We start from the raw sequence: 273588 nt of genomic DNA on the forward strand, positions 1-273588 counted from the left end.
GGAGCACGACCTGGGGGAGGGACAGCAGTAGTCGGAATGCCAGGTGCCCTTGTAAGCCTCTGCTCGCTGGGTCCCTGAGGAGGGGTGGAGGGAGGAGTGGCGGGAGTCAGGATGCTGAGCTTCCCCAGGCTGAGCAGGGCCAGCCTGGCCCAAGAGCCTGTGTGGTGGCAGCGCCATCTAGGGGCTAATAGGGAAATGGCAGGCCCCCCTTCCCTGTTCAGCAGGACCTGTGCCACTGCCCCAAACTCAGGCCCCACCTGTGACTAGCCCAGCTGTGTTCCCTTGGGTGGGTGCCACACGAATGTCTTAGCTGGGGAGAAAAGGGAGGCCACTAGGCAGGACCTTCAGAAGAACTTCCTAGGTATGCCAAGTACATCTGGGGAGCTGAAAAAGCTTGGGGTGGTAGAGAGGAAGCCAAACTGGCTCCAAGCTCTAGGCAGTGTTAGAATTGTGCTCCTGCCCCCTTTCCTGGGAGGATTACCTACCTACGTGCCCTTGCCTTTAACCCCATGCTGGGACCGCCCAGCCCAGCTGTAGTCTAGTACAAGTCAGGACCAGAGGTCCAAGCAGAAAGCTTCCGGAAGGCGGGGGAGAGCTGGAGGGGTTTGCACCTGATCCTCATGGGACCAGCTCCCCAACTCCTGCCCCAGCGCATGTCCTCTTAGCCCGAACGTCCTGGAGTCTGCTGCACTGGGGATAGTGGAACTTTGGTCATTCAGCTGAATGGGTTTTCCGGGTCAGGAGAATGAGGTAATTCTATTTGGTTAAAAAGATCAAAAACTTTATTTAGTTTTCAGGGAAATACAAGATGCATGTAAACATAAAATACAAAACAAAACAACCCAAATCTTACAGTCTAGAAGCATGCCCACACAGCATTTCTGCAGACCAGAGTCCCGTCAAAGTGATAAAGGACACCTGGAGAGTGGCAGGCCAAGGGCTGGGCCCTTCCCCAAGGACACTACATTTTTTATGATGAGATTAAAAACAACCCATTGTTAAAAAGATAAGAAACATGAAAATAGTTTAGCACCACCATTGGTCCTGGAAATATTTTAGCACGCACATCGACTGCACTGCATATAATGTCCTTTCTCCAGTTTCTCTGCTGAGGGGAAGAGAGAAAAACCCGGAGGAAGGACTCCCCGAGCCCTATGGAGCCCACTGAGAGCTGGGTGGGGTGAGCAGACACCATAAGGAGTTAGTTCCCTGCAATTCTGGAGCCTAGCGACATCCACCATTCACTTCCAACACTGCAGTCCACGCACCCATGCTTCAGGGACGCCACTCACATCTGTCCTGCTCATAAGTCACCTTTCTGCAGACTTTTCGGTACCTGGCGAGGATACTCATTGCCCATCCTGGGTCCTGGATTTAAAGAAAACCTGTTGCAGAGTTGTAAATTCAAGAATGCTGGTCATTTACCCTTCTTTGAAATAAACTCTTAAGAGCAGTGTGCCTTAAAAGCCACTAAAAAATGAGAGGGCGTATCATGATTGGGCGTGGGTTTCACCTGGAAACCCAGGAAGGTGGACTCAGAAAACGGAGTCACACAGGTGCCATTAAAGAGCCTGGGGAGAACTACCAAGTGACAGGTGAATGGCTGCTCTCCTCCCATAGAGGCCTGATGGAGCCTGGAGCCCGAGTTCCGGTTCGGGGATGGCGGGTCCCTATTGCATGGCACAGCAGTCACTGGTCTGATTAGTACGTGTTGAGAGGGTAGCTCTGGATGAGACAAAGGCAGAATCAACGGGAAACCAGACATGTATGTCATTTGGAAATAGCCCTCGAACACAAAGATCGGTTCGTTGCTTCCAGCACTCCTCCTCCACTGGCTCTCTTGTGGCCTAGTGAACAGCAGTTTTCTCTGGTCACCTTTCTTCTATGGCCAGATTTGGAGGATTTCCCAGTCTCCAGCTCTGGCTGGGCCCTTGGGTGCTGAATCATGAAACGCCTGCCTACCTGCTCTCTTCTTCCTCATACACTCAACACCAGCTTCTTCCTTCTTTCTAATAAATACAAAAAAAACAAGCTGCAAATTCTCGGCCTTCCCACACCTTTTCTGCTTCAAAGACACTTTTTTCTGGAAGCTTCCTTCTCAGTGAAGGGACGGTAAGCCCCAGCCACGCCAAACATGCACACACTCATCTCGCCGACATATCTCTTACTTGCCTCTCACGTGCTCAATCCATTCTTCTGCTAGAAAACAATTCCTTCTCTCTCACACACTTTTGAGGTCCAGCTCACTAGCCAGGACGGCACTGGCAGCAAGGCCGGGCAACTCTCAGCACCAGAGACCCCGCTCCCTAAGGCCACTGTGTTCTAGGACTGCATCTAGGGAGAGAGTATGATTGTCAAGGTCAAGTGCAAACAGAGGTTCAGGAAGGATGAGGAGGGGATCACATGCGAACCCCAGCCTGGGATAAGGCCTGAGAAGGCCGAGCCCTCCGCCCCGTCCATGAGCACCAGTGTGCCGCTCGGGGCCTGGGGATCCCAGTGTGCAGGTCAAAGCAAGCGGGGCGGGAGTTCAGATCAGTGGGCTGTTTTTCTATAAGGCTGTAGGTTATTGACCCCGTCCTCTCACTGGCTCTGATCGCAGAGGCATGAGATTGCCCTGAACAGGGTTGAGATTTAGCCAAAAAGCTCAGTATGGTCCAGGGGAGCCCTCTACACTACTTCCACAACGCACTCAGTCAGGCCCAGCACTGGGACTGGAGGTGCTGCAGTGCACGCATGCGCAGGTCTCTCAACGTGCACCGTGAGCCAGTTCTCACCCAGCCTGACCCTCCCTCAGAGACAAGAACCCTGGGGCCAGAAGCCCTTGCATCCTCCAGGAGGAGCTCTCCTCCCCACACTGGGGAGTGGGGCCTGCAAGGTGGCTGGTCTGCAGGTCAGGGGCCTAGTTTAGCCACCCACCCTGGCACTTCCCCACCCAGTGACATCTTTCCACATCTTCATTTGAAGCCCAGGATGATGGAGTAGGCTGCTTCTGCTAGATCTGTTAATGCCAGTGTGAAGTTTCCAACTAAATAATAAAATTATTACAAAAAACCAAAAAGACACATTGCACTCTCCAGCCAGAATCGTGTGTGAATGGCACACACACACACACCTGCTGCCAGAAGCCGCGAGTCCCTTGGGACCTGCCCAATGCTAAGGACTTGTTCAATGGAGACAGCTTGCCCAGTATTTTTTTCTCTAACCCCATATTACTTAGTTCAAGTGGGAAGTTACCAACATTCACACGCATGTACACACACACACACACACACACACACACACACACACACACACACTTTCTTTCAATAAACAGCCCTCAAAAAAGTGAGGGATTCTTAATTTAGCAATGTGGACAGTTCTCTTTCCAGAGAGCTCTGCATTGGTATTCTCAAAGGTTGGGAATTTAGCCCAAGGGGGCCCAGTCCCACGCTGGGCACTGAGATCCAGGTCTGCACAGAATCCACTGGATGTGGGCTGGAGCAGCAAGTGTACAGTACTGGAGGGGGGCGGTGGGGACAAGCAACAAGGATGTGCCTGTGGCCCTGGGGGCAGAGCTCCAGGCTTGGGCCAGACTTCCCATCCTGCCCCTTTCTCCACCAGCGCCAAGGAAGGAGGCGGCTAGCTTGGTACCTGTTGTGGGGTTGTCTTCTCTGAGAAGCCCATCCACAGATCATCCACAGTGCAGAGCAGAGGCCAGGCTCGCACCTCAGGCCAAAGGCATTGAGATGAATGGGCGGCCGGCCCTGCCCCAGGCCCTGTTGCAGGTCTGTGGGAATTCCATCTCACCAGTGTAGGGCTTACGGCACCCACACCCTCCAGATGGGTTTGGTTACATCTAGGCTTCCTGCTCATAACCTGAACTGAGGTTCCATAGTTTTAGAAAGACTCAGACATACATCAAAAAGATCATACCCAAACAGGAGACTGGGCGACCGCGGGCTGCTGGGAGTCGTTTTTTAGAACAGGTCTTTCTGAGCAGCTGGCTGCAGAACAATGAAATGAAAACGGGAAGGCTCCTCATGTTCTTGCTCTGCTCTGGGGACTGGGCCCAGGAGGTCAAGGGCCCCACTCCACTTCCCTGAACCCCTTTCTTCTGGGTGAACAACACCTTACAAAAAAGGGCTGCCCTCTGGCAGGGATCCCTGTGATCCTGCCAGGGAAGGGGGAGAGAAGAGGGCTGAAACATCAAACCCACAACCTGCCCATCTGTTCCATGGTTCCACTTCCTTCCGGCAGCCCTCCCCCGCCAGCCTTTGGCAGACTGGGCCACAGGCTCCGCCCCCACGGTGCTCAATGGGCCCTGGCATCCCTCTTGGTAATATTGCACTTTTCCTGTCTCTCAGATTGTTTTCATTTTTGATTGAGAATGCAAAGTATTTGGAGGGAGTAGGGGGAGTGAGTAACCTTAAAGAAATAATATATTAGTTAAATACAAAAACAGGAAAAGTAGGGGTTATTTCATCTTCCCTCCCCCTTAGAAACAAAACAAACTACCAAACCAAGATCTAAACTTAAATAGTTCTACACCTACTCTGTAAGTACTAGTACTATGAAAATAATGCTCGACCGAAATTCCCTTGTCTCTCTTCCTTAGATGATGAAAGCAGTAACATGACTTTGCTGAGGAAAGCGATGGATATAAATGCCAGTAAAATACGCTGCTTTAACATCTGAAAGTGATTACAATGATTCTATATAATGCCTTCGTCAAGACGGGGAACAGAGGAACAAAGAGAAACCTTTGGGGCCGGGCTGTGGGCGGACAGGCTGAGACCTGCAAACAAGGCCAGGTCGTAGCCACTGGGTGGAGGGAGCCCGGGGCAGATGGCATGCCTGCTGCTGGGGGGCGCGCCTGCCAGCTCCTTGCAGACCCAGGGCCCCATGGCCTAGTGGGGAGAGCTAGGGGAGCCAGGCAGAGAAGCCCGACCTGCTAGGACAGAGGTGGGAGAGAGATGAAGACATATTTTCCCCTTGTAATAAAAGATCTTTAAACTGAAAAGAAAAACAAAGCACCAAATGATGCATCTTCGGGCATTATATAAACCTCAATAATGACCTCAGAAGGGCTCATTATGATTAAAGTTGCAGTATACAGCAATAGAATGTCATTTCACATTTTCAATCGCAACTAATGGAAAACTAGGTTTGGACACTGCTGAGATTTCATTTTTCTTTCCTTTTAGTCGGATCTGGTTCTCCTCCCAATGGGTCAGAGCCCCCGGCCCCTCCCTCCTCCGCTGCTGCCGGCAGTCCCTCCATCATCACAAAGCAGCTCAGTAGCTCTAGGGAAAGGCCCCTTGCCCTGGCTAGGGCTGGGAGTCCAGGGGCACAAGGCCTGGCACCCCCTGGCCATGTCTGAGAAGGACTGGCATGCACCCTTCTTGCTTCAAGTATTAATATCCCCTTGGGTTTGCAGGGTTTGTGCTGTGCTGTGGGTTAGGGGTCCATGGTGAGGGGGTGAGGTGCGGTGCAAAGACTGGGGCGTGGAGATCCCGTTCATTGCCCGAATCAACATGATGTCACCAGGTGGCAGCAATCCCTTACTTTTCTGGGATGCCTGAGCAACTCCTAGCCATCCTTGGGGCTGGATGTCACAATGTAAACATGATGACCACATAATAAATCCTAACGGGGTAGAGCAGAACACAGGATTAATGCAGCGGGGAGTCTGCCATCAACTAGCTCTGTGATTTAGGGAGTCATTTCCTGTCTTTGGGCTGCAGTAACAAGAAGGGATGGAATGGGATCACCTCCAAGTTCCCTTCTGGTCCTGCCTTTCAATGACTCTATGGCTTCAGAGCACTGAGGATGAAGGAGAATTGGGTGGGAGCCTGCAGGGGCAGTTGCACGCGGGGCGGGGGCAGGAAAGGCAGGCTCTGGGAGCACTGTGGTTCAGTCCAACTGAGATGCCCTGTGCTCGGCAGCCACACGGGCCGGTGCACTAGTGACTCTACTGGCTCAGTTCAGACACCTGCGGAGCGAGACCGAGGCCCTCTCCCTGGAGGATAGCTCCGTGGAAGGTCCTTTAACCTGACGGTCACTCGACTTTTAAATTTTATTTTAAATAATCATAAATTACTTTTCTTTTCTTTCAATAAATATGTGCTGTTTAAAAAATGAGAAAAGTATATACTGCATCTTTAAGTAATGCACTTTGCTCTCTGGGTTTCTTCCCACTCCACCTGTTTAAAGTGCATTAATTAAAAAATAATGAACCACTTCTTTATCATTATTGTTCAAATAAGTACAAATAATATTAATATGAAGACACTAACCTACTACCATTAGTACTGCAGTCTAGCAGATTAACTTAATATCCTGCTCTATTTAATACTGTCCAGCAGAAGAAAATAACTGATTTCAGTTTTAAACAAACTCATGAACAAAACAAAAGGAAACAGAGCAATCTCACCACGGCCCTTTGACAAAGAACGCGAGCAGTTTGCTCGAGCTGCCAGGCATCCGTGTGTGGCGAGGGACGCGGGCTCCAGGGTCCCAGGCAAGGCCTCTGGGGTCTTGAAGGCGCCGAGATGCAGGGTCCCGGCTGACCCGCCTGGGGAGGAGGGAGCGGGGCTTTTCCTCCTCTGTATAAAACAGCAGCCCCTTAGTCCAGCGATTCTGGCAGCTCAGTCGGTGGCTGGGAAGCCTGATCTGTCTGAAATCAAAGGCACAGTGGAAATCCATTCCCGACATGGGGTGAGTCCTTGGGGAAGCCAGCTGGGCTTCTTCATGGAGGGTCCCCTCTGAAACGTCAACAACTGAAAAACACCCGAAGTCGACAGAGGGAACTTCATTCTCTTGCTGGGGCCCTGCCCCTTGGGAAGACCGGACTGGCTCCAGGCACAAGGGTCCTCCATCTTCTCGGGCCACCGTGGCATAACCGGCAGGCTGAAGGAGGTGGCTGATGATGTCTGCTCCGGTGTGACCCGAGGACCCAGCTGGGGTCCCCCCGCCCAGGCTGGGGGCTACGGCTGCTTCTCCAATTCCTATGTAACGCTTTCAGCCCTGCCTCGGTGGGAAATACACGCAGAATGGCAGCCAACCGGTGGCAGGGAGCCGCCTTCTCTCCGAGGGTCTGGCTCCTAACACCGCCCTCCCTCCGGGGGAGGGTTTCTGCCCACAAGGCTGGGCAGGAACCAGAGGAACAGGTTTCTGTTTTGCCGAGAGCGGGACTTGGGCTTACCCAGCCCCAGATCCCTCTGGCAAGCTCACTGTCCACACAGTGGAAACCAAACACAGCTACTTGGCTTATGGGGGAGGAGGGGGATGCAAAACCAAAGTCAAAATGAAACATCCGTCCACAGAGTACAACAGAAAAGCCCACCCGCCGCCCTTCCCTTTCCCACAGAGGCCGACCCCTGTGGGCTCCCAAACAACCCCTAAAATAACACCGAAACCAAAGGCCCGATATAATCCCCAAATCAATAAACATTTCCTGAAACATGCAAAGAAACTGCCACCCAGAAATACCCAAAGCCTTCTGTGCAGATGACAAAGAGCCCGGTGCTTTACCAGCCCTCTCAGTGAACTCTGGTATTATAGGCCAGGACAGTGACAGCTAAGAAAGGTGGCCCTCGCTGGCCCCTGGGGATTGTATTTTCTTCGACTACCAGATACTGAAGTGGCCTGGCCCAGCCGGGGACTGAGCTCCCCGATCCAGACCAGTGATGTCTTCAGTAGCCATCCATGGCAGGCGGCGGGCGGTGGCAACCGCTGCAGGACCAGCCTCATTCACAAACACAGATTAGGATGACACAGGGGCCACCTCTGGTGGCAGAACACTAGCCACCAAAACAGCCACACAGGGGCAGGATACCAGAGGCCCGTCACCACATCTTTCCAGATCTGCAGCAAAGGCACTATTGGGGTTTCCCACGTGGCCTGTCCCAAGTGGTACAGTCCATCAGAGAAGTCACCAGGGTGTACGTGTAGGTCCGGGCTTTCTTAACCCTGGGTCCCAGGCCCAGGGCTGCCCTGCCATCCCCTTCCCTACACAATGTGGGTCCCCATCATGCCCCTGCTTCCAGCGGGGGGCAGCTTTGAGGTCACACATTCTGCAGGGTTTCATGTGACCCCCATCTTGCCTTCCCCTCTGGTCTGCGTTCCTCTCCTCTCCCAGTGGCAGCTGCCGCGGCTGCCCATAGCTGGCGGACCTCACGCCTTCTGTTAGTTCTTTTTCTCTAGGTAGTTGGAGGGCACCCAGCCTTTGAAAGGCTTCACCTCATCCAGGATCTGGCAGTACCACCAGCCGTTGGGATTCCTCTCCAGCACCTCCATGGACACGCCCTCCTGGAAGCCTGCTGTCTCCTCATCCCCCTCGTAGTCGGCGATAGAGACGTACACGTCCTTGAGGTTATTGTGGATGAACTGGGACTTCTCGATGGGCTTGGGGCGCACAGGGGACACAGGGATGCCATTGCGGTGGGCGGGCAGCAGGGGCGATTCGGAGCCCTGGCTGGCAGCCCGCTCAGCCAGGCGGCCCTTGGCCTCTGCGGCCGCTGAGCGCGCAGTGCTGAAGGACGAGTTCCGGCGGACACCTCTGAGGCCGTCGGTGGCTGTGAGCGACTCGTTCCTCCGCAGGGCGCAGGACAAGTTGTTGTCTTTGGGGGGTGGGGATACAAACACAGACTGGGGTCTGACAGCCGCCTGCCGCACGCCGTTTCTCATCTTCACCGCCGCGGTGCCTGAGGTCTTGCCGAAGCCCCCGGGGGGCTTGGAGGGGACGGGCGGCGTGGCCCTCTTGCTCTGGTTGACGGTGTTCAGCGCTTGCACCCGCTTCTCCAGCTTTTCCAGGCTGTCTGATTTGCCCTCGTTTTGCTTGCTCTTTGGTGCATCCGGCTCTTTGCTGGAGGGGTTGCGCGGCTCACCCTCCTCGGGCACCAAATAGTGGGAAGGGGCCCAGCCCTCCAGCTCCCCGAACCGCACGTACCACCAGCCGCTCTCCAGTTTCTCCAGCACCTGCACCTCCACGCCTGCGGGGAAGCTGATCTCCGAGTCCTGGACCTTCTGGTAGGCGCTACATGTCACATAGGAGGTGGCCTGCCCTTCCCACTCCTTCTTGGGGGGACACGGGAGAGTGATGATGTCGGCAGAGCCTCTCCTGGACCCCTCGCTGGGCCCCTCAGAGGCCGTGTGTGGGGGCAGCTCTGAGTCCTCGCTGCGGGAGCCCTTCAGCCCCCCCCGGAGCTGGCCTGTGGGTCTCAGCTGGCGCCGTAAAGTGCTGATGTCCATCTTCTCCTGACTCTGCGACTCTGCTCGGTTCAGGAATGGCTTAGGCCGGACAGAGGGCTTGGCACGGGGACAGGAGGTCAGGCCGGCCTTCACATCCGCATCCTTCTTGGCCCCGGCTTTGGGAGTGCCACGGATGCCTGCGTCTGAGGCAGAGCGGGGCTTCAGGTCCCCACCAGTCTTGGAGAGGGAGGAGGAAGAGGAGGAGGAAGAGGAGGAGCAGGTGGTGTTGATGGTGATGGACGAGGAAAAGGAGGCCGAGGAGTGGTTCTTCCCTAGCTCTGCCTGGGCGTTCTTCTCTGCCTTGAGCTTTAGGAGTGAGGATGACTTGGGGGAGCCTGATTTGGGGGAGTTTTTTCTGGCAAGGGACAGTGAAGAGCCCCCTGGGGAGTCGCTGTCCCCAGAGGAGCCTCTGGCCGACAGGGTGTCCTCCGCATAAGGCCTGAAGCCCTCATTCTCATAGATGGTCTCCTCTTCCAGGGCCACGTCCTCTGAAGACTCGCCCACCTTGAAGCGGGCGCGCTGCAGGGAGGAGGCGGGCGAGGGCCTGTGGGGCTGGGCGGGCCGCTTGTCCCCGGGGCCTCTGTCCTCTGCAGGCTCCTCACCCAGCTCTGGCTCGGAGTCAAAGCCAAAGGCAGGGATGTCATACTCGGGCTCCTCGTACTTGAGCTTCAGCGGGGAGTCCTGGCTCTCGCTGGTCGCCGCAGGAGCCTCCTCAGCCTCCTTGGGCTTGCTGGGGGGTGCCGGTGGGGGCACCTTGGGCCGGGTCAGTGTGCTGGTGCGGCGGCTCAGGTTGGGTTTCTTGCGCTTGTCAATGTAGGACGCGGGGGCCCAGCCTTCCTTCTCACCGATCTGCACGTACCACCATCCTCCCGAGTTCTTATCGATGACCTAGGAGTAAGAGGGCAGGTAGGCCAGTGAGTTGGGAGGGTCTTGGGATCTTATGATGTCCCAGGCTCTAGGATATATCATCTCCATTTTGCAGATGTGTAAACTGAGCCCTTGAGTAAGTGGCCCAGGACCCACTGTGGTAAATGACAGACCAGACTTTAAATCCAGATCTCTGGCATCTCCTGGCTGGGGAAGCTCCCTCTCTCCAGGTCCCTCAAGTCTGTGGAGGGCTGGCCTCCTCCTCAGACCTCTCCCCAAAGCACTGCACCGTCCTCAGCCCTATAAAACCCAACTTGCCAAGGACCCACATGTATAAAGAATCACCATTCCACTATCCTCGCCTTTCTCCACTCCCGATATTGCTAGACCCTTCCCGGGAAGAGGCTCTTGGGTGACAGTGGGAGGATGCAGAGGGATTGACCTGGGAGGTGCAGGCCCAGCGTCCACCGCCTGGGGTCATCTCACCATCAATGGAATCCCATGAAATCATATTTCTAAAGAGATTTCTCTAGGTTGATGGTTCCTGTAGGAAGGGTGGAGAGCTTCTAGTCATTTCCATATTATGATAAGCTCGTTCAAGGAGGAAGCTCCTTAATTTCTATTTGAGGTGGGCTAATGGCCAGGAGAGTGGTTAGTGGTCGGGCCAGGCTTCATTTGGACCAGGGAATGTAAAGGGAAAATAGGTTGGAGCCGGGTGTGGTAGCGCAGGCTTGTAATCCCAGTACTTGGGAGACTGAGACAGGAGGATCGCACAAGTTCAAAGCCAGCCTCAGTTACTTAGTGAGGCTCTCAGCAACTTAGTGAGACCCTGTTTCCAAATAAAATATAAAATAGGTGTGGGAGTATAGTCAGGAAGTAGAAAGCCCCTGGGTTCCATCCCTAGTATCACACACATACACACACACACACACACACACACACACACACACACACAAAAAAAAAAAAAAAAAAAAAAAAGAGAGAGAGAGAGAGAGAGAGAAAATAGGTTGGGACAGTAAAACATTTATGGAAGAAAAGGTCCCAGGGAGACCCTCTGGGGAGGGGGAGCGTGAAAACACTGGCGCCATGAGACCAAGGGCAAGGAGGCCGGCACGAGCTCCTTTCCATCCAGCTGCAGCTCCTGCTGAAGACGAGGGCCATCCTTTGCTCTATGTCCATCCTTCAACCTGGCCTGGCCCTGTACCTGATACTCTTGCCCAGGTAGATCCCAAGTTATGACAGTTCTACTACCATCCACGCTTTTAGGACTTCCTAAAGATCTGATCACTGTGGAGAATGAATGAATCCCTCCCTCCTTTCCTCCCTCTCTGGCACTAGGGGTTGAACTCAGGAGCATTCTGCCTCTGAGCTATAGCTCCTGCCCTATTTAATTTTTTATTTTTTGAAACAGACTCTCAGCAACTTAGCTGAGGTCGTCCTCAAACCTGCAATCCTCCTGATCCTCCTGTCCCAACCTCCCAGGTCCTGGGATCACAGGTGAATGCCATCACACCCAGTGAGAATGATTTCTCTTGGACACTTAGTTCCAAGTTTCAGACATGTGATTGAAACCATTCACACTGGGAGTGTCACCTCTTAAGCAGGCAAATGAATCTGACAGTTTCGTGTGTGTTACTTGGATTCTACGACCACACACTCACAGATCTCCTCTGAGCCTTGGAGTACCATGCTCAGCACCCGTAAAACACAAAATACAGCAGCCCCGCCGGGCGTGGTGATGCACGCTTGTAATCCCCGCACTTGGGAGGTGGAGACAAAAGGATCGCGCAAGTTCGAAGCCAGCCATGCTGGCTTAAGAGACCCTGTTTCCAAATAAAAAGTATAAAATAGGTCTGGGAGTGTAGCCCGGAGGTAGAAGGGCTTCTAGGAACCCCAATACCACCAAAAGAAAAAAAATACAGGAGTCCTCCCTTATCTACGATTCTGTCTTCCACAGTTTCGGCTACCCAAGCCAAGATCAATGGCAGTTTAAAAGTATTGACTGGAAAATTCCATAGGTAAACAATTCATAATTTAAAAAACTTTAAAAACAATATATTGCTATAATGGTCCTATTTTATTATTAGTTGTTAATCTCCTACTGTGATTTAGATGTTAAGCTTTATCACAGGTGTGTACTTACAAGAAAAAGAGCACACATAGGGCTCGGTGGTTATCTGAGGCTTTAGCCATCCACTGAGGTATTGAAGTGGAGACCCACAGATAACGGGGCACAGATGAAGAGTGGCATAAATGCTCGGAGACGTAAGGCTGGACTCAAACCTGCAATCCTCTTGTCTAAGTCTCCCAAGCACTGGGATTATAGGTGTGTGTCACCACACCCAGCTCCCTCTTTTACAGAGAGAAATACTCAAGGTCTGGGGGGAGAATAGACTGCATAGCACTTCCAGGAACAGCTTGGACATGGGAAGCCCACAGAACCCACATCAGGAAGTGCTCTTGTTGGGAGAAGGTGGCCCAGGCAGGTGGAGTACAATACCGGGGCTCCAGTGCTGGCCACGTCCACACCACAGGACCTCTGTGGATGTAGTCTATTCCGGAGCCTTCTAATAAGACATAAAATGGAAAATGCAAGCTGCTGGCCTGAGGCTCACCTCGGCCTTCTGTCCACCCCGGAAGCTGATCCCGTCAGAGATGCAGGACTGGAACTCAGCAATGGTGTAGTACTCCACCTCAACAGAAGGGGGCTCTGGTGGCTTCGGCAGCTGGAACCCCTAAGGCGGAGAGAGGATACAGTGAGCAGAAACCCAGAAAACACGGCCCAGGGTGGGCGCCCACTCAGGATGTGCGTGCAGCCGTTTACACCACCTGGACAGCAGCTGGCCAGGCAGGCCTCCGTCCTCAGCCCAGGGTATGTCCCCAAGAGGCGGCACGTTGGAGGATTAGGATTCCCCTGTGCCTGCCCTGAGCTCTGGGGAGGCTCACCACCAGTTTTCAGGCGCCTCAACAGCTGGGTGCCAACATCAAAATGAAAACGCTATGAAAGTCTTCTAAGGAACCTGCACACTGCCTCATGGGAGAGGAGCCACGGTCCCAAGCCCAAGGGCTGCACCTGGGCTCAGGAGGGCCTCAGGAGCCCACCATCTCGAGGGGGCCCAGTGGGGCTGGTGCCTGGTCTTCCGCTGGTCCTCCTGGCAGCGCCAAACGGCCAGGCAAGCCCTTAGTCTCCGCGGCAGGGAGAACACACTGAGGTCCCTCAGACATCTCTGCGGCAACATCTAAGCCTCACATCCAAGGACACTTGGGAATTGGCCCCAGCTCATGACATGTGGGTTCGTTCATTCAATCTACAGCCATTTTCATGTGTGGCTACTGGGGCTGACCCTGGACTGAGGCACTGGGCATCCAATAGCTAACCAGATGGACCCCTGCCCTGTGGATTCTAGCTTTAACCAGCTTCTCCTCGGGCTAAAATGGGATTTGCGCCTATTTATATCTCCCTCATACAAAAAGTGCCAAAACAAAGCAATTAGGGGGAAAAAGGAGGGGACTGAGAGAGGGAAAAGCAGCTGTGGTGTGACAGGAAGACCCCAGACTCTTCACCCACCACATACCAGGCTTTGGACCCCTCTGGGCCTCCCTTTCCTCATTTATAAAACAGAACTAATAGCAGGGCCATTAAGAGGGTTACTGAGATAATGGATATAACTTCTGGTCCAGGAGGGGGCAAGCCAAGCTCAATTCCATGTACTAATCTGGCCAGTCAAAACTGAGCTGTCTGTACCTACTCCTGTAATCCTGGTACTTGGGAGGTTGAGATAGTAGAATCGCAGGTTCCAGGCCAGCCTCATCAACCTAGCAGGACCCTCCGCAACTCAGCCTGCCTGCCTGTAGCCTTCCTTCCTTCTTTCCTTTTGTGGTACTGGGGACTGAACCCATTCTACCTAGAAGCTAGACCCCCATCCCTTTTTATCTTTTGTTTTGAAACAAAATATCATTAGGTTGTTGTGAGTCTTGTTAAATTGTTGAGGCTGGCCTTGAACCTGCTATCCTCCTGACTTAACTTCCCAAGTACTGGGATTACAGCTGTATAAGACCCTGTTTCAAATAAATAAATAAATAAATAAATAATAAATAAAAAAGGGCTGGGTGTAGCTTAGAGGTAAAACACCCCAGTGTTCAATCTCCAGTACTCCTCCCCATACATACACCAAAAAAGAAAAAAAAAAACAAAAACGAGCTGTCTGGGTCGGGTGAGTGAGTGGGAGGCCGGTGCTGAGGAACTGGCTGTGGATGTTAACTCTCCCTCTCCCTCCCAGTGCTGGGCTCTGCACCAGGCACAGAGCAGATGTGGTCAGGCCCTTGTCCCGCTGCACCTGGACAAGTAAGCTTCAGCAAGGCCTGGAGATAGCAGGCCTCCTCGCAGTCCCGCACTCGGTGAGTGTGGAAGAAACGAGCCCTTTCTCACCAAAATCAGGTCTGTCTGAAAACAATTAGCTGGTGCTAAAAGAGGAAGGGAAGAAGAATTCATCACTTAGTTGTAAACCCAAGGGGGAAAGAGAGAAAAACCCATTGGGACAGCCAGGGCAAGGAAGTTTTTGTCTCCAGGAGCCAAAGCTTCAAAAACCCTCTGTGTAGGCCGGGCGTGGTGGCGCACGCTTGTAATCCCCACGCTTGGGAGGCGGAGACAGGAGGATCATGCAGGTTCGAAGCCAGCCTCGCTGGCTTAAGAGACCCTATTTCCAAATTTAAAAAATATATAAAAATAGGTCTGGGAGTGTAGCCCAGAGAAGGGTTCCATCCCCAATACCACACACACACACACACACACACACACACACACACACACCAAAAAAAAACACCCAAAAAACAAAAAAACCTCTGTGTACAGAGGACCTCCTCTTTCACGGATGGATGATGCCCCTCTCTAGGGCAGACGTCACTGATCACAGCGACTTGCTGCCGAGTCTGGGGTGAATGCACGATCTTTCCCACATGCTCCATCTGGTGCTTTTGCCCAACAGTCCAAAGTCAACAGGAAACGGGAGCCCTCTGCATACATCGTCACTTTTTATCCTTCTGACAGCCATAGTTGGTTAGTACTATGGGGGACACTGAGGCCTGTGATGTCCCTGGAGTTTCTGCCCCTAAGTGTCAGAGGTGGAATGCACATCCATGCCTGGCAGGCCTGAAGCTCTAACCTGTCTACTGCACCCCAGCCCTGATAACAGATCTTTGTTCCAGGGCTCTCGGCTTGCCACCAGCATTACTGCCACCACAGCCCCAAGCCCCTGATTGCACATCTGCCTGCTGGAGATGCTGGTTGCCAGGAAACCCCACCCTCAAGAGCCAATCCTTTCCATTTACCTCCCTCCCAAGAGGATGCTCACCAGTGCCCTCCACCCTCCCCGGCTGTGACATCTCCCATTATCCATCCTGCATTCCTGAGCAGAGCATGGCTTCCAGGCTTCCAGGCTGACATGGACAGCAGCCCCATTTTCAGCTCCTGGCAATGCCCTGGCTGGACACTCCTGCCGGCCAGTCTAAATGTTTATGTCTGCCAGGGCAGTGGCTGGGGTGGGTTTATTTAGCTTTGGAGTTCAGTGTGTTTCCGATTATAAACTGTCGAACCAGACCCCCAGAAAGGCTGAGGTCTGCAGGCTTCCCACCCTGCCCCCAATCCCATAGCTGCAAGCCCAGCAGAGCCCTGGAAAACCTCTGGGCCAAGGGAGGTTTAACTGGGGCTGCTACCGCACATCTCCCGCTCGCCCTCAGAAAAGGGATGAAAAGGAGAAGCAACTCATCACACCTACCAGGCTGGATTCTCTGCGTGGCGGAGGCCTTGTCCTCAGGTTTGGAGAGCCTAGAAAAAGAGACACGGCTTCAGAAACCTCAGACAACGGAGAACAGGGCCTGCACCTGCCTTCCCCAGGGGGGACTCTTGATCATTAGAAAGCACGTCTTCGTCCCACATTTAGGAAGGACCCGATGCTCTAAGCCGCTCTGGCCACAACAGGTCAACAGACCTTTCAGCTTTCTGGTTGTGCTTCAGGGGGATCCACAAAACCCCTAGAGCCATGTGCACATACAATGTAGAGACATTATAGCATTTTCCGGGTAAAAGGTAGATATAGATTTATCAGGTTTTCAAAGTTAGGCATAGAGGAGCCTGTCTATTTTTTGTTCTTTACTAAATCCTTAGAAGCCAGCAAGAGGGGATGCCCAATACAGATTTCCCAACTGGTTGCCTTTAGGCACAAGGGCCAGCTGAACTAATTCAGAGCTAAACTAAAACACAGCTTCCCTCTGGAAACAGAAGCCGGTCTCCAATAGTACAGAAGAGCTTGACTCTCAGCCAGAGGTACCATTGGGCCAGAGATGGGGGTGTCTAGTAAGAATGAAGAAGGTTTCCTTCCTTCCTTCCTTCCTTCCTTCCTTCCTTCCTTCCTTCCCTCCCTCCCTCCCTCCCTCCCTCCCTCCCTCTTTCTTTCTTTCTTTCTTTCTTTCTTTCTTTCTTGCCAGTACTGGGGATGGAACCCAGGACCTCTCACTTGCTAGGCAAGTGCTCTGCCTACATTCCCAGCCTTTAAACTTTTCCTTTTCCCATTTTCTCTTTCTTATTTTTTTTTTTTTCTTTGAGACAGGGTCTCCCTAAGTTGCTTACGCTGGCCTCAATCTTATAGTTGCTGGGATTATAGACCTGTGCCACCTGACCCAGCTGAAGAAGATCCTTGAGCAAACTTGGTTATAATCACTTTCACCAGGACAGTGCCAAAGCCTCAGCTTCCCAGTCTCTTGAGTGTCTAGAAACTGGTGGCATCTGATGAGGAAGGAGCAGCAGAATGCCAGAAAGATGCTCTTCTACATCATTCACCCCAAAAAGCATCCAGCAGCTGGGAGGAAGGAAACATGGGTTTTGTTCTGTTTTTGAGATCAGCTATACATTATTCATGTAGGTTTCTTTCTTTTTTTTTTCTTTTTGTGGGTCTAGGGATGGAACCCAGGGGCATTTGACCTCCGAGCTCCATCCCCTGCCCTATTTTTTATTCTTTATTTTGAAACTGGGTCTCACTGAGTTGCAGAGGGCCTCACTAAGTAGCTGAGGCTGTCCGCGAACTGCGATCCTCCAGGTCTCAGCCTCCCGAATGCTGGGATGACAAGCGTGCGCCACCACGCCCAGCTTCATGTAGGTTTCTAAAGCCTTTACTATAGTGCAAAGAAAATACCTCTTGCACTAGGCATGGTGGCGCACGCTTTGTAATCCCAGTAGTTGGGAGGCTGAGACAGGAGGGTCACAGGTTCACGGCCAGTCTCGGCTACTTAGGGAGGCCCTCTGCAACTTAGTGAGACCTTATTTCAAAATAAAGAATGTAGAACAGGGCTAGGGATGTAGCTCAGAGGTAGAATGCCCCTGTGTTCAATAACTGGTACCACAAAAGAAAAGAAAAGGAAAGAAAGGAAAAGGAAGGAAGGAAGGAAATGCCTCCTGTTCTCAGAATATTCCTCTGAAAGGCGGCCAGCTCTTCCTGGCTCTCTGCTAGGGAAGAAGGGATGCTCAGAACCTGCAACCATCTGGAAGAGACTGGGCTTTCCCACTCCTCTGTTTCCTCCTGTTATGATCCGAGTCAGCAGCACGAAGGTCGGGTGAGTGTGCAGCTCAGGGTCCTGTGCACCCCTCTGGCTTTCCTTGTACCCTGTGCCACTCCAGAAAGACCTCCATCAAGGTCAGGGAGGACTTACTGATCTGGGCCCTCTGCGGGGCGATCCTGGCCACGGCTGGGGAGCCCTGGGCTAGCTTGGAGACAGTCCTCTCGGGGATGCCCAGGGTGCTGCCGTTGGAGGCGTTGCACAGGATGGGCAGGCTGATCTCCTTCTTGGTGACAGGGGCCTCAGAGCTCTCGCCTTCAGCTGGTGGTGTCTCCTTGTCTCCAGACGCCTTCTTGTTCAGCAGGTTGCTGATCTCCATGATGTTTCCAATGATCTCCACTGGGCCTGCCAAATTCTTCTTCCGGGCTGGCAGGTCATCCTTGGCCTTCTTGAGGTAGGATGCTGGTGCCCAGCCTTCTTTGCCCAGGTATCTGTGGGGAGGAATGGGACAGACCATCATCACAGCGCCTATGCCTGACCTTATCCTGCGCACCCAGCCCTCTTTCCCATCTGCCTTGCCCAGCGGGGCTGCCTCACCAAGCTTTGCTAGAGATGTGGCAATTCCATCACTCCAGAGACAACCAGAACTGCGGCTGGTGGGAAGATGCTCCGCACACCACCTCTTCCCTTCTGACTTCCTCTGTTTTGCTCATTCTTGGCAAAGTCAGACAAACGTGGGTGCTTGGAATTCTCAAACAAATGTTGGGCTGCCTGAAAGGTCGGTCTCACAAAAGCTAGCTACCTCACTATCACCTGAGGGTAATTCTAGAGATAAGTTAGGAAAAAGTGGCGTATGGAGTTAAAGGATCTACAGAAAAGGTAAGTATTGAAGAAGAAAGAGATGCCACAGATGAGCGTTCTAGTCGTCTAGGGTACCTTGGATAAGCTGCCCCCCCCACTCAGGTCTTTTCTCCTTCAGCATGATGTAAGGATACAATAGCTACTAAAATGTATCCAGGATAGACACACTGAGACCAACTTTTAAAAAGATGTCCCTCAAGAGGAGGACTGACTGGGGGTTTGGTACCATGCATGGAGAGCAGACAGATCAAGTTTGTGCCTAAGTCCACAAACTGCCAAAGGCAACATTTCAAATCAGTGGGGCAAGGCTGAATCATTCAATAAGTGATTTGAGGACAACTAATTATCCAGTTAGAAAAAATACGTAAGACTCTGGCCTCACACCATACAACCAAAAAAAAAAAAAAAAAATCATGAATATTTACATAATCTTGGGGGTTGAGAAAGACTTTCTAAGCGGGGCTCCAAAAGCAGAAACCATAAATGACAAGAGTAAAGCACATGACTGGATAAAATTAAAACCATTGGTATGACCAAACAAAAACAAAACAAAACGAAACAAACCCAAAAGCTCATAAACAAAGCAAAAGGCAGATGACGGGACTGACTTCACTCTGGTGATCTGATGACTCCTTAAAGCCAGCTTCCCCCCTTTCCTCATAGTGTGCCTTCACCCAAATCCACCGGGAATTCGCCTCCTGGTCTGGCAATTACCGGCCAGTGCCCCCAAGTCTGGGTTGCAGTGTCCCCATGTGCTCCCTGGGACACATCTGGCTCGTTGGAATGGCTCTGCCATGCCAAATGTCTGACAGCCTCCTCCTCCTTCCCTCCAGGCGTGACTTTGCCTTAGGAGCTCATTAGGTGAGAGAGAAGGAAAGTGAACACCTAAGTTCCTGCCGACGCGTCTGAGCTCTGCCGGAGAGCACAGGCAGGGGTGGCTCCTGTTCTACTCACGGGAATGCGCACACAGGTTGTCCCAAGCTCTCCTGTCGGGCGGGGACTGGGGGCTGCCCGGTGGAATGGGAAACACAGGTACGCAGCACTTGGAGTGGAAACAGAAGCAACTAGTAATAGTGCCCGATCTTCTCATGAACCAACAGCAGGGGCACAGAAAAGCAAAGCCAGTGGCTCTGGACAACCTGAGCGCCCCACTTCAAGCTGTCTTGTTCCTTCGTGTTACAGGATAAAGCCAGGCTCCAGGCAGAGAAATGCAAGCGTGCCAGGAGTGGCTGTGTGTCTGGGTCCAACCCTCACAGCTGCTTCGAGGCTCTGGAAGAAGGCAGGCTGGAGAGGGAGGGTGGAGAGAGAGCGTGTGTGTGTGTGTGTGTGTGTGTGTGTGTGTGTGTGTGTGCGCGCGCACACGCGTGAGCACACATGCTTGTAGAGGTGGGGGTGGAGAAGAAAGACAGGAAATGGGGATCAACACAGAGCCTGGAACTTCGGGAAATGGCATTTTAAGGGGGTGTCTGGCAGCCTTCTTAAGGTGGAACATTTCAGTAGGGTGTTCTCAGTTTAAGCTCCTGCTGGCTAAATGGCTAAGCCATGAGAAAAAGGGTTTGACTACGAGTAGCTCAGAGTGACTTTGTTGGCCACTTTAAAAAAAAAAAACAAAAACAAAAAAACCAAAGAACAAAATGAAACCAAGCAAGATAGAAGGCAGCCTTGGGGATGGTTCCCAGGCATGTGCGGGAGGCTGCCGCGGGCCGGGGGTCGTTGGTCTTCCCATGCCGGGACTGTGGCGCTGGAACCTGTTTGGCTTTAGTTTCCATTGCTTAGAGAACATGAGTCTAAGGACAGTGGCTGCCAGGTAGGCAGTCCCATTCCACTAACAGACACAAAGAGGCTTTCAGTCCTGACTGACAGGCACCAGGGCAAGGAGCTGTGTCCCTTCAGGTCACGCTACGGCTCAGATGTGGCGTGGCCAGTGAGCTCCATCCTGTCCCTCGGCATAGACTCACCTCTACCACCATCATGTTCTACCACATTCTGAGACTCTCCCAGGGCTGCTCACAATGCCTTGGTCACAAGGGCGCCACATCACAGCCCTCTGCGGAGACTACTCAGGGCTCACATCCTGGGTCAGCAGTGGCCAGGCATAGTGGCCTGAAGTGGCAGTTCCCCAGAACCTGCTGAGTGGGGGACTGTCTGTCTCCACCAGCTGTGCTGCAGGCAGGAGAAGTCAGGCAAAGTTCCCACAGCTGAGCTGCTCGAAGGAGCCAGCAGCGGTTCAGAGAGCAAGTCCCCTGGGGCGTGGCGGGGGCTGAAGGGCAAGTCACGGTCAGGTGGTGGAGAGAGAAGCCCGCAGCACTGAGTTTACTTTCAGAGGGTCAAGAAAGTCTCTAACTCCCTGACTAGTACTCAAAAAGGGCTTCTCAGCTGAAAAGTGGGAGATGGAAGGGCAGGGGACAAAGGGGACTCGAGCTGGGCTGGGGCTCAGGCCTCACAACCATCTCTGCAGAACGGAACAGCCCTCATGCTTCCCGGACACACAGGCTACAGGCCCACATCTGGGTCCCCTAGTGTTGAGCCGTGGGCAGCAGAGGCTTGTCTGCCGGGACCTCAGCAAGGCCCGGGAACATCAGCACTTCAAGCTGCCCCAGCTGGAAAGCAGGCCAGGCCGCCAAGGCCGGACGCAGAAAACCAAATTCAGATGTGCTAAAGTCTTGGCAGACGCATGGGAAGGGACTGCACACAGCCTGCGAGCAGAGCTGGGGTCCTGCGCCACGCAGGCGTGCTCAGCCTCCTTCCTGCTCCAGGAGACAGGCAGGCTGCAGGATGTATGCTCCCGGGGCTGAGCTTTCCAGCTGTGCACAGCTGGTGCAGGGCTGTATCAGTATCTACCTGCCATCGCGTAGCCAGGGCTACTTCGTGCTCAGCTGGATCACCCAGAGCCTGGGAGAGCCCGCGTGGGAGGGGAGCACCTCACGGCTCTGCCAGGGCGCCTACCTGATGTACCACCAGCCCTCCAAATTCTTCCGGATCACCTCCACAGTGACGCCCTTCTCAAAGCCAATCTCATCCTTGCTCTGGCTGGTGTAAGGCTGCACGGTGACGTACTTCTCCTCTGGTGGGGGGAGGTGGGGCGAACACAAGATTATTTGAGGTTGGGGTACGGGCTCTGCTCCCTGTCCCCTCCTTCCCTGGTCTTTGCTCAGCTGCTTGCCAAGGTGGCCCAGGTCGGGTCTGGCTTTTCCAGGGATGAAGAGGACCAGACCTCAGGGGTAGCAGAGGAAAGCCATCGGGCAGGGTCACTGTTTTCTGGGTGTTCCAAAGCTAGCCGGGACCGAAGGTTGAGCATGAAGTGAGCGCTCCCAGGTTGATACCTGCACCCAGGCCCCTGGGGCCCAGACACCATAGGGCCCCAGAAGCTTTCTGGAGGAACCTGCTCTCACAGCCTCTGAGCCAGGAAGTCTGGGATCAACGCGGAATGTCCCCTGAATGCCTTCGGGTCCCTGCATACACCCCCCCTCAAATGAGCCGTGTGTCCATCCAGATCCCAAATGTGACCTCCTGGCCTGGCCCTGCCTTAGCCTCTCCCATTGTCCTCAGCCTGGCCCTCAGGTGGCCCCTGGAGCACCTCCTCAGGGAAACATTTACCCCCGCCAACTGCAGAACACGGAGCCTTCCCAGGAGGGCTCCATGGAACACAAGTGCTCCGGCCGTGACCGCGGGTTTTGTTAGGCAAGAGTCCTGTGGCCAGGTGAGTGCAGAGCTGTCAGGTGGGGGTTCCCAGTCCCCCACCCCCACATCCTCTATAGCTCCAGGAGTCACATGGACCACTGGCCTCCAGGCTGTGCTCAGCCCCAGCTACCTGCTCTCCCTGGCTGTGACTTCAGGGTCTTGTTGAAGGTTTTCCCAAGGCACGGGGGGGGGGGGGCACCTCGGGGGGCACTGGGTGTCCCCCTTGAACTTCCCTCCTACAGGAGGTCCTGCTGCCTCCAGGAAAAGTCTCTCCCACAACTACTGGGGTCCCTGGGAAGCTCAACAAGCAGATCCAGAGCTGGCCAGCGAGATCACCCTGCTTCCTGGTGAGACTCAGCCTAGAGGGTGGCTCAGCGCCCAGAGGACACACCTCCCACCCACTCGGAGAACAAGGGACCGGCAGAGCTGGGGAAGAGCAGGCCATGTGGCCATGTCCCTGGGAGGGTCACTGTGAACCCTGCTGTCCTCTCGGGCCTGGGTGCCCAGGGAGGCGGCAGGAGCAGAGGACTGCTCTGGGAGGAGGAAGAAAGGCAGGGCGGGGCGGGGCTGAGAGCCTGAGTGGGAAGCCTGCAGAGAGCTCAAAATAGCAGGGGCCTGCCCCTCCTGGCTCCCAGCTGTGACAACCACCCCTGGACTCCTTGGCCAGACCTCGCTGGGCAGTCTGCCTGAGCCTTCTTCGGCAGCTAGGGAGGAGGGGGGCAGCTGCCACCCAGCTCCCTGCCATGGAAGAGCCATCTGTCCATTCTCCCCAGGACTATAGGGGTCCTGTCTGCAGCCCTGTGCGGGGCCGAGAGCAGCTCCCTTTGGGTGGAGGTGGCTGTCCTGTCAGGCTGCAGGATGGAACTGATGGGCCACTGGTCTAGTCTGAGAGGCTGCCAAGAGATGGGTGATGACCCATGGAGGCTCCAAGCACACTCCCCACATGCAGGCCCCTGCCGAGAACTGCGGCCAAGCCCGAGAACCCTGCCCGGCAGCCTCTGACTCGGGCTTGGAGAAGATCCCTGCCCTCTAGGCCAACCCTCTGCCCTCCTGCCTGCTCCTGTTCCATTTTCCAGTGGGGCATGGTATACCCTGGCCCAGGCAGTGCCTAGAGGGGTGACACCAAGCCCTGGGGCCCCACGGCCTGAGGTCCAGATGAGGTGAGGCCTGTTTCCACACTTTGGTAGGCCTGTGATTCAAGCAGGAAGCCACCATTAAAGTTTTCCTAAGCAAGGTCATTTTTGCAAAGAAAAATGACAGCTCTTCTTGGGGATAAGTTAGAGAAGCCTTGCTCTGCCCCATAGCTGAGAATAGGGAAGGCCTGGCTGCAGCAGCCCCTTAGGGTGCAGGTGAGAGAGTCCCAGGCCATGGGGGCAGAGGGGTCCAGAACTTAAATACCAGATCTGGCCAGCCACGCCGAGCTGCTCCTGCAGGAGGCCCTACTGCTGGGGCCCCAGGAGCTATGACACCCCTGCTCCCCGGAGATCTCTGCTCCCGATGAGAGCGGCGGCACAGAGGCTCCCCAGTCAGTGGCTGACTCCGGGAGGGGAGCTGGTTTTCTGTCCTGGTTGGCTCAGATAGCAGAGGTATGTACAGCCTCTGTATGGGGATCTACTCCCCATACAGACAGGTGACATGGGGAGTAGAGGCAGACCCTCTCCTGGACATCAGCCACAGACCCCACAGGAGGGGGGAGCCCAGATGAGAATGTCCAGATGGACACCAATGGCCTCAGTGGCTTGCTGGGTCATTCAGTGGGTGGGATCTGGGAGAGATGCCTGCGGGCAGTGGAGCCGTGAAGGAGGCTGTGAGTTCAAGGGCCTCTCGGGGCTTCTGGGAAGACCTGGGGACCAGGCACAGTGACTGTGCCATCCAGGGATGGTGGCATCACTGCTCTGGGGAGGGCTGGCCCAGCGGCTGGCAGAGTGGGTGTGTCGGGGAGGTGGACAGCCTGTTCTGGTGCCCATTCTGGTTTTGGAGGCAGGGGCTGGAAGCCCTGCAGCTTCCAAACCACAGAAGCTCCTCTTTCCAAACACTTTCCCCTCTGTCAGCAGTCTCTCCATTCCCCTCCCGGCCCCCGTGCTCCCTCACCCCTCCATGAGAGAGCGGCCTTGATTCCAAGGGCCTGGCTGGCTGCGGGGACAGGGGAGTGGGGCCCTGGGGAATGGCTGCTTTCTCTTGTCTAGTTCTTCAATGACCCCCCAGCCCCCACCTCCGTGTTCGCAATGCAGTGTCTCCCAGCCAGCTCTCTCTGCAAGCTTTTCTTGGCTGCCTGATTAAACAATAGTCCATAGAGCTAAGGCTGGGAAATAGTAGTTTATGCCTCTGATTTGAGAGAAAGAGAGGGTGTGGGCTTGCGTTACTTGCTTACATCTGGGTGACTGCAGAATTATGCATTTAGTTGGGTATTCATGTTTACATATATCATTGTGTGTACAAGTAAACCCCCTGTCTGTACACGAGGGGTATGTATATGTGTATTTTTGGATGTTGGTGCAGAGGGAGGGGTACATATGATGTGATCCTGAGCTGTTTGCTGTACATGTAACACATTTGTGACTATGTAAATAACACACGGGGCATGGCCTCTGTGTGGCTGTGTGCACAGGACTGTGGATGCGTACTGAGGGTGGGGGAGGAGTTGGGTGCAACGAGGTACCTGTAACCACACCTGTGGCTGCTGGGGCCAAGCAGGGACGTGCACTTCATGGGCGGCTGTGTCTGTGAGGTTGTGGGGCAGAGTCATGTTTGGGGCTGAGCGTGTGATGGGTGTGGAGCCCACTGTGTGTTTCTGGGCCCACATCCTGCTTCCCTTTGCCACCAGGGCCTGGGGATGCTCCCTAGCCCGGCTTTCCAGCAGTGCTGTCCCTCCTTCCTGGCTTCAGTGTGCCCTTTGTCTTATATGGAGTCTATTGCTATGTCTACAGCTGGGCCTCTGCTCTTACCCCCAGGGTCCAGTGTTGTGCTGCCCTCGGGGCGAGAGCTGGGTTCCTTACTGCCAGTGCTGAGCCTGATACTGAGCCAGCCATGGACTGTGGCCACCCAAGAGTCCAGACTCCCTGATGCCTCGGCTCAGGGCAACATGCTCCCATTTGGAAAAAAGCTTTGTACGTAGGGGTGCAAGCCATGGGGCATCCCTGTGTTTTAGAAAGGAATGAACAGCCAGCTGTGACTTCACTGTACTATGAGAAGCACACACTCTGCTCTCTGTGAGGCAGGAGAAAGTGGTCACCCCCTGTTGACCACTGGGGTTGAGGGGTGCACTCCCCTCCTCTCTCATGTTCCTGGATATTGGGAAGGCTCTGGGCAAGCAAGCTCAGAAACAGCAAATGTCTCAGCTCCCAGATCAGCCCCTGGCCAGGCCAGCAGCCTCCCTTGGCACCCTCTTGATTAAGCTCCTCAAATCCTGAAGGCTACTGCTTGTGAGAGGGCCTGGCCCCTTACTGGAGCTGGTTTGGTCTGTGCCTGGGTACCAGGCTGGGCATTGCTTCTGTGCCCTTTCTAGTTCAAGTTGAGCTGGCCAAAGATAGAGGGCTGTAGGCTGGTCCTTTAATACTCAAGTTCCCAAGCAGCTGAGAGGGCAGCCGGGCTGAGGGTACTTTCTCAGCTGAAGGAGGTGATGAAGAACAGGGACGCCAGACACCCTCCCAGGCACTGAGATCCCCTGGGTCCCTTTAATCTGCTCAGAACAACTGTGACTCTCCTTAGAGAACCCCCTGATCCCTTTTACTTTCTACAAGACCCACAACCATTCCTGAGTCCCAAAAACCCCATGCCCAGGACACCAGCAAGCTAGAGCCACCCTAGTGCCACCCTGGTTGCCAAGCAAGGCCCCTTCCCCACTCCCAGCTGCAGGAGGTAAGAGGACGGCCTGGCTCGTGACTCTAGGTGAGTCGGAGGCTGGGGGCAAAGAGCAGAGCATGGAAAGGAGCAGGGTTAGTGAGAGACAGGCAGCGGCTGCGGGGGAGGAGAGGCGGGTCCCGCAGTCACCTCGGCTGTGCTGCCTGTTGACCATCCCGCCCAGGGTCCACCGGCGATCCAGGCGCCGCAGATGAGCCTTGCGTCTCTTGGACACTGGCGTGGGAGATGGTGATGGATCACGCGGCCGATGCGAACCGGTGGAGAGAATGGAGATGAAGATGAGATGGGATGGAGGAGGGGAGGAGGAAGGGATGGAGGGTGTGAGGACCATCCACTCCTGGGTCATCACCTGGACAGAGCCTAGGAACACGCCCGGCTAGATGGGAGCAGATCTGATGACTGGTCACATTGTTGGCACAGGAGAGAAAAATTCAACCAAACTCAATCTCTTCAACTTATACCTAAGAGTCAAGGAGCGGGCTGAAGAGATGAGAATCCCAGTATTAGGGTTGGGAAGGGCCCCGGCCAGGCAGCCGCTTGTCTGCAGCCTGAAGGGATGAAGAGGTCACCATGTCCCAGGTTCCTGGGCAGGGCTGATTCCCAGGAGGGCCTGGAGTCCCACAGTACCTGGGCTTATGTCTACTTGCTCACCAACCATGATGCTGAGCTTGGCCCACAGGCAAAGTGGGGAAGGACAGGTGTGCCCAGGAGAGTGGTGGGGTCCCGTCCTGGCAGGCTTAGTGCTTTCTGGTTTATTTCTTTGCTTTCTCACTCGTCCCCACTAGATGGAGTCTGTTGAGGACGAGGACTTCACCCTGTGTCTCTGCAACCACAGGGCCTAGCCCAGGGCCTGGCTCTGGCCCAGGAAAGGTCAGCAGAATGCACTGCACACGGACAGATGCCACAGCCCGCACTCCTCCTTCATGCCATCCACTGGTCTCTGCGGATGGAGGCTGAGCCGCCCAGCTCTCACTGCTTAAGACCCCTTTGCCAGGGTGCTCTCTGGGCAGTCCCTGCATCAGTCCCCATACTGTGGCAGAGCTTCAAGCCCCATGTACCTCTGTGCTCAGGCCCCTGCTCCAGATCACCCTACCTTCCTACAGGGCCCCCAGGGTGAAGAGACACTAGATCAGGGCCTGCAGGTGCAGGGACTAAAGGGTGCTCCATGGTGGCTGGGCCTTGGGCTTGGGGTCCCTGGCCTTGAGCCCTTCTGTGGATCTGGGCATTCCTGTCCAAGCTGTGATGGTAGGATTCACAGCTGTCCACATGTGGACAGGGATGCTGGCACACAGGTCCTGCTGGAAGCACGCAGGACAGGGGCACCCTGGGTGCACAGGTACATGCATACACACCCCTCTGGTCACAGAACCTGCAATGACTGCCTGACTCATCCTCCATCCAGGTGGAAATCCTCCACAGCCTGCTGCCATGTGCACCATGCGAAGCCCCTGAGCCTCCAGGCCTGCCAGGCTCCATCCCACCCTGGGCTCTGCCACTCAGTGTCTAACACCTCTGCTCTGCCCTTCCAGGTGTAGCCTTCTCAGCTGCACCCTCTCCTGGAGTTGGTTGCATAGCAGCCTTCTCTGCCTTGTCCTCACAGACGGAAGCCCACCGGGGCCCAAAGCTGAGGACGAACACAGAGCTAAACACCTCAAAGCTTCAGCCCCTGCAGCTGGGAAATGGAACAGCAACTGTCCTCCCAGGGTGGTGGCGAGGGCATCCAGAGCACCTGGCACCCGGGCATTTGCGGGCTGCTGTCATTGAGAGTGCCCGCTCGCCTTACGGAACATGGCGGCAGACAGGAGGGGAGGCCTGGGGGCTGCAAGCCAACTACACCAGACCCAGCTCAGGGCGCAGGGAGCAGCTCATCCGCGGGGCCTAGTCCCTGAAGACCTGCACCCGGCTCGGATCAAAGCATTGACACGGGAAGAAGGGTGGGGCCCCAACCGCCAACCGAGTAACCGACATTTAAGGGAAGGATGAATAAGGAGCTGGCACTTGGTGGCTGCTTATTTTGGCCTGCGCAGCAGGGAGGGGTGGGGCAGGGGGAGCGGGCCTGGAGGTGGCCTGAGTCCTGGTGGCAGGCCTACATCTCTCTGGCTCTCAGATGCGTCCATCTGGATCGTCCCCATGGTCAGTTAAGGAAAGAATCCCGTCTGCCAGGCCATGGGAGGTTTGGAAGGCACGAGGAGCAGGCGGCTGGGAATGGCGGGGGTTTAGGGGGAGGCTCAAAGGTACTGGGCTCAGGCAGCCTGCTCTGGGCAGTACTGAATCCATGGACAGGCTGCCAAGGCCAGTGTTGGCCTCGGGGGCAGAGGCAGACTCCTTGAAATGCAAGGAGAAAGACCCAGAAAAACCTCATGGAGCCAGAGCTCAGAACGGCAGAGAGACTGTGCAGGCGCCTGGAATACCTCTTGGTTCCTGAAACTCTCAGAGATGGCTCCCGGGCCTGCTGAGTCTGCACCATTGGCCACGGGGTACAGGACGCACACGCAGCAGGAGTCCTGCACACACAGCTCCTTGGGGTCATCCATGCTGCAGGAGCCCAGTGTGATACTGAGAGCAAAGGCAGGTCCCTGTGGGGTCTTTGGGAGGAGCCTGGGGCTTCTGGGGAGAGGGAACTTTCTAGGGATTTCTAGCCCTAAGATTGTTCTCCCCAGCTTCTGGCTGTCAAAGCCTGATGTCCACATCCCAAAGGAATTTCCACTGTGTTCTTGGCTCCATGTGGAGTCTAGCAAGGGTGGCCCTGGGTGAAGGTAAGCTTGGGGGACAGCCTCAGCGACATAGGATCCCAGCAGAAGAGAGTTGGGTATGGCCCAACTCACTCCAGAGGTTTAGTTTTCGGGAGAAGAGCGGGAGAGCCGTCTCCAGGTGGGGCTGACCCCAGAGGCAGCCAGCCTGCACCCTGCCCACCACTCTCCTCCTGGACAATCTGCAGGCCCTTACCTTCCCCCGTTTTGGAGGTATTGATGTCCGAGTCATCCCGGGTGCCATTCTGGGCCTCCAGGTAGGTGGCGGGGACCCAGCCCTGCTCCTCAGAGGTGCTCACAAACCACCAGCCTGCAGAGGGATGAGAGAACAGGCCATGAGTGCCTATGGGATGGCAGAGGTGGGCTGGGGACAGGATGTGGAGGGAAGGCGAGGCCAGAGGGCAGGGCACAGAGCCAGATGGCCCGGGCACCAGCAAATGCCTGGCCCATAGCCAGCCTCCAGGAGCCTGCATCTCATCCACGGCAGAAAAGACCAACACACCCCCCAACCAGAAGGCCTGGAAACCTCTATCCACTCTTGCACACATTTCATGAAAAAAGCTAAAACAGAAATAATGACACTTCCCATGTGTGCAAAGCACACTGCAGGAAAGGCCGAGTGAGCTCTCTCCACGTGCAGAACACTCAGAGCCCTTCAGCCCACCATGAGCACGGTGGGCTGGACTCTGGTGGCCTCCTCTGCCTTCCAAGGTACCCAGGCATGAGCAGCCAGCAGTCACTCTAGCAGCCAGCCACTCCCTAACCCCATCATGGGTCGGCAGGACTGTCACCTCAGCTACCCCCAGCTGCCCTGCATCCTCACACGACCCTGCCAATCATGGCCACACAGTCACGGCTAATTCAGGTTGTTTCTTTTTTCACATCATTTCTCCATTCATTTGTTCAAATGGTTACTGAGCAAAATGCTTAAGCACCCAGGTCTTGGGGCTCCGTCTTCCCCTCCCCACCTTCGGTCCCTTTCTGGAAGGTCCTCTCCCTAGGACCTTGTCTTCTCCCATCCCCCCAACCCTGTTGGCTCCTTCTTGGTGCCCCAAGTAATCTGCTGCAGGTTCTCTTTCTGTTCATGGCTGAGTTCTCCATTTGCTGTCAGGAGACCCCAAGGTCTTCCCCCAGCAGAAGCCCTGTTACTGTCCACGCCTGGGAGTGGCTGCCTGAGGAGGAGGCACACTGGGGTCTCTCCAGGCACCCCCTACCCCAGCTGGGCTTAGCACGGGAGGTAGAAGAGGTGGCCTGATGGCCATTGTAAAAACAACAAAGAGGAAAACCAACAGTGCCACCACCCAGGTCATCTCTAGGTCTTTATCTAGGCCCCACAGCCTCTTACCACAGGCCTGGATTTGCTACTAGCTAGTCCGGAATGCCCTCTGCCCCATACCCTTTCTGGAGAGTTCTGCATTTTCTCTTTGCAACTCTACAAAGTCCAATGAGGTTGGGTCACTGCCCTCTTGGGATCTTGTTTTCCTTCTCTGCAGAGAGGGGTTGGCCCAATTCTCTCAGAGCTCTTGGCTCAAATCCATGAGTCAGCAAGATCCTTTACCTTGAACCTCAGGTCTAGCCCTCTGCTCCCCCGCATGTCTCCCACCCCCAGGCCTGGCCAATCCCAGTGGCCTTTTACAGACACAGCCATACACGTCTGAAAAAGGGAACCATCACTCAGGAACAACTAGAAACACATTCTCCTTCCTGCTCTGGCTCTAAACCCTGTGTCCCTCAAGACTGTTCACCTGGACTGCCGAGGCCCAGGCTGCCTCCTGCCGCATTGACTCCAGTCAGGTGCATAGGTAACAAGACACTGTGGCACACAGGGACTGTGAGCCTGGACTGGAACCTGGGGGTGCCAGGCCCCAACCCCTGGGCTGTGTTGCCACTGAAGGGCCATGCTAGGCAGGCAACCTCCAGAGGGCGCTCTCAGATGCGACCCCAAAGGCCCCACCAGCAGGGGCTGGAGAGGCCAGGTGGGTGTGATCCGCAGCCTGACAGTTCTCTGGGTCAAGGAAGGAAGGCTCAGCTTTCTAAGAGAACAGTTGACGTCACCAAGCAACTTGTTGGAACAGGCAGATCAGAGGCTAGGGACACTCTGTTGACACCCACTGGCACTCCCCTGCTCTGGGGTCACAGGTGTTGATAGGGCCCCAGGCACCTGCACTCACTCAGCTTCTGGGTGAAGGCACCAGTTCCAGGTGGCACGTAACCCTGGGAATTGCAAGGGTCAGACTGTGCATGTTTGGGGAGATAATTCTCCCTTTGTGGCCAAAGTCAGGCTGGGGAAGGTGGTCCTTGGTCCTGGGGAGCCCCACCCTGTCTCTGCTTGCACCTAGGGGTTCTGACATTTCAGTTAACAAGAGGCTGGTCTTTACACTCTCAATCACTGGGGGGAAGGCTGGTAGGACCGCCTGTCATGACATGGGTAGCGGGGGGTTACTGCCCACACCTCTTGCACCAGGAAGATTCCAAGTGCTATGAGCTGGTCCACAAGTTGGAGGACTCTGTCTCCATAGGGTGTTTAAGGAGGTTTCCCTGTCCCCTCTCTGCAAAGACAACTAGCAGGAGACAGAGGGCCAAGGCTGCCCATTCAGGAAGAGGAAAGGAGGAGCAGCCAGCAGGTCCGGGAGCACTTCACCTCCCCTTCCCTCCCGCAGCCACATTCAGCTGGTAAAATACTGTGCGGGCTTGTGCCCACGCCGATTCCATTCTTTTCTTGAATGAGAGAAGGGTATGGCCGCCTTGTCTAGCCCACGCCACTTGCACATTTCGACGCTATCATGCATGGCCACGGAGAAGGCTACTTAAAGCAGCACTGCCTCCTCCTCGAAGCCCAGGCCACAGTGGCTAGGTTGCTCAGAGACTGGCTGGTGGAATCCCCAAAGCAGCCAGAGGGTATGGATTTTGCAGGGGTCCCTGCCTAGAATAATACCCCACTCAGCCTCTGGGGAGGCACTCTCTCAGTTCTTGCCAGGAAGCACCAGCCCCAGCTGCTTGCCCCACAGGCCCTGGCTGGAGGCGTGGAACAAGGCTGCCTGGTCTCACTGGGCTTTGCATCCACGACCCTTCTGCCTTCTGCTTGGCCTGCGACCCAGGCTGCTCAGGGGCTCTTCCAGAACTGATGCTGGTGTTTGAACAGTGTCCCACACAGAGCAGGAAGGACAGGGGCATGTGGGAAGAGAAGGCCTGATGGCTACGTCGATAAAGCAGCAGGAAGTCATGGGCAAGCCGGTCCTGAGTGACATCTTCTGAGCTCCGGGCTCAGGTGTGCTGGGGCTAGAGCGCCCCACTGGACTTCCTCATCACTTAGAGCCGAGTAACTTCCAATACTGCTTAGCTGACATGGAGCGGTTTCCAGTCATTTGAACCACGACCATCTTTGCTAATTACCCCCAATTAACAATTGCCAAGTGGCACATGAGCCCAGCCTGGAGAACAAAGTCAGCCAGGCACCTGCTACCGCAGACCTCAGCAGGTAAGGGCTGAATCCTCCAGGCCTCTCTGGCTAAGGTGCTATTCCTCCAAATCCTGCTTGCCAGCATAACTCCCAGAGCCCAAAAGCGCAGTCACCATAGTTCCCAATTTCAGGTCACTTTTGGAGGCTCCTGGAGGCCGAGGCTCACACATGCCTTCCCAGGTCTAGGTTCGAATGCCAAGAGCACAGCACCCACATATCCAGATCCTTCCAAAGCGACCCTCCGAAGGCCTTCTCCGAATGACCTTCTCCAAAGGCCATTCCTCTAAGGAACACAGGGCCCTAATGGCTGAGGAGGTACCCGGAAAGCTTGGCCTCAGATGGGGGCCCTTCGTCCCGGGAGCAGGTTTCCCTGGACAGGCCTGGGCTGGGGCCAGGGATTTCACTGTCATTGGATAAAATGAGATGTGCCTTGAGGAGCCGCGTAGCCCGGGAGCACGCCCCCCTGTTGAAGATTTGCCAAGATCCCTTCATGACCAGGCCTTTTCTCCACCAAGGTGCCCTCTGCCAACACCACACTCCAGAACAAGCGCCCCTTTCCCTGTTCACCTGTACTGAGGGCCGTTTCCTCCCTTTCACTGTGTTAAGCCCAAGGGCCCAGGAAAGCAGGTGACTCTCTGGTCTCAGGGATGGCTGGGGTGGCTGCCTTCTAATCTACGTCTTCTCTGTACTTCTGTAATCTGGGCTCCAAAGTTGTCCTTGGCAGAAGTGAGGGGCAAGCTCCTCCATGGGCACTGCGGGGCCTGTGGAGGTGCCAGGGGATATGCCCGCCACATGTGACTAAGGCCTGGAACCCCTGCTTTCCTGGGGGGTCTTCTCCATCAGTCCCATCTGAGCTGTCTGTGCAAGTCCCCAAGCCCCCTGCTCATACCCTCTCCCTCCTCCATGGACCTTTCTCCTGTCGTAAGGGCCTTGTGATCCCGGGACCTGGGTCCCTTCTTCACTGGGGCATTGGAGACATCGAGTTCTCCCTCATTTCACGCCTGGAAACCTCCCTATGGCCACGCTGCTCCCTCAGGGACTGGGATGAAGGTGGAGTGGCTCTTCACTGTGGGGAGCGGGCACTCCCCTGGTGGGGCGGCCCGGTCCCTCCGCCCTCTACTGCACAGTCCCTGGCACACAGGGGGAGCTGGATGAGGACTTGCTGAGGGGTTGAATGTCTGACAGGTGCCTAGTGGGCAGAGCAGCACCCCACTGTACCTCACACAGTCTCTGGGTGTCCTGTGGATGTGCCCAGCTGTCTTAGTCCTTCCTTTTTCAAAATCTTCATTTTTCTAGACACTTCGGAGGCACGTCGCCGCCCAGCTTGCTGACTGAGCATTTCCCTTCCCTAGGATAGTAGCTTAGGCTCCTATTATCTGCCGTGGCCCCAAGATCTAGGGCTAGGTCTGTCATTCCCACCGCCTGGTGACCCTGCTGGTGCGGCCTAAGAATACCAGCTTGGGCTTCTTTCCAGGGGTCTCAGGTCTTCCTGCGTCAGGTGCCGGGGAATAGATGGTGGCTCTAAAGAAGGGCCTGTCCAGGGCGCGGCTATGGGCACCTCCACCGAGCCAAGAGAGACAGGCTCAAACATCACCTCGGTGCCTGGGCGAACGTGCATGGAACTGCCCACCTGGCTCCATGCAGACCTCTGGGATTCCTGGCACGAGTCCTGGCTGGGCCTCTTGGGAAGTCACCCCGGGCCTGATTCCACCCACAACTGCCAACAGGCCTCTCCCAGATGCCAGCAGCTCAGACGTCAACTGCCGCAACCAGGGCTCCTAACCAAGCCACTGCTGCTCCGCTGAGGTCCAAAGAGAACCTGAACTGCTGCCCGGGAGGCTCGGGCATCAGCCAGAGAGCCCGTGGGGTTCCAGACTCACTGCCAGGGCAGACAGAGGTCCTGCTGCCTTCGCTGTCTGAGCATGTGGGTGTGGGCAGGGGTGTGTATCTGAGTACCTGGAAAGCGAGTCCTGTGTGTGCACACATCTCTGGGTGGGCAGGTGTGTGTGTGGGAACAAAGCTAGGTCTGTGTGTATGCATTACATCTACTCACACAGAGAAGGGAGCTCAGAGCAGGCACTGAGCTTGATACAGAGAGCTTTATCTATTCCTCAAGGATTCTGTGAGATGTTATTGTCATCATCCTTTCTGCTTTACAGATGATAAAACCCAGGGAGGCCAGCTAGAGATCGCAGAGTCCCACGAGGGTAAATGCGATCCCTTGAGCAGGTGTATCCCCGAATACTGGTACTTTATCATGTACCCAGAAGTGGCCATGTCCATGCCTCTGAGCAAGGCCTCATGTGCGCACACCATAAAGAGGTGCTGGCATTGTGTTCAGGTGAGGTCCGCTGAGAGTGGAGGGGAATAGTTAAGGGTCTAGAGTCAGAAACTCAGTGCTATTCTGACTTACTAATTCCTAGCTCTGTGATCTTGAGAAGTTACTAAACCTTTTTTTTCCTCCTCCCTCTGGTGCTGGGAACTGAACTCAGAGGCATTCTAACTCCGAGCTACACCCCTAGCCTGATTTTTTTATTCTTTATTTTGAAACAGTGTCTCACTAAGTTGCAGAGGACCTCACTAAGTAGCTGAGGCTGGCCGCAAACCCCAATTCTCCTGCTTCAGCCTCCCAAGTGCTGGGATTCAAGTGTGTGTCACCACGCCCAGCCCTAAACCTTTCTGAGTTTCAGTCTTTCCTCTTTGCTCTGAGAGTGATCAATGGATCCCACTTGCCAAGGTTGCTAAGGGGAATGAGATAATACATACAAGTAGCTCAGGCTGAGCTATTAACGCTGTGCTGGTGGTTGTTAATTGTCCACGGTGGCCAGGGGAGTCAGTGCTGGCCCCTGCAGCAGGACAGTCTGAGGGACGCACCAGGGACACTCAGCACGTCTTGGGGCTCGGACTTGACGTGTGTGCATACACCCTGATCCGTGGGGCTTGGGGGCCGTCCTCGGAGGTGTCAGAAGACAGGTGTCGAGCCCACACTACGGTCTGGTCTTTCCTCAGTGGCTGCAATTAATGACAGCAAAGCACGGTGGGCAACTGGGCCAGAGGGGAGATACCTGGGGCTGTCCTCCTTGCCTGGGGGTGTCCTTTGCCTCACACAGTTCCCCAGGGCAAAGGTCGTGCAGCCTCCCGTCTCCTCCACTTTTAACCCATCCTCTCCAGCTCAAGATGCAGCCCACCTCCTCTGGCACGACTTCCTTGCCGGCTCTCCAAGTCCTAACAGCGTCCAGGTTTCAACCCCACAGTTCACAGCTGCTCTGACCTCTGAGAATGAATTTCCTTGGCCCTCTAAGCACCAGGTCTGCTGTGTCTCCAGGGCAGAACTGAGCCTGCGGCAAGCAGCCTGGCAGAGGAGGAAACCATGACATCGAGCTCAAGCGCAGGAGCCGAAGACCCGAGTCTGGATCCTACCACTGCCACGTCTCTGCTCTGTGGCCTCAGGAAGGTGCCTTAACGTTTCTGAGCCTCAGTTTCCTCATCTGTGAAATGGTAAGGGTACCAATTTACCCTGTACATTGGTGCGGGGAGCGGATGAAATGAAGAGCCATGTGTGAGTCTGGCACACGGCAAGTGCCTGCTAAGAGACAGCTACGAATTAATGAAGGATGGACCACAGCCACCCAGCACCTGCCCGGCCACTGCTTACATTTTTAGTATCTATCATCTCTTCTCCTTTATCCCGGCCTCCTTTCTCGGGAGAGGCGATTCAGTGAAGTTTTACTAAAGGACCTGCCTTGGGCTGAGGAAGTGGCCACACCTGTGCCCACTTGGGGCTGCGGTTCTTGGCTGGTGGTCACATCTGGCCTCCTCCCTGAGCATCGACTGGTTTCCAGGTGAAAAGGCAGCAAGGGATGGTGGGGACCCCGTACAGGGCATCAGCCCAGCCTGGCCCGCAGCCCTGTGACACCTGCCAGGCCCCTCTTAGGCAGGTCTTCCCACCGGGGCAGCTCCATGCTGAGGTGACTCCTCCCAGAGGTGGCAGCTGAGGGGGTCCCACGTATAGTCCCTTGACAAGAAACTGCAGACCACCCCAGGGAGGCTGGGAGAGGATGTCAGGTACACCTGACTTGCGGAGAAATCTGGTCTTCAGGGCTACACTCCACACTGGGCTTGTTATCTAGAATAACAAACTGGTTGATCCCCTGAAAGCTGCCTCACCCTAGCCTCTCCAGCCTCCAGGGCTCTGCAGTGCTAGGGGCCAGGGTGCAGGCCTTTCTAGGAGACAAAGGTCCAGCAGGAACAGCAATGTCCCTCATCATGTATAGTCAGTTCTGCTTGTTGGGCCTCAAGTACAACCCACTTCATGGTGGTCCAGGGGCCAAAGAGAGACAAGGCAACATCAGGGTGTGTGAGCAGCACGCAGCCCGGGGAGCGGGGACAGAGACCGCCCAGCCTCTCCCAGGAGCCAGGTCTCCACTGGGTGGGCCAGGGCGCTGGCCCAGCTGTCTGTGCAGTCTACCTGCTGGGCCAGTTTCAAAGCTCTCATAGATGCACTGTAACCGGGGCCTCTCAATGCTGGGAGGGCACATGGAGGGAGAGGACAGAGATAGAAAAACTGAGAGTGACAAAATAGACTGAGACAGAGAGACCAGAGAAGGAGAAGGAGAAAGAGTGAGACAAGAGAGATGGGGAGGGAGGGAGAGAGGGAGGGAAGGAGGGGGTGGGGAGGAGCGGGGGAGGGCTTGGGACCTTAGCCTCTCCAGGAAAGGGCTGAGCCTGACTGGGGGCGGCAGGAAGTGATGGGCACTCCCAGGCTACTGCTGTCCCCAGGGTGACCAGGCCACAATGGCCTCCTTAGGAGGGAGGATAATGAGCTCATTAGGGCCAGAGTAAGGCCAGCTGCACACAATTAGGATGTTAATAAAGTCCTCCGAGGTCACAGCTCAGCTTAGGAAGGAGCAGAAGGTGGGGGAAGGGAGACCCCTGCTCCTTCCTCTCCCTCTGAAATCCTCCCAGCTCTTCCAGATGTCCTCCACCAGGCCCTGGCTCTTCCCGCTCTCCTGGCCCTGCTCACACAGGGATTGGGTCCGTGGCTAGGTCCTGGCTCTCTCTTCCAGAACAGCCTGGATCCTTGCTTCACCACTGCCTAGCTGAGTGACGGGGGCAAGTCACTGGCCCTCTCTGAGCCTCACTGGTATGCAGGGAGAATGATGCCTACCTGCAGGGTTGCCCAGCATCAGGGACACATGACGTAGTCAATACCCAGGAGCTTCTCACACTGCAAGTGTTTACGGAGCAGCTGGCATGTGCCAGGCTCAGGTGCACGCAGGGAACTCCACTGCAGCGAGCAACACACTTTCAGGACTTGGGCTGTCCTTTCCAGTCGCCCCAGGCACGGCAGCGCAGAGTGGGGCTCAGTCCTGCCCTGGCTGCGGAGGCCAGCAGGAAAACACAGGCTTTCCCGCTCCGGTCCTGGCTGGCTTCAGGCTCTTGGGCCAAACCCAAGATTTCAAGGACAGGATGAAACTTGTCCGATTTTGGAGTCTGGGAGACCTAGCAGCCTGTAGGTGCTACCCAGGCATCACCTGCTCTGTTCTGCATTTACTCCAGTCTCACGGCAGTCACTGCAGAGCCAGGCGCGGATGGAGCACGTGGCCCGGTAACTCTCACTCAGGCCTCCCTAAGCTCTCAGTATCCAGGTATTCGGTACCCAGTACCCAGAGGGAGGGCAGGTCACAGAGCTAGGGATGCGGGAGACAGCCCCGGGTCTCAAATAACTGAGGGTCTTGCTGGTTTGGCTTCTGAGGGCTCAGAAGTCCTTTCTCCCAGGGCCCTCAGCCAGCAGCACCATGGTGTGCTGCTTTCCGGGCGGGCTCAGGCCTTGTCTCCTTGGGAAGGGTGGCGCATATAGGCACTCCCGTGTCCTTTGCTTGGAGAGGGTTTGCACGAGTGGCAGGGCAGGCTTTGGTGAGGGTAGGGGATACTGAGAGGAGGAAAGAGACTGAAGGGGCTGGCCAGGCACACATCGCTAGCACTGCCCACCTGGCCGTGCCAAGCAGACCACAGGCCCCACTTCTGCCCTGAACTCAGCCTGGCCCCTTTCCTACAGCCTTGGGGTAGACCCACGGCTTCTACCCATGAGGGACCAAGGAACTGGGAATGCAGGCTGCCTGTGCACGCTGTGTCTTTAAGAGCAGCGAAAGGCCACCCGCCCTCGGCCAGGCCTCCCCGGTCAGAAGGCTCTGTCACCGCAGCCTCTTGCCAAGACACACTCCGGCTCGCAGCATGCAGCCTCCATGGTCCAAAGAAAACAGGAGTGGCTTTGGAGAGGGCGAGAGGCTCCCCACGTCCCTCCTGTGCGCACCCCACAGCTCCTGCCTTCCGACCCACACATCTGGTCCTACCATGGCGCCCACCCGGTGCTATTGTGCAGGGCCTTCCTTCCCCCAGATGGGGCTCTGAGGCCACTAGGGCCCCAGAACCTTCCCTGGGCGCCTGGATTCCAAGACCATTAGCAAAGGCTGCTACGTCACGGAGTTTGGAAGGCTCTGTAGAGTCCGTGGCAAGAAGGCAGCAGGAGCTGGGCTGCTGCCATCTCTCCCTACCTCGGCTCCAGCCTGCCCACCTCACTGGGAGAGCCCAGCAGCCCAGGGGCCCAGCCAAGCCTGCTGGGCTCTGGTGGGTCTGGGAAGGCCCAGGTCAAGGGGAGGCACCCAGAGGGTGGCCGGGCTAAGGCAGAGAGGGGCCCGTGACAGAATGACAGGTAGGGAAAGTGGCTTTAACAAGGACACTCGAGCCAGGCTGTCTGGAGTCAAATCCCAGCTCTGCTGCTTCCTAGCAAAAGATTTTGGACGAGACATCAATGTTCTTATCTGTAAAGTGGACCTAGAGTAGCGCCTGCAGCTTGCAGTGTTGTAAGGACTAGATGAGTGAGTTGGTTCTCAAAAAGCATCCAAAATAGCGCTGGATTCCTAGCAAGCCACAAGGGGCTGACAATAAACTGAAGTGCAAGGATGTAGCTCAGGGGCAGAGTGGTTGCCCAGCATGCACAAGATCCGGGATTTGATACCTCACACACACACACAAAAAAAAAAAAAACCAGAAAAATATTGTGTGTCTGTGTACATGTGGTACTGCTACTGGGATGGAACCCAGGGGCATTCTATCTCCAACCTACACCCCCAGCCCTATTTCATTCATTATGTTTAAACAGGGTCTCACTAAGTTGCTGAAGCTGGCTTCGAAGCTGTGGCCCTTAGGTCTCAGCCACCCTAGTACTGGAAGTACAGACGTGTGCCACCATGCCCGGCTCAAAAACCTAAAGTGAAGTGCAAACCACAGGGAATTCCAAAACAGGAATCAGTACCTCAGTGCCCCTCAGTGACCGGCACGAGAGCTGGGCCTTCGGTATTTGGAGTCTCAGGAGACTCTTGGTATCCCTGTCATTCAGCCTTAACCTGGGAGGGTCTCCATTGAAAACATGTGGGGGTTGGGACAGAAGAGAGAGTACGTAGGAGGTAGTGTGAAGCCCCTGCAGGAGCTGCAGAGCAGCAGAGGAGTCAGGAGCACAGCGGCACGGGGCTGAGCCCTGGAGGGTGACCTGGACAGCCCACGGCTGGGACCCGGCAGTGGCTAAGGCGATGTTGCTCAAGGAACTGCAGACACCCAGAGATCAGACCAAGGAGTCAGGAGAGAAACTGTAGGAGACTTGAAATGAAAGGCAGATAAAGATAAAACCTGGAGGGGAGGGACAAGGGCAGGCGGTTTAGAGGGAAGTTCAACCCTTGCAGGGCAGGGTGGAGGAGGAGCCAGCTCAGCCTGGCCATTCTCAGGCTGCTTGATGAAGGATGTTCCCAAGGAAAGAAACTGGAGGAGCACAAATCTTGTCTTGTTTTGTTTTTTGTACCAGGTCCAGCGGCATTGTACCTCCGAGCTACACCCACAGCCCCCTGCTTTTTTAGTCTTTTTATTTTGAAACAGTCTCACTGAGTTGGGAAGGGCCTTGCTAAGTAGCTGAGGCTGTCTGAACTAAGATCCTCCTGTCTCCGCCTCCCGAATGCTGGGATTAAAAGGGTGCGCCGCCACGCCCAGTAGGAGCATGAATCTTAAAGTCACCACCCCCACCACCTCCTTAGTATTATTATTTTACTTTTTTTGTGTGGTCCTGGGGAATGGAACCCAGGGGTTTTCTACCTCCGGGCTATACTTTCAGACCTATTTTGTATTTTATTTGGAAATAGGGTCTCACTAAGTTGCTGAGAGCCTCACTAAGTAGCTGAGGCTGGCTTTGAATCTGAGTGATCCTCCCGTCTCAGCCTCCCAAGCGCTGGGATTATAAGCGTGCGCCGCCACGCCCACCTCATTATAAAGCAGAGCATGAGGATGTGAACTTGGAGCGAGATTCCTGAAGAGAGGGTGGCTGAGAATAGAACATGCTAGAGAAAGCAAATTCTAACAAACATTACCATGAAAGATGAGTCTGACGGGAGAGAGTGGCTGCAGAGTGTGGGGTACTCAAGGCAACGGGGAACTGAAATTGCAAAAGGATTAGGGGAGCGGGCCCAGGGGAGGAACCCTCGGGAAATGTTTCCCCTGTGATGCCACAGGAGGGCAGCCTGCCTGTGCACTCTCAGTGGGAGCTGAGCCTGGATGGGAGGAGAAGCCGAACCAAGGCAGAGATGGGACGGCACTGAAGGCCACCCCGGAAATGCTCTTGTGTGTGACCTGGCCATAGGAAACGTCCTCAAGTACTTGACAGAGCACCTGTCCATCACCATCAGGGCTCTTGGAAGACACAGAGATGGGAGCAAGGCTGGAGGACACAAAATGGGCAAGGCGCCACCTTTCAAAGACAAGAAGATGATTCCAGAGCAGAGTCCAGCATTCTTGACTTTGGTCATGGTCACCAAACCAAACCAAACCAAACCAAAAAACAAACATGAATTCCCTAGGTGCTGCTTGGAGAGCCCAGACAGGGGCTCTGCACATCAACTGAGGCAGCCTAGACCAAGGGTGCAGAAGGAAGGGAGGGGCCGGCCCCCCTGGCTTCTGGTAGCCAGTGTGCCCCTGGCCTGGTGGGTCCAGGATGTGCCAGAGCAGAGCCCTCCAGGGCCCTGGGTCTGTCTGATTCTTTAGCACCTTCAGGGCCACACTGATAGATTCACAGCTGATGGCAGGCACATCCCCAGAGGGCGGGATGGAAACCTGTCCTGATGGATGTTTCAATCAGCAGAGAATGAGGACAGAGACGCTGTGAGAGTGGCACCATCTCATTAAGCAAGAGCGATGCCAGAATCTGCAGCCAAAGGGCAGGAAGATCTGAGCAGATGGCAATGACAGGTCAGTCTGACAGATGCTAGCTAGGTCTTAAACAGAGAGATGAAAGGACACGGCCGAGTACAGCGATCTTTGTTTTTGTTTTTGCAGTTTTGAGGACTGAGCCCAGGGCTCACACATGCTAGGCAAACACTCTACCACTTAGCTATACCCCAGCCCTTAAAAAATTTTTTTTTCTTTTGTGACAAGTACTTGCTAACTTGGTTTAAAGGCCTTGAGGTTTTTTTTTTTTTTTTTTTTTTTTTGGTGGTACTGGGGTTCCTGGAAGCCATTCTACCTCCGGGCTACACTCCCAGACCTATTTTTACATTTTTTTTTTTTTATTTGGAAACAGGGTCTCCTAAGCCAGCGCGCGGCTGGCTTCGAACCTGTGTGATCCTCCTGTCTCTGCCTCCCAAGCGCAGGGATTACAAGCGTGTGCCACCACGCCCGGCAGGCCTTGAGTTTTTAAACCATCTGCTTCAGCCTCCCAAGTAGCTGGGATCACAGGCGTATGTCAGCAGGACCTGCTATTATAGTGATCTTATAATTTACCGTCCAGATTCTTTGGAGCAAATGAAGGTGCACTATTAACAATTATGTCAAAATTTGAGGTGCAAACTGGGAATGTTCAGCGCAGTCTGGGTTGTATGGGCCACCCACTTGGCAGTGAGGACAAGCAAAGACTTCTGAGGATGCTAAGTCCAATATGCTGTGAAGGAGATGTCAGCGCCCGAGTCTGTAAAATTTTAGGCTACCTTAGCAGATAACTAGAATAGGTGACTTGGGCAAAGGTGCATGGGTGGGCAGGGCAGCGCCAGGATTAGCGCCCCGGCTGGACGCCTAGTACAGCGCTCACTCAGCCACCCGACAACCCCTCTACCACTCAGGGGTACAGTGCTTGCCTAGAAAAGGTGCAGAGAGAGACCAGCATCACCTGCTCATTCTATTAGTTCTCTCAGAGATGAGCCAAGGAAACCAGCCCCCTCATCAGCTTTGCCACCACTCCGTTAGTGTCTACTAAGCAGCCTGAGTCTCACAGCTTTTGCCCCATCTGGTCCCCTCCAAGAAGAGGGGACTGACAGGTGGTTCTCAGGCCCACATCCAAGCTACTTCTCCTGAGCCCACATGGGAAGGTAAAGCAGGGATTCCCAGACTGAAGGGATGGTCTGGCCAAAGATCCCACCGGAGGGCTTTGCCAGGCAAGAGTGAATTTGGATCAGCACTCCTCAAACCTCAGATATCCCCCACCACACACTTTGCCATAGCCTTGACCACACAGTCTGTGGCTCACATCATACTTATGTGTTGCTTAATAACAGGGACAGGTTCTGAGAAACGTGTTGTTAAGATGACTTTGCAGCCGGGCATGGTGGCACACGCTTGTAATCTGAGACTGGAGGATTACAGTTCGCGGACAGCCTCAGCTACTTAGTGAGGCCCTCCATAACTTAGTGAGACCCTGTTTCAAAATAAAGAATAAAAAATAGGACAGGGAGTGGGCTCGGAGGTCAAATGCCCCTGAGTTCCAGCCCCAGACCCTCAAAAAAAAAAAAAAATGACCTTGCCATTGTGCAAACATCCTAGAGCTAACTAGCCGTACCCAGATGGTGTAGGCCAACCGATCCATGTGGTCTCTTAATGCAGCCAGGAGACACAGAAAACACAAGCTGTATAAGGCTGCTGCCAGCTTAACATGATATACTGTTTTATAGTCAAATATATATAGTATGGATATATATATATATATATATATATGTATTATGTATAGTTTATAGTCAAATACATACACATATGTACACAGAGAAAGAGAGAGGGGAAGGTGCTATATAAATTAGGTTCTTATTTCAGATCCCCCCCATAAGCTTAGTCTCCTGAAAGGCCCTGGTCTGACCAGTTAAGCTACCATCCCCCTCTGATTGCACCTGGTCACTTACCTGGGAGACCTGCTCCCTCCTGGTGCCCTTGGCCAATCAGTGAAAGGGACAGTCCCTGCTGACCTGGCTGCATGACCCCCTCCCATGGGACTCTAGCCAATTAGTTCAAAGGGCATTTCTCCTAGCCTATTGGCCCCCAATCTGTAACCCCAAGCCCCTATATAACCCTGATCCCAGCACATGCTCCCTCTCTTCCCGGATTCTTCTTTCTCTCCCCCTCTGTCTCTCTCTCTCTCTTTCTCTCTCTTTCTTCCTTTCATACCGGCCCCTCCAATAAATCTCTTGGCTACAAGGTGGTCTCTGGTGTGGTCAAACTTTGTCCTTTCAGGAGGAAGGAGGGAGAGGGAGAGAGAAAGGGAGAAAGGGAGAAGGAGGAGGAGGAGGAGAGGAGAAGAGAAGGAGGAAGGGGGGGGGGAGAGAGGGAGCGAGGGAGGGAGGGGGATAGAAAACCCTTTAAGATACTAAAACAGGGCTGGGGATGTAGCTCAGTGGTAAGAGTGCTTGCCTAGCATGTAAAAAGCCCTAGATTCAATTCCCAGTGTTGCAATAAGTAAATACATTAAATATATAAGCTAGTAATTTAGTCATTCATCATGATCAAATATCATGTGCTATATATAAGTGTATGTGCTATACTTTTATGACTGGCAGCTCAGGTTTATTTACATTAATATCACCACAAATTTGTGTATCATGTGTTGACTACATCATTCCAACTCCTGTGACCTCCCTAGGTGTCAGAGATGTTTTTAGTCCATTATAATCTTTGTGACTGTATTTAAAAGAAGTCATCTTTTTTCTTCCTCCTCCTCCTCCTGCTGCTCCTCCTCCTCTTCCTCTTCTTCTTTATTGGGGATTGAACCCAGGGGCATTCTACCTATGAGCTGAACCCTCAGCCCTTTTTCTTCTTCTTTTTTGTTTTTTGTTTTAAAAGAGGGTCTTGCTAGGTTGGGGAGAATCTCCCTACACTGCTGAGGCTGGTCTTAAACCTGCAATCCTACTGTCTCAGCCTCCCAAGTACTGGGATTACAGGGGTGTACCACCATGCCTGGCCCATCTTATTTATTTTCAATTTAAAGGAAGAAATTTGTTACAGAAATTGTTTTGTCTCCAGTATGAACAAGCAACTAGGACCACAGGCTCCATCCAGGCACAGTAAGAACGAGACACAGTGCTAGACCAGAGCTATGCTTTGCTGCAGGCCATGTCTGCAGCCGGCCCTTGTTCCCAGGGAGAGGTGTCAGAGAGGGGTTAACCGTCCTGGAACATGGAGCTGGGATAAACACTAAGGCTTGGAGGGAACAGAAACGGGACTGACAGTTCTCACTGTGGTGTTCTCAGCACATGATGCTTGAGTACTGCCCATCTTCCTCCACTGCAGAAGTGGGGCTTGCAGGGACCATGCCATGCCACAAGGTGGACTAGTTTCAGGAAATAAACTGTACCAGAATGATACTTCTTCATTCAAAATGACCACAGGAAGAGCCTGAAGAATGAGGCACTGGGGAGATGGGAATCTGAAATTGCACAGCCTCCTAGGGGTGGGACTGGGATGGGGGAGCAAAGACTGAAAAGTGCTCAGCAACGTGTCAGTACCTCGATTTTGTATCTGCAGTGTGGGGAAGAGGCTTTGGGAACACCCTGTGATTGCCATTGGTCACTGGAAATATAAAGGGTTAGCCCTATTTTTTGAATTCGCTCTCTGCAGTGCCAAAGAAGTATATATGCACAAGTTTGAATATTCCTCCTTTTTTCTCTCTCTGCTAAAAATGGAAGCTTCCTGGCACCAGAACTGAGTTGGTCTCAACTAATAGCTGCAGGCTGACAGACAACCCTCCCCTCCCTCCCAGCTGAGTTCAGCCCCTCTTCAATTGAGCAAAAATAAAACGGGGGCAATTGCAACTTTAAATACCATCTCCATAAACAAAACAAACCCGCTCCACAATTTGTCCAGGGCATTCCTCCCTGCACACCCTCCTTATTTAATTTCTGGGGAATCTTAAATAGAGGGCTCGCAAAGACTCTGCACCGCCTGACGTCAACAGCTCCTCAACCACGCAGATTCCTCTGCATGGTGTGGACAGCGGCCACCACCAGTGCCCATGCTTTTCCAGGCTTCTTTCCCAGTTGGTATTCGGGAACCACTGGTGTCACCCTAGGAGACTGTGGGACATGGAGGGGGCCAAGGAGAGTATCCCACTTAGGGTCCCTTAACTACATTCTTCGTGCCCCATGGCAACCTATTAGCTTATCTGAGTAACACCTGTACTAGTGTTTATGCAAACTGACTTGACTTTACCAAATGTAAATACCCTTATCAGAAAGACATTTCCCTGCCTAACAGTGGTGGCCACGCACATCCCAGCGCTTAGGAGGCAGAGACAGGAGGATTGTGCAGGTTCAAAGCCAGCCGCACGCGCTGGCTTAGGAGACCCTGTTTCCAAATAAAAATGTAAAAATTGGTCTGGGAGTGTAGCCCGGAGGTAGAAGGGCTTCCAGGAACCCCAGTACCACCAAAAAAAAAAAAAAAAAAAAAAAAGAAAGAAAGAAAGAAAGAAAGAAAGAAAGAAAGAAAGACATTTTCCTGTATTACCAGGAATGCGAAGCCTGAATCCCTTGACATAAATAGATGGTAACTGGGAAAATGCATACAATGTAACAAAGTGTGGTGGATTTCAGATACTGTCCCCATTTATGGCTCCAGGGGCCCAGAGCCCTCTGAGGACAAAGGACAGGTGGACAGGTGCTGTGCATCTTGGCCTCCTGTCCTGCCCCGGCCTGGCTCCGTGTTCTGCACAAAGAAGTACCAGTAAGTAGCTGTTGAGAATGAAAAGCGATGGACGATTGGCTCAGTAAGTAGCTGTTGAGAATGAAAAGCGATGGCCGATTGGATCAGTAAGTAGCTGTTGAGAATGAAAAGCGATGGCCGATTGGCTCAGGCCTCCCCCTTCCCTGGGTTTACAGCCATCCCAGGCTTTCCTGCCCAGCTGTCCTCAGAATCTCGCATGCACAGCTCCTGTGGTCAGTGTGGGGTCAGCGTGGCATCTTTTCCCCAGCCCTCCCTGCTCTGCCCTGCTAGAACCCAGGGCAGCTACTCCATCCCTGGGCAATGGTCCCTCCTCCAGTTCTCCAACTTGGGGAAGTAACTCTGACTCCCGCATCCCGCATGTCTAAGGCACAGAGATTGTTAGTGCTTTTGCCTAACTGGCCCCAGGTCACCCCACAGGCAGACACCCCAGCTGAGAGCTCAAGCGCCTGCAGTCTGCCAGTGTAGCTGACTGGCCAGTCTCCTCTTGGGCCCTTCCCCTCATAGGAATGGAAAAGCAAAGCCCAGGGCAGCCCACAGGCCAGCCACCAGGGACAAGCCCGCTGCTGGGCGAGGCTCCTATAGGAATGCAGAGAGATGCCACTAGCGGCCTCTCCCAGGCCCAGCCGAGGCAGCCACCTAGGCTGGCCACAGGCCTCCAGTAGGCCTGTGGTGCTGCGGCTTCTCCTCCATGACCCTCCCTCCCCCTCACCGCTGAAGCTTGGAGCTTTGGGATGGGCTGCCCCAGAGACCTATTCCCCTGCTCCCCAAAGGGCAGCAAGGAGACAGTTACACCAAAAACAGATCCCCACCATGATGCAGGATTCTGAGAGCCCCAGTGGAGACACTGACAGGCAGCAGAGTGGACAGGAGAGATCTGGCAATGACTTGAGCTCTCTGGCCCTTAGCTTTCTGGTGCTCATTACAGGGCCAGAGGGCTTCAGCTCCTGCCTAACGTGGAGACACTCTCAGGACCCCTTGTTTGCCTTTCCCACAGGCTTCTGGGATTAAATCTCCAGAAAGTAGTAAACGTGTTTAACGTGAGCCTGAAATTTCACCCTGATCCTGGGATGACGATCCTACGGCCTCAGTGTGGCTGGTGTGTAGCGATCCAGGAGTAGGTTCTCCAAGCTTCTTCCTGGCCTGTTTCCCTTTTCCATCTCTCCTACCCCTAAGTGCCGGTTTATCTTCCTGGTTCCCAAGAATGAGTCTAGTACAGATCCTACCCCAATTCATGGAGAAAGGCCACCTCAAACCAGAAACTCCCCTAGTTCACATGCTCTAGAGCCTATCCAACTCAGTCTAAGACTTGCCACAGTGATTGGCCAGGCAGTGGTGATGGACACTCATAAGCACCAATGAGGGATGCATCTCTTCCCTCACTACCCTCAACACCCCTGGTGCCTCTCATCCCCAGCACCAGAAGGGGAGGGGCCTGCAGAAGATCCCCTTAGTCCAGCGGCCCATGAAGATGGGGATCAAGTCTTCCCTGTTCACCTCTGTGTCTGACACACACAGGAGAGAGAGGTTGGCAAAAGAAGGAAAGCATGGATGTCTGACTCCACCTCCTGGCTACACGCTCACTTGTTTGCTTGGTTCTGGATTTGTCCATTCTGAAGAAAGGCCCAGGCAATAGCCGACCTGAGGGCAGAGATGGGTTGGGAACGCTCACTTGTTTGCTTGGTTCTGGATTTGTCCATTCTGAAGAAAGGCCCAGGCAATAGCCGACCTGAGGGCAGAGATGGGTTGGGAAGCCGGGGGAGGGCTCTGACCGAGCCAGCCCTCCAAACTCCTAACTCCATCACCGCTGGGCCCTAGGAGGAGACACTTCATTATAGAAGGGGTTCCAAGGTGGAAGACCTGGGCAGAGTCAGATAACAGCAAGTGGAGGGTGGCGGAAGGCCATGAGCACTTCTGCCCTTTAAATATATCTTGGCAGTGACAAGGTCAAGACACCCCCATTGAGCCCCAGCCTTCGGCCAAGGCACGCTACCTCAGTGCACAGGAAGAGCAACACACAGCGACGCCACCGCTCCAGCTCCCCAGCTCTGGCGCATCCCTTGGCCCCGAGGGGGGATGTCGCCGTCCACTGCTCTCTGTCTGGGTCTCTGGAGCAGAGGACCTGTCCAGCTGGGCTCAGGATTCATCTAGCCTCCAACTGGGAGCCACTTCAGGAGTGGAGTTCCTCCTCCAGGGCCCTGAGGTGGGGGCAGCCCCACCTGGAGATGGGAGGTGCAGGGTGGGGGGAGGTCCAAAGTCCTCCTTCTAGCTGCCACGGCACAGCTAACCAGATGCTCTGGTCCCACAGAGAGTGGAGGTCCTTTAAATCCCAAGTGTCTGTGCAGAGGCAAGAGAATGAGGATAAATACTCTCAAGAGAGCCGGCAAGGCGGGACCCCTCAACGTTCTTCTCCATGTGCAAGACCCGGATGATGAGGAAAGCTTCCTGACAGTTACAATCCCACCCTGTTGGCAACATGGACCACGCTACCCTTGGGTCTGCTCAGTGCCAGGAGTCCCCTGCCTCATAGAAAGTCAATCCTCTAGGGAGCAGTGCTGACGGCTAAGTGTGGCAGCGCTGGCCTGAGGCTTGGAGGGAGGTGCTGGGGGTGGGGGAGAAGCAGTCCCCACCCAAGGCTGGGCCTGAGTCAGGAGGGATGGGAGCCCCACTATTCCATTTTCTTTGCTATCCTTACTTGACCTCCTACCTACCCCTTACACACAGTGAAAGTGCCTGGCAAATGTGCAGAAAATGCCAGGACACCGGGCTGGTGCCAAGGCCCCTGGAAACAAAGAAAGACCCTGGAAGTGGGATTCCTCAGTTGGCCTTAGGAGGCATAGCAGCAAATGAGGCAGGCTAATCCCAGCCCAATACCAGCGGGTCAGCGGTGCTCTCCATGGCCGGAGGCTTGCAACCCCTTCCTGGCTTGAATGTGGGCCTCCCCTTAAGCCCCAGAGCCCTGGCTTTCACAGATCTTGTTTAATTTGAGAAGGATTGGGGGAGGGGCCAAGGAAAACTGCATTCTTCCCCATCAAAGCCAAGAGTCTAAAGTAATCCTTCTGGTTGTAACTGATGCCGGCCTGTTTGTGATTATGGCCCTTTGCTGGCTCTCAGGCAGGGCAGCCCGGGGACCCCGCAGCACCGCGATGGGAGAGACACCTCCCTCCCTTGGATAATCTTGTCCTCATCTGACATGACCAAAGGCGTCTATCAGCCTCTCTGCTTTCAGCAGATCCCCAGGGCAACTCTTCAAAACATTATTTTAAAGAGGGGGGCGAGCCACCCAAAACCCCTATCATGAAATTCCATGATACTCATCATTTTCTTTCTGTTCCCAGCACTGTCCTGGAAAACATAAGAAGCACCAGGCAGGCATGCGACTGGCTGCTGCAAACTGAAGGAGGGAGGGCGGGGACTGGATCATTATCTTCCTCCCCCACCCCTTTATTAGAGGAGAACACACACACACACACACACACACACACACACACACACACACGCCCTTTTGATGCCATAGTATAAAAGTGACTCAGGGAAACACAAGATTATTTCTCAGCTGTTCTTCCTCCGGAAATTTAATCTGCAAAGCATTTGGCCTCACAAAGCCCATTCCAAAGGTGTCCAGGAACCCACGATCCCTGCGATCATCATTACAAACCCAGGGACATTTGCAGCCATTGACCCATTTGGCAGCTGGGGAGAGCTGGCTGAGGCTGGCCAACATGGTCAAGTTCCCCTCGCCTGCTCACTCTGTGCTGAGACAGCTCATTTCCAGAACCCTGGGGATAAGAGAGAATCTTAGGTGCCCGGGACCATGGCTACAAAGAGGCTGCTTTTTGCCCAGTTGGTAAGAGCACAGTGGTCGGGAGAACCGGGAGCCTGGTCTCTGCAAAGTGACCACGGCCACTGCTGTCACTCCTCACCACTCTTTGTTCTTCAAATGTTGACAGCTGGTGGCAGAATGGCAGAGTGGCTTGCCTGAGGTCACCCGATGGATAGCGGCTGAGCTTAGAGTCTAGATTAACCAAGATCTGCTTATGCGAAGCCTGGGATTCCTTCCAGGATGGCATACCACCACTTCACCCAAAACAAACGTGACGCCCTGAACTCTGTGCAGAGTGGCAATCCTTGACCCAATGCCTCGGGCAAGAAGTAGGTAAAAGGTCCACCAAGTCACAGGGAGGCCATCCGGTCAAGCCAGGCATGAGGGAAGCCTGGAGCCAACATTGCAGGTGCTGGTGCATGGGCTCAGGGCCTGTGACCTTGGCATATCTGCTTGCTACCCACCCCCATAATCTCTAGTACAGTAGCTTAAAATCTTGCCTAAGCAGGACACAGTGGTGCATGCCTATAACCCCAGTAATTGGGAGGCTGAGACAGGAGAGTCATAGGTTTGAAGCCAACCTCAGCAACTTAGCAAGGTCTTGCTTCATATGAATGAATGAATGAATGAATGAATAAATAATGCCAGATGTGATGGCACATGCTTGTAATCTCAGCACTTGGGAGACTGAGACAGGAGGGTCGCAGGTTTGTGGTCAGCCTCAGCAACTTATGAGGCCCTGTTTCAAGACAAAAAGTAAAGTAGGGGTGAGGATATAACTCAGAGGTAGAATGCTACTAGGTTCAACCCCCAATACCACAAAAAATAATAAATAAAAATAAATGAATAAATAAAAAGGGCTAGGAGTCTAGCTCAGAGATTCAATGCCTTGGGTTCAATCACCACACACACACAAAACGAAAAAACAGAAATCCTGCCACAACCTAAAGGTGGTGAGTACTGTGATCTGAGAGAAGGCTGGGCCTGTGTGTGTGCCAACTAGAAGTATAAAAAACAGATGAGAAAGAGTGTGCAAAACACCAGCACTGCTGCAGCTTCCTTCTCACACCTAGGAGCCCCTGGGCCTGGGTTTTGTTCAAGGCTCACTTTCTCCAGAAGCTTTCCCCTCCAGCCAGCCAGGCCCTGCACTCCTCTCTGAGAAAACTCTGGGGCATTCAAGAAAGCCACAGCCCAAGGGCAGGTGAGTCCCGCCCTCCCCGGGTCAGCAGCTCCATGCCTTCCAACTTGTATGCTACAGGCTCATAGGGAAAGGGGTGTGCTCTCCACACCTGGGCTTTGACTCTGAGGTGGAGAGAGCCCTAGAAAACTGGCACCTTCAGCAACGGCATGAGAGGCAGCTGGGCACACAGTAGGTGCTCTGTGGTTGTTGACTGACAGCAAATGCGTCCTCTGGACGCTGTCCCTGGGTGTAGGACTTCACTGAGAGCCAAGTGCCGGGTGGGGGAGGGGAGGCAGATCTGCAGGTCTCTCAGTGGCCTTGGGAACTCATGCCTCAAAGCTCTCAGGGGTTTGGCTTTCCAAAGAAGTAAAACCCAGCCTGGGAGCATTCGGGCCTCCGGACACTGGACAGACTGGAGTGGTGGAAGCCGTTTCCTAACTTAGCAACCCTGGAGCAAGTCACTTCAGCTCTCCAGGCTTAAGGAGAGGCCCACATTCAAGCCAGGAAGGGGTTGCAAGTGTCCAGCCATGGAGAGCACCGCTGAGCCACTGGTATTGGGCCGGGATTTGTCTGCCTCATTTGCTGTTATGCCTCCTCAGGCCAACTGCCAGGACAGAATGCCAATCTCCACCCGTCTCTTACCAAGATGATTAAAAACTGCATGATTTTGCATCTTGGGAAACATAAAATATTATGATTCAGAAAGAGATCACCTTGAAAAACACAAAAGTCTAAAGTCTTCTCTTAGCTGAAGGAGTAGGCTTTCCCCAGGTGGCCTTGGCCTCCACGATGACCCTCCCAGCAAGAGTCTAAGAGAACAGACTTGCAGGCTTCTGCCTACTGTGCAGAGGTTCCAGGACACTGTGATCCCAGAGTGGCCCACGGCAATGTCTGTGGGCGGATCCTAAAGGAGAGGGCTCTGCGAATCTCGCATGTCAGGCCTGGACCCCCACGTGCGCAGTTTGCTCGCTTTACCGCCAGTCCCTGGCAGCTGCGCTCTGCGTCTGGCTTTCTCTCCCCTCCCTGCGGTGCTCCTGGGCCACTTCCCCACAATCCAATCCAATAAAAGCTTAGGGGAGGCAAATGAATTTTAGCATGAGACTGAGCAATGCCCAGAGAAGATGGAAATGGAGAGCCGGGGCTTAGACAATTAGATGAAACCAAAACAGTTTCCGATAGCACATATATCTCAGACAGAGATAGAGATGAGTTCGGAGTTCTCTGAGCTGGAAACTTTCCTCCATTTTCTGGGACTCAACAGCTCAGCTCTCAGAACTGGACACTCCAATGGGACACTGGCACCCCTCGGACTCTGCGGGGCAGCTGAGCTAACTGGGTCAGCTGTTCCCCTCCTACAGGCCAGGATTCTAGGTCAGCCCTGGGAACCCAGAGAGTGAGGTTATGGAATCTGAAAAGATGCTGATAGGGCCGCGGGTGGTTACCCGGGGTCACCCCCAACTACCACCATAGTGATTACTGAAAACCCAAGTGCTGAAGTCTGTAATATCAAGCGGCCCCAGGACACGCTGGGGAAAGAACAAGAAAGCCCCAATTCCCTGAGGTCCGGACAAATTATACTCCCCAGAAAGCATGTGCTTGACACTTTGCTAAAATCTCTTACGTAAGAGCAGAGGAAATGTGGTGGGGAGACCTTTCCCTGTGCTTTAGCTAAGGGAGGAGTCCTTTCACTTGCACCGGGGACAGAGGCTGTGTGCGCGCACACGTGTGTTGGAAGAGGCGGGCAGACGGTCTCCCGTGTGGCCTGCTCACTGGGCACCTGTGCAAAAGTAGATCTGGGTGGGGGGTAGAGTCACCTCTGCGCACAGAGCCAACATCGGGTCGGCCGAGCAGGTGGGAGCAAGGCGGAGGCGCACTGGGCCGCCTGGCAGCTGGCTCCAGGCAGGTGGCTGGCAGCACTCAGTGCTGACAAGCCCTTGGGCGCCTCTCTGTCAACAGCCTCAGCAGATCTGGCTGGAGGGAAGAGCTAGTATTTCCAGAGCCCCCATGTCCCGGCCACACCTGCGCCTGCCACCCTCCTGTGCGGCCAGGACGGCTTGCTCCGCACCTTGCTCTGCTCTGCGGCGGCGCTCCTGCTCACGGGCTTCGGTGGTTCTTTTAGCTGCCTGGTAACTGCTTTTCTTCTGCTGTCTTGTTCTCCCTGCCCCCTCACCCTGCATTCACCTCTCTGCCCAGCTCACCAATGGGGCTCTCACAGCAGCCTCAGCAAGACTCCGGGGAGGGGGTTGGGACTCTGTCCCCACCAGGGTTTGTCCTGGCCTCAAAATCTTAGTAACCCCCCTGCTGCTGCACCTACCTCACAAGGCCCGCAGGGCTGACGGCATCCTTAAAACCACTCTGTGCAATCCATTCTCAGGCAGGTAGGGAAACTGAAGACACTGGGCAAAACTGTGGTCTTGCCAGGGCTACTACTGACCACGAGTCCCTGAGCCCTGAATGCCACGCACGCAGCACACACCAGCCCTAGGGCTGTGGCTGCTGGGAGCCCCGCTTTACTGGTAAGAAAACCAATACTTAAGGGACTCAAGAAACCTTCCCAGAGTCACTAAAATAAGTTACCAATATTAAAACTGGGCTTATATAGCCGGGCGTGGTGGCGCACACTTGTAATCCCAGCGCTTGGGAGGCTGAGACAGGAGGATCGCACAGGTTCGAAGCCAGCCTCAGCTACTTAGTGAGACCCTGTTTCCAAATAAAGTATAAAAAAAGGTCTGGGTGTATAGCCCAGAGGTAGAAAAGCCCCTGGGTTCCACCCCCAGTACCACAAAAACAAACAAACAAACAAATAAATAAAAACTGGGCTTATCTAACTTGGAGCCCATATTCTTAATTGCTAGGCTAGCCAGGCATGAGGTGCACGCTTGTAATCCCAATACTTGAGAGGGTGAGACAGTATCACAGGCCAGCCTCAGCAGCTTAGCAAGGCCCTCAGCAACTTAGTGAGACCCTGTTTCAAAATAAATAATAAATTGGGCATAGTGGCACAAGCCTGTAATCCCAGTACTTGGGAGGCTGAGACAGGAAGATCACAGGTTAGCCTCAGCAGCTTAGCAAGGCACTCAGCAATTTAGTGAGGTGCTGTTTCAAAATAAATAATAATCTGGGTGCATGCCTATAATTCCAGTACTTAGGAAGCTGGGATAGGAGAATCGCAGGTTCAAAGTCATCCTCAACAACTTAGTGAGACTTGCAGCAACTTAGCAAGACCGTGTTTTGAAATAAAAATAAAATAGGGCTGGGAGTAGAGCCTGGAGGTAGTAGGCCCTTGGGTTCTACCCCCAGTACCACATACACAAACAACAATAATAGTAATATAGGGTTAGGGCTTTAGCTCAGAGGTAGAATGCCCCTGGGTTCAATTTCTTGTATCAAAAATAAGTAAATAAAATTAACAAAATTAATTGCTAGGCTATCCTGTGGTCTTGCTATCAAAACAATCTCTATCCTGGGGTGAACGGAGCTGGGCTCAAGGGCTCAATTAGGCTTTAGGACTTATGCCCCAACCCCTCTCGCTTCAGCCAGCTTCATGAAATAGATAAGCTGTATATCACATGGTCATGGGGCAGAAAAGACTTGGGAGCTGCTGATAGGCAGGCAAAGCAGAGACACACAGGTGCTGCACTTAAGAAGAAAATCATCCTCAGAAAGCAAGGCGATGGCTCAAACAAGAGCTCGTGGGGCCAGTCGCCACCTCCAAGTGCAGACTGGTTATGGGGACCAAACTCCTTCAAGGGTACTTTGGAGATAAGAATGTTAATTTATTTGCTTTGCAGATTGCAATAAATCCACCTTTCTAGAAAATAGCTTATCCTATGTAATTGGGATGCCCATCTCCCTTTTCTTTTTCCTTTCTTTTCTTTTTTCTGGGGAGAGGTGTACTGAGGATTGAACTCAGGGGCATGCTACCTCTGAGCTATACCCGCAGCCCTTTTTATTTTGTAAGAGGGTCTCGTTAAGTCACCGAGGGTCTCACTAAGTTGCTGAGGCTGATCCTCCTGCCTCAGCCTCCCAAGTACTGGGATCACAGGCATGCGCCACCATGCCCAGAGGGATACCCATTTTCTAGGACCAACATAGTATGGAGGTCTGAATTGGCAATCAGGAAAGAATATACACATAGTGTTCATTTAAGACAATGGAAAGTCTGGAAAACTATCCCACCCTTACAATAAAGCCACCCTGTAGGTGTCAAAATGCTCACATCACTTAGACTCTAAGGTCCATAAAGACAGAAGAATTTTATGGGTGTATATGTACAATCAGCATAGGGTCTGGGATGAAGGAAGCATTCGAAAATTTTGAAATGAATAAGCCAACAAATTGATGAATTCTATGCACATTATTATAAAAAGTTCACGTGGAACATATCACTGCCCCTTTTCACCCAGGAGGAAACATAGTGATTCTTATTACTATTGCACAACCAGAGTTAGATCTTTTCCATTTGTGGTACTAGGAACAGAACCTAGGGCTTTGGCAAGTACTCCATCAGATCTTAAATCTACCATCTAATTCCAGATTCTTTGCCTTTTCCACCATACACACAGCTGCTAAATAAGTAAGTGGTTGCAGCCACCATGTTTTGGGGTGCCATATGCCCCTCCCTAATAGATTTATTTATTTATTTATTATTTATTTTGGTATACCAGTGATTGAACCCAGGGGCTTTCTACCTCTAAGTTACACCCCTAATTCATTTTATTTTTTATTTTGAAATAGGGTCTTGCTAAATTGCTAAGGCTGCTCTTGAACCGGCGATCCTCCTGTCTCACTCTCCCAAGTACTGGGATTACAGGTGTGCACCATTGCGCTGGGGCTCTCTTCTTTCTTCTTTTCCCTTCATCCCTCCCTCCCTTTCTTCCTTCCCTCCATCTGTCTTCTATGGATTGAACCCAGGAGGGTTCTACCTCCAAGCTATACTCCTCAGCCCTATTTTATATTGAAACAGGTTCTCACTAAGTTGTTAAGGCCTCACTAAGTTACTGACTGAGGCTGTCCCCCTACCTGTGATCCTCTGTTCTCAGCCTCCCAAGTGCTAAGATTACAGGCATGTACCACTGCCAGGGCTCCCTTCTTTTCTTTTCTTTTCTCCTCTTCTTCTCCACCTCCACCTCCACCTCCACCTCCACTTCCTCCACCTCCTCCACCACCACCTCCTCCTCCTCCTCCTCCTCCTCCTCCTCCTCCTCCTCCTCCTCCTCCTCCCTCCTCCTCCTTCTTCTTCTTTTTGGTGGTACTGGGGTTCCTGGAAGCCCTTTTACCTCCGGGCTACACTCCCAGACCTATTTTTAGATTTTTATTTGGGAACAGGGTCTCTTAAGCCAGCGAGGCTGACTTCAAACCTGCGTGATCCTCCTGTCTCTGCCTCCCAAGCGCGAGGATTACAAGGGTGCGCCACCACGCCCGGCTCCAGGGCTCCCTTCTTTAAAATTTGCCTTTAACAACTACTGCTGAAAAGGTTAGCTAGGTAGCCATTATATCCTGTGATGCTCCTCTCAGACTTAGCTGACTGGACCACAGCTGACTACCTGATCTAAGGCCTGCCAATCCATTGGCTGGCTAGGAACCAATCAGATTCAAACACCTCTCAAAAAATGTTTTTAAGAGATAGAGTTTCACTATGTTGCTTAGGCAGGTCTTGAGCAATCCACCTGCCTCAGCCTCCCAAGTAGCTGAGATTACAAGTGTGCACCATTGTGTCTAGTTCAAACATCAAATTTTGAGCTCAGCGAAATAGAAGCCAGTTACTGGTAGCTACCTCAACTGAGAAGTCATGCAGTCTGGTGGTAACACCAGATAAACAAGCTGCTGTCTTGGTTGAATAAAAAGAGAAGGAAGGCTGGTCTGCAGTTAGAAGAGCACGACTGTATGTTTAATCCGTGTGCTAGCTGAGAGAGACAGAGGTAAGAGTAGCTGCTTTGGCTTGGGCGGCTTACTGGTTTCCAGTTCCAGCCTCCTGAGGCTATAATTTGCTTCTTGCCTCTGTGTTTGGTGAGATTTTCCCTGTATCCTCTCGAGCAAATCAGCAAATTTCTATTCTCTGTTCACAACTCAACTGGGGCCAAAGCACTGACTTTGGAAGAGAGTGAACATTCTTTATTTATATTTTTACAGTCTGGGGATTGAACCCTGGGACATTCTACCTCTGAGCTATACTCCTAGCCCTATTTTTTATTCTTTATTTTGAAATGGTCTCACTAAGCTGCAGAGGGCCTCACGAAGAGGCTGAGGCTGTTTGCAAACCTGCGATCCTCCTGTCTCAGCCTCCCAAGTACTGGGATGATGGGCATGTGCCACCATGAGGGGCTTGGCAAAACTACTGAAGCTACTGAATCTTTCTGCTATAGGAGACCCTATTGGTCAATGGAAGAGAAAAAAAAAGCTCTTTTCTGGTTGTGCCCTCTAGGCTCTCTGATCAAAAACCCTATCACTAAGGCCATCGAGGCCTAACACTTGGCACCTCTGACTTCTGCCCATCTGTGTCTCCTGGGACAGACTTATCCTCGGTGCTGGGGGCACAACACCCTCCTAAGATCTTCTCAGCTGTTGCCTGCCTCCAGGCTCCAGGATCAATTAGCAACGTGGATTCCCACTGCCTGTGAGTACATGCCGGGAGAGGGGTTCCAGAGACATCCTTTGACAAGTTTTGCACCCCTCTCATCCAGCCCGTGCCTGTCTCCAACTCACAGCATTACCAACGTGTCCTTTGACCCGGGGTCAGCGGACTCTCGGCCTTCCCCAGGGCTTCTGCAGACTCTTGGACTCGAAGAAATAACTGAACCTCTTTGCCCGTTACAACCAGAGTGGTTGTTTCATACTTCTGGTAGAAGAGTCTGTCAAGGGCAGGACCTGATGTCTAGCACTTTTATGGACTCAGGATCACCTTCCAGACCCATCTGCTGAGACAGGTGAGCACACAGAGAGTGGCACAGCACTCCACACGGCTTTGTGGAGATAGTCCCAGCAAGAGAGTCCTGCTGAGGCAGAGTCGAAGGTTGCTGGATCCCTCTATGAGCCCTTTAGAGGAGAGACTCCCAGCTAAGTGAGAGGCACACAGGCTGAAACCTGGCACCCAGTGGGAATCTGGGGAGGCAGGGACGGTGCTGACTGGATCTACTGCCCCAGCAATGCCAGGGGAAATGCCTCTACTCGCCCACAAGGTCCCAGGTCAAAGGCATCACAACTGCATCTTTGTTCTAGAGCTCAAAAGACTCACTCACCACTCCTTCCAAGCCCAGCTCACAGGATGCACAACACGCCTCTCTCCCCACCCCCACAGTCCGGCCTCCAGCTTCCCTACCAGGGGAACGACTTCCCCGGATCTGCTGTTTGGCCCTCTTCCTTTCTCTCTTCGACCCACTTAGTCTCTCTAGTTAGGATGGTTGGACACTCCAGGCCTCCTGGCTTCTGATGGTAACAGAAAGGGCAGGTTTGCACGGGTGGCCACAGCAATCCAGTTCCGTGTGCAAACATCTGCAGCTGAGCATCTGCTCCACCAAGAGAAAGATACAAAACTCCCAGAGAAGCAGGAAAGCCATGTAGAGTGAGCCTCTCTCCACTGACACCGGGGCCCTAATAAGTTACCCATCTGGGTTGATTCAAGAGAGATCTCAAGAGTTCCCATGTCTGCTCCCAAGCAAGTGCGAGGTTACCCCCATCTTACAGAAAGAATAACTGGGGCCCAGGAGGACAGGGGCCTGCAGCCACTCAGCCAGCCAGTGTGGGTAGGATCCTGCGCCTAGGGTCAACAGCTGCCTCGTAGGGGTCTGTGTGCCAGATTGTGCTGCTTCAGCCACAGGTGGTGATGGGGAGCCTGGGCCCCTCAGAAAGGCCATGGGGGATTCAGCATAAAAGCTGTCTCCACATAATTTTTAAACTTAACACAAACACCCACTTTTTAAAGGCTTTCCTTCCCCCACCACAGTTGGGTCTTGCGAGTATTCCTAGGGTCCTAGGCTTGGGATGAGAAGGAAGAGGGCACACATACCCCAGGAATCGTGGAGTCTTAAAGTAGGACAGACTCCCTCCTCTTCTGCCGTCCTAGCCAGTGATGGATCCCAGAGACCCAGGGGCTCCCACCTCCTGTTGCTGCAGGGTGCTACAGCTTTGGTGGTGAGGCAGGCCAGGTGGAGAGCCCCCAAGCCAGAAATTCTGGGAAGAGCTGAGCCTGTACCCAGGCAAGACCGCTTTCTTTCCTAGGTTCACGCTTCCACACCAACCTGTCGTCTCCTGTCCAACCCACCTCCGAGATCCTTCCTCTGGGTCTCTAGGCACTTATGTGGTTCAGAGCCAAACCCCTCGGCAATGCCAGCTTCCTGGGGAATGCAGTCAGGGGGCTGATAATGTGGCAAAGGACAAGAACAAAGCTGTTTAGGAAGGGGACCGGTGTGGTAGCCACCCAGGGCAAAGAACCGAGGCCTGCCACCAGGGATATGGCTCTGACCTCGTGGAGAGAACAGGAGGCCCAGGAGAGCTGTCACGAGCTGTCTGCGGGCAGAGCCTGAGCCTGCGCCTGCCCTGGAGGGAGCCTACAGGGATCTCCTCAGCCTCTCTACAGCCACCCGCCACCCAGAGGCACCAGAAGCAGGGTTCTGGGAGCATGCCAGGTCCTTCTGGGCCTCAGTCACTGTCTACAGAATGGGCACAGTGGTCCTTTGGTCTGCCTTCCTTTCAAGACTCAAAATATGGGAAACAAAATAGAGGGGGCAGGGAGAGAACGGCCTCTCCCCTCTGGGAGTAGCCACCAAATACAGCCCAGGGAAGCGCCTGCACACAGGGCCCCTACCTGCAGCAAACTGAAAGAAACAAGATTCCCCAGGAGCCAATTCGAGCCCCGCCTGGTGGCTGCAGCAGACTACCAATGAATGTCCTGGGTCCAAGGCCCACTGTGGCGCTGTGGGCTGCACGAGCTCACCACCGGGCACTGAGAGACAGGCTCCCCTCCCCACACCTGCCGTGACTTTTGCTGCAGAGGACACCAAGGGGCTTTGGCCCACTCTGCAAGAACCCTGGAAGCCAGCAGTCCCTGAGCAGCCATCAGCACAGGCCCTGGTCAGCTCCCAGTGGCAAAGTGGACCCTCCCCGTCCCCACAACCTGGCTTCAGCCCCTGTCTGGGCCCTCTTCCCAGGTCCGGGGGTGGCCTCCAGCTCAGCAGGGGGCAGTCAACTCACCGCCCAGACACTGGCCAACTCCCACAGGCCTGGCCCTTCCTCAGACAACTCGCCAGGGGCCCAGGGACGCTGGATTCCGTGGTGATGTCATGGCCTGCCTGCCCTACCAGCACGCCGGTTCTCCAGCCCCTACCCGGACCCTGGCTTGCAACATGGCCCCAACAAGGGAAGCTGCTACTGGGTAGCCCTAGCTGAAGCCGCCTTCTCCGTGGGCCTTGGATGGCACGGGCCCCTGAGCAGGGGCTGGCTGGACACTTGTACCCACAGCTGCCACCCGGCCATGCATTAACACAAGCCGGTTAATTACCCCGAGCTGGGAGACATTCCTCCACCACCAGGCAAGCTGCTGGCCCACAGCCCAAACCAACAGGGGGAACCTCAGACTCCTCGGCCCTCTCCCTGCCAGATGGAAATAAGTATAGCTGCAGAGGTGGGGGGAGGAGGCAGGGAACAAAACCCAGCGTGGCCCAGGAGCCAGGCTGGAGCGCGAGTGGCTAGCGGCCGGCCGGGCACTCACCGCTCTCGTTCTTCTCGATGACATCCACCACCTCCCCGGCCTGGAGGCTCAGCTCGGAGTTCTCCTGCTTCTTATAGTTGGACACCACCACGTACTGTTCCAGGATCATGGGCTCGGCGTTGGTATCGGCACCTGGCGAGGGCAGAAAGCAGGCGGTGAGCCAGCGGCCAGCCATGGCCCCGCGGCCGGGGCGCCCCCTGTCCATCGGCCTCGGGGGAGGCTGCTCGGTCGCCAGCGCTGCTCTGGGGGGCAGCCTGCAGCCAGGGCTCGAAGCTCACCGGGCCCCAAGAACAGGCCATATAGCAAGGCCCCACACCGGCCCGCTGTACTGCGGGGACCGGGGGACATGGGGAGCCAGGGGACCAGGGGAGGAGAAGACGGAGGAGAGAGACAGAGACAGACAGAGACGGAGGCCAGGGATTCTGAGGAGAGAGCCTGCTGCAGGCAGTTAGTCACAGCCCGGCAAGGGGGAGTCCGGGGAGAGGCCTGGGGCCGCTGTGGTCTCTCCAGACTGAGGGGAGGGCTGCGCCTGGGCGGGTGGGCGGCCCATGAGGTCTGAGTCCAGAGTGCAGGAGAGAGAAGGAAGAGAGGGAGGAGGAGGCCCTGCCTCTACCCCAAGCCCTGTAAACCCAGAGAGAAAAGCAGCCCTGCTCCCTCGGGCGGGAGAGGGAGAGAACGGGAGAGAAGTTCTCCGCAGCCCAGGCCCCGGCGAGGAGTCAAGAGGGTTTGAGGCCGCCAATCACTGGGGTTTACTCGCAACCCTTAAATAGAAACACATGAGACCCGTCGAATGAGGAGCCGGGGGTGGAGGCAGGGGAGGGGAGGAGGGCCCAGACTGTTTACTTGAAACCCAAGAAGAAAGTCCCAGAGCCAGCACTGGAGAACCCAGCCCACCCCCCTGCCAACTTTTCCTCAAGGTCGGCTCCATTCCTGCCCCTCTGGCTCGCCAGGGCCTGGACACAGATGACCAGCCGCAGGCCGGCTCCCAGCCTGTCTCCAGAGGGCCTCGGTGGGCTGCTGCCCCTCACCCCAGAGGTTGGCTCAGTCTCCCCACTGCCCTCCAGCGTTGGGGCTCATGGTTGTTCATGTCCCAGCAGTCTCCAGCCACCCTCTCAGGTCATCCCGGGAGAGGTGCAGAGCTGGGGTATGGTGCAGGGAGGGAAGGAGGGCCCCAGGCTCCCAGGAGCAACTTCTCAGCCCTCTTGAGCCACCGGAGCAGCGGCACATCCATTAAGCAAGAACAGACTGAAAGGTGGACAACCTGTCAATCTCCCCGAACGCTGGGGCTTCTCACGGCTAGCTGGGCTGTAAGAATGGCTGAGGGTCCCCAGGGTACACACCTGAGCTTGACTTATGTGCCAGGCACATTTATGGCACCATTTTGCCTCCCAACACCCCTCTTTTTCCATTTTACAAATCAGTCAGAGGCTCAGAGAGGGCAAGAGGCTCACCCCAGCTCCCACAGCTGGAATGGAGAAAGCGAAATTCACGCGCTGTTTTTTTGGATTCAAAGTCCCTGTCTATCACTGAACCACCGCCTCCAACATGTTTCCAGACATACTGTCCTTCAAACACAATGATCCTCAATTTGGTGGCACAGAATCACCTGCGGGTCTTTTTACAAATATCAATGGCCAAGCTTTTGAGGCCTGGGTTTGACAGGTCAGGGCCCAGGCACAGGTCCTGGCCCACCCCCACTTTGCTCCAGAGTTCTGATATGTGGCCAGAGTGGAAAGCCCTGCTTAGATATTAGGGTCCTTTGTGGGGGAGGCTCCCTCCAGCGTAAGGGGTGATGGCTCCAGAACACTGGGAAACCCCGGAGAGCCGCCCCTCCCTTGGAAGAGATAGAAGCCCACTGCCCAGGCAGTTTTCCCCCAGGCAGTGTGGGCTCTGGGGGCCCAGCGGAGGTGTGCCACATAGGTATGCAAATGCAGCCCCAGGCAGCCCCTCCAGAGCCAGGATTGTATTTCAGGACAAAATGCAACCAACAGCTGGGCCACAGGGCCGCCCCCTCTGCGGATGCTGCCAGCTTCCCGCCTGCTCGCCTGCTCAGCTCGGCTCTGCTCGCAGGACAGGCAGTGCTGGGTTGGGGAGCCTCCCACTGCGCCCCCAGGGACCTGGCTTCCCAGGCCCGAGGGCACCAGCAGGCCTCCACCAGAGCAGGTGCCCTGCTGCATCCCTGTGGGGTCTCCACCCATCCTGAGTGACCTCACAAGCAGGCCATGGCAGCCCCATTTCACACAAGGGAAAATGGAGTCTCCTGAGGGAAGGCAATTTTCCCAAGGTCACACAGCTGGCAGTGAACCTGAGCCCAGTGGACTTGGTCGAATGTGTTGTTTGTATTTCTGCATCCTACATGGCCTATGGGAGCTGGATGCCTGGTCTCCAGGGAAGGGCCCTGCTTCTGTGTTTCTGCAGACATGTGTCTCACAGGCAGTGCCTAATATAAAGACCACAGTGTGAGCTGGGTGAACTGGTGCACGCCTGAAATCCCAGGGCTTGGGGGGCTGAGACAGGAGGATCACAAGTTCGGGGACAGCCTCAGCAAGTAGGGAGACTCTCGTCAACCTAGTGAGACCTTGTTTCCAAATAAAAATGAAGTAGGGCTGGGGTATACTTTAGAGGAAGAAGGTCCCTGGGTTCAATCCCTAGTGTCCCCCATACACACAGAATAAACAAAGGGCTGGGAGTGTAGCTTGGAGGTAGAATGCCCTTGGGTTAAATCCCCAGTACCAAAAAAAAAAAAAAAAAAAAGTCGGGAGTTGGGCTTCCTGCTGACTCTTGCCGCCTTCACTGAGTAGAGCAGCGGGTGGGTGGGTGGGAGACTGTCAGTGTTTGAGAAAGGAATGGGCTGGCAGACAGAGGGACAGAGTGGTTCGATGGCTTCCTGTCAATAAGCTGGCAGGGCCTCACCTCCCAAACAGGCAAACTAGTCAGCGGAACTGGGAGAACGGGAGGGGGAAACTGAGGCGAGGAGGACCCAGGAGCTGCAGGTTGGGCGCCACGTGACACCAGAGAGGACAAAGGGAGGTGCTGGCAGGAGGACGGACAGCAGCTCACTCGGATCCCAAACGAGAAAAAGCCAAGGTGAGACTCCAAATCAGGGGAAAGTCTTCACCCTCCCTCCCTCCCGGGAAAACTGGCCTTAGGTCCCTAAGGTGATGCTCGGGGGACACAGGGAGAAAGTGCAGAGGCCGTCCACCGGCGCCGCACCGTACGCTAAAGGCCGTGGGAAGGACGTATGGACGCACACAGTCCTGCTTCCCGCGAAGTGCTCCCCAGCACGGGCTCCAGCGAGCCCCCTGGTGCCTACCTCTTGGGGTTCTCTGTGCAGGGCTGAGCAGGTATCCAGATGAGAAACTGCTCCGAGGCCCAGGCGGCCGGTGGGCAGCAATGTCATCCCAGAGGCAGCGCTGGATCCCTTCCCAGCCAAAGCCCAGAAAGTTGGGGGCTGGAGGGGTCGGCCTGAGGGGGGGCGGTGGAGGGAGCCTCTGGTGTTCTGAGAAGGGTTTGGCAGAGCGTGGAGAAGTAGACTCTTTCTAGTGAGCAGAACCCCTCCCAGTTTGAAAGTGGACATTGCATGCAGGAGTAGACCCTTGGCTTCATTACTGAGCCCCTGGCTGGGCCTGCTGGGGCACTGGGGGTCCCCAGGATCCCTGCCCCTCCCCTGCTTCACACCTCCATTCCTTCGACTACCACCTGGATGCAACCCTGACTCCTGCCTGATCCTGGCTGCCAACTTTGATTTCTTTCTTTCTTTTTCTTTCTTTCTTTCTTTCTTTTTTTTTTTTTTTTTTTTTTTTGGTGGTACTGGGGGTGGATCCCAGAGGCTTTCTACCTCCGGACTATACTCCCAGACCTTTTTTTCTATTTTATTTGGAAACAGGGTCTCACTAAGTTGCTGAGAGCCTCACTAAGTAGCTGAGGCTGGCTTTGAACCCGTGCGATCCTCCTGTCTCAGCCTCCCATGCGCGGGGATTACAAGCGTGCGCCACCATACCCGGCTCAAGCCAACTTCGATTTCTAAACGAGGCCTCCATCAGGTCAGTCTGCTGCTCCCACACCTTCAGTGGCTCCCTGTCGCCCATAGAATAAAGGCCAAATTCAAGCCCAGTCTCTCTTGCAATCTGAGCTCATGTTCCCTGGCCCCCACCCCGGCTCCATATAGCAGTCATGATTCAATATACATGTGCTGGGCATCTACCACATGCCAACAACACTTCCACTCAAACTCTTACTCTCCCTGACTCCAGTGCCTTCTGCTCTCTCTGCTGGTCCTGATCCCACCCCAGCATCGCTTGCCGCCCCCGCAGGAGGCTCCTCTGCACCCCAACCAGGCTGCCCTCTCCTGGACTTCCTGGATCACCGACCTCACGGTGGGCCTTAATTCCAGAGTCTCTCTCAGGAGTGGTGATATCCCAAGATTATTGCCCTAGGGCCAGACACAGTCATTACGTGAGTTTCGTGGCACAAAGGCTTAGAGCTGAGGGTCCGAGGCCCGGCCAGCGTTGCCCTTCCTTGCTCTGTGATCCTGGGGTGGACGCCTGAGCAATCTGAGCCTCAGCTTCTCCATGTGCAAACAGGAACAGGGACAGTCCCTGGCAGAGCTGTTCTAAAGCATGAGAGAAGTTGCCGGGGTTAAAGTCCCACGTGAAATGTATACACGCAGCCCTCAAAACAGCAAACAGGGGGCCGGGCGTGGTGGCGCACGTTTGTAATCCCAGCATTCGGGAGGCTGAGACAGGAGGATTGCAGTTAGCGGACAGCCTCAGCCACTTAGTGAAGCTCTTAGCAACTTATTAAGACCCTGTTTCAAAAAAAAAAAAAAAAAAAAGAAGGAAGAAAGGAAGGAAAAAAGCAAACAGGGAATGGAAGACGAGGAGGGGCAAAAGAGGTCCTCCTTGCTCTGTAGCCTTGGACTCAGCAGGCAGCTCAGGATAAGGGCCACAGGCATCAGGGGCAGGATGGAGAGGGAGATGCAGGGCCGGCCCTGCAGCATGCCTCTCCCAGTGCCCCTCAAGGCAGGTGCTGGGCATCTGCCTGGGGACAGAGCCAGGTCAGAGGCCTCCGGGCCTACTCTGGGGTGAGTGCCAGGCTCTGTAGCCCATTGATTATCTATTAGAACCATTGGTATCAGTCAGTCACCTCCAAAATTCCCGTCTCACAGAATCCTTCAACATTCCAGGCTGGGAAACTGAGGCCCAAAAGATGCAGTAAAAATTGCCTAAGACTCCAAATCCAGACCCTCCGCCCCAGCCCCTGGGCCTCTGGCTTCAAGCAGCCGGGCTCACCCTGAGAAGCCAGGCCCAGTGGCAGCCTCTGCCCCAGGCTTCCCATAACCCTCCCAACCCTGGGCAGCCCACCAAGTCCCCCAGCCCCACACCAGCGGCTCCTCCCAGCCACGCCGGGCCTGCTGGCCTCTCAGCTGTAGGTTTGGTGGATAAAATGTATTGCCGCTGGCCAGGAGGGCTCCGGCTCACTGGCTTGTGCAGAGGGGAAAAAGGGACAGGCGCCCAGTGATTAGCTCAGGCCCAGGCCCCGACACAGGAACATCAGGATGGATGCAAGGGGGAGGGGGCCCTTCCCACCTCCTCCTCCTCTCCTGGCCCCTCTCCCAGACGCCCGCCCGCCTCCCATTCCCTGCCAACAGCTGCAGTTGTGCGGGCCAAGCCTTGCTCTTTAACCCCTGGAGCCAGCCCAGCCCCTCCCACCCCGGCCCTCTGCCTTTCGCCCCAAACTCCATTCCGTGTACCTCTGCTCTCAGAAACAAAGAGCCCCCCTGGAAGACGATTTTGGACATCCCATCCCTCCCCGGCCACCTCCCTCTAGGGCCTGGAATGCTTGCTGTCCGGATTTTTTTTTTTTTTTTTTTTTTTTTTTTTTTTTTTGCTGTTCTCCAGTAAGATGAGGGCAAGTCCCTGATCCGTGGCCCATTTCTGCTCAGACAGGGCCAAGGCCCACGTCCCTGAGGGCCATCTTGGCCAAAGCCTTGAAAGCCCCGGGAGGCTGAAGGCAACAGGCAACTTGGGGTCTGGACTGAGGAGCTGGGACCCACCCTCAGTCAGTCCGGGCTGGCCCCACCCCCAGCCCCAGAGCACCAGCTCTTGGGAGAGAGCTCTGGAAACAGCTCCCGGCTGAGGCTGTATGGTCTCAGTGAGACAATCATCTTTGGCCGGCTCTGGGTGGGCAGTAAGATAACACTATACTGGTGAGGACCACCACTGCCCTGGGACCTTCTGTGTGCCAGGCTCCCCCCAGCCCCCGGGGTGACACAGCCCGTCCAAGGCGGCACAGCCAGGAGCCAGGACGTGGCAGAGCTGGGCTTCAAACCCACATGCCCTGTGCCGCCGCACATCTGCCCGCACCCCAGACGGCTGGAGGCTGGATCTGAGCACTTGAGAGGAGGGTGCCCGGCATGCCGACGGGGGGCTGCTCCACACCCCAGGAAGCATGCGGAGGGAGCCTGGGGCGCCGGCTGGAGCTGCGTGCTGGGGCACACGTGTTCACAGGCATCACACACATGCACGCCGGGCAGTACCTGTCACGTCCTTCTTGGGAGACTCAGCCCAGCTGGACAGCCACACTTCCGAGTCCCCAGAGAGCGCAGCAGAAGAGGAGAACCAGAGGAGAGAGAAGCGTTAGCGGGCGGGCGGGAGGTCCACCGGAGTGGCTGCAGGAGCCCTGGTTCCGCAGTGGGCGGAAGGCGGGGGAGGGGCGGGAGCGATTTCCTGGCCCCGGGATGGCGGCTGGGCGTGGGCCTGTGTGATTACAGAGCTGGGACAGGGATAATGAGGTGTCTGTCGAAACACAGCGGTCCTCTGCTGCACAGAGAATCCTTCACAATCCCTCCCTGGAATGGGACCCCTTGGTTACCCCGGGAGGCAGGCAGCCTGGTTCCTCCTCTGTGGCCACGTGGGTGGCTGGCCCTACTGGGTCTGGTGACCCTGAGGTCTGGTGGGCTCGCTGGCTCAGCAGCCTGGTGTCTGAACCTCCAGTGTCTGGGCCCAGGCACTCAGGGCCAGGCTGCAGGTCTTGGAGCACCACATGTACCAGCCCAGCCCTTCCACAGTCTGGCTCCAAGAGTGGAAGAGCATCTCCCTCACAGGGCCTCACTCCAACCCAGGAGGGGACCTCGAGCGACCAAGGCTCAGATACTGCCCATCTGGGCCTCAGCTTCCCCAGCTGAGAAATGGGGTTAAGCTGAACTCCTTCCGAGATAGGAGCCAACTTGAAGCATCCTTATTTTTTTTTATTTTTTATATTTTGGCAGAACTGGGGATTGAACCCGGGGCATTCTACCTCCAAGCTACATCCCAGCCCTATTTTTTATTCTTTTTTTTTTTCTTTTTTTTTCTGGTGGTACTGGGGTTCCTGGAAGCCCTTCTACCTCCGGGCTACACTCCCATGGGCTAAACTCCCAGACCTATTTTTTAACATTTTTATGTGGAAACAGAGTCTCTTAAGCCAGCAAGGCTGGCTTCGAACCAGTGCGATCCTCCTGTCTCCGCCTCCCAAGCAGGCCACCACGCCCGGCCTCTATTTTTTATTCTTTAGTGGTACTGGGGGTGGAACCCAGAGGCTTTCTACCTACAAGCTATACTCCCATACCTTTTTTTTTTTTAATATTTTATTTGGAAACAGGGTCTCACTAAGTTGCTGAAAGCCTCACTAAGTAGCTGAGGCTGGCTTCGAACCCGTGCGATCCTCCTGTCTCAGCCTCCCAAGCGCGGGGATTACAAGAGTGCGCCACCATGCCTGGCTTTTTTATTCTTTATTTTGAAACAGGGTCTCACTGAATTGCAAAGGGCCTCACTAAGTAGCTGAGGCTGTCCTCGAACCGCGATCTTCCCGTCTCAGCCTCCCAAATGCTGGGATAACAAGCGTGCGCCACCACGCCCGGCTTAACTTGAAGAATCTTAGTGGAATATGTGGTTATGAGATGTGATGCCGGCCCCAAGCTCTCCACCTACGCACTGGTGTGAACCTGTAGGGCCGAGGGGTCCAACTGCCTTGTGAAGTGTGGGGCTGCTATCTGCCCACAGCGACTCATTTACGTCCACAAAATGCCAGGTGGCGGGCATGCCCTCGTAGCCTCCTTTTGCAAGGGAATAGTCTTTATGTGTGTGTGTGTGGGGGGGGGTTGTGGATGGAACCAAGGGGAATTCGATCTCCGAGCTACACAACCTGCCCTATTTTTGTTCTTTATTTTGAAACAGGGTCTTACTAAGTTGCAGAGGGCCTCACTAAGTAGCTGAGGCTGTCTGAGAACCATGATCTTCCAATCTCAGCCTTCCAAATGCTGGGATTACAAGTGTGTGCTACCACGCCCGGCTGGAAATAATCTTTGAATAAGGGAAGTAACCGGCTAAGTGCCCATAAGCCGGAAATGGAACTGGATCTGGCGGAACCCCGAGATAGTACTTTCTCTGCCAGGCCGGTTGTCACCTCCAAGGAGCAGAGGCTGTCTGTGGCGGGGACAATACAAAGAAATGTTGCGATGCGTGTCTGAGAGGCAGACACTTACATCGTCTACCCAGCGCTGGCGGAGCTGCCTAGACCCTGCGTAGATAGTTGTGAGGCATATTAGCCGGCATATTAGTGGTGGTGCAAGCTTGTAATCCTAGCATTTGGGAGGCTGAGAACAGAGGATCGCAGTTTGCCAACAGCCTCAGCTATTTAGCAAGCCCCTTCAGCAACTCAGTGAGACTTTGTTTCAAAAAATTTTTTAAAATGCTGGGTGTGGTGGCACTCGTTTGGTAATCCCCTGTAATCCCTGCGCTTGGGAGGCTGAGACAGGAGGATCGCACAGGTTCGAAGCCAGCCTCAGCTACTTAGGGAGGCTCGCAGCAACTTAGTGAGACCCTGTTTCCAAATAAACTACAAAATAGGTCTTGGACTGGCACCTGGTCCAAGACCCTTCCCCACACTCACCCTCAGACACCAGGTCAGCTGGAATTGGGGTGGAGGGACCAAGATGGCTAGATCTGCAGCCGAGCCAGTCACCAGGCCAACTCAAAAGCCACACCTTGAGCAGGCGAGTGCCAGGTCCAGCCCTGACCGGCCTGTGCTGACCTAGCCAAGAGGTAGCTCCATCTATGATGGCATTCTCACTCTGTAGACCTTTCCGTGTGTGTGTGTGTGTGTGTGTGTGTGTGTGTGTGTGTGTGTGTCTGCCACTGAGCTATACTCCCAGCCCTATTTTTTTTTTTTTAAACAAAGTCTTGCTAAGTTGCTGGAACTAGCCTCAAACCTACAATCCTCCTGTCTCAGCCTCCCAAGTACTGGGATTACAGGCAGGTGCTACCAGGCCTGGCTTCCTTCCCTTTGGGGTTCTTTATGAGGAAATGTTTTGGGAAAGCCCAACCTGTTTCAGTGACCCTAAGGAAGGCATTGTGTCTGAGCCCGGAGAGCCAGGAAGAGCCATTCTGGGGGATCAGGGCTGTGTTAGGTGCCAGAGGGTAAGTATTTTGGGTGTTGGGGTATCTGAGTGGGGAGACCACTCGGCTTTACTGTGGTGGTACAAAGGTGGCCGAAGACAGAGTGAACGAGTGGGCTGGGGCTGGAGGTGGGCAGAGCTCACGCCCTGAGCTCGCGCCTGCAGCCCCGGTCCCCATGTGCAGAACTACCCCTCCCTGTCCCCACATGAAAATAGAAAGCAGACTAGAAACAAGCCTATCCTTCCGAAAGATGAGTCTTTCTGAAACATGGCATATCTTCCAGTCCCCTGGATGTGAAAAATCTCGCCGTTCTCCCCTCCACCCAGCCCTGATGGAGTCCCTCCACCCCAGCCCACCCCAGCAAGCGCTCTCCCAGGGTGGGAAGGACCCCTCCCGCCTTGGCACAGTGAGCAGAGGCGAGCCCCTGGCTCACAACCCTGGCCGGGCCGGGAGGCAGGCTGCAGCGTGGGCTGGGAACTGCGATGGAGAGGCAGGGTGAGCAGGGTGAAGGGCAAGAGGCAGCGCAGCCAAAGGAGCAGCTGCGACTGACATGGACCAACTGCTTCCTCTCCTCCACATCCTCTGGCGACACAGAACCAGGAGTCCTGCAGAACAGGGTCATGGGCCTGCTGGAAAGCAAGGGGTACTGGCTCGGGGATGTGTCAGACTGGTCTTGTTGATAACTAGCTGTGTGGCTTTAGGCAGATAGATTAACTCCTCTGGACCTCAGTGCTCACTGTGTTAAATTAGCATTTGGATATACTGATCTCCAAGGTAGATGTTTGCAGTTCTAGACTTTCCCAGGTAGAAACCAGGCAGTCTCCTTAGCCCGGGTACACCACAACTTGAATGAACCGTTCCAGAGAAAACGATTTGAACTCAATGTATGGAAACCCAAGCTCAGGAAGGCAGGAAACTCATGAGGCACCAGGGACAGAGATCTGGAAGAAGAGGAAGAGAAGCAGGGCCTGTGGCTCACCTGCCACTTCTGCACACAGGCACTGGGGGAAAAACCCTTCAGTCTTCTTCCTGGGGACATTTTCTGCCTGAGACCCTCTGCCTATGAGGGCTCATGCAGGGGAAGCAATCAGGCTCCTGGGACACGAAGGGGGGTAGGTGACGGGGACAAAGCAGGTGGCAAAGTCCCGGGTTCCCAAGAGACAGGAAGCATGGGAAGAGGGTCCCCACTCCCTGCCACAGCCCGTCCTCTTGGCCAGCCATACTGGCAAAACCCAAGCCCAGAGACACCCAGGCGCCTGCAGGCTGCAGCGCGGACGGGGACCCGAGGGCACTAGATGCTGACCCCGATTCCTGTTAGGCCCAAGCGGAGAGGCGCAAAGGACAGTACTGCAGTCCTCCTGCTCAGCGGCGCATCCTGGACACCCGCCTGGACCCCCGTGGACTCCCATCAAGGCTTCTTAGGCCTTGACAACTCCAGGGTGCTCAGAACTGGACTCATTTACCCAAGTCTAGTCCCAAGCCATGTTTCCAGATATGCTTCCCTAGTGTAAAGCAAGCTCCACCCACCCAAACCAATGAATCCAAAGCAGGCTGTGGGCCCAGGCAGGGAAGGCGAGCAGGGGCCACCAACAGCCCAAACCCCACGGAGAAGGAAAGCCATCCAGAGGCTTGCAGCCCCTGGCGACTTCACCCTGGGCTCCGGTGGGGAGGGCAGCAGAGACCAGGCCAGTGTCCCCTGGCCCTTCCCTCCCTCTCCCAGTGCACTGGAGGACTCAGCCCTCTCCCTCTTGGGGAATTCTATTGTTCTTGCTGCAGCCTTGAACTGGTTTCTGAACCCCTGCTGTGTTCTAGTCTTTCTCTCAGTTCCCTCAACTCACAGGGCTCTTTTCCCTAAGTTTCCTACACACTCCACTGGGAAACTCAGCCACCACTTTCAGACCATCAAATATTCAGGGCCCAGCAGCCACTGACCCTGATATTTAACAGCAGCAATCAAGAGTCATGCCCAAGAGCGTGCCTTGTGGCGGGCACTGTCCTGTCAGGGGCACCTTGTGGTGACTGCTGTCTTTGCAAACAGCCCCTCTAGTTAACAGTCCTGTTGGAAGGAGTAGTGTGGCCACATGCAGTCTTTGGGGGCTGCAGAAGCAGAGGCTGGCCAGGGTCCAGAAGGCATGGCATGAGTTAAGATGGCCAAGACAGAAAACAGCTTCCAATCCCAACTCACCTGGGTGGCAGCGTGGAGCAGCACAATTGTTGGTGTGTGCTGCGGTTTGGACATGGTCTGTCTGCTCTGCAATGCACAGTTAAACCTGATTGCCTTGGTGGTGGGGTCAGGAGGCGGGGCTGGTGGGAGGGGTTTGGGTCATGGGGGCGGAGCACTCAGGCTGGGATGGATGCTTTCCTCCCAGGAATGGGTTACCTGTTATGGGAGGTCAGCCCTTTTCTCTCTCTCTCTCTCTCTTTCTCTCCATTCATTATTTTCTTTGTGTGTGTGTGTGTGTGTGTGTGTGTGTGTGTGTGTGTGGTACTGGGGATTGAACCTGGGGACATTCTACCTCCAAGCTACACCCCCAGCCCTATTTTTTATTCTTTATTTGGAAACAAGGTCTCACTAAGTTGCAGAGGGCCTCACAAAGTAGCTGAGGCTGGTAACAAACTTGGGATCCTCCTGTCTCAAACTCCCAAGAACTGGGAGCACAAGCCTGTGCCACCACACCTGCCTCCAATTCTTCTTCTTCTTCTTCTTCTTCTTCTTCTTCTTCTTCTCCTTCTCCTTCTCCTTCTCCTTCTCCTTCTCCTTCTCCTTCTCCTTCTTCTTTTTTGGTGGTACTGGTGGAAACAGCCCTAGGGGCGTTCTATCTGGAGCTACATCCCCAACCAACCCCTAGAGGCATTCTACCTCTGAGCTACACCCACAGCCCTCTTTTTTTTTTTTTTTCTTTGTTTTGAGACAGCATCTCAACGAGTTGCAAAGGGCCTCACTAAGTAGCTGAGGCTGTCTGTGAATCACGATCCTCCTATTTCAGCCTCCCAAATGCTGGGATTACAAGCGTGCACCACCAGGCCTGGCTCCCTCAGCCCTACTTTATTTTTATTTTGAAACAGGGTCTTGCTGGGTTGATGAGATTCTCACTACTTGTTGAGGCTGGCCTCCTATCTCAGCCTCCCAAGCATTGGGACCACAGGCATGTACCATCATGCGTGGCTCCCTTTTCCTTTGTCTGCACGTGCCCACTTGCTCTCCTGCTTCCTATCATAAGTTAAAAGACCAGATGAGGCTGTCTGGTCTTGGATTTTCCAGTCTCCAGAACTATTATCCCAAATAAACCTCTTTTCTTTATAAGTTAACCAGGTACCCTGCTATAGCAACAGCCAAGGGAATGAGACTATGTGGAACACTCCTCACACAGGCAACTCTGTGGAGCTTGTTCCAGCCTGAGCCACAGTAGCCAGTTCATCCTAAATACTTCTGGCAGGAAAACAATGCCCTTGTACCAGAAGGTGAGGGGTTAATCACAGCAGTAGCTGAGGGCCCTGGGCCCTGCCCCTGTCCCTATCCCCTAGTCCCCAGACAGGCTGGCTTTGGAGGTGTGCTCTGCCTGGGAGCCCAGGGCTCTGGGCTTACAAGGGCCTTGGGCTGGTTTAATGCTTTTCTGTCACGGGGTGAAGTCATTCATAATTTATGAACAAGAGGCCCCGTGTTTTCCTTTTGCATTGAGCCTCACACATTACGTAGCTAGTTATGTACAAGCCCTGAGGGTTTTGGACCACAGACTTCTGAGCTAAATACATGGAAGTACTTAAGAAGAAATTTAATAGTGCTGAATTCCTGATAGCAAATACTAAAAGCTTGTCTCCAGATGCCCCTCCCTCTGCCACATCTCTGGCTTCTTGGTGGTACTCTGCAGGTCAGAAAGGCTCTATGAGAACTGAGAACCAGAGGGGGGAAGCCACTGACCTAGGATCACACAACAAGTAAGTAGGGGGGCTGGAAATAGATTACACCAGTTCTAACTCACTACACCCTCGTGCTAGGGGGGTTGCTAAACATTTTATGGGCATTATCTTCTTTATCCTTTTTTTGGTATATGTGGTACTGGGGATGAAACCCAGGGGCATTCTCCGTCCAGGGGGCACCCCCAGCCTTATTTTTTATTCTTTATTTTGAAACAGGGTCTCACTGAGTTGCAAAGGGTCTCACCAAGTAGCTGAGGCTGGCCTCGAACCCGATCCTATCTCAGCCTCCCAAATGCTGGGATTACAAGCGTGGGCCACCACGCCCGGCTTATTTATCCTTTTAACAATTTGCATCTTTAGGCAAGGAAGATGAGGCTGAGGGAAGTGAAGATTCTTTCCCAAGGCCCCATAGCAAGGAAGCAACAGTGGTGTCAGCCTTGAGCCCAGGCAGCCCGACTTAGCTGGGGACTGGCGAGGGAGTGGCCCTAACTGGGGACATCATTTTCTGGACCCTCCCGGCCACTGGCTAAGGAAGGCCTTATTCACTTTGGCCCTGCAACCTTATTCCTATTCATTTCGCTTTCTGCTCAGCAAGAAAGGGCCTGCCTCTCTCCCTAGAGGGCTGCCTCTCCCACAATCCAGGGCACAGGCAGGGGCGGCCCGGCCCTGGGTAGGAATGCACCACGACCTCTGGCCACTGAGCTGTGTATTCAGGGAACAGTTGGTTTCCCTGCTCAGGTGGGGAATGGGGTGTGTGTGGGCCACCCTAGAGCCACCCAGGGCTCCAGAGGGGCTTTGTTCAAGGGCTCCGGCCCACCAGGCCTGGGACTAGAGCCCGGGGGAGGCCAAGGCCACTCCTGGGATTGTACAGCTGCCCAGGGGCTGTCCTGGAGGGGGCAGGAGCCCTGTCCACCATCACGTTGAGAAGACTTGAGCTCCTGGGTCAGGTGTCAGGTGCTCACCCAGCAGGTGGCAAGGCGAGTGAATGGCACCTGGGCCCCCTGGGTGGGGCTGAGCAGGAACAGGACCCTGGGCTGCCCACTTCTCAAGTTCTCACTTCTCCCGGACAGCCAGGGCGTTTGGGAACTGGTGTGAGCAGAAAACTCTCAACACTGTGAGAGTTCCCGGTTCCCAGCCACCTCTCCCCGGGGTGGTCTGCCTTGGTGGTCCTCCCCCACATGCTGGGATACCCCCTCCCATTCCCCCACCTACTGGCTCTCCCAGAAGCCTCAGCTCAGGCCAGTACAAGTGCTCACAGGAGAAAGAGGAAGCCCAGGGACCAGCTGAAGTCAGCAGCTGCTGGGTCCCAGCCCCCAGCCTTGTGGCCGCCTGCTCTTGGCCCAGTCCCTGCAGAGGCTGAGTGAGCCAGGGAGCCAGGCTGTGTTCTTGGGACAGACATTCCCATCCAGGCTGAAAAGGAGTGGAACGTTCCCTCCAGACCAGGCTCTTGTTATCAGATTATCAATGAATTATCAATGAATCAGCCGCCAGCTACTTAGCAGCACCAACCCCGTGCACATCTGGGGGCTCATTGAGGACCAGCCGACTCGGGATTCCCGCAGCAATGGGATCACAGGGGCGCACAGGCCTTCCCAAGCGTTCCGGGTGGCTCAGGAAGCCTTTGGTTTGGGAAGGCAGGCTGCCCTGCGCCAGGCCCCAGGCCCAGGGGCTGCAGGGTACCTGGGCCTGCCTTTGGGGCGAGGCGCCCCATGTGGACACCTGGCTGGACGCTGGCTGCCAACGACCAGATGAGGATCAGGAGGAGCACTCATTCCTGAACCGAGGTTGAGGATACCCATTCTTCCAGGCCCGCCTGTCTCCCTCATCTTGCCCTGTGTATTGTTTGCTGACTATTTTACCTGGCTCTGGAATGTCTAGTTAGGATGAGAATCCTAGCAAATGTCTGGCGCACAGTAGGTGCTTAATAAAAATTAGCTGAGTTTGTCCAGTTAACCCTGCCAGCATCTCCATAACGCCTTGAACACAGTAGGTGCCCAGTGAGTCCTCAGCGGCTGATGGGCACAGGCAGACCCCTCCTGTCCAGCAGAACACCATGGAATTTAGGCTGCTGCCTTGCAACAGCTGCTTCCAAGCCTTTTAGAGATTTTCACAAAGTTACCCATAACCAACATGGTCCTAACGACAAGGTGAATGTTGCAGGAAATGGGAGTCTGCGCAGAAGCAGCTTGCTTATCTAGAATGTCTGCTGGGAGCAGGGTTCAGCGCAGCCCCCCACGGTGTTCGCTGGGAGCCCCTGAGCCTCTCCTTACCCTGTCCCTCCCCTGCTCCGTGTGGGTCTGGACCAATCCCCTGAGCTCTCAGATGCCACGTAAACAGAGCTGTGCATGTGTGTGCAGGCAGGCGCGTGCGTGCGCGCGCGCGCGCGCACACACACACACACACACACACACACACACACACAAAACATTGCTTGGGAAATCCCCACATCTGGCTCTCATGTGACTGGGCTCTGCCCAGAAAGCTGCACCGGGGCGGACGGAGTTAACCCTTCGGCACCACAGTTAAGGGGCTCTGGCTAATGCTGAGCTTCAACCCCACAAAGAAGCCTGGAAGGAGGCCTGGATGGTGCTTTTTCTGGCCCACTGCAGAGCAGAAGTTGGGCCGCTTCTCTGGGCCCCCAGAGGCCTCCCCTGGGATATGAAAGGCTTGGGCTTTGCACACTCTGTCAATCTCAGTCCATCACAGACCACTGGGGTTCTGCTGGATAGGGGCTCCTTCTCCCAGGGAGGCCACCGTCATCTTTCATAATCAGTACCTCCTTGCACCAGGCACCTGGCTGGGGGTGGGGGCGCTGACCTGGAATCACAGACAGGATTCATGCCCTCCTCTCCCAGGAGACTGCTGGAAGCCAGGGCCCTCCACCATTAAGGAGGCGGGAGGTGGCTCCCAGGGCATGCTCTCTCCAACCCAGATGCAACCATTCCATTGAGCCAGTGGCGTCTGCAACAGTCCACCTGAAACAGTACCACGTGGTGGGTGTGGCACGCGGGCACTGCTGGTGCCACGACTGGCCGGGTGTCCCCTGCACAGCTCCTCGCCTTCCTTGCTGTACTCAGCCAGCGCATCTAAAGCCCTGGGTGACCCACTGGGGACGGCCTCCCGCTGCCCACAGCTCTGGGTGCCCTTGTAGAGCCTGTGACACCATCTTAACATTACTGTTCACTCCCCACCTTCCCACCTCGGGGAGTCCTCCGAGCACGAGGACCTCGTCATGACCATATTGGTATCACCGGGCTCGACTGCAAGGCCTGGCACGTAGTAGCTGCTCAGATGTTTATTGGACAAGCCTAGAAGGCAGCCAGAGCCAGAGCCAGAGCCAGCGAGGCCGGCTGCAGGTCTGGGGGGAGCCGCCCAACCTTGGAAGGAAAGTCTAACGCCAGCATCCACTTAGAGACTTGCTTTCCATGGTGCAGCCTTCCAGGGTACACTCCCTGCACCACAGGGCCGGCTGCTGCGGTGTCTACTGGACCAACGGCCTAGAGCTGAGAGCTGAGAGCAAGCTGCATCCGGCAGGGACATAGGGACAGGCTCTCTTCATCAGAACCCCGGGGTCAGATGCCAGTGAGGAGCTAGGAGCCACTAGGCTCCAGAGAGGGGCAAGTATGGCAGGGAGCTGACGGAGAGCATGCCCTGCTCCGACAGTCTGCGTACACACGAGGTCTCCCTGGCGTCCAGTGCCAATGTACAAAGACAGTCTCCATTTGGCCTGTTTCTGGCCTCTCATTACCGCTTTATAAGAACCTCGCCCCCTGCAGGAGAGGTTATGCACCTGGCCTGTTCAAGCACTCAGTCCGAGGAGGCCCAGCGCCAAGCTAGGGAGACTCTGGATAATAAGGAAAGCAGTCGCCGAGACCCGGGAGGAGCTCCTCCCAAAGCCCTGCGCCCATTGTGCCGACTCTGCCTTCTGAACACAAGCATGTGCAGGGACTTTTGACAAGGTCCCGTGTCCTGGAGCGAGACCCAGCTCCAACATTAACTAAACTCATCAGCATGCCGGCGGCCGTGGTCACGCGGCAACGAGATCCAGGGGGCAAAGCAGAGGCCGTCAGGGAAAAGCCTTTTTTTTTTTCCTCCTTTCCCTGCAAACTTCTAAGTTTTCCTGAAACTTTGGAAAATTTTTTTTTGCCTTCCCATTTCACAACTGACCAATTATAAAAAGGCACGGGGCCAACTAAGTTACACACGCCACATTTTCTGTTTCTAAACAAAGTAACTTTAGATCAGAAAAAGGTGCTAAAACAATAAGTAATGCACATTTTCTCCAAATCCTTGTTTTTTCCGTTGGCTTCGTCATTACTGGAAATGCTGCTCCTTCGTCACGTGTCTACGAACCAGAAAGCTGAAGGGAGGAACAAGTTGCCTTCTGGCCGAGGGCCGCGGTGGGAAGCATTTCTTTGCTGGACCACAACTTGAGCATCTCCTCCCCCCAGGAACAGAACGTCATGGATTTTAAATAAATGGCAGACGAGCCTCCTCACTGCGTCCTCATGGGGCCAGATGGAGAGGTCCTCAGATGGCCACTCTCCAGGGCCCCAATGCTGGGCCCACATTTCAGGAACTGGAGGCTTAGGCCTGTGTCCTCTCTCCCCCACTCCCGCCCCTGCAGCCCACCCTAACCCAGGAGACGGCTGAAAGCATCTTCTCAGAGCAGTCCTCCAGGTCACAGCCCCTGGCGGGACTCCACCGTTCCTGCCACCTCACTGCTGTCTACACAGAACACGGCCATCAACCCACACCCAGAATGCAATCCCGGCTTGGTTTCAGAATCCCGGGGAGGCTGTCAACAATGCAGACTGCTGAGTATCCCCCTAGAGAGGCAGATGCTGCGGTCTGGGCAGGGCCCGGGGTCTGCATCTCGATGAGCTGCCTTAGTGTTCTGTAGCCGGCCTCCAGGCCTCGGCCCACACTGTTTCCCTCCACACCAACTTCCCTTTTTCCCAGCAAGAGAAAGTGGGGGTCAAAGTATGAGGACAGAGAACTAAGCAAGCAGGGTGGAGGGATGGCTGCCTTTTTCCTGGGAACCGGGAGGCAGAGAGCCCTCCCCTGCCCTGCTCTGCCCAGCTTCATGGGTCCATGGGTCTAGGGAGGCCCAGCAGAGGGGCCACTGCCTCGCTGGGAGTCATGGTACACACGCAACACACACACACACACACACACACACACACACACACACACGTGAGCAGAACTCACTTTCTCCATCGCATCACTGCCACATGGGCTGGCTTTGGAGCAGCCAAACCAATCAGCCTCCTTTCATTTCCAATTAGATGGCTTTGAACTCCAAGGGTGACATCAGGCTGAAGACCCAGTGCCATGAAAATAAAAACTGTTTAAAAACACCACCCTGGCTGAGATGTGCCAGAAGTCAATGCCTCTACAAGACACGCTCACGCTGGGGACAGGCCGTGGAGGGTGCCAGGAAGATCCTGGCCTCGTTCTCGAAGCAGCCTGGGCCTTTCTTGCTGAGGATGGGCAAACGAGGAGGCTCAGAATGTGCTCTGAAAGGTCTTGCTGGGACTCTCTTCAAGACTTCCTTCCCAAACTCGGCTCCCGCCCCCTCTCCTTCCCTCAAACTTCTCAGCGCATTCTAGCCTCGCGTTTGAGCTCAGGTCAGTCTCTCCCACCAGGGGCACTCTGTTGCACGCTGAAGCCCGCCCCAGTCTCCTGCACCCATCTCCAGCCTCCCCCAGGCCACTTGTGGATCACAGCCCACATGCTGTGTCTAGGAGTCCATGAATCCCTGACAGTGCTCTGCCCTCTCAGTAGAGCCGTGCATTCCATGGGACCAGGAGCCAAGAAACATTTTAGAGAAAGAAAAGCCTCATGGAGCCCTGCCCTCCGGAGGAAAGGAGAAAGGTCCTGCTGGCCATCCTGTCTCTGCCCATCTCCCTTTGTGGCTGGCGAGCAGGGCCAGCCCAGGTGGAGGCCTGGAGCCCTGCTCTGCGCCCTGCTGGGGCATTCATCCTGGGGAGAGGGAGGCCCCAAAGCCTGCTTGCTCTGCTTCGCAAAGGCCCTTCTTATTTTCCACCTGGTCCCAGAGCCTGGTGGGGCCAGAAGGAGACCAGGTTCTGCAGCCTCTCTCTGTAGATTCATCTACAAAAGGAGGAGGGCGAGACTAACTTTTTCAGATGAACGATTTTTTTTATAATTGCTAGTACTTAAGAGCCAGTCTTGCTTTAAGCAAATTCACTATATTAAGTCCAAACTCAAAAAAGAAGATTAAGGAAGTTTGGGGCAAGTACTTTAAGCTACCTTTTCTGGTCTATAAGATGGGGGGGGGGACAAGCCCACGAGCCTGGGTCATTCTGAGGCTTACTGGAGATTAGAAGACGAGACCTGTGCCACCCTCCCCTTGTTTGATGTGTGGCCTCTGGAGGGGGACAGGAGCCAGAGCCGGCTTTTCTCCCCATGCAGAGCTGACACCTCCCTGGCAGCCTCAGCCACAGTAAGAACCACTTGCACTCCACCCCAGGCTACGTCCCCAGCTATTTATATTTTACTCGGACACAGGACCTTGCTAAGCTTCTCAGGATGGCCTCGAACCTCCTCCCAAGGAGCTGAGATACCAGATGTGCACCACCATGTCCTGCATTCTTAACTGCATTGAACACTTGGCAATGTCTGTGTGTAGGTCCTGTCTCCTCTGGGGCTCATGTACTGGAAATAAATGCCTCAACTGAATCTTTATACTCCCAAGTCAAATATAAGGCCAACCTCCCCTCCACTCAGAATCCCCCACCCACCCACCCCCCGTCCATCACGTCACAAAGCTCACCCACGGCAGGGCTGAGGCTCAACCCCTGCCTGGGTTGTCTGATGCCAAAGCCCACATTCCCGGCCCCAAGCAACACTCCTCCTCCACCATGAAACTACACCAACGCCGACACCATTACCTCAGCCCAATAATACCGTTTAATGACCACTCCAGGGCAGCGGGGCTGAGCTCCAAAGAAAAGCATAAAGTAAACAGGACTTCATGAGCAACGTCAACTCCCTGAGAGAACACACTTGCAGCACTCTTAAGCAACCTCATTTGCGCTTAAAGGAGCTGGAGCTCCTCACCGGGTCCTTGGTAGGATGAGCACCTGGCCCTCGCCTGGCCACAGCTGCAGGGCCCTGGATCCCAGAGCCGAAGTCACCAGCGCCCCCTTGTGGCCCATCTCAGAACTCCTCATGTGGCTTCCAGAGCTGAACCAGGGCTCTTTCAGGGAGCTTGCTCCAGCCCTCCTGGTGGGCGTTTCACCTTGGGAAAGCGCAAACATCAAACAACAGCAGGTCCTTCCTGCTGCTAGGCCCAGCGCAAGGCCCTTTAAGTACATCACCTCAAGGAGCCCTCTGCACGTTCCTGCCAGGTTGCCGCTTCTGCAGCTGCCCAGGTGTGATGATCAGGGTAATGTGTCAAGCTGGCAGGCCACAGTCCCCGATTATTCAATCTCACTAATCCAGCTCTTGCAGGGTATTTTTGTAGTTGTGATTAAAGCCCATATCAGTTGACTCTCTGTGTGTGTGTGTGTGTGTGTGTGTGTGTGTGTGTGTGTGTGTGTGTTACTGGGGATTGAACCTAGGGGCATTCTACCTCTAAGTTACACCCTCAGGATTTTATTATTATTTTTTGTGGTAGTGAGGATGGAACCCAGGGGCATTCTACCTCTGAGCTATACCCCTATCCTTATTTTTATTCTTTATTTTGAAACAGGGTCTCAATGAGTTACAGAGGGCCTCACTAAATAGCTAAGGCTGTCCATGAACCGTGATCCTCCGGTCTCAGCCTCCCAAATGCTGGAATTAAAAGCGTGCACCACCATGCCTGGCTCCTTATTTTATTTTTATTCTAAAACAGGGTCTTTCTAGGTTGATGAGAGTCTCACTACTTGCTGAAGCTGTCATTAAACCCTTGATCCTCCTGCCTCAGCCTCCCAGGTACTGGGATTACAAGTGTATGCCACCACGCCTGGCTTCGGTTGGCTTTAAGTAAGGGAAATTATCTTAACATCTGAGCAGGTCAGAGCCAGTAAACAGAAAGCAGGTGATCTTGAGGGGCAGGGCTGAGGCTCCCAGGAAGACATTCCTGTGGACAGCAGCTCCAGCTCCTGCCTTCTTTATGCAATCCCAGGGGATTTCATGGCCCCCTAGAACACATCTCTTAATATCTGACTTCTGCAGGTTTTATCCCAATGAAGCCTGTACTGCCACAGAGCCATCTCCTGTCTCCTTCCTCCCCATACCTTTCAACAATATCCCCCAATTTGAAGCCAGCTGACCTCTTCCTCTCCCCCACCCCCAGGTTCACCCAGACACATGTGCATTCTTCCATCCACTCAGTGACTCGGCGAGCACGCGGGCCACAGGATCGGTGTGGACCACACAGCCATGGTCTTTGCTCTCAAGGTGGCCAGTGATGGCATGACAACACACTCCATAACCAGAGGATGTCGAGGATGTTAGAAGTGGGTGATCTGGGGGTGGCCAGACTGGAGAGCTGGGATGGCGTCTCTGACAGGTAACTATCAAGCAGAAATCTTAGGAGGAGCACAGCCATGTGAAAGATGGAGGAGCATCCCAGGCAGGGAACGGTGAGAACTGAGGTGATCTGGAGGAGCGGACTCCATGTGTTTAGAGAACAGGGCTGTGTGTCGAGCAGGACATGCTGGGCAGGAGCGTCCTGGGGCTGGCGGTGGATGGGTCGGGTCCAGGTCAGAAAGGCAAGGCCATATCACACAAGGCCCGAATAAGGAGTTTGTTCCGGGTAGTACAGGAAGTATCAGGGAAAATTGAAGCAAACTAGTACATAACTTGGTATATGTTTCAAGAGCTCCCCCTAGTGGTGGCATAGAGAAGGCAGGTAGCAGGGTAAGGGTGGAAGCAGAGTCCAGGTAGGAAGCTGTGGTCTTCCTGGAGAGATGAAGAACGCGCCAGCAGGTTTAGTGGTGTAGAAGGGAAGAAGTGAATGGTTCTGGAGGTCAGGTTGGCAGGTGTGGGAAAGGGAAGAGTGAAGGATGACTGCTACAGGGTAGGCTTGACCACAGAGAGGACAGGGGAGCAGGTTGGATGGAGGGCAGGCCTAGAGATACTTAGGAAGCAGTAAGCCAGGCGCAGTGGCGCTCACCTGTAATCTCAGTATTTGGGAGGCTGAGACAAAAGGACCACAGGCTGGAGGCCTGTAAGCGGCAACCTACGCAACCCAGCTTCTGTAAGTAGTATGAGAGTCTTTTCTAGCATGCAAGTTGGTCAGACAGCAGTCATTTTAGCTTATATAGTTTTGGTTTCCTTAAATATTACATTCCTTTTTTTTTTTTTTTGCCAAATTGCATAAGTCAAAACTCCCGCCTATCTCTAAACTAGCCAATCATGTAGAATTGTGCTTTAAACTAGCCAATTGTGCAGAGTTGTGAACCCAAGGCCTCACCAATCAGGGCACGGGGCAGGATCCAGGCAGGGATAAAACCTGAGCAGACTTCCCATTCAGTTTGCTTGCTTACCAGACTTTTTGCTGGTTGCACCCTTCTGCAGAAGTAAAGCCCTGCTGGGTAACTCTCAAGTGCTTGTTTCTATCACCCATCCAAATTTACCACATTAAAAAAAAAAAAAAAAAGCTGGGAGTGTAGGTGAATGGTAGAACAACTCTGGGTACAATCCCTAAGATCACACACACAAAAAAAGCACGGCCTTTGGACTTTCAAGGCTGTAACTGATCCAGCCTCTTCCTTAAGTTATAAACTGCCTGAAGCTGCGCATGCTGGTCCATGCCTGTAATCCCAATACTTGGCAAGCCAAAACAGGAGGCTTGCAGGTTCAAGGCCAGCCTCAGCAACTTAATGAGATGCCATTTAAAAATAAAATTAAGGCAAGGGGTGTGGCTCAGTGGTAGACCACCCCTGGGGTTCAATCCCCAGTACACACACACACACACACACACACACACACACAACACAAAAAGGAAAAACATTAAAAAGCCTGACAACTTTCCTCCTGAGTTGAGTCCACCCTGCCTAAGCTTGCTTCTAAGCTTGAGCAGGGTGTGGTGAGTCACCTGTTCCAAGTCTCAGGAGGCCAAGGTGGAAGGGTCACTTAAGCCCTGGAGGTCAGGGCCAGCAGAGCGCCTCCCACCCCCCAGCTAAGTTCTACACACTGTGCTCTGTAAGGGGCCCTCTAAAGAGAAGCCAACTGTGCAAAGTAAAGACCAGGGCCATCATCCATTTTCTCTGTGCAAATGTCCTTAGCTGGAGTGACAACAGAGAGCTTAATTATAGAGCAGGGCAGAGCCCTCAGCATGAACTCAATTCTGCACTTTGCCCCAGGCTCTCGGCAGTCACCCCTCTCAGCCTCAAGTTTTCATTCATAAAATGGGAAACCTACCGCCCACTGTGTTATTCCGCTCTAAACAGAAAGTGAGGACATATGTAGTTCCTGGCACACAGTAGATGCTCAGGAAATCATCGTGGCTAGTGCCTCAGGAGAGCTTCCTAGGCTGCAGGCAGTGTTCTAACCATGCTTACAGACGTGAATGGAGCTAGTCTTCATCGCTGCCATAGGAGGTGTATATGAGGGTGCCCGGAGAAACAGTACCAACATAATGTGCATATACAGAGATTTATTTTAGAAACTGGCTCACGTGATCCTGTTGGCTTGGTGAGTCCAAACTCAGATGGGGGAGGGGTTAGAAAACTGGAGCCCAAGGAAGACCTGTATTTCTCTTTGTTCTAAGAAGGCCTTCAGCCAGGCGTGGTGGCACAAACTTGTAATCCCCACGCTTGGGAGGCGGAGACAGGAGGATCACGCAGGTTCAAAGTCAGCCACGCTGGCGTAAGAGACCCTGTTTTCAAAGAAAAAGTATAAAATAGGTCTGGGAGTGTAACCCGGAAGTAGAAGGGCTTCCAGGAACCCCAGTACCACCAAAAAAAGAAAAGGCCTTCAACTGATTGGAAGAGGCTTACCCACATTAGGAAGGGTAGTCTGCTTTACTCAAAGCCAATTGATTTAAATGTTTATCTCATCCAAAAAATATCCTCACTGGAAACATCTAGAATATGTCTTGACCAATATCTGAGCACCATGACCCATCTGAATTGACATGTAAAGCAAACCATAAAAAAAATCACAAGGGGGGGGTATAAATATTATCTTTAATTTACAGAAGAGGGAACAGACACAGAAAGGGTAAGAAATCTGCAGAAAGTCACGGAGAAAAAATCTGGACTCACCCGCCCGGCTCCAGAGCTGCGGCTATTTACCTGGACACTAAGTGTCCATTATCATAAGCATATCAATGTAAATTAAATTTCCCCATCCATTCTTTTCCTGGCCTGCAGGCAGAAGGCTGAGAAAGGGGGTAGGGGAGGAGGCAGCCTGGGTGGGGCCAGCGTGGCTTAGAAAACAGCCCTGAGCTGAGCTGAGCTGCAGGACCCTGGGCCTGGGGGAGGCTGGGGACCTGGCCTTTCCTGGGGACATCAGGATCAGAGTAGAAAAGGAATCTAAGGTCTCACACAGGGATCAAGGTGACAGTTGAGCCATGGCTAGGTTCCAGGGCTGGAGAAAGTGAGGATGGAGATGATGTAGATCTGATATTTCTATAGCAGTTATGTGCTAGGAATGACTCCATATTATGTAATCTTTTAAAATGAGCTAGAGTATTTCCCTTCCTCCTTCCTTCATCTATACTAGAGATTGAACTCAGTGTCTTTCTACCTCTGAGCTATGCCCTAGCCCTATTTTTATTTTTACTTTTTTTTATTTTTTGCAGTATTAGGGATGGAACCCAGAGGTATTCTACCCCTGAGCTATACTTCCAGCCTTATTTTTTTATTCTTTATTTTAAAACAGGGTCTCACTGAGTTGTAAAGGCCCTCACTAAGCGGCTGAGGCTGTCTGAGAACCGCGATCCTCCTGTCTCAGCCTCCCAAATGCTGGGATTACAAGTGTGTGCCAGCAAGCCCGGCTTTATTTTTTTTATTTTTTATTTATTTATTTATTTTTTTGGTGGTACTGGGGTTCCTGGAAGCCCTTCTTCCTCCGGGCTACACTCCCAGACCTATTTTATATTTTTGAAACAGGGTCTCTTACGCCAGCGAGGCTGGCTTCGAACCTGCGCGATCCTCCTGTCTCCGCCTCCCAAGCGCGGGGATTACAAGCGTGCGCCACCACGCCCGGCGTTATTTTTTTTATTTTGAAACAGAGCTTCATTAAGTTACTGGGGTTGGCTGTGAGCCTGTGATCCTCCTGTCTCAGCCTCCCAAGTACTGGGATTATAAACGTGTGCCACTGCACTGGCTTCTTCCCTCTTCTCTCCCTTCCTTCTTTCCTTCCCTCCTTTCTTTCCTGTACTGGGGATTTAAAACAGGGGTACTCAACCACTGAGCCCCATCCTCCCCCACTCTCTCTGGCACTGGAGATTGGACTCAGGGCCATTCTACCTCTGAGCTACACCCCCATCCCTGTTTTATTTTTATTTTGAAACTGGGTCTCTAGGTTGAGAATCTCACTACTTGCTGAGGCTGTCCTTGAACCTGAATCCTCCTGTCTCAGCCTCCCAAGTACCAGGATTATAGGCGTGCGCCACCACGCCCAGCTTTATATAAGCTTTATGTATTATTTTGAGACAGGGAGGGTCTCCCAGGCTGGTGGGGAATTTACCACCCTGATCCCTCGGCTCCCTTGTTCATCTTTGTTTTACAGAGAATGAGGAAATCACAGCAAAGAGAGGTTAAGACACTCGGCCTAAGGTCACACAGAGGAAACATTTGAGCTCAGGCCCAACCAGAGACTAGACCTTTGAGATCAGTGCAAGTTTCTTGTGGAGGGGGTTATGAATCTACACGGTCTCCGTTTTTTGTTTTGTTTTGAAACAGGGTCTCGCTCTGTTGCCGAGGCTCTCTTCAAACCTGCGATCCTGTCTCAGCCTCCCCAGTCCTGGGATCACAGGCGGCGTGCACCACCTTGCCTGGCTCACAGTCCCAGTGGTGGCCCTCCTTTACGGTTCTCTCCAGATTCTGCCAGAGCAACAGCTGAGGCGATATGAAAGCTTTTCAGCTCCACGCCCTCCTCTTCACTGGAGGAAATGTCCTCCTGACCCAGTGGGTAGGCAGACCCAAGACGCCTGGCTGATAGTCCCTGGTACACAGCCCCACAGCTAGACCCGCCCTAAGCAGGTACACAAGACACTGGAACACAAGATTCCAGCCCACAACCAGCACTGCACTGGGGTTACTAGCACCTGCACCCCCAGGCTAGGCACCCAAACAAGTACACTCACTACCCTCAGAGCACCAACTTTCTGAACCACACATGTCTACACATATGCCTTCCTAACACACACCACAACACAACTTTCCTCCTCCGGATGAACAGGCCAGCAGGCCCTTATGCACACAACACATCGAAGCTGTACCCCAAACGCAACATTCATTATATCTGCCCAGCTCCTATCCCTTGGTCAGCAAGACACCCGGACACCAGAGGGATGCCCGCATCCCCGAGGGACAGGAGCCCGCAGATAGATACATCAGCACTCGTGCGGGGTAACCTGCTCCAGGGCCCCTCCTCAGCCAGGGTCAGCACTGCCCTGACTCCCAGGGACCACCATCCCTTAATTAATCGCGCCCTGCCCGCCCGCACCAGGGAGCCGGCCATTGGAGAGCCCAGCCTCCCCCACCCGGGAGAACCGTCTCTGACCCCAGCGGACAGCAGACTGCGACCCAGCCTCAGAGGACCGGCCCCACCTCCAGGACCCGACCTGCCCGCTGGTCTCCACCCGCTTCGCAAACTCCGGGAAGGCCCTGGCATCTGCCAGGATGGTGCAGGACCCGTCAGGCCCCCTCCCGCGGCGTCGCAGCTGACCAGCTCGCAGTGCCCCCACCCTGGCGCAGAGGGAACTCGCTCAGAGCTGGGGGAAGGGGATCGTGCAGGCGCTAGACACTCAAGGCGACCCTTTTCCGTCCCGCGTCTCCATTAACCCTCCCATTGCCCCTGCAACTGCGGGAAGAACCCCAGCGGACGCCACGACGTGCCCAGCAAGGGCCAGCGCAGCCCCGGAGCGAAAGACCGGCTCCCAACGTCGCGGGGGCTTAGGCTCTCACGAGACACCCCCACATCTCCACCAGCCTGCCCATTCCCATCCGGGAGCCTGGGAGACTAGGGGGAGGGTGAAGGTGCGGTGCCAGAGAGCTCAGGGGGCAGGGCCTGGGGCAGCCTGAGAACTCCTCCGGCAGGACCACCGGGCAGCCCGACACCCCCAAAGTCCTCCGCAGGATGAGGAGCGCGTGCACAGACTGGGGAGGGTGGAGACACGCCGGAGGTTCCCTTACCTGACTTCCTCTTGGAACTGCCATAGTCCCTGAAAAAAAAGCAACAACAGAGAGACATGGTTAGGGCCCGCGGGGGCGCGGGGCTGGGGCGGCGGTCGCTCCCGGCGCCTCTGCTCATGTGATGCCCTGGCCGGCCGGCGGCTCCGCAGCTGCACGCACTGCGCGCCCCGCAGCCCCGCCGCCTCCCGCCCCGCCCCGCCCGCCCGCGCCTCGCCCGGACCCGCCGCCCCTGACTGCGGAGCAGGCCGGCTCCCAGCACTTGGAGAGCTGGGAAACTCTGGCTCTGCCTTGTGCTGGAGCGACCCCCTCCCAGTTCTTTACGCCCCTCTCCCCAGCACACTTAGCCTGGAAGTCAAGACTCAAATGTCACCTGCGTCCCCCACAACTCAAGAGTTGCCTGCGCCCTTCCTCGCCCCCCTCACTGGTGTGTGTGTGTGTGTGTGTGTGTGTGTGTGTGTGTGTGTGTGTGTGTGTGTGTGAGAGAGAGAGAGAGAGAGAGAGAGAGAGAGAGAGAGAGTGTGTGTGTGTGAGTGTGATACTGGGGATGGAACCCAGGGCATTCTACCTCCGAGCTACACCCCCCAGCTCTATTTTTTATTCTCTATTTTGAAACAGGGTCTCACTGAGTTGCAGAGGCCTCACTAAGTAGCTGAGGCTGGCTGCTGATTTTTCAGACCCTTTGGTTAAAGTGCTCTCGGGAACCCAGCAGCCTTTCTCCTCAAAAGCTTAAGTCTGGGGAACTTGGGCATTTAGTAGGTGCAGACGCGTCGCAGGGTTAACTGGGAGGCCAGAATGGGTGGGATGGAGAGAGAGTTTCTGAAGAAGTGAGAACTGGGTTTAAATCCCATCATGGACAAGAACTGTTGGGTGACCTTAGGCATTTAACCCCTCCCTACCCAATAGGCCCACCTGGGACCTCAGAGCCTGGAGGGGGCCCTGTCCTCCAGAGGGAATTAACCTAGATTCAGGGTCAGGCTAATTTCCCAAATCCTCCCCTTCCCCAGTCCTCACAGGCCCCTGCAAGGCTGGGAGGTCTGCTCAGGGGCGTGTGGGCTGGCTGGGAGCTGTCTGGAGACTGGAGGAAATGCCTTCCGGTTCCCGGGGACCAAGGGGAATGCCACGCTGCCCACTGGGCCAAGCACACTAGCCAGGTAGCTCTGCCCCAGGCCAGGGGGCTCGTGGAGGGGGCAGCAGGTGCTGGGAGGAGGGCAGCCAGCCTCCTGGAGACAGTGGGACATTCCCTGTCCCAGGTCTAGGTGGGGCCTGGTGTTGGCTAAGCTGCCAGATGATTGGTCTGCATAGCCAGAGGTGCCGGCACACACACACACACACACACACACACACACACACACACACACACACACACTTCCTACAGTTAGGCTCAGAACATGCTGACCGGAATGCTGCACAATGTCTAGGAAGCTGCATTTCTTTACAGTACTGGGGATGGACCCAGAGGCATTCTACCTCCAGACTAAACCCCCAGCCCTATTTTTTATTCTTTATTTTGAAACAGGGTCTCACTAAGTTGTGGAGGGCCTCACTAAGTAGCTGAGGCTGGCCAGAAATAGGAACTTGCATAGGTGGTGACACCCCACCCAGGCTCCAGGACCTGAATTTCTAATGCCCTCCCCTCCCCCTACTCCAGTTTGAGACCGGCCTGGGCTCTGCTGTGTCCTCTGCTGTCCTCCAGCCAGGCTGATGAAGGGCCTATCATGCCCATTTTAGAGATGAGAAGACAGAGGTTTAGCTTTGGCCCACAGTCACCCTAAGCTGTGGCTGATAAACCCACCAGCAGGACTAAACACACAGGCCATGTGGGGTGGAGGAGACGTTGAAACTGTTGCCTCTAGCGGAGTTAGGAAAGGGGGAGTCCCCATCCCGCCCCAGCCATACTTTTCTGAGGAAGAAGGAAGGCTGGGCAGAGGCCTGGCTGGGAGCATCCTCTTGAAACACTAGGGTGGGGGAACTCCCAGCAAGGAGGGAGAGGAGGAGGAGGGAAAGGGGGAGGAGGGAGAGGAGGAGTGGGGGAAGGAAGAGGAGGGAGAGGAGTGGGGGAGAGGAGGAGTGGGGGAGAGGAAGAAGAGGGAGAGGGGGAGTGGGGGAGAGGAGGAGGGGGAGAGAAGTGAGGAAGAAGAGGAGGAGGGAGTGGAAGAGGAAGGAAAGGGGGAGGAGGGAGAGGAGGAGTGGGGGAAGGAAGAGGAGGGAGAGGAGTGGGGGAGAGGAGGAGTGGGGGAGAGGAAGAAGAGGGAGAGGGGGAGTGGGGGAGAGGAGGAGGGGGAGAGAAGTGAGGAAGAAGAGGAGGAGGGAGTGGAAGAGGAAGGAAAGGGGGAGGAGGGAGAGGAGGAGTGGGGGAAAGGAAGAGGAGGGAGAGGAGGAGGAGGGAGAGGAGGAGTGGGGTAGAGGAGGAGGGAGAGGAGGAGGAGGGAGAGGAGGAGTGGGGGAGAAGAAGAGTGGGGGAGAGGAGGAGGAGGGAGAGGAGGAGGGGGAGAGAAGTGAAGAAGAAGAGGAGGAGGGGGGAGAGGAGGAGGAGGGAGAGGAGGAGTGGGGGAGAGGAGGGAGAGGAGGAGTGGGGGAGAGGAGGAAGAAGGAGAGGAGATGGGGATGATGGTCATCATGTGGGTGGCTGTGTCCGGAGAGTTCTCCACTCCCAAGGGGGAATTAGCATTTCAGGCTTTTGCTCCAGGTTGGCTAAGTCACCCCAGGGACGGGCAGGGAGTGGCTGGCCCTGAGGAGCACAGGGTCCCCCTGGGCTGGGATGCCACTGGGGTGCCAGTGGTCCTATGGAGGGGGCTCCCTCCATATGGGCCACTGTCTCTGGGCTGCCCAGGACCCCGCAGGAGGCAAGCAGGTCCATCTATGTGACAGGGGCACTGAGACTCCAGAGTGCAGAGGGGCAGGAGTCCCAAGCCTTGAGAGCCTTTGACCACGTGCCACAAGGTAAGTCTCGGCTGGGCCACTCAGTGGAACCATCTAGAAGGCTGCCTAAAAATCCAGATGTGGGGCCCACCCCAACCGACTGCACCGCCAACAAGTTCCCCTGGGCATTCTGAGGCTGGGCCCCAGCCTCCCCTAAGATGCATTAACCCTGTCACAACGGTGTGCCTGGCATGCCAAAGAAGCTTCCAGAACACCACCCCAGCCTGCTTGTCCTTCACCCAGAGTCTAGGTCCCTCCCTGCAGGTGATGGCTCCCCTCTCTGGCAGGTGAGAAGAGCAAGGCCCTCTCTCTGGAGCCTGGGGTGCAGGAGTGGAAGGCGGGGCCCTGAGGCTGGAAGAGGGTTGACAGTGCGTGGTGGGTCCTGGCAGTGGGGCGGCTGGGCTGTGGCTCAATGGTGGGATCCTGGGCACAGCAGCCCTTCACGAAGTGTCTGGCCTCAGGCCCGAGCAGGCACTGCCCTAATAGGAAGCCTCTTAGAGGTTTCCGGTCAGGCACCTTTACGCAGAGCCATCTGTATTTTTAGCTGCTGAATATGCTGAGAAGCAGCTTAGGTATCCAGTGGCTGGAACTCCCCCGTCTCTCACATACCAGGACACGGCGGGAAAGGCAGGGCTCCCCCACATCTGGCATGCTTGCCACCCCCTGCCCTCAACCTGTCCTGGGCCAGAGAGCAGGGTCCACTGCTGGGGTCCAATTCTCCAGCATCTCAAAACCAGCTTCCCACAACCCCTCCTGGCCCAGATTCTCGCCTTGAGCTGGTGCTGACAGACCCCACCCCGCCCAGTAACTCCACTCCCTGTTGGTCACAGTCTAGCCTGCTTCCGACTTGCTGCTGAATCACCACCTCCCAGGAGCCTCGGGAAGGAGCTGGGAGGGGAGGGCAGGGCCAGCATCTCCCTTAGCGACCCAGAGGCTATAATTGAAGAGGCCTCTGAGCTGCATCATGACAGAGAGGGGACCATCTGGCCACTCAAGTCTTCTCTGCAGCAGTTAAAGGGGTTGGTTACTACAACCTACACCTCAGGTGCAATGGTCAACAGTCCCAGGGAAACCGGAATGGAGGACTTAAAGGCTCACACTGGACAGACTGAGACTGATAGTCCCTCTGTGGTCCACAAGTCTGGCTGGCTGGGGAAGAGGGGTGGTGGAGTTCCTTCAACCCAGCACCCCACCCAGGGGAAAGGAGGACACCAGAGGCCCTGCTCCCCCACCCTGTGTGACAGAGTTCATCTCCTGGCCTGTCCTCCTGGGGAAACCCTCAAGCCCTGGGTGAGAACACCCAGCCTGCAGTTCAAGTCCTGGCTACTTGCTATGGGTGACCTGAGCTGCTTCACTGGCCCCTGAGCCTCTACTGCATCTGTCGGCTGAAGCCGTCCGCCTGAGCGCCCTCCCCCGTTTGGGGAGGAGGATGCGAGCAGGTGCAGCCTGGCGGGACCCACTGCAGGAATTGTCTTTGATGTAATTTGTTCATACCTGGGGCTGTCTACTCATCCTCAACTGGTACCCAGATGGCAAAGGCCTGCCTGAGCTCGGATGCCAGACGCCCCGACCTCAAAGCTCCTTAGAGGCTCCTTAGGTCCCTCCCCTGATGCCAGCAGAGAGTGTTGAAGACTGGCCCTGTTTAAGAGTTTGAGGCTTACACACACACACACACACACACACACACACACACACACACACACACACTGTGACAACCGTTGGTCTCTGTCCAGTACTGAATGCTGGGAAAGCCTCCTTGTTGTGGAGATGGGGTCCCACTGTTTCTCAGGCTCTCCGTGAGCCCCTGGGCTCAAAGGATGCTCTTGCCTCCCAAGCAGGCAGGCACCACTCTGTGGGCAATTAGGACACATTTGACTTTCCAGGGAGCGGAGCAGGCCAGCATTTTCATGCTCAAACACACCCAGGAGGGCAGTTTTCTTTTCTCCTCCCCCCATTTCTTTTGGTGAGACACAATGTGCTTTTTCAGCAGCTGAAGTTGGAGACAGCAAAGAGGGAGAGGCTGGAGGGAGGGGTGGGAAAGGCATTTAATTCATGCGAGTGTCCACCTGTTTTTCTACTTGACTCACCCCTTCAACCTCTGCTTGAAAATTCCCAGAATTTAGGGGCTGAGATGTAGCTCCGTGGTAGAAGAGCACTGGCCTAGCTTGCCCAAGGCCCTGGGTTCCATCTTCACATTGAATGAATGAATGAGTGAAAATTCCCAGCATTTGACCTTCAGTGCTCTGAAGTATTAATTTATTTTATAAATGAGGAGACTAAAGTTCTGAGGGCTTAGCCAGGCATGGTGGTGCACACTTGGATTCCCAGTACTTGGGATACTGAGACATCAGGGTTGCAGGTTCATTAAAAATAGCTGGAGCTAGCCGGGCGTGGTGGCACACGCTTGTAATCCCCACTCTTGGGAGGCGGAGACAGGAGGATCGCACAGGTTCAAAGCCAGCCTCGCTGGCTTAAGAGACCCTGTTTCCGAAAATAAAAATATAAAATAGGTCTGGGAGTATAGCCCGGAGGTAGAAGAGTTCCATCCCCAGGACCACCAAAAAAAAAAAAAAAAAAAAAAAAAAAAGCCGGGCATGGTGGCACACACTTGTAATCCCAGCATTTGGGAGGCTGAGACAGAAGGATCATGGTTCATGGACAGCCTCAGCTATTACTTAGTGAGGCCCTTTGCAACTCAGCAAGACCCTATTTCAAAATAAAGAATAAAAACAAAATAGGGCTGGGGTTATAGCTTAGAGGTAGAATGCTTCTGGGTTCCATCCCCAGTGCCAAAAATAGATAAATAAAAATGTAAAGGGCTGGGGATATATCTCAGAGGTGGGCTGCCCCTGGGTTCAATTCTCAGTACAAAAAAAAGCCCCCCCCAAACAACCACAACATCAAAAAGCAGCTTGCCCAGGTTCCAAGGCTAGCCCAGCAGCCCTGACGCGCATGCTCACCATGGGTACCAGCCGAAGGCTTGCGCTCTCTGGGGACAGGAGGTGGCCATTCTGCAGATGAGGGTCCCAGAGCGAGGGGCAAGGCCAGGAGGGGCCGCGGAGGTGAGAGGGAGAACAGGGAAGCGGGCCTGCTGGAGCAGCGGCTCTGAGGAGGGAGGCTGAGTCCCTGCCAGGTGGAATTCTGAGGCCACAGCCGCTGCCATCCCCTCCCCCTGCTGTCAGAGAGTGCCTTGGCAGAAGAGGACACAGGCACTGACTGCAGCCCCGTGTCCTCACCCTGATGTCTGTTGGCTGACATTGGCCACTTGGCCTAGGATGCCTGTCTGCCCAGCCCGCTGCTGCTGGGAACTGCTGGGGAGGCTGGCTGGGGGCCAGGTGGCTGGCTTGGGGTGACCTTGAGCGCTGTGCAGTAGCTGGGGACCTGGGCACTACCTAGAGTAGGGCTGGAGGGGACAGTCTGCCACCCTGGGCAGGGGGTGGCCTGGAGCCCCAGAGGCACAGGACAATGGTTGTGACCATTGTTGCCAACCAGCAAGCTCTTTAGCCCCTGCGCAGTGACCTCTTTAAGGCTGGTGCAGGCAGGCACGGGAGGAGGAATGTGCCACACTCTTGGCCTCAAGTTTCAGGGGAAGTTGGAAATTGGGAAAGAGTACTACAAAGAGCAATAAGGTGGCTGCCTGGAGGGAGCCTTGAAAGGTGAGAGGGTTTGGACCCATGGAGAAGACAGGAGTGGGTGTGCTCTAGAGGCAGGAAGGAGCAGCTGGAAGCGGAAGGGTTGAGGTGTGGCGGGCGGCTCTGAGGTCCAGCGGGGAAGGCCAGAGTGATGAGGTGAGAGCCCAGCTGCAGAACACTCTGGGAAGAAGCCAGGTAGACAGCTGGGAGGTGGACGGAGGAGGGTGGCCATGCCAAGTCTGGTGCTGAATGTCAACAGCGCTGGGTTCCAGCCCTGCTCTGCCCCTCGGCGGCTGGAGGCCTTGGGAGAGCCCCTGGCCACCAGTGTCATGGCCCTAAAATCATTTTGGAGCAAAGTGTGACCCACCATGCTTGACTGTCTTTTTATTTTTTTATTTTGAAACAGTCTCACTCAATTGCCAAGACTAGTCTCAAATTTGCAACCCTATTTCAGCCTCCCAAGTACTAAGATTACAGATGTGCCCAAGAAGATGTGTGTGTGTGGGGAGGGAGTGGGTACTGGGGATTGAAGCCAGGGGCAGTCTGCCTCAGAGCTAGATCCCCAACCCTATTTATTATTATTATTATCATTATTATTATTAATTATTATTATTATTGTTGTTGTTGTTGTTGTTGTTTTGTGGTACTGGGTTTGAACCCAGGGACAGTCTACCACCAGTCTACCACCAAGCTACACCCCCAGCTCTATATTTTATTCTTTATTTTATTTTTTATTTAGTTAATTTATTTATTTTGTGGTACTGGGGTTCCTGGAAACCCTTCTACCTCTACAGACCCTTCTACACTCCCAGACCTAATATATATATATATATATGGATTGTGCCCACCCATGCCCACCTCTGAACTGCTCCGAGGCCTGGACATGGTGGTGCCCACCCGGGGCTGGAGACCAGTTCGGGGCCTTTGCCCAGTGGTGGGACCAGAGGACATAGACAGACAGTGTGTTGTCCTTTCTCTGTGGATGGAGCAAAGGTTGAGAACCTCTGGGGTATTCAGGAGACGAGCAGAATTCCCAGGGGTTTCTGGGGTTTGTGGCAGCCATAGTATCCAGCCTGTCTTGTATATGTATATGTATATGTATATGTATATGTATATGTATATGTATATGTATATGTATGTATATATACACATATAAGTATATATATGTATGTATATATATATATTTTTTTTAATTTGGAAACAGGGTCTCTTAAGTCAACGAGGCTGGCTTTGAACCTGCATAATCCTCCTATCTTCACCTCCCAAGTGTGGGGATTACACGTGTGCACCCCACGCCCAGCTTATTTTTTTTTTTTTTTTGGTGGTACTGGGTTTCCTGGAAGCCCTTCTACCTCCGGGCTACACTCCCACGGGCTATACTCCCAGACCTAGTTTTTAACTTTATGTGGAAACAGGGTCTCTTAAACCAGCGAGGCTGGCTCTGAACCAGCGCGATCCTCCTGTCTCTGCCTCCCAAGCGCGGGGATTACAAGCGTGCGCCACCACGCCCGGCTTATTCTTTATTTTATTTTTATATTTTTGGTGGTACTGGGGTTCCTGGAAACCCTTCTACCTCCGGGTTACACTGCCAGACCTATTTTATATTTTTTATACTGCCAGACCTATTTTATATTTTTTTTTTTATTTGGAAACAGGGTCTCTTAAATCAGCGAGGCTGGCTTGGAACCTGCGCGATCCTCCTGTCTTCGCCTCCCAAGCACAGGGATTACAAGCGTGCGCCACCATACCTGGCTTATTCTTTATTTTAAAACAGGGTCTCACTAAGTTTCAGAAGGCCTCACTAAGTAGCTGAAGCTGGCCGTGAACCTACAATCTTCCTATCTTAGCCTCCCAAGTATTGGGATTACAAGCATGCAACACACTGCCCGGCCTACTCTTTTAGCCAGGCATGGTGGTGCATGCTTGTAATCTCAGCATTCAGGAGGTTGAGACTGGAGGATCGTAGTTCATGGCCAGCCTCAGCTACTTAGTGAGTCCCTCTGCAACTTAGTGAGACCCTGTTTTAAAATAAAGAATAAAAAAAATAGGGCAGGGGTGTAGCTTGGAGGTCAAATGCCCCTGGGTTCCCTCCCCATTACTGCAAAATAATAATAATAATAACAACAACAACAACAACAACAACAACAACAACAACAACAACAATAAATTTTGAAACTGGGTCTCACTAGTTTGCTGAGAGTCTTGCTAAACTGTTGAGGCTAGCCTTGAACCTTCCCAGTACCTGGGAGGCTGAGACCTGAGAACTGCAGCTCGCAGGCAGCCTCAGCTACTTAGTGAGGCCCTTTGCAACTCAGTGAGACCCTGTTTCAAAATAAAGAATAAAAAAGAGGGCTGGGGGTGTAGCTGAAAGGTAGAATGCCCCTGAGTTCCATTCCCAGTACTGCAAAAAAAAAAAAAAAAAAAAAAAAAAAAGGAGTCTCACTATTTGCTGAGGCTGTCCTCAATCTTGCAATCCTCCTGTCTCAGCCTTCCAGGTACTGGGATTATAGGTGTGTGCCACCATGCTGGGCTTCCAACATAAGAAACCCAGAAACTAGGTATGGTGGTATACTTCTATAATCGATAAATAGATAGAAATAAAAGACAGAATTGACTAGAGATGGTCAAGGAGTCACTTACAGTAAGGATGTTTCGAGAAACTTTGGTTTCAGATGCCAACTCATCTCTTTGTGTATATGTATTGGATTGTGATATGAAATTTATTTCTTGCAATGGCAGAGAAGTTTTAAGAACACTGACAAATTCTCTAAAAGGAGGCTACTCCCAGCACCCAAAGGGCTACCGTGAGGGTTCAAGCCATCTGCGAGGCCCACCCAGCAAGGAGAGCACCTTCCTCCTGCAGCCAGGAGAGGAGGGTCCTAGGGAAGGGGTTGGGGTCGGCTGAAGTCAGGAGTGTTGGGGGATTTTTCCACCCTGCTCAGCCCCAAGCTGGGCTTTTGTTCTGGCTTTTGGGAGCCTTTGCACGGAATGGTCTGGAGAGGCAGTAACCTCCAGGCAAGACAGAAGGGGGCATGAATGCTGTGCTTTGCCCCCATTTGTGCCCTGATCTAAATTGCTGCACTGAGGGCTCTTGTGTCCAACAAGAATCCGTCCTTTCTCTGCTGAGCCTGTGTTTTCCTGGGTTCTGAGAATGGGCCCCATTGTGACCGCGTGGATAGCCCAGAGAGGCCAGATTCCTGCCCCGGCTGAAAATGCTGAATTCCTGGGGACAGAAGGGGTCTTGGGTCCCCTTGCCTGAGTCCAAGACAGGCTGGATACTATGGCTGCCACAAACCCCAGAAACCCCTGGGAATTCTGCTCGTCTCCTGAATACCCCAGAGGTTCTCAACCTTTGCTCCATCCACAGAGAAAGGATAACACACTGTCTGTCTATGTCCTCTGGTCACCACTGAACTGGTCTCCAGCCCCGGATGACACCACCATGTCCAGGCCTCGGAGCAGTTCAGAGGTGGGCATGGGTGGGCACAATCCCTGGCTCAACCACCTACCGCTCTGTGATGGAGGCAAGTTCCTTAACCTCTCTGTCCCTTCAGCTGTAGAGGGGATGAGGGCAGTTCCGACCTGACTGAATTGCTATGGGGAATTAAGAGGGGTAATGTGAGCCAGGCCTGGTGGCCCAGACTTGTAATCCCAGTACTTGGGAGGCTGAGGCAGGAAGATCGCAGGTTCGAAGCCAGCCTCCAGTTTAGTGAAGCCCTCAGCAACTTAGTGAGACCCTGTTTCTAAATAAAATACAAAAATAGGTCTGGGGGTATTGTCTAGAGGTAGAAGGCCCCTGGGTTCCACCCCCCAGTACCACACACATGAAAGAAAGAAAGAAAGAAAAAAAGAAAGAAAAAGTAGGGCTGGGGGTATAGCTCAGAGGTAGAATGCCCCAGGGTTCCATCCCCAGTACCAATAATAAATAAATAAATAAATAAATAAATAAATAAATAAATAAATGGCTGGACATATAGTTCAAAGGGAGAAGGCACTGGGTTCAATTAACAGTAAAAAAAAAACCCATTATGATGTATGAATACAGTTCACCAATAAAAAAAATTAAATAAAAAAAGAGAGGCAGAAGAATGGCAAAAAACATACTGCTCTGCCTCCACGAGTATATATACCATCTAATTGAAGACATAAAATAAACACCAAGGAAAAGAAACCAGACAAGTCACTTTGGGATTAGCAGCCCGTCTCTTGGTTAAGAGTATAGCGTGAGCCAGGCATGGCGGCAAACAGCTGCAACCCCGGTACTTGGGAGGCTGAGACAAGAGGGTTGCTGCCTGAGATCGGCCTTAGCAACTTAGCGAGACTCTCAACAACCTAACGAGACCCTGTTTCAGAACACAAAATAGAGCTGGGGTGTAGCTGGGGAGTAGAATGCCTCTGGGTTCAATCCCCAGTCCTGGGGGGTGGGAGGAAAGAATATACTATATACGAATTCCCAGGATGGGGAGATTAGTGTGGTCTGGGGTGGTCTGAACAGGCTGCCTAGAGCTGAAAGATGAAGAGGAATTAGAAGGTTAGTGGAGAGGCTGCAAGGAGACTCGGGGTGGAAGGGATGGTGCGAGCAGAGGTGCAGGGGCAAGAGGAGATGTCGGGTGGTGCGCACCCTTGCTGGGGACAGAGAGCCTGGAGACCTGGGGGAGCTGTGCACCGTGGGCGAGCTGGGGCTAGACTGCAGATGAAGGGGCTGGCTCAGCCTCTGCAAGGAACTTGCTGGGAGAAACCCATTGGCCATGTTTGTAAGGAAAGATTTTCCCCAGGAAAGTGGCAGCACCAGCTCCATGACTAAGAATCAGAGTCCCCTCTGGCCCTGGTTTCCCATTTGGGTGAGGACTCGTTCAGGGGAGACAGGACTGCTCTGCTTCCGAGCTGTGCCAGCCCCATCCGCAAAGGTGTGCCTAGCCTGCATGGCGGACACATCCAACAGACACACAGACCCTGCTCTGAGCACAGGCCTGCGGAGCTCCCTGAAGGAGGGCGTCCCCGGCCCTGGCCTAACTTTGAGCTGGGGTTAGAAAGCAGGAACATGGGCCCGGGGCTCCCTGCTTCTCATGGAAGCCCAGGCCCATCCACGGCTGTGCTTTTTCCTACCACACATCATGGTTTATCAGGCTCCGTGATACCTGCTTGACATGGTCTCTATGCTTTAGCCCTATTTTACAGATGAGGCTCAGGTTAAACAACTTGCCTGGTGCCACATAGCGAGTAATACGGAGTCAGGCTGCAGCTCAGGGCTGTCTGTGTTTCCACCAGTGCAGGTGCCTCCGGCCCTCTCTCTGTTTCACATCTTCAAGGTCCAGCCAGCGGGGGCACCTCCTCCAGAAGGCTCACTGAAGTCTGGCCTCCAATGGTTCTGAGGGTCCCAATTCTGCCCCCAGCACCTAGTGGGACCCTAATTGGGGCTGAGAGCATCTCTGGCGTGATGCAAAGGCTCTCTACTGGCACTGCCCAGAATAGTGACCACTAGCTAGTGGCCACTGAACACTCAAAATGTGGCTAATATGAAGGCCGGGCGTGGTGGCGCACGCTTGTAATCCCCGCGCTTGGGAGGCGGAGACAGGAGGATCGCGCAGGTTCGAAGCCAGCCGCGCTGGCGTAAGAGACCCTGTTTCAGAAATATAAAATAGGTCTGGGAGTGTAGCCCAGAGGTAGAAGGGCTTCCAGGAACACCCCCCCCAAAAAATGTGGCTAATATGAATAAAAACTGAATTTTAAGCCAGGTGTGGTGGCTGAGAGAGGAAGAACACAGGTTCAAGATCAGCCTCAGCAACTTAGCGAGACCCTGCTTCCAAATAAAAAATAAAATAGGGCTGAGGTGTAGCCTGGAGGTAGAACACCCCTGGGTTCAATCCCCAGCACCACAAACAAACAAACAAACAAACACAAACACGTGAGTTTTAGGCTGGGGGTGCAGCTCAGTGGTAGAGTCCCTGCTTAGGATGCAAGAGGCCCTGAGTTCTATCCCCAGCACTGAAGGGAAGGGATGACCACCAAAAACCTGAAATAAATAAATACATTTGCAGTACTAGGGATGGAATCCAGGGACATTCTACCTCCAGGCTACACCCCCAGCCCTATTTTTTTATTCTTTATTTTGAAACAGGGTCTCACTGAGTTGCAAAGGGTCTAAGTAGCAGAGGCTGGCCTTGAACCATGATCTTCCTGTCTCAGTCTCCCAAATGCTGGGATTAAAAGTGTGCACCATCAGGTCTGGCCTGAATTTTAAATTTTATTTAATTAAGATTTAAATGTGAAGGTCCCCAGTGGATAATAACTGCTTTATTGGACTGCATAGTGAAGACCAATTCTAGATGCCTAGAAGGTTTGTTTGGTTTACATGGGGAGTGAGTGAGTGTGTGTGTGTGTGTGTGTGTGTGTGTGTGTGTGTGTGTCTGCCTGCTCCCTGGGCTCAAAATACCAGCTCTGCCAGACAGTATTTAGGATCTATCTTCATATACAAAGTGAGGAGACAGATAGGGCCCACTGATTGGTCTGCAGGGACAGAATGCACAGTAAGGTTCCACAGAAAACTGGGGGGGATGCTCTTCCTCCCTCCAGCGCCACCTGCTGGTCACAGAGTGCTGCGCAGGCCCAGTGGCTGACCCTGGGGCAGGGCTGCCTAGAACCACCTAGGATAAGTGGCCAGGGAAGGAGGGCACTGAGGGGCGCCAGGAAGGTGTGTGTGGTCTTCAGAGGAGGGCTCTCACAAGGAGGGGAGGCTGGCCTGGCTAGCCAAGGCTTGGGGTGTCTGTAGAGATGAAGACGCCCACTTGGCTGAGGCCAGAGGGCTGGTGGGTGGCAGAACTGCAGACGGCAGGGCCCACCTGGATGTTCTCACGACTCTCTTGGGCCCCAGGAACCGGCGCCAGGCTACTGGGCCTCCGGGTTGCCAGCCTTCCCTGGTCCCTCCGAGGCAACAGGAGTGCAGCCAAGCCAGCGCCCTCGATGCTGGGCCAAGAGGCAGACTTAATGAGCTGTCCCACAAAGGGCAGGCGGCCGCCACGCGCAGTGGACACTCAGAAGGCAGGACACAGGGGCCCTGGGCCAAGGCCTGGGGATGCCCCAGGGCCAGCCAGGGCCCGGGCAGCAGGAGCTTCCCAATGGCCTCATAGCTGCCTCCCCAGTGAGCTGAGGAGAGAGCTCCCGAGGAGCCTGATGGGCCCCCGACTGGATCAGCCCAGCGCAGGGTCACACTGTGTTCCCAGCCTGGCCTTGCCTGAAGAGGCCGAGGGGCCTGGGTGATGACGGATCCCTCCCTCTCTTCCTTTCTCCCTCCCTCTTTTCCTTCCTTCCTTACTGGGGATCAACCCAGGGGCATTCTACCCCTAAGCTATACCTCCAGCCAGATTTTATTTCTTAGTTTTTGAAACAGGGTCTCACTAAGTAGCTGAGGCTAGCCACAAACCTGCGATCCTCCTGTCTCAGCCTCCCAAGTACTAGGATCGCACAGGTGCCCCATGCCCAGCTGCTTCACTTTCTCTGACTGTAAAACTCAGGGCGTTGGGCCGGGTCCCACTGTAACAGGGACACAGACTCATATGTGCCTGCAAATGTCTGACAGGCAGCAGTAAACACTTGGCATCTCTGCCTCCATTTTGCACCTGTCTCCTTTGCTTTGAGTCGCCCTGGATCCCAGGAATAAGGTCTGATCAATAAACATCTTGTGATGAACCAACGCCACCTCTCAGACAACGACTTTCTCCTGCCTATGGGGCTGTACCGGGCTAATCCTGAGAAAGTGATGGGCCAGACCACGCTTCTCAAGACCACCGGCTTTGGCGGCCGTGCAAAGCCTCCAGCTATGCAAACCCCAACTCTGGCCGTCGTCCCCTTCCTATAAAACCCCAAAGTCTTTGTCAGACTCTCCAAGACAGGGCCAAGGACATGGGTCCCCTTGGCTTCCCAGAGTAGCCACACTGATTACAGTTCTGTTTAGCTGAGTGCAGTGTAATCCCAGCAACCCAGGAAGGTAAGGCACAAGGATTGCAGACTCAAGGCCCACCTGGGCAACTTAGGGAAACCCTGTCTCGAAATGAAAAAGGAAGCTGGCGTGGTGGCGCATACTTGCAGTCCCTGTGCTTGGGAGGCCGAGACCAAAGGATCGCTGTTCATAGACAGCCTCAGCTACTTAGCAGGCCCTTCGCAACTCAGTGAGATCCTGTTTCAAAAATAAAAAGACAGCCGGGCATGGTGGCTCATGCTTGTAATCCCAGCGCTTGGGAGGCTGAGACAGGAAGATCGCACAGGTTCGAAGCCAGTCTCAGCTACTTAGTGAGGCTCTCAGCAACTTAGTGAGAACCTGTTTCCAAATAAAAATATAAAATAGGTCTGGGAGTATAGCCCTGAGGTAGAAAGCCCCTGGGTTCCACTCCCAGTACCACCAAAAAATAAAATAAAAATAAAAAGACTAAAAAGTAGGGCTGGGGGTGTAGCTTGGAGGTACAATGCCCCTGGGTCCTATCCCCAGTTCTGAAAAAAAAAAAAAAAAAAAAAAAAAGGAAAAAAGAAAAAGAAAAAGGGATTGGAATGGAGCCCAGTGGTAGAATGCCCCGGGTTCAATCCTCAGAACTACTAACAAACAAACCAAAGTCCCTTCCACGCCTCCCACAATTACCTTTTCTGTTTGTTTTAGGGGTGAGTGACCAGATCTTATTTGTCAGGTCCCCGGAGTCAGGCCTCTGACCTAGGCCTATGGTAACACCACCAGCTCCAGGCTGCACACAGGCCTGTGTCCCTCTGGCTACAAGACAGGTGACCTGGGAGCCCAAGACCTTCCTGCCCTGCCCCCTCTGCGTCATTCCTCTGGGTCTGGGGCTCTGGTGAAGTCGCCACCAGGACACCCCTACAGACGCCCAGGCCAGCCCTGGGAGGCTGCCTCCACCCTCCACCGACTAACGCCCCCTGAGCTTCTGCCTCCAGGGAGAAGCTGCTGAGGACCTGGAACACACAGACCCTCGGACTCGGCCAGGAAAGGGGCGCAGTGGGCCAGGTCTAGGTGGGAGCCACCCCTCAGCATCCCCCACCCCGTGAGCCCTTCTTTCCCAAAGGTAGGGGTGTGGGGTACAGCGATGGCTTGTATTATTAGTACTAGCGCTATTACTGGTAAGAGCACTGTATTGGTCCAGTATTTCCATTACACTAAGACCTTGACACACATCAGCGCATCTTGTCCTCACCTATACGGCAGATTTTTTTTTTTCTGTTTTTTGGTGGTACTGGAGTTCCTGGAAACACTTCTACTTCCGGGCTACACTTCCAGACCTATTTTTTAAAATATTTTTATTTGGAAACAGGGTCTCTTAAGCCAGCAAGGCTGACTTCGAACCAGCGCGATCCTGCCTCTGCCTCCCAAGTGCGGGGATTACAAGCGTGCGCCACCACGCTAGGCGTTATACAGCAGATTCTGTCATTCCCATTTTTTAGAAGTGCTGTCCCCTTAGATGCCTGCTCCTCCAGGCAGCCTTCTCACACATGTGGCCTTGATGGGTCCTGTACTCTCTCAAGATCCCCTGAACCCCTGAACCCCTCCAAAGGGCCTGCTTGACTGCCTCAGCTGGACGGCTGTCCCTTGTATGCTGATCATCCTAGGAAGAGACTCGCAGAGGCCTTCCTGGTAACCTCAGCCAGCACCAGCCTCAGACCTCCAGCCTATCACAGTCGGGCCTCTGCACTCATCGTAGAAACTGGGCTGGTGACAGTGGTTCCAGTCCAGAGTCCCAGCTGGGGGTGGAGGAAGGGCTTCCCTGTAGTACCAACCAGCCACTCCCCTCAATCCTGTTATGCTTTCAGCCCACAAATATTTGCTGAGCACCTAGGGGTTCTAGGCCCCATGATTCCAGGTTTGAATGACAGGCTCCCTCTCTGCCCCAGGAGAGCCAAGGGCCTGGGGGAGAGCCGGAAACAACCAAATTAGCAAAGGGATGCAGTGGGATAGGAGCCGAGGAGAGATGCAGAGATGACAAACTACACTCAAGTGTCCAGAAAGGATGGTACAGAATAGTTCAAATCTGCAGGCCTTGGCCAAGATGCTGGTCACTGTAATATCAAATGTTACCACCAGGTGGCGCAAGATGCACACAGATTCTGGGAACTGAAGTACTTAACAGAGACGCAAATTGGGAGGTGGGGGGTGCGGAGACTGAACTCCCAGGACACAGGGTCTGTGATATGCAAGGGGTTGCATGATCTCCATCGCCATGCAAGTCCCTTGCCCTCAGACTGTGTCTATAAATGTTCCCCGTTCCCACAGCCCTCGGCCCACTCCAGTCTCAGGTTACTGCATACCTGGATCACTGCAGTAGCCAATTTGGTGGACCAAAGAGACTGATGCTGAAGTGTGGAAGCGGCTAAGGACTGCCAGCCCCTCTCCTCTTTGATCACCCCCTGACCCTCATTCTCCATGGAGATGAGATTTCTTTCCGTCCTGGATACAACTACAGTCTTGGGGACTTGCTCTGGCCTGAACGCCCTCTCCTGCCACCTCCTCAGGGGACTCCCTGACCACCTGGCCAGGCTGACTGGTCACTGTGATGGCCCTGCACCTATATAATCACTTCACTTTCTCTCTTTCTTTCTTTCTTTCTTTTTTTTTTTTTTTTTTTTTTTTTTTTTGGTGGTACTGGGGTTCCTGGAAACCCTCCTACTTCCGAGCTACACTCCAAGACCTATTTTTTTAAAAAATATTTTTATTTGGAAACAGGGTCTCTTAACCCAGCGAGGCTGGCTTCGAAACTGCGTGATCCTCCTGTCTCCATCACTCAAGCATGGGGATTACAAGCGTGTGCTACCACGTCCGGCCACTTGTTTTATTTCTGCCTGCCCCACCATATCAGCTGCTGGGTAAAAAATCAACCCCACTTCACAGGTGAGGAAATCGAGGCTTTGGGATTTACACTGTCTTTCCCTTCAGCCTGAGTTCCCACGGATGCTCGGTGAATGGGCGCAGAGAAGCCCACTCTAGGAGACCCGAGACCCCAGTTCCAGGTCTGGCTCTGATTCAGACTCCCCATGGAGGGACGGTCACCCTGGGGATATTTACATGGAGTTCAGCAAAGACAAGAAAAATGTCAACAGCAAAGCAGGAGCGAACCCTTGTAATCTCAGCATTTGGGAGGCTGAGATAGGAAGATTCACGGACAGCCTCAGTTACTTAGTAAAGCCTTTTGCAACTTAGTGAAACCCTGTTTCAAAATAAAGAATGAAAAATAGGGCTGGGGATGTAGTTTGGTGGTAGAATACCCCTTGGTTCCATTCCCAGTACCGCAAAAAAAAAAAAAAAAAAAAAAAAAGACAAAGGAGCCCTGCGGAGTTCACTGTCCCCCTGGGGCACCACTGCGGCCTTGGGTGTGAGAGAGTGAACACATGGAGACCTTGGGGACCTGCATACCACGTCCACTGCCTGGGCTGAGGCTTTAGGGAAACAGAAGGCACAAGTCTGATAAAACAACAGGGACCTGGCCCACCTCTGTACCAGGATACCCTTCCCTAATACTCCCTTCTAACCCGCTTGAGAGGGCTGAAAACAGGACTCCCATCTCCATGAATGTGGCCCTCACACACGCTTGGGACCAGTCAGGAGGTTTTGAATCCACTTCCATCCAGCCTGCTCACCCAGCCCCCTTCAAGTGGGCTGGATGTTTCCTGTGGGCACCCTCCTGCTACCTGTCCACCCAGGTAGGGGGTGAGCAGGATTTACTTAGCCTCTCTTCCCCCAGCCTCCCTGGGACCAGCAGCCCCCGGGTCTGGCTGGTTTGTTTTTTTTTTTTTTTTGACTATCAGCATCAAGAAGCTATTTTGTGCAATGGCCAACAGCCGGGTTCTGGGGAGCTGGCTGGACAGTGTGGCCTGGCCAGATGGGCGGAGTGCAAGAGAACTATTCTGCTGATGAGGTTGTGGCCAGGTCTCAGCCAAGCACAGAGTGAGCTGGCTCTGCCCCAGTATCCAATCCACTGGTCCCTTGAGGAGGACAGGATGTGGGATGTCTTGAGTTCCCAGTGGCCAGAGGAAGGTGAGGCGGGGGAGGCAGCAGCCTCATCCCACAGCCAGCACTGGTCCAGGGGAGGACTCCTGGACAAGGGCTTGGTGAGACTCATCCCAGCTCTCACGCTGAGCTCCACCCCTCCTCTCCCCAGGATCTCCCAGAAAGGCTGCTCTGTGCCCAGCCAGGGCTGACAGGGTAGTGGAAAGAAAAGCCTCAGCCCCAGTGGCCGAGCACCTATGGCAGGCCAGGTACTGGAGGCATTCTACATACATCAGCTCCTTGGTGCTCACAACTGCCTGGTACGCTGGGTAGTGCTGCTGCCCTGGGTACAGGTGGGGAACTGGGATATGAGGAGGGGGAGTGAGTCATTCAAGGCTACAAGCACAGCTGGGCGCCGAATGTTGTCTCTGCAGTTTATTCAGTTAAAATCACTTCAAGATTTTAACCTAGCCGTGTGTGGTGGCACACACCTCTAATTCCAGCTACTTGGGAGGCTGAGAAAGAGGATCAAAAGTTTGAGGCTAGTCTCAGCAACATATAGAGACCCTCTGTCATTTATCTTATGGGAAATAAAAAGGGCAGAGGATACAGCTCAGCAGTAGAACACCCCTGGTGTAATCGCCAGCACTGTGAAGAAAAAAAAAATTTAACCTGATGGCAGCCTGAGCTTGGAGTTCATTGGCTTTCACAGTCTTTGATGAGCAGCAGGTGCTCAATAAATATCTGCCGTTACGTTTTGGTTATGGAATGTCCCCTGAAAAGCTCGTGCACTGGTGTTCAGAGGGGAAATGATTAACTCATGAGGGTTCTAATCTCATCAGTGGATAAACACACTGTAATGGATTTACTGCGTGGTAACCTAGGCCAGTAGGTGTGACTGGAGGAGACGGGTCACTGGGGGCGTGGCCTTGAGGATTATATATGTATGTTCACAGACTCCTTTCTCTGGAGCTTTCTGCCTCCATGATGTGAGCAGAGTGCCCCTGCTCGTGCTCTCGCTCTGCTTCCTGAGCACTGACCTGAAATGGATTGCATCCCCTGAAATCTCCTGTGCTGTTAGCAAATACATCTTGCTTCCTCTACGTTGCGGTTGTCAGGTATTTTGAGTTCACAGCAGGGAGGATGTTGACTGAAACACCTGCTGAGAGAAGACCTGCAGCAGAGATTCTCCCTCTGGAGCCCTCCCTGTGGACTTCCATTCCCCCTGTCCTGGGAGGAGGAGATGACCTGATCCAGCGCTTGCAATGTGGTCCACACACAGCATCTTCTCTCATCCTCACCAGGGCCTGAAATGTGGTACTGTGTAATCTAAAGAGCAGGGAAGGCCACCATTGGCCCAGGTCTGGTCTGATTACCTGGGCTGCCAGTACTCTAAGCCAGTTGTCAGCAGCCAGACACAAGCCTGGTGGTCAGGCTGCCTTCTGAGCATGCTGGGAAACCCACTGTGACTGAGGACGTGGGGCTCCCTGCTCTCGGTGCCGTCCCGGCTGTGCCTCCTACAAGTGCCTACTGCCTTCTTGCTAGCCCCAGAGGCAGGGCAAGCAGTCCCTTCCGTCCTGTGGGACTCTGCTTTCCCCAGGGGAAAGGCAGCGACACCCTGTCCTCTTCCTGGACTCCTGCTACTCTTGCATAAAATACAACCTCCAAAATGTAAATGGAGGACAAGAGGGCCAGGCCTCTGCAGAGTGAGGTTTCTTAGTTTGACCTCATTCCTACTCCAGCTACAGGCCATCCGTCCCACACCTCCTTTCCAGATCCTCGTCCCATTCTCCAGGTCAGCCCTCAGCCACTGCTACTGTCCCCATGCAGCCTCCTAACCCAGTGCTCGGCTGATCAGGCCTGCAGGACAGCCTCACATTCTACCTGCCCATGTCCCAAAGACCAGGCAGGTGGCAGGGTTGTTGGGCCTGCTGGGGTGGGCAGGGGCTTCCCCAGCAACCCTCAGGCCCCCGGCCCAGGCGGGGCAGGCTGGGGCAGGGACAGCCTTGGTCTGGCCGTGGGCGCTCTGCCTCTCACCCCAGGTCCCTCTGAGCACTGGGGCACCGGTCCAGGCCACAACAGAGAGTGCCTCTGTGGCTGAAGAACAAAAACCAGTTTGGTGAGGCTCTGCTCCTCTCGTGCAATTTCAAGAATTTAATCAGGATCCTGGCTGGCCCAAACAGGAAGACCAAGCTGGGGAGGGGAGGGCCCCAGCCAGAGCCCCCTGGACCCCGCCTCCGAGGCCCCTGTGCCCCTGCTGCTCTGAGCTCCCGAACAAGTGGGCAGCAGCAGCCCACGCGGCTCCTGAGTGGCAAGAGGCAGTCAGCAGCCCAGCCTCCACCATCCTGCCTGGGATGCAGGGCCAAACACACGTGCGTCCCCTATCCATGAAGTGGGCTGGGCAGCAGCGACAAAGGAGGAAGGAAGCCCCGCCCTGTGACAGGCCTGCTGCTTCCAGTGGGTGGGTGAATGTGGGGTGCAATGAGGAGGCAGGGCCCCTTGTCCTGTGCCCCGTTCCTGTCCTGGGCTACCGCAGGAACAACGCAACCCTGGTGTCGCACAGAGTGCCAGCGCCATTCAGGAGCCTTTCTTTTTCCCTTCCCCCTTCCTTCCTTCCTTCCTTCCTTCCCTCCCTACATGGCCCACCTGCCTGCTGGGGGACTAAAAGCCAGGGCCTCAGGCATGCTAGGCAAGTGCTATACTCCAGCCCTTCTTAGTTTATTTGAGACAGGGTTTTTCTAAGCTGCCCAGGCTGAGACAGGGACCATTATTATTCCCACTCTACAGATAAGTTGACCGAGGCAGGATGGACTGTGCAACTAACTCGCTGGGGGCAAGTGGCCAGCTGGTCTCTGGGCCTGCTTCCTTGAGGGGCAGTCCAGTGTAGAGCCACTCCATGCCCGGCTTTGCTTGAGCTCAGTGGGGCTTCGCTTGAGCTAGTGGGGCACTGACCAGCGCTTCCTAGGTGCTGGGCCCTGGGGGTGCAGAGATGGACCCGGGCAGTGGGAGAGGCCCTCGGCAGGTTCACAAGCCAACATGGGGTGGTCAGTGCCACCCCGGAGGCAGCCGAGTTGCTGGTCGTAGGGAGTGCTTCCTGGACCAGTGGCTCCCAGACTGAGCGCAGAGCAAGAAACAGGCCCAGGCGGTGTGTGGGGGGTACTGTGGGGGGGGGCAGCAGGGGACGGCGTGGGGGGGGGGCAGCAACCGGCAAACTAAGGACAGGGTGGCAAGGGGCTGCGGAGGTGCCGGGTCTTTCCCCAGAGGGAACGCGCATCCTCCTGGGATGGCAACAGGGCTCCGAGCTCCCTTTCAGGGCCTTTAGATCTATTATTTCCATCTGATGAGGATTTATAGATTTATTCATTTATTTTGTAGCTGAGGATTGAACCCAGGGGATCTTACCTCAGAGTTATACCTCCAGCACTCTTTATTTATTTATTTTATTGCAGTACTGGGGATTGAACCCAGAGGCATTCTACCTCTGACCTACATCCTCAGCCCTATATATTCATTCTTATTTTGAAACAGGGTGTCACTGAATTGAAAAGGGCCTCACTAAGTAGCTGAGGCTGGCCATGAAACTTCCATCCTCCTGTGTCAGCCTCCCAAGTAACTGGGATTACAAGCATTTGCCACCATGCCTGGCTTTATTTTTTATTCTGAAATAGGGTCTTACTAAATTGCTGTAATCCTCCTGGTCTTAACCTCCCAAGCACTGGGATTACAGTCATGTACCACCATGCCTGGCTATATGAGGATTAATCAATTAATTAATTTATGTGTGTGTGGTACTAGGATTGAACCAGAGGCATTCTATCTATGAGCTTTACCCCCAGCCCTTTTTATTTTATTTTATTTTATTTTGTTTTGAAACAGGGTCTCACTAGGTTGCTGAGACTCACTAAGTTGCAGGCTGGCCGCAAATCTGAGATCCCCCTATCTCAGCACCCCAAGTACTGGGATTATAGGCGAGCACCACCATGCCCAGCTATATGTGGAGTTATTTTTATTTTATTTTATTTTTTGTGGTACTGGGGATGGAACCCAGGGGTCTTCTACCTCTGGGCTACAACCCCAGACCTATTTTGTATTTTATTTTGAAACAGCGTCTCACTAAGTTGTAGAGAGCCTCACTACGTAGCTGAGGCTGGCTTTGAACCTGCGCTATCCTCCTGTCTCAGCCTCCCAAGTACTGGAATAACAAGTGTGCACCACCATGCCTGGCCCTATATGGATTTAAAATGGAATAGTGTCCAGTGTCTAGAGTGGAGGGTGCACAGGCCCCAGAGCAGCCTCCCAGGGTGCCCTAAGGCGGCGAGCCACACCCACCAGGGGTGTCTGCAGAGCACCCTTCCTGGCTGGCGATGATCCTGAGCAGCAGTCTTGGGACACCAGGTCCCGCTCTCACCCACCCAAGGGAGCCATCAAAGGGAGCCAGCCTCGGGGCTGCTGCCCACTCCCCCACCACGTCTAGGCTGGGGCAGACCTCTTCTTCCCCAGCGAGAAGGAAAAGGAAGCCAGAACCCCCGCCCCAGCCCCAATTCCCGAGGGGCCCTACAGCAGCTCACTTGAAAGGGGCCGAGGTTATCTGCAAAATTCCAATTAAATCCACCAGTTTTGATAATTTGATAAGCTACTTCACCAGTCTCCCAGAGTCAAAATATGCTGTTACTTGATCTGTGTTTACGTCTCAGGATGGATGGAGGGCGGCGCGGTGGCCTGGGAGGAAGGGGACAGGCCTTGGCTGATGTACTGTCTACCCAGGGCCAGCACGGGTGGGGCTCCGGCTCTGCCACACTGCAGTGAGCGCAGTTCCCTCTTCGTGGGTCCCAGAGGCCACGGCACGCCAGGCCTCAGGTCTGCCCGGGGCTGGAGGGATTCCTGTTCTCAGGCCATTCTCAGGCCACACCAATGGTTAACACCACCTCAAGAAAGAGGCAGCTCACCCTGTTGCCATGGTGGCTCGAGGCTAATGTTTTCTACCCTCTCCCTGCAAGGCGAAGCCCCCAGCCATCTTCAGACAACAGTGCTGAGCACTTAACGTGGAGCAGTGGGCTATTTTGGCAGGCCCTCATAGCCACCCAAGCATTCCGGCGTTACCCCACTTTAGGGACGGGAAAGCAGAGGTACACAGAGGCTGAGGTCAAAGGTCAAAGAGCCTTCAATGGCAGGGCTGGACCACAGAGTCCCACCCTGAAAGCCAGGCTCTGGCGTCTGTTTGATTTCCACTGTTCCTGGAAGGCTGTCTAGAGCTGGGCCATAGGCTAGCCCATTGCTGAGGGTGTCAAGTCCTCATGTGAAACAGGGCCCAAATTTACTCAGCTGACTCGCAGAGAGTAGTCAAAGCAGGAATCAAAGGCCAGCTGGACAGATTTTTGTCTTTTTTTTTTTTTAACCCAGGGTCATTCTACCTGTGAGCTACACCCCCAGGCCCATTTTATTTTGAAACAGGGACTCACTATATTACAGAGGGCCTCTTTAAATTGCTGAGGCCTCCTAAGTACTGGGGTTACAGACGTCCACTGCCATGCCAAGCTGTACCCAGGCAGATTTTGTGGCCATACACCATCAACCATCAGCGCCCTGTCCTTCCTTCCCTTCCCTACCTGTGGGGCACAGGATCTTGGGGGGAGTCCAGCAATAACCACCAAGGAAGAGCAGCTCCTCTCTCCGTAAGGGCCATCACAGCTGGCAGAGCCAGGTGGGGACCCAGGGGTGCTGCAGCCAGGCTCCAGAGCTTCCTACTGCCTGGGAGGGGGAAGGGGGTGGGAGCACAGGGCAGTGACGCTGGAGAGGAAACTCTGAGAAGCACCAGGAACAGTGCCCAGTGGTGCGGCAGGCTGGAGGGATAACAAGCGGAGGGTCTGTTTGGAACCTGGAGGTTTAGCTGTGAACTTGGTTCCTAATCTGCAGTGTAGGGTGAGAACATAGCCCTGGCGTACCGCTCTTCTCTCTTTTATCTGAGTTTCATTGAGTACCCCAGAGGGTTCAAAGCAAGGACAGGGACTCCCCACCCTTCCCTTTTCTCAGATGAGATGAGGAGGCTCAGGAATCCAGTGACTGGCCTTGAAATGTATAGTTAGTATGTAGAGTCGGCCCTGAACTCAATACCCTGCACCCGCATCTGTGGCTTCCAATGCCTCCATCTTGCAGACCATGTCACTGGTGAGCGCCTGCGAGTCACAGCATTTGTTTCCTCCTCCTCCTCCTCCTCCTCCTCCTCCTCCTCCTCCTCCTCCTCCTCCTCCTCCTCCTTCTTCTTCATGGTACTAGGGTTCCTGGAAGCCCTTCTACTTCCGGGCTACACTCCCAGACCTATTTTATACTTTTTATTTGGAAACAGGGTCTCTTAAGCCAGCGCAGCTGGCTTCAAACCTGAGTGATCCTCCTGTCTCCGCGTGTGCCACCACGCCTGGCCTCCTTCTTTCTTTTTTTCTTTTCTTTGTGGGGGGAGGAAATTGAATCCAGGGGCATTCTACCTCTGAGCTACACCCCAGCCTTATTTTATTTTTTATTTTATTGTATTTTTTTGCAGGTCTAGGGATGGAACCCAGAGGCATTTGACCTCCGAGCTACATCCCCTGCCCTATTTTTTTATTCTTTATTTTGAAACAGGGTCTCACTAAGTTGCAGAGGAACCTCGATCCTCCTGTCTCAGCCTCACAGATGCTGGGATTACAAGCGTGCACCACCATGCCTGGCTTATTTTTTATTTTGAAACAGGATCTCACTAAGTTGCTGAGGGCTTGCTAAGTTGCTGAGGCTGGCCTCAAGCCTGTGATCCTCCTGTCTCAGGCCCCCAAATAATGGACTAGAGTTGTGCGCCACCATGCGTGGCTTTTGCTTGTTTCTTAAGTTAGAAACAGAGATGACCTTTGCCAGGTCAGGTGGGTCTCTGAGCTGTGCATTGCTTCCTCCTGCCTCAGAGAACCCAGATAATCTTGGGCTCTTAGTCTTATGGCATGGGTAAGAAGAGAGGAGCCCCTTTAGACAGGACTGTGGAATATGGCTGTACACTCTACAGCTCACATGGGGCACCATCCAGACAGTGTGTTGTAAATGGCACCCCCGAGGCTGTGTACAATGCACTCTTGTTTTTATCACCAGGTGCCCCCTGGTCTCCCACCTATTCCAAACAGTTCCCCCGTCCTATTTGTTCCCTCTGTAGCACTCATTGCCTGGCTTTATCCTGGTGCTATAAGATTTCAGAGGAACAGGTATGGAGGGAGGTGATCAGTGAGCATCTCCTTCAGGCCTGTCCCCACCTCTCTTCTACCCAACACCTTTCCCTGGCGAACTCCTACCCATTAGCTCCGGAGAAAAATCGGGGCTTTTCTCTCCAATGGGAACCTGCACTGGGGACCAGAGGCTTGAGTTGGAATCTCACACCTGTCGCATACCCAACCAACTGTGTGACCTCAGGAAAATCATCTGCCTCTGCTGGGCTACTCTCTACTCTGCAAACAGGACTACAAATGTTGATCATAAAAGGCTACGGCTAAAAGCAGCTTGGGAAACTGATTGTTATGTCTCACGATCAGCACGCAGTCTGTCGCGGTGCCCACTGTCCTGTTATTCAGCAGGTGGGCTTCCGTCTGGGCCTCTGCCTCTACTGCAGCTGGGAGGTTTGTGACGGTAAGTTAAGAGCGATGATTGCTAAGCTCAAATGGCACTTGCATGGCATGACCATTATGGTTTCTGATATTTTTTTTTTCTTTTGGTGGTACTAGGGTTCCTGGAAACACTTCTACCTCCGGGCTACATTCCAGACCTATTTTTTAATATTTTTTTTTGGAAACAGGGTCTCTTAAGCCAGCAAGGCTGGCTTCGAACCTGCGCGATCCTCCTGTCCCTGCCTCCCAAGCGCGGGGATTACAAGTGTGCACCACCATGCCCATCAGCTCCTTATGACAAGCTTGTGATTTAGAAAGAATTTGCAAGGACATCTGGTTCCCCAAGGCAACCCCCCCACACACACTCATCAGTCATGGGAAAAAGGGTAATAAAAGCCTCAGGAATAAGGTCCCCTGTTTCCTCGACACATCATTCTTTAGCCAATGGACATTGCTAGCTCCCCTCCAGGTGTATTCTGCACTCTTGGCCTCCCCCGGCTGGCCTCCACGTTGGCCCACACCTCCCAAGCACACAAGAGAGGCCTGAACTCACTCTTTTGGGGGGTTGACATCCTCAGGTCGGGCTTCAAAGAATCGAAAGACTTCATCACACTGGGAAATGTGGGGAGGCAGCCGAACAAGAGCCTGTGGGAACATAGGAACACAGGACATTAGTTAGGCTGAGTATGGGAACAAGAAAAGCAACAGAGATGAGTAGGCTCAAGGACTGTGCCATGCAAGACAGTCAACCAGCCAGCCAGCCAGCCAACAGACAACCACTCTTCAAAGTAACCAGCAAACCAATGAAATTTCCTATCCATCCATCCATCTATCCATCCATCCATCCATCCAATCAACTTAATATCCAACTAACCATCCAGCTATTCCAACAACTAACCAACCACCCAGTTATTCTACAAACCAATAAGTAAACAAATGATGTCAACTAATCAACCATTCAGCCAATAATTAAATCAACTGTCCAATTAATCAATTCAACAACCAGCCAATGAAGCAAGACAGTGAGGATTGAATGGCAGGTCTCAGGGCTGGTCATTCTTCAGGATCCCTGAAGGAACATCTCCAGCTCCTAGAACAAGTCCAAGCCAGATCCCTTGCCTACCACCGTGAGGGCTTGTCCCACCAGCCACATTCCAGCTGGGATTACAGTTGTGTACCACCACACCTGGCTGCAATTAATTATTTAGTGGCAAGTTTTTTACCCAAGACCACAGGGTGTTGTGCCCGATTCTGATAGGACCGAAGAAGATGGGCTCAGGAAACTGAGTTCCAAAGAATGGAGGAGAATGAACCGCTCAAGGTGAGCCAGAGAGATGGAGCTGGGGCTCCCGGGGCAGGATGAAGGTCTGTGTGGCCCGAGTGTAGAGAAAGGAGAAGGGGTACAGGGCCTTATTAGGCCCAGCTGGGGATGCCCGAGGAACCACGCTGGCTATAGGCAAAGGCTTACTTAGAAGAGTGGGCACGAACCATACACGCTCCACACAGCCAGGGGTGCACAGGAGCCTGGCCTGGCAGGTCCCAAAAGAGGGGCAGGAAGGGAGGGTGAGGGGTTGGCTCCCTGAGCCCCTTCTTCCATTCAGTATGGGGCAAGACAGGAGAGGTTGGGCCAAACAGGAGAGGTTGCTGCCAAAGCAGGACTGGGGATAGGGACGTAGAGCCCAGGGCTGAGCCAAAAAGAGCATGAGAAGAATTTGGGTCTGGAGCCAATGAACATAGGAAGCATGAGAAGCTGCTGAAAGCAGCCAGGTTCCTATGACACACTGGTACCTCCCTAGACCCCTCCTGCGGGCGGACTTCAGATGCAATGCTGTGCTCCAGCAGCTCCTGTGCTAGGCACAGTGGATGGTCACCCCCGGGTTCAGATAAAAAATGGAGGTTCGGGGGCCACGTGCCCGCCCTTAGGCACCCACGGAGGGTGGAAAGACCACACACACCTAAGTTCCACCCTGGCAGAGACTTTAGTCTGTTCTGTCCATTGTCCCCAGAACCTAGGAGAGTGCCTGATACAGACTGAGCCTTCAGTGAGCAGTGTTTAATGCATGAACAAAAAATAAAAGCTGGGCATGGTAGTGCATGCCTGTAATCTCAGTACTTGGGAGGCTGAGAAAGGAGGATCATAGGTTTTGAGGCCAGCCTTAGCAACTTCGTGAGACCCTGTTTCAAAGATAAAAAATAGCCGGGCAGGCATGGTGGTGCACTTGTAATCCCCGCACTTGGGAGGCGGAGATGGGAGGATCGTGCAGGTTCGAAGCCAGCCGCGCTGGCTTAAGAGACCCTGTTTCCAAATAAAAATATAAAATAGGTCTGGGAGTGTAGCCCAGAGGTAGAAGGGTTCCATCCCCAGTACCACCAAAATAAATAAATAAATAAATTAATAATAATAATAAAAATAAAAAATAAAAAAATAGAGCCAGGCACAGTGGCACACGCTTGTAATCCAGTGCTTGGGAGGCAGAGACAGGAAGATTGCACAAGTTCGAAGCCAGCCTCAGCTACTTAGTGAGGCTCTCCACAACTTAGTGAGACCCTGTTTCCAAATAAAATATAAAATAGGTCTGGGAATATAGCCTGGAGGTAGAAAAGCCCCTGGGTTCCACCCCCAGTACCACAAAAATAAATAAGTAAGTAAATAAATAAATTTATAATAAAAAAATAAAGAGCTGGGCGTGGTGGTGCATGCTTGTAATCCCAGCATTTGGAAGGCTGAGACAGGAGGACTGCAGTTCGCAGACAGCCTCAGCTAATACTTAGTGAGACCCTTTGCAACTCAGTGAGACCCTGTTTTGAAATAAAGGATAAAAATAGGGCTGGGGTGTAGCTCAGAGGCAGAATGCCCCTGGGTTCCATCCCCAGTACCGCAATAAATAAATAAATAAATAAATAAATAAATAAATAGAAAAAGGACTAGGGGTATACGTAGTACAGAGGTAGAATACCTTTGAATTCAATTCCAAGTACCAAAAAAAAAAAAAAAGTTTAAATGAATAGGGTGTTGGTGCACAGAGGCCATGATAGTGGAGAATCAGCAACAGAAGTACATTACTGAGGAAGGGGAAGCCCATGGTCCCATCAGATGACTAGCAGAGTCGAGAGGCTTGTGGCCGGCCCCCGCTAAATGTATCTCCCTCTTTTCTATTTCCTGGCTGTTGGAGGGTGTGACAGATTAGAGACACCAGGAAGCCACGAGCTCTGTAAGGCGTGACAGAGGTTGCCATGCTCTTATCTGCTAAGGTCTGGTCTTGCCTGTCTTGCCCCATCTTGCCTGGGCGTGGGTTTGGCATCAAGAGAGCCTCCTGGTAGGATGCCTACTGCTCCATGACAGGCCTGAGTTGTCTGACCAGCTCAGGAATGAAAACACGGGGGGCTGCTGGGGGAGCCCCCCGTGTCCCCTTCACCTATTTATGAAGACACAAATAGGTGAAGGTCAGGCTGGGAGGAACCTGTCTCCAAAGGGTTCAGGTTTTCACTGAACACACGTGCTCTGTCCATTTCCTCCCCCAGGAAGGATAGAGTGGGGAAAATGTGAAGGAGAAACAGAGATGGAGAGAGAGGGAGGGACAGAGAAGATGGTGTGCGGGAGAGAAGAAAGCCACCCTGTGGGGAGCGCAGCTCTGGCGGGAGGGGAGGGAGCGGGGAGGGTGGGGTAGCTGGAGGCCGGGGAGCCATTGGCAGGGGCCGGGCCACTGGGCAGTGGAGGGCAGGTTTCCGCCGGCCTGGAGCCCAGCAGCCGCCCACCCTGCACCCGGAGGCTGCACTGGCGGTGAACAGAGGGGCTCTTCATGCCTTGGAGAGCTGCGTCGGGGCCAGGGGACGCGTGGGCTGTGAGGGCCCCAGACAAAGGGGCCTTTGGGTGGAAGGACCGTGGCATCTTTATTTCACAGAGGACGGCTCCTCCTGATTTCAGGCAGACGGGAGGCTCTCATCCCGCAGTAGCTTCCTTCAGAGCCATTGCCAAGCCCAGTTCTGGCCAAAACCATTTGGCAAGAGAGGTTGGCGCTGGGCGGTGAGTCCCTGGGGCTGTGCCGGCAATGACAGCCAGAGCCGGGGATCCCCCAAGCCCAGCCGTTCTGAGAAGAGCAGGCGGGGGCAGACACATGGGTATTTTTAGGGGTACCACCTCAGGCTTGGGCTCGAGATTCTGCCAATAGATACTGATGGTGTGTGCTGCGTGGTGGGTAAGCCAGCTATGGGTGAGTCCTGGCTGTGTCTTGCTGCCCTATCTGAACTCAGTGTAATGCATTAAAGATGGTACCTGCCTGTTAAGGTTAATTGAGATGAACAGGAAGAGCTCAGTAAATGTTAGACGTAACATTATTGTCATTGTGGTCACTCTTTAGGTGAAAACAGAAATTCACACTAGAAAGAGCACTGGAATGGGAGTTAGGAGACCTTAATTCTATTCCGATTCTGCAGTTGCGGTTACATATTTGCTCTGTGACACTGGGCAGCTCACCTCCCTCTCTGGTTGTTTCTTCCAGGGGTAAATAGACTAATGGAATCCTGTAGACTACATCAGGGGGTAACTGCTTGATGAGGTAATGAGTTCCACGTGCACGTGTGAGGTGGCGTCTTGAAGCTTGCCCCCCCACTCCATTCCTGACCCCCATTCTGGCCTTTAGCATAGCAAAGCGGCTGAGAAGTCCTGCCGGATCCCGGTGTGGGCGAGCCTTGTTTAATAACGACGGCATCCTGGGGACTGACTCATTTAATCATCACGTCAGCTCTAAGAGAAGGGTATGGCTACGATTCAGATTTTGTAGCTTTCTTTTTTAGTTATTTTTATAGTTTTTCTTTTGTGGTACTGGGGGTGATTCAAATTTTACAGAAGTAAAACTCTGAGAGGTTAAGTAATCCCCAAGGCCATAAAGCTAGTAAGTCACATGATTTTGTACCAGGCTTCTGAGTCCAGATCACTGTCTGGTCGGCCATTCTGTGGTCTCAACTTTGCTCCCAGGGATTTGAGTGTGGGTCTGGAATGGCTCCTGGTGCCCCCCCCCCCCGAACACATCTCAGCAAACCCAGCTAGATGTGTCCTGAAGGTCCTGTGCGCAGCCCCATGACCAGGGCTCTCTGTCTAATCAAGCAGTTGAGCTGACAGGGCCTTTCTATGAGGACTCGGACTCAGGTGAGAGCGGAGGGTCCTGAAGGCCCTGGGTTGGAAAAGGGCTGGAAGCAGCAGGGCCTACACCCTCGGGCTTGGGGTGTAGGGGGCGGGAACGCTGCCCTGTGGGGCTGCCGAGGGCACATGGTCCCTGCAGGGTGCTGGCCAAGCTGTCCTCAGTCCCTTCCGGCCCAGCTGTGCTGTGACCCAGGGTGGAGGAAGTGGCTGAGGGCAGGTCTGGAGAAGTGGGGGCACAGGACTGTGGGCAGTGGGTGCCTAGGTCAGGCAGGGGTTGATCAAGAGGTGCCCAAGAGCCATCTGGCTTTACTGTTAGCTAGCCCTGCCAGTGCCCCCACTTTCCTGAACTAGACTGGAGTCTCCAGCTCCTCCCCCAAGCCCACTTTCTCAGCCCCAGCATCAGATGGCGCAGGCTTGGAGGAGGGATAGGGTAGCTGCATGGTGTGTCTCTGAGACCTCTGCTCAGGTACAGGGAGCACCAGCCCGGTGCTTGGAAACACAGTGGCATGGGAGGGGCCCTGGAAGGCTGCTCAGGCCATCACCCTCTGTGAATGCCTCTGGGTTAGGCAAGAGGTAAAGGTCTGAGCTTGGCAAGACAACTGTGGGTATCCTGCTCTGCACAGGACAACAAACATTTCCCTCTTTTTTTTTTTTTGGTGCTGAAGATTGAACCCATAGTTGTTCTACCTCCAAGCTACACCCCCAACCTGTTTTACTTTACTTTTGAAACAGGGTCTTACTAAATTGCTAGGGGCCTCTCTAAGTAGCTGAGGCTGGCCTAGAACCTGTGATCCCCCAGTCTCAGCTGCAGGGGAATAGGGAGAAAGGGAGTACAGCAAAGGGACTAGAGTCTTGCCCAATGGCTTCTCGCCCTCTTGCCACCCCAACCCTTGAGGTGCCTCTGACCTGCCCAGACTGTTCTTCCCATATCACCCCCTGGAAAGCTGGGGACTCATGGAATTTTGCAAATCATAGTATTTCAAATATACATGTCTGCCTATCTGCCTGTCTCTCTCACTCTGTACTGGAGATTGAACCCAGGGCCTTGTACGCACTAGGCAAATGCTCTACCACTGAGCTATAGCCTCAGTCTTTTTTATTTTTGAGACAGGATCTCATTAAGTTGCTGTGGCTAGCCTCAAACTTGCAAACTATCTTGCCCCAGCCTCCCGAGTAGCTGGGATTACAGGTGGGGCCCTCGTGTCCAGCTACAGGTCTCTTTTTGGAGGATCTGGGCAGCCACTCCTTTTGAAATGTCAGTGGTGTCAAAGCTGGGCATGATGTTACCCACCTGTGATCTCAGTTCTTGGGAGGCTGACATGGGAGGATGGCAGGTTCGAAGCCAGTCTCAGCAATTTAGCAAGACCCTGGCTCCAAATAGAAACACATAAAAAACTGGGCTAGGGGTATAGCTATTCCCCTGTGTTCAATCCCCAGGACCAAAAAAGAAAAGAAAAGAAAAAGAAAGAAACATCAGTGGTATCTAATTCTTGGAGGCAGTAGAAGCCATTTCCCTGAGTCTCCCAGAACCCAGGCCTGGAGAACACGCCGCTCTGAGGAAGCCACTCTCCTGTGACCTCGTCCTCTTGTCAGCACACACTGGCCGGACACCCTGGCCAGGCTTCCTGCTTCCTAGAGAAGACAGGAGGATAACAAACCTGGTACCCAAGCAGCTCCTCGTCCGGGAAAGACAGACCTGTAGACGTTACTCTCCCACAGAGGACATGTACGCAGAGCAGCACATGCAGGGCGCCCTCCGGAGGTTGGGGGGCTGGCAGGGGCGGTCTGCTTCTCAGGGATCTGCAGGCATCCATCTCTGAGGGGCCACTGCAGAAGTTGCATGTGTCCCCAGGAAGTAGGCTAGCTCGGGCCAAGGGGCAGAGGCCTGGCTAGCTGCGAATAGCTTTCTCCTGACTGCACTGCAGGGAATGAGGAGAGGCAGGAGCTGAGGCCAGAGCGAGGCCTGGAGCAGCCTACAGAGGCCCAGCTGAGCGTTCGCCCTTCTTGGGGGGAGTGGGCTTCCTCGGAGGACCTTTAAGGAGAAAAGGGACCCAATCAGCTTTCTCCTAGGCTAGAAACACCTTTTCTGGGTCAGCCAGGGAGATGGGGAGAGTCTACTGACGGGTCTCTCTCACTCAAGGAGAGAGCACATCAGAAGCAGGAACGATTAGTCTTGCCATACCGCAGTCTCCCCAGTGGCAGTACTCCTGGCTTGAGCCCATCCTCAGAACAAGGTCCACACAAGAGCACGGCTGTCTACCCAAGGGGAAAGCCCATGATGGGCTGTGGAGGAGAAGTCCCACAGTGGGGTGGAGAACACTTGGCACTTGGATTTGCCACCATGGTGATAGCCTCAGTTTCCAATCTGAGGTGAGACTGGATCCCAATACTTAGGAGGCTGAGACAGGAGAATTGCAGGTTCAAGGTCAGCCTCAGCAACTTAGCAAGACCCTCTTTGGAAATAAAAAATAAAAAGGCTGGGAGTGTAGCTCAGAAGTTGAATGCCCCAGGCTTCAAGCCTGGTACCAAGTGAATCTGGAAGCAGGATACAGAGGCTCTCACCTGTAATTCTATCTACTTGAGAGGCCGATGCTGGAGGATGGCAAGTTCGAGGCTACTCTGGACAACTCAGCAAGACCTTGTCTAAATTAAAAAAAAAAAAATTCTCCAGGCGTGGTGGTGCACGCTTGTAATCCCAATATTTGGGAGGCTGAGAAAGGAGGATCACACATGTTCGAAGTCAGCCTCAGCTACTTAGTGAGGCTCTCAGCAACTTAGTGAAACCCTGTTTCCAAATTAAAAAAAAAAAAAGGTCTGGGAGTATAGCCCAGAGGTAGAAAGGCCCTGGGTTCCATCCCTAGGACCACAAAAATAAATAAATAAGTAAATAAATAAATAAAATAAAAATTCAAAGGGCTAGGAATGTAGGTCAGTGGTAATGCACTCCAGGTTCAATCTCAGTACCAAAATAAATAAATAAATAAATAAATAAATAAATAAATAAATAAATAAATAAATAAAATCAAGCCTGGGAGAAGCAGTAGGAGGGACAATAAGGAGACTTCCAGGACTTCAGTGCTAACTTCTTGGGGCTCAGACTTCCCACCCCCCCACCCCAGCTGATTGTACCCAGTCTTTTATCCCTAAAAGCAAGTGTATTGTGAGCAGAAGAATAATATAAATAAAAATTTAAAAATACTGTTTCAAAATAAAAAAAATAAAATAAAGCTGAGGGTGTAGTTAAGAGGTAGACTGCCTCTGGGTTTAAGCCTCAGCATCAACATATAAAATTAATTAAAATAATTTGTTAGTCTGAGAGCCTCTACTATAGCTCATGCTTATTAGTTAGATGGATGTCTTCAACTGGTGGAAGGCCCCAGAACAATTAAATAGTAACCACACAACTGTGCTGCCCATTAAATTAATTTCTAGAGTTAAAGAAATGCCTTTGGAACCTCTCTTGATAGACATCTGGCCCTTTTGTGCCACATAAAACAATCACCCGCTGGCACTTGGTAAGTTTTCCATGATGTTCAACCAATCTGTTCCATATACATTTAAGATGAACACTGAGATGGGCTGTGAAACCACTGTTGCAGGGCAGACTGGCTAGGTGGTGAGGGCAGGGAGCCCGGAGTCTGGGGAGGTCCACTGCGTGGTCAGACTTTCCACCTCTGAGTGGTCCATACGCAGAGCCAGGCTCACAATTTCGGGTACATTTGAAGCCCTACCACATCCCAGATTCTAATCCCACATTGTCTAGCTGGTCCAAGGAAGCGCTAGCTGGCAAGCAGAGCTGGAGAGACAGGGGACTGTAAGTATGCCCTGCAGAGGCCCTGTGCAGTGTGCATCCAAGGACAGGGAAGGGCTGGTCACCAGGGCAACGGCTGTAGTAGGCAGGGATGCTCAGTGGTCAGAGACTGGGCCATCCGGTGGCAGAGTTGTGGAATGCCACACTGGAGGGTGGTGACCGTGGACCATTGCTGGCTCATGCACACTGACTGCTCCAAAGTCAGTGGGCTTCTCAGACAATCAGACCACAGATGCCGGGTCCCTGGTTCAGCAGAATTAAAGGTCAGTCTGCGCTGTCCCCACACTGTCTCATTCTCGGACTAAATTCCTGCCTATGAGATGGCTGTCTTCTTGGCAAGCCCCTGACACGGCTCCTGGTCTGACTCAGAGCAGTTCCCAACTGTGCTAATCAGGTCAGGAGGCCCCTCCTCCCAGACCCCACTTGCATGGTTCCCCCAGACACCAGCAGCACACTGGGGCCCCATAGCCTCCCTGAGTCAGAGGTCCTGTTCAAAGCCTGATCCCAGGAGATAAGATGCTATCGGTTTCCTCCTCTGGTTGATCCAGGAGACACAGCCTAACTGCAGATGCCTTAGGCGCCCACTCAGGGAGGCCCAGCCTGACCTGAGCCATAAATCCCAGCTGGAACAGGCTTCCTCCACCCTCTGCCTCCTCCTCCATTAGCTTTACCCATTAATTTAACTTCTTGGGAATGGAATAAAGAGAAATAAAAGCTCAGGCTGCAGCCATCAATTAACTAGAAATGGTGAATGCTCTTCAAAGAGAAAAGTTAATATTGATCAGAAAAAGAGGGAAGCTAGCTGGGTGGAATTCACCTTTGGGGCATCCTCTTAGGACCAGGCAGATCACGTGGCCCAAGTCTAATCTGCACCAGAGTGAAGCTTTCGTTTATTATATGGAGATTAGCCAGGTGAGGTGATGCACACCTGTAATCCTAGTACTTGGGAAGCTGAGATAGGAGCATCATCGGTTTGAGACCAGCCTCAGCAAGTAGTAAGACTCTCAGCAACCTAGTGAAGATAGCTTTAAAATAAAAAATAAAAAGGGCTATTTCAAAAAAATAAAAATAAAAGGGCTGACAGTAGAGCTTGGAGGTAGATTGATCCTGGGTTCATTCTCCAGTACTGCAAAAAATAAAATAAAATTAAGCCAGGTATGGTGGCACACACTTGTAATTCCAGTATTTGGGAAGCTGAGACAGGAGGATCACAGGTTCGCCGCCAACCTCAGCAACTTGTGAGGCCCTCTGAAACATAGTGAGACCCTGTTTCAAAATAAATAGAGCTAGCTGGGCGTGGTGGCACACGCTTGTAATCCCAGCATTCGGGAGGCTGAGACTGGAGGATAGCGGTTCACGGACAGCCTCAGCTATTTAGTGAGGCTCTCTGCAACTCAATGAGACCCTGTTTCAAAATAAAGAAAAAAAAATCAGGCAGGGTGTGTAGCTCAGAGGTCGAATGCCTCTGGGTTCCATCCCCAGACCCGTAAAAATAAATAAATAAATAGAGCTGGGGGTATAGCTCAGAGATAAATGCCCCTGAGTTCAATCTCCAGTACCAAAAAAAATTAAATTAAATTTAAAAATTATATGGGAAGTCAGACATGGTGGCGCGCGCTTGTAATCCCAACACTTGGGAGGCTGACACAGGAGGATCGCGCAGGTTCGAAGCCAGCCTCAGCTACTAGGTGAGGCTCTCAGCAACTTAGTGAGACCCTGTTTCCAAATAAAATATAAAATAGGTCTGGGAGTATAGCCTGGAGGTAGAAAGCCTCTGGGTTCCACCCCCAGTTCCACACACACACACACACACACACACACACACACACACACAAAATTATATGGGAGGATTTGTCTTCCTAGATGGAATGCTGGTTAATAAATTTAGCAACTTGGTTTTTATTTAAACATTTTTATTGCTACGCATAATGACTCAGAATTACAAAATGTTAGAGTAGAAAGGGACCTTGCAGGAAACATCTCTGTAAGGACAGAGTGCGTCAGGAATCACAGAACACCCTGATGTACACTCTCTCACTCAACCCTGTGAGACAGTTGTCTCTGTCTCCATTTTTCATATGAGGAGACCGGAGCCCAGCAGGGTAAAGCGACCTGTGCAAGGTCACCCAGGAGTAAGTGGGATTCGACGCCAGCTCTTCTCACTCCGACACACATTTGGGACAAAATGTGGCACCGTTGTCTTTCTGGGATCCCTAAGTCAGACTCCACAGTCAGCTTCATTTAACTACAAAATTCTATTTCTAGCAAAGCTAGTGGTATGCAGGAGCAGCGTAAAATGATTTAATGCTTTGCTTTTTTATTAGGTTGTTTTTATTTGTGTTTGTACTTTTTAATCCGCTTTTATTTTATTATTCACAGTACTAGGACCTGGGCCAGGGCCTGCGCATGCTACCACAGAGCTTCATCCCGGACCTTGGATTTGTTTTCAATAAACCTTTTTTTATTTGCTTGTTTATTGAATACAATGTGTGTGCCTTGTAATAACAAAATCATCTTCTGAATGTGTCCTCTGAGCCAGACACCAAGCCAGTGCCTGGTGCGTGTCAGTTCATTCCATCCCCATGATCACCCTTGGAAGGACCGTTCTCCCTCCTGTACAGACGTGGAAGCTGAGGCTCAGGGAAGTTAAGTGACTTGCCTAAGTTCGCGAAGCTAGTCAGGGGGTGGGCCATTCAGAGGCCACGTGTCAAACCCCACGTGTAGCCCCTACTGGTCCTAGGCTCTGAGCAAAGCTGGACAAATGGGCTGTGGTTCGTGACATCGCTGTCTCTCTCCTTTCTGTTCTCAATAAACCTTTTTATTTACTTGTTTATTGAATACAGTGCTTGTGCCTTGTAATAATAATAAAATAATCTTCTGAATGCTTCTTCTGAGCCATTGTATTGGCTGTTGGGATGTGTGTGTGTGTGTGTGTGTGTGTGTGCGCGCGCGCAGAGAGAGAGAGACCACATGCACACTCATCTACATCTATAAAGATATGTATATGAACATTTGCATCTATCAAGACTTATATGAATAAACAAATGTGTATCCCAGATGCCACCACACTCAAAGCTGATTCCAACAACAACCCAAAAAGAATTCAAAGACACAGATCTCCCATGTCCAGCAAAATACCACACACAAAAGCCCTTTAGCAAGTCTTCTAACTTAGCTCCCAAGCTGGCGCAAGTGATATAAAACAGCATTTTGTAAATACGGACAAGTTCCAAAAGGAGCAGAGGCTTAGCTGTGAACCCGAGGTCTGGTGTCCCGGGGATCACCCCTGCCTGAGGAGCACCCACTTCCACCCTGCTGCCCAGGAAACGCCAGGCCTCAGGAGGGGTTTGCGCAGACAGACCCCCAGGCAGCAGGCCTGCCTCTACCAGACGCTCTTACCCGGCAGTACTCGTCGATGGGCTTCAGTCTCTTCACGGCCACGTCACGAATGTGGCTTCTCCGGAAGAGGATCTTGCCTGGAAGACAGATGCCGGTGAGTCGGTGGTTCTGGCTAAAGCTGCCATAGGGATCCTCTCGTCCCCCACCCCCCTTGGCTTCTTGTCTCAGCTGGCCACCACGCGCTATCACCTCTGCCCACTGTCAGGGAAGTAATAAAAGAGTGGTCACCTCTCCTGGGGGGCAGGAGGCGCTTAAGACTGAGGGCCCATGGCCTCTGCCTGGAGGCTGCCATCTTGGGCTTCTATGAACGACTTGGCCAGGTCACCTTCTCTGGGTCTAATGGCAGGATCAATGCCCAACGTGGGTGTGGTTCTTAAGTGACCTCACAAATAAACACAAAGGGTGGCCCAACCCACACACTATGTTTTGTTTTCAGGCCCATCCCTCCTTGAGAAGTCAGCATTCATTTCTGCCAGCTGGGCAGGAATTCCTATTCTTAGTTTAGGTGGGTGGCTATTTCCAGGGTGGCCACGAGCCAATGCCAAGGGATCATGACTGGCCTGGCCTGGCAGTTCCCCGGCTTCTCGTACACACGGCCTCCAGCCATCCTGGCTGCTGCCAGCCAGCCCGGTGCCACCCTCTACAGGTATGGGCATGGCTTCTGGCAACGTCAGCCCCTCCAACCTTTCCAGCAGGTCCTTCCACCCTGGCCACATTCAGTCATGACAAATATATCGGTGCATACTCCTTGTCCAGCCTGTTAAATTTAGAATCTGAACCCACTGGTCTGATGTTCAAGGTCTGACACCACTGACTTCTGTGCCCAGTGACCGCCAATGTTTAAGGTCAATGCTCCTTTTCAGAGGGCCCTTATGGATTGGTTGAGTTTCCCCTTTCCAGAACATTCACAACATGTCTGTTTCTATGGCCCTGGCCACACTGTGTTGTGCCAGATAGCAATGACAACCCATTGAGGGGCCAGGGAGCCCAGTACAGGACCAAAGTGCGCACCTAGAGCAACAACATGACTCTGCGGTCACAGCCACACGACCGTCCTCTAGGGAACCAGCCCTTGTGAGCTAGCCACACCCACTGGCCCCCAGGGTGAGCTGGGAAGCAACTCAGTCAACCTGAGTTACAGTGATTGGCTCAGGGACTGGCAGGGATCTGATCTGGGCCAATGAGAGTAAACCCTGAGACTTCTTTCTCCCACTGTTGCTAGGCCAGCTGGATTAAAGCCTGGCGCCTCTAGTGGGCACTTTTATTATTGCCTGAGAAGAAAATGGAATGAGATAAAGGAATGTATGGAGCACAAGGTAAGTGCTCCATAAATAACTGCGGTGTGTGTGTGTGTGTGTGTGTGTGTGTGTGTGTGTGTGTGTGTGGCCTCCCAAGTACTGGGATTACAGGCATGAGCCACCACGCCCAGCTAATAACTGCTGCTTGAACGATTGAAAACGACAGGAAAGCAGAGCCACATGATGACAAGAGACAGACTCCTTGGACATCATTTCAGCAGCTGGACATAGCTGTTCCTGAACATAGGAGCAGCTGGGTACTTTTCACTCTTTCTTATTTAAACTCAGAGATGGAGTTTCATCACTTTTTAAAGCTGTCTTAACTAGATCATTTCTACTGCATGTGAGTAAATATGTAGACTGCATGTTAATTCACTCGAGCTTCCTCTGACAAAGTCCAAGAGAAGCACTAAGAAAGGCCACTGCCTTGGTTTAGGTTGTTTCCCCTGAAGAAGCCCAGAAACAATATGTTTTTGTTTTTGTGGTACTAGGGAGTGTGCCCAGGGTCTCTCTACCAGATAGCTATATCCCCAGACTTTTTACTATTTTTTTTTTTTTTTTTTGTACTGGAGATTGAACCCAGGGGCATTCTACCTCTGAGCTACAACCCCAGCTAATTTTATTTTTTGTTTTGTCTTGCTAGGTGGCTGAGAATCTCACTACTTGCTGAAGCTCCTCTCAAACCTGCGATCTTCCTGTTTCAGCCTCCAAATACTGAGATTACAGGCGGGTGCCACCACGTCTGGCTGAACTTTTTGTTTTTTATTTTGAGTCAGGTTCTTTCTCAGTTGCCAACGCTGGTTTTGAACTTGTAATTGTTAAGTTGGGTCCTGCACTCATGTGACTTTGTGTCACATGACCTCTGCAGGGCAAGGAAGGGGCTGAAACCCCCGCGAGAATTGGGCATTCCCGCGAGTAAACCCCCATCTCGCGAGATGCATGCCTTTAAAAGGAGAGCCCGCGTCCTCTAGCTTCGGACAGGCGCGCGGGCCCCACGGTGCCTTGCCCTGATCCCCGGGAGAGCCGTGCCATTAAAACTTTACATGCCATGTGTACCGGACCTCTCTCGTGTTTTTCACACTCCGCCGTACTCACTTATTTTTATTTTACTCGCATTTAATTTTTTATTTTACTTATCAGTAATCCCCCTGTCTCAGCTTCCTGAGTGTCTGGGATTACGTGTGGGCTACCATGCTCAGCTAGAACAAGGTTTTGAATCTAAGTCATTTATGTGGTAGGTGATCTCAGGAAACATCATTAGGGGTGAGAGGAGAGAGGAGAGGGAAGAAAGAGTTGTCAAGAGCTACTTTCCTTGGGCAGCTGGAGTGCAGTCCTGTTGGGGAACTCCAGGCAGGCCTTGGGGGCACCAACTCCCTGCTGGTCACTGAGGTGCGCTTCTGGCTCCCAGGGAGCCAGAATGTTCCTATAAGCAGCCTTTGGCAGGCAGAAGGAGTGGAGGGTCCTGGGGGGAGGGGTATGAAAACAGCTGCTGAAGCCTCAATGTCCCGGTCACCACAGTGCTGTCACAAGCCCTGCCCAGGTCAGACACCGGAACGCCTAAGCTTCGCATGCTGTGACCCGCCTCCTGCTTACACCTCTTGCCTTTCCACACACAGTAGGCTGCTCAGGTGCGCCTGGCGCATCTGCTTTCCTCCCTGAGTCTTCTTTCCAAGCTCTCTTTCCTCCTGTATCCTCCCGAGTCAGAGCGTGGGCCCTCCCCTGCAGACAGACACTGTGCAGATGCCCCACGTCACCCCGAGAGCACGGCCCTGTGCTCCCGTGGAGATAAAGGTGACTCTCCAGACACTGGACACGGCCGCTCGTCTGGGGGACGATGTCACAGTTGTGGAATTCCTTGCCTTTGCCTCCTACCCTTTTTTGGCTGCAGGTCACTTTGCTGCTTGCATGCCACAGGAGTATCTGGGTGCAGCTGTGGGGATGCTGTGTGAGAACAAACGTGTGGTAGGAGGAGACCTGCTTGCAGGCAAAATGGTGGTGGCCCAGGCCTGCAGTTCTGGGCCACGCACCTGGGCCAGCTGTCCATGAGGAGCTGGAGGTGACCCAGACCCGGAGACACCAGTGGCCAAGAGGTATCTAGCAGGACCTTCAAGTACCGTGTGAGGACCAGAGAAGAAACAATCGGGAGGCCCATCAACCTGATGGAGCCCTCGTCCTCTGAAAATGGAGCCCTGCTCTTTCTCATCTGTTGGAGGATGAAGAGAGGAGAGGGAGATGGGGAGACATGCTGGGTCCCCTCTCTGCAAGGTTGGTCACACCTCTGGCTGAGCCCTGGACCCCAAAGATGTAGATGTTGTTCCTGATCAGTGGCAGGTATAAAACTAGTTTATAAAGGTAAAAATGGTACTCCTGGAGTCCCAGTACTTGGGAGGCTGAGACCGGAGAATCGCAGGTTCGAGGCTGGCCCCAGTAAATTCATGAGGCCCTCGGAAACTTAGTGAGACCATTTTTCAAAATAAATAAACTAATATAAATAAAGAGGGCTGGGGATGTAGCTTGGAGGTGAAATGCTCTTAGGTTCAATATCAGTTCCAAAAAAAAAAAAAAAAATTGGTGAAGGAACACTCAGGCCTCACAGGGAGGGATGGGAGTGCCGGTGGGAGGCGGGAGCTCTGCCTGTCTCCTCCGCACACTGGCCTGCAAGCACAGGACCCCACTTGCTTCTCCTGCTCACTCCCTGCAAACAAAGCCACCAGCCATCAGCCAATTCCTCCCAGCCCCTCTACAAGGCTCACAGGTCTGCTGCTGCAAGGTCAGAGGAGGACTCCTGTCGGCATTTTAAGATCCCAGCGGGACGCCCTGGCCCCTTGCCACTGAAATCCTGACATGAGCAAGGCTTTCTTCTCTTGGGGCTTTGGCACAGTCAGCTCGAGGGGCTGAGGGAGGAGAGGCCTGGAGGGATTCCATGAGTCTAAACCGCACTCTGGAAGCCGAGCCGGTGACCGTAGTAAAAGGGAGAGAAAAAGAAGGAGGAGGAAAATCCCCATTAAGGAAGCGGCGACCACAGGCAGTAAAGGCCCCTCATAAACGTAATTCAGCCCTGTACGGCGGGCTTGGCTCCCGCCAGCCTTCAAAGCTGCCCCAGAAACCGGGCAGGCATCATGGGCAGAGTACCCACGGCCTGGCGCAGTGGACTCAACTCTCTCCTGAAAGTGGAGAAGAAACCCGTGGAGCTTGGTGGGCATCAAGTGGGGCTCCCCTTCCTGCCCCTCCGGCCGGGCCGGGAAGGTGCCACCTGTGAGGAGTGGGGCTGAGGGAGGGTCCTGCTGCATGACCCTGCCTGGTACTAGGCCCATTTTGTCCAGGAGGAGATGGCAGCTCAGAAAGGTCAGAGGGCCTGTCCAAGGCCACACGGCTATTAAGGAGGGAAGTTTGGATTTCGCTTGGGGGTTCTGAGCCTGGAGAGCAAGGGTGGAAGTGTTGGCAAGGACCATGAAGGGGCTTCAGGGCAGGGACTCCAGATTTTACCCTGTGTGTGAGGGGAGATGAGAGCAGTTGCCCCCAGGCCAACCAAGGCCTCCCTGTGAAAGGTGCTATGGGCGGGCCTTCTTCCATGGGAGGCAGGGAGCCAGGGCCTGCAAGAAACAGTGGGGACAGCGCTGCTGGCAGGGAGGCCATTCCCAGCCTTGGCGAGTTCCGCAGCAACCTCCTGGAACCAGGTGCATATCCTACAAGGACCCTGGCACCCAGGTGTACAGGGGAATCACTCCTGGCTGCAGGGTTGAGGACCAGGGCTGGCCTCAAGACCTCTTTTGTTCTGAACAGGCTGATCTACTCCGAGCAGCCTCTCCTCTTCCAGATACATGGTGTTAGCCAGTCATGGTGGCTCACACCCGTAGTCCCAGCTACTTGGGAAGTGGAGGCAGGAGGATCGCTTGAGCCCAGGAGTTCAAGGCCAGCCTGAGCAACATTCCACTAACACAGTGAGACATTGCCTCAACAAAGAAATGCCAGATGTGGTGGCATAGGCCTGTAATCCCAGGGCTTGGGAGACTGAGGTGAGGGATGGCGAGGGGGGAGAGGAGAGAGAGAGAGAGAGAGAGAGAGAGGGAAGAGAAAAGAAGATATGGCAGTACATGCCTGTAATCACAGTAATTGATCAGCTAAGACAGGAGGATCACATGTTCGAGGCCAGCCTCAGCAGCCTGTCTGTTTCAAAAGGAAAAGTAAAAAGAACTGGGAGTATAGCTTGGAGGTAGCTTGCTCCTGGGTTCAATCACTAATATAAAGAAAAAAAGAAAAGAAAAGGAAGGAAGGACAAAAGATGTGTCTATGTGTACATGAATAATTCCTCTACCTTTTCTACCACCCTGAATGCTATTTATTATTCAAAGATATCCATTCATCCATCTATCCATCCAGCACTATCTGGGTGAAGGCCTGCTGTGTTGGGCTTATAGACAGAAAGACAGACAAAAGTCTCCTCATCAGGTGGTTACATGCTGGTAGGGGGGAGGGTGCGCACTGAGGAAGACAGTACGCACTTCCTATCTCGTGAGCGGTCTGGTTACTTTTTTTTCCCCCAGTGCTGGGGATGGAACTCGGGGGCATTCTACCTCCGAGCTATACCCCAGCATTATTTTTTATTCTTAATTTGAAACAGGGTCTCACTGAGTTGCAGAGGGCCTCACTAAGTAGCTGCGGCTGTCCGCAAACCGCGATCCTCCTGTCTCAGCCTCCCGAATGCTGGGCTTACAACCGGCTGTGGTCTGGTTACCTGTACGTGCCTCCCCAACCTCCACAAAGGCAGATGGGCCTATGCATTGTCACCAGGAGACTCTGATTAGTACATCTAGTTCTGCCACTTCCTATATTGTGTGACATGAGACAAGTCAAAGCCTATTTGAATCTCAATTTCCTCAAACTGCAAAATGGGGACCATTATGTCTAATGCAAAGGATTCCTGTGAGCAGTCAGGGAAGAGTGTATAAATGCATTTAACACAGAGCCCAGCGCATAATAAATGTGGACCAAAGGGGCACGCCTTAGCTAATGATTCCGGGTCAAGGAGGCGGGGTGCGATAAGTACTTATGCCCTGGCCCTATGTCTCCTTTCTGCCCTGTGGAATCCAAGCATTGTGCTTCCCACACACCCACTCTATCTACCTGGCTTCTCCTAGGACAGAGGATGCCCACCCTGCTTCTCCCTCCCCATCAATACCCCCATCCTCCTGCCCAGCTCGCATCCCTCCTCTGCTCCCCACAGGCAGAGACGATGACACCTCACCCACCCCGGGGCAGCCACAGTAATTCACACAGGTGAGCGTCCCTCTCCGGCTCCCCTCCCTCACACATTGGGGAAACAGAAATTGCCAAAGTCCATTGGGTTTCACCAGGGATGGAAAGAACTGCCACCACGGCACACTGACAGCGCGTACCAGTGCATCTAGAGGGAGAAATGAACCCTCAGATTCTGCTCTGGAGTTCCCACACTCAGCACAAGAGCCAGCCTTATGGGGACAAATCTTCCTTTTTTCTTTTTTTCTTGTGTGTGTGATACGAGGGATTGAGCCCAGGGGCATTCTACCTCTGAGCTACACCCCCGGCCATTTTTATTTTGAAACAGGGTCTCGCTATTGCTGACGTTAGTCTCAAACCTTGGATCCTCCTGTCTCAGCCTCCCAAGTACTGGATTATAGACATGCACCACTGTGCAGAGATAGGGAACACATCTTTCTTTCAGCAAGAGCTGAGGGCCTGGGGAGCACTGGCCCTGCACACTAGTCTGATTCTAGGAAGGTTATATGTAAACTAAGATCAGTCGGGTGTAGTGGCGTATGCTTGTAATCCCAGGACTTGGGAGGCCGAGACAGGAGGATCACGGGTTCACGGCCAGCCTCAGCTACTTAATGAGGCCCTCCGCAACGTAGTAAGACTGTGTTTCAAAATAAGTAGCTCGGAGGTAGAATGCCCCTAGGTTCAACCCCCAGTTTTGCAATAAATAAATAAATAAAGCTGAGCTCTAGGACCATCTAGCTCGAGGCCGCAGGATCCGAGTGTGGACTGCAGGCTTTCGGGGCAGGCTGAGATACCTCTGTGTCCTGGGCACTCTGTCCCCCCTGAGCACCAGCATCCCATACATCAAAGGGGCTGCAGGGCTGGGGATGGATAGAACCAGCACGGGGGTGCAGGGCTGGGCGAGGCCAGGTCTCAGAGCCAGCCAACAGCCCTGGGTCCTTGGGTGATGTGTCTCTCAGATCTCAGCCTTTCCTCTGGCCTCACTTCCAACCTACTTTGTACCCAGCAGCCAGAATAATTTTCAGAAAACGTAACCCTTGCTCAAAGCTTTCAGCTGCTACCCGAGGTACCGAGATAAACTCTGGACCCCTTTTGGTGGCCTGTGCAGCTGAGAGGATCTGGTGCATTCCCCCCACCGCCGCCAATTCACGTCCCAGCCTCCACCCCTTCCTGGGCCCCCACCAGATGCACCCCACTCTCCCACCTCAGCCTGTGAGCGCCACTCCCTCCCCAGAACCCTGTCCTGTGGCCCTTTGCATGCCTAATGCCTTCCAGCCTCAGATCACGTGGTAAATGTTACCTTGCAGAGGAGGCTTTGGCAGGGCACTCGAACCCAGGAGGCCTCTCCTGCTCTCCCAGGCCTGGACTGAGTCCATATCAGAGTTTACCATATCAGAGTTGTTCTTTTTTTGGGACAGAACAATAGCATCCTGCAGGTAGTGGCCCTCACTATGCTTCCCTGAGGCCCAGCACAAAGACCTGGTATATAGCAGGCAGCCAGTGTGTACAGAATGGGTCAATGAGACACTCTCTCTCTAATCCCAGTACTTGGAGGCTGAGACAGGAGGATCGCAGGTTTGAGGTCAGCCTCAGAACTTAGTGAGATCCTGTTTCACAAAAAAAGAAAAAAAAAAAAGAGAGAAAGCAAGCAAGCAGGCTAGGGAGGAGGGTGTAGCTCAGTGGTAGAGCACCTCTGGGTTCCATCCCTAATACCACAAAACAAAACAACAAAAAATATAGGCCATCGGGATACGATGGCATGCCTATAATCCTAGTACTTGGGAAGCTGAGACAACAGGATTTCAGGTTCAATGCCAGCTTCAGCATTTGAGTGAAACCCTCTTTCAGAATAAAAAATAAAGGTCGGGCATGGTGGCACACACTTGTAATCCCAGTACTGGGGAAGTTGAGACAGGAGGATCACAGGTTTGAGGACAGCCTCAGTAAGAAGTGAGCCTCTCATCAACTCTGCGAGAGCCTGTTTCAAAGTAAAAATAAAATAGGGCTGGGGGTGTCCCTCGGAGGTAGAATGCCCCTGAGTTCCATCCCCAGTACCACACACAAAAAAATAAAACATAAAAAGGGGTTAGGATGGTAACTCAGAGGTAAAGAGTCCCTGGGTTCAACCTCTAGTACCACCAAAAAAAGAAAAAAGAAAGAAGTATGAGCTGTTACTTACACACACACACACACACACACACACACACACATACCCTAAGGGTATGTAGCTTACCCCTGTACCAGGGGCAGCCGCCCAGGCAGGGCTGGGGCTACCTCAAGGGGTGGGTTCATGGACCAGGACCCAGACAGAGCGGGGCCAGGGAGCATGGTTAGCAAGGCTGCCCTCAGGCCAGCCGTCCTGCTCTGTGGCGAGGCTGTGGTGGGTGTGGAGGGCAGTGGCTCAGCACCCTCTGGAGAGAGACCGGGAATAAAGGGCCCATTGAGCCTGAGCAGCCTCGGCCCCTCCTGCCCCCGCAGGGAGCTGCCCTCAGGAAAGGGACGGTGGGGTGCTGGGCCAGCTCCTGGCAGCCTCTCCCTGTGCATGGCCCGTGCTGGTGGAGTGGGGGGTCAGAGCTCAAGGTTTTGAGGGCTCAGAAAGAGGCACAGACTTCTGGGTGAAAGAGGCCTCGGGGCTGGCAGATGGCAGCCCTGGTCCTGCGTGATGGCCCCAGAGGGGCCCGCTCACTTCTGGTGCTCAGGAGCAGAGGAAAATCCCCAGTAGGCAGGGTTTACTGGAAAAAGGCTCTGCAACCACAGGCTTGGCCACGCCACCCAGGGGGAGTCGGCCCAGCTCTCCGGGGATGGACACTGTCCCCCAAAGCCTGCTTGTCTTGAGCTTTGGCTCTGTAGGCAGAGCTGAGCCCAGACAGTGAACTGTGTTTAGCATCCTCACACCAACGTTCTCTGTGCCCCCCCCCCCCCAGGAGCCATGGTGGCACGGAGAAGACAGGGCAAGCGCTGGGCTCTTGGTCTGCGCCGAGCGCTGTGCCATGAACTCTAAATTCATTACGTTATTTGATCGTCATAACAACCCATGCTCTAGCTCCTGGTACTGTTGCCATCTCCATTTCACAGATGGGTAAAACAAAGATCATAAATCTAACTGGGCACAGTGGCACATGCCTGTCATCCCAGTACTTGGGAGGCTGAGATAGGAGGATTGCAGATGGAGCCCAGACTCAGCCAATTAGCAGGACTCTCAGCAACCTAGTGAGACCCTGTTTTAAAAACAAGGGCTGGGGATGTAGCTAGGAGGTAGAATGCTCCTGGGTTCAACTGCTAGTAACTAGCATGCGCACACATGCACACACACACACACACACACACACACACACACACACACGGCTGAGTGACCTGACCAAGCTCACACAGCAAATAAGTGGCAGAGCTGGGCCTGGTGCCATGGTGTCTTTCTCTATGTAGCCAGACAGAAGATGTCTACATTCTTCATTCTCTTGCTGTATTCCTTCCTTCCCTGTTCTCAGGGCTGTGCGTCCCTTTGGCCTGCCTTCCTCAGGAGGTACATACCAACCCTGAACCCCATGAGTAGTATCAGCCGTCATTCCTTCTGTCCCTTCTCAAATGCCAGGTACCACCCTGGCGCCTGGGATGTGACGGCGATCAATTCAGACGCAGTCCCTGCTCTCCCAGAGGACTCGGGGTCCTCGGCCTTGTGTTGAGAAGTAACAGTTATCACAGGGAGACACAGGCCTGAAGAAGTGGTAGGTGAGAGGCAGGCAAAGGGAGTGGGACGAATGCTCCAGTCAGAGGTCAAGGTGCAGTGAGAAAATGAAGTGAGTTCAGTGTGGCTGGAGAGTGGTCACATGTGTGTCTGAGTGTGCTGGATGCGCCAGGCATGGTGGTACACCTGTAGTCCCAGTATCTAAGAAACTGAGACAGAAGGATTGCAGGTTCAAGGCCGACCTCAGCAACTTACTAAGACCCTCAACAACTTAGTAAGGTCATGTTTCAAAGTAAAAAATAAAAAGGGATGGAGATGTAGCCCAGAGGTAGAATGCCCTAGGCTCAATCCACAGTATGAGAGAGATAGAGATAGAGAGAGAAGAGAAGAGAAGAGAGAGACTGGATGGGTAACAGGGCTTGATAACAGGGACCACACAGAAGAAAGTGAAGCCACTGGGAGTTACCTGGTCTAGTCAACACAGTCAACATACCCAAGCTCCTGGACTTTACATGCCAGGGGCCACAATTTTTACCTATAAGGACACAAGCACCTTCAGAGTCAGCCTGAGTCCTTCTTTCTCAAGTCTTAAGCCCAGGGGTCAGGAACGGGGGACCCTGTCTGGTCAATGGCTGGACCCATATCACACATGCTGAACGTATGGTCTCAGCAGCACCTACACAGCCCACATGGGTTGTAGGGGTAAAAACCAGGAGACCCCAGAGGCCATTATGTCCAGTCTCTTACTTTCTGAGGTCAAAGCTGAGCTCAGAGGTGGCTATGCCTTGCCCAGCTTCACAATGCAAGTAAGTGGCCAGACTGGACTCTGATGGCCCCTGGGCCAGTAGCCTGGTTCTGGAGTGGACGTTGCAGCTTTTGCCTTACAGGCCAGGTTGCCCTCCAACCAGGCTATCTTTCCTACTTCCAAATTCAATCCCAACTCTAACCTGATGACAAGAGCTGCCACATAAAGACATCAATGCAGAGGACTGAGAAACTCAGGGAGGTGGCCCCAGGTGACTAATTCCCTCCTGGTCTGAAAAGGCTGACCTGCAAACCAATCAGATACTATGGAAACTATGGTGCGACTTCCAAGGCTAGGTCGGAAAGACACTGGTCTCCTCCATTTCTCTTTGCTCACTCACACCGAAGGGAGCTGAACCAGGTCGTAGGGACACTCAGCAGCCCTATGGAGAGGGCCACATGCCAGGGCAAAGCCCTCCTGCCAACGCCTCCTCCAGCACCACCTTGCCAGCCACAGGAGCCAGCGGCCTTGCCAGGGGATCCTCCAGCTCCAGCCAGGCCCACATCTTGACCACAGCCTCTCGGTCATCCAGGTAGGCAGCGCCTGAATTCTTGGCCCAGAGAAACTATGTGAAACCATAGATTTGTACTGTTTTAAGCTACTAAATTCAACAGGGTAATTTTATAGGAGTGACTAAAACACAGGTCATAGCACCGCTCCTGCAGTGTGTGTGTGTGTGTGTGTGTGTGTGTGTGTGTGTGTGTGTGAGTTTCCTGAATCAGAGATATTTAAGATGTTGGTTGCAAATACAAATTCCTGGGATTTACCCAGATACCCTAAATTTAGAATAAAAGGGAATATGGGCAGGGTGTGCATTTTTAACTTTTTTTGTGTGTTTCATGGTACTGAGGCTTGAACCCAGAGGCATTCGACCTCTGAGCTACATTTTTCATTTTTTAATTTTGAGACAGGGTCTCACTAAGTTGCCCAGGCTGACCTCCAATTTGTGATTCTTCTGTCTCAGCCTCTCAAGTACTGGAATTACAGGTGTGTGCCACTGCACCCAGCTCAGAGTCTTCATTTTTAATAAACCTACGACTGACCTCATACATACTTTTGAGGTTGAGAATGACCGCATTAATCTAACTCATCCTCTAGATCTGGAGAAGCTCAGAAAGCTGACAGGAAGGCCCTGCAGAGACAGACAACACGGCCCTAAAATCCAGGCCTGACTCCTGGTTCAGTGCTCTTTTGAGCTTGTCCACTCACGCTGTTTGTTTGAGAGGAATGGGCTTTCATTTCTTTGTTTCTCCTATTTATGTTTAAAATATTTACCTGGGAACACTTTTGTCATCACTACCTAAAATGTAGCCTGCTCCTAAGATGGGTGGGGGTTAGACCATGCAGAGAGGTGTCAGGGAACACTGCATTGGGAAGGTGCTTTAAGTGCTGGGTGCGTGTCACACACCTGTGATCCTAGCTGCTCAGATGGCTGAGACAGAGGATCATAGGTTCGAGGTCAGCCTGGGAAACTTACTGAGATCCCGTCTCAAAGTAAAAAAATAAAGAGGCTGGGAATTTGGCTTAGTGGTAAAGCACCCTTGGGTTCAATCCCTACTACCACAAAAATAAATAAATATTTTGTGTGTGTTGTGTGGAACTGAGGATTGAACCTAGGGGTATTCTACCTCTGAGCTATAGCACCAGCCCTATTTTTTTTTTTTTTTTTTTTTTTTTGGTGGTACTGGGGATTGAACTCAGGGGTATTCTACCTCTGAGCTACACCTCTAGTCCTATTTTTTATTCTTCATTTTGAAACAGGGTCTTACTAAGTTGCAGAGGGCCTCACTAAGTAGCTGAGGCTGGTGGCAAACCTGCGACCCTCCTGTCTCAGCCTCCCAAATACTGTGCCACCATGCCCAGTTAAATTCCAACTTTTTAAAATTTTATTTTTTGGTGGTACGGTACTGAGTATGGAACCCAAGGGCATCCTACCTTTGAGCTATACCCCCGCCCTATTTTATTCTTTATTTTGAAGTAGATTCTCACTAAGTTCAGAAGGGCCTCAACAGTTTCTGAGGCTGGCCACAAACTCACGATCCTCCTATCTCAGCCTCCCAAGTACTGGGATTACAGGTGTGCGCCACCACCATACCTGGTTTAAATCCCAACTTTAAAAATTTTTTTTGGTGGTACTGGGGACAGAACCCAGAAGTCTTCTACCTGTAGGCTACACCCCCAGACCTATTTTATATTTTATTTGGAAACAGGGTCTCACTAAATTGCTGAAAGCCTCACTAAGTAGTTGAAGCTGGCATCGAACCTGTGCGATTCTCCTGTCTCAGCCTCCCAAGTACTGGGATTACAGGCGTGCGCCACCACACCCAGCAGCTCCCAACTTTTATTTTATTTTATTGGCGGTACTAGGAATTGAGTCCAGGTACGTTCTACCTCTGGGCTACATTCCCAGCCCCATTTTTATTCTTCTTACTTATTTTTATTTATTTTCATGTTGTTGTACTGGGGATGGTTGAAACAGGTCTCACTAAGTTGTAGAGGGCCTCACTAAGTAGCTGAGGCTGGCTGTGAACCCAGATCCTCCTGTCTCAGCCTCCCAAGTACTGGGATCACAAGTGTGTGTCACCATGCCCAGCTAAATTCCAACTTTTAAAATCCCTATAATCACAGAAGAGGCAACTGCAGCCCAGATATGACTTTTGGTGTCCCCAGTCACACGCCGCTGGACTAAGCTCCAAGTCGGAGTCCAGACACTTTCCACAGCTTCACCTGCACAAAGAAGGTTCAGCAAAAGACGGGTGTGAGGGCGGTGGACAAGGAGGCTCTTTCTAGAGCCCAGAAAGACAGAGGGCTTCCCCAGGCCCCACTGGCAGATAGAAAGTGTCCCCAGAGATACCAAAGCTCCTCAATAACCCACTCGCTGTCTGGGCCCTCCTGATTTGTGACTGCTGCCTGGACAGCATTCAGGCCTACAGATCATTTGGGGCAATATTATTTATAGACCACGTTTCTATTTATATTTTCATTGAATTCCTACTAGCCCCAGCTGCTTCCCCCAAAAAATCTTAGAGCAGGGAGGATAAGAACTCTTTTTCATTGAGTAAGTTAGGGGCAAAGGTGAAGGTCAAAGTCTTGGCTCTGAGTGCAGTCTTTCAGCAGGAGCCCAGTGCAGGGAAACCATCAAGACAAGGGGCTTTCTATGCCTTCCACAGGAAATGGGGTGGGTGGGGACAGGGAGGTGGGGAGGGCGCAGAGCTGGCCTTATACAGCAGCAACCACATTCTGTCTCCATGGCAGTCCTTAGAAGACCCGTCCCCCTGAAAGGCTTTTCCTTTTGCATAACATTCTACCACTAAGCACTTATTACTTTGATCTTAATAGCTTTTATTTTATTTTTTGTGGTACTGGGGATTGAACCCAGGGGCATTCTACTTCTGAGCTATACTCCCAGCCCTGTTTTATTTCTTATTTTAAAACAAGATCTCACCAAGTTGCGGAGGGCCCTGCTATGTTTCTGAGGCTGGCTGCGAACCTGTAATCTATCTCAGCCTCCTTAGTACTGGAGGCTGAGTAGCCACAATTCCCTGCTTTTAACAGCTTTTAGATCTCAAAATGTTGGCACTATGAGATAGTCTGGACAGAAACAAATCCAATCCTGTATTTCACAGATGGAAAAGCTCAGGCTGTGAACTGCCCTTTTATTTTATGTTATTTTTCTGTTATGGTACTGAGTGTTGAAAGCAGAGGTATTCTACATCTGAGTTATACCCCAGCTCTATTTTATTTTTATTTTGAAACAGGAGCTCACTAAATTGCCCAGGCTACCTTGAACCTGCGATCCTCCTGTCTCAGCCTCCCAATAACTAGGAGTAGAGTGTGGTCAACAAGTAGTGAGAGTCTCATCAATGTAGCAAGACCCTGTTTCAAAATGAAAATAAAATAAGGTGGGGGTTTATCTTGGAGGTGGAATGCCCCTGGGTTCAATGCACAGTACCACAAAAAAAACTCTAAACAATCAACCAACAAACAACAATAACAAGAAATGGGACAGCCACACCTTATTAAAGTTTCCTTCCACACACAAAAATATATATAATATATAATTTTAAATTTAGTTTATTTTATGTTAAATGTTTTATATTTATATATACATACTATGCACGCGTGCACATACACACACACACACATACACACACATATATGGTACTGGAGAATGAATCAAGGAGTATTCCACTTCCAAGCTACACCCCTAGCTCTATTTTATTATTTTTTTTATTTTGAAACAGAATCTCACTAAATTGTGGCTGGTTTTGAAGACATGATCCTCCTTGTTTCAGCCTCCCAGGTACTGGGATTAGAGCCACACCCAGCTAAATTTTATTTTTCCATCTTAGCTTTTGCCCAAGCCTCCTCCAGAGAGACACAACCCTTCCAACAAGTGCAACATAATTGCTTAAACAGGGTTTGGATACTCTTGTGCCATGCCATCTTCAAAACCAAAGGATTCATGTGCCTATCTCTCCCATCTCCAATCAGAGAGACTTCAAAAATAAAACACCTGGCCATCTTCTTGGTCCCAAACTTCACCCTGTGTTGGAGGCAGTGCTCCTGGGCCTGAGCATCCATCCCCTTGATTAAGCTCATGGTGGGGGACAGAAGGCAGTGCTGTTGTGCATGGCCTCACCCCACAGGATCCCGATACCCATACTGCCAGGCAGCTCTGGTAAGCATAAAGATGTGAGCAAGGCGCCAGCCCTGACCCATTCATTTTGCAAAGCCTTGTCTCCCTGAGCACCTCTATTTTTGGTCACAAATGAATTTGTCATTGCAGGTTCAGCAGCTTATATTATGCGAATGGATTGGACATAACCAAATGCCAAGAGCATCCTAAAGACAGGGCAGCCAGCCTATTGCAGGGCTCCAATGGGCCTCAAGACAGTGTGTGTCAACCTTGACTGGGCTCTTGTTGAAATGCAGGCTGTGACCGGGCCAGTCTGGAGCGGGGCTAGGACTGCATTTCTAACAAGCTTCCAGACAATCCCAGATGCAGATCTGCAGATCATGTTTTTGTTTTGTTTTGTTTTTGGTGGTACTGGGGGTGGAACCCAGAAGCTTTCTACCTCCGGGCTATACTCCCAGACTTTTTTTATATTTTATTTTTGAAACAGGGTCTCACTAAGTTGCTGAGGCTGACTTCAAACCCGTGCGATCCTCCTGTCTCAGCCTCCCAAGCACGGGGATTACAAGCGTGTGCCACCACGCCTGGCTTGTTTTGTTTTTTGAACCCACGGGTGCTCTACCATTAAGGTGTGCCCTCAGCCCTTTTTTTTTTTTAATTTCGAGACAGGATCTTGCCAAATTGCCCAGGCTGGCCTCAAACTTGCCTTCCTATAGTCTCAGCCTGCAGTCGTTGGGATTACAATTATGTATCACCACCCAGCTTACAGACTACATTATGATCAGTGAACTTTCAAACACACAAGATAGCAAGGCCTTGATCCTGGAACGAGCCCTTCACTCCCAGTAAGGACTCCAAGAGGCTGCTTTCTGAACGTCCCAGAGAGATGGCTCACTGTTTCATGTGAAACCCTGCACCAATATTAATCACCATCCTGTAGTGAGTGCTTACTGAGTGTGTCACAGGTAACCTTTTATTTGATACTTGTACCTCCCCGGGAGGTGTTTCCTGGGAGGTGTTTCCTAGGCGAGGCTGAGATGGAAGCCCGGGGATGCTGAGAACTGGCGAAGGGTCACAGGGCTAAGGAAGAGGCTTAGCTGGGATTTGAACCCAGGTCTGTCTGGTTCTAAGGCCTCCAGTGGTGAAATACAATACTGCACCTATTTATTTCTACCCTGAAAAAAAAGCACAGTGTTTGAGTTACACAAGGGGTACCAAGTAGAAAGCCCAGGTGTAAGCCCAGATCTGTGAACCCAAAGCCAGCACTGACAGCACCAGGGCCACAGAGCCCAGTTTCCCCTCGGGCGGGGAAACTCTGGAAATTCTCCCTGACCCGGCTGGTCTCCCTGGTTCTGTCTGCGTTCACTCTCACTCGGGGGCAATCTGGCCCCTGGGACTCTGCCTGGGGAGCAGAGCCCTGGCCTCGTGCCCTCACCTTGGCTGCCGAAGCCCCTTCCCTTGGCCCTGCCAGCCGCCCTGTCCTCAAGGTACATTTGGGGGAATAGACCCCCTCTCTGGCCCGTGCCAGTCCCCCTAGGCCACCTGTGGTCTGGAGATCAGGCGGCCTGGCATCCGAGGGCCTCTTCAGTGGGCATCAGTGCTGGACACTGAGATGGTGAAGGGGAAGAGGTTTTATCGGGCCCAGAAGAACCGTTCTGCTGGACGCTAGGCAGCCCAGGATGAACACAGCAGTTCACACGGGCTGGGAGACTCCAAGACCCAGCTCAGGACCTGCCAGGGAGGCGCTCCAGTGGGGCTCTATCCTTGGGCCTGGGTCCCTTGGAGAGCATGGGGGAGGTCGTCAGGCCAGGGATGCTGCAGAGACTTGTCACCAGGGTCCCAGTACTTGGGAGGCTGAGATAGGAGAGGGGTGTGTGTGTGTGTGTGTGTGTGTGTGTGTGTGTGTGTGTGTACACGCGCGAGTGGGTCTGTCAGGGGTGCTGAACTCCCTCTTAATGATCTCAGTGTTTCCCTCTACTATCACTCTCCCTGCCAAAATCTGGATCCAGAAACCAGAGTGCCCAGTGCCTGGAGGCTTGGGGGGTGGGGCTGCCCACCACAAAGCACCTTTCAAATGCTCCAAAGGCCTCAGCTCTCTTAGGGTGGCGGGAGGAAACTAATTCTGCCCCTGGGGATGAAGAACTCGAGGTAGGACTTGGGGGAGCCGAGCCTAGCGGCTAGTTCTGCATTTTGGCCAGAGCTGCCCTTGACAGGCCCGGGGGCATCACCACTCTCGACCCCTCCCACTCCCCCCAGCTCAGCCCGCTGAGCGGCCCTTGGCTGTGCCCTGAAGATACACTGCACCCTGACTTCTTGTGCACCCCGCTGCCTCTCCAGGCCTCTAGCTGCTCTGATGCAGGCCAGCCTAAGGGATCTTTTCAAAACAGAAATCTGATCTCACAGTCCCTCAGCCTAAAAAAAGGTCTCACTGTACAGATAAAACCTTACCACTCAGCACGGCCCTGAGAACCTGCACAGCCTGGCCCTGTGAATCTGGCCCCTGCCCTGCCTGGCACACTGTGTGGTCCCAACTCTGCAAACTCATGCCAACCCCGTCCCTGGGGTTTCTCATAGCCCCCTGAAGCCTCAAACGACCTCCCCCCCCCTTTTTTTTTTCAGTACTAAAACTGATACCAGGGCCTGGCACATGCTTTAAAAAGTATTCTGCCACTGAGCTACATCCCCAGCCCTTTTAATTTTTTTTATGTTTTTAATTTTTTTTGGTGGTACTGGGGATTAAACCCAGGGGCATTCTACCTCCGAGCTATATCCCCAACCCTATTTTTTATTCTTTATTTTGAAACAGGATCTCATTAAGTTGTGGAGGGCCTCACTAAGTAGCTGAGGCTGGCCACGAACCTGTGATTCTCTTGTCTCAGCCTCCCAAATACTGGGATGACAAGCATGCACCACCAAGCCCAGCTAGTCCTTTTTATTTTATTTATTTATTTATTTATTTATTTATCGTGGTACTGGGGGTGGAACCCAGAGGCTTTCTACCTCTGGGCTATACTCCCAGGCCTATTTTATATTTTATTTTTGAAACAGGGTCTCACTAAGTTGCTGAGAGCATCACTAAGTAGCTGAGGCTGGCTTCGAACCTGCGCGATCCTCCTGTCTCAGCCTCCTAAGCGCAGGGATGACAAGTGTGCGCCACCATGCCTGGCTTAGCCCTTTTTATTTTGAGACAGTCTCACTAAGCTGCCAGGCTGGCCTCAGAGGGCTGCTCCTCCTGTCTCGGCCGCCTGAGAGTCTGAGACCGCAGGTGCGCACACCATGCCCAGTAAACTTCCTTCCCTCTGCTCAGCTGCTCTCCCGTCCTCTCACCCTTCCAGACCTGTGCTTAGCAACTGTCCTGTCAGCCATCTACACGTGAGCGTAAATTTGCTGACAGCACCACTCCCAGGACACCAGAGCGTAACTATCCTCTCTACGCCTGGAGTGAAAGGCTTTGACCTTCTAGAAGGACATTGGACATTGGGCATTGAGCGAGGAAATGATTTATTTCCAGGGGAAGGAGGTGGGCGGGAAGGTCAGGGGTGTTACAGACACCTAAAACCACACTCATCACTTTCTGGTGACTTTGCCAGTGAGCAAGGCGATCCCTCGTCGCTCTAGTTTTAACTTCAACTTTGTGCATGGAGATCAGCCAGGGTTACACTAGAACACAGCGCCCCAGGGTCCCGAGCCAGTCTCATTTCCTGCGTGGGAAACCACACGACTGATTGAGCCCATGGACAGGTGCACATTTCCACTCAGGCCGTCTTGAGGAGGATACCCCAGACACCCTGTTCAGGGCTGAGGCCTCGGGACAGGTGTTCAGGAGGTTGCTTCTCTGCTCAAACTATCTCTAGACAAGGAAGATACCCAGTAAGCTAAGAGGTGGCCTGGCTTCAGAGATGATACCAAGGAAGGGCTTGGGGCCTCACTCACATTTACTTTCAAGAGCAGGAAGGGCCCCTCGTGGCTGCCTCCTTCAGAACTCCACGCCAAGCCAGGTGTGGCGGCACATATCCGTAATCCCAGTACTTGGGGGGCGGCACCAGGTGGATAGCAGGTTCAGAGCTGTTTGGCCCCCTCCCCACCTCTCAGCCCAGGTGTGTGATCTGGGTCATCAAGAAACAAGCTCCCTGCTGCTTCAAGTGAGCACGGGCCAGGAGGGGAAGGAGCGGCAGGGGTGGGGTGGGGGTGGGAAGAGAGAGAGAGGAGGCCTGCAGCCTTGTGATGCCCGGCGCTCCATTGCAGCTGACACTGAGGTAGGACAGGAGAAGTGGGAAGGAAAGGGAAAATATATTTTAAAATTACATAGTCCTTAACTTCACCCTACTAGGTCTGTCTGTCTTGGGCTGAAGTCTCAATAGGCCCACACCCTCGATCACAGCAGCCCCTCGCCTGAGGTGCCTGAGGTGCCAAGTAAAGCAAGGATCCATAGGAAGACAAAACGCAGGGGCCACCCAGCCTCCGCCCAGCCATGCCGGGACCTGAGGAGCTGAGGAAGCTCAGACCTCTACCCTGCGTGCGTCCTACCCTCTCCCTCCTGGGTCTCCTCTAAAAGAAGAACTATGAGACCCCAAAGACGCTTTCTCCCTTGAATGTATATCCCCCACTTTCCTAAATAAACCTCTTTGTTTCTGACTGGCACGTGCTGGAACTCTTTTCTGCCACTGAAGCCAAGGGCCCTACAGATCCAAGTTCTTGAGGAGTAGAATGGGCCTGCTCACCCTTGACAACACAACCCTCTCCATGTGTTAACTGCAGGAGACATCTTTCCAAACTACGATTAATCTAGTTGACAGACAGTCAAGGTAGCTTTGCCGCAGGGGCTGCTTTGGGGCTTCTTGGTCCCAGCTCCTGTGCGCGCAGCCCTCTGTGGTCACGCGGTCCTCCCACCTCCCTGCCTGGTGCTCACTGTTCTACACACACACACTTGGTCCATCACCCTTGCCGTCCCCAGCCAGGCCCTTGCTAGCTGCAGACTCTCAAATGTCCTGAGCTACCTTACCTGAGACGTGGTCTGCGCTCCCCCTCCCCCCAGCACTCACCACTATTATAAATTTGGGCTTTCATTTCTTTCCGTGCTTTCTGACTTCCACACTGAAATGTCAACTTCCTGAGAACAGTAACCTAGCCTCTTGTTCTCAGCATCTCATCAGTGCCTATGTCTGGCTCTGGCATTCAGTAGGTGCTCAATAAATGCCTGCAGCAGCTATGAACAAATGCAGCTCTGCCGTTGTGCCATGCCCTGTTCCGAGCAGGCTGCTGACACCAGACCCTTGGAGCCGCCGGCCCCAGATCACAGAGTGGGAGAATGATGGGGGGGGGGGGCTGTAATTACAGCATGATTCGAAGGCCCAGCACTTTCAGGGAGGTTGGAGAGGAGACGTCCAGACCTATAATCTTGTCGACCTTTTTGAAAACCCAGCATTACCAGCAGACCCTGCTTTCCTTCTCCACCACGTAGGTGTATCTTTTCCTGCCATTCCTGCTTACTAAGGGGGCCCAGAGACTTCCCAGCCCCTCTTCTTCGGGGGCATCGCTGAGCCGCTGCCTCCTCCACAGCTTTGGGGAAGGGTTTCTTAGTTTGGTGCCTGGTGGAGACACTTAAAGTTATAGTTTGCAGCGAGAGGGCCAGCTCTCCCCACACTGCGGATCAGCTCTGCCTAAAGCCATCCCTTCCCCCTGCTTCCTTCTGTGCTGAACAAACACCGGATCTGCTGCACAGGGCTCCGGGGAACAAGGAGAGGAAGGCCCTGGAGAACATGCCTGCGATCCACCAGCGCTCTCTCTTTGTGGGTCCAGACTGCCTCTTCTACAAAAGAACCAAGCATGTCTGCTGTCTAAAAATACACTCCTCACAGCCCGAAAGCCCGTGTCCTGATCCTGGTCGTAGGTTCACTTTTCTCCCATAGTGAGCGTGCCACTCCATGCCTCATCAACCCGGGAATAAGTACAGCTATGAGTGGAACTGACTCAGCAGTTAGCACGAGGGGGCTTTCTGGGAACCCAGAGGCCCAGGGCTGGCCAGCAGAGACTCAGATGCTTGCAGGTGGGAGGAGACCATGCATATCTTTTGCAGCTTGAGATTATCTCTTTCTGCTCCACTGCCTGGTTTCTAAAGTTCCCTGGTTCCTGGTTGCAGTTATTTGCTTTTTACATCAGCAACTACACACTCTATTTCACTCTGTAATGACCATTTCCTCCCAGGGAGCCTCCTTGGGCCAGCAATCTTAGGATACACAGGAAATCTACTCCAATCCCAGGATGGGCAACAGGAGATGGCTTTTCCACAATAGTCTTTTAAAACAACGTAGAAATTTCCATGTGAACAATAGACTGCCCCGAGAGGCTGCTGACCTCAACATGCTCAGCCCAATATCTAAAAGAACTTCACTTTTGCCCACCTCTTCAAAAAGCAGGAGGTCCCAGCAAGCACCAGGTAACTTGTGTGATTCCTCTCTGGTTTTCTATAGTTTATACATATATTATAAAAAGGTACTAACTGTCTTTTGCTTTGCAATATCTTCTCAAAGATGTCTGTGCAATAAACAGCCTTAGAAAACAGAGGGAGCGTCTTGCCTGAGAGCACACAGCAGATTGGCATACAGCCTTGGACAATGGAGGTGGTATCTCCATGGAGCAAAGGGCAGATTTGCTTTCTGCCCATTATAAAAGATGTGCTGTCGGGATTTAGCCCTGGTAAGAGTTGAGGTTTGTGTGTTGGTGGGAGGAGAGTTGAGGTTGGAAGAGAAGACGCTGACACGTGAGACTAGACGGCAGTGGTTTGAACTTTATTTTGATGGAAGCTTTTTTAGCTTCTTCTTCTTTTTTTAGGATTTGTTATAATCTTTATAGTCATGCAAACAGGAACTCTAAGGACAGCAAAAGTCTTTAACAGACTTCAGGGCAGGGTGCCAGACATTTAAATAATCATAGAAAGTATGTTTTGTTTTATCACAAGGCCAGCTTGAACTTAATCTTATATATTGGCCCAAACTAAGGTCAGTTTGAACTTAATCGTTGGCTCAAACTTTATGCTTGGGAAAAAAATCTTTGCCTCCTGAGTCTCTTACAAGCCGCTGCCCATCAATTTTAGTTATAATGCTCATATATAAAATTCTAATTATATATATATTAATCCAAATAATCCTAATTTTTTTTTTTTTTGGTGGTACTGGGGTGGAACCCAGAGGCTTTCTACCTCCGGGCTATACTCCCAGACCTATTTTATATTTTATTTGGAAACAGGGTCTCACTAAGTTGCTGAGAGCCTCACTAAATAGCTTAGGCTGGCTTCGAACCTGTGCAATCCTCCTGTCTCAGCCTCCCAAGCACGGAGATTACAAGAGTGCGCCACCACGCCCGGCTCTAAAATAACTTTTTGAAGAAAGAAATGCTAGACATACTTCATGGGGGATTTATGCCCTAGCGAGTCCCCTGACCAAGCCCTCTCAAGGTCTGCATGAAATGTTGTAGCAACGTGGGACCCCTAAAATCTGGGCTCCTCTCCTATAATGTAACCCATTGCATGAGAAGGCATTGATCTGAGCCCATCCCGACAGCTCTGTGGAACTTGGAGGCAGTGGGTGCAGACGCCCATGTGCTGACTGACGCTCATGTTGGTCTATGATGGAATAGTCTTTTGTTTCTGGCCCAGGGGTGTTATGTATTCTTATGGTACCCAAAAGATTAAGGCAAGTTAACTTGTTGGGTTGCAAACAGGGTTAAATCTGAGACCCTTTATAGCTTTTACTTTTTCTTTGTCTTGGTACTGGAGAGTAAAGTCTCTGAGATACACCCAGCCCTTTTATTATTATTATTATTATTATTATTATTATTATTATTATTATTAGAAACAGGGCTTCATTAAGTTGCTGAGGTTCTTGCTAAGTTGTTGAGGTTGGCCTCAAAACTGTGATTCTCCATTTTTGCCTCTCAAGTGCTAGAATTATAGGCATGCACCACCATGCCTGGCCTCTCACAGTTCTTTCTTTTTTCCCTCCCTTCCTTCCTTCCTTCCTTCCTTCCTTCCTTCCTTCCTTCCTTCCTTCCTTTTTGGTGGTGCTGGGGATTAAACCTGGTGGCATTCTACTTCAAAGATACCTCCCCCCATCCTATTTTAGTCTTTATCTGGAGACAAGGTCTCACTGAGTTGCTGAAACCCTCATTAAATTGCTGAGGCTGGCTCTGAATCTGTGATCCTCTTGTCTCAGTTGCCCAAGTACTGGGATTACAGGTATACCACCATGTCAGACTCCGACTCCTCCTTCTTCTTTTTTGTGGTATTGGGTATTTAACCCAGGGACAGTCTACCTCTGAGCTACACCCCAGCCCTCTTTTATTTCTGATTTGGAAGCAGGGTCACATCAGGTTGCTGGGGGCCTTACTAAGTTGCTGAGGCTGGCTGTGAACCTGCAATCCTGTCTCAGCCTCCCAAGTGCTAGGATCTTGGGCATGTGCACTGTGTCCAGCTCCTTCATAGCTCCTCACAGTGATGCTCCTGTCCCTACTGATCAGGGTCAAGGCAGCTGCCCAATCTCCAAGCTCCAAGTCTGCGCTATTCCAGCAAACTCAGGAGAAGCCCTAGTTCCAAAAATATATGTAAACCAGAGGGGAAAAAAATACTTATAAAATTATTATTTTTTCTTTGCAACAGTATTTCTCACATGTCTCTTTTAAACAGAATACCACTGGGAACACTTAAATGATGATGTGAGCTGGGCGTGGTGGCACACGCTTGTAATCCCCACGCTTGGGAGGCGGAGACAGGAGGATCGCACAGGTTCGAAGCCAGCTATGCTGGCTTAAGAGACCCTGTTTCCAAAAATAAAATAGGTCTGGGAGTGTAGCCCGGAGGTAGAAGGGCTTCCAGGAACCCCAGTATCACACACACACACACACACACACACACCACACACACACACAAAAAGATGATGTGACTTGTCCCAAAAAGCTGAATTTGTGCAGAAAGTTTTAGAAATATGCCCTCATCAAAGCAAGTTTTTTTGTTTGAGATGGGAATGCCAAGCGCCAGGGGCTGGGTGTGAAGCTTCGTAGGGGTTATCTGCAAGCCACTGCCTCCTGCCTGAAGGCCGGCTGGCAGGCTCCCCTCGCTGAAGAGCACTCTCTACTTCTAACATAAAACCAATCCCTCCGATCTGTGGCCTCGCTAATCGAGTTGTGCCCATATCAATTTCCTGGTTTTGATAACATGCTGTGGTTATGGAAGATGGTACCATGGGAGGAAACGATGTGGTACTGGAAAGAAAGGACTTGTCTTTCAATGGGGAACACTGCCACCTAACCCTGCAGAACAGTGCTGGGGATGGTGGGGAGGGATGTTGCACACCTAGTGTTTGCAACATTTGGTGAGTCTATAATTATTTCAGAATAAAAAATTAACACATGTGATTTAGGAAACCAAACAGCTAATCTTGATTCATAATTAAATGAAGATAGTGCCCTGAAAGCCTTGGGGGCTATCTTATTTGTAATCACATCAAAGTAGTAATAATACTCTAATTTAATTGGGAAAAAATTTGATGACTCAGCACTGGTGATCTCATTTACTCAATGATGAGTGAGTGTGTACAGGTCACCTGAGTCGCCATGAGGTTCTGGCCACCTCCCTGCTTTGATGCACAGGACAGCAATGGCGGCCAGGGGGAGGGACTGCTGGGCACTTGGCCTCAGGTCCCTAACCTTGGAGGCAAGAGAGGAGGGGTGCAGACTGAGCCAGCTGAGGCTGGCCCTGTGGCAATGCTCCTTGGCCCAGGGAAGACACAGGCCAGGGCAGGAACCGCACCCGCATGTGTGTCCAGCCCCATGACAGAAATGGAAAAGAAGAGCCGGGTGTGGTGGCGCACGCTTGTAATCCCCGCACTTGGGAGGCAGAGACAGGAGGATCGTGCAGGTTCGAAGCCGGCCACGTGGGCTGGCTTAGGAGACCCTGTTTCCAAATAAAAATGTAAAAATAGGTCTGGGAGTGTAGCCTGGAAGTAGAAGGGCTTCCAGGAACCCCAGTACCACCAAAAAAAAAAAAAAAAAGGAAAAAAAGTAGGCAAGGGGCCTCATTTTAAAGGGAGGCTGCAGGCGTCGGCAAGTGACAGGTGGGCCTCCCTCATGCGCGCACACTGCAGGTTTGGAGGCACAGGCCCAGAGGGGGCCCCTCTCCTTCTCCCTGAACCCACACTGCTCCCAAGGCAGCCGAGCCCTGGGGTAACTCTGCTGCTCCCTACTCTGTGGGCTTTCCTCCCCCAGGCCACCTTGTAGAGAGCGGCCTGTCCCTTGAGGCCTCCGGAGCTTCTCCTCGCCCTTCCCGTGGCCTCTGCAGGCCTCCCGGAGGCTGGCGGTTCAGGCACAGACTTCACACCCAGAATCCATAAAGCCGTTCTAGCCTCAGTGAAAACTACCTGGGGCTCGGGGGCTCTAACAGGATTTGACAGATAGCCAGATGTCAGTAACTGTGCTGGCTTCCCTCTCTAGCGCTTTGCTGGCCTTGCTCACAGACCTCCCTACCCTACCCCTAACCCAGGGCCACTGCACGACACCCTCAGACAGTGGTGAAACAACCTCACACAACCAGAACCAGGCTGGGACAAGCCCACGTGTCCCAGCCCCGGACCAAAAGGGTCCCCCAGAGTATGAAGGGACTAAGGTAGCTGCCAGTGAGTAGGTGGGAGCCAGGGGCTTGGGGTCTGGGGTGGCTTCCAAAAGGCCACAAGTGCCCATTCTGCAGTCCTGGCAAGGGAGTGGGCAAAGGGAGGGGTCTGACAGAGGACGGTATCAAGCCAGGAAGGGCCATTCCTCAGCGCCCTGGACAGCATCTCGCACTGTGCACGGCCACGTGTAGGTGGGGACTGGAAGGCGTCCAGTGCTGGGCTTTTCCCAGCAGGTGGGTGAGGTGGGGACAGAGGCCATTTATTAACAGCTGCCATTTACTGCGCACTGCTATGTGACAGGCACTATGCAAAGTGCTTCACGTGAATCTTTTGAATCCTCACTCCAATCCTGTGAGAGGAAACTGGATTCCAGACGAGGCCTCAGTCCTGCAGCAGCTGTTGGGTTGTTATCCCCTGGGGCAGCTGATGTGGAGGGAACCCTGGTCTAGACGTCTGGACTAAGAAGAGTTCTGGGGTTGGCTGTACCTACTGGCTGTGTGGCCTTGTCTATTAGCATCCCTGAGTCTCAATTCCTAGTTAGTAAACTGGGAACCAAAACCTTCTTGGAAGGATCAAATAAGACTCTCTGTGGCTGTGCAAGAGAAAATGCTAGGCAAGCTGGGTGTGGCGGGTGGCGCACGCTTGTAATCCCAGCATTTGGGAGGCTGAGACTGGAGGATCGTGGTTCTCGGACAGCCTCAGCTACTTTGTGAGGCCCTTTGCAACTCAGTAAGACCCAGTTTCAAAATAAAGAATAAAAAATAGGACTGGGGGTGTAGTTTGGAGGTAGAATGCCCCTGGGTTCCATCCCCAGCACCAGGGGAAAAAAATGCTTGGTAAGTGGGAGGAATTGATAATAATAACTAACATTTATTTGGCCCCTATTAGGCACCAGCCACAGCTCTAAGCACCTGATATTCATTTCGTTTTATCCTTTACATCAGCACCACAGAGGAGGTACCATTATCACCCCCATTTTCTAGATGGGGGTACAGAGACGTTAATATTATGAGTAACTGTCAGCCTGGGTTTCCAGGGGTGAAGGCAGCGTGACTCCTGAGACATGGGGCTGGGTGGCAGCTATACACAGCCATGCCCGGCACCCCACCCTCCAACCCTGCCATCCTTCAGAGCTCAGCCCCAGGACCCCTCTTTCAGGAGACCTTTGCTGACCTCCTCAGCTCACAAAGAGCCCTCAGCACCTTGTCTAGTCACACCTGGGAGGGCCATATCCTGCTTAAATGTTCTCTGACTCTGGAGACAGTCTTGTCTCTTGCCATCTCGAGGGGTCCTTAGATGAGAATCTCTCCTCGATTGGCCATCCCAGCCCTTAGTTTGGCCCAGGAGGAGCCCCTCCTCAACACTTGATTGGATGATAACAAGGCATTCTTTCCCTGGAGCGCTGGCCCAGGAGAAGGGGGAAAAACAGTTCTTGCTGAACAAATAGGCCTTCATGCCCAAGGCCAGTCCCCCCTGCCACGGCTGGCCTCATGTCGCCTCTGGGACACTCCTGCCCACAGCATCCCAGCTGGCTCCCATGGCTTGGATGGACAGAGCCTACAGACAGTGTTGGAGGAGCATTTAACATTAGTGCAGACCCAGATGTTGGATGTTCCAAATTCCCTCAGGACTCAGTACAGTCGAGCCAAACACAAAAATCCCACTCAGAGACCAGGAACTGAGAGGCTGGACTCCGCCTCCGTGGAAGGGGGTCAGGGCCGAGACTCCCCGTACTGGTCTGGCCCAAACTGTGGGGTTTCGATGTTCTTCCTGATAGCTCACTAATTCTCTCCACCAATAGCACAAGACTCTGAGGACACGCAGCAGTGTGTGATCTTGCCTTTGTTGCTTTTGAGAATGGGGGTGGTGACAAATGCCCTTCAGAGAGGAGTTACTCTTCGAGAAGCACCCCAATTCTATTTTCGTGTGTGTGTGTGTGTGTGTGTGTGTGTGTGTGTGTGTGTGTGGTGTGGTATTGGGGATGGAATCCAGGGACATTCTACCTCCAAGCTACACCTCCAGCCCTATTTTATTCCCTTTATATTTTGAAACAGGGTCTCACTAAACTGCTGAAGCTGGCCACGGACCTGTGATCCTCCTGTGTCCGCCTCCCAAGTACTGGGATTACAGGCGTGAACCACAACGCCCGACTCCCCAGTTCTATTTTCAAGTCAACAGGTCAGTAGTGGCCGTGAGCTTGCCTGGGAGTAAGGTCACCATCATCCAGATGGCTGGCCCATGGGGATGCAGGGTCAGCATTAGCCCAAGGGGCAGCCCACTGTGAAGGGAGCTTCCCTGGGAAACAGCTGGGCCCAGTGGCTTGGGGGAAAAGTAGGGGCTGGAGAGCCAGGAGGGAGCATTGCCCACATGGTTCAGGACAGAGCCCTGGTGCGGGGCAGGAGACCTGAGGTCATGCCTTAGCTCTGCTACTTTTATGAGCAGTTATTTAACCTCTCTTAACCCCTAAATCTTCACCCCTTGGGGAAATGATAATGCATACCTCAGTAGGAAGATTTGTTCATGATAATGAATGTAGCAGCAGTCTGTAATTACACTACAGGTCTCTGCACAAACCTAAGCATCAGAGGAATGAATAGCAGCTTGAGGCAGGGCTGAGATGTTTCCCTCTAAATTACACAGCGTAATCGGTGTCTGAAACAGTACAAAACCATGCCACGGCTAATGGTCTTTATGGCCAGACAGAGCTGGGTTCAAATTCTGTCTCTGTTGGCTCCAGACACGTTATGTAAGTGTGCGATGGCTACGTGAGGCCTGCAGGAGCCCAAAGCTGGGGGTGCCTTCGACTTGAGGCTGTCTATGACCGACAAGGGAGGCAGTGGGCGCAGTTCTACCTGCAGCTCCTCACTCTTTCCCAGGGGAACTTGGGTTCTTCGTGCCTTCTGTGAAAAGGAAACCAAAGCCCAAGAGCACAAAAAAACTCCTCAGGGGATATGAGCCAGTAGCCAGCAGAGCCGGGCCTGGAATGGCTGGAGAAGCCCCGTGGAGGACAGTGGCCTTCAATACCATGGGCTTCCAGACCCCCTGGGCAATGGCTAATATGCAGGTTCCTAGGCCAAACGTGCATAGCATGTCTGGCTTAGCAGCCAGCTTCTTGTGTGTACCCCAAGGAGTACACATCTCAAGATGACCCCAGCCCCCAGGAGGCATCCGAGCGAGCTTACCTGGGAGGAAGGGGATAATCCTTTGCTTGGGATCCTTCTGGCCACCTTCAATGGGAAACTTATCCAGAAGCTGCATCTGAAGAGGCAGACAGAGAGAGACGGGATCAGAAGACTAGACCAGCCCTCCACCCCTTCCCAGCCCACTCCACACGGATGAGCGCCGCCGGGACTCCCTCATTTCACAGATGATTAAGAAACCACATGGGGCATGAGATGGAGGCCAGAGCTCCCCATGCAGCAACGCGGGGTGTCTGAACAATCTCAGGGAGGGCGAACGGCTGGAGATGCTTGGAGTGGAACTGGGCTAAGGACCAGCAGAACTCCGGGCCGCACTGGGGTTCTCAGATGCTTCTTTGAGGCCAGTTATTTTATCCTTCATCTACGGGGTGAATCCTTCAACCTCTGGCCATCCCCAACCCTCCTGGGCCAGGAGGGAGGAAGGCCCCGCCTGGTACTTCAGACAGACCACCCACCTTCCAGAACCCCTCTGCAGAAACAGACCCAGATGTTATCCTAATTGCAAAACCAAATCTTTCTCAAGGCCGCTACTGCTGGAAGACCCCTTCCTCTGCTTCCTCCCTTCCCACCCTGAGATCACAACTGTTTTTCCAGGGACAGACCCACTGGAAGAGTTTCCAGGGTTCTAGAGGAACTGCTGTTTCTTCCTTTTGTTATTCTGGGCTGAAATTCTGTGTAAACTGGAAATACACACAGAAGGCAGGATGGAGAAGGCCAGGGCTCCTGTGTGTGTGGCTGATCTCCCTTCCAAGGCAGAGGCAAGAGCCATCTCTTCCCGATACCCCAGCGGCCCAGTCTTGGCCAAGGCAGGGGACCTTTCTTAGGCGGGCTTTAGGTGCCTCCCTGGAAGAATGAGGAAAATCAGCCACATGGTACCTAAAGTCCATTCATTCTGCTATTCCTTCAAATAAATATCAAGTATTTATTTATTTATTTATTTATTTATTTATTTACTTATTGTGGTACTGGGGATAGAACCCAGGGGCATTCTACCTTCAAGCTACACTCCCAGCCCTATTTTTTCTTTTTCTCTTTCTTCTTTCTTTCTTTTCTTTTCTTTTCTTTCTTTTTTTTTTTTTTTTTTTTTTTTGGTACTGGGGGTGGAACTCAGAGGCTTTTCTACCTCCGGGCTATATTCCCAGACCTATTTTATACTTTATTTGGAAACAGGGTCCCACGAAGTTGCTGAGAGCCTCACTAAGTACCCGAGGCTGGCTTCCAACCTGTGCGATCCTCCTGTCTCGGCCTCCCAAGCGCTGGGATTATAAGTGTGCGCCACCACGCCCGACACTTATTCTTTATTTTGAAACAAGGTCTCACTAAGTTGTAGAGGGCCTCACAGGTGGCTGAGGCTGGCCACCAACCTGCGATCCTCCTGTCTCCGTCTCCCAAGTACTGGGATTACAAGCATGAGCCGCCATGCCCGGCTTTTAAGCCCTTGTTTAGAGTATTAGGCACCAAAGAAAAAAGTTAGGGGCTGGGTCGGTAGCTCAGTGGCAGCATGTGATAAGCATGTGCGAAGCCCTGGATTGGATCCCCAGCACTGCAAAGAAAAGAGAGCCCAAGCCCTGGCTTTCAAGGAGTTTACATTCAGACGCACAGTAAGTAAATATGCCATAAATCAGAGGGAAAGCGTCATGAAGAAAAGGAAGAAGGATGAGGCATTGGAGCAGCAAGACCGGGGGTTGTTTCATTTAGGGTGGGGAGGAAGACCTTGGTAATCCAGAGAAAATCCAGCTTTATTTAGGCTGGGGAGGAAGACCTTGGTAATCCAGAGAAAATCCAGCTTTATTTAGGCTGGGGAGGAAGACCTTAGTAACCCAGCGGAAATTCAGCAGACACTTGTAGGAAGCAAAGAAGCAAGCCACTTCCAAGAGGGAGAATGTTCCAGGAAGGAGGAACAAGAATACAAAGAGCCTGAAATGCCAGCGTGGCTGGCGTAGTGGGAGCGAGGACCAAGGAGCCGGCGAGGAGATCTGAGAGGCAGATGGGCCAGACCATGGAAGGCCTGGAGGCCGTGAAGGCTCCTGATGGAAGGGGAAGTCCTAAAGAGTTCTGCACAGAGGAGCGACATGATCTGAGTCATGTTTTAAAAAGAAGGCTCCCGCTATAAATAGGCCACAGACTAACTTAGGAGCCTACTGATGGGAGCTTGGACCACAGTGTTAACACTGAGAGTAAAGAAAGAAGACCCTAGGCTAGACCGTGTGGATGTGAGTGTGTTTCTATCCATCTATACATCCAGTCCTAGTACAAGATTTTAGGGCCATCTCTTGCATGATCTTTACCTAACACAGACTATTTAGAGCCTGCGTGTGAAGGCGGTAGTGGTGGTAGGGTGTGGTGGGTATCAATTAAAACGAGACAGAGTCTACACCATAATTAACTTTCACTTACTTGAATAGAGATGGCTACTTAGCAAAAGCTGGCTCGTGAGCTTTTGATGTTGTAACTTCAACTTTCAAACATTTAATAATTCCCTGCTATGCGTAAATATAGCCATCGGATCATGACTCTAAACACTTGTACTTGAGATTTTTTAAATTAATACATTTTCCAATAAATTCCAGACTAGAGATCCTTTTCTCTCTTTTTCTTCATCCCATATTCTATTTTGATGCATTTCATTCCTGTATTACATAAGTACTTTGTGCTCACAGAGGAAAAAATTAGAAATTACAGAAGTTGTGCGTGGTGAAACAAGAAGAGAATCTCTCATCTCTCCCTTGGAAAAAACAACATAATATCTGGTGCTATGTACCCTTTTCAGGCATTCTTCCTGCATGTAAATAAAGCAAACTCATCAATGTTTTTACACTATATAATGAATGTTTTTTCCATGTCAACATATACTTCTGTCAGTAGTCCTACTACTACTACTATTATTATTATTATTATTATTATTATTATTATTAGCAGTAGTAGTAGCAGCAGCAGCAGCAGCAGCAGCAGCAGCAGCAGCAGCAGTGGGGATTGAACCCAGAGACATTCTACCTCTGAGCTATACGTCCAGCCCTATTTGATTTTTATTCTGAAACAGGGTCTCACTAAGTTGCTGAGAGGCCTTGCTAAAGTTGCTGAGGCTGACTATGAACTCGCAATCCTCCTGTCTCGGCCTCCTACATAGGAACATTCTTAATCATGACATAGAATTTCAACGTTTGAACAGGCCATAGTCTAGTTATCTACTCCCTTATTGGATATTTAGGTCTTTTCCAACTTCCCACTACTATATACAATGTTATCGTAAATATCCTTGTTCGTAAATCTCTGCACACTTCCTTAAAAGCAATGCACTGCTTTAAAATTTTTTTTCGTTTATCTTGCATTCTATGCATATTTATAAGTGCCTTAAATCTTTCCAGAATATTGGGAATAAATAGATGGATAATTACTCTGTGTGGGCCAGGCCTGGGGCCTCTGAGCAATGGCTCCATGAGGTCTCTGATGAGGAGATTGAGAGATATCTGAGAAGAAACCTGGGTGAGCCAGCAATGTAACATGCCCAGGTACAGATGGTCCGCCCTTTTCTGAACCACTTCTCCCAAAGCGGGTGACCAGCTGCACTACAGGCTCTCGGACCTCACCCGAATGGTCAGATCCCTTCAGTGCTTGAGGGAATTAGGGTCCAGAAACTATGCGCTCTGACTGCTCCATTCTCTTTCAGACCTAAGATTCTGGCATTCTCGCTAAGAGCACAGAGAATGCACAAAGGAGTGGGCGGGGCAGGTAACATTGACACTTTCATTCCTTGCCCTCCCAAACTCTGAAACATGCCTTCTAGACGTCCAGCTTTCTGCTAGGTGCTAGAAATGAGTCAAGTCACAATGCTGGCATCAAGGAGCTCCCACGGCCCTCCAGCAGGCTTCCCAGCCTTTGACAAGCATCAGAAACACCCAGCAGCAGTGGAAATACTGGTTCTGGTCCAGTGGACCGAGACAGAAGCCTGAGTCCCTGCATTTCCCCCCCAGCTCACAGGTACTATAGGAGCTGCTGGCCCCTGGACCACACTCTTAGTGGCAAAGCTCTAAAGCTTTACTGTCCACACTGAGTCCCTGGTCACTCATGGCACAGGGCACTTGAAATGTGACCAGTCCACATTGAGGTGTGCTGCTTGTGTAAAATATACGTTTTGCATACGTCAAAGACAATATGGGGGGGAAGAATATGAAATAGTTCACTAGCAATTTTTGTATTAATTGCATGCTGATAATATTTTAGATCAGGATATAAATGAAAATATCTAGCTGGGCATGGTGGTGCACACTTGTAATCCTGGTACTTGGGAGGCTGAGACAGGAGGATGGTAGGTTCACAGCCGGCTTCAGCTACTTAGTGATAACTCCACATCTGCTGAGAGTCATGGGTTGGAAGGTCCCCTCCAGAGCTGGCCCACTCCCTGCTCCTAGTCCTCAGGTGCCCAGCCTGTCGGCTACTCAGCCACCAGGACTAAGCAGCGGAGCCTCAGTGTCGGCACTCTCCATCACCCATCCCCACGCCCACTGGCCACGAGAAAAGGAAGCCCAGCTAACTATCTGCCAGGGACAGTTCCTCTGCCCACAGGTCACCTTTCAAAGAAAGCAGATCTCCTGGCTCAAACTCCAAAGCAAACCAAAGAAAGGCGCCCAGCTGAGCTGCCTCTGTGTGGTGCTGCTGTGGGGACTCTGGGCCCACACACAGCAGGATGGTGAGCAGTGGGACTGTGCTTACTTAATACACGAGGCAAATGTCACCCCTTCCTGCGGGCTGTGCAGGCTGCACAGTGGGCGCTGTGACTTGGTCAGTGGCCAGGGTGTAGGGCTGGGTTCCACAGATAAAACAATCCCATGAAAGGCTGAGCAGAGGGGAGCTGTCTCCCGGACAGCCTTCGGTGGGGAGGAAGCCTGGGCGCGTGGGAGTGAGGATGGAAGCTCCGCCCGGCAGGGAGCTCTGCCTCCACAGCCACCTTTTTGGGGCCACCGGGGTAGGAAGTGGATTCTTCGGTCACTCTAGCAAGGCCCTGAGCTTGGTTAGAAGAAAAGCAGGTCCCACTGCCTGGTCTTTTGTGGTGACTGGCTAGTGGAGATCTTGTTACCGCATAAGAACATCGCAGTGTGTGGACGGACATGGGCTGTTTATCTATGGGGTGGACAGGACAGCTTGGCTCGGAGTGGACAGGACAGCTTGGCTCGGAGAGCTGGCTCCAGCCAGCGACAGCTGATTGAGCAGCTCTCCTTGGCCAAGGCTCTGGCAATAAACACTGGGGAGAGAGATGCGTGGGCCCCACCCAGCTGGGGCACATCTGTAACCTAAGCAGCGCACTCCTGGCCTGCCCACAGGGTGGAGTTCCCAGACTCCAGCCTGGGCGCCCAAGCCCTTCAACCTTAATCCCCGTGACCATTGCCAGAGCAGCAACAAAGGAGACACTGCAAGAAACTCACGGGCTCCCTGACTTAAAATCTCTGAGGCCCACGTCTCCAAGGGCCAAGGGCACCTCAGAAATCATTCACTCACCGTACTCACTGAGGGCCTAATAGTTCCCATGTTCGATGCTGGGCCCATACCAGTGAGCATCACAGAGGCAGGGCGGGATGGTGATGACCAGTATAGGGCAGCTTTGCTTGCTTTTTTCTTTTTGGTCCTGGGAATTGAACCCAGAGGTGTTCTACCTTTCAGCCACACCCCCAGCCCTTTTTATTTTTTATTTTGAAATAGGGTCTCGCTAAGTTGCTGAAGCTGGCCTCCAACCTGCGATCCTCATGTGTCAGCTTCCCAGGTACTAGGATTACAGGCATGTACCACCATGCCTGGCTGTAGCTTTTCTTAAAGCGCGCACCCCTTAGAGCCAGGCGTTTGGGAGGCTGAGACAGGAGGATCGCAGGTTCAAGGACAGCCTCAGCAAGTAGTAAGACTCTCATCTAGCACAACTTTTTTTCCAAATAAGAAATAAAATTGGGCTGGGGGAATAGCTCAAAGGTAGAATGCCCCTGGGTTCAATCCTCAGTAACACACACACACACACACACACACACACACACACACACACAGTGCTCACTCTTGAGGCCTGAAGTGTGTTTCCCCATTCCCTCTGTCCTGCGATGACCTCCCAGGTGATACCTGCTCTAAGAAGTCTCTCTTGACGTCCCACCCACAGATCTGCCTTCTTCCTCTGTCCCCAATGCACTTCTGTTTTGCATACTTTATTTCAGGACTTTGCATGGTCTTCTGTGATTTTCTCTTCTGAACAAGCCCCTCTCATGCCCAAGAGGAAACACCCCTCTCCTCAGCTCCCTTGTTGAGCCAGTCTGATATGAAGACAGACAAACAATGGATCTGGAAGGGCCCTAACAGCACCTCTAAAGCAATTACTAGCAAGTCCTAATTTTTAGGGCAAGAGAGAGTACAGCAGAGTTCTCTGTTCAAATTGAACCTAACATCAAACCTCAATACATAATTTGTTTTATGTGGCTGTATTATCATTTCAGAACAACTTGCTGAAAAGACTCTCATTTCCCATTGAATTACCTTCACTCCTTTGTCGAAAAATCAATTAAATGTATATGTGAAGTTTTATTTCTGAATTCTATGCCCACCTATTTAGATACATACACATCTATTTGTCTATCCTGACACCAACATCAACCTTTCTCGATTTTGGAGATTTTTAGGAAGTCTTGAATTCAAACTTCTTCTTTTTTCTTTCAAAATTGTCTGATTGCTCTAGATCATTTGCATTGTCAAACACACTTTAGAATAAATTGGTTAATTTCTACAAAATATAAGCCTCCAGTGATATCTGAATTGGGATTGCACTGAATTTACAGATCAGTAAAGGAGAATAGCTATCTTAATACTGGGACTCAATTCATGAGCTTTATTTATTTGTTTGTTTATTTATTTATTTATTTATTTATTTTTAGTGGTACTGGGGATGGAACCCAGGGGCCTTCTACTTTCGGGCTACACTCCCAGACCTATTTTATATTTTATTTGGAAACAGGGTCTCTTAAGCCAGCACGGCTGGCTTCGAACCTGCGCGATCCTCCTGTCTCCGCCTCCCAAGTGCGGGGATGACAAGCTTGCGCCACCACGCCCGGCTTCATGAGCTTTATTTAGATCTTTCCATTCATTCCACAATGTATTGTAGTTTTTAGTACAGATGCTTTGCATATCTTTTTTTTTGCATTTGTTATTTTACCAACACACGTGCGCACACATGCACACACCCATAAACACACATGCACACAAGCAAGGTATAAAGACTGGGAAGGAAGAAATGAAACTGTCAGCATTCACAAGCAGTATGAAGTTATGTGCAAGATCAAAGAGAATTCTCAAAGGATGCATACTTTGAGATCTTGAAAGATTACTATACTCTCAATTAAAAGAGAAATCAGTCCCTAAAAATATAAGACACAAAGCCTTGAAAGAGATAATAAGATGTGGGAGGCTGAGGCTCTCACAAGGACCGTAAGTTCGAGGCCACCTGGGAGCATCACGTGAGTGCAACCTACTGACACGCAACAGGAGCTCTGAGTGGGACCAACTGTGTGAGCAAAATGGGCTTCTCAGAGGAGGGACAACAGAGCAGCCCCGAACAAAGGGGACTGGAGAACCGGGAGTGGCCCTAGGGAGGGCTTGGTGGTGGGCATGTCAGGACCCAGACAGGGAGCGGTCTGATGGGAACGAATGAACTTATTAATGAATTACATGAGGTGCCACCATGTGTCAGAGAAAGGAGGATCTGGGGTGGAGCCCTGGTCATTTATTCCAGCAATTTGGGGATAACCGCATGGTCGGCACCAGTGCCGGGTAAGGGCAGATGTCTGATGTGCCACTCACAGGGGTGGCGGGTGGGCTATGGCATCCTGGAACAGCATGGGAAATGTGAAGCTGTGGAGGAACAGTCATTCACAGAAGTCAGCTTACGGATGGGATTGTGAGGTTGGGGCCTGGGGTGGGGATTGGCAGCTGAGTCTCCCCGAGGCCTGCCGGAGTAATGAAGCTCACGGAGCTGCCGCCTGCGGCTGCTGGGGCCAAGGAAACGGAGCTTCTCTTTGCTGAGGTTCTGGGCAAGAATCCGTTCCCTTGCGCTTTTAGCTTTTAGAAGCCACCTGTATTCTTTGGCTTGTGGGCTCCTCCTCTGTCTTCAAGTTGCAGGTGTAACAGGGTCTCTGAAGCCACTGTGTCTGGCTTTGAGCCTGCGCGATCCTCCTGTCTCAGCCTCCCAAGCGCAGGGATTACAAGCGTGCGCCACCATGCCCGGCACAGGGTGAATATTTTAATTATATAGGCTTGCCAGGGTCCTTGTAACACAGAACCACAAACGAGGTGGTTTAAACATCACAAGTTTATTGTCTCACAGTTCTGGAGGCCAGAAATCAGAAAGCAAGGGACTGGTGGAGCTGGTTCCTTCTCGGGGCGGTGAGGAGACTCTGCTCCGTGCCTCCCCACGAGTTTCTGGAGATTGCGGGCAACCTTCCCCAGCATCGGTGGCTTGGAGAGGCACTGCCTGGACCTCTGCCTCCATCTTCACATGGCACTCTCCCCAGATGCCAGCCTGTGTCCAAATGTACCCTTTTACTAGGGACACCAGTTACATTACATCAGGGGCCCACCCTCCTCCAGGATGACCTCATCTCAACTAATTACATCTGCGAAGACTCCATCCAAATAAGACCGCTCCTGAGTCTACTTCAGACTTCAATGTATGAGTGTGGTGGGGTCAGGGAAGACTTCAGTCCCTGACACGAATATACATTAAAACAATTCATAACTGCCAGGCTTCAGTGGCTCGTGCCTGTAAACCCAGATACTCAGGATAGGAAGATTGAAAGTCACAGGCTAGCCTGGGCAACCCAGCAAGACCCTGCCACAAAATTAAAAGGGCGGCGGGTGTAGCTCAGTGGTAGAGCCCTTGCCTAGCTTACATAAGGCCCTGAGTTCCATCCCCACAGGAAGGAAGGAAGGAAGGAAGGAAGGAAGGAAGGAAGGAAGGAAGGAAGGAAGGCAGGCAGGCAGGCAGGCAGGCAGGCGGGCGGGCGAATACATAACTACTAAAGCTAAGGCTTTCCTTCATATTCTTCCAAGAGTCTCTTCCTGAACTCACAGTGGTGCTTGTACAACATTTTGGAAAATGTGAAGAATAATAAAAAGTGCCAAGTGAGGCAGATTCGGCCAAATCGGTGTCCTCATCTGTCAAATGGGGGCAGCAACAGAACCCGCCTGGGAGGCTGGGTGACCATCAGGGAGGCAGCGAGGGCGAAGTGCTTGGCACAAGCCAGGCACGGCGAGCTCCGTCTACCCCAGCTCCCATATCACTCCCATCCTCATCGCTCTTGTTATGAAGCCAGACTGTGTCCTTGGTGCCAGGGAAGGACTTAGGAAGCGCTGAGCCTGAGATGGGGAGGCCGCGGGAAGACTGAGGGGTGCATGGGTCTGGGAGGTGTCTCGGCCAGGCCCAGCCTGGCTGTGAGCATACAGGGGCCTCAGGAGAGCTGCCCAGCTGGCGTGCGTGGGCCGGGCTTGGGGAGGAGGCCTCTGGCTTTTCCAGCAGTTCCTTGGGCTCCTGGGGGCTGGCCAGGATGTGTTTTACATTTAGCATGGTGGGGCCTGGGCTAAAAGCCCAACACCTACAGGGAGCTGCTCACAGAGTGAAGAAATCAAATATGTGCTGGACAGCGCCATTCCAGGGAGCCTCCCTTGATGCCTGGAATGTGTCCAAGTAGGCTGGCTACCCTCCCCTCCCCTGAACCTACCCCAGCGGGCTCATTCCACTCACAGACCCGTGGTCTTTGTGCAGAAAAAAAAAGAGCACTGGATTGGAGTCAAGAGAGGAGGGTTTTTGTTCTAGCCTGTCAAGGACTTGCTGGGCAAATGGGGTGAGTGGCTCAGCCTCTCTGGGTACTAGGAGCTCGATCCCTGAAACACTTGCCCTGCCTGTCTCCATGGGGTATAGTGAACAACCAGGGCCTTCTTAGGCCCTGAAGACCGTGCTGGCAAATGTCAGGCATGACTATTTCTACTCATTCTTTGAGCCTCAGTCTACTCATTTGTGAAATAGGACCAAAGCCTGGGTTTTCCTTCCCTGGGGACCGATATGAAGTTGGAAATAGAAAGTATCTCTGCAGTGTGTTTTCACACAGGACAGGCCTGGAGGAACTGGCCCAGGGCAGTCCCCTCTCCTAGCCCTGCTCTGCCATTAATAGTCCAGGGAGTCATGGGATGCTGGCGCTCTGCAGTCAGACTTCCAGCCGATTCCTTTGCTACGGACCTCAGCTGAGGCATTTAACCTGTGGTCCTGCTTTCTCATCGGTAAGTAAAACTGGATGCGAGTGAAAACAGCTCTACACGATGGAGTGTGGATTAAATGAGATGGTACAGGTGAGCAGGCGTGCGTGACTTACTGTCAGCACTGGATAAGTGAGGACACTGCGTTGCAGAGACTCCACAGTATCACCTCATTCTGATGCTATCCTCCAGTTCTTCCTGCTTCCGGGGAGCTGCGAGGGGCTGCCAGCCTGGCCCGTGTAGCCCTCACTGCCCATGGCTAACAGGCCTCGGGGATACTTCACCTGTAACTCCACAGCCCTTCCCTTCCTAAGGCTCTTGAGTTCTGTCCCAACACGAGAGTCCTCATGCAACCTCAGCTCCCCTTGGCCAAGAGGGAAGGGCACAGCGCCAGAGCAGCCAGCTGCCTGGGAGGCTGTGACCAAGGGGCCAGGCCCCGGGTTCCCGGCTCCAGGGTAAAAGGCAGAGCTTCCCCAGGACGCACATGACCTGAACTGCACCGCCATCTCCTCCAACACCCTGGTGTGCCAGCCTGGCTGCTTGTTGGCTCTTCTTCCTTTCACTCTAGAAGGTACTCACGGCTAGAGGAGCCTGGCGCTGTGGCAGGGAGGGTGTGCCCTGGACAGCATCAGCAAGGGCTGCAGGGATTGTCTCAGACCCAGAGGAAGAACTTGGACTTCCTGCTCTGGGCAACGGGGAGGCCCTGGAGGATGCTAAGCAGAGAGAGAGAGAGAGCGCTGTGGAAGTGGAATTCTAGAAACACACATCTGGCCCATACACGGGGAATGGTGGAAGAGACATCTGTGAGTAGGACCGATGGCCAGAGGAATATTGGTGCCAGGCCAGGGCGTGGGTGGTGATGCTCCCCAACCAAGAACAAGGTCTGCCTGCATCCAGATGTTTCCTGGCAGGGTCCTGGCTGTGGTCACCTGGATTGCTCCTGGGGTCTCTAGCTAGTCCCCAACATTGCCAGAAGCCCCTCTCAAGGTTCCTAAACTCCACCCCAAGCTGCCTGACACCTTCCTCTCCCACACAAACCTCCAAGGACACACCAAAGAAGCAGCAGCAGCAGCTTCCCTGAACACAGGGGAAGAGGAAAAGAGAACAGGCCTGAACCTTCTTTGCGGCCAACCCACACCGCAGCCCCAGGTTTGCTTGATTCTTCTCAGCCTTCAAATGGCCCAGAATGGTGGCCCCCAAATTGCCCTTACTCTGGCCACCAACATTTTGGGACAAAAAGCCAGAAGGTTTGGGCAGAGATGAAGCCAAGGCAGACTCTTGGTCTGACTGCCGTGGAAAACAGTGAGAGTTCAGGGCTGTCCTCAGCATGCCTCCTGATGGAAAGAGGCTGAAAGATGTCTAAATGACAATCCCCAGCCCACATCCACCTCCCTCCTTCCTGTGTCCAAACATCTCCAATCCCCATTTTTTTCCGCTCTCTTCTAGATGGGTTGGGTTCTTTCAGGTCTCCCTCCCCCACTCCGAGGTGGAGTCTCACTATGTTGCCCAGGCTGGTCTTGAATTCCAGAGCTTTCTCGATCCTCCTGGCTCAGCCTCCAGCATAGCTGGGACCTCATATGTGGCCCACCATGCCTGGCTGAGGCGCTTCCGGGCTTTAAAGCTCCCTCCTGCCAAAAGTCTTGGGTAGAGAAGAAGGCAGGGATGGGCTCAGGTGGGCAGAGCCCAGCTCATCCCTGGACTTCCCCTGTCTTTGGCTTGGGGATGGCCCTGGAGCCGGAGGTCAGGACCAACCCTCAAACCCCAGAATCTGGGAAGGATTCCTCAAAGGGAGCTTCCTCAAACACCAGAAGCCGCCCCTGTGGCCTGTGTTGAAAAGCCAAGCGGGCCCCGAGTTCTGGCCAGGAGCACTGCCCACACCAGGGACTTAGAAAGGCCACCTCCCTTCCTCCCATTAGAAACGTTAGAAACGTCACAGCATAAGAGACCAAGACCCATGAGAAAGCTCTCTGAAGGTCTGTGTGAGGAGAGTGCTAAGCATTAATCACGCACCAGCTGAGTGTTGCTGCATTTGGTCCCCTCTGAGGCTGTCACCTCCGGCTTCACACCCTTTTCTGGATCTCTGCTGCCCATGGACACCAGTCTGTCCATGCTCTGCCCGTATTGACCTGTCCTGCCACCCTCCCTGCCATAGCAAGAGTTCTGTAGATCCGTCACACTCCGGCAACTACACTTAGCACCCTGTATCCTAAGGACTCGTTTATACAGCTGTCTCTGCAAATGCCTGTGGATGTCTTGGAAGCAGCGTCCGTATCTTGGGAGTCCCACACTCCCCAGCCTCCCTTGGAGGGAGGTAAAGTTACGTGACTGAATTCCAACCAGTGGAACTAAGTCAGGGGTGAGGTGCACATCCCAGGCACAGCTCACAGAATTTCCCTGCAATCCTGCAGACCCTACCCGCTGGCTGGATAAAAAAAATCCATGCAGAATGAGGTCATCAGATTGGAGAGGCTGACTTCCTGATCAACTGCCTGGGGCAGAGCCCCCCATGGACTCATTTCGGTTTGGGATATAAGCAGAAAATAAATGTTTATTATGTCGAGACACTAAGAATTTGTTACAAAGCAGTTAGCTTGTCCTGACTAATACAAAAAGGCACAAAGTCTTTTGAACCACACTGAAGAAGGAAGACTATATAAAATGTAGAACCCGCCTAAGAATGCCATCTCTAGCTCCAATCAGGTCAGGCATTATATTCCCTGTACGACTAAACTTTTGTGCAAGGAACAAGCCATCACTGCCCACAACTCCTGCCTACTAAGCCACCGTATGCAGCATGCCCAGCGTGCACCCGGAGGACAGGGAAGTGTGTGGCACCTGCCAAGTGACCTTTAAAAGTCATCACAGGCGAGTGACCACACCTGAGATTCTGGCACGCAAGTCTGTAGAAAGCACACAGAGACACAAAGTTGAGTTGTAAGGTGGGGCCTCTGCTTACGTTGGCGGCACACTCCTGACACGTGACCAGTCAAACTCACCCTCTCTGTGGCAGCCCACACCATCCCTGGGCACCTTCTGGAAGGTGCTGGAACAGTGTTCCTCACACAGAGCCCCGTTCACCAGGTCCGATTCTCACTGGTCACAGCAGGCTAGAACCAAATGGCTCTGCCCAAAGATCACATTAGGATGGAGGGAAGAAAAAGAAAGAAATGGAGAAGAGGGACTTCCAGTTCATCTTCCCAATAGTCTAGGCCTCTGCTATCCAAGGTGTGAGCCTGAGACGAGCTCAGTGGAGGCGAATGAGAGGCCCGGCAGACGCGGGGCTCGGAGCCTGCATTTTAACACAGAGTAGTTTCTGTGCACATCAAAGAGTTGAGACGTCTCACTGTGCTTTGTCAGAAGGATTCTGTCTAATCTTTAGCAAGTAAATCCCAGGACATAAATCGCCAACCACAGACAAAGGCGGGCGCACGGGAGGAGGATCGGGAGGGACCGTGGCTCTGGCGTGGAGGAGAGCACAGGCCTCTCTCACCGTTCCTGACACTGGGTGCCAGCATGGCGGCCATTCTTTCCCTCGACAATGCTTCCTCCCGCACCTGCACATAGCAGGCACTATTCTAAACACCTGCAAAACAGAAGCCGTGGAGCAGGTGGGCCTCTGCCCTCCCAAAGCTCTCAGTGGTCCGGGGAGGAGGAGAGGAGACGGTGCCAAGAAAACCAAGTTAGTAAGGTGACACAGTGTGATAAATGTCTTGCACACAGAGGGATGGGGTGGTGTCTCTGGGGACGGGCCTAGGAGGCCTGGCTGAGAGGAGCCGCAGGAGCTGAGACCTGGGTGTCTGGAGATGGGAGGGAGGGAGAAGCCCCGAGGCAGAGCTGGGCTTGTGTCTGAGGAACAGAGAGAAAAGAGTGAGCCGCTGAGCTGAGCAGGTACAGGCCCAAGGGCAGTCGGGGGCCCGTGGTGGAGGCAGAGCTTTAGAGTTCACTCCGAAAAGACAGCAAGTGTTTCAGAAGAACAGTTATAAGCAAGGGTATGGCATGATTAGACTTTTTTTTTTTTTTGGCAAGGGGATACTGGAGATCGAACCTAGGGGCATTCTACCTCTGAACCTCCAGTCCTGTTTTATTTTTTATTTCGAGACAGGCAGGATCATGCTACGTTGCTGACGCTAGCCTCTCACCTTCAATCCTCCTGTCTCAGCCTCCCAAGTATGGGGATTAGAGGTGTGTGCCACCTGGCCCGGCTGATCTTATGTTGTAAAGGGTCACTTGGATCAGGGTACAGGAGAGGTACAAGTGTGGGTGGAGGACCCCTGAGGAGGTCATCTCAGTTGGCCAGGTGGGTGGCAACAGGCCAGACCAGGGGTGGGCACAGCAGCTGGGGAGAAAGCAGGGGGATGAGGCTGTTTAGAGGGAGGTCTAAGAGGAAGGTATTGGATCTTGGATGTGACTGGCCAGGTGTGGGGTGGTCCCCAATGGGCTTCAACCTCCTAGTACCTAGGAGCTCCTAACAGCTGACCCTGGCAGCCTGGGTGCCCCGACCAGGTCTGATGGCTTCAAAGGCTGGGCCGACACCCTCTGTTTTGATGGCTTTCTTCCTGGACAGTCCTTTAGCCCACAGAAATCTTCATCTGTCACCTCTCTCTGGGATCTCCATCAAGCAAGGGTGTCCCCAGTGTCTCTTTGCAATGGGGGAAGGGGAGGACAAGGTGGAACCCAGATGGAAAAAGAGAAATCCCCAAGCAAAAACACAACTTGGGCAGAGTTGCCAGGGGAGCCTTGTAAAGCAGCCCACACATGGGCCTGGCCTTCCTGCTCTGCAGCCTTTAAGAGGCTTTCCTGGGGGAAGACTTGACTTCTGCCAGGCAACTGGAAAATGCCACAGGAAAAATTTCCCCCAAGAGCTTGGTGCCTTCCAGCTCACCCTGGAGTCCAGCTGGGGGGTCACGCCTCAGGTGGCCACCCTACAGTTGACCCACGTTGTGGGTTCCTCTTGGTGACCTCATAAGTGGGGGCAGCTGCCCTCCGAGGTGCAGGGGAGTTTGAAGCCTGAGGACAGAAGGCACTGGCTGCTCTAGAATCACTGGGCACCCGGGAGCAGGCTTCCTTCCGGACCAGCTTACAGGCTCCACACCCTGGGAGCACAGCAGCAGGGGTGCATGGGCAGCCCCACCTCCGCACCTTTGTGCTGGGGTGCATGGGGAGCTCAGCTACCCCGGACCCACCTCCAGCTCCACCTTCCAGTCCACAGCACCCCTGAATCAAGGCAGGAGGAAGGGAATCTAGCGTTCTTTAGGCACCTCCTCCAACTGCAACCCTAAAACAGTATCTAGAGAAAATGTGGCAAAATGTCACATTTGCTAACTCTGGGCAGTAGGCCCACTGATACCTGTAATATTTTCTGTAGGTTTGAAAACTTTCATAATTCAAATAAACAATAGGTGCTGGGCATGGTGGTGCACACCTGTAATCTCAGTTCTTAAGAGGCTGAGACAGGAGGATTGCAGCTTTGAGCTCAGCCTCAGCAGTCTGGTGAGACCAGGTTTCAAAACAAAAAATGATATAGGGCTGGGGGTAGAATAACTCTGGTTTCAATCCCCAGTACCCCCACACATACATAGGGAAAACAAAACAACCAGCTGGGCGTGGTGGCGCACGCTTGTAATCCCCGCGGTTGGGAGGCTGAGCCAGGAGGATCGCACAGGTTCGAAGCCAGCCTCAGCTACTGAGTGAGGCTCTCAGCAACTTAGTGAGACCCTGTTTCCAAATAAATTATAAAATAGGGCTGGGTGTAGCCCAGAGGTAGAAAAGTCCCTGGGTTCCACCCCTGAGTCACACACACACACACACACACACACACGGAGAAAAGTAGACCGCAGTGTAGAGAACCAGCTGAAGGGGTAGAGTGTGGGGTGTCCTGGTAAGAATGCTGGGGACGCAAGTGAGGAAGGGGGTCTGCCGGGGTGAGTGACAGTGTGATGACTGAAAGGAGGAAGCAGGGGGAGGGGAGGGGGAGCACGTGAGGAGGGGTCCCGACTGCAGCTGGGCTTGGAACACACTGAGGCGGAGGCACAAGCATGATTTACAAGCCAAGACACCTAGAAGGGCCTCCTACTGCCAGGTCCACCTGTGCAGGTAATTTATGGTCCCACCGTCCCCACCCCAACACAGTGACCTGCCCGGGGCAGGTGTTCAATAAATGTGGTCAGGTGCTCACCCCTCCCACCCTCTAGTTGATGGCTGCGGCTTGGGGCAGAGAAAGCCGCCACTCACTGAGAACAAGCCACTCCAGGTAGGGCGAGTCCGGCCAAGCCTGTTCCTGTAGCCTACCTGACCCAGTTGCTGAGCTAGCAGGGTATCTTGAGGCCAGCCCGACCCTACGAGAACCGCTCCCTTTCCTGGGCAAATGCCACAACTCGGGACAGCTGTGGGGCAGGTGGCCCTAGAGGAACAGCTTGCACTGGTGGGAGGGACCTGTCAATGGAACAGACAGGAAAGGCCTGGGGACCCTGTGTCCAGCCAGAGAAGGGAGGAGGGGGAGACCAGCCCAAGACTCCTGCCCTCCATGCCTGCCCTCTGCGGGAGCCAGGTGAGGGCTGCACTCCCAGGGTGCTGGGCCTGGCATGACCCCTTTGCTAGGAGGGCGAGGAGCGGTGGCTGGCCTTTGCGGGGGGGCCCCATGTAGGCAGCAGCAATTTTTTCCAAGATGCACCCAAAATAGATAAGCAGTAGACCGAATCTACATTTCTGAGTCCTCCTACACAACTTTCTAAAACGTTGGCATCCCAGCCCAGTCTCTCCGTCTCGGTCCCCACCCCACCGTATTGTTCTACAGAGGAATGAATGTCTGGTGCAACCCAGGGGGGACACAGAGGATTTCTCTCCACCCTCCCACTGGGGATTCCTCCTCAAACAGCTCCAAGGGGAGGCTCTATGAATCTTAGGACAAAAAAAAAAAAAAAAGCCTGTTTAAGTCCTTGGGGAAGGAGACGGGCGGCCGTTAACAAAAATGCCCTCAGGAGACACAGTGGGAAGAATGGCGGCTTGCTGTTGTCCACGCCAGTCCACACACTGGCCTCCTGCTTCCCGTTTTTTTTTTTTTTTTTAAGGTATATATGAATGTGGTCCATCTAGCCTCAAGGACCGCACTGCCCATCCCATGGGGTCATGGGGTCATGCCAGGCCCAGCGCCCTGGGAGTGCAGCCCTCACCTGGCTCCCGCAGAGGGCAGGCATGGAGGGCAGGAGTCTTGGGTTGGTCTCCCCCTCCTCCCTTCTCTGGCTGGACACAGGGTCCCCAGGCCTTGCCTGTCTGTTCCATTGACAGGTCCCTCCCACCAGTGCAAGCTGTTCCTCTAGGGCCACCTGCCCCACAGCTGTCTCGAGTTGTGGCATTTGCCCAGGAAAGGGAGCGGTCTCGTAGGCTCCTCCCCAGCCCTCCAACTCAGAGTTCTGGTGAGGGTGAACTGGCCACGCCATAGATAAAGTTTTCCTAATTAAGCAGATAGAGCCAATCCCTCTCTGGCTTTGCGATGTTTCTGCTGGCCAGCCCCAAAGCAAGCATTTATCACAGCTTGGACTGTCCAGGACCCTTCTGTGGCTGGAAAAAAATGTTCCCCTGGTCCAGGCTGGGCAGACAGTGCTCAGGGGAACCTGGAGCCCCCTACCCCCTGCATGCACACACGATCTCATAATGGTGACCCTCCACAGCTGCTCCAGGCATGGCAGCAAAGCTTTCCTGTGCCGGGTCTCCTTCCGATCTCACAACCACTCTTAGGCGGCAGATTCTGCAATGTCGGCCACTTTGCAGACGAGCCAGTGGGGATGCTGGAGGTCTGGTAATTTCCCAGGGTCACAGAGCTGTTAAGAAGTAGGGCTGAGGCCCAAACCCAAGTGAGACAGTCCGACAACTGCCCAAGCTTTCTGTTACGCAAGATGCTGCCTCACTTGGGAAGCTGGGGATCTAACACTTGGAAATTTTACAAGCCCTCCTTTTTTTTGAGGGGGGGGCATACTGGGGATGGAACCCAGGGGCATTCTATCTCTGAGCTAAATCTCAGCCCTTTATATTTTTATTTTGAAACAAGGTCTTGCTAAGTTGCTGAAGCTGGCCTCGAACCTGTAATCCTCTTGTCTCAGCCTCCCAAGTCCTGGGCTTACAGGTGTGCACCACTGCACCTGGCTCCACTAGCCCTTTTAAAGAGTCTGACATCCTCTAACAGTGGAGGTCTCTGGGACATTTGAAATCTCTTTTGCCCTGGCTCCAGCAAACATAATGATAAAAAGGAAACGCCTCTAATTCTCCAACAGCTTTTACATCGTCTGATCTTAACCAGTGTCCCTGAGACCTTAAATTCACCCGAGAGCTGAGTCCAGCCTGGGGCGGAGGGCTGCTAGTGGTGGATTGCCTTCCGAAGGGACGGAAAAACTCTGTCTTCCCTCAGAAAAGCCTAGCTCAGGCTCTGGTAGCTAGGCCCACAGGCCTAGTTCTGTGAGAGTCAAAAGCAAAATCGATTGTTGCCACTGTCAGCGGGAGGTGGGACCAGGTTGCCAAGAGCTCCGGGCCTCAGATGGGGTGCTGCCTGCATAGGCTGGATGGGATGCCACGGCACGTCAGCTGGGAGGGGTGGTCGCCACAGCGTCCATCTGTGCATTCTGCCCTGCCCCGATTCTTCCGCCAACCGATGGCTCCGCCCAGACCAGGGCTGCCACCCTGGCTCTTCCTCTTGGGGTCCCTGGTGTCAAGCATGGTGCCAGGTACTTAGCTGGCACTTCTCCAGAGGTGCCAGAGTTGGCGTGAAATTCCCTTTGTCAGGAGGGGAGCGACTTGATCACAGCTGAAGCTTTGGGTATGTGTGCTCATACACATGTACACACACACACACACGCACACACACACACACACACACACACACACACACCACTCACCTGGCCGCCACCAGAGACTTTCTTTCCCATCATCCTCCAGTTTGGAGGGGGACACCGTCCCCTGTGCTCTTCCCAGCCAGCTCTCCCGATGGCTATCCAAAGAGCGGTGGGTGGGGGCCCAGTGGGGACGGAGCTAAGTTTTCTAGGTTGGGCCTCTGGGCGTAGAACCACAGGAGGAGGGAGGTGTCTGAGGCGGCACCTGCATTCCAGGCCTCCCTGACGTGACACCCAAACACACCCTGGCATGATACCTCATACTGGGAAAACAAGGCGCGCAGCTCCCAGCAGCCACACAGGTGGCCAGTGCTGACTCAGCGGCTGCTCCTGGCGGAGCCTGGGCTTAGTATTCATTAAAGAGGGAGCTGGTGTGGGGCTCAGAGGGAGTGGCTGCATCAAGGCAGCACCCCGCGCCTGGGAGGGAGCTTCCTCGGGAGCAAAAGAGGTCTTCCACACTTGGCAGAGGCAACCGCTCTCCAGGGAGGGCATATGTCCCTCCCCTAACCAGCAGGAGTTCTTGGTGATGCAGCAGGACCTTCTGCCCTCCCCATCACAACTAGAAGAACTTCTGTGTGTGTGTGAGGGGGTTAGAATCCTGGGTCAGAATCATTGAGATGCTGGAGCACCCAAGTTTTAGCACTCCTGTCACTGACTGCTCCTGTGATTTTGGATAAGTTACTTCACCTCTTGGATTCTAATTTCCTCATCTATCAAATAAAGGACAGGAGCTAGGCCAGAGGGTGGCCACCCAGTTACAACCTAAGGAGCCATTGCCAACTTATAGGTACGTAGTGATTCCCTGAAGATACCTGGTTTTGTTTGTTAGAAAGATTCTGAGATGTGCCCAGGTTTATGATTAACAATGCCTGCCATGGACACAGGAAGAGAGAGTGCTGTGAGCAACTACTGATGTCTGCTGTGGGCATGAGTAGACTGTGGCAATATGGGCACCAGATACTTACCTTCCTGATAGATCATTTCTAAGGGCCTCTGGTTGTAAAACTCACAATTCTACCCAATTCCCCAGTGGACATGATTAGCACCAGTTTTGTGACAAGCACATTGTGATATTTACATACAGGTGATTCCTTCCCCCACCAGACATATTCTAGAGAGCACTGCAGAACCAGGGGAGTGGGCAGCCCCAAACTGCCAGTGCCCACACTCAAAAGCCTTCACCCAGAAGTTCAGAGCCAATGAACAGTGCCACGATTCAATACCTGCAATTTTCCTCAGTCTATGGAGGAGTTGCCCCACTGCGTCAAGACCCCAGCCTGACCCCAGGGAGAGATGAGGGGGTGGCCAAAGGAAGAGATGGCTTCTGATTTGCCAGTGCACACAGGAGGGCTGATTGGACAGGACCTCATAGCTCTTAGCAACGGGATACAACTAAACTCCCTGGGCCCTCTAAGAGGCGTGTGACTGGATCAAATGCACACAGGTCCTCCTAAAGAGGCTCACAGACTGAGCACTCCTCTTATGAAAAATCCTAAGCACATCTGCAGCACAGGAGAAGCCAGCAACTCTGGGCTGCTTCAGAGGGTTGGCCAAGCTCCTCTGCGCTCTTATGCCCAGAGGCCCTGTTCAGCTGGAAAGTTGTAAGGCTGGGTGCCCAGGTGGTGGCTTGGGGCTGAGCTCACCCTCTAGTCCTATCACAGATGCACACAGCCCCCCAGGTGCTCATCCCTACTGCCTCCACTCTCCTCCTGCCACCTCTCTCCATCTGTTCTGAGCCAGGGCTGATCTGCTCTGGAACTGAGGAACCCCCACCTGCACAAAGGTCTTTCTAAACCCATGGGGTTGGGAAACTACACAAGAGGTTTTACTCTCTGTATGGCTGGAGGGGAAAAAAAATAAAACCAACTTGTCCCAATGCCTCCAGCTGAACACCAGGTACTCCAGCATGAAAACTCAGTGGTAACCAACTTTCCCATCAGAGCCTACCTCCAAGGACCATTTCACTCAGTCCCTCCCCTCCCATCACTCCACAGCCTGGCCCACCCATAGTGTGCTCTCCCCAGGCAGGACCTACTCAAGGTGAGTAATGCAGGAAAGAGGCTGGGGTTCATCCTTGGCTCCCAGGGGCGAGAGGAAAAGGGGTGGCTGGAGCAAGGGTCAGCTCTCAGGAGACCCTGGCACCCCTCTGAGTTCCATCAGGAATCTGAGAGATGCCTCTTTCTAAGAACAAGGAAAGCTCTGGACAGATAATTGCATTAAAAAAAATGTGCTTAATAGCATTGCTGGGAGGAAATAAGTTGGTAATTAAACTTTGCTGGCAAATAGCATTATTTTTGTGAAATAAGGCCCATGTTAATGGGACACAGGAGGAAACCTCTGTCTTCAGATGCAGTGGGAATCTCTGGCTATTTCCCCTTGCAGTTAAGTTTCTGAGCACCTGATTAGTTATGTCTCAGCATCTCTGTCTAGGATCTCTACAACAGTCACTATACTAAAATTTTTCTTTTTTCCTTCCTTCCTTCCTTCCTTCCTTCCTTTCTTCTTTCCTCTATTTTTTTTTCTTTTTGGCAGTACTAGGTATTGAACCCCCATGTATTCTACCTCCTAGGTACAACCCCCTGCCCTTTAAATTTTAAATTTTTTAAAATTTTGAAACAGGGTCTTGCTAAGTTGCTGGGGCTGGCCTGGATCCCACGATTCTCCTCTCTCAGTCTCCCAGGTATTAGGATTACAGGTGTGCATCACTGTGTCTGGCTTCTAAAGACTTTCTTTACATGGATCACCTCACTTTATTCTCTCTGTTACGCTATCAAGCAGATATTGTTATTGACTCCACTATAAGGAGGGGAAAACTGAGCCCAGAGAGGCTAAGTAACTTGTCAAAGGTTACAGAGTTAGTGAAGGCCAAGGCTGGTCTTGGAACCCAATCACCCTGGCCCTAGAGCGCACGCCCTAACCACCGTGCTCCACCGCCACCTTGCTGCTGTGGTTCCACCCCACACAAGAACCGTTGCCCACTGGCTTCATGCTCTAGTGGGCAGGGCATGAATTTTAAGCAGTATTTGAACACAAAATTCCAGTTTTACAAGATAATTTGGACAAGTCCATGGGTTGGTTATAATGAGATCTAACCAATTACATGCCACAGCAGTGATCCAGAATAATGGTCCAGAAAAAAATGAGGTAATGAGATTTTAGTAATTATTTTCATTTTCTTTCTCTTGTTAGATAAGTTCTTAATTTTTTTTTTTTTTTTTTTTTTTTGGTGATACTGGGGTTCCTGGAAGCCCTTCTACCTCTGGGCTACACTCCCCAGACCTATTTTTAATATTTTTATTTGGAAACAGGGTCTCTTAAGCCAGCACAGCTGGCTTCGAACCTGCACAATCCTCCTGTCTCTGCCTCCCAAGCGCGGGGATTACAAGCGTGCACCACCATGCCCGGAAATGTCTATTTTTTAAACCTCTGTTCTCTGTCCTATTTGATGGTGATGACCAGGAGAGACATATTTTCTTTTAGATTTCCTACTTTCCCCATAGTTGACTTTTTTTTTTTTTTTTTTTTTTTGCAGTGATAGTGCTCTCCCCCTGAGCTACATCCCCAGGTGTGTGTGTGTGTGTGTGTGTGTGTGTGTGTGTGTGTGTGTTACTGGAATTGGAATTGAAACCAGGGGCATTCTACTTCTAAGCTACACCCCCAGCCCTATTTTATCTTTTATTTTAAAACAGGGTCTCACGAAGTGTCTGAGAGCCTGATTGAGGTGCTAAGGCTGGCCGGAAACCTGCAATCCTCCTGTCTCGGCCTTCCAAACACTGGGATTACAGGTGTGCATCACCATTTTCATTTTACTTTTGAGAAAGGGCTTCACTAAGTTGCCCAGGCTGGCCTTACACTTGCAACCCTCCTCCCTCAGCTTCCAGAGTAGCTGGGGTTATATGTGCATGCCACTGTACCTGGCCCATGGGTGACTTTTTTATTTTTTTAAAGAGGTAGTGGGGATGGAACCAAGGGACATTTTACCTCTGAGTGACACCCCCAAGCTCTAGTTTTTATTCTTTATTTTGAAAAAGGGTCTCACTGAGTTGCAAAGGGCCTCACTAAGTAGCTGAGGCTGTCCGTGAACCGTGATCCCCATCTCAGCCTCCCAAATGCTGGGATTACAAGCATGCATCACCACACCCACCTTCATAGGTGACTTTTTAATTATTAAATATTAGTATTACAAATACTACATGGGTACACTTTCCTTTTCAAAAACACTGATGTTAATAACCCCCATCTGGAATAACTGTTAGCACTAACCTGAAGTACACCTTTCTAGATCTTTAAAAAATATTTACAGCCTGGTGTGGTGGCACATACTTGTAATCCCCGCGCTTGGGAGGCAGAGACAAGAGGATCGCACAGGTTCAAAGCCAGCCGCGCTTTGAAGCTGTTTCCAAATAAAAATATAAAATAGGTCTGGGAGTGTAGCCCGGAGGTAGAAGGGCTTCTAGGAACCCCAGTACCACACACACACACACACACACACACACACACACAAAAATATATATATATATTTATATATTTACATATACATGACATATATATGCCTGCAATAGACATCTTGTTGTTATTGTTGTTTGAATAACTGCTACTATACTGTGAACACCGTTTTGAAACTTTCTCCATTTGTTCACTGACATTCCTTGGAGACATAGCCACCATGGAATTGAGATGGCTCTCATTTGTTCTGGACGGTGCCATGTGGTATGAGATCATCACCATTTACCTAGAAGCCCACTCTGGATGGTCCCTGAGGTTGTAGCCCAGCTTCATCATGTCATGTCAAGCCACATGAAGCTGTCCCAGCCCTCCTGGGTCTGGGGCTGACCTCAGGCAAAGTCAATGTCCTTTGCCCAGGGTGTGCGAGCAATCGCAATGGCCCACAGCTCTCACCCTGCTGCAGCTGGAGCTACCGTCCCAGCGCAGAGGGTGCCAGAACTTCATGGAATCCTTGGGACAAAGTCATTCTAAGAAGTCAGAAAGTTACTTCCCTGTGCTTGAACCCCCTTTGTTTCTCGTCGAGGGTCAAAGATCTCAAACAAATTCCCGGGATGATTAAAAAGCAGAGGCCTCCAGGAGAGGGTTTCCTTCCCCTTCTGCTCTATCTATGATGACATCTTAGTGTATACCAGAATCATCGGTTTGATCTCAGTTGAGGTCCTCTCTGGATATCAAACCAAATTAAAGCTCATATAAATGTCATGAATAGAAAAATTAACATAGTTCCTCACCTGCAAAGAAAAAGACAGTATGAGAACTCTTCTAATTCTAAAAATGCAGTGATCCCATACATCTTCCTAAGTTACATCGTAACACACCCACATTCATATCCACCACACACCCATGGAAGGCCCGGCACTAAGGACTGGGGGTTACAGCTCTGCTCACCCGTCATCAGGTGGGCTATTCAGAGCTGGAAAGTGAGTATGACCCTGGGGTGGGTGTGTGGGTGGAGAGTCAGGAGAGATGAATGAGGAACAGAGATGAAAGCTCTTCAAAATAGGTTAAGTCCTTCAGAGCAAATGAGCAGACCTGAACAGCTCTCTTGACTCTGTCTTTCCAAGTGGTGCGGGGCGAAACGAAAGGGCCTCTTCGGCTCTGATCAAATATTGACCCAGTGCACTCGCTGGCCGGGGTTCAGATTAAAGGACCAGCAGCACGGGGGAGCCAATATTTGCAGAGAAATTACTGCAGCCCCAAAGCCTTGTAGGTCAGGTTGTGAAACAACCCCCGATGGGGCCAGGGCTTCAGAGGGCCTTCCGGTCCTTCTTTGGTGGGACCAGGTCATGGGGGAGCCACTTAGGATGAAGGACCTGGGCAAGGAAATTGACAGGAGGAAATGTGGTCCAGTTGCCCATGAGAAGGCAACTTAAAAAGGCATCTGGGAGTCAGGCCTGGTGGTACACACCTGTAATCCCAAGGCTTGGAAGGCTGAGACAGGAGGAGCCCAGATTCAAGGTCAGCCTCCACAACTTAGTGAGGCCTTCTGCAACTTAGTGAGATCCTGTTTCAAAATTTAAAATTTTTAAATGGCTTGGGGAATAGCTCAGAGGTAAATCACCCCTGGGATCAATCCCCAATATCTGAGTACCTTGCCCCCCCCTTACCTTAACACGTCTCCCAGCAAGTCAGCCCCCTCATAACCAAACAGCCTCAATATTAGCCCTGTCCTGACAGCTCCCTCTCACGTGGGTCCCTTTCCTGGCCACACATGCTGAGTGGTGAGTTATTTTTAGAAACCAAGAGCCTGACTTCTTCCCTGTTCCCAACTTGATATCTGAAACGTGCCTGAAGCTCTCTGGAAACTGACCTGGTTTCCAGGAGAGGTGCTTGCAATTGCTGTTCACTTGATATGCTCTACCAATAAGGAAACTCATGCAGAACTGTCCCCTTCTTCTTGCTGGGGCCCTACAAGATTTTAGGGGGCCACATGGAGGAGGATCTTGGGCTACAAAGCAACCTGGGGTAGGCCGAAAGCCAGATCAGCCTGTGGTACAGTCTAAAGCAGCACAGTCCAACACAACTTTCTATTATGATAAGACTATTCTCCGTCTGCTCAGTACATAGCCAGGAGCCAGTGGCCGGGGTGCCTGCTGAGTGCTTAGGATGTGACAAATAGGGTCAAGAGACTAAAATTTTAATTTAGCCATAAAATTAATTTTTAAATCTTAAAATTAAATTTAAATAGCCACATGTGGCTAATGGCCACAGCATTGGACAGCACAAGCCTAAAGCCCCATGCACCAGAGCCTGGCAGAGGGCATGTGTGCATTCAAGCATTCGTCTAAGGGAAAGTGTCTTAGAAGCGCCAAAGAATCTCAGTTAATAAAACTAGTAAAAATCTCATTAGAAGTGTCTTATTAGAAGCGCCAAAGAATCTGTTAATAAAACTCATCAATATGTTATGGGTTTTTGTTTGTTTACTTGTCTGCTTGCAGTGCTGGGGATTGAGCCCAGGGCCTCTTGGGTGCTAGGCAAAAATTCTACCACTGAGCTACTGCCCAGCACAATTCATTAGTCTAGTAGATGAACCTGCTTCCTCGAGGTGGCCTATCCCAACTCCAGAGAATACGGTTTCCTTGTAATATGTCTATAGCACTTTCTTTATACAACAGAAAGAGTATAAAGTATTGTTTGCCTCTCTCTGTGTGTGTGTGTGTGTGTGTGTGTGTGTGTGTGTGTGTGTGTGTGTGATACTGGGATTCAACCCAGAGGTGTTCTACCTTGGAGATATATACTCAGTCCTATTTTATCTTTTATTTTGAAATAGGAACAGCTGGGTATGGTGGTACACACCTATAATCCCAATACTTGGAAGCTGAGACAGAAGGATTACAGGTTCAAGGCCACCCTAAGCAACTTAATGAGACCCTGTTTCAAAATTAAAAAATCAAATTAGATAAATACGGCTGGGGGTGTAGCTTGGTGATAGAATGCCCCTGGGTTCAATTCTTAGTACCACAAAACAGAAAGAAAAAAGGAAGGAAGAAAGGAAGGAAGGAGAAGTTGCTGAGGCTGGCCTTAAACCTGTGATCTTCCTGTCTCAGCCTCCCAAGTGCTGGGATTAGAGGTGTGTGCCACCATGACTGGCATCTTAAAAGCAGAACCTGAGCTGGGCGTGGTGGCGCACACTTGTAATCCCCGCGCTTGGGAGGCAGAGACAGGAGGATCGCGCAGGTTCGAAGCCAGCTGCGCTGGCTTAAGAGACCCTGTTTCCAAATAAAAATATAAAATAGGTCTGGGAGTGTATTTCTGAGGTAGAAGGGCTTCCAGGAACCCCAGTACCATAAAAAAAAAAAAAGTAGAACGTGAGCCGGGCGTGGTGGTGCACACTTGTAATCCCAGCATTTGTGATGCTGAAACAGGAGGATCATAGTTCGCAGACAACCTCAGCTACTTAGTGAAGGTCTTTGCAACCCAGTGAGATCCTGTTTCAAAATAAAGAATAAAAAATAGGGCTGGGGGTGTGGCTCAGAGGTAGAATGTCCCTGGGTTCCATCCCCAGTATCAGAAAAAAAAAAAAAAGAAAAAAAAATAGAACCTGTCTTCCCCCACTAAGCTGCAAGTCCCAAGGAAGCAGGAGCCAGATCTGGCTTTGCTCCTCAGTGCATCTCCAGAGCCTGGGCATTGCCTGGGACATGGAAGGCAGACACTTGGTATTAGATAGATGGAGGTAAGGAGGGATAGAAGGAAAGAAGAGATCGAAGGGAAGGAGAGAAAGACAGGAATGAATGAACTAGTAAATACACCGGGCACACTTTACCTTAATAACTACGGTTCTCAAAAAATCTACCAAATCTCCCCAAATCACGGAAAAACCACTCCCAACCGGAGTGGGGGTATCTGGCTATCTCACTGCTGGCTCCCGGCACCCATCCAGGCCCTGTGGCCACCTCGTGTTCCCTCCCAAGAAGGCTGCTCCTTCCCTCCTTCCCATCCCAGAGCATGTTGTTTGTACCTCCATCTAGCATTTCTCTCACCCAGAGTGGACTTATGAACAAGTCTTTTTCCCCAGTAGAAACAGACTCCTGGGAGGAAGGGTCGGTCCCTGTCCAGCCTGTGCCCCTTCGGCTCTGTGAGTGGGGATGCTTTGGAGGCCTCTGGCCGGGCCAAGCCACCAGCCTGGTCCACTTTCACACTCCTGGCCAGGGGCAGTTGCCAGAGTCCACAAATGAAAGTGCAGGACATGCAGCAAATGCTGAATTTCACACAAAGAGCACAAAACTTTTTCAGTATAAGTACTTCCCGTGCAATATTTGGGACCTACTTATACTAAACAAAGGCTTTGCTGTTTATCTGAAATTCAATTTCGTTGGACATCTCATATTTATCTGGCAACCCCGGCCCAGGGCCTCACCAGCAGCAGGTAGCAGAGAGGGAGGAAGATGGGTGGTGCTGGGAAGGGGAGCTCGGGATAATCGGATCTGCTCTGTGCTTGCCTAAGGTTTCAGATAAGCCCAGGAGGAGAGTTCCTGCCATCTGTGCTTTCTCTCCCCAACCCTGTCACTTCTCCTATGCTCCTGAAGAGCTCCCTGTGCGCCCCCAGAGTTCTGAGTTCCCTGTAGAGGGCTCTATGATGCCAAGGGTCACTGCTAAGGGGACACCAGCCCTTCCCTAAGCACAGCCCACAGCGTCCTGCCTCCTCGTGCCTGAAACTGTCCAGGCCAGGCATTTCCTGAGAGCACCACACACGCCGCAGTCAGGTCCTGACAGAGCTGCGAAGAGGAGTCCAGAGCGATGCCTGCTTCACATCTCTGGCTGCAAAAGGGGGAGGGGTGGCTGTGCTGGCACAGATGCTACAGTGGAGAGAAATGGAAAAGCTCAGTCTGGGGGTTCTGTCCAGATGTGCAGGGCACCCTTTGAATGCTTTCTGCAGCATGAAGGGCAGGGCTCGGCTCTGCATGTTCTTGATGGCGCCCCAGACGGAGAGATGGAGGTGTGCCATTTTGAATGAGACTGGATCTGTATGTGCTCCATGGCCCTCAACTCTGTCTGAGCAAAGTCAGGTGCGCTTGTATCGCCTCGCACCTGATTCTTGGGTTACATTAGCAGGGTGGGAACCCAAGGCCTCCTCGTGGTAACCTGACTTTACCAGGGACAAAAGATGCCTTTTGAGGAAGGAGAAACAAGAGGGAATGTAGAAGCCAGGTGAAGTGTCGCGTGCTTGTTAATCCCAGAATTTGGGAGACTGAGACAAGAGCAGGTTCCAGGCCAGCCTTGGCAACTTAGCAAGACCCTGTTTCAAAATAACAAGAAAAAAAGGGCTGGGGATGTAGCTTGGCAGTTGAATGCTCCTGTCTTCAATCCCCAGTATTAAAAAAAAAAAAAAAAAGAGGCCGGGCGTGGTGGCGCACACTTGTAATCCCTGCGCTTGGGAAGCAGAGACAGGAGGATCGTGCAGGTTCGAAGCCAGCCTCACTGGCTTAGGAGACCCTGTTTCCAAAAATAAAATAGGTCTGGGAGTGTAGCCCGGAGATAGACGGGCTTCCAGGAACTCCAGTACCACCAAAAAAAAAAAAAAAAGAAAAAAGAAAAAAGAAAAAAAGAAAAAAAGAAATGCACAGGGACATCCACGCTAGAGACAGAGGAACCAACTTGTGCTGGGGGGCCCAGGGCTCCATCAAAAGGGTGTCCAGGCCACCTGGTACTCTCTGAATGCTATGTATGGATCCCCAGAGATGCCAAGGAGCACCAGCTGTGAAGCATGATTCACATTTAAGCTGGTTTTGCTAGATGGTTCTTCCGTAGGGGCTCCGGGGTGGGGGGGATCTGATGCTCGATGGAAGTAAAATTGTACTTACACACCTTTTCTGGGGGGACAAGGGGCTTCTGCCAGACTCATTAAGGAGTCTGTAGCCCCCAGAAGGCCCAGTACCACAAACTGGTGAAACCATCCTCCAGCTGGCTTAGTGATGTGGGCCTTCCAGAGTCCCAGGGTGGGGCTCAACCAAAAAGATGAAGAGCAAGATGTTCCTAAGAGCAGCCCTCGGACACCCACCCCCCGCCGCACCCCTCTACAGTGTAGCCTGCCCCAGAGGCTGGCTGCAGAGGGGAACCCATGTGAAGCCCCAGCCCCTCACTGCCATGTACAGCCCCATCGATCCTCCTAACCAGTGGGGGTTACTATTCAAACCTTCATTTTCTCGCCTCTCATGCAGTTGAGACAGCTGAACCCAGAGCAGTTAAGGAACCTGTCCAGAGTTGCAGGAGGACAGTCAGGAACCAGGCCCAGGCAACATGTCCCCAGTGCCTAAGCTCTAAGCCACCTTCTTACACTGCCTCTCAGGAAGCCCAGTTTGGAGCACAGTTACTGATTCCATTTACTTTTCCCCCATAGGAGCGACCATATTGAAATTGGCAATCTTGATAAATGAATGAATAAACATCATAAAAATGAAGGGCGAAAGTCATCATGGAGTGTAAATGGGTTCACCGAGATGCTACACTTACTTGGCTTAGAGGTTAAATTCTAAAGGACCATCCCGACCCCACTCCCACTGCACCTGGAGTCATCCGTCAGTGTCCAGGGGGATTGGTTCAGGAACCCTGAGCGAACACCAAAACCTCTGGATGCTCAAGTCCCTGTATGAAATGGCATGCCATTTGCAACCTACGTAATTCTCTAGATTATTATAACATCCAATACAAATGTAAATGCTACGTAAGTAACTATTATACTGCGTTGTTTAGGGAATAATGACAAGGGGAGAAGTCTGTACATGTTACATTACATGACACCAATTTTTTTTCAAATATTTCCATCCCCAGTTGGTTGCATCTGCAGATATGCACCACAGATACCGAGGGCTGATAGTCCAGGGAGGTCGCGACCCATGTGAACAAGCCTGCTCATGCTCCTGGCCACCAAGACCAGGGCCAGCACATCACACAAGCTGCCCGTGCTGTGACTGCAGACAGGCAGGACATGAGCCCTGGGGGCCAGGGAGAGGTGGGGAAGCAGCATTCCTTTCTTGTGAGATTCTGTAGCTCTGGAGGGGTGGGGGGGCCGGTGCGGAAGGGGTGGGGGCAGAAGAGTTCTGATTTGGAAGTTTCCACTGGCTTTCAGACCCTCCCCAACTCATCAATGAGCCCTTTCAGGGTTCCCTCTCTCCAACCGAGTTATCATTTCCTGTCCAGCACACTGTACCCATTGATGGGGTGTGGGCAGATCCCACCAGTTTACGCTAGAAGGACCAAAGGAGACTGGATAGGAATTGAGAGGGGAAGAGGAAGAAGGCAGGAGGGAGTGGGTTGCACTCCCGTGTGCAGTGGGATATTCAGCCCCACACTGTTGGGTTAGAGGGGATTTGTCATACAGGAAGCCGGCTCACCTTTGGCTCCACTCACAGCTGGAGCAATAAGGGTGATGAGATAAAATTGGGTGTCAGGGGGCACCCTGCCTCTCCAAGATGACCCGCCACCCAAGTCCTGCAGGGGAAAGAGCAGACCCTGGTTGTGAGGGTAAGGAGCAGGTGTCTCTTCCCTGGTTTTCGTGGGCCTAAACCAGGCTCACACCCTAAGGAAGAATCTAGACTATCTTAGCTTTCCCTTTCCTGGCAAAGAAAGGGTCACTGCCAACTCACAATGATTGTCCCTTCTCTGGTACTTGCCTCTGACACAGGGGTAGATTCCTTAGAGGCCATGTCTGAATGATAAGAGCCTTTTCCCCTGCCCATTCTGATTGGTCGACAGAGGACACTTGGTCCAAGCCAGGCCAATCAGAGTCTCTACTGGGATTCGCCAATTTGGAACTGGGAGAGTCAGTGTCTTTGCTGTTGGGAGCCACAGATATGAAATTCAAGAGCTGTTGACAGCCAAGTTCCTTGGGACGTGAGAGAACAGAAGCTGGGGACAGTGCCGGGAAGCAGAGACAAGTCAGAGGGGAAGCGGCTCCTGGGTTCAGGTGTGACCGAGGCCATCATTGATTGTCCTTCTTAACATGGCATAAGCATTCCTGGTATATTTTTGTCTAACCCAGCATGAATGTAAAAGTGTCATTTGTCCCAAAAGAAGTGTGACTTAAATTAGTTGGCACCCGGGGGGTGTCTGCAGTGGTAACTGTGGGAGCCATACCGCTGCCCCCTCCCCGATGGGAACATGACCACATGAATTAGAGACACCCCCCGCCACACACAAACTGGGTGGCCGCTGCCTTTTGGTTAGACACAGTGGTATGCCCGGTTTGTGTCTGTAGTTGGAGAAATTGCTTATTTTCTGTTTCGGCCTTCTCTGCGTGTTTGCTTTTCTTTGCCTGCAATGATGTGGCGGCTTGTGTCTCATCTTGGATGTTTATAGACATGTCTGTTCAGGCACAGAGTACCCACAGCCATCCTCCCGCCTCTCTACCATGGCTTTCTACCCCCCAGGCATAGGAGGGTGATAAAGCATGACTGTTAAGGCCACCAGAAGGAAGTCTACAAAACCCTGAGTGTCTGCTTGCAACATCCAAGACACAGACAGGTGCAACCTCAGCCCAGGCTCCCTTCATCTGTCCCTCTGTGCCACCTAGATTCAGACCCAGAGAGCGCTGATGGGGGCTCTCCAGATCCGCGAGGAGAGGAGCGAGACCCCCAGAGACTCGGGCCGCCATCCGAGCTCCGGGCAACTCACCTGCAGGTCAAAGAACTTGCTGTACCTCCGGTAGATGGTCTGGGAGGTGGAGTCGGACCAGGTCACGTTGATAATGTATACCTGTGGGAAAAGACAAGTCAGGTGAGCAAGGCTGGCCTCAAGCCCTGCCAGGCATCGCTTCACGTGATGTTTGTGTACCACAGCCAGGGCCAGGCTCTCCCGTCTCCATCCCAAGGGTCTAGGGGACCACGTGAATGCTACAGCATGCTCTAACACACACACACACACACACACACACACACACACACACACACACACACACACACCTGCTAGAGAAACATTCACTAAAATGCTAAGAATATTACTGTAGAAAGGAAGGGCTAAAGCATTTCCATCTTATTTATATATTGTATACAATGAACATAAAATAGGGGTCATTACTTTTTTTTAGGTAGCTAATTTTCACTGGTCTTCAAACTTTAAAATAAATGAGATTGCATGAAGAATTGTTCAAAATTATAGGTGCCTGGTCCCCCTTCACTGAAATCCTACACAGGAAGTCCTCAATATAGGGGGCTCAGACAGCAACACTTTTAATACACCCAAGTTATTGTTTCTTTTCAGTATTGGGATTGACCTCAGGGGTGCTCAGCCACTTGAGTTATATTCCCAGACCTTTTTATTTTTATTCCGAGATAGGGTCTCACTACATTGCCCGGCTGTCCTCAAATCTGAGAACTTCCTGACTCGGCTTCCTTTGTAGCTGGGATTACAGGCGCGCACGGCTGCGCCTCGTGGAGTAAACCGAAGTTGTGCTGAATTCACCCTCAGCCCTCTCCCTGAACGATGCTTCGGGAGACCATGAGCATTTTGGAGAGGCCTAAGTCTCAGCTCAGTGCCTGGTACACAGAGCATGCTCAAAGGCATTTTGCTGCCTTGAACAATCAAGCTGGGCCAGGTGATGGAAGCACATCTGCCTGTGAGATGCTGAGATGCTAGCACCGAGGAGGCTTGAAAGCTTTTCCCTTTGGGCTCCTTGTAATGACGGTGTCCTGGGGCCAGACTGTAACCCCAGTGGCTGAGGCTTCTCAGGCTCAGCAGGGCCGCTGCCTGGGCGGTGCTGGAAGGCTGCCTGGCCCACCAGGTTCCTGAGGAAGGTGATAAAGATACTCACCTCCACAATCTGGACTGTGCTTCCCACTATTTCTGTCCCTTGGGAGAGGCCTGGCTTAGAGGGATGGGCCCCGGCCCCATCCACAGTCACAGGGCTATTTTGTAAACTCCCCTGGTGCCTACATGATGTCCCTGGGCATGGGGTTAACAGAGAGCACAGATGTGACACCGTATGGGCTCAGGAGGGGCAGAGGCTGCAGGTCTCCCATGCCAGGACGCTCATCTGGAAGTATGTGGGGTGTTGCAGAAATACATATCCCCAGGCCTCTTCCTACTGATTCCGATCCACAGGTCGGGAGGAAGAGCGGGAACTGTATCAGTGAGAACAGCATAGCCAGAGAGCAGTGGTGTGGGCACGGTGAGAGGGAGGACCGTGAGCCTGTAGACCCCTGATCACTCTGGCTGCCCTTGAGCTGCCTGCACCAGGGCTGCAAGAGTGCTGAGCTGTATGCCTGGGGCACGGTTACCCTGGAGGGCACAGCCCCGAACCACACCCCTCCACTCCTTCCATGGCTAGGTCACAGCATCAGCCTCATGCCGTGGGGAGCGGCTGTTCTGAGGAAAGGGCCACAAAGCCAGCCGAACACCAGGACAGATGTTGCAACCCAGAGATGGGAATGTCTGACATGGGACCCCGATAAGGCAGAACGTTATGTAAGAGGCCATTCCCTACCCTCCCAAGCTCAAAACAAACTCTTATTATCATAACTAGATAGAAATATGCTTTGCTTTATATTGTATGTAAACATATATATCATACAATGGAACTGTAAAGCCATTTAGATAACTAAATGTTAGCTAATAATTAGGTAACTAAATGCTTCTACAAGCCAGTACAGTGTAAACTACTTCTACGTATTAGCTCATTTAACCTTCAGCCCACTGAAGTAGCTACCACTGTTACCCTCATAGGGTACAGCAGTAAGGTAAGGCTCGGAGAAGCCAAGTAACTTTCTGAGGTCAGACAGCTAATAAAATAGAAAGCAAACAAACCCAATCCAGCTGAGCTGAATCCCCATGCTCTCGACCACGCTGGATATGTTAGTTTGTTTTCTGCTGTTATAACAGAGATACCAGAGACTAGGTTATTACAAACAATAGACGTTTATCTGATGGTGGAGTCTAGGAAGCCCAAGGTCACGGTGCCAGCGTCTGGCCAGGATCATCCTCTAGCAGGAGAGCAAGTGAGTACAAGAGACAGAGGCCAGATGCGTCCTTTTTCCCAGAACCTGCTCCCAGGATGGCTGCATTAATCCAGGCAGGAGGGCAGAGCCCTCGCACCCTCATCTCCGCTTAAAGGTCCCACCTTTTACTATGACAAGGACAGCTCAACTTCAGTATAAGTTTGGAGGGGACATTCTAACCACAGGCACTGGACTATCTACCTGTAGGTAAATTAGGCCTCTGGATATTTAAATCAAATTACTTGATCAGACGGAAGGACATCTTTTAAAATAAAGCTTCCGGCTGGAAAGCCTGAATTGCCCTTGCTCAGGGAGTAGCTGAGCCCAAGACCAAGAAAAGACAGAACTTGGGGCACAGACAGAAGCCAGAGCTTAGGAATGCTACGCGTCCAGACTGACGGGAACACTCCCGCGCAACCAGCCTCACCGACTGTGGTGGGCAGCTCTGCGATTCCCACCGGGGTTAGAACTCACCCCTTCTTCCCCTTGCTGACCTCCAGCTCCATGTCTCCCCACTCCCCACTTCCATCTGCACAGCCCCTCCCCACAGGTCCCCAGGCAGGGAGCAGATGTGTGCCAGCACCAGGTGCTGCCGACTGAACATGAGGAGCCCCAAGTGGCCTGGCCCCGGGGGGTGGGGGGGTGGGGGGGTGGGGGGGTGGGGTCTGCAGGACACCCAACAGTGACAGCGGCCTTTCTTCTGGGCCAATCAAGCAGAGCCCAGAGGAAAGGCTTAACTGGGGCTTAACACCCATCCTGCGGAGTAATTAGGGGCTTCCCTTCACCTCCCAGAGAGAATTAATCATAGGCACACAGCCCCTGGCAGCTGGAAGGACCCAGGGAGGCTCCCTCCACCTTTTCTTTTTCTTTTTTCTTTTGCAGTGCTGGGGTCGAACCCAGGGCGTTGCATATTCTAAGAGAACTTTTCTTTGGCAGAGAAGGAATCTAGGGCCCAGAATGATGATTTGTCAAGGAAGATAAGAAGCTAATTAAATCCTGAAGCTGCCAGGGCTGGGTTTTACTCCCAGCACCCTCCTCCCAGGTTGCCAGGCCTGGTGTATGTGTGGCTGTCACCATAGTGCGCTCACCTGTTAGTGGCAGAGCTGGGATGGAACCCAGAGCTCCCATTTCTCAGCCTAAGACCATCCTGCACATGACTAGACCATGCCCCCCTTGGAAAAGTCCTTTGTGTTTTACTCTTTAAAATAGTAAAAAAAATTCCAGGCGTGGTGGCGCACGGTTGTAATCCCTGTGCTTGGGAGGCAAAGACAGGAGGATCGCACAGGTTTGAAGCCAGCCACGCTGGCTTAAGAGACCCTGTTTCCAAATAAAAATAAAAAATAGGTCTGGGAGTGTACCCCGGAGATAGAAGGGAGTCCAGGAACCTCAGTACCACCAAAAATATAAAAAATAAAATAGTGGAAAATTTATAGGGAATCGTCTGTGTTTAACTTTTGACCTGAACCACACCAAAAGCACACACTCAAGAGAAACAGCCAGAGGGTGACAGCTGTCCCTGTGACCCTTGTCAGGCACAGCTTACTCAGCCAGGACGCAGCCATGGTTCCCCCCACAAGCACTTCTTTCCTTGTTTGGCAAAGGGCTGCTCCTGTGGACACCGGCACCTCCCTTCCTATGCTGCGTAGCAGGAGCATGGCCCGGGGGTAGGGCCAGAGCCCCACTCTCAGAGTCGCCCAAGCTCTGCCACGTGCCAGAGGCCCAGCCTCCTCCCGTGGACCTGGGCGGTCTAAGTCCTGGGTTGAGGAAGTAAGTGGTCAGAATCCTCTAGAGATAAGCCAGAGACACGAGGGCCATCTCCAGACACCCTTCTCTTGTCTTCCAACCTTCGACATCCTAGATTATCACTCCAGATGAGTGACGGTACACAAAACTCCAGGCAGGCTCATTCCTAGCTGCCCTCCCCCGACCCCAGAATTCCTCAAGTCTCCCCACAGGCCCTGGAAACTTTAGAGATAAACTGCAGAGAAAGAGGAGGTGTTGGGAAGGGAGACAGGGTGGAGGTCACCTGAGAAAGCCAGCTCTGTTTACTGTGCCCACATCAGGGGCTCAGATAGACTCCCCTCTGGTCTCAGGCAGCCCGATAACATTACCCGGCAGCTGGGTCTCAAGAAAGGTCTGGCAGTTAAACATCCTGCTTCCAAACACACTACTCGGGGTTGTGTTTCCTGGGTGGAGTTTCCCTTCCTTCTGGGTTTTAAAAACACATGGATTCTATTTCCCTGTCTCTGGCCACTTTGGACAGATGGTAGGCAGCTACGAAGCCTCGCTAGGGACCAGAGACTGTGTCTGTCTTCTCTGAGGTCAGCCCTGATGGAGGAGATCCAGGCATTCCTTCTCCTGTGGCTCTCTGCTGTGGAGGAGAAGCCTCACTTCGGACATCAGTAGGAAACCAGCACCACTCCCCAGGTTCCCCAGCCCCCATCTCGGAGGTCACATCGGGTGGCCATCTGTCCCTGCAGCATACGAGGCCAGCCATGTCCGGGTCCCCCAAACTTGGCTTCCCAGTGAGAACGTCGGTCCTCTAGAAAGGCGGCTGGAACCTAGATGGAAGTCAGAGACCCAGCTGAACTTCAGAGCGCTGTACCATGGAGGTACTATGGAGGGATGTGCACCCAGGGATCTGGGCTGGAACCAATTAACAACCACAAATATACAGCCCATTATTCCTAGAAGACCTAGTACCTGCCTGTGCTTAATTAGAACGTGCTGGAAAGTTCCTCCTGCTCCTTTTGTTAACAAAAAGTACAATGTGAAGCCAGGAGCTAGGCGTGCTAGCGGCAATTGTGTATCTCTGTGACGCTGTGGCTCCATTTACCAAGGAAGGCCTTATTTTTCCTGGCGCCCAGCCAGCTGACCCTAGCCCCGGGCCACATGGAAACTCAGTGCCAGTCTTCCTTCACCTGCTCACGTCTGTGAAGCTGGATCCGTTGGCTAGGACTAGGACCATGGCATACAACTGGGCAAGCTGTCCACTGCCCAAAGGTCACCTGGCCAAGGGGACAGGTAGGGGAGAAATCTAACCTATATTCAAGTTCCCAGTTTGTGCACTCCATTTTGGGGCTACAGTCATGCAGAGTAAAGGACACCTTGTTTCCATGGGTGGGGTTGCTGATTTGAGGTCACAGCATCTCCTTAGGACCAGTCTCGAACTCTGCCAAAGCTTCGGAGTCTATGGATGGAGAGATGTATGACATTTGGGATGTGTTGCTACAGGCCATGGCTCCAGAAATCAGAATAAATAGATTCTGGCAGCCAGTAACAGGGCATTTATGATGGGGTGGTGGTGCACCCTTGCAATCTCAGTATTTAAGAGGCTGAGACAGGAGGATCACAGGTTCAAGACCAGCCTCAGCAACTTAGTGAGGCCCTCGGCCATTTAGTGAGACCCCGTTTCAAAAAAAAAAAAAAATCGGGTTGGGGTGTAACTCAGAGGTAGGATGACCCTGGGTTCAATCCCTAGTACCAAAAAAAAAAAAAATTAAAAAAAAATTTAAACAAATAAAGGAGGTTTTATATTAGGGACCATGATCCTTGCTCTGGCTTCCCACAGAATATCACCATGCAGAGTTTTTCCCCAAGAAATCAATGCCAGCCCCTCTAAGGTCAATACATTCTACCTTTCCATTCAAAAGGCCTCTTTTACTAAGTTCTTACCATGGGGGAAGAAGGGGGGACATGTAAGTTCCAAATTCAGACAAGCTGGTCCTCTGCATTCAGACCCCCAGCATGGCAGAGGACCTAGGGCTTCTGCCCCCAACGCAAGGGGCCGCACCAGAGAGCCGACCCCCGTCTCCTCTGTGCTGTGGACCGCAGCGCCTCGCTGGTGTTAAGACTGCTGCTGACATCACCTGGCCTCATCGAGAGGGCCCACCAGGCTTCTGCCATCAGACCCAGCCCCCATCAGCCTTGCAAGCTTGTGTCTATCCCTTGAGGTGTTCACAATCAGCCAATTATTATATCTGCCCTTGTTTGCTAATGGCTGGTGCAGAATGGCCCAGCTCTTGATACATGCTATTTCAGTCTGTTTAAACATGTCCCTCCTAGGTCTCCCTCTCAGCAGAAATCATCTTTCTATCTCCCTGCCGGTCTACTGAATACACTGACTTAATGACCGGCTCATCTAACGAAAGAAATCCATGGAGTTTGAAGCAATAAAGAGATGGCTGGTAGCACCCTGATGACTGCTTTCCACCCCCAGAGGCAAACAGTCAGGGGCCCCGGGTTAGACTACAGTTACACCTGGGCTAGGTGCAGGAGCGCCCACCTGTAATCCAGGCTACAAGTTCAAGGCCAATCTGGGTAGACTGTGAGACCCTGTCTCAAAATAAAAAATAAAGATGTAACTCAGTGGTAGAGCAACCTTAAGTTCAATATCCAGTACACACACACACACACACACACACACACACACACACACACACACACAGATATATGTATGTATATATGCACATACATATATACATACATATCCATATATATATACACACAAAGATATATGTATGTGTATATGCACATACACACACATATACATACATATCCATATATGTATACACACAAAGATATATGTGTGTATATATGCACATACATATATACATACATATCCATATATATATACACACAAAGATATATGTATGTGTATATGCACATACACACACATATACATACATATCCATATATGTATACACACAAAGATATATGTGTGTATATATGCACATACACACATATATACATACATATCCATACATGTACACACAGATATGTGTGTATATATGCACATAGATATACATACATGTACACACACTAAGATATATGTATATGTGCACATACACACATATATACATGCATATCTATACATGTACACACACATACACACATACACACATAAATATGATTGGGTGCAAGTGTCTTTGCCAGTATTGAGCTCAATAGAGCCTATAGCCACTTGGCTCAAGGTTTTGAGTGCAGCCTGAGCACATTAAGCACCCTAGGGTGTGGCCCTATTAAAATTCCAACCCTTCCTCTGGGTGATGATTTGTTCTTGGGGGTAGGGAGGGAGGTAATTGTGCAGATTTGGGGAAAAACCACCACCTAGAAGTTTGGAGCTGGGGATTAGCCTCCACCCCAGCACACACTCGCAGGCTGACCACAGCTTAGTGATCAGGAAGCAGACCCTTCCTAGTCCTCAGTCCACCTGACTCCAGGCTCCCACTGAAGCCCCAGGTTCACCTTCACCCACTTACTTGATGGAGCAGTCACGGTGCATGCAGTACAAGCAAACCCCACAAAGGCTCTGAGTGGTGGTATCTGTGCCAAGAAAAGGCTCCTCCCAGGACCACACATCCATCAACCCAGCACCTCCAAACACAGGTGTGCCATGGTAGACAGGGAAACGGAGCCTTTGCTGGCAAACCAACTCCGAGGAGGGGGTGACCTGCAGGCTGCCATATTGTAGGGAACATCACTTAAGAGTGTGTAGTGGTACCTGGCACACTCAGCCCCTGCCTTTGTGTGCTGGGATGGTGGCCTCAACTACACTAACTTGAAGGGTGGTGGGTAGGTAGGAGGTGTGGAGGAAGCCTCCATATTGCCAGTGCCTGCATAATAAGGGCAACATCAGGCTCCTCACTTTGGGGGCTGTCTGAGGGTTCAGCACATTGACCCTTGATCACCCACTTGGCATGGGAACTCCCCGAAAGCAGATTCTGACATCCTAATGTCCACCACAACACTTGACACATTTACTGTTTCCTAAAGAAGAAAAGGATCAAAGCAACCAACTAATACTGTGTGTTTACCTGGTGCCTGGCTTTGTGCTAAGCTAAAGTGCAGCCAAGTGCCCAGCCTGCAGGTCCTCACAGGTGAGCAGGGCCAGCAAGACTCACCAGACAAATCAAGTAAGTGTGAGATGGGCAGCTGGGTGCCAAGGAGTGTGCCTCAGAGGGGACCAGAGGAAGCCAGCTCTGAAAGCACTTGTTGGCTTTGAATTTCAGAGCTAACACTTCGCTGCTCTGTGGGCTTGGGCAAGTAAAATGTTTAGATATAGGATGCCTCCGAAGAACTCAGAAATTGGTATTCAGAGTTGACAGGATTGAGCCCTGGAGGTTGTAATCTCATCCACATATAAATCCATTGTGTGGATAAATCTGATGGGATGTGGTTGAGGAAGGTGGGTCCTTGGAGGTGTGGCCTTAGAGACTGTACTGTGTCTTTGAATCCCCTTCCTGGCTGTCCCTCTGCTTCCGGCCTCCATGACGTGAGAGCAGAGCTTGGTACGCTCTCTCTTTCCATTTGCGGCCGCCATGCCCTGAGTTTCAGACCCTGGCCTCATGTGGACTGAGCCCAAGAAACAGCAAATTAACCCTCCTTCCTCTAAGCTGTGTGGCCAGTCATTTCAGATGATAGCACGGGGAACGTCGACGGAGACAGCGAGAGTCACAGCCTCCCTGAGTCAGGGTTTCCTTCGCTGCAGAGTGTGGTTTTTTAACAAAGTTCCCTCTTAAAGGTAAAGCCTGGCTTGTCGGACCTGGCACAATAGGATGTTAGAGGTTGGTTTAGACAGCCAGGAAAAGAGAGGGAGGTCACTGGCTTCTTTAAATTGGCTTTGAGACGGTCCCCAGGAGCAACTACTGAAAAGTGTCGGATGCTTTTTCCCTTTTTTCCCTCTTTTTTCTGTGCTTCCTGGAGGGGAAATGAGCATTAGAGGCCAGGAAGCTCCCAGGATTCACAAGCTCTACATGGACCTCAAGCAAAGGATCAGCTTTCGAACAAAGCTCTAGCCTTAGAGTCCCCAGAGCTAGGGGAAATGGCATAAAGAGTTGCTCTTCAAACCTTTCCCTTAACTGTACAAACAACTGGTTTCACCAGGATAACAGCAACGATAACAACCACCCTGTTTATGGAGTACACACTGCATTCCAGGCACTGCTAAGGACTGTATTCAGATCACTCGTTTGTTTTTTACAATAATTCCATGAGGAAAGTGTTACTCTTCCAGCTTACAAAGGACCGAGGGCTACACAGGCAACTGGTCTACCTGAGGGCGTATCCACAGCATGGCAAAGCTCAAATTGGTGGCTTCTTGGGTAGGTGATCTATTTGTCAGACAGTACTGAGGCTGCCTATGAGGCAGGTGGGGAGAGATTCCTGCACTGAGACGAGAGTAATATCTATTGTGCATAGTTTGGAAACCCCAGACTGGCTCCATTCAAAAGCAATGTTCTTTCAGAAGATCCAAGGGCACCAATAAATACTGGGCCTGGCAAGAAACCCACATTGTTTCCACAGTCCTGGGTGTGATACCTACCAAGGTTTCCAGAGCACCTGAGGGTATGCGATTGACCTTTGCTCCTTCCTTCCTCCAACCCCACCACCACCCCCTGGTCCCAAGCCAGCTTATCAGACGTCACTTGGACAGCAGGTGCTCCCGTGGAGAGGCCAGCAGTGGGCAGTGGGCAGCATGGGCGATGCCCAAGAGCCCAGAGAAGGCAGTGGTGTGCCCAAGTGCAGACAAAGCTCACTCTCATATGGCAATGAGGGGGAAAACTCTAGATGCACTTTGACATTGAGGAGCTAGAGTCCTGGGAACCTTAAACAAATGTGTCCTCTCCCGAGCCATCAGAAGAATTCCACTCCTGGGCTTCCAAGGGGCTTGGACACAACCCGCGGGATCTAGAAAAGTTAAAAATGCTCCCAAATCAATGACTGACCCTGGCCCACTGTCCTCCACACACACATCCTGCAGGCGTGCCCGGCTCCAGCAAGCCAGCGTCACGCCCTGCAGAGCCAGGCAAAGGTCAATCCACACAGCTGGGTTTCCTCTTCCTGGGCAATGAGGCAGCCAGGGAAGGCCAGAGGCCAGCGGCTCCTCCACACGCGGCCTGCAGGGAAATGACCGCACCTCTTCCTCGAGGGCTGACACACTCACACCTTCCTCTCTGCTGTGCTCAGCAAGGCTCAACTTCCGACGCAAGGCAAATAGCTCTTATTAGGAAACTGTTGCCCGGCCGGGACAGACTGGGATAATCTTTTCAGAGAGCAGATTGGCAATCTCTATCCCCAAACTTTCACTCTCTTCAGCTTAGCAGTTAGACCACTAAGAATTCATTCACCCAAATGTGTGAAAGAACATGTGTATGTGTTGTGCGCATGTATGTGGAGATGTTTGCTGCAGCAAAGAACGAGAAATAATGAATGTTCATTGATTTCAAGATATATAAATAAAGTCTGGTCATATACCTGTTAAAGATAAGGTGGATCTTTCTGGTTATGGGGAAATGTCCACATTATACAGAGAAAAAAAAAAAAACAGATTATAAGACAATATCTTTATGACATGGTTGCATTTACTTTGGGTATATGTGTATGGGGGAGTTGTACATATTTGTGTATATGCACATTAAAAAAAAAATACAAGCTGGGCATAGTGGCACACTTGCAATCCCAGTACTTGGGAGGCTGAGATGGGAGGATCACAAGTTCAAAGCCAGCCTCGGCACCGTGGCTCCTGGCCTAGCAGACCCCAGTGTGCAGTAGAAGTTTCCCATCTATCAGCAAGGCTGGAGATGCTATCAGCTCCTGCTCAGTTTCCAGGACAAAACAAAACAAAACAAAACAAAAACCCTGCACTTCATAGCTTTTTGTTTTTCCCCAGTTGTTTGTCTTTCTTTCTTTCTTTCTTTTTCTTTTTTTTTTTTTTTTTGGTCTTTTTGGAACTGGAAAATCGAACCCCCCAAAAACACCTGCAAAGCAGGTGCTTTGCCACTGAGCTACATCCTGGCCCCACAACTGCACTTCAATCCACTAGCTTTGTTCCAACATCAGAAGGTCCCGCAACTAAGGTGAAATCTGCTCCCCTTCGCCCTAACCCTGGAGTTTGGCCCACCCAATCCCACTGCCCTGAGCCACGTTCTCACAAGGCCCCTCTCTGCCCACAGTCTTCTCCCTCTTTTCTAATCCTTTTTGAGGTACCAGGAATCACGGCGCACACTTTGCACTGGAGCCTTCCATTGCCAGTGCCATGTGCGTTCATTCCCCCGATGCACTCCCAGAATCGTCCTCAGGTGGGCTTTGAGGAATTTGAAAGCAACACTTTATCCCAACTCTTCTTGTTTTCCTTAAAATATCCTATGACACTGAGAGGTGAGGAGTAGCTTCTCAATAAAGCCCCATAGCTTGTCTGATAAAATCCAGTTTAGTCTGGTACAGAAATATTGAGTGCTCCAGGGCTCGCTAAGTGCTGGGCTCTGCTCTACACCTTGGCGATACAAGGTCAAATGAAGCGCTGTGCAGCTCTGTTCGGTGGGACTCTGCCTGGTAAGAGAGCCGCAGTGGGTGAGCCGGGCATGGCGGCGTACACCTGCAATCCCAGTACTTGGGAGGCTGAGACAGGAGGATTGTAGGTTCAAGGACAGCCTCAGCAACTTAGGGACACTCTCTGCAACCTAGCTAGGCTTTGTTTCAAGATAAAATATAAAGTAGGGCTTTCTATTTTATCTTGGAGGTAGAAAATGCCTGGTTTCAGTTACTAGTATTAAAAAAAAGGCAGCAATGAATAATGTACTGTGTGGCCAAATTCAGAGCTGTGCACTGTCCTGGGAAACCCAAAAGGAGAGAAGCCAAGCTGGGAAACTGTCTTAGTCCACTCACTTTCTGATGCTATAAGAGAATATACCTGTGACTGGGTCTTTTATAAAAGAAAGAAGCTTTAGTGGCTCATGAAGTCCAAGGTCATGGCAGGAGCTTCTGGTGAGGCTTTTGGAATTTATCACCACATGGTGGAAAAGCAGAAAGGCAAGCAGGCACGTGCAGAACACAAGAAGCCGCCTCAATTTATTTCCACCCACTCTCTCTACAACCAGCCCACTCCCACAAGACAGGCATCCCTGTCTCTTAATAACTAATGGCCTCTTAAAGTCTCCCTGTGCCCACACCCCCACAATGCCAAGCATTTTTCAGGATTAGTTTGGGAAGGGACAAGCCACAACCGAAGGCTTCCTGGAGGAGGTGGTGCGGGAAGCGAGGAGTGGGCTGCAGTGATGGCCGGTGCCTTAGGCGCAGCAGAGAGGAGGGCATGGCGGGCTGGTGGAGCCAGGGGCAGCCGGGGGGCTGCGGCCTGGAGCCTACACGTGGCAGGAGGTAAGCCACAAGTCCTGGCTCTGAAGCATGAGGGAATGATGGAGCCCAAGAGAGGAAGGGAAGGACAGCGTCTCGGAGAGCTAAGGATCGAGGGATGAAGAGACGAGGGGCGGGCCCTAGAGGAGTGGAGGGAGCCTCTGCCACGTTGGAGAGGCCAAGTTTGGCGATGAGAGAAATTGGGCAGCAGAGTATGTGGGGGTCCTGAGAAAGGAAGAGGGGATGGAGCTCAAGATGGGATGTTTGGAGATAGAGAAGTCCCGCCCCAAAGGCTTCTGGGACCCAGGATAGACCAGCCGGGATGCAATGGGATGGCTGGGAGAGCTCAGAGTAGGAGTGGACTCGGGGGAGCCCAGGCCCTGGCAGTGCACAGGCATCTCACCTGCTGGTTTGGGACAGTCAGTGTCTAGAGTGTTCAATGGAGAGATTGCTAGTGACTTCGGAACAAGACAGGGACATAGTGCTGAAGTCAGAAGCTTCGTGTCACACGCAGTTCACTCCCAGGCACTGAGGTGACCTTCTAGATCTCCTCCCCTTGCTCCCTAACGTTGACTCAAAATACAGAGTAACAGAAGGAGGGAAGGGACTGCCAGGTCACGTCTTCTGAGCCCCCGAGCTGCTTCTCCTTCCTGCTTTGGTTCCAGAGGGGTCCTCCCCTCTGCCTCAGCCAACTCCTGACATCATTTGCTCCCAGGTCCCCTCGCAGAGGGGGAGGAGGGGCCTGCCAAGCCGGCTGGAGGACAGCCCCGCACGCGGCAGCCAGGGAAGCCTGCCAGGCGCTGCATCTGGCCGGGCTTCCCCACCGCTCCCAGCCCTCACCATGCTGAGGCTCAGAGGTGAACGGGGAGACGGCCAGCCCTCCTCCTGCCAGCACCCCCAAAGTCACGTCATCCAAGCATTCCCTAGGGGAGGGTGGCCCCCTCCCTCTTACCTCAGCCTGTTTCACTTGGCTAGAGCCCACCCCTGGAGAGCGGCCCCCTCCCCAGACCCCTCCCCAGACCCATGCAGGCAAAGGCGTGAGCTATAGATTCCAGCCCTCCCAGGCTGCACGCCGCCCAAGCCCCAAATAAGGTTCCTGGCTGCAGAGATGCCAGCTGGGCTGTGGGGGGCCTGGGGTTTTTGGCCAGAACACCGCTAAGCACAATCCCTCAGCAGCTTTAACCAAGGGGTCAGGGCTGGGAGAAAAGACAGTGAAGCCCCATGTGCGGTGCCAGCTTCCATGTTTGGTCCTGGCTTTACCTCTTATTTGATACGAGATCTTGGACAAATTACCTAGTATCTCTGAGCCTATAGAATGAGAGTTTCTATATGTCCAAAGTATGCCTTGGACAGCCTGAGTGAGGATTAAACACGCAAAGTGGCCTCGAGAAACACACCATGTATGGTGCAGTACACTGGGACTTGAACCCAGGGACATTCTACCGCGAAGATGCACCCCCGGCTATTTTGAAATAGCGTCTCTTGCTAAGTTGCCGAGGCTGGGAGTATAGGTGCTCACCACTGCACCAGGCTAGCTCCTTCTTTTTATTTCCTGTGAATTCTCACACCAGTAGCAGTACCAAGAGAGGCTTAGTCTCCACCTTACACTCACCATCACCCAGCTTCAAGTACAAGAAGGTTTGTTATTTTATTATTTCATCCTTCTTACTCGACTTCCTTTTGTAATTATTTCTCTTGAGTAATTGGCAATGGACCATTTCCAGCTGTTTCGCAAGCACCTTTAGGAAATTGTTGTTTTTTATTTTGTTGCTCTTTGGAGTATTCACTCTAAGCAAAAACTGTGCTTCCTGGGCAGATAGACCCTGGAGCCGCCCCCACACTGCACACCCGTGTTCTTCTCTGGCTCCCTACTCTGCAACCCAAGAAGCACAGAGAACAACACAGAGCCTGGCCCGTGGTCCCAACACACAGGCTCTGTCCTGGGGTGCTGGGGTCGGGGGGCCGCAGCAGCAGGAGAGCAGTTCCCACATTGCTGTAAACAAGAAGCTCAGAAAGCTTGCACGCCTGGGCCAGCCTCTGCCCGGTGAGGGCAAAGATGCCTACTTTCAGCCCGCCCACAGCGCCGGGGAAACGGATATCAACACCGCCAAACACCCTGGGAGAACACCCAGCTTCCCAGGGAACAACCCTCCAAACCCAAAGTCATGCACTGAACCAACCCAAAATGAAAAAGAGCCCCAAAATGTCAATAGACACCTACATAAAAACTGGCCACTCCATTGGTGAAAAGATGCTTGACCTCAGCAGTTATGGGGGAAAAAAATCAAAACTGCAAGAGTGTTTCTATTAGTAATGATGTTCAAGCTAGGTGAACTCAAGAAGAAACAGATACGTTTCATCCCTGGGAGGAGGGTCATCTGCCAACATACATCAAAATGAAAAATGTAAACTCTTTGACTCACCAATTACCCTGCCAGGAATTAATCTTGGGGAATAAATTCACAAAAGTATGTCAGGTTCTGTGTTCAGAGATTTTGGGGGCAGCATCCATCAAGTTATTCTGGGAATCCTCAGAAGAAATACTTTGTGTGTGTGTGTTTTTAAATTTTTATTTATTTATTTACTTATTTATTGGTACCAGGGATTGAACCCAGGAACATTCTACCTCTGAGCTATACTTCCAGCCCTGTGTGTGTATGTGTGTGTGTGTGTGTGTGTGTGTGTGTGTGTGTGTGTGTGTGTGTTACTGGGGAAAGAACCCAGGGGCATTTTATCTCCAGGGTACATCCCCTGCCCAATTTTTTTATTCTTTATTTTGAAACAGGGTCTCACTAAGTTGCAGCAAAGGGCCTTACCAAATAACTGAGGCTGTCCACGAACCATGATCCTCCGGTCTCAGCCTACGGAATGCTGGGATTACAAGTGTGCGCCACCACACCCGGCTTCCTATTTTTTATTCTTTATTTTCAAACAGGGTCTCACTAAGTTGCAGAGGACCTCACTAGTTAACTGAGGCTGGCCGCAAACCTGCGATCCTCCTGTCTCAGCTTCCCAAGTACTGGGATTACAGGCATGCACCACCATGCCCGACCAGAAGAAACACCTTGCAAGTATTTCCCAAACCAGGAAGCCTGGATTTGGTGACAGGTAGAGTGTGTCATGGGTGGGGTGAGAAGAGCAGGGTGCAAAAGACCCATTGCTTTTGCATGTGGACTCTTCACAGCGGTGCTGGCTTTGACTAAGAAGGTAATATTCCTGACTCAGGACAGTTTCAACCCCCCTAACACCCGCTGTTATCAGGTCTAACTTTCTTTGTGTGTGTGCATGGTGCTGGGGACTGAACCCAGAGGCATTCTACTTTCAAGCTATACCCCCAGCCCCACCTGTGATCTTCCTCTCTCAGCCTCCAAAGTACTGGGATTACAAGTATGTGCCGCCATGCCTGGCTCCAGATCTAGCTTCAAATACTGCTCTTACCGGCTTGGAAGCCTCTTGCTGGTCAGCCAAGTCACTGAGCACCACAATTCCATGACATCTGAGATGTCATGGAATTTCATGCAAGTTTCACGTGCTGGGCTCTTTGCTCCGGGCAGCTCTGCATAACAGGGCTCAAATAAAGGCACACGCACATTCTGTGGATACGTAAGAGTAACATCTCCATCTACCAAAAGAAGATGCTGAGATTCCAAGTGGGTGTGAGACTATCCAAAGTCAGAGAGCTGGGAGTTAGCAGAGCTGGAATTGCAATCCCAGTGAGCCTGATTCCGAATGCCTCCTGTGTTCTTTCTCAACTGCTGGCAAAGCCTCTCACTGTGAGAAACCTGCGAGGGCTTGGTGAGCCCCCGGGAGAGGCAGGCCGCAGAAGGACCGCCAGCCAGGCCAGGCCCCGCTCAGCACCCACACCGCACCGCACCCCACCAGCCCCGCAGTGCTCCCTCAGGCCGAGCCTGCCAGCTGGTGGCCTCTCCCGGGCCAGTGGGAGGAAGCTCATGGGCTTGTAGAGCTATTTTGAAAGCCTAAAGCCCCGTGACATGTGCCCCACATGGCGCTATCCTGGTGACCTCTCATCCATTGACTTTCTGCGGAGGACAGACACAGGGCTGGTGGTTGCAACAGGAGACAGGGCAGTGGCTCTGGCCAACTCACTTTACCTTGGGGCCTTATCTTTAAAAGGGGAAGAGAAGAGAAAGAGCAGAGGAGTTGGGCTTGACCACCACTGCCCGCCACTGCCCGTGTCCCTGCTCCTCGCACTCTCTGCCTTTCTGTGGCTGGGGAGGGTCCCAGCCCCTGCTCCAGGCAACTGGTTTCCAGCACAGAGGCTGGGACAAGTGGAGGGAAGGGGGTGTGGGCAGAGGCTGGGGTTCACACACAGCCTCTACAGGCTCTGAGCCACAGAGAAGGTCAGCAGTGGCAAGCCAACACTCTGTAAGCATGAGAACAGGCTGCTATGTGGGATCATGGCCCGCCTGTCCCCGCCCTGGGCCCTGACATCACTCCCTCACTCAACAAAGGGCTCTGGGGAGCAAGAGCCACTCAGTGGGAAAGCACCTGTGCTGGCCAGGAGAGAACAAGACCGTCAGGACCAGAAAGGAGCTGAAAGGGCCGCTGCTCCAAGCTCAGCGCTCCCGTGTGTCCAACGTCAATGGAGAAGTCCTGAGCAAAGCGGGCCATTCGATCTTGGGGCATGCGACCACGAGGGCCTTCTCCCCTATATCTATGGGATCTCCCTCCTGCTGGCTCCACCCAGGCCCTGTGACCATGGGAAACGTTCAGTCTCCTCTCCCAAAAGGATATTTTGTTGGGAGGCGAGAAAGGAGGATCGCACGTTCGTGGTCAGCCTTAGCTACTTAGTGAGACCCTGTTTCAAAAATAATGAATTGAAAATAAGTCTGGGGAAGTAGCTTGAGGTAGTATGCCCCTGGGTTCCATCCCCAGTACTGCAAAAACCAAAGGACATTTTGCAGGCCCCCTCTGGCACGGCTTCCTCCCTGCAGCTTCCTGTGGCCCGTCCTGTGCCCCCCAAGTATGCACCAGGGGCTGAAAGCACTGTCACCTGTGTTTACAGACCAGGAGGGCAGAGCAGAAGCACAGGCGCACTGTCTGGCTCTCTCCCCCACTGTTCTAAATCCTAAACTTCAAATGCATGAGAAGACATGTGAGCCTGTGGCTACATCCTTGGGGGTTGGAGAGCCCCTCAAGGTGCTGGCTTCTGCTGGCCTCCCGGGTGGGCGCTGAACCCCAGGACACCCCCTCCCCCACCTGCTTCCAAAGCTCCTGCCTGCCGTCTGCAAGTGGAGCACTGATTTCATGGACTGGGACCCAGGGCGCACTTTTTAGTTCTTTATTGAATATCCATTCAAGGACTGTTGCCAGGGTTTGGGGGGAGGGAACAAGGAGTTGTTGTTCAGTGGAGGGCATTTCAATTTTGCAAGCCTGTGTTGCTAATGCAAGTGAATTGTTTTCTTAATCTCCTTTTTGAGTTGTTCATTCAAACCCACTGTGATGCCTACAGAATTCCAGCCTTCTTTCAAGTAGCTCTGGAAGCTGGCCGCCCTTCCCTCTCTTGGGCCCCTTCCTTCTAAGTTTGCGGAGCTGCCTCCTGTTCGTGTGGAGAGTGTCTTGTCTTCTTCCAGCTAATTCCTGATCTCAGTGCACGCCACGTATCAGCTTCTGGGTGCTAAATGCCTGCTGACCGGCCCCTCTGCTCCTAGTTTCTGTAGTGTAACTGCGTCCGTTCACACAGAGGTCACACCTGACACAGTGCCTGGCACACAGCATTAGCTTCACAAGCGCTTCTTGGATGAATGAAAGACCAGATGAGACATGGGCCATGGGCCTGCTTGCCACAGGCAGCCAGGGTTGGCAAGGCTGCCATGACGTTGGAGATGCTGCTTGGAGGGGGTTGGGGCCCACGGAAGGGTGTGCTTCAGTGGGGGCAGAAGGTGGGGAGAAGCAGAGAGCTCAGAAGGACCAAGGGACAGATCCAGTTCCTTCCGTGCCAAGATGTCCCTCAGCTAATCTGTCATCCTGGCAGGGCCACACCATCACACACGTAACCAGGGACCCAGGGAGCTGGGCTGGAGGGAAGAAGGCATCATTTTCAGGAAGCCAGGAACTTTGGCCCTCAGCAGCCGGTCATGTCATCAGCTGTGACACCAGGGCGATGTGCTTACCCGGGAAGGTGATAAAGACTGGGTCCATGTGGGAGGGGCTGGTGGAATTTCTGCTCTTCCCTCTTGCTCTTCCCCATCCTGGAACGCTCCCTCTTTTCTCACCTCTTACCCACCCTCAAGGCCTCCCCTCCCTGACAGTCCTACTAAAACAGTCTCCGCTGTGCTCTCGCACCAAGAGAAGGCGCACTGGGACTAGAAAGGCCCGCAAGCCCAGCCCAGCTCCACTGCCTGCACTCTGTGGTGTCCGGCACACTACATAACCTCTTGGAGCCTTGCTCCTGTATTTATTAAATGAATCTTGTGAGTGTGTTGTAATAAGTAAAAGCAGTCGTGGATACAAGGCACGGAGCTCACAACCATACATAGAATGCTCAATGTACCAGGAGTCCCTCCCCAGAATTCCCTTGGCATTTGTGGTACCCAGTATTCCTAGGCACAGAGAATCATCTGTCCCTAAGAGGAAGTCTTTTCTCTACAACTAGACAGTGAGGTTTTGGAAGACAAGGATGCCCTGGACATCTTTCACAGGAGAGAAAGAGGGTGAGAAAGAGAGAGAGCACTGAAAGGTCACGAGTGTGGGTTTGAACTCAGCTCTTCCACGTACCATCCATAGGATCATGGGCAAACATTTCCACACCTCCCAGAGCCTTTGCTTCCTCTTGTGTAAGGTGAGAACATGCGTGCGTGGTCACAATCCAGCCCTGGTCTGTGGAAGCTGTAGGCATCTAGAGCTTTGCACAGTTCTGCAGACCACCCTCATACCTGAAGGGCTGACAGGGGGTGCGGGGCACTGGCACCTTTTGGGAGTGAGGGAAGGAGGTCTTTGTAAGGAGATGCTATGGTTTTCTGCTTCTGCATTTGGGGTAACAGAGCTGATGCACACCTTGCAGAGCTGGCAAGAAAGGAGGAAGGAATGTCTTGCTAAGGAGAGAGCTGGCAGGTTGGTACCAGGTCCCAGGTCAGGGCACAAACCAAAGTCCATTCCCCATACCTGGTGGCTCTTCTCTGTGATTCATGGACGACGTTCTCATCTTTCAAGTCTGGCCAGTGATTTTATGGCCACTCCTTGAACAAGCTTCCCCCAGCCCATTAAAGCAAGCAGGCCAGCAGCTCAGAAGTTGGTCAGCTTTGAAGCATCGCCCTCCCTGAGCGCGACCCTGAGATAACCCAGCCTAACTTTTTAATAAAAGCAAGATGATTCCTGGGTCTCTTTCCAATGAAAGCCAAGCTGCCCGTCTGTGCAGGCTGGACCTGGCTAAGGGAGGTGGGTGGGAGAAGTCAGGCGCCTCATGGCTCAGATCTCCTACTTGCCTGCCAAGGGCAGGGCCTCTGCTAGACTCATCAGCCCTATGGCCAAGTGTCCCTCTTCATTTCAGACCAGGAGGAGGGGTCTCTTCCTGTGACTCTGCCCTTTGGGTCTTGGGAGAACAAAGATGGTGTAAGCTGCCCTTCCTGGCCCTCCTCCTAACCTCCCTCCATCCCCCACTGTAGGTGGCAAAGGCCCGGGTGAGCTGTGGTACCCACACTGGCACATCCACTCACTTTCCATGTGAGAGGCGATGTCGCGACTTCTGCAGCCGCATGTGGGATACACACACGCTTTTCCCTTTCATGGACCAGCCACCCGTTGCTGCTCATGCTGTTTTGATAGCCCTTCCCCCTTTTGAAGTTCCCACCACATCTTTTGCCCCCTGAGTGGGAAGTTCCATGCTGCCCGGTTCTTATTTTCTTAACACAGTGGAAATATTTGGCCTTTTCTACAATATTTAGCTCTCCCGATACAATACATACACAGCACTTTTTTTTCATGTTGTGTTTGCAAGGGCCTGTTTATTTAAGGGCGATCAGTCAGATACCACACACTGCTAGGGGAGGCCAGCCCTGCAGATGGGGGTGGGCAAGCAGATGAGCCATCTAGACTGTGTGCTCCTAACCCACTTCTGGGACACACACAGGCATCCACTCCTCCCTTAAAGACTGTAATTTATGCTGCCCCTCTTAAATTAAAGGGGCTCTCTGAATCACTCCCCTAAGGCCTCCTACCTCCCAAACCCAATAAATGAGACAAAATGAACACTCATCAGGGCAAGGAAGTAATGTCACTTTTGAAAGGAAGGACTTTGTTTGTTTTCTTTAAATGGTCTGGTTCTAGCCTTTGAAGATGATGGATTAACGTGTAATCCTGTGTCAACCACCCAGCAAGTATTTACTGAGCACCTGCTAAGTGAAAAGCTCTGTTGAAGCAAAGTAGAGGGGGACACGGGGTGGGGGCAGGCCCCGGAGAAGAAAGACCCTAACACCTCCTGCCCATAGCTCAGAACCTCCCTGCAGAAACCCAGCTCGTCGTTTGTATATAACAAAGGATCTAAAGCCATGTCCAAGCCTTCATGGAAGAAGGCAAAGTAAAGGCAAGGGCAAAGAAAGGGCCAGGACCTCATAACAGTTCATCCCAGCAACATCGGATGTCACAGACCAGTTATGATAACGATCAGTGGCACAGTTCAAGCCAAAAGGTGGATTCAAGTGGGATTTGGTAACATTCATTCTTCCTGTAGTTATTCCCAGTGAATACACTTGCCAATAGGCCACAATGTCCACAGAGCTAAATCCCAAACCCAGGCCTCTGTGATTGGCGGGACATGGGGGGGGTCGCTGCCCCACCCCCACCACAGGTAAATGCAGGTGAAGTAGCAGCCCTCTGGGGCCGTTCCTGGGGCAGTCCACAGAAAGCAGCCTGTGAGGCTTCCAGGCACAGAGCAAATGGGGAGAAAACAAGATAAGAGGGGTTTATTTCAGATGAGTGGGAAAACAAAGGAGGTTTAGTTTTGGAAAGCTGGCTGAGTTCTTAAGATAATGGAAGAAGGTTTTAGGTTTCTGGTCACATTAGTGAGAACTGGGGAGGAAATTATAAAAAGAACTTTCATTCCAGGCAAGGGGGACAGGGCAGGAAGGACTGATAGGAAGAGATTAAAATTCACTGTATCTTCAAGAGGACGCTGGTTTGGTCCGTGGGAGGAGGGCCAACAGCCTGGAAGGTCTTCCGGCAAGGATGTAGGGCGGTGGGAACCCGGGTACAAACAGCCATTCTCAAAGAGCGACATTGCAGGCTTTACTAAACTGCGTCTGCGCACGCTGTTGCGATAGCAGCCCCTCTCCTAATACACATATTGAAGCAATTTCTGTGGGGTTTGTAAGTGCACGTGGACGTCTGACACAATGATGTCTGCAATAGACAGCACTGGAAGCAACCTCGGTGTCCATCAGGAGGGGCCCGAGTAAGTAAAATATGATGGCTGTGGGTGTGGAATGCTACTTGGCAGTCGAAGTAAGAAGGTAGATGCAGACAACAATGCAGATCTTGGGCACATAATAATGCTGAGTAAAAGAAAAAATATCCAAACAAAATCAATAGCACAATACCACCATTACAGACCATACTCATACATGGTATGACCTGTCAACCTAGAGCATTCATCTTCCTTCCTCCCTCCCTCCCTCCCTCCCCCCCCCCCTCTCCTTCTTATACTGGGGATTGAAACCAGGGACATTTTACCTCCAAGCTATGCCCCTGCCCTTTTTTCTAAATTTTCAACAGAAGCCCACTACATTGCTGAGGTTGACCTCAAACCTTGGATTCCTCCTGTCTCAGCGTCCCAGGGACTAGGATTACAGCTGTGTACCACCACACCTGGCAGGCTAGTCCAACCTATTTTCTGAGGATTCACACAGGCTTAGATTAAACAAATTCAAGCGGATGCCTAAGGGGGAAGGGGAGAGGAGAGAAGATTAAGGCTGAATGGGGAAAAATAAAGCAGGACAGGGGATCTGCAGTAGTGATAATATGCAGTGAACTGAAAAATAGGATTAATTCAGCCAGCTGCAACTGAGGTCTGAAAGACCAGCATGTGATCTACTTTTGGGTGGGAAAGGCCAGGAACGAGGCAGGATCTGAAAATATTGACAAGTGTCACGTTCAAGGTCCAGGAAATCCCTTGTGTCTGGGAGCCTGGAGCGCAAGGGCAGGACCCTGACCGTCGTCTATCCTCTCCTCACACCATGCCTGGTACAAACACTCACATGGCCTCACACAGCCATGTCAATAGTAAACCAGTAATAACCACATGTGAGGCCTGGAGGAAGCCTCACATTAATCTGGAAGATCCCTCCCTTCATGGGGGGGGAGGGTAACCTAGAGGCATTCTACCTCCAAGTTATACCCCCAGCTCCCCAACTTTTTAAATTTTGACACTGCTGCAGGCTCTCATTAAATTGCTGAGGCTGGCCTCAAACCCGTGATTCTCCTGTCTCAGCTTCCCAAATACTGAGACCACAGGCAGCTCAGATGTCTTTCTAAAAACATCTGAGCTGCACCTTACAGGATTTCAGCAGGCAAAGGGCCCGGTCCACACACTGGGAACAGCTTAAGCAAAGATGAGGAGAGGGATGCTGGGTGACTGCGCTGGCCGCAGAGGTGACCTGTAGACGTCTGTCAAAGCTGCCGTGAGGCCTAGGGCTGGAGTGTGGGAGAGAGGTGCAAAATGGAAACCGTGGAACAAATGTGAAGTCCACACTGTGAACTCCAGGTCCCACCCCCAGGCCACGGCCTCCAGGACTGGAGCAGGTTCTCACTAAAGAAGGCCTTTGCCAGCTTCTCAGGTGGACCTAAACTGCTTGGCCAGTGTGGTCCAGGACTGAAAGATGGAGCCAGAGCAGAAGCTAAAGGAGGAAATGGTTTCCCAACTGACAGCAGCAGTGAGATTCCACTCAGAAGAGAAAAATCACAATGCAGCAAACGCCACACTCTCCGAACACACCAGGGTCCCTCTGCGGGCAGAGCTACATGGTGGGGCTCCAGCTCATTCCAGTCTGATGATCATTGTTGCTATTTCAAGAATCACTTAACCAAATTTACCCTACATTAAGATACCACAAATTCGGATTTAGGGCAGATTTCTGTACCAAGGAACATAAGCCCCTGATACTGAGCTTGCTTGAGGTACTGGGGATGGAACTCAGGGGAACTGTACCTCTGAGCTACACCCCCAGTCCTACTTTTTAGTCTTTTATATATTTTTTGAAACAAGGACTCACTGAGTTGCTAAGTAGCTGAGGCTGTCCAAGAACCACGATCCTCTGGTCTCCGCCTCCTGAATGCTGGGATTACAAGTGTGTGCCACCACGCCCAACTCTGAGCTTTTTATTTTTATTTTTGTTTATTTATTGTGGCACTGGGGACTGAACCCAAGGCCACTCAACCTCTGAGCTACATCCCCAGCCCTATTTTATTATTTTTTTGTTTTTGTTTTTGTTTTGAAACAGGGTCTCACCAAGTTGTGGAAGGCCTCGCTAAATTGCTGAGGCTGGCCATGAACCTATTGATAAGTCGGGTCTTGCACTCATGTGACCTCTGCGTCACATGACCTCTGCGCGGGCAGGGGGGCCCGAAACCCCCACAAGAATTGTGCGTTCCCACGTGTAAAACCCCACTCCGAGATGCATACCTTAAAAGGAAGAGCCCGCCTATTCCACTCCGGACGGGCGCACGGGCCCCATGCAACTGCCTGGCCCCGATCCCCGGGAGAGCTGTGCAAGTAAAAGTGAATGCCACGTGTACCAGACCTCTCTCGTGATTTTCACATTTTTATTTTTTAAATTTTTATTTATTTATTTGTTTTCTTTTTTTCACATTTTTATTTTACTTAACATTTAGTGCCGAAACTCGGGAGGACTTTTGGTTCCTTCCCCCCCCCCCATTTGTTTTTTTTTTTAATGCCATTAGCCTTTATTAACCTGGGGATGGAGCAGAATAGGTCCAGGGGCCCATGCACATCCCTCCGAGCGGCCCATCCAGTGCCCATCCGAGAGTGTGGAAGAGACGAGGGTCCTCCTGTCTCAGCCTCCCAAGTACTGAGATTAGATGCATATGAATTTTTTACTGTGCATATGGGGAGTTACTTTATAAGAGGTTCCCAGACTACTTGAATTACGGCCCCCTTTTCAGAAAAAAATTACTCAGTACCCCCTGGAAGCTTCCACAGCCCCTTTATTTTTTTAACACCTCTTCCCAGTTGTACCAGAGGCTACTAGCACACACCCCCTGGATCATTTCAGTGCCCCACCCCACATGGCATTACACACTTTGGGAATCTGTGTGGTCACAGAGTTTCAATGTGTATACTTAAAAATGAGGTAACTAGGTCATAGGCTAGAAACAGTTTTGAAAGTAGATATTGTCAAATAATTCCCCAAGTGGTTCAACCATGTGAACTTCTACTGGCAGTACGAGTGCTCCCACCTCCCCACATTCTCACCAACATTGGCATTATCAGAATTTTTATTCTAGCCGGGCATGGTAGCACATCCCTGTAATCCCTGTACTTGGGAGATGGATAAGAGAATCTCAGGTTTGAGGCCAGCCGCAGCAATGCAGCAAGACTGGCAGCAACCTAGCAGACCCTGCTTCAAAACAAAAACAAACGCAAGACAAAAGGCTGGGGGTGCAGCCCAGAGACAGACTGCCCTGGGGTTCAATCCCTGGTATCATGCACAAAAATATAATTTTTATCCTTTGCTTTTTAACAGGGAATCACACAATGTATTGAACAAAATTGCTAACGAGAATAATTAAGAGTAAAGAAAATTCCAAATATCTGGTAGTTGACCAGAAATCCCTTTATGCTACACCTTTTGCTTCTAAACATTAAGTTAGCCTTCTGCCCATAAATGGGAAGAAAATTCAAAATAACACAGTGTTCCTAAATTGCTTGCATAGACCTCAAGGATCTAGTCTTCACAACAAACTTTACTTTCCATTATATAAATTTAGATACAGAGATAAAGGAGAACCAATTAAATGTGAATTGACCTACTTGACATAAATTCCAAACTCTTATCCCTCAATGTCACTCATTAATTTATTTTACAAAACTAGTATCCCAAGCTCCCAAAGATATATATGGATGTTGAATGCAGCAGTGTTTGCAGTGTGTGGTGGGAATGGGCGGGATTTGGGAATGATCTAAATGTTCATAATAGATAGTTTTGTTGTTGTGTTGTTGTTGTTTGTGGGGCTGGAGATTAAACTCAGGGACACTCTACCTCCAAGCTATACCCTTAGCCTTTTAAAAAATATTTTAAAATTTTGAAACAGGGTCTTCCTAAGTTGCTGAGGCTGGTCCCAAACCTGCAATCCTCCTGTATCAGCCTCCCCAGTACTGACAGGCACGTGCCGCCAAGGCCAACAGCTTTTTAAAATTATAATTCCTTGCTATCTATTTATGAACTGCTTGAAAAGTGAGATGATCCGTTTCCATGTGTCCTTGATGGTTTTGCTGGGATTTTGTTACTTGCAGCTAAATGCCTCCTAACGGATGCACCAGTTTTGCACAGGCCCAGCTCTAACCAGAGGCAAAACAAACACAGCCCAACTCTGGACTTGGACAACTTGGAAGCCCTTGGCGGCTTCCCCATCAGTTGCCCCTAAGAGAGAAGTCCCATGACCCTGTGTCTCCAGGGAAGAGGGCCTGACCAGGAACTCAGCAACTTTCACCAGAACTGGGGGGTGGGAGGCAGCTGGGGAGTACGTCAACATTAAAAACAAATAAAGATGCTTTTCTGTCTCTCTCCCCACCCCCTCCCGGAAAGACAGTCTCTGGGGGACAGATCAGTAAAGGCTTTGTGTGGTTTCCACCCCTCCCCCAAGTCTGGGACCCGGCCAAAGGAAGTACAGGGAATAAACCGCAGGGGAGATCAGCACTTCCTGACAGACAGCCTCGCCAGTTCTAGGTGCTGGGGTAGGGGAAATCCACAAGCTGCCTGGGATAAGGAGGCGTGTGCACCATGGAGCCTGCACTTGGACCATGGGCCTGCCTGCCTTGCAGAGCCATGGTGAGGGTGTGTGCCCAGGGCACCCATCAAACTCACCCTGCCTGCCACTGAAAGGGCTGAGACCGCGGAAAACATTACTCGAGTCAAAGAAGCCAATCCACGTGGTGTAGGCAACTCCATTTATATCCAATTATCCACCGTAGGCCAATCCACAGACACGCGAAGTCGATTAGTGATTGCCGGGGGCTGGGGACTAACAAAGGACGAGTAGAGATGATGATTAACAGGGTACAGGATTTGGGGCATAATGAAGATATTCTAAAATTGATCACTATAGGGGTGGCTGCACAACTCTGTGAACACTATATACTAAGATCCACAGCGGGGCCTGGTGGCACACAACCGTAATCCCACTCCTTGGGAGGCTGAGACAGGAGGACCACAGGCTGAGCCGCTTGCCGCGGCAAGTAGTGAAACTCTCATCAACGTGGTGAGACCATGTTTCAAAATTTATAAAAAAATGTAAAATGGGGCTGGAGGTGTAGCTTGGAGGTCGGATGCCCCTCGGTGCAATCCCCAATTGCACACACACAAAAATAATAAATAAGATAAATAAATAAAAATAAAAATAAAAGCCAAGCGTGGTAGCACGTGCTTGTAATCCCAGCATTCGGGAGGCTGAGACAGGAGGATGGCGATTCACGAACAGCCTCAGCTACTTAGTGAGGCCCTTTGCAACTCAGTGAGACCCTGTTTCAAAATAAAGAATAAAAAATTGGGCTGAGGGTATAGCTAGGAGGTAGAATGCCCCTGGGTTCCATCCCCAGTACCACAATAAATAAATAAATAATAAAATCGAATCCGCCGAATTGTACTTTACGTGGGTCACTTGTGCAGTGAGAGGATTTTATCTCCACAAAGCTGTTCTCAGAGGGGGGTAACAGCATCCACGTGGCTCGCCGCTGCCTTGGCCAGGAGCTCAGTGAGGAGGCCAGCGCCCATTTCCTGTATTTTTACCAGCCACCAACTCTACAAATTTACACTACTTTATTAGCCCCTTTTTACAAAGGAGGAAACTGAGTCTCGGGAAGATCAAGCAATGTGCCCAAGTCACGTGCGGCTGGTGGGGACTCACTCCACCGGAAGCCTTGCCACCCGGAACCTCGGCACGTGGCACCTTCTCATACTCCAAGCGAGTAACAGCCGAGCCAACACTGCCTTGGGTAGCACTTATTTAACAGTATGGAGACTGGCACCTTATTAAAGGATGCTTTTTTGTTTTGTTCTGTTTTTGTGATACTGGGGATTGAACCCAGGGGCATTCTACCTCTTTTAATGTTATTTACTTTTGTTTGTTTTGAAAAAGGGACTCAATAGGTTGCTGAGAGCCACTAAGTTGCTGAGGCTGTCCTCCAACCTGGGGTCCTCCTGTCTCAGCTTCCCGAGTACAAGGTGTGCCACCAGGTCCAGCTTAGAGGATGCTTTTTGAAAGCGCATGCTTCTCAGGTGCCTTCGGTGAGTCCTCTAGTCCTAAAACTGACCTTGGCAATGCTGGGGGCACATAGGTGCAGCAGGGTGACTCTTGCAGATTCCTGGGAATACTGGCTGGAACTGTCTGCTTCCTTGAAGCTGTTCAGAGTCACTTAGCCGGCTGGGTCCCAAGAGGCCCTCCCAGGAGCTCTAGGAACCAGAGGGTATCTTAGCCCCAAGCCAGGAGTAAATCCTAAACATCACATCGGGTCCCAGCTTCCGTGGGATTTCCCTCTGTTCTGATGCAGGCTCTCGTGGGCGAGAACAGCCAGGCAACCCCAGCAGCCCCACGGATTCTGTCTGCCAAGAACTCTTACTGCCGGGCCAGCCACCCTCTGTTCCTTCCAGGAATCCAGACAGGGAAGGTCTGTTTCTCCTGCTATCCCGTTATTCAAGGTTAAATCAGTCAGCAGATGATGCTGACAGACGTGCGGCACCGGCCCTGTGCACCTGCAAATAGAGCAGCCACGCGTGGAGGACTTGGGTCACGTGAAAGAGCAAGCAGGGGCTCCCAGGGCCCGAAGACCAGGCAAATCCCCATCCACTCAGACGACCGACCTTCCTTCCCTCCTTCCTTCCTCCCTTTCCTCCATTCCCTTTCCCTTTCTTTCTTTCTTTCTTTCTTTCTTTCTTTCTTTCTGTGGTACTGGGGATTGAAGCCAAGGGCATTTGACCTCTGAGCTACACTCCCAGCCCTATTTTATTTTTATTTTGAAACAAGGTCTCACTAAGTTAATGAAAGTCTCACTATTTGCTGAGGCTGTCCTTGAACCTGCAATCTCCTGTCTCCACCTCCCGAGTACTAGGATTACAGGCATGTGCCACCGGCCAGGCTCACATTTCTGTAGAGTCCTCTCTATGAAGTGCAGGGGGATCTCGCAGGCTTCTCTTCCCCTGCCCCTCCCCAGTGCTTCCTACCTTTCTCACAATCTCCACCCATCCCTGCCCTCCCAGGGCCATGCCTTTCCCTCATTGGGCTCAAAGTTCCTAGAGCTAGTGACCCGGATGAAGACAGAGCCCCTTTCTGCAGTGGCAGCTGCTCTGCCGACCTCCCCACCCACCCACCTCTGCCAGGAGAGAAGGCTGCTCACAATCCCATCCTGCCACCGTGAGCGACCCACTCAGCCTTTCCCATCCCCAGCTTCCTGGTTGATACAAGGCGAGGGAAGCGAGGGCTTAGCAAGCTGCCTGGCACGATGAGGCCCAGAGGGGAAGGCCAGGGGGGTTATGAGGTCCTTCTACATGGAATCTTAGCATTCTCAGACCCTCCTGCCTGACTATATGGAGCTCTCAAGGACAAAGGTTGGCCTCAGGACTAGGCTTGACAGACAGTGATCCAACAGTTTTTTATTTTATTTGCAGGTCTGGAGATGGAACCCGGGGGCATTTGACCTCTGAGCTACACCCCCTGCCCTATTTTTTTTTTTTATTATTCCTTATTTTGAAACTGGGTCTCACTGAGTTGCAGAGGGCCTCACTAAGTAGCTGAGGCTGTCTTTGAACCATGATCCTCCCATCTCAGCCTCCCGAATGCTGGGATTACAAGTGTGCACCACCATGCCCGGCTGATCCAACAGTTTTTATTACACACACATGCACACACGTGTGCTCCACGCTCAGATCTCCTTTTCTTTATTTTCTCAAAGAAGCTGTCACTACTTCAAGGACACCCAATTTCTCTACGATTTCAAACATTGTTACAAGAAGCTTAAATGTTCCTAATGTCCACTTGCTACCAACAAGCTGTGTTTTATGAATAGGAGTTTTAGGACAAATACAGCACCCCCTGTCTGGGCGCCGAGGCCTGCAGCCCCTGCCTCTGCGTCCCTGCCGACACACGATGGGTAAAGACTTTAGGGTTCGAGTCTCCATCCCTGTCTGTTTCCTTCTTTCCTGGGACAAGTCTATACAAAGTCAGATTGCTGTTTCTAAGGCCTGCATTGACTGAGTCCCCTTTTCCTGATGAGTGTCTAGAAGCCCATTTGGATTTATCCAAATACTCGGATTTATCAAGTATTGTCCACCCTATGCTCTGACTCACTCCAGAAACTGCCCTCTGTTTCAGCGAAAGACCTGCATCAAATAAGATTCTTAGCTGGGCATGGTGGTGCCCTCCGCCCATGCCCACGGCCACGGCCACACCGGCTTCTTCCTTTCCCTTCTCTTCTCAGGACTGCCTGCTCTGGAGCTCCTCACACTGTTCTGGGGCTCGCCTCACTGCAGGACAGTGGGGGATAGGCTGGGGCACACTAGTGGGCCAGAGAGGTAGGCTCCATAGGACAAAGCCATAGGGCCCTGGTACCATCAAACCCAGAAAGGGCCTGGGGCTGCTGACAGGCTGGCAGCTGGCTGATGAAGGAGCCAACGACAGCTGCTGTTTATTTTGGGGCTAGGGAAGAAGGGAAGGGCCGACTAGGGCCCATCTAGTTTCCAACAATAAACCGCGCAGGGCAGGGTGGAGAGGCTGAGGCTGCCAGACTTCCAGCCAAAGCCTCGCCAGCCCGGCCACCTGCTGGGCTTTGCTAAGGTCCAGAGGCCTAGGTGTCAAAACCAGCTTGCCAGACACCCTAATCTGGTCTCCACCAACAAACAATGTATCCCCCCCCCCAAGGGGACTGAGATGGCCCAGGAACCCCCTGCAGGGTCGGGTTCTAGGAACAAATGGTTTTTCCTGTCTGGGGAAGAGGGACCACTCGGGATGTCCCTGGCAGCTTTGTCCCTCTCAGACACTTAGCCCCACTCCCCAGTGCAGGACAGCTAGTGGCAAGTGTCCTGCGTGTCAGGTCCACAGAGGGCCAACCTGGGCCGAGCCGAGGCTGGCTGGCGGGATTCTCTGGATGGCCAGGAACAAGAGTTTTCCCAAAGGGCTCTGAGCCCCTGTTCCGCCTCTTCCTGGCTGGTGACCCTTGGTAACTAACCCCTCTGCACCTCAATTCTCCCATTGGCAAAACAAGGCCCTTTAGTGCTGTTCTCAGAGGGGTGTCCCGAGGGGTGAAGTAGGTTTTGGAGAGTCCTGCAGTTAACTGCGGGGCCACTGTCACTGCTGTGATTATTATTTGGCCTTGAAGTTTTCCTTCTCACTGTGAATATGAGAAGACGCTCTTCCAGGAGTGGTACACATAGCATTTGGGTCATGATAGAGGCGAACTAATGACATCTGGTTCTCAGGGTATGTGGGTGTGTGTAAGCAAACTAGTGGCATCTGGTTCTATTTATTTACTTATTTATTGGTGGTGGTATTGGGGACTGAAGAAGTTTGGTGGGCTAACCTTTTTTCTGGGGGGAAAGAGTATTGGGAATTGAACCAGGGGCATTCTACCTCTGAGCTACACCCTAGCCTTTTTGTGTTTTGAAACAGGGCCTGGCTAAGTTTCTATAGCTTGGTATCTTCCTGTCTCAGCCTCCCAAGTACTAGGATTATAGGCACGGGCCACCATACTCTGGCCTGACCTGAGACCCTTAACACCATTTACAATCTTATGTTGATGTTGATAGAAACATGTGTTTGGAGTTTCAAAGAACCAGCTTCCACACTGTAAGTTAGAAGCTGTTTGTAGGAGCTGGGCAGGAGAAAGATTTTTTTGTACTGGAGATTAAAGGAGATTAATGGCAGGGATGTTCTACCTTTAAACTAACACCCAGCCCTACTTTTTTTTTTTTTTTTTTTGCGGGTCTAGCAATGGAACCCAGGGGCATTCTACCTCCAAGCTACACCCCCTGCCCTATTTTTTATTCTTTATTTTGGAACAGGGTCTCACTAAGTTGCAGAGGGCCTCACTAAACAGCTGAGGCTGTCAGTGAACTACAATCCTCCAATCTCGGCCTCCCAAATGCTAGGATTACAATTTTACTTATTTTGAAACAGTCTTACTAAATTGCTGAAGCTGGTCCTCAACTGGCAATCCTCCTGTCTCAGCCTCCCCAGTACTGGGATTATAGGTGAGGGACAACACGCCTGGCAAGGAAGAAAAGGGCTGTAGTAGAATGACCCAGTCCCAGGTTTATGACACTGACCGTGGGCCTGCCGGGATCCAGATCCCAGGGAGGCTGCCTGCACAGAGGCTCACCCTCTGCTCCCGGCTTTCAGCATAGAACACGCACAATGCAGGCACAAGGGTGACATTTGGCTACTAAAACCCCCTATATGTGTACTATCTTTGGGACTCTGAAGTCCCGATCCATGTCACTGCTGATGAGGACAGTGTTTCCCAAGAGCACACATATCAGGTCAGGGTCAAAGCCCAAAGAGCCCCCAAAAGGAACTCTCCCGCAGCGTTTTGGCTAGTTTCAGTGTTCAGAAAGTCACCAGGAGGTACCACCGCTTGGCAGAGACAGCAGCACTGCATGGAACTGGGAGGGACATGAGCCTCGACCGCCCCTTCCCCTGTCCACCCTGCTGCTGCTCCCGCAGTCACTGTGCTGGGCCGCACGGGCCTCCTGGCTCCGTCCTGGAAGGGCGAGGCATGGACCTACCTCAGGACCTTGGTACTTGCTGCTCCTTCCCTCTCAGCGGCTTTCCCCCAAATATCCACGGGCTCACTCTCTTGCCTCCCTCAAGTCTTAATCAAAAGCCACCCACAGTGGGGCTGTCCCTGGCCGCCCTCAACAAAACAGCAAAGCAACCCCACCCCAGCATTCCCTGCATCCTCCCCGGCTTCAGTTTCTCCACAGCAGTTATCCCCCACCCAACACATGGTATATTTTACCTATTTTTTTTGTTTGTTTCTATATATTTCCCTTTCACCATCCGACAGAGTCCTGGATAGCTGGACCCTCCAAAGGGCCAGTCTTCAAAGGTGGCCCTGGACAAGAGTTCAGGGGAAGATAAATTTAAACCCCCAAAGAGGACAGGCCTTGCCATGGGTCTGTCCTCAGGAACAAGTTTGTTATCTTATCCCAGTCTCCAGCTACAGCCACAGGAAGGGCTCAGAGGAGGCCAGAGTGGGTGAAGACCTGGGCTTTAATCCAGCACCCATGGGCCCTAGGGCTGATCTTTTGTTTTATTCAGGACTAAGTGATGGGCTCTTCTCCCCCAGCCTCTCGGGAAGCTGTCAGGAGGCAGCTCTAGAGGCCAGGTCCTTCGCAGTCTACACACACCAACCCACTGTCTCTGTCTCTCTGTCTCTTTCTCTCTGGTACTTGGGACTGAACCCAGAGGCATTCTACCTCTGAGTTATAGCCCCAGCTCTTTTTATTTTGAAAGATGGTCTCACTAAGTTCTCAAACTCTGGCCCTGAACTTGAATTCCTCCTGTCTTAGCCTTCCAAGTACTGGAATTACAGTGCACAACAGGCTCTTTTTTGTTGTGGTGGTGGTACTGAGGATTGAACCCCTAGGGTTCTACCATTGAGCCATACCCATAACCCGTTTTATTTATTTATTTTTGAGACAGAGTTTCACTAAATTGCCCAGGCTAGCCATGGACTTGTGATTCTCCTGTCTTGAACTTCTATAACAGGGATTATAGGCCTTCCTATAACTGGGATTATAGGTCTGCTCCACCATACTCATCTTCCTTCCTTCCTTCCTTCCTTCCTTCCTTCCTCTCCTCCTTCTCTTTCTTCTTTTGGTAATGAGGATTGAGCTCAGGGGCATTCGGCCTCTAATCTATTTTTTTATTTTAAAACAGGGTCTCACAAGGCTGATGATGATGTCACTATTTGCTGAGCCATTCTCAAACCTATGATCCTCCTGTCTCAGCCTCCCAAGTATTTACTCCCTTTCTTCTGAGCTCGACATGGCCTCCCAATGTTCCAGCCCCCACTGGAGCCACAAAGGAGGATGGGGACCCCTTTAGGAGTGCAGAACAGAGACCAGAGTCTAAGGTAGTGCACCGAAGGGTGGGAAAGACCATGTGCAGTTAGTTCTGACCCACGTGGATACCTCTGGCCTGGGCAGAGGGAAATGAGGACTCTCATTAAGCACCCCAGCTCTCCAGGAATCCACCAAGCCTCTGGGAAGCACGGAGAGACAGCAAAGACTTTGCTGCTGTGGAGATCTGGGTTCACACTCTGGTTCCTGACATATACTGCTGGCGACAGGAATAAGATGCCAAGCTTCAGCCAGGCACGGTGGCACACATCTATAATCCCAGTACTTGGGAGTGGCAGGAGGATCATAGGCTCAAGGACAGCCTCAGCAACCTAGCAAGACCCTGTTTTTAAAAGGCTGGTGAGCCGGGCGTGGTGGCGCAGGCTTGTAATTCCTGCGCTTGGGAGGCAGAGACAGGAGGATCACGCAGGTTCGAAGCCAGCCACGCTGGCTTATGAGACCCTGTTTCCAAATAAAAAAGTATAAAATAGGTCTGGGAGTGTAGCCTGGAGGTAGAAGAGTTTCTAATAACCCTAGTACCACCAAAAAAAAAAAAAAGAAAAGGCTGGCGAGCCAGGCGTGGTGGCACACGCTTGTAATCCCAGCATTTGGGAGGCTGAGACAGGAGATGGACAGCTTCAGCTACTTAGTGAGACCTTTTGCAACTCAGTGAGACCTTCTTTCAAAATAAAAAATAGGGCTGAGGGTGTAGCTCAGAGGTAGAATGCCCCTGGGTTTCATCCCTAGTAACACACACACACACACACACACACACACACACACACACACACAAAGAAAGTGTAACTTGGAATAGAATGCCCCAGGTTCAATCCCCAGCACCACAAAAAAAAAAAAAAAAAAAAAAAGCTGCATCTCTCTGAGCCTCATTTCCTCCTCTATAAAACACAGGCAATGACCAGGGACCGCTGCTGTGGGTTAAATGAGACAGTGGACAGGGAGCCCCAGCCCAGAGCCTGCACCTGGAAGAGACAACTGACTTAACTCCCCCATCCCCAACCCGGAAGCCACTTTCAGAATCAAGAGAAAAAGGAGGCTGCTCTTCTCAAGTTGCCAGTGAGTGAAGACTAAGGTAAACAGTAGATCCCCGCCTGAAACCGGAGCCTGGACATTGTTCCAGGTTCGACCTTATTAACTCTGTGTGAGCAGGATTGGTTTGCCAGCCCCCTGCGGCACAGGCCAGCAGAAATCCCCAGGCAGCCACCTCCAGGAAGCCCCTCAGACAGCATGCACATCCTCCCTGTGCTGAGGACTCAGGAGTCCACTCCAGCCGGGCTCGGCCAGCAGAATCCAGGAGAATTTCCCTCTCCAGGCAGCGAGGCCTCCTCTGCTGTCCCAGAGCGAAATTCTCCCACACAGGCAAGTCCCTTAAAATAGCTCTTTTGGGTCGAGGCCATCAGGAAACTGAAGAAAGCTGGATGAGAATGGGGCCTCCATGGAAGTCTATAAAGCAGCCACTTTAAATGACAGGGACAGCCCCTGTGCACGCGAAACCCTCAGGTAGGCAAAAGCAGCAAGGGAGGTTTTCCGACGGCGAGCCCAGGACACCCCTGGGGTAGCCCTGGAGAAGGACCAAGTGTGTGAGGCCCAGGGACAGTACGAGGCTGGGCACAGGCAGGCGCTGCTGGCTGTGTGCTTTATGTCAACAGAGACTCGACTTTCTATTTTTTATTTTTACTTATTTTTTATTTATTTCTTTTTTGTGTGTGTGGGTCTGGGGATGGAACCCAGGGGCATTTGACCTCCGAGCTACACCACCTGCCCTATTTTTTTATTCTTTATTTTTGAAACTGGGTTTCACTAAGTTGCGGAGGGCCTCACTAAGTAGCTGAGACTGTCTGAGAACCGCGATCCTCCAGGTCTCCCGATGCTGGGATTACAAGCGTGCGCCACCACACCTGGCTGAGACTCAACTTTCTATTTATTTATTTATTTATCTATCTATCTATCTATTATTTTTTTTTCTTTTGGTGGTACTGGGGTTCCTGGAAGCCCTTCTACTTCTGGACTACACTCCAGACCTATTTTATATTTTTATTTGGAAACAGAGTCTCTTAAGCCAGCGCAGCTGGCTTCGAACCTGCGCGATCCTCCTGTCTCTGCCTCCCAAGCGCGGGGATTACAAGTGTGCGCCACCACGCCCGGCCATCTATCTACCTATTTTGCAGTACTGGGGACTGGATAGAGGGATGTTCTGCCGCTGAGTTGTATCTCCTGCTCTTTTTATTTTTTAATTTTGAGACAGGGTCCCAGTCCTGGACTATGCTGTCCAGGTTGGCCTCCAGCTCAAGCTTCTCCTGTTTCAGTCCCTTGAGCAGCTGGGAGAGTAGCTGGGATCACACATGTGTGTTGCTGCGCCCAGCTACAACCTCGACTTTCTGAATTGCAGCCTCCAAATCAAACAGGTTAAAAATGCCTCTCCCCAAGGCTGCATTGGGGCCAGAGATTATAAATCAGAGGCCTTACTGGTGCCTGGCACAAAACACATGGTGGCCGTGTGCAAGTGGTGGTGATGTGGGACGGGTCAAGTCCCCTTTAGCTGTTACCAAGTGAGAATATTATCTGAGAAAGAAAAATGAAGGGCTCTCTAGAGCCCCCACCCCCGCAGTGATGGGTAAAAGTGCAAACCAGACCCCGGTCCCCCAGTCCCTTACCTTTCTGGTATGCGGCCCTGCAAGCTCACAGTCAGCTCTGGGCAGCGCCCCTGCCCTGTGCTCCCTGGAGGTTGGGTCAGATCTGATAAGAGTGATCAGTGTCCCCCGGGTCTGCAGTTCATGCTTCAGGGATCCCAGAGACAGAGTAGATGGCCCCCGTGCCCAAGGCCCCCCTGCATAATCTATGGTGCACTGACAGCACCAAGCAAGGGGTTCTGCCTCAATTCCATGTGCCCCCACCAGGCCTGGGGACGGTGGCTTCCTTGACCACCAAAGGAAGTGACGGCAGAGGGCCAGACCGGCCCTGGGGTGGAGGGACAGGAGCAGCGCTGTTTCCTCTTTGCTCATTCAGCTGCCAGGGAGTCGCTTCCCCCTCAGGTAAGAGGAGGGAGAGATGGGCTGTCTCTTCCCACTCCCCAAAATGACAGCTTTGGAAAGAAGCGAAGTGTCTTTCCTGAAGGTGGTGTTCTAGAAGGCCCTCGTACCTTCTCACCTTCTCAAGGGGAGGCTGGGCAGGAGAGCCTGGTTGAGAAATTCCCTGGGGCGTCCAGAAGACTCCTTTCCCAAAGGATTCCCTCTACAGCAATTAAGAAACCAGCTTGGATCTGGGCATTGTGGCACATGCCTATAATCCTAGTGCTTGGGAGACTGAGACAGGAAGATCACAGGTTTGAAGGCAGCCTCAGCAACTTAGTGAGGCCCTCAGCAACTTGGTGATAATCTGTTTCAAAATTTAAAAAAATTGGGCTGGGGGTGTAGCTCAGAGGTAGAAGACCTCTAGTATCACAATAAAAGAAAAGAAACCAGGAAACCAGTTTGGGGCTCAGGGAGCCCCTCTCCCTATTATTTTCTCTGGGCTCAGTGTTTTGTTAAGGCAAATGTCCCCTCTGCAAGGCAGCCTAGAAGGAAGCAGTCACCGGGGCTCTAGGCAGTGGCTTGAGAGGCCAGCCAGCCAGGCCTCAGTCTCCCGGGATGGGCACATACCATGTCATCAGGGCTGTGGGGTCTCTGGGGGCCGGGGAGACCAGGCTGGGCATAACCCTCTGCACAGGCAGCCCACGTGCTGCGTGGCGTCTGGAGCTTCCTTGGCGTCCTCCCTGTGTGAGTGAATGCTAGCGAGGACTTCAAGCTGCGTGGGGTTGTTTTTGAGGCTACCCATGGAAAGCTCTCAGCACTTAGCATCTTAGGACGTTTGCTGTTATTTTTATGATGGTATTTTCTCTAAAGACTCTGATCTACTGGAATATCTAGGAGCAGTGGGAAGGGGGGTACCGAATAAATGAAGAGGTAGTTTGAAGCACGGTAATGAAAGCTAAAGGGAGTTCAGAGTGCTCTTGAAGTCAAGGCAACACTACTGTGGATGCTTCAGATGCTGCTGAGACTTCTGAGCCATCCGGGCTCCCATCAAACTGTTTAGTATTAGCCCCCAGGCCCTACGAATATAGGCCCTGCATCCTTGTCACTGGGCAATGTGGATGGAAACTGCTAGCCAGGCCCCCCACTGTAGAGACCCAAAGCAGCCAACGCTTCCTTCTCTGCTGCTGTTCCTCCTCCTCCTCCACAGTCCTCCCTCCCCAAAAGCCTGGGCACAATCGACTTGTATAGGACAGCCTGACCCCCAGGAATAAGAGCTATAAACAGGAGGGGCTGAGATCAGACCAACTCTAGACCCTCCAGCGTAGAGCCAGAAAAGAGTTCCAGTCCTTACACAGTCCCGTTGTAGCCACGGAGGCAAGAGCAATCCCTGGAGTTGGTTCTGGAGCCCCCAGAAGCACCCGCACCAAAAACCTGCTCCTTTTCCCAGCCCTGGGAAAGAAAGACTAGCTCCAAGTCAACTCTCCTCGACAGCCACGCGGCCCTCGGGACCTGCTCTTGCCCACCCACCTCAGCCTGCCTGCCCACTTCCATTTTAAGTTCCACTCCAATTTCCCTTGCTTGGTCCACCTCAGAACTTTTACTTTTCCCTTTCTTAGAATATACTCCCCTGGAGATGGTCATGGTGGCACACGCTTGTAATCCCAGCATTTGGGAGGCTGAGACTGGAGGATTGCAGTTCACGGATAGCCTCAGCTATTTAGCGAGGCCCTTTGCAACTCAGTGAGACCCTGTTTCAAAGTAAAGAATAAGCTGGGCGTGGTGGCGCACGCTTGTAATCCCTGCGCTTGGGAGGCTGAGACAGGAGGATCGCACAGGTTCGAAGCCAGCCTCAGCTACTTAGAGAGGCTCTGGGCAACTTAGTGAGACCCTGTTTCCAAAAAAAAAAAGGTCTGGGAGTATAGCCCAGAGGTAGAAAGCCTCTGGGTTCCTCCCCCAGTACCACCAAAAAAAATAAAACAAAGTAAAGAATAATAAGCCGGGCGTGGTGGCACACACGCTTGTAATCCCCGGGCTTGGGAGGCGGAGACAGGTGGATCGTGCTGGTTCGGAGCCAGAAGGGCTTCCAGGAACACCAGTACCACCAAAAAAAAAAAAAAAAAAAAAAAAAAAAGAATAAAAATAAGGCAGGGGGTATAGCTCAGAGGTCAAATGCCCCTGGATTCCATCCCCAGAGCCAAAAATATAAAATAAAATAAAATAAAATAAAATAAATAAAATATGGCTGGGGGTGAACCTGAGAGGTAGAATGCCTCTGGGTTCAACCTCTAGTACTGAAAAGAAAAACAAACAAAAAAAAAAAGGATGTCCTCTCTTGGTTTCCCAACTTGATCTGACTCTTCTCAGCCAATCCTAACAGCTCCTCAAGGCTCAGCACAAAGCCTGCCTCCTCCAGCCAACCTTCCTTCCCTGAACACTCTGGTTCTGGGGAGCATTCCTTTCTCTGAGCAGCTTTGGGGCTTAATAATTCATGTGGCAAAAACCTACATTGAGCTTCATCCTACAGATGAGCCAGATATTGTTCTGAACACTTCACACCGTGACAAACTCATTTAATTTTCAATACAGCCTACAAGCTAGGCCACTGTGTGTGTGTGTGTGTGTGTGTGTGTGTGTGTGTGTGTACACGTACATGTTACTATAGATTAAACTGAAGGGCATTCTATCTCCAGACTGCACTCCCAGCCCTATTTTATTTTTTGTTTTCAAAACAGGGTCTTGGCAGTAGCCAGGTGTGGCGGCGCACGCTTGTAATCCCAGCACTTGGGAGGCTGAGACAGGAGGATCACGCAGGTTCAAAGCCAGCCTCAGCTACTTAGTGAGGCTCTCAACAACTTAGTGAGACCCTGTTTCCAAACAAAGTATAAAATAGGTCTGGGAGTGTAGCCCAGAGGTAGAAAAGCCCCTGGGTTCCATCCCAAAAAACAAAAAACAAAACCAAAAAACAAAAACAAAAAACAAAAACACAGGGTCTTGTTAGGTTGCTGAGTCTTGATTATGTTGCTGAGGCTATCCTTGAACCTGCAATCCTCCTGTCTCAGCATTCCCGTACTGTAATTACAGGCGTGTGCTATGACGCCTGGCTCGCTAGGTCCTATTCCCCACCACATTTTTGTTTGCTTTTTATAGATGAAGAAACTTGAGTAACTTGTCCTGGGCCACATGATACTAAGTGGAGTAGACAGAATTCCAGCCAGAGATACCAGAGCCGGAGCTCGCTGGCCACGCAGGGTCCCAGAGGCACCGCTCATGCCCCAGGACGGCTAGCTGGACGTGCTGGCTATCTCTCCCTGGCTCAGCTCTGATGGGGAAAAAAGTGGCAGCGCACGGGCTTGGGCGTGCTGCCACCTGCACCTCCTTACTTCATGTGTGTGTTTGAAGCTCACATAAAATGCCCTCTAAGGGCCTCTTTCGTGATGCTGGGCACCTAGTAGGTTTTCAGGTAACTTCGTCCCTTCTCCCTGTGTGGCATAACGTGCTGGCTGGACTCTGGACAGCAGTGTGCACAGGGCAGGGCTCTGTCCCCACTGCCGACGTGCTCACTTGCCTGGAGGTTACCTGGGCAGTGGAGGCTACCTGCCTTCCATGGCCTATCCTCATGTCCAGGCCCCTGACCGCCCCGTCCACCTGCCCGCGGCGGACTCCTGCAAGCAGCAGCAACACGCACTCTGGGAACTCCCTGGGAACGCTCACCACCCTATTGAGAGAGTCCATTATTTTTGGCAATTGTCACGGCAGAGAACACCTCTGGCCCTTGCTCCAAACCTATTTCCCCAGCCAAAATCGCCACCTCATTTCCCATACACACCCCTTGTCCTTCCTGTCCCCCTGGGTCTCTATCCCAATCCATTATCCCTTTCCTGGATTCTCAGAACTCAAGAGGAGTAAGAGTGACTACTGTGTGGATAACTCTATTATTTGTGTTATTTTGTTTAATTAGGAAGCAAAAGAAAAGCGTTGCCTGTTAAGCCTTTTTCTGGCCAAGGTACAGCCTGGTCAGTGACTCAGGGCTGAGGAAATTATAAGGTAATTTCCAGAGAACTGCTGCACAAACCCAGAGTCAGAAGTCCCCCCCTTCCCTAATTCACAGCCCCCGCTGCCCATTAACTCAGCTGGCCCCGGAATAGCTCTTTGGAAAATGAAGCAGCTGGTGCTTATATTTCTGGAGCTGGAACCCGTCACCTCTGACTTCAAATAGGTTTATTTTTCCCTTCCCATCCCTTCCCTTTCCCTCTGCCCGCCACCACACACGGTGATTCCAACCCTGATCTGCCCCCCCCAGAAAACCTCACTTAGCTCTGAATAAGGCCAGAGAGATGGCTGGCTGCGCTCCCTGTTTCAACGGTCCTGAAGGATGTGGTTGGAAGTTCCGTGAGCAGGGAGCCTCATCAGCCCTGTGAATCACCCCTAAATCACTTCCCTCCCCAGAGAAGAGCAGTTCCCATTCATGTGCGTGCATGTGTGTGAGGGTGACACACACACACACACACACACACGAAGGAGCAGGCAGTATGTCACCCTGTTGGTGCTGACCTTGGGGGCCTAGGATCCAGTTTGACCTTGTCCTTGCCTGAAGCACGCTCTTCTCTCTCCCAACCCAGGCTCCTTTTCTTCCCTTTCACACTTAACAGAAAGCCACCGGCTCCCAAAGTCCAGCTTGGGAACCCTCCAGGTCTGAGCAGCTGCTCTGTGTTTATCTGTTTCTTGTGTGCTGGGTGTTTTCCATGGAGCAAGTCTCCCAACTTCCCATCAGACCATGAATGGCTGGGTCTCCCGTTCTCCGAGCCTCTCCTTTGCTACCAGGTCCTAGATGGACTTCAGTGCTTTGGCAGTGAGGAATACCAGACGGAAACCAGGATGCAATTCTCCTGGGTATCAGCTTCCCCACATCATCTCGAGTCAACATCACAGAAGCCACGTGAGATTATAGGCAAGGAAACCGAGCTGCAGGGCCACCGGGCCAGGTTCTCAACCAGGAAGTGCCAGAGGCAGGAATCCAGCCCTGATCTACCCAACACCACTCCTGCCATAAGAAGAAGGGCCTGAAGAAGGCCCTTTCTGGGCTGCAGCTGTGCATCCTCACTGTAAGGGCTCAAAAAATAAAAATGAAGAACAGAGAAATGAATGCGTTTGGGGCCAATTCCTAAAAATGTAGCTTCCAGGATTAAGACCAAAATCTGTGATGATCTGAACACGAGGAAAATGGATTCTTTCCACAGGCTCCATCCTTCATTTCTCACCCTCTGCATCACTGAGCCTGGATTCCGCCCTGGGTTTGCTCGGCTCCTCCGGCTTCCCAGAGACCTCCCCTCATCGGCCGTCAAACTTGATGGCACGTGGTGGGTCCCATCCAGCGAGGCAGCCCTGGAATACCACACTGGATCACGCACGGTGCAGGCCTGGCCTCCACACCCAGGCTCTAGCTGAGGAGAAGAGCCCATCCTAGGATCATTTTTCCTTTGGAGGTAAACTGACCTGTATTTACCCAGATCTGCCTGGTACTAACTGGGAGACCAACATGCAATCTGGTTAACCTAAGCTTGTCACCCATCTGTAAGAAGGACTGGAGCTTCCCCATGGGCCGGGGGGGGGGGCACATTACACAAACTGCAGGTATCCCATGAGAACCTGTGTGTTGAATGTCAGGCACCATGGATGGTAACTGCCAACGCTGGCTATTATTGCATTCTCTAAAGAGTCCTGTGGAAGATCAGAATATTCATGACTGGTATTTGTCTGAAATAAGTAAGTACTCAGGCAACAAAACGACTGAGAAAGTGTGACACTTCCCAAACCCAAGCAGACATAATATCTTGTTTGCTTTAGTTAAGTGAGCTTCTCTTCGCCACCACATGGCTCAACATACACCTCCACCCAAGTGAGTGCAAAGCACTGTGTGAACCTGAACTCACATCCCTGTTGGAAAACTTCCACATGAAGAAACCTGCAGTTTGCCTCCAGCACTGGTGGGACCATTTTAAAGGCAAGAGGGTGGCTGGGCGTAGTGGCGCACACTTGTAATCCAAGCACTTTGAAGGCTGAGATGAGAGGATCACAGGTTCGCCTCGGCAACTTAGGCCCTTCACAAATTAGTGAGACCATGTTTCAAAATAAAAAATAAAAATAGGGCTGGGGGTGTGGCTCAGAGATAGAATTTCCCTGGGTTCAATCCTTAGCACACACACACAGAGAGAGGGGGGGGGAGGGATAGAGATATATAGAGAGATTGATTAAAGGGCTGAGGCCAAAGCCAGTTCATCTAGGATCTCAAAAACAAGCTAGGAGAGAGATCCAGCTCTCACCAGGAGCCTGCTCACCCTTCCCAGACCCACCCCAAGCAAGGGCTGGCAGAGAGGACAGCAGCCAAGGGCTGGAAGCACCCAGCCAATGACGGAGGTCACTGCCTGCCTTGCACAAACAGACCCGAAGCCCAGGGCCCTGGTGTCTCGGCAGTGCCCCCTCCTCACGGGAAGAGCATGCCCTTCCCAGACGTCCTGACAGAACCTCTGCGAGTGTTCCCAGTGTTCTGGGGCTCCTGGCCTCTGTCATCAGAGAGGTCTGGCTAATGTGCACATCCCATAAAACCTCTCTGCTCTGCAATTTACCAAACCACAGAGTCAGCATTCCCCATCAGTGGAGAGGAGGCTGGAAGGAGGCATGCTTCTCCAGTGGAGAGGTTTCTAGAACATATGTGACTTGGGCATAGTACATCTTGCCAGCGAAATACCCCAGAGTGCCTTGCCCGAAACCCTTGACCTTCTTGTGTGTAGTACCCACTGTCTAAGGACCATGAGAGGAGGGAATCCCAAGTTTCAGAGGCCACAGCCTCCCTGAGGCTGCTCCTGCCCTACTTGGCCCCATCAGGCCCTGGTGTTATGCATTAATGCCCCAAATGTGTAAGAACCTGTCCACCGCCAGCTGTTTGTCTCCCTAGTCAACCTCAACCAGACATAGGATACTTTCGATGAACAGAACCCACAGCACTGGCACAAGGCCAGTCAGACCCATCAGCTCTGACTAGCACGTTACCCCATATGGCTGCCAGTTTCCTCATCTGCCAGATGAGTCCTTGGTCCCTGCCAGCAGCACAATTCCACAACATACAACTTTCTCCTTGGATTGTTTTACAGGACCTCAGTTCAGGGCTCTGTATGGCCGCATCTGCTCAGTGACCTCACTCCCTGCCCCAAACACCCTGTCACTGAGTCTTACATGGGAAGTGGAGACATCCCAGGAAGTGCTTTGTAAAAAGGGAGGAAACTGATCATCTCCCGGGAACCAGACAGGACTTCTTTTGTATTTTCCACATAGTGTATGTTATTACCAATCTTAAAACCCAAAGTCTTTCTTCCTCTTTGCTAGGCCATTAACAGCTGCTTTTCAAAAATACCTTCTTAGTCAGAATTCACCAACAGTCAGCTACCATTTAATGAGTATTATATGCCAGGAACTAGGCTAAGTGCTTTACATAAATCATCTCACTTAATTCTTCCAACAGTCCTGCCAAGTATATACTATTATTATTTTCATCTTTAAAATGAGAAAACTAGGCGGGCGTGGTGCCGCACGCTTGTGCTTGGGAGGCTGAGACAGGAGGATCGCAGGTTCGTAACCAGCCTCAGCTACTTAGTGGGGCCCTCTGCAACTTAGTGAGACTCTGTTTCAAAATAACGAATAAAAAAATAAGGCTGGGGCTATAGCTCAGAGGTAGAATCTCCCTTGGTTCAATCCCCAGCACCGCAGAAAACCGAGGCCCATGGGGGTTTGAAGAACACGCCCAAGTTTGCACAGCTAAACCGTGGCTGGGCCAGGCTTTGAACAAGCCCTCCCAACTTCAGAGCCCCCAGTGCAGAACCGCCTTTCGATGCCGCTGCAGCTGGGCAGACCCTGGAGCCTGCCAACAACGCCCCTGGTTTGTTCCCTGTATGTCTTACAATTTGTGATCTTGGGCAAGATTGGTCATAGCTAAACTGTAACGTTTCATCTAAAACCCAGAGTTAGGAAAGCACCTGCCTGCGTCTCAGAGCAGACAGTGCCATCTGTTGAAAGCAGCATCAACCTCAATCAGAGACTAGAAAACAGAGCCCTTAAAACTTAGCCTGCAACATTTGAGAAAAGAGGGTAGGAACACCAGCTTGATGCAAAAGCCGGGGAAGTGCAAACAGACATCTGCCCTCGGAACATGGTGACTACCTGTGACCTGAGTCCTCTCCGAGGAGTTTTCTTGTGTAATGGCAGAGGAAGAAGTTTGCTGAGCCAGAGGACACAGACTGACTCCCGGACCACGTGTCAGGGAACATCCCCACAGGTACCTCCCCCCAACCCCGCAGTCACTGTTATGTCTTCCCCAAACTGAGCCCAGCCTGGCCTGCTCAACTGTACAGAACCACCTCCCCAGAGCCGCTGGTGATGGAGGCAGAAAGGGTTGCCTGAGGCGGACGGACCGCAAACCCTGTTCAAGCGCACTTCAGCGCACTTCGGGGACCAGTGTGCAATCTAGGGCAACAGCCTGTTTTAATTGTTAAAATTAATGCTTTGAGCATTCTAAATGCTCCTTCAAATGCCTAATTTGCAAATAGGATGCAGCCCTGCCGTCTGGGTCCTCTGTGCTTTGGCTACCCCGGCTGTAGGTCTCTTCTATCTCAAGTGCAGGGGCACAGGCGGAAAGACAGGCAAAAAGAGACACCCTGTTTACTTCCCCAGGTGTGAAGGTTGGGAAGGCAGGGCTGGCTGGAGTGAAGGAGGGAATGTCCCCCACACACCCCGGAGCCAGCCCAAGCCAGCCTTAGACCCATCTCATTAAGTTGGCGGAGGAAGGGGGAGGGGCGCGCTGCCGTTTCTCGGAGACCACAGCCAACATTTGCTTCCTCGGTGTCTGGAGATGGAGCATCACTTAAGAGGAAATGACCCCGGCTAAGGGTCACGTCCAGAGGAGGGATAAAAGGAAAAGCCACAATTCTCCTCACACCGCGGGACACAATGGCTTTAAGAAGGAAATCAAAGCTGGGGGCTGAGGGTGGAGGGGGCAGGGGGCGCGGCGCTTCCTCCGGCCCCCAGACCCAGGCCTAGGCAGGCGGAGGCTGCCAACGAGCGCGGCCGGGCGTGGGGCGTGGGCTCCCGGGCACGCCTCTGAAAGCATCCCGGGCTGAGTGAGCCTGAGCGACCCCGGCCCCCAGGGAGCCCGCGAGGATGCTCCATCTCAGCCGAGCGATGGGCGAGGGGCTGACGAAAGCTCCCCCGCCATCCATCAAAGCTCGGGCGGACAGATGACTTCATTCACCGCTGCAACAGACAAGGGCAGCCACTTGCCAATTTCAATGCCAAAAAAAGAAACCGACCGGAGAGAGGACAGAAAAGGCTTCCCCGGAGATCAATCACACTCCCACGAAGAAAGTCCGGGCCAGGGGCTGCGCTGGGGGCGCGCAGCTCGGGGACCTGGCGCGCAGGGCGAGGGGCGTCCCGGCCAGCCCCCGCCGGCCGGGCAGTACTCACATAGTGCTTGGAGGGGTTCCTCCGCTTCTCCACGTCCACCACGGTGGCGTCCTGCACGCAGTAGGCGAGCATCTTCCCCACCCGGCGAGCGGCGCCCCCGGCGGCGTCACCTTCTCATCCCGGGCGCGCTCGGGCTCCCTCGGGGCCGGGTCCCCGCCGCCACCCGCGCCCCCCGCGGCCCGGGGGCTCCGTGCGCCGAGGCTCCGCGCTCCGGCCGCCCGCTCGCTCTCCCGCCGCCCGGCGGGTCCGGCGGGAACTGGCGAGAGGGGAGGGCCGGGGGTGTGTCCCGCCCGGGGCCGGGGGCGGGGGCCGGCTGTCAGCGGGCCGGGGAGGGGCCGGCGGCGCCCCTCGCGGCGCTCGGGCTCCGGGGCTCGGCGCGGGCGGCGCTGTGGGCGCGGGAGGCGGAGGCCGGGCCGGGGCCGGCCGCGCGGGGAGGGGCGGAGGGAGGGAGGGGAAGCGCGGGGGAGGGGCTCCGGGCCGGGGGAGGGGCCCGGGGCGACGGGGAGGGGGCTGCAGCCGGGCCGAGTGGCGGGGGCGGGCCGCGCGCCCCCAGATCGCACCGGAGGCCCTGCGCGGCGCTGGGCTCCTCCGCCCCGCACACTCAGGGTGGCTGGGGAGGGCGGGGGTGCAGGGGAAGTGAGCCCCGCGCGCCCATCCTGGCTCTCCCCCCCTGGCGGGTCTGTGCCTCTCCTCGCCACCTTTCGGTCCCCCTACCACTTTCACCCCCCCAGATCTCTTTAATGAAAAGTAGTTTATTACCCGGCCCTTGCTGCCCAGGGCCCCGGAAAGAGGCCGGAATGGAGAAAGGACCAGCATTAAACCCTTCAATCGGAGCCTCTGGACGAGTCACCTGCGAGCCACAAAGGGTGAATTCACCCCGGAAACGGGATCCATCGACCCGCAGCCTGAGGCATCCATCGATCTGGGCCTGTGTAACTAACCCGTGGCACCATTTACCAATGACAAGGTTACAGGCTGCCATAACACCGCTGCCTTAAGCCCAGGGCTCCCCAGGGACACCCCCACCCCCCACCCCGCTGGCCTGGCGAGGAGGCGGAGGAGTTTACAATGGTGGGAAAATCCCCTGGATTGGGGGCCAGCTCTTCGTTAGCTCCAGGCTCTGCCTTTCCCACCACCTCTGGTCTGGAAAACCAACTTTCCAAGCCACTTGTCCATCCCTGGACTTGGAGCCCAGATCTGTTTAATTTAATTTAGCTTTTTTCCCATCTATTTCAACATTTTTTTCCATTCTCCTTTCACATATTTAAAGGGGGAGTGCTGTCACAACTAACCCCATTGTTTCACAATCACAATAAAGCTTTGTTAACTGTGGACCAATGGAAAACATCTGAAGTGGGGAGAAGAGTTTTATGATCTAATTTTCTCCTTTGCGCTATCAGAACCCTTGTACCGATCTAAGACTATTCCGAGCTGCTTAGGACAGGATTCCCCACTGTGCTCAGACCCTCTTGGGGAAGGGCGCCAGGACACTGAATAGCACAAAAGAAGGAAACAAAGACCAATGGGTGCAGAGGCGCAGACGGCAAGAGATCTCCAGCCAGGCAAGAGCTTCTCTGTCACAGAAGACAGGAGAAAACCTTGTCGAGCCGTGGTGTGGTGCACACCTGTAATTCCCATACTTAGGAGACTGGGAGAGAAACAGGAGGATGGGAGGTTCCAGCATCAGCAACTTAGCCAGACCTTTGACAACTTAGGGAGACCTTGTTTCAAAGCAAAAGAGAAAAAGGGCTAGGGGTGTATCTAGAAGGCACAATGCCTCTCCATTCAATCTCCCCCCCCCCAAATGGAAATCTCTTGTGGATGCTGCTGGAGTAGCACTCCTGGGAGAAAGAGATCCAGCAGTGCTACTCAATTGATGGGAAAAGAGGGAGACAAGGGGGTTCCTTCTCTTGAGCCAGGATTCTTTCCTGAAGAGTTGAAGGAAATAGACTCAGCTGAGCTCGCACACCTGGGAGGGTACCAGCCCACCTCTGAGATTGCTCTGGTGATTTCAAGGCAGTCTTTGAATTCACACCTATTTATAAGAGCACTCAGCAGCTCTCTCTGTGGAGGAGAAGACATTCTGGACGTGCTAATTAATACTAAACAGCCCCTGGTGAGGGCAGCTGGTGTTTGGCGGTTGCAGGGAGAGGAGAGGGCTCAGCTGGCCCTGGAGCCCCTTGTGAATCACAGGTGGGTTCAGCCAAGACACTTGGTGCTCACTCTCCTCCTCCTGGGCCTGGATCCACCCTGAACACCAAGCACAAAGTCTGTGGGAGAGGGGGGTCCGTCCCCTCCCCACAACCACTGTCCTACCAACACAGTGACTGCTACCCCCAACCACTGTCCTACCAACACAGTGACTGCCACCTGGTGTTGACTCTCTTCCCCTAAGAAACTCCAAGGTGCAGTGGTTTTGTAATCCCAGGGCTTGGGACCAGGACTTGGGAGGATGAGACAGGAGGCTCACAGATTCAAGGCCAGCCCCAGGCCCTCAGAAACCTGGTGTGGTGGTGCTTGCCTGTACTTGGGAGGCTAAGACAAAAGAATCACAGGTTCAGACCACCCTTAGCAACCTAGTGAAACTTTGTTTCAAAAGGCCCTGTGCTGCTGCATGCTTATAATTCCAGTACTTAGAAGGCTGGGACAGGAAGATCACAGGTTACAGGACAGCCTCAGCAAGTAGTAAGACTCATCAACCTAGCAAGACTGTTGTCAAATAAGAAACAAAATTGGCCTTAGGGGTATAGCTTGAAGGTAAAATGCCTCTGGGTTCAAGCACCAGTACCACAAAAACAAACAAACAAGCAAACCAGGCATTATGGAGCACACTTGTAATCCCAGTACTTGGGAGGCTGAGACAGGAGGATCACAGGTTCGAAGTCAGCCTCTGCAACTTAGTGAGACCCTGTTTCAAAATAAGAAATAAAGTAGCGTTGGGGCTGTAACTTGAAGGTAAAACGCCTCTGAGTTCCATCCCCAGTGCCAAAAATTTTAAAAAATAAATTAAAAAATACGGCTGAGGATGTAACTCGGAGGTAGAATGCCCCTGTATTCAATCCCCAGTACTACCATAAATAAATAAATAAATAAATAAATAAATAAATAAATAAATAAATAAAAAGGGCTGGGGGTATAGCTCAGAGGTAGAATGATCCTGGGTTCGATCCCTGGTACCGAAGAAAGGAAAAATGAAGGAGGGAAGGAAAATGGGAAGGAGGGTGGGAAGGAGGGAGGAAAAGAAAGAGGAAGAAACTCCAAATGACCCGACAATCTTTTATCTTTTAAATACAGGTCTTTAAACATACTTCGACCTTCCCCCTTTGCTTCCAAATTACCTCTGTTAGAGGGAAAGACAGCGGCGCCTCCCCCACCCCCACCTAACCCCATGGTGCCCAGAGCTCTGGGGACTAGTTGGAACTCAGGATGTTTACACCTGTGGGAGAAAAGTATGAAATGGTCGGGCTGTCCCTTCCCTGGGTGCACGCCAGCCCCATGTAGACTTTGTCCCCATTGGTGCCATAAGAATTCCTTTCCGTTCTACACACATTTACTGACTCCCAGGCTCCCTGAAAATGACAGACCCGGCGGAGGTTGTCTTAGAGATTTAGTGTCTGCATTGTTCATTAAATCTCCCCAGTGCACAGTAGGTTCACAGGATGGCTTGTGTTGGACTAGTGCTGGAGAGGATTAGGTAAATCTCTATTTGGCCACCTCCATCTATGAACTAGAGATGATTCCAATTCAAGGACATTGTATGAAGCCTGGCACTGTGGCACGAAGACAGGAGGAGCGCAGCTTTGAACAACTTATTAAGACCTTGTTTCAAAATAAAAAATAAAAAGGGATGAGAGGCTGGGCGTGGTGGTGCACGCTTGTAATCCCAGCATTTGTGAAACTGAGACCGGAGGATCGTGGTTCGTGGACAGCCTCAGCTACTTAGTGAGGCCCTCTGCAACTCAATGAGACCCTGTTTCAAAATAAAGAACAAAAAATAGGCTGGGGTAGCTCAGAGGTAGAATGCCCCTGGGTTTGATCTCTAGTACAAAAAAAAAAAAAAAAAAAAAAAAAAAGAAAAGAAAAGAAAAGAAAAAAGAAGAAGTGGGAGGGGGAAACATTGTACACGTTCAATGACAAAATACAATGTGCAAACCGGGCGTGGCGGCACACTCTTGTAATCCCAACATTCGGGAGGCTGAGACTGGAGGATCGCCATTCGCAAACAGCCTCAGCTACTTACTGAGGCCCTCTGCAACTCAGTGAGGCCCGGTTTCAAAATAAAGAATAAAAAGTAGGACAGAAGTGTAGCTCGGAGGTTGAATGCTCCTGGGTTCCATCCCCAGACCTGCAAAAAAAAAAAAAAAAAAAAAAAAAAAAAAACAATGTGCAAAAAATTAAAAGATAAGATAAATGAAGGAAAGAAGACCCAAAATAAAAATGCAAACTGACTGATGCCTGAAAAGCTGATTTTTCAAAAATAGGCCCTTATAGAATGCGCAGAATCAAAGAATTTTTCAGTGGGACCAGAAAGGCGATTTGCCCTTCTGATTTTCCTGAGGGGCAAACTAAGCCCAAGAGCTACTAAACAAGCTGCTGCACAGTTAGTAAGCTGGCCCCAGACCAGCTGCCTTCGCCCTCCACCCTGCGTCTGTGCCCAGTCACAGGCAGCAAGAGTTCATTTAAAGAGCACGCATCACAGGTGCTACCACCTGCAGACCCAGAATGCAGCAGCCTGTGGACCTGGGGCCCCTCCGTTCCAATCCTCCATTCACACAACAGCACAATTGCTAGATTCCTCTCCGCCCCTGATGAGACTGCGTGGTCATCGGGGCAGGGGCCACGTGTGTCTCCACGGTCCTCTATGAACGTACAAATCCCATCTGCTCCCCATATCCAGAGCCCACCCCACCTTCTCTCTATGGAGGATGTTTATGACCACCCCAAAGAAGAGGACAACAGCACCCAACTGCTCAGTGCCAAGCAAAGGCAAGTGTAATCCTCTCTTCCGCCTTAGAAAATTTATGGCGATTGCTAATAATTCATTTGATTTCTACTCACATATTGCACTATGACTACTCGGCCTGCACCGTGTGGAACCTTATTTCTATCTCCTGTTGTATTTAATGTTCTTGTGGATAGGCCGTGCCTCCTAAGCCAATAAGAAGCCTGTGAGGTCCTTAAGGATGATGAACTTGGACTTTGACACTAACCCTTTCCCTCCCCAGCACTTCTGCCACACACACCCCAAAGAGCATAGGGCTTCCATGTGCCAGGCACTCAATATGCGGTTGTATTATTATTTTTTTATTGTGTGTGTGTGTGTTTGTGTGGTACTAGGGATGGAACCCAGGGGCATTCTACCTCTGAGCTACACCCCAGCCCTATTTTTTATTCTTTATTTTGAAACAGGATCTCACTGAGTTGCAAAGGGCCTCACTAAGTAGTAGCTGAGGCTGTCCTCCAACTGCGATTCTCTGGTCTCAGCCTCCTGAATGCTGCGATCACAAGCGTGCGCCACCACACCCGGCTGGTTGTAATTTTTAATTATTGCAATTATCGGCAGATATTTGTAGAGGTCACTGCTGCTGAGTGATATCTAAGAAGAGCTGGACAGTAGAGTCTCAGTGCAGGGCTTATCCAGCTGGCTTCTAGGCCCAGCCCAACCACAATCTAGCCTTGTGACCCTGAAGTGAACTCCCTTCTCTGCGTCTCTGATGATCTTTCTGGTCCTTCCAGGCTCTATGGTGGTCACAGGTAGAACTATCCTGTAAAGCCAGGTTTCGCCAGACTATTACTTAGAGAGGTGCACATTTGAGTGAAAGCTGGAGCCCCCTCCTGGCCAGAGTGGTATTAGCACTGTTAACTCCAGCAGCTAGTAGTGATGGCGCGCTTTCCAGACCTTGGCTGACCTAGGGCAGGAGAGTCTGGCACGAAAAACTAGCCGCTGTACAGACCATCAGGAGGCAGGGCTCATGCTTCTCACTCTGTTTCTCCTCCTCTTTCTCCTTTCTTCTTCTTCCCTCTTCTTTCTCTTTCAAATCAGCCCTAATGTATTGATTTCTGTTTGAGGCATATCTTGAAGATATTTAGAGTAAACCATGAGGCCAGCTTCCCAGGGAAGTAAATTGCTCGTCAAGATTCTAGGTCAAGATTCTAGGTTTCTGGACAGTGGGGCCCAGGATCCTGCCCCAGGACTGGCCTATCTGTTCTGCCCCCACTGTTCCCTACTTCCAGTCATAACAAGTCCTTCGTCCTTTTTAACCCATCAGGTGGTGGAAACCACATTTCTCTGATACCAAACTCAGTACTTTCTACCCAGAGGCATTCTACCTCTGAGCTACACCCTCAGCGCTCTCTTTTTTTAATTCTTTATTTTGAAACAGGATCTTACTGAGTTGCAAAGGGCCTCACTAAGTAGCTGGGGCTGTCGTCTGCGAACCACTATCCTTCTGTCTCAGCCTCCTGAATGCTGGGATTACAAGTGCACGCCACCATGCCTGGCTTAACACAGTACTTACATCGGAGAAATCTCGTGTTTCTTTATGCAGTCCTGTTGAAGGTCTCAGCCTCCTGTCTTAGCCCTCACTCCTATTAGAGTCCTGTGTGCTGATTATTTATTTATTTACTTATTTATTTATTTACTTATTTATTTGGCTAGAACTGCTTGAAATTCCAGCCTTAGCAAATGGCCATGCCCCTGGAACACCACAAAGAAATCTGGTAACTTGCACAGCCAAAGAGGCCGAGGACTTAAATGGATTCACAGAAGAAAAAAATTATTCCATCACTCCAGGCTGCATCCCTAATCCTGCCCAGACATCTGCTCCCCAGACAGCACATTGAGTCTCAAGACCCTTAGAAATGAGTGTCGATGGCTTTAGACCATCTACGCTCAACTACTGAACACACCTGGAGGTGTGTTCCCGCCTGGTAGGGGGCTCCCAACATCACCCTAGTATAAAAGATCAGTCTGTACAGTCCTCTTTAACCATAAGCCACTCCAGATTTTCTTTTTCAAAATCCCCAGGATTTTCCAGAACCCTGAGTTGGCCACTAGATGACAAAAGAGAACTGGAAAAAAAAAAATCCCTTGGGGAATTTAAAGGCAGTTTCTTTAAAAATAGCCAGAGGCCACACATAACCAAAAATACAAGTCTGGCTTTGGTTTGACACCCACCCCCCTTCTTTCAGTTCTCTATTCAGAAACATCCTAGAAAATGACTGGTCTTGGTCCTGTTTGAATCCAGGTCTCTTTCAGGTGAAAAACTCCAGACTCTCAGGGTCAAATTCTGCAACAGCTGAGGCCCTGCTCTTCCTGTGTAAAGCAGAAAGTATCCTCAAAGTTGGTTCATTCCATATCCAACAGGTAAGAGCCGGCAGCTGGTCAGATCCAACCACATAGGTGAGTTTGTCTGGAATCGGACTGTTATCAACAAATAATCTGCGTAGGGCAAATGATCACCTTGATTAATCTTCTCTCCTAATATATGCATACGGCATGTCAATGTTAAGTTTCTTTGGTTTATAAGGCATTGAGCTGAACTAGCTTTAAAAAAAAAAAAAAAAAAAAACGCCGGGCATTGGAGGCTGAGACAGGAGGATCTCAGGTTTAGGCCACCCTCAACAACTTAGACCCTGTTTCAAAATAAAAATAGAGGGCGGGGCACGCCAGATGGGGCCCGGGTCGCGGGACCCTGGGCCCCGGGCCGAACTGCGCGTAGCACGCCAGACCCCTGGAGAAACCAGGCCCAGTAAGACGCTGGGTTCTGGGCGGGGGTCGCGGGCGGGGCACGCCAGCTGGGGCCCAGGTCCCGGGACTCTGGGCCCCGGGCCGAACTGCGAGTAGCATGCCAGACCCCTGGAGAAACCGGGCCCAGAACAGAAAAAGATAAAGAAAAATATCGGAGAGGTGGTAAGAAAGCCGTTATGGATGCCAGGATACTGGAGATGCAGACAAAACTTATCTAAATGCACTGGAACTTATGGAAAAATTCGCCGTGAAAGAGGACTGTTATTTCTCTATATTGTTAAGAATCTCAGACATCACATATAAGGAGAGAGTTTAGCGGAGACCAAGGAGAAATGCGGTGTTGAAAGAGTTCTCCGTGATGGTGGTGGAGACTTGTATTCAGGAGAAGCAGAAACCGGATCTTACCAACTTTATTTTTTTGGAGAAATTACACCAAATGTCGAATGCTACCATCACGCATGCTTAGGAACACTGGACATCATTCAGAGTGGAAAAAGAGCCTGGGAAGGATTTGAAACGGTGGAGGCAGTGGCAATGCCAGTGGCCAATATTCAGGGGAGGCAGAGATCTGATACATTACAACTGGAACCTTTGAAATAATAACCACAGAGACAGTGATCGGAACCTGCTGAGGGGTTAGGCGGGCGCTGGGGCCAGTGGCCGACATCGGAGCTTGCTGTGAGGCAAGGCCACTACTGAGGCCTCCGTGGCTGGGATTGGAACCTGCAGAGGGGTTAGACCGATGCTGGGGCCAGCGAGGCCGGCATTGGAGCCTACCATGATGCAAGGCTTGTGCTAGGGCCTCCGAGGTTGGGTCCGGAACTTGCTGAGGGGTTAGGCCGGTGCTGGGGTCAGCGAGGCTGGCATCGGAGCCTGCCGTGAGGCAAGGCCAGTGTTGGGGCCCCCGAAGACGGGACCGGAGCCTGCTGAGGGGTTAGGCTGGTGCTGGGGCCAGCGAGGCTGGCATTAGAGCCTGCCATGAGGCAAGACCGGTACTTGGGCCTCCGAGGCCAGGATAAGAGCCTGCCGAGGGGTTAGGCCGGTGCTGGGGCCGGTGAGGCCGGAATCGGAGCCTGCCTTGAGTCATGACCAGTGCTGGGGCCTCCGAGGCCGGGATCGAGCCTGCCGAGGGCTTAGGCCGGTGCTGGGGCCAGTGAGGCCGGCATCGGAGCCTGCCTTGAGGCAAGGCCGGTACTGGGGCCTCTGAGGCCAGGATAAGAGCCTGTCGAGGGGTTAGGCCGGTGCTGGGGCCAGCGAGGCCGGCATCAGAGCCTGCCGTGAGGCATGACCAGTGCTGGGGCCAGTGAGGCCGGTATCGGAGCCTGCCTTGAGTCATGACCAGTGCTGGGGCCTCCGAGGCCGGGATCGAGCCTGCCGAGGGCTTAGGCCGGTGCTGGGGCCAGTGAGGTCGGCATCGGAGCCTGCCTTGAGGCAAGGCCGGTACTGGGGCCTCCGAGGCCGGGATCGAGCCTGCCGAGGGCTTAGGCCGGTGCTGGGGCCAGTGAGGCCGGCATCGGAGCCTGCCTTGAGGCAAGGCCGGTACTGGGGCCTCCGAGGCCAGGATAAGAGCCTGTCGAGGGGTTAGGCCGATGCTGGGGCCAGCGAGGCCGGCATCGGAGCCTGCCTTGAGGCAAGGCCGGTACTGGGGCCTCGAGGCCAGGATAAGAGCCTGCTGAGGGGTTAGGCCGGTGCTGGGGCCAGCGAGGCCGGCATCGGAGCCTGCCTTGATGCATGACCAGTGCTGGGGCCTCCAAATCCGGGATCGGAGCCTGCCAAGGGGTTAGGCCGGTGCTGGGGCCAGCGAGGCCGGCATCGGAGCCTGCCTTGAGGCAAGGCCGGTACTGGGGCCTCTGAGGCCGGGATCGGAGCCTGCCGAGGGGTTAGGCCGGTGCTGGGGCCAGTGAGGCCGGCATCGGAGCCTGCCTTGAGGCAAGGCCGGTACTGGGGCTTCCGAGGCCAGGATAAGAGCCTGCCGAGGGGTTAGGCCGGTGCTGGGGCCAACGAGGCCGGCAGCGGAGCCTGCCGTGAGGCATGACCAGTGCTGGGGCTCCGAGGCTGGGATCGGAACCTGCCGAGGGGTTAGGCCAGTGCTGGGGCCAGCGAGGCCGGCATCGGAGCTTGCCGTGAGGCAAGGCCGGTACTGGGGCCTCTGAGGCCAGGATAAGAGCCTGTCGAGGGGTTAGGCCGGTGCTGGGGCCAGTGAGGCCGGCATCGGAGCCTGCCGTGAGGCATTACCAGTGTTGGGGCCTCCGAGGCCATGATCGGAGCCTGCCGAGGGGTTAGGCTGGTGCTGGGGCCAGTGAGGCCGGCATCGGAGCCTGCCTTGAGGCAAGGCCGGTACTGGGGCCTCCAAATCCGTGATCGGAGCCTGCCAAGGGGTTAGGCCGGTGCTGGGGCCAGCGAGGCCGGCATCGGAGCCTGCCTTGAGGCATGACCAGTGCTGGGGCCTCCGAGGCCGGGATCGGAGCCTGCCGAGGGGTTAGGCTGGTGCTGGGGCCAACGAGGCCGGCATTGGAGCCTGCCATGAGGCTAGGCCGGTGCTGGGGCCTCCGAGGCCGGGACTGGAATCCTGCCAAGGGGTTAGACCGGTGTAGGGGCCAGTGGCCAGCATCGGAGCCTGGCGTGAGGCAAGTTCACTCCTGCGGCCTCCAAGGCCGGGACCAAAGCCAGCTTAGGGGTTAGACCGGTTCAGGGGCCAGCGAGACCAGAACTGGGGCCTCCCATGAGGCAAGGCCGCTGCTTGAGCCAGCGAGGTCTGGATCAGTCCACTGAGTAGCCAGGCCACTACTGGGACCATCAAGAGTGGGATTGGTACTTGCAACGCAGCATGCACAGAGAAATATCGCAGAAAATATAAATCAGACACTTCTCTTAATCAGCAATAACTAGGAGAAAAAGGGCAACAGGAAGAGGTTGAGCTATAGAAAGGGCCCTATAGTGAAGCAACTAATGTGACCAATCAGAGGGTATGTAATACTGGAGGACGGAGCCTCTTTAAAACGCAGGAGGTTCATAAACAAATATATCAAAGTAAATCACCAAAGAAGTGTGGGATGGAGGGAGGGGGAGGGAATGGGATGGGGGCTGGAGGAGGGCTAATTGGATGATGTGTGCTTGTATATCCTCTCAAGTCTTGTACTCCAATGTGATTGATATATGACTACAATGCACCAATTTAAAAAATAAATTAATTTAAAAAAAAATAGAAAGAGCTGGAAGTGTAGCTCAGAGGTAGAATGCCCCTCGGTTCAATCTTCAGTACCAAATGGTGGGGGGAGAAGGAAGCCAGGCGCGCCCCTTACCCTGCCTACACATTTGTTCCCCAGACTAGCACACTGAGTTTTAAGACCTTTAGAAATAAATGTGGATTGTCTGGGCAAGGTGGCACACTTGTAATCCCAGCACTTGAGAGGCTGAGACAGGAGGATCTCAGGCTTGTGGCCAGTTTCAGCTGCTTAGTGAGGCTCTTCACAACTTAGACCCGTTTCAAAATGAAGATTAAAAATTGGGCTACGGGTGTAGCTTGGTGGTAGAATGGCTCTGGGTTCAATGTTCAATACCCAATTCCACTAAATAAATAAATAAATAAATATGGATTGGCTTGGTATTATCTAGACTCAGCTACTGAACACACCTAGAGGTATATTCCTGTCTCTAACCCAGTATATGCTTGTATCCCCAGTATTGAGAAGGCAGAGACAGAAGGATCACATATTTGAAGCCATTCTCAGCAATTTAGTGAGAATCTGTTTGAAAATAAAAATTAAAAGGGCTGAGGGTGTAGCTTAGAGGTAGAAAAACCATGAGTTCTACCCCAGAGTCCCCTGACCCTTAAAATAAGAGGCAGAGGAGTTTTATTCCCAATACACAGTCATTCCTCAGGGTATCTACAGCTATCTCAGCTTCTTGAATGAGTAGAACTTGGAAGAAACAAACCTTTGAGAACATGAGCAATAATTTTCCTTACCACTCATCTCTGCATAGCATTTTTTTTCTTTTTCTTTCTTTTCTTTTCTCTTCTTTTCTTTTCTTTTCTTTGTGGCACTGGGAATTAAGCCCATAGGCATTCTACCTCCGAGCTACACCCCAGCCCTTTTCTTGTTTTATTTTTATTTTTATTTATTTTATTTTATTTTTTGGTGGTACTGGGGATGGAACCCGCCGGGCACCAGGGATTGTATTCTAAGAAAGAGAGCTGGTACAAACAGGTCATACATTCTAAAATACAGCTGGTAAACTTTTGTTTACCTTTGTAAGCGCTTCCTTCATTTATTTACTACTAAACTGTTTGTTAGGTTATCAGCAGGTGTCAACAGTCTGCTAGGAATGGGGACTGCAATTGGGATAAACCAGATATGGCCCTTGTCCTTAGGGAGTTTTATAGCCTAGAGAGGAGAGAAGCGTGGCTTTAAAAGTCATAAAAACAGATGCAAAATTATAATTGTGATGTTATCAAAATGGGGCAAATGTCCTAAAGTATTAATCTTTGTACATGGGAATGAAAAGTTCCAAATATTAAAAATTACTTTGTTTAAAGCAGCAACAAATTTTTTTCTACAACGTTCTTGTCCTTCTGTAATAATAAAAGATATTATTATTAGTGTGTGTGTGTGTGTGTGTGTGTCTGGCGCTGATATTGAACTCAGGGACATTTTACCTCCCGGCTTCACCTCCAGTGCTTTTTTACTTTTTATTTGGAAAAAGGGTCTTGCTAAATTGTGGAGGGCCTCACTTAGTTGTTGAGGTGGGCTGCAAACCTGTGATCCTCCTGTCCCAGCCTCCCAAGTACAGGGATTACATGTGTGCACCACCACACATGGTTGGGACAGAAGTTTTTTTTTTTTTTGGGTGGTACTGGGATGGAACCCAGGGGCTTTCTACCTCCAGGCTACACTCCCAGACCTATTTTTATATTTTATTTGGAAACAGGGTCTCTTAAGCCAGCACGGCTGGCTTCGAACCTGTGCGATCCTCCTGTCTCCACCTCCCAAGCGTGGATATTACAAGCGTGCACCACCATGCCCGGCTTCTGGGACAGAAGTTTTGAAGTGGCATCCCAGAAGTGAGCATAGCTTGGAGTGGGATGTCTGGGGGTGCAGTACAGGGGTGCTGTGGAGGTAGAGTGCCCTCTGTTTGGGAATATGGTTTGCCACGGACAAGGAAAATAGAGATGCTAAGGACAGTGGTAGTTCCTGGCCTGGAAAACTGAAGGGATGGGGTACCATTCCATTTTCTAACTTATTTAGTTTGTAAAGTGCTGCAGCTGATCTAGACCATATTGAAAACCCCCTCTAGCTGTGATAATAATAATGATATAATAAAACAGTTACAACCACGGTGATATCAACCATTGTTTATTAAGCCCCCACTGTGTTCTGTGCCAGGAGTTGGGCTGATTATTCACTACACTCATATATTTATTCCACAGTCAGGACTGAGTCACAAACAAGAACACCACTCCCTTGTAGGACTCAGTCTAGGTGACACTGAGTTACACACGGAAAACCACACCTGAGGGCCCCTCCAAATTGCTGTTCTTTAAATATTTGTTCAAAGCCAGGTGTAGTGGCGCACACTTGTAATCCCAGTACTTGGGAGGTGGAGACAGGAGGATCATGGGTTTACAGCCAGCCTCAGCTACTTAATGATGACCTCGGCAACTCAGTGAGACCCTGTTTCAAAATAAAGAATATAAAATAGGGCTGGGGTATAGCTCTGAGGTAGGATGCCCCTGGGTTCAATCTCCAGTACCACAATAAATAAACAAATAAATATCTGTTCAGAATTTACTTATGTCACTTTTGTACAAGGCTTCCAATTTCTCTACATCCTCAGGTTGCTGGGAATCAAACCTAGAGTCTTGCTCATGGTGGACAAGCACTCCACCACTGATCTACCACTGACCTGCACCACCAACCCACTCAGCATTTATCTAATGAAGGGTAGAAAAAATAAATTTTCTAAGTGTGTACCCCCTTCTCTACATTTAAAGTAAGGCATTTGTTTTTAAATTTAAATTTTGTTTGTTTATATATTTGGTGCTGGGTATTGAACTTGGAGTTATCCACCTGCCACTACACCCCCCTTTTTAAATTTTGAAATAGGGTCTCATGAAATGGCTGAGGTTGGCCTCAAGCTTGCACTCCTTCTGTCTCAAGTATCTGGATTATGGGCCTGTACCACCAACCCTGGCAAAGTAAGGTATTTATTACATGAACTGGAAGCAACGTCTGAATCATCTTTTATTTCATTTTTTGTTGTGCCTGAATAGATTACTCACATGCTTATCATAGGTAAAAAATAATTCACATGGAGGTAACTTCGAAATCTTAAGAGGTATTTTAAGGGATCTTTTTGTTTTCATTCTTTTTTACTTTCATTAAAATTTGATGTTTCCTAACTTTTGGGGGTTATTTTTAATTTGGAGGAGAATAGAGAGGAACAGGTTTTTCTAGAGTTTACTTCTTAGGAGGTATATTAATTAATTTGAACATTATTTTTTCTCGTTTGGTTCTGAGACTGAACCCAGAGGCATTTTTTACCTCTGAGCTACACTCCCAGCCCTTTTAATTTTTTTTTTTTTTTTTTTTTGGTGGTACTGGGGGTAGAACCTAGGGGCTTTTCTACCTTGGGCTATATGCCCAGACCTATTTTATACTTTATTTAGAAACAGGGTCTCACTAAGTTGCTGAGAGCCTCACTTAGTAGCTGAGGCTGGCTTTGAACCTGTGTGATCCTCCTGTCTCAGCCTCCCATGCGCGGGGATTACAAGCGTGCGCCACCACGCCTGGCTTAATTTTCATTTTGAAACAGGATCTCATTAAATTCTGAGGGCCTAAGTTTAAGTTGCTGAGGTTGGCTGATAAGCCATGATTCTCCTTCCTCAGCCTCCTAAGTACTGGGATTATAGGTGGCTGTCACCATGCCCAGCTTGAATATTCTTAACACAAAGTAAATAGTACAGGCTGTGCATTTCTGCACCTTGGCCTTGCAGCTGGGATGACCGCTGATACTTCCAGAGCTCTCTTTTGGCAGAAGTCAGAGCTGATGGCCCGGCTCCACCCCTTTATAAGTGCAAAGCACACAGCATCACTATTCCCTGTTGCTATGAGGTGCTTGTGTGTGGGGGGGTATTGTTTACTGTGTGCTGTGTCAGGAATCAGAATGAATAGCCACTATATCATATATTTATTCCATTAATGGGAACTGAGTCACAAACAAGAACATCACCCCTAGGTGTCACGGTCTAGGTGGCAATGAATTACGCAAGGGCAAACTAGACATTTGGGACCCTTCAAATTGCCATTTTAAAAATATTTGTTCAGCGCTTTTTAATAAAGGCTGGAAGAAATAAATTTCCTGTTGAATGTGTGCCTTTTCTCCACATCCGCTGGAGGATGGTGTCTACCGTGGTAGCAATGGAACCACTTGTGCCCAGAGACCCTTGGAAAATCCCTCTCTTTCTGGCCAAGGCTCTTGCCTAACACAGGAAGACTGCTCAGACCTTGAGAAACAAGATTAAAAAAAAAAAAAAAAAGACACCTCTCCAATGGAGAGCCAAGAAAGCCTGTAGACAATGTCTGATACCTAATGACAGTACTAAAACAAAGGGTCCACACCCTACGAGCACAGGAGTGCGGAGGTCTTGCTTGCATGGCACATTCCCACTGCTGGAAACAATGTCTCACCACAAGGAGGTTTTACTCCGCATTTATTAACTGAATGAGTGACAAATAGCAAAATATCTATTTTACCAAAATATTTACCAAAAATATCTTTCCAATTCAGTCTAACTTTTGGAGTTCTGATTCTTTCTCTCATTGCCTTATAAAAAGAGCTGGTGAACTGCTTTTAGATTCTGTAAGGAGAAGCCAGTTTGGAAGCCCTAATGCCTTCCAAACCCTTGGAGGTCCCAATGTCTACTTCACCAGTTACATAAGTCCTTGTGTGGAAAGAGCCACCGCCATCATAGTTCCCATCTGTTCTTCGCCGTGAGGTTTTACGTGCCTTACGGGTAGATTCTCCACGTGGCTGACCTGCCCTCACCCAGCTCTGATGATGAGTACGGCTCCATCAGAGCTCCATCCTCGCCGAAGGGTGAAGGGCGGAAAAGCCACCCAGCAGGCACGTAAGCAGCAGCAAGGAGCAGTTCACCAAATGGAGACAGGGTCAAGGCAAAGGGGCAAGAATGTGTGAAAACAGCTCCCAGCACCTGAGCATCTGAACTGCAGTAGAGCTGCGGTTTGTGTAGAGAAGGAAGAGCAACAGGAAGAGACTGGAGCCGTGAGAAAGGGCCACGAGAGCCTGTGGCCTTTGTCCTAGGGTCATGGGAAGGCACTGAAGGGCCTTTGGAGAGCGTTGGCTGTGATCTCTAACCCCTTGAAATATTAAATTGAGTCCAGGCCGGGCGTGGTGGCGCACGCTTGTAATCCCCGCGCTTGGGAGGCAGAGACAGGAGGATCGCGCAGGTTCGAAGCCAGCCCCGCGCGCTGGCTTAGGAGACCCTGTTTCCAAATACAAATGTAAAAATAGGTCTGGGAGTGTAGCCCGGAGGTAGAAGGGCTTCCAGGAACCCCAGTACCACCAAATAAATAAATAAATAAATAAAAATAAAAATAAATTGAGTCCAGTGTGGTGCCACACATCTATAATCTCTGTACTTGGTAGGCTGAGATAGGAGGATTGCAGGTTTGAGGCCAGCCTCAGCAACTTAGCAAGGTCTCAAAGTAAAATATAAAATAGAGATGAGAATGTAACTCGGAAGTAGAATGCCTCTGAGTTCAATCCCTAGTACCACAAAAAAAAAAAAAAAGGAAAATATAGCCGGGCATGGCGGTGCAGGCTTGTAATCCCAGCATTTGGGAGGCTGAGATAGGAGGGTCACAGTTCAAGGACAGCCTCAGCTACTTAGTGAGGCCCTTTGCAACTCAGTGAGACCCTGTTTCAAAATAAAGAATAAAAAATAGGGCTGGGAGTGTAGGTCAGAGGTAGAATATCCCTGGGTTCCATTCCTAGTACTGCAAAAAAATAAATAAATAAAAAAATAAAAAATAAATAAATAAATAAAAAAGAAAAGAAAAGAAAATATTAAACTGCTAAGGATTAGCAGGAAATGCTGAGCCCCGCAGCCTCCTCACATCCCACAGAGCAGAGGACGGGGCTGTCCTTTGGTGACTATGGAGGACTGGTTCCAGAATGTCCCTCAAATACCAGAATTCAGGGGTGCTTAAGTCCCTTACATAATATGGCTTTGTGTTTGCATATAAATTATGCAATCCTCCCATAAAATTGAAATAATCTCTAGATTATTTCTAATACCCCATACAAAATAAATATTATTAAATAGTTGTTACATTCTGTTGTTTAGAGAATAAGGACAGAAATAAAAATCTGTACACATTTAGTCAAACACAATTGTTTTTTCCAAATATTTTCCATCTGTGGTTGGTTGAGTCTGTGGATGACAAACCCCCGGATACTGGGAGGTCTGACTGCGGTTCCCCATGCTCCAGGAGCAGGAGCCTGGCTGGGGAGAGAGGAAAGCCTCTCTCCATTGGGGTGTCATTAGTAATTACATCCACTGGGGTGTCATTAGTTTCCAGGTCCCTGCCGGGCTCGGTGGTACATGCCTTTGATTCCGGTACTTGGGAGGCCGAGACAGGAGGATCCCAGGTTTGATGCCACTTGGGTAATTTAGCAAGACCCTGTTTTCAAATAAAAAGATAAAATAGGGCTGAGGGTATAGCTCAGAGGTAGAACCCCCTGGGTTCAATATCCAATGTCATAAAAAAGTATAGGTGAAAAAAAACTATATATAATTTTTCTTTTCTTAGTTCCATTAAAATTATGGGACTATTTTTCTTTCTTTTTTCTTTTTCTTTTTTTTTGTGTGTGTGTGGTACTGGGGTTCCTGGAAACCCTTCTACCTCCAGGCTACACTCTCAGACCTATTTTCATATTTTTATTTGGAAACAGGGTCTCCTAAGCCAGCATGGGTGGCTGGCTTCGAACCTGTGCGATCCTCCTGTCTCCGCCTCCCAAACACAGGATGACAAGCGTGCGCCACCACGTCCGGCTATATGGGACTATTTAAAACAAAGATTGAGGCCGGGCGTGGTGGCGCACGCTTGTAATCCCCGCGCTTGGGAGGCAGAGACAGGAGGATCGCGCAGGTTCGAAGCCAGCTGCGCGCGCTGGCTTAGGAGACCCTGTTTCCAAATGAAAATGTAAAAATAGGTCTGGGAGTGTAGCCCGGAGGTAGAAGGGCTTCCAGGAACCCCAGTACCACCAAAAAAAAAAAAAAAAAAAAAAAAAAAAAAAAAAAAAACAACAAAAAAAAAAAACAAAGATTGTGCCAGGCATTTTGGCGCACGCTTGTAATCCCCGCGCTTGGGAGGTGGAGACAGGAGGATCGCGCAGGTTCAAAGCCAGCCTTGCTGGCTTAAGAGACCCTGTTTCTAAAATTTAAAAAAAGTATAAAAATAGGTCTGGGAGTGTAACCCAGAGGTAGAAGGGTTTCCAGGAACCCCAGTACCACCAAACAAACAAACAAACAAATAAATAAATAAAACAAAGATTGTGACATTGAATTGTGTGGTTAATAACCTAAGCAGATATAATAAAGTGGCAATAGCGCAAGTGTCAAGGAAGACAGTAAGTGTCTTTCATTTGAGGGCCGTGGGCTCTGCTGCTACTGCGCCTCATTCCTCTGTATACTGTGACCTAACAAGTTCACTCCTAGGAATAGATCCAAGAAGAACTAGTGCACATGGCCACTAAAAATGTACAGAAGTATACAGCAGCATTATTCATAATATTTCCAAACTGAAAACTAACCTAGTTTCCATCAGCAGTGGATAGATCAATAGGTAATGTTATATCCATAACAATAGAACACTGGATACCAATGATGAACAAAAAACTAGGGACCTGGATGAAGCTCATAGGCACAACACTGAGGAAAATACAGACAGACTCAAAGAGCCCATACTATATAATTCCATTGACATAAAGTTCAAAACAGGCAAATTTAATTTATGATGCTAGAGTCCAAAAAGTAGTTTCTTCACTGGGTTTGGTGGCCCATCCTAGTATTTGGGAGGCTGAAACAGGAGGGTTGCAGGTTCGAGGCCAGCCTCAGCAAGTTAATAAGACTTTCAATAACTTAACAAGACCCTCTTTCAAAATAAAACATGGCTGGGGGTAGCTCGGACATAGTATGCCTCTGGGTTCAACATCCAGTACTCAAACTAATTAAATAAAAAGGAATTAATTATGGCCAGGTGTGGTGGCACATACCTATGATCCCAGTACTTAGGAGGCTGAGGCAGGAGGATTGCAAGTTGGAGGCCAGCCTGGATAACTTAGTGAGATCTTGTCTCAAAATACAAAATAAAAAGGATTGGGCTGTAGCTCAGTCGTAGAGTCCCCCTAGACTCAATCCCCAGTACCTCAACAAACAAAATAAACACCCAGACCTCTTCATAACAGCAGAGTGTGGAGAGTGGGCCTGGGTGCTTGGTATCTGCATTGGGATTCCTGCCGTACCATTATTTTTTTATTACCTTGGCACAAACACAAGAAACTTCAGATCCTTGTCTATAAAATGGAGATGATAATGCTCACCCCATTGTGTCATCAACAGGCGAACATGAGATAGTCATGTAGAATGGTCGACACAGTTGAGGCACTTGGTAAACGCCTGGTACATGTTAGCCATTGTTATTATTTACTAAAAATAAGCACCGTCTGTTCTCTGGCCTGTTGAATGGGAAAGACAGAACATGACTTTAGTTTCCAAACATCAAGCAAGTTGGTTCACTCATTCATCAGCTAATGAGTACCTACCCTGTGAATAAGGTAGACCAGAACTCCAGGTAGACCAGAACTCCACTTTGGGGGAACCTGCCCTACTCGTGAGATCCGTGCATTTGCAAATGGCTCTCTGGGCAAACTTACCCGGCCGGGGTTCCCGTGGCTCCTTCACAGCAGCCTGCTCCTCCAGTGTTCTTGTTGCCCTATGACTAATAGGTCCCATTAGTAATAGCTTGAGGCCACCTAAGCTCTTCCTTAGCAGTGTGTTCTACTTCACGTGCAATGTATTATTTATTTATTTTTTTTCCTGGTACTGGGGATGAAACCCAGGAGCATTCTACCTCCAAGCTACACCCCTAGCTCTATTTTTAAATTCTATTTATTTATTTGTTTATTTATTTATTGTGGTGCTGGAGATGAAACCAGAGGCATTGCACCACCAAGCTATACCCCTACCCCTATTTTTTATTCTTTCTTTTGAAACAGGGACTCACTGAGTTGCAAAGGGCCTACGTAGCTGAGGCTATCTGTGAATCGTAATGCTCCTGTCTCGGCCTCCCAAATGCTGGGATTACAAGCCTACACCACCATGTCCAGCTTTTCTTTTTATTTTTGAAATAGGGTCTTACTAAATTGCAGAGGGCCTCACTAAGTAGCTGAGGCTGGCCATGAACCTGCGATCCTCCTGTCTCAGTCTCCTGAGTATTGGGATTACAAGCGTGCGTCACCACGCCAGGCTGTAATGTGTTATTTAGTGCAGCACTGAGCAAGCATTTTCATCACCAGGTTTCTTTGCATATGTTTTTTTTTAAAAACATTAAGCTTTTCTCCCCTGGAGAGAAAGGGAAGGCCTTGTTTCCATGCTCTGCTGCATTTAGTCTCAAAAGGCATTGCAGTTTGGCAAGGTCTAAACAACTCATTTGTAAAATTTACTACACAGAAAATATATTGAGATCTTGGATAATTTTTTATTGCCATAAAAGGTGATTCTTCAAAATAATTAAATATCATCCTTTTCTCGTCTTTGCATGAGCATATTCTGCACACTGCTTCAGAAGTTATTGCCAGTGTGATACTTTAGAGAGCTGGTCTGAGATATCTGACATATTGGTCATGATCAAACTCATACCTATCATCAAATCCCTCCTCCTCCTCCTCTTCCTCCTCCTCTTTCTCCTGCTCCTGTGCTGGGGATTGAGCCCAAGGCCTTCAAATTGCTAGGCAAGCACTCTAACACGGAGTCACATCCCCAGCCCTTTTAAGTTTTTAAATTTTAAGACAGGGTCTCACTGAATTGCCCAGACTGACTTCAAACTGGTGATCCTCCTGCCTCAGTCTCCTACGTACTGGGATTATAGACATGCACTACCACAACTAGCAAATTTTCTTTGTAAATGTCCCATTTTTCACCAGCGAAAGTCATTTGTAGTTAAGGGCAATTTGAAGAAAATATTACATTGATATATATTAGCTTTTTAGGCCCTCTTATCTAAAAGCTATAGGAAGATAATTCCATACTGCCTCTATGAGGAGCACATTAACACATAAAGTAGGTGTGTGTGTGTGTGTGTGTGTGTGTGTGTATGCACGCACATACACACTTCTGTGATTTGAACCCAGGACCTTCTGCATACTAGACAAGCACTCTATCACTGAGCTACAGCCCCTACTTATAAAGAAGTTCAGGATTAGTGAATGATGATGACATTAGCCCTGTTGTCACCAGCTTGTTCACATTCAGAATTACAACACATTTGGGTGTATTATTGTTTGAGTTTTAATATAGTCCAACATTGTGTGTGTGTGTGTGTGAACCCAGAGGCATTCTACCTCCGAGTTACCTCCCCCACCCTATTTTTATTTCTTATTTGAAAAAAAAGGGTCTCATGAAGTTGCTGAGACTCATTACATTGGCTTCGGACCTGTGATCCCCCTGTCTCGGCCTCACAAGTACTGGGATTACAGGCATGCACCACCATACCAGGCAGTTTGAAAAGTTAATTTCTATAGCATAACGTCTAGCAGGACCCTGTGAATACAGACTTTTATGGATGTGTATCCAGTACCTCTCCTCAGCTCACCCCAGAGCCCTGCTGCCTGTATTATTTTTTTCTTTTTTTGTGGTACTGGGGATGGGACCCAGGGGTATTCTACCTCCAAGCTACACCCCTAGCCCAATTTTTTATTCCGTATTTTGAAACATGGTCTCGCTGAGCTGCCAAGGGCCTCACTAGCTGATGTTCTCCAGGAATCGTGATCCTCCTGTCTCAGCCTCCCAAATGCTGGGATTACAAGTGTGCACCACCACACCAAGACTATCTATTTTAGTATAGGGTGAATTCCTTAGTGAAGAACAGAGTCTTTCCTCTCAGGGTGAGCCCTCTTCCTGATTTCAATGAAAAACGCCAGTATTTTTCCAAACTCTTCTGAATCGATGAGATTTTCAACTCCAAGCTCTCACCCTGTCACGGGCATGTACTGAAGTCTCTGCTCACCCCAGGCGGCCAGCAGCTCGCATGTCCCCCTTGGGGTTTCTGGACTCTCCCTTGTACGTGTGCAGTTCAGGAGCCCACCGTGGATTTGAGGGGTGCGTATACACATATCTGGGGGCTCCTAGTTCTCCCTTCCCAAAGTTTTCTCTCAGCTTCTAACAACTCCACGTTGTTAGAAGTTCCAAGCAAACTTCTCTGGACCGCCAGGCCAGTGAGCTGCTGCTTTCTGCTCCAGTTCTCATCTTTCAGCAACCCTATCCAGTGTGAGCTGAATTTGGTTCTCAAAGTGTAGTTCTTGGGCACCAGCATGAGTTTTCAGCACCAACTGGGAACTGGTTAGATATGCAGAGTTTTAGGCCCCAGCCCAGACCCAGCAAATCAGACACGTGGACTCCAAAACCTACCTTTTAACAAGCTCTCTAGAGATTCTAATATACATGAAAGTTCCAGAATGACTGCCTTAGGGGGAAAGTCGTGGATTTCACCCAGGGTGGTTCCCTTCTGCAAAGATCAAGTTCCTTCTTGTATTGTCTGACTGCTCGCCAGAGCCATTAAACAGATGTTTTGTTTTTATTTTTTATTTTTTGGCCCAGAACTCATAGTTATTATTTGTAGGAAGGTTATATTTTTTCAAGTCACTCTACCCTTTTAGACCAAAATTTGGACATTCATTTTTAAAAAATATATACTATGTAATGTTTTATTTTTTTAAAGCATAAACATTCTATATCATTTAAAAAATAAAGTTAAGGCCAGGTACATGTCTATAACCCAGTTCTTGGGAGGATGAGACAGAAGGATTGCAGGTTTGAGGCCAGCCTCAGGAACTTAGCAAAGCCCTGTTTCAAAATCAAAAAAGGCCTAGAAGTGTAGAATGGAGGTAGAATGCCCTTAGGGTCAATCCCCAATACCAATAAATATATAAATTTAAAATATTTTAAGTTGATATTTGAATCAAATGTTTGTGAAACCTGGGAGTACCTTATAGTTTTTTTCTATTCTTTCTCTTTCTTGGGGGGTGGTACTGGGGTTCCTGGAAGCCCTTCTACCTCTGGGCTACACTCCCAGACCTATTTTATACTTTTTTAAAAATATTTGGAAACAGGGTCTCTTAAGCCAGCGTGGCTGGCTTTGAACCTGCACGATCCTCCTGTCTCCACCTCCCAAGCGTGGGTATTACCAGCGTGCACCACCACACCCGGCTACCTTATAGTTTTAAGGGACACAGCTTGAAAATCTTTAAGCCGTATGATGGACATTGTGGGTGGGGCTTGGCTTCGATCATGCCTAGGAATATCTCTATGGCAACTGTCACCATAGCATCAGGCCCATGAGGACGATGGTAAATGAACTTGTGCAGCTCAGGGAAACATGCAGTGTGGTGTCTTCCTGGCCCTCATTTCAAGAACTCCAAGAGGGCCGCTTTGTACCTTGAGAGAGGGCTCCGGCAGGGGTGACCAGGCGGGCACGACCTCTTTGCTAAGAGCGGATGCAGTTCCAGCGTTCCAACTTGTATTTGGAGGGACGCTCTCCCGTGGACCAGACTCATGTTACCAGCTTGATGTCTCAGTCCTCGTCTGCTCCCCTCACCCATGCACATTCATTCCCCAGTGTGCAGAGGGTCCCAGTGAGAAGCAGTGACTTCCCGCCCCTTCCACTCAAGGTTTGTTATATTCCCACCCTACCACATCTATGGCGTGGAGAAAAATTCATCTAAAACTATCAGTGTGGTACCCACCCCATTCAGATCCAGTGAGCCCCCTCCTGGGAGTGGTGTGGGGAGTACTTCACCAAACACGAAGGGGTACACAAGTCCCTGGTGTGTGTGTGTGTGTGTGTGTGTGTGTGTGTGTGTTGCTGGGGATTGAACTCAGGGACATTCTACCTATGGGCTACACCCCCAGCCCTATTTTATTTTTTATTTTGAAACAGGGTCTCACTAAGTTGAGGAGGGCCTTGCTAAATTGCAGAGGCTGGGCACGAATCTGAGATCCTCCTGTCTCAGCCTCCCAAGTACTGGGATTGCAAGTGTGGCCCATCCTGCCTGGCCCCCTGGAGATCTTGTTAGGATGGAAATCTTGGTTTGACAGGAGTTGTGGGCCAAAGTATGGCCCCTCAAAATTCATAGGCTAATATTGTAGCCTGGGATAACATAGGATGTGACTGTTTGAAGAGAGGATCCGTACAATGATACTAAGGTGAAAGCCATAAGAGTGACCCTAGTCCAATGTGACAGGTATTCTTCCAAAAGAGAAGATGGAATCTTGGAAACTGGGCATGGTGGTGCATGCTTGTAGACCAGCCTGGGTAACACAGTGAGACCTTGTCTCAAAAAAAAACCCCTACAAACAAACAAAAAAACAAACAACAACAACAACAACAAAAAGTCAGGTGTGGTGATGTGTTGAGTCATATTAGGAACTCACACAGATTAACATCTTGGACCGGCTCAAGCTGAGTACATAGTACCGACTGGGTAGGATTTGCCTGCAAGCATACAAATTCCAAGGGACCTGATGGAATTGATAATGGTGTTGTCTTTGATGTCTTTTCCTACCAGTAATGTTTAACCCTTCCTTCCTAATTTTGTCCCATGATTGCCTCTCTGTAACCCTCAACTCGTGACTTGCCCTCCCTTTAATCAATTTTAGAGATGCTTTTTTTTTTTAACCTTCTATAAAAGCAAAGTGCTGGCTGCAGGAGGCTAGGAGATTCGAGCTGCCTCTTCTTCAGCCACCCCAATTATTAACTATAATTTTCTCCGTATTATTATATGTGACTCTGCTACAATCATTTTTGTGTGAGAGACTTCTTGTCGGCAGCAGCCTAGAACAGCAGCTTTCCGTGGCAGACTGCAGAACAAGTAGCACCCACTGCAGTGGTGCACACCTGTGATCCCAGTACTTGGGAGGCTGAGACCGGACGATCAAAGTTCTGAGGCCAACCTTAGCAACTTGGCAAGGTCCTGTTTCAAGATATACAAGGCTGGGTGTGTAGCTCAGAGGTAGAATGTCCCTGGGTTCAGTCCCCCTAATAAAAAATAAGCAAATAAATGAACCAATAATAAAATAGGGCTGGGGATATAGCTTAGAGATAGAATGCACCTAGGCTCAATCCCCAGTACCCTACCCCACACACATGCAAGGATGAAGATGAAGAAAAGGACACAGACAGAGGGAAGACCGTGTGAAGACATGGGAAGAAGATGGCTATTTAGAAGCCAAAGTGGTAAAATGCTCCTGAGGAGGAGGAGGAAGAGGAGGCAGAGGATTCCTCAAAAGAAACCAATCCTACTCACACCTTGATTTGGAACTTTTAGCTTCTAGAATTCTGAGGAAGTTTCTGTTGTTTAAACCACCCAGTTTGAGGTACATCGTTATGCCAGCCCTAGCGACTACATATATATGCAGAGGGACTGAGATCCTGCATTTCTACCAAGTCCTGGACGCTGCTGGCGCAAGGACACGCATTGAGTAGGAAAGGCCCAGGGAATCTGGTTCCTTTTCACTTTATGATATTGTTAGCAGTTTCCCACATCACCGAGCAGGTGCGGGGGACACTTTTTCTCAAATTCTGCGTTCCTTAACACACCTAACGCATCTGTTCACCTTTTTTTTTTTTTTTTTTTTTTTGGTAGCACTGTTGAAAGACTACAAATACGATGGCATCCTTCAGGGTCTGTAAGTGATGTTAGCTGGACACAGGGCAATGATGGGTGCGGTGGAGCGGGGCTCGTGCCTTGCCTGCAGCGGGCCACTGCTACCCTGACCCTGTGCTAGAAAGACCCATTTGGTCAGATTTCCCAAAATTTCAAGGGAAGCCAAGAAATTTGGATTTTTACATCAAATCTCCAGATTTTTAAAAACTTTCAAACATGCTGGGCGTGGTGGCGCACACTTGTAATCCCTGCGCTTGGGAGGCGGAGACAGGAGGATCGCACAGGTCAAAGCTAGCCTTGCTGGCTTTTAAGAGACCCTGTTTCCAAATAAAAAATATAAAATAGGTCTGGGAGTGTAGCCCGGAGGTAGAAGGGTTTCCAGGAACCCAGTACCACCAAACAAAACAAAACAAAACCAAAACAAAACAAAAAACCTTTCAAACTCCATGTATTTTTGAAATGTTTTGAGGCAAAAGAGCCCTCTGAGGCACTGGACACATCCTCTATCTTGTTTTGGGTGTGTACATATGTAAAACCCCACTGAGCTATATAATTAAGATTTATAGAATTGACTACTTGTAAGTTATACAATAAAAAAGTTTGAAGCTGGGAATGGTGGTACACACTTGCGATCCCAGTTCTTGGGAGTCGAAGGCAGGAGGGTCACAGGTTTAAGGACAGTTTCAGCACTGTAGTGAGACTTTTCAGCAACCTATTGGGCCCTTGTTTCAAACACCAAAACAAACAAAAAAGGGCTGGGGTATAGCTCAAAGGCAGAATACCTCCTGGTTCATTCCCCCAGTAACACACACTTGAAACATCTGCACAGAAATGATAACATGTGACGGTTGCTACCTCTGCGGACAGAGGCAGGGGAGGGACAGAGGCAGGGGAGGACCGGTTGGCCCTATCTGTGCTTCTAACATTAACATTCTTTAGAGATAGAAAGTGAGCTGAAGTACACAGGAGAAAATGTTAACAATCTGTTCCTTCTCGGTGGTATTTAGGTGTCTGCAGCACCACTTTTTTATGTTTGGAAATATTTTATAGTTAAGCTTCTGCTTTTCTTTTTCTTTTTTTTTTTTTAATTGGGAATTGAACCTAGGGTCATTCTACCTCTGAGCTACATCCCAGCGCTTTTTTTTTTTTTTTAATGGGTCTCACTAGTTGCTGAGGGTATTTCTAAATTGCTGAGGCTGACCTGGAACCTGTTGTCCTTCTGTCTCAGCCTCCCAAGTACTGGGATTGCAGGCGTGCCCCATCACGCCTGGCTATAGTTTAGCACTGTTCATATTAAAAGAAACAATGCCTGTGAAGGCACGAGCCCAGCCAGTCCCCGGAGGTCACTGAACCATTCTCTCGGCTCCCTCGGGACTGCGGTGCGGTTGAGGGAGGGGCACCTTCAGTAAAGCGCTGCTCCCTCTGAGCCCTGGGCAAGTTGTGATGCCGCCCCACCCAGTCAGCCCAGTCTGGTGTGATAGTCACCACCGGAAGTCTGTTCTCAGTGCAGCTCGGCTGTGGTCAAAAACGTTTATGTACCAATCTAAACTTGAAGAGTTTTTTTGTTTGTTTGTTTGTTTTTGGTGGTGGTGGTGGAGCTAGGGATTAAACCCAAGGGCATTCTACCTCCGAGCTACACCCCCAGTCCCATTTTTTTATTTGGAAATAAGTTGCTGAGGCTCTCACTAAATTGCTGACACTGGCTTTGAACCTGCGATCCTCCTGTCTCAGCCTCCCAAGTACTGGGATTACAGGTATACAACACCACACCCAGCTTGAAGACTTCTTAGACCTTAAAGTCAGGTTGCCAGGTATGGCGCACGCTTGTAATCCCAGCATTTGGGAGGCTGAGACAGGAGGATGGCAGTTCAAGGACAGCCTCAGCCACTTAGTGAGGCCTTTGCAATTCAGTGAGACCTTGCTTCAAAATAAAGAATAAAAAATAGGGCTGGGGGTATAGCCCAGAGGTAGAATGCCCCTGGGTTCCATCCCTAGTACCACACACACAAAAAAAGAATAAATAAAATTTATATATAAAAAAAGCAGTGGATTAAAAACCTGGTTTTCTTCTTACTGGATGCAAGTCCTTAGGCAAGTTGGTCTCTAAGACTCTATTTCCTCATCTGTAAAGTGGGAATAAGATAGCTATTTGTGTTTATATGAAAATTTGAGTTTGTTGAGTAATTCGGAGTAGCAGTTCAGTAATTAGCTACTACTAAGTAATTAACATTAAGCTGATTTTACTTTAAATATCTTCTTTATATCATTGATGAAGTCTAAGGCCACAGGGTTACTAAATTTATATCTGGCCACCAAGTCTGAAAGGGAAAATATTTTCAGCTCTGATTTATTTATTGGTCCTGGGTATGGAACCAAGAGAGTATTCTATCTCTGAGCTGCACCCTCAGCCCTATTTTATTTTTTATTTTGAAACAGGGTCTTGTAAAATTGCTGATGGTCTAAGTTTCTCAGGCTGTCCTTGATACTGGGATTACAGGTATGTGCTACAGCACCCAGATTGTATTTTTTATTTTGAAACGGGTCTAAATTGCTGAGGGGCTCACTAAATTGCTGAGGCTGGCTTCAAACCTGCGATCCCCCAGTCTTGGCCTTCCAAGTACTGGGATCACAGGTGTGTGCGCCGCCACGCCCGGCTCAACTCGATTTAAATAGCTCATGTGATCAAACATTGTCAAGGTTCCTTGGCAAAGGCAGAGGCAATCAAAACTCATTTCTCTGCCTCTAAGGAACCCATCTCTCTCTTCCTTCCTGAAAGACCCCAAAGGATTAGAGCAAACTGAAGGGAAGGAGGTTGGCAGGAGCCGGTTCCTTTCTTCTCTGCCTCAAGCGCAGGGGCAGGGCTGGACCCTGTTGCCTGGCAGCCTGGGCTGTGGACTTGCTGGGTTGGGTGGCCCTGTGGGGCTTGTTGCTCAAGGGAGCCCTCCAGCAGCGGCACCCTGCTGGCGGCCCCTTTGCGGCCCTCAAAGGGCTTCAGCTGTGACTAATGAGGCTGTGAGAGATGAACACAGAGCAAGAAAACTCATTCCCTGGAGGAGCAGGGTTCCACCTACTTTTCAGGTGGTGACTGTCTCTTAAGCCATGTTTCCCATCCGATGCCCCAGTTCTCCAAGCTGCACTCTGCAAAGATGCTGTTTCCTCTGGTTAGTCAGATTCTCTCAGCTCTGGGGTGGGGAGTGGAGCAGCCCCACCAGGCCATTTCCTACGTGGGCCCTTACTTCCATCCAGATTGCTGTGCTCCCCTGCATTTCTGCTGTGGCCAGTTCAGACGCCCAGCCATCTCCTGGGCCCCTCTCGCTCCCACTAGAGTAAAAGTGGGGCCGGCACTTGCGGCACTGTCTGAGGGCCTGGGTGCTCCCCGACTTCTCCAAGTCAGGGAGCCACCACTCGGTCCAACAGCACTGATGTCTCCGGTCTGTCTTGCTGCCCCAGCCCTAGCTCAGGCCCTCCCAATGCCCCCTGGATTGCTGTCGCTCTGCTCAGCCCTCTGCGATGCTCCTTCACTCTGCCACCCAGACCGTCCCTTCCCAAAGGAGAACCCTGCGCCTGCTCAGCCGTCCAATGCTGACGCGCTCCCACAGCTGCCAGAGTAAATGTTCCCAGTACTGCCGGGACTTCTGCATTGTTGAGAAAAGCCAGACGTTTAGTGTGCGTAGGGGGTACTGAGGGCTGAACCCAGGTACATTCTACTTTAAAGCTACACCCCCAGTCCTATTTATTTATTTTTCAAACAGGGTTTTGCAGGTTGCTGAAGCTGTCCCCAACCTGCGATCCTCCTGTCTCAGCATGTCTGGGATTACAGACATGCGCCACCACACCTGGTTGAAATCTGGATTTTTATGGGAATCCTGCCATTATTTTTGTTTTTAAAGTTATTACATTTTGCACATTTAAAAAATTATGAAAAGCCGGGCGTGGTGGCACACACTTGTAATCCCTGCGCTTGGGAGGTGGAGACAGGAGGATGGTGCTGGTTCGAAGTCAGCCTTGCTGGCTTAAGAGACCCTGTTTCCAAATAAAAATATAAAATAGGCCTGGGAGCATAGCCTGGTAGAAGGGTTCCCAGGAATTCCAGTACCACTAAAAAAAAAAAAAAAAAAAAAAAAAAAAAAAAAATATATATATATATATATATATATATATATATATATATGAAATGTGAGTCGGGCATGGTGGCGCACGCTTGTAATCCCAGCATTCGGGAGGCTGAGACAGGAGGATCACCGTTTGTGGGCAGCCTCAGCTACTTGGTGAGACCTTGTTTCAAAATAAAGAATAAAAAATTATGAAATGTGGCAGTAGGTTTCTCATTGACTCCTGCCCCCAATTCCTATAAGAGTTCACTACCATCACTTATTTCTTCTATAAGCTTACACACACACACACACACACACACACACACACACACACTGCTTTAAATATACATATGGTAGCCAACTTTTAAATATTTGTATAAAATTTTATAATCCCGAGGGTCAAACAAATGCTTTTGCACCATAGTTAAAAAACCACATAGCATGTACATTATGCTCCACTGGACTGAGAGTTAGTTCCTGGAAGATGGGGAACTTGTCTCCGCATCTCCTTCTCTACCTGGCCTGATTCCTTGTATAGTTGGTGCTCCATAAGCATATTATATTATGACCATCCAGAAAATATTTCTTAGGCACCCATGCTGCACCAGACGCTGAGCCTTGTCATGACACTTCCAGGTGAACTGAATGGGGCAGCCTCAGAGGGAACCTGGCTGAATCTGGAGCCTGGTGCAGACACAGCAGGCTCACCTCTCTGCAGGTTCCCAGCCACTCGCCTCTTGTCTCCCCTGGTTACTGGGTTTACAGCAAATGGACAGAAACAGCAGATTAAAAGCCGGCCATGGTGGCGCAAATTTGTAATCCCAATACTTGAGAGGCTGAGACAGGAGGATCATGGTTCATGGATAGCCTCAGCTACTTAGTGAAGCCCTCTGCAACTTAGTGAGGCCTTATTTCAAAATAAAGAATAAAAATTAGGGCTGGAGGTGTAGCTCAGAGGTAGAAAGCCCCAAATTCAACCCCAAGTACCCCCCCAAAACCAAACCAAACCAAACCAAAAAACAGCAGATTACCTCCTGTCTTGGTTTCTGCTTGTGCTGACTGCCAGACCCCTACAGAGTGCTGAGACAGCATCCCTCCCAGAGCCGGCTGTCATTTCTGGGAGTGGAGTTTCAATTTCTTGACCTCCACCAGGGCAAGGCAGGCCTGGACGTGCCAGAACCGCAGGCCAGGCAGAGCTGGCATTCCTTTCCGCGTCGGGCAGGGCCGGGCTGGGCCCACTGCTGTGCTTCCAGAGTCTTCATGTTGGGCAAAGACTCGTGGCTCAGGTGGTTTGGGAATCTTCCGAGTGCAATTCTATTTGTTCTTTTGCCTGCCCGACAAGGTCAGGGCCCGTGCCTACACGTCCCTGCTGGCCAGCTTGGCATGTACAAGGCTGCGGCACAGGCTGATAGTTTCAGATCATGTAAAAGTGGGTCCCACTGGGCAGCAAACGTGCACCCCCCACTGCTCTCCCCGTCTCCTTTCCCAGACAGTGGTTGCCTGTTGTTTCTGCAGCAGCTTGGAATGTGATGGGTGTGAAGGACCTAGTTCTAAGAGTCACCCTGGAGTCATTCTAATTGTAGTGGGCTATGAATCTTATATTAAAAATGCAGGTGGGCTAGCTGGGCGTGGTGGTGCACACCTGTAATCCCAGAGTTTGGGTGGGTGAGACAAGAGGATCGCAGGTTTACAGCCAGCCTCAGGAACCTCTGGAGGTCCTCTGCAACTTAAGGAGACCCTGTTTCAAATAAAAGAGGGCTGGGGTATAGCTCAGAGATAGAATGCCTCTGGGTTCAATCTCCAGTACAAAAAAAAAAAAAAAATTCAGGTGGGCAAGACTTGTTATATTCCCTGTTGCTTTATTTCAAGTTACTGCGGTATGCACTCTCATCCTCTGGGTGGAAAGAAAAGTATATTGGCAGTAGCAGGATGAGGAATGTTCTCTCCTCCTTGGGGATACAGATTACATGATATAGGTTACATGTGTCTCAGAAAATAGGGATGGAGCTGTTCTCCTGAGACCAAGGCCTCTACTGACATCCCAGCTCCCAGCCTGTGCATCGCTTCAATGAGGCTTTGGTTGCTCCCCTCCCAAGCTTATGCCTGGAGCTCTTGGCTGAAGCTGCGAATCCTAGGTTGAGGCTCTGTCCCTCTGAGATATCACAAAGCCTCTCTGTCACCCACCACAGGCCTGTCAGGGAGCACAGTCCAGTCTGCAGTGCCTGGGGACCATTAATCTCCAACCAAAGGCGCCAGGCTTCCAGAAAATAGCTACCAGGTTGTCTACAAGAAAACGTTCAGATTTAACCCCTAAACTGGGTGTGGTATACACTTGTAATCCCAGTACTTGGGAGGCCGAGACAGGAAGATCACAAGTTCATAGCCGGCCTCGGTGACTTGTGAGGTCCTCTGCAACTTAGTGAGACCCTGTTTCAAAATAAAGAATAAAAATCGGGCTAGGGGTGGAGCTCAGAGGTAAAATGTCCATGAGTCCCATCCCCAGCACCACAAACAAAACAAAACAAAAAGAAAAACAAATCCAGCCCCTAAACCAAACCTCCCCGAGGCAAGGCTGACTTCCTGCTTAGAAAGAAGAAATCAAATACAGGAAAAATAAAACCCATGCTAATAGCTCAATGTAATATCCTGCCACCTACTTTATATTAAAATAAATTGTCCATAAATTTCAGTGCAGCACAAAAGACAGCTCTTAACCACAAATTGCTTGTGTGGCCTGTCCCAGCTTAGGCAATACCACCGTATTCTTTATTGGAAAGTAGAGCTAAAAAAAAAGAGAGAGAGAGAATATTTTGTTCTCACCCCAACCTTATTTCCTCAATTCACTGATTGCCCTCAGAATAAAAGAAAAAAATGAAAACCTCCTCCCGAGGGAGCAATTCCTAGCCAAGATGATCAAAATAAGTGTTGCCCAAGGCCCCAATTAACCACACCAAACCCAGCCATGGACAAAAAGGAAGCATCAGCCTGTTGGGATAATTAGGCTATTCCGATTCAGATGGAGGCTGCAGCACCACCATTTCTATTGCCGAGCTAACTCCTCTACTTAATTAGCACTTTCTTGGGAACATCCTTAGTTCTCCACATTTATCTGACTGGGACAGTATCACCGAGCCAGCTCTGAGCGCATCTGGTCTCTGTGAAGTATGAGCTTATTTATATGGTGGTTGGTTTTAAAGAGTGCGGCCTTAATGTATTACTATCTGGGTGGGCACGTGACCAAGTGCCTGAAGTTGCAAGTTGGAAATTGTGAGGGCTGAGTCTTCAGGATGTGGCATTAATCCAGACCAGCCAGGCTCTGGGCTGGTCCTGTGGCTCATGCCACTGCCAGGACAGGGCTGGGCATCCTCAGCCCCAGCTGGAAGCAACAGCTGTTGCCCAGGGTAGAACCTCGCCTGTCCATCATCCTCATGAACAAATGCTCAGTACCACTCACACTAATGCGCCAGAAAGCCCACACGTTGCTTTGACCCGCCAGATGGACAGTGATGATAAACTGATAACAAGGTATGGGTGGGCTCAGTTACTGACAGGTGTGCTTACTGTATCAGTCTTTTCAGTGAATAATTTTTCAATGTCTAATCAAGTTTTTATTATTTTTTTCCCCAGAGTTGAGCTCAGGGCTGCTGTATCATTGAGGTATATCACTAGCCCTCTTTTATTTGGAAACAGAGTCTCTTAAGCCAGTGCAGCTGGCTTCAAACCTGCGTGATCCTTCTGTCTCCGCCTCCCAAGTGTGAGGATTACAAGTGTGCGCCACCACGCCTGGCTAGCCCCCTTTAGTTTTTACTTTGAGACCGGGTCTCTCTAAGCTGCCCAGGCTGCTTCATACTTGAGATCCTCCTGCTTCAGCCTCCCCAGTCGCTGGGATTACAGGTATGACTCACTGTGCCTGGATATTCAAATTTTTAAATGCTCCTGTTCATTCTTCTGGCAATTCCATTACTAGAAATTTACCATGCAGAGATGCTTACAAATGTATGCAAAAGAAAATGTACAAGAATGTTTCCTGAAGAACTGAAAAAAAAAAAAACACAATACATTGTTTTGTTTCAGGAATGTTTCCTTTTGTTTCTGAAGAAACAAAACAAAAACCAATTAAATATTTCTCAACAAGGGTCTCATTAAATACACTTTGGGATAGTTATACAATGAAATTGTGCCATTTAATTGTGTGATTAATCTTACATATAAAGTGGAGAAAACTTTCAAAATAGTATTAAATAAAAGAGTAAGGTGCATATAAAATGCTGACATAATTTCCCCCTGGAAGGATACATAAAATAGTAAAATGGTTATTTTTCTACTATACATATAATCTTTAAAAAAAAATACAGAACACTTGGGAAATGATAGATCATTTTCCCCCTTCATTGAACTTTTCAGTGTTAAAAATATATCTTTTAAAGAATGAGGCTGAGCCGGGCGTGGTGGCGCACGCTTGTCATCCCCGCGCTTGGGAGGCTGAGACAGGAGGATCGCGCAGGTTCGAAGCCAGCCTCAGCTACTTAGTGAGGCGCTCAGCAACTTAGTGAGACCCTGTTTCCAAATAAAGTATAAAATAGGGCTGGGAGTCTAGCCCGGAAGTAGAAAGCCTCTGGGTTCTACCCCAGTACCACCAAAAAAGTAAATAAATAAAATAAAGAATGAGGCTGTCTGTGCATAGAAGTTGAAAGATGCCAATGAGTTTTTGGTGGTGGTGGGGAGTGAAGCCAGAGGCATCCTATCTCTGAGATATACTCCTAGCCCTATTTTACTTTTTATTTTGAAATGGCCTCACTAAGTTGCGGAGGGCCTCACCAGGTTGCTGAGGCTGGCTGTGAACCTGCCAGCCTCCTGTCTCAGCCTCCCAAGTATTGGGATTACAGGCATGTGCCCGGACCAGAGACTCTTATTTCCCCAAATAGTCAGACCCATATTCCTGGTCCTGTGTGTCTTTCTAGAACCTTGCTGGAGATGGAATTTACTCTCCTCCTCTTAAACCCAGGTGGGATTTTGACAGGTTTGACAATCACAATGCTGTGCAAGTGACACCATGGCTTCAGGACTACGTTCAAAGTGGCCATGGAGCCTCCATCGGGCTGTGCTCTCTCGGGATGGTTGTCCTGGAAACCCGGCCACCATGAGGTACGGAATTCCAGCCCAACCCATACTTCGGTGGCTTTCAGGAGTTGGGCAAACATCATCACTAACTCTAAAACATTTCCATCTTCCAAAAAGAAACCATGTACCACCCAGCCTGCCTCCCCACACCTGGTGATCCTTCCTCTACTTTTTAATCTCTTAAGGATTTGCCTACTTTCTGTACTTTTTGTGTATATGAAGTTGTACAGTATGTGGTCTGTCTGACTTCATGTACTTAACATGTCTTCAAGGCTCTGCATCCACAAAATGGCCACACGATCTCCACGTGGCTCATGCTGCCTGTATGAAAGCTCCAGATGAACCAAACTTCATTCCTTCCCATGGCTGAATAATATCCCGTTATTATATCCTCCCTTCCTCCCTCTCAGTGGCATTCTACCACTGAGCTATATCTTAGACATTTTTAGTTGTTTGTTTTGTTGTTGTTTTAGTTCTTTTGAGAGAGGGCCTAAGTTGCCTAGGCTGGCCTTGAACTTGTGATCCTCCTGCCTCAGCCTCCTGAGTAGCTGGGATTATGGGCATGTGCCACCATGCCTGGCCTACCTCTTGTTTATCCATCCATCAGCTGAGGGACATTTGGATTGTTTCAGACTTTTTGGTTATTAGGAATGAAGCTGTTAAGAACATTCATGTACAACTTTTTGTGTAGACCTGTCTTAATTTCTCTTGGGTTTAAGTACTTTTAAATTACCTAAATATCGGGTGACAAATAATATGTCATTAAATACTAAATAACAAAGGATAATTAAAATAATTCTTATTCATTAAAGCAGATTCCTAAGAGCAGACACCTGCTTTTCCATGATAATTCAGATTTAATAAGGCTCCTAAGGTAGACCTAAGATAATAAAACAGCACTATGTCAAATTCAGATTTTTCATTTTCATATAGACCTTTTACTAAGACTGATTTAATGAGGCACCATTTTACTGTCTCTAAAACAAAATATAGAACCCCCCCCAAAAAAAAAAAAAAAACTAGAGCTACACCTCCAGCCCTAATTTTTATTCTTTATTTTGAAACAGGGTCTCACTGAGTTGCAAAGGGCCTCAGCTAAGTAGCCGAGGTTGGTCGAGAACTGCAATCCTCCTGTCTCAGCCTTCCAAATGCTAGGATTATAAGCATGTACTACCACACCCAGCCAAAAGTTCTCTCTTTATGTTTAAAAACAAAACAAAAACAAACAATTAAAAAACACCCTATCATTTTAACTTGACATACAGAAAAAGACCTTAGTCTCTTTAGGATCTGGAGTTTGATTTAGAATTCTTGTGAACATAGAATCCTGTGCCATACTATGACTTACCTATTTGTATTTATTTAAAAATACAGCAGCAGTTAAAAGGCAATAGATGGTTAAAGTTCAATACAAGTAGGTGAAATTAAAAAGAACTCTGAGCCAGGTGCAGTAGCACATGCCTATAATCCCAGTACTTGGGAGACTGACAGGATTTCAGGTTCAAGAACAGCCTCAGCAACTTAGCAAGACCCTGTTCCAAAATAAAAAATAATAAGGGCCGGGAGGGTAGCTTGGAGGTAGAATGCCCCTGGTTCAATCCCTAGTACCAAAAACAACCAAACAAACAAACAAACAAAAACAACCAAACAAAAAACCCCTGGACTGCATGAAAACCTACTTATGTGGGAGTGCATGGCTCCCAGACCCTCTCCCAGCAGCTTGCCATGTAAGGGCTGGGCTGCCACGTGCTCTGTCCACAGACACCCCCTCCCTTCGGGATGGTCCCGCTCCCCGCCAGCGCTCGCCCTTGGCGTCTCCACCGAGCTGCATCAGTCTGAGTTTGCTGTAAAATTTAGCATGGAAACAACCAGATGATTCTCTGGGGCAACTTCTGTAGAAGCCACTTGTGGAAAAGAAACCACATTAGTAAGAAAATGGAGATGTTTTCGCCAATAGAAAATTACAAGTCTTGGGTTCCTCATCTTTAAGTGGACTTCTTTTCACTTGGCACACCATCAGAGGGAAATTGTTACAAAGAAGTGTGTCAAAGAGATGGAGCCCTGAGCTTACCAGATGGGGACAATCATGTCTTCAAGCCACTCCTGGACCAGACAGTGGCACGACTTGTCCTCTTGCCTACATAAACTACATGTGGGTTCACCCTTCCCAGGACAAGTGAACAGAGATGGAGGTCTGCTCATGCCCCTGTTGGTCTTCAGTATGTAGCAGTGGGCTGGCTAGAGTTAGCCCCAGAGATTTCTGAGACTTTCCTGTCTGCTCATAGACCTTCCGGCGCTGCGGATGAAAGACACCTATCTTACGGTTGGTTCACTCACGATTCAGGTTGTGTGAGTGTGGGGTGGGGAGTGGGAAGTAGCTTTATTATTTTTATAGCTATGTTATTTTGTACAACTGATCATTGTAAAAGTAACAAACACAGACGGGTAGTTTATTGTCAGTTTTGAGATGCGGTCTTGCTAAGTTGCCCAAAGCTGTCCTTGAACTTGTGATCCTCCTGCCTTGGCCTCTTGAGTAGCTGGGATGAAGGCATGTGCCACCGCCTCCGGCTACAGACAGGTAGTTAAAAAGCATCTGACATCTCACCTTCCAGAGGCAACAGGTGTGTCCCTGTGGTGAACATTTCCTATAATTCATTTGATGTGTATAATTATCCATACGTTTCCCAAATGTATCAGTGATCACGGTATTGATGTGTGTTCACTGAGAAGCTGACCCCGAGGCAAAGACTTCAAGAAATCAAGACATGTGCTTGGGAGGTGAGTGCAGGCAGGGAGGGCCAGGCTGGTGGACTGCAAACTGGCTGCCACCATGGGTCGGTGTTGTTTAATCCTGCTGAGAAACTCTGGAAAACAGCAGCACATCTCCTCTGAAGGGTGAGGCTGCTCCTGGGAGACTTGAGTTCTGAGCACTTTCGGCCTGAACCGCCTTCCCCGCACTGGAGAAAGCCTCCAGGAGAGGCAGGCACCAAGTGGGGGTGCAGGAAGATGCGCCCAGTGCAGGAGAATTCTGCCCTCTTTCCACTGGGGAGACAGATGACAAACAGGACAAGTGAGACACACCCGCAGTATGTCAGGCAGTCACAAGGACAGTGGGCAAGGTGCAGCTGGAGGGAGACGAGGTCGGTGATGATCAGCAGAGGCCCGAGGACAGGGGGTGAGACTCAGAGCAGGACGTGAAAGACAGTGAGGGAGGCACGCTGTGTGGTTATCTGGGTGAAGAACACCCCAGCAGAGGAAGGGGCATGTGCCAAGGTCCTGAGGCAGGAGGGGCTGAGCAAGAGGCAGGCAGAGCCCCTCTCTGCAGTGAGACCAAAAGCCGTGGGGGGCAAAGTGTCAGGACCCCGGAGGCCGCTGTGCCCAGGATGCACTGAGGGGGGCAGGGTAAAGGCAGAAGGACAGCGAGGGGACAA

General features: G+C 51.7%; 1 protein-coding gene across 4 annotated transcripts; it reads right to left on the bottom strand.

Annotated features, from left to right (window-relative positions):
* Positions 1-8166: 8166 nt before the first annotated feature.
* Positions 8167-235300, bottom strand: SH3PXD2A (SH3 and PX domains 2A; the record flags this gene model as incomplete). Of its 4 annotated transcripts, XM_080694607.1 has the most annotated exons (15): positions 8167-10119; positions 12714-12833; positions 15873-15922; positions 17800-18137; positions 21454-21571; positions 26179-26262; positions 28996-29109; positions 60976-61107; positions 67514-67558; positions 88652-88680; positions 115343-115434; positions 127140-127216; positions 156657-156732; positions 188939-189019; positions 235229-235300. In XM_080694607.1, 15 exons carry the CDS (start codon positions 235298-235300, stop codon positions 8167-8169), a joined length of 3381 nt encoding a protein of 1126 aa, XP_080550733.1. The 4 variants fall into 4 exon arrangements, with proteins under 4 accessions (XP_080550733.1, XP_080550734.1, XP_080550735.1 ...); XM_080694608.1 differs by lacking the exon at positions 67514-67558; XM_080694609.1 differs by lacking the exon at positions 26179-26262.
* Between the last annotated feature and the right edge of the window lie 38288 nt (positions 235301-273588).

The sequence above is a fragment of the Muscardinus avellanarius genome (assembly GCF_963383645.1).
Source record: "Muscardinus avellanarius genome assembly, chromosome: 4".
Lineage (NCBI taxonomy): Eukaryota > Metazoa > Chordata > Mammalia > Rodentia > Gliridae > Muscardinus > Muscardinus avellanarius.